The sequence below is a fragment of the Accipiter gentilis genome, chromosome 5, assembly GCF_929443795.1.
Source record: "Accipiter gentilis chromosome 5, bAccGen1.1, whole genome shotgun sequence".
NCBI classification, from domain to species: Eukaryota; Metazoa; Chordata; class Aves; order Accipitriformes; family Accipitridae; genus Astur; species Astur gentilis.
Window position 1 is genome coordinate 36,985,076 of NC_064884.1, and position 221,794 is coordinate 37,206,869.

At 40.2% G+C, this 221,794-nt stretch overlaps 2 protein-coding genes across 14 annotated transcripts; one reads left to right on the top strand and one right to left on the bottom strand.

Annotated features, from left to right (window-relative positions):
• The first annotated feature begins 43,877 nt into the window (after window positions 1-43,877).
• MAP3K4 (mitogen-activated protein kinase kinase kinase 4) lies at window positions 43,878-118,775 on the top strand. Of its 8 annotated transcripts, none has more exons than XM_049801630.1 (27): window positions 43,878-44,260; window positions 60,558-60,748; window positions 66,202-67,583; window positions 71,932-72,174; window positions 77,188-77,334; window positions 79,906-80,063; window positions 80,455-80,571; window positions 80,989-81,088; window positions 81,178-81,261; window positions 83,484-83,750; window positions 85,661-85,810; window positions 86,853-87,014; window positions 88,048-88,181; window positions 91,646-91,724; window positions 93,759-93,837; window positions 96,039-96,135; window positions 97,021-97,137; window positions 101,450-101,550; window positions 102,697-102,777; window positions 104,828-105,019; window positions 105,719-105,789; window positions 108,122-108,238; window positions 109,765-109,924; window positions 116,112-116,234; window positions 116,782-116,888; window positions 117,095-117,274; window positions 118,245-118,774. In XM_049801630.1, exons 1-27 carry the CDS (start codon window positions 44,193-44,195, stop codon window positions 118,263-118,265), a joined length of 4,728 nt encoding a protein of 1,575 aa, XP_049657587.1. In that variant the 5' UTR covers window positions 43,878-44,192; the 3' UTR covers window positions 118,266-118,774. The 8 variants fall into 8 exon arrangements, with proteins under 8 accessions (XP_049657587.1, XP_049657588.1, XP_049657591.1 ...); XM_049801631.1 differs by having other exon boundaries at window positions 93,759-93,825; XM_049801635.1 differs by lacking the exon at window positions 43,878-44,260 and adding an exon at window positions 44,298-44,564.
• Window positions 118,776-119,950: 1,175 nt separating this feature from the next.
• AGPAT4 (1-acylglycerol-3-phosphate O-acyltransferase 4) lies at window positions 119,951-197,255 on the bottom strand. 6 transcript variants are annotated; one of them, XM_049801656.1, is made up of 9 exons: window positions 197,137-197,255; window positions 180,301-180,531; window positions 152,482-152,651; window positions 147,336-147,497; window positions 144,952-145,105; window positions 139,186-139,288; window positions 136,938-137,013; window positions 131,485-131,683; window positions 119,951-122,778 (listed from the first exon to the last, which is right to left on the bottom strand). In XM_049801656.1, the coding sequence occupies exons 2-9, from the start codon at window positions 180,476-180,478 to the stop codon at window positions 122,687-122,689; spliced, it is 1,134 nt and encodes a 377-aa protein (XP_049657613.1). In that variant the 5' UTR covers window positions 180,479-180,531; window positions 197,137-197,255; the 3' UTR covers window positions 119,951-122,686. The 6 variants fall into 6 exon arrangements, with proteins under 6 accessions (XP_049657613.1, XP_049657614.1, XP_049657612.1 ...); XM_049801657.1 differs by lacking the exon at window positions 197,137-197,255 and adding an exon at window positions 195,626-195,717; XM_049801655.1 differs by lacking the exon at window positions 197,137-197,255 and adding an exon at window positions 181,205-182,037.
• Between the last annotated feature and the right edge of the window lie 24,539 nt (window positions 197,256-221,794).

Below are 221,794 nucleotides of genomic sequence, written 5' to 3' on the forward strand. Positions count from 1 at the left end.
ACCCGCTTTTAGTGGTCAGAATAGCAATTCATCTATGTGAATCTTAAGCAAAAAGTCACAGGTAAGCTATGGCTAGATCTCCTCAAGAAAGCTTAGCTAGCAAAGCCACATCAGTAAAATCCCTCATAAAGATACGGATATAGGAGTAAAAAACATACACAGAAGTGCAGGAGGGCACAACCAGAATCTGCATTAGTATGAATTCTTCCATAACTACATCTACCTTTGGGTATTTTTGTCAGTTTAACTACAACAGAACAATTAAGGTGGAAAAGTCTATCAGTTCAGTTATCTTCTGAAGAGATGGAAATAATTTTGTGGACTGAGAATCCTTTGGAACAGAGTTCCACTCCATGTAAATAAAGGTGGAAAAGGCTTTTTGTTTGCTTGTTCTTGCTGTGATGGTGGTCTAAGGACATAGGCAAGACAAGATTTATAGGTAGAGTTAGTATTTTCTGTTAGATCAACTAATATAGTTGGAAAAATCAGAGAAGTTTTTGTGCACACAAGCTCTTCTTTGCTCCTAAAAGCTGATCTAATTTTTCCAGCCATGCCAGCTGGGCTGATAAATGTAGCAGTCTGGACCAATGAAGGTGGTAGCAGGAGAATCAGGAGATACACAGTGGGGAGATAGAGCTGGTTGGTTCACATGCACTGTAAGAGCCAATTATTTACTTTGAAGCAAGTTTTTTTGTATAGGTTTGCTCAGAATACTAAAATTTGATCTACTTAACCAATTCAATTTTATAATAAATCTACAGAGACCAACACAGTTGATATGATCCTGGAATTACACATCATCTAGAAGTATTTCAATGTTGGTTTAAATTCTTTTTTTTTCATTCATTGTCTAAGAAAAACAGAATTTGTAACAGATTATTCCTTTCTTCCTAATGGAAGTGATCTCACACACAGAACACCAAACTGCAGACTGGATTTAATCCACACTTTTCTAAACAAGAACATCTGGTTGAAAGAGGCTAAAGCTAGAAAATTTACATCTAAAAGCAAAACAGTATTTTCAACAATTTTGTGACTTATATACAATAGCTGCTATAAAGAAAACAGTACAGTAATGGAGGGGGTTTTTAAGTTTAACTATATTAAAAGCCACAAGCAACTTTTAAAAATCTTTATAAAAATATTTGCATATTTCACATTTCAAACCAAGATAAACCAGAAAACTTAGTTCACAGGCAAGGGTGAGATTGACAATACAGCAACACAATGAAATAATTAATAAAACTAGTTACTGATGCTATAGTATCCTTACCCCTACCATGGAGAAAGGGGTTATGAGGCAGGTATAAAATCCTTAATGTAACATCTGACGTCAAATATTTCTGCCTCCTACAAACGATGAAAAACTATAGTGTTATGCAGCCTGTGCCTTCTAAACCAGTATATAACAGAGAAATTTGTAGGCTATTATATAATTCAGTCCACTGTCCCTAAAGGCAAAATAGAATGAAAAAAATTTACATAAAACCAAATCAGATTAGTAATCTTAAATCAGTCTAGTTCTCTACTGAACTGTGTAAACTGATGCTAAAAACTGCCTGGGTAAGTAAATCATCTTTTGCCAAATACTTCTGGTTTTCAATGTAATTTTTGTTTATTTGAGGGGTTTTTTTCTCTCTCTCTACATTTTATAGGTTTTTCATATGACAAGAAAAAGGAACAATATCTACACACTGCTAGTCTTTGTTATTTAGATTAAGTCTTCTAGCAAAAACGGCAGATAGAATCAACATAGAAAGAAATCTGGTTTTTGAAAGACCTAGTTAAAAGTTTTATCAATTTCTATTACGTACATGTAAGATTATTAATCACAGCACAAGTGAAACCACAGACAATAAGTGCATAGTGATTAAGATGAAAAAGGGGTGATATTTTTAGGGGAGTGATATGGACAATTAATTTTATAATGTCTTAATGCTTAATGGGTTTGAAAGCTTTGTAAGTCAAGTAATAGAGATGTTTTAGCCTTGGGTCTTTAAGAGACAATGAAGTCAAGACACTTGCAAAATTCATGTTGTACTACTGTTACTCTTCTAATAATATGAGTGATGAAAGTACAGTATTATCCAATCAAATAAAATAGCCAGAGTCTACTGGGTATATCTAGTAATGCATATTGCATATAAATATATGTATAAAGTAGATACTTTAACAATAAAAACTGCAAGTTTTGTTGTTCAGTTAGAAAATTAACTGTTGCAGTAATGTTCTCTCTGACACATATCATCTGCTTAGCTCTTGCCAAAATAATGGGCATGGTAATGACTGTTAGGGTTTTATTTTGTTAGAAAACTTACTCAGTATTAGTACCTGTCCTATGCCATTATTCTCCTACTGTACAAGTGTGCATTTATTGTAAGAAATCTAATAAATTCTACACATATTTTATGGGAATAGCTATTCAACTGCTCTTTTCCGTCTGTACAGAATATTCAATGTGGGAAATAAGTGGAGTACTGCTCAAAAGCTTTCTCGGCTCTACTGAACCAGCAAAATTAGCAAGTGAGGACATGGGATAAAAGACATCAACATTTTAACTGAAAACAGTATACAGCCAAACTGGCTTTAGGACTGGGATGAAACAGTGCTCTTCCTGCCATACATGTCATTGTAAGCAATAAAGATTTTACCATTGGACTTTACAAAATAGATGCTGAAGAGGAAAAATAAGAGTCAGGCTGGCCTTTGATATCCGTGCTGACTCTGCAGGGAAATGAACAAAGCATGCATCTTTAAAAAAAGTAAATTAACGTGATCAAACCACAGGCAGCAAAATTCACAGCTCAAACAGTTTGAAGTCCTTAAAAATTATTTCTATCTATTCTCTGCTCTCCAAGGAGAAGAGCAGGATGATGAAAGTCTTGTGCAATGGATATTTGAATCTAGTCCAGGGTGCTTGTTATTTAAACACATGGTGAAAATTATTCCTAGGGCTATGACTGCAGATGATTTTTTGGCTGTATTGACATTTCTAAACATCTCGTCAGTCTTTTTCTTAAAGACGGCACTTCATTATATTGTCAGAAATAAAAGCAATGTTATTTCTGATACATTCTGGAAGAAAAGGTATTGTTTGGATGCAGGGATGACCATGATGGAACGGGCTACTGAAGGTTGAATGTGCCAGTGCAAAATGAAACATTAAAATAGCTATACTGAGATCTGATGGTTCTTTAGTTTAGTGTTATAAGGCATGGCAAAGACTTAAATGCATTACAGCTTTTTTGTTTTCTTTTCCTCCGTTGCATGTCTTAAATTATCATGGAGCAGTAAAACATATCTATGTCTGTTAATAACTAATGGGAAAAACCTTAATTAGCCTCACTGTGATATAAATTCTTTACAAATAGGGCAGAAGAATTACATCTAGGCTGGGACTTGTTTAAGCAACACATCTAAGACCATTTTAGACTCCCTAGAATCCTCCGGGGACTAACGCTGCCATTTCAGAAAGGGCTGGATCTCCTTCATATTCGGTAACATCCCTGCCAGCTCCATCCACATGTGTCAAGAACCTGAATATTTCTAAATGACCCTAGCAATCTATTTTTGGGGCAGTTAAATCCTACCTCTGGTGTTTACACACTGAGACAAGGTGCGTACTAAGGATCTGATGTCATTTTTACTTCTCACTGTAATTGGTTGTCAACAGCAATGCTGAAGAGCTCTGGAGACTTGTATCAACCTGTCCAATGGAGAAGTTTTTGAGCTGGCTGTTTGATAGGTTACTTCACCATGTGTACTCCAGTGCTGAGACTCAGTAACAGTTCTGAATTTGCCATACACAAAAATGAAGAAAAAGTCTCTTCCATTTCCACCAAACCAGACGGGCAAAAATCCTGCCTCATGCTGATTGTCAAGTAGGAGAAACCTCTAAAATAGAAGGGTTCTTTGCCGGCTCTTTTCTTCTGCCTCCACAGCATCTGGAGGAGAAAATAATCCTCATGCTTGGCAATTGCTGTGATGGCTGTTAGGTAAGTTCCAGAGCATGGAGACTACCAGAGCCACATACTGCTGTCTGAAAGGCATTTACAGTCCAAAGCCTGCCTATGGAGAATCTCTGTCTCCCAAAATTCAGCTTGATGTCTTCATGACCTATAGGAGGCCCTGAGAGAAAACTGAAAGTATGGCCATTAATAATGTGCGATGTCAGTGAAAATGCTGAGAACACAAAAGACCCAGATCAATACAACCTCTATGAGAGCTAGAAATAGGTGTGAGAGTCAGGATGTTTTGATGGGTGCTTCACCTGTTTTTATTGTAGAATGCACTGAAATATAGAGCAAACTGAAAGAGGGGAACAAGCCATCAGTTTGGCTACTTATCAGTGTTAGTTTACAGTTATTTATAATGGATGAGACTTATTTTTTATTCTTAAAATTTAATAAAAATTTTAGTGTAGCACTTGGAATCTCATATTTTGAATATGCATACTGCTTTCCAGGAGAGGGCAGTCCATTGCCAGGATCGGTTGGCTCCCGTGGTATTCTTAATCCAAGAAGTGTAACTAGAAACTCTGACAAAGATAGAAAGTTTCTTAGGCAGGGCACAACCAAGACCCCAAGAGGTGAGTCCATATTAGACAAAACTGGCTTGGACAAGGCAAACTAAAGGTTCTCTCTCCACTGTCTCCCTGAAGAAGAAAGAATGTAAATATGCTAGTGATAGTACATCAGTAATCAGTAATGTGCAAAAAGGAGGCACCGAAGTGGAGTGAATATATCACCATAGCTATACAAGGGCAAGTAAATAGCATAACCTGAACTTTGGCTAGGGAAGACTTCTCCCTATCTATTACATAATTACCATAAATCTGTAAGCTATAAAGGCATAAAAGTTCTGGAGGCAGCCAGGAGCTAAGACTGGTCTTTTATTTAATGTAATTTCATTCTTCATTTCATTTCATTACTTTTCATATTTTTATAGAACAATGTGAGGGATTATTTCTGCAAACAGCACGCAATGAGTCAGACTGCTTTTCTTCACTTACAATCGTCCACATCCTCCCTCTGCCTGTCTCTGCCAGGTATGCGATTCACCCAAGAGAGCTTTGAACTCTGCTCTGGAGTGAAAAGCAGGGTAGCCACATCAGCAAGATACAGCAGCTAAAGCAATTAGCCATAACAGCATCTGGCACAGACACTCCTGAGCTTGAGATAGTATGTTCATGTATTATATTTCATGTTTACTGAAATCCAGAGAAGATACTGACTCCTCTCCTGAGGTGGTTCAGCAGCAGTAGTGCAGTGCTCAACAGGAGTTAGTGAGTCCTCTGTAGCAACACAGGTGCAGACACGAGCTTGTCTGCAGCTATTGCTGCACTGCATTGTAATCTGCACTGCAGGAGATCAATGTAACAAAACTCACAGAAGGAGAAGCTGTTTTCATTTACAGAATGCCTAAAGGAGTTGATTTTACCCATTCAAACTCATTCTCTTATAAACTTCACTTGCTCACTCTCCTACATTGCATGCACACAAGCATGTCTTGGTGCTGGAGCTCTAAGCATCCAAGTGGTCTGCCCAGGATCACTGGTGGGGCACAAGGGATGCTGGCTCCTGAGTCCTCATCATTTCTCTGGGGTTATTTTTGGTTAGCAATGGCTAATTAGTTTTTGGACAGATCTTCTACATCATTTAGGAGTCAACAGTTGTAATGGGGTAGTCCTTTTCTACAGCCTGTCTTCCTGATAGATTAACAGAAAAAAGAATGGCATAATGTGGTGTGCAGTCATGTGGTTCAAGTGCTAGAAAAGGAAGGACAAGGCACGGTGCATACCTTTCAGCTCTTACATTTTAGATGGATGATGGAGCATATATCACCTGAGTAATAATTGAAGAACTGAACTACAAAGACTAACAGAGAATTTTGATTTGCTTAGAGAATCAAGCAGAAACTTGAAATACAGTCATAAACAATAATACAGGAAATCACTGGATATATTGACAGGACCAAAGAACTAGAAAAATAAACTTCTAAGAGCAATATGCTTTCTACAGGCTTGCAATAAGAATAGAAAAAGATAAGCATAGCCTGTGGGTTAGGATGAAGATCTTCGTACTAGAGAGCTGAAGGACAGAGGAGTTCATTGTGAGGTAAGCATACTGGCTGTTTATATTAGGAAGGTAGTATTAAGTTAGCCATATGTATGAAACTTTGAATTTTATCTCAGTTCACTATATTAGCTGGAAATTGGACCTAAATCCTAAATTATTTTTTGTGCATTTGCTATCTCACCATCTACTCACACTACAGTCCATTCCACTTTCTACAAGTTTCTTCAGAGTCTGAGACAAGCACTGAAGATAAGTGCGTTTGATAGGGAGGGGGATGCATCCTCCAAAGGGCAACGATGACCAGAGCACAGTCTGTGTTCCCTCCTACTTGTCAGTAGTGCAGTGTATTGGCTAGGTGGACAATCATAAATAATTATGCACATAAATACATGTGCATAACAAAGACTAAGTCTGAGAGTTTTTTCTATTGCAGAACTCAAAGGGAATGTTTTGTAAGCCACGTTGTCCTTTTTCAGTGAATTTTACCTTCCTCTTCCCCTTCCCCTTCATTGAGAGTTTTGCTCCTGTGAACTTGAGGAAGGGCAAGGGTTTCTGTTTGTCTCTGAATTTGCTTTCATTTTATTAAGCTGTGGTTGTGCCTTGTGACATCTCCCCTGCCCTAGTGCTCTCCCCAATCCTAAGTCATCTGCCACTCTTGCCAGACCTTTAGTGTGACCTGCCACAGTGCCAGGATCATACTTTCTCTTGCTGATTCAGCAGTACCCACAAAAGACTGTCTTTACCTCAACTACTACATCTACAACCCATCTCAGCGGGTAATCTGTGTCCATGCCCAGAGCTGGATGTACTACTAACTCCCTGGGTAAATACATACGGTCTTTTCCTTGTCCTCGACTCATGCCAATGCTGGAACGTTCTTGCAGTGATCCTAGTCCTTCCAGTCTGCCTGGTAATGATTTCAATGTCAGGTTGTCCTTTGTCTATTGCAGAAGGGACAAAAAATATGTCTATATGAGTAAATTAAACATGGCCAGAGCCTGAGCTTACACACTATCCCATGATGGTACAAGCTTTTAGCACATTCCCTGGCATAATTCCAGCCCATGCTGGCTAACATGGTCTCACATAGTGCCAAGACATAGTTTGGGGGCTGACAGAGTCTAGGGACTTTCCCAGCAAGAAGTGTAACTGTCCATTTCATTCTTGATGAAACCTAGCAATGTTTGCAGAGCCTTAACCGCAGGCTGTACTAATGTTCTGATGGGCTGAGTAATGCCTGATGACGTAGTATTTGTCTTTACTGACATTCATTAGAACATATATGCAACTGCAGAAAATATCCTTTTTTTTAATTCACATTTGAACCGAACCATATCTTTCTTAAGTAGGAGCTTACAACAAAATTAAAAAGATTTTCATTGTCAGAAATTGAGAAAACAACAGATGAGTCCCTTATAATTTTTAGGTCCAAGGACCTATGAACGCATATACATGTGAATTTGAGCAGGGATTCATATCTAGCAATAGTTCTACTGAATTCAGTGAGCATTTCCCCACATAAGTGTTTTCACAGTGAAGGATGGATGGGACAGTGAGGGGAATGGTCTTCCTCTCCCCAAGAATTTTAAAGATCTCAATTAATTTCTCCATCTTGAATCAGAAGAGTGGTAAAATCTCCAACAGTTTCACAAACAGAAACCTTTCACACATAAAAAAATTGTTGATCAAAAAAGTGTGATTTGGGATGGAAAAGAAAATAAGAGATGAGCTGTTGGCAGGTTTGAACAGAGATCTATGTGGGAAGAAGTAACGATACACTGGAAGGATTTGGGGAAAAATGACAGACAAAAAAGCTGAAAATGACAGGAGGCAGTTAAATTAACTATATTAGTCTTATCATTTCCATTCCAGTTTACAACTAAGGGTCGGCTTGCTAGCCATTGTGATTGCTTTGCCATATAAAACACAGTCCAGGCCACTGATAAATGTCAAGCTCTTCAATTCTTCCATCTATTACTCTCTAAAGCACTTTAAAGGCTATTGCAGCTCTCTCAAATATTTATAAAGAGACAGTTTTGGAAAGCAGACAGCTATTTTGCCATATGTCTGAATGGCTGTTCTTCAATATGTTCTTGAAGAGTAATGACAACTCTTAAATTTTTTAAGGGCAATTTAAAGGGGCGCTCTTCATTTACATTTAGTCCACAATTTGTGTTTTGTGAAAAAAATGACTAAAGGGGCATTTATAGTGTTTGGACACATTTTTTTTTCATCAAGGACATTCCCTTCTACTTTTAAGTACTGTAATGCAACTACGTGGAAAGCAAGAGCAACTAGCTAACATAACACAAAGTGCAAAACAAACATACATATTTGGGAAATCCCTTGCTGTTCTGTTGTGACGATGTGGCATCACTAAGTTCCAGGCTTGGTATTTCTTTCCCATGACAGTAAAAGAAACTGTTCCATGGTAATCCAAGGCTCTCTCTCTTGATAGCACGCCTCTGGACTTGAAGACTTCATTGACATAACAGCATCTGTAATGAACAGCAGAAATCAGTCCCTTAATTTCATTTATGTGTTTAAATTTAAAAAATAAAAAAACACTGCAGCCTTCAAGAAATAGGTAAAACTAAGTTAGAAAAATCAGACAGCTTGGCAAGCAGTCACAGGAATGTTTGAGAATAAAGACCAGAAGGCATTTGTAAGGGTGTCTGGAACGACTTCATGCAACAGATGGTACTTGGTAGGAGCACTTGCATTTCAATTTCACTTCTGCATGCCACATTTGTTTGTATTAGGGAAGCAAAATCTTCACATACAGCTCTAAAATTTCTTCAGATATAATTTTTCATGAGTTAGATTTAGGAGACTAATGTTCAGGATTTTGAAAAAATTATTGTTATCCTTTTCTTTATTTTTTTCTTTTATCCTGATTTTAACTTTCCCCCACCCTGCCAATACATGCAATAAGAGATGTAGTGCCCAGTATTTTGATTTTTACCATATATCTTCAGTTGTGTTTACTTCTGATATGTTCTTATATTTACTTACATATAGAAGGAAAACTAGAACTCTCTAATTTGTCAGTCAGCAAACTTAAAACCTTCAGTGTCAGTTCCCCTGTGATCCAAAGGCCCTACTTTCTACCCATGACTGAGAAAGCTTTGCAGCATTTACACAAGATCAATAAACAATCAATGGTACTGAGCAGAGATTTAGTAGAGATTTTTACAATATGAATGACCACCTTCCATTGTATTTTGTGCTCCTGTAGCACAGCTGCATCCCCTTCACCTTCCCAGGGCTTTTTGATGCTGTCTGTGGACACTGAGGAATGCCATAATCCTGCCATCACATTGTGTTGGTGGTGGTATAGCACCAGGGCCTCTTCTTACCATCTGGGTTCCTACAATAATTTATATCAAAACTTCTGAAATAGAAGCATAGAGTGAAAATAACTGCATTCTGAAAATCTGAAACCAGCTGTTGTATGAAAGTATAAAGTGTTTTCCTGATCCATTTAATACTATTTTTATTTACTGGAGAGTCATCATCACAGATAAAACATCATCCCATGTTGCTTTTCATTCACGCTAGAGACACATCATTTCAATAACTACCATTTTGGAAGTGATTAACAAACCCTGCAATAAACATTCTTTTACTGGCCTTTATATGATTAGTTTTTCATGCTTCAGGCTGTCTTCTCTACGCTTGCAGTAAAATATGCCTACTGTATGGTATGTGTACTGGCAGCTGACCAGTCCACTAAGACTGGCTCATATTCAAAATGCTGACCAAGTAGCTTTTGCACTGGACCAGTTATGGGGGTGCGTACTCTGACTTCTGCGGGGAGGATTTTACCTTGATAATACATTTTCAAACATAATTGGACTTCTGAAGTGTGTTTTGCACTTCCTTTTAACAGCAATCAGGCAGAAACATGACCAAGCTGAACATGATCCCACTCCACCAGGCTCAAGACTGTAGCATTGGTAGGTTGAATGAGCAGCAGTCCTGGACAGCAAAATGTGAAAAGCCAGCTGGAAGAGCAAAGTTGGAGAGAGCAGGAAAAAGTGAGGGTAAGAGACAAGAATAAGGTATAAGGAGAAGCACTGCAGGGTACAGAGAAGTAGAAGAACCCTACCCTAAGGAGAAACCAAACCAAAGTCCATTTTTCTATGCATAGTAACTGGACTTTATCAGACTACAACATTTTAGTGACTGGGTTATGCCACAAGTCCATATGAACATATTCAACCTTATCAATAAAAATGCTTTAAATTCATATGTAAAGCAAACCCCAGATTCAAAATAAAACAAACACAGAAGAATCTGAATATTCTCTCATACTCAAATATATCTTACAAAAGAAAATAAAATCATGGGAGACAACATAGTGGGGAGAATGGAAGGAAGAAACATACATACTCTGGCCTTTACACTCTGGGACACTACAGTAATCTAATCTGGTAGCAGGATCAGTTGTGAAACACCAGGGTCTATTTTCATTCCCATCAGGCTTCCTGTAGTAGTTGTCTTCAAACCATACATGAGCAAAAATTTCATGTGTAAAGCTGTAGTAGAAAGAAAAATACCATTACAGAAGAAGTTAATTTTTCTTTTTTTTTTTTTTTTTTTTTTTTTAAATGTTTGTGCCTCAGTTCATGCAACCTGAAAGCCAAGAAAATGGATACTCCTCTTGTGGATCTGATATCTCTGCCTGAATATTTTTCCATAAGATAAACTGTCATAAAAAGTCTCTCTATTGCCACTGGAATGCCCCAAAGAACCACCAGCTGCATGTCCACGTTTTACAGGAAATTCTACAATCTCAAAGGGCAACAGTACTCCTCTGTATTTTCATGCAGCTGATCTGTTTGACTTTTATTGTCATGTCTATTGTTTCTAACCTACAAGGTTTAAAAGAGGTTCACATAAAGAACTGTGACATTTTCTTTGGAAGATACAGAGAGAGGACACTGATGAAACAACAGAGGGTTTCCAGTGACATGAATGTCCTAACTGTGTGAATCTACCTGAAGAGCAGATAGACCTTCTTGCATGCATCTCATATAGTAACAATAACATATTAGCAGTGAAAAGGCTCATCAATATAATGATACTATTTCAATTTCATTTTTCACATACTATCGCTTACACAAACAACAAAATCTTGGCCCCATTTAAGTTAAGGATGAAATTTTCATTGTGGTTTTTTTTCCAAGTGAGTATTTTGTTTGAGCAAGGACCACAAAAACTGGAAGCATATGATACCATTTAAAATACAATGGGACAAATCACACATTGTCTTAAATGCATATCTGTCATGCTTATTTTTGTGGTAAGAAATAAAAGTCAGAGTGAGAGATATGTGGAGGAAATTATTCATTATAAATTAACCTCAGCAATAAGTAACTGTCTTTGATAATCTATGGTATAGAATTGTTTAAAACACACTATTAATGGATAGTTCAGAAAGGATCATTCATATTATTTAGACAAATATGAGAAGACCAAACTTTGATGTGTGGAGTGTGCTACCTGCCCACTTCTGGCGTAGCACCCCCTTCTGAGTTCCATCATTTATTCCTCTGTAATCCTCCCCCTTTCTTTTCTCTCACACTAGAAGATAAACTGAAACAAAATACACTGCTGATGAATCAGTATCACTTTACATATGTCTTACCTAACTGACGCTCTGCACTTGTTATGAAATATTTAGCAAATTTCAAACCTCAGTCCTACACAAACATGCACATGTTATTCCACTATCATCAGTAAAAGAAAATTAGAGATACAGAGTACTTATACAAGGAAATTCATTAAAGGTGTCCTGTTTTCAACAGGAAGACCCTGTTGAAACTAAGAGGGAACAGCATATGAAGAGCAATAGGCCATTTTCTTCAAGCTGTTCTGCTACAGTTTCTGACAGCGTGTGACTGTATCTCCAGCTTCCCATGTATCATTTGTGTTAAAATGTTATTTCTTTCATTTGTACTAATGATGGCAAACTGAATAAAGCTCATTCTCCTGGGAGTGTACAGGGTAGTGTTGCTGGAATAAGTAGTGAGGAACACAGGAGAAGGCAGGACAAAGACAGAGCCCTCAGCAGTACTGAGTATTGCTTCTGAAGACAAATAGTAGCTTAAGGCATGGCAGAGGGGTCTAATGCCCTGAGACTAGGCACTATTCCATCTTAAATCTCATTTGTAGCTTCCTTGCATGTTAGCTCCTTATCTTTTAATTGCCTTGCTTACAGAGGAGTCATGAGGATAATTATATGCAAAGTTCTGAATTTATCAAATGTGATAGCAAGGAGGACCTTGGAAGTACGTAGACAGTGAGACAGATACCACCCCCTGACAGAATTACAAAGCCATTTGTGACTCTCTCCATCTCTAATCTCAATTTCCTTGTGTTCTTCAGAATGGTTCCAGTTCAACTACTCATTCCTTTTTGCTCACAGAGGTGTGCATTCTAGGTGGTTCAAAATGAACAGGAGAGAATTTGGGTGGGATGCATACTCAAGTAGGAGTGAGACTTAAGTGAATCTCTAAGCAGCAGCAAGAAAAGGAAAGTATGGCTTAAACTGTCTGACAAGGACTTTGAAATAAAAATACAAAAGCTGATTTCAAAACATAAGCAATATGCATCATCATGGTTTGAAGCCCTTTCTATTATAAGCACTGGAATAGCACAGGAAAATTGGTCAGGATAACCATAAAAATAAACTGATTTATTTGCTTACAGACACTTCTCTTAGAAATGAACTTGGATTAATCCAAAATATTTAAAGGAAGCTTGACTGAGGCACTATACCGCATTACCTGAAAGTAATAATAATGATCAGGTAAAATAAATCTTTCTTAATAACCCGATATACACACAGCACATTTCTGCTATGTTTTATTATTTTTCTATATATTTATGTCATATGTGTTGGGGTTTAATCCCAGCCAGCAACTAAGCACCACACAGCCACTCATTCACTGCCCCCCGCAGTGGGGTGGGGGAGAGAATTGAAAAAAAAAAGTAAAACTCATGGGTTGAGATGAAGATAATTTAATAAGACAGAAAAGGAAGGGAAAAAATGAATACTAATAATGATAATAATTGAATATACAAACTAAGTGATGCACAATACAATTTCTCATCACCCACTGACTGGTGCCAAGCCAATCCCCAAGCTGCGGTGTCCCCCGGCCAACTTCCCCAGTTTATATACTGGGCATGACATCATATGGTATGGAATACCCCGTTGGCTCATTTGGGTCAGCTGTCTGTTTAGCAACAACTAAAACATCAGTCTGTTATCAACATTTTTCTTATCCTAAATCCAAAACACAGCTTTATACCAGCTACTAGGAATAAAATTAACTTTATTCAAGCTGAAACCAGGACAATATGGCATTTCTGAATTACTCGTAATTGTACAAAATGTATTGGCATGCTTGCTACTGTATCTTAAAAATGCAGCTACACCAGTAAAATAGGCTTATCTAGTGTCTAAATGAAAACACGCTATCATTTTTTGATGTTACATGAAAGCTGATTGCACTGTGTTCACTGAAATGCTTACTCCAAATTCCCAAAGCTTTTACACATAAGCTAAAAAATCTTTTTAAAAGTTTACCATATTGCTTAGCATTTTCTAAATCCACTTACATTTCCTTGAAAAACAAATCCTGCAACATCTAGGCAACTGAAAATTATATTTTAATCTGCTAAAAGCCTATTTTGCTCCTATTTTTATATGCAATAAAAAAGCCTCATGAAAGAGTAGTCACAGAAAAGAGTGAATGTTCTGTGCCTTTGCTCATGCTGCTTTTTAAAAGTTTGGATTTCAGAAAAGAAGGATTAAAATTAGAATTGCTAAATCATGAAATATTTCATAGTAACAGAGGCAAAAAGCAGATACAGGACCTGATCCACATTTCAATGGAGTTCAATAGATGTTTTAGCTGCAGTGAAACAGGGCTTTTTTGTAGACTTTTAAAAGTCTAATTCTAAGAACATCTGAAAGGCATCCTTGTCTAGACTGTATCCTTTCCCCAAAATTGTAAAGGGATAACCAAGGAAGTGACCCTGGATAACAGGGTATCCCAACAGAGCAGCTTCTCTATCACTCTCCCAGCCAGTCGTTTTAACATCAGCTTGGTTGTAGCTTAATTCCTCAAGCCTGATACTGTGTGGTACTTGAGTTCTGTTTCTTAAGCCCATCCCTAAATCATACAGAATCTTGCAGCAGCTTGTTAGGAGCATGGCACCCAGCTTCATGCCTGTGCCAGCCTCTACAAAAGATATTTCTGAAAGACAAGATGAGAGCTACAGATTCTGTCGATATGATACAAGTCTGTAATGCGGAACAGCGTTACTAACATTTGTGCTTTAAGTATACCTGTCACGATTTTCAGATGATAGTCAGACAGCTTAATAAAGGTCCTTGATTTTTTGCAATTCTCAGCTACCATGGGTCTGATGTTCTTGCAGTGACTATGGCAGTTAGTCAGCAAATCTGAAAATCACAACCTGACCTCACAAATTTGATTTTTAAAATATTTGGTTTTAACTTTACTATTTCAAATGTGAGGCAAAGAAATCATACCGGAGCATAGCAATGCAAGGGAAAGACAGCTTTGCTAATGCCCATTTTGGCCCAGCTGGCTGGGGCTGGAAGCTGTGTGTGTGAGTGCATAAATTTTTATTGATTCCCACTGGAGTTACACATCAGCAAACAAATGTGGTAAATTAAGTTAATAATTTCCTCAGTTCCAATCTCCATTTTTTAATCTCCAAACATGACCTGGAATTTAAGATGTTACAAAATAATATTTATATGTTTGTACTGAGTGCTGGGAAAGGTGAAGGCGCTCTCATCTTACTAAACATGCTGTTGTTCTGAAATTGCTATGCCTCATTTTGTTTAACTAAAGATGTAGATAATATTGCTGAAAATCATGGACAATGTCTCTGACATTGGTCTCTGGACTCTGCATGGTCAACTCCAATTGTCTGTGCTATGAAAGGTTTACCTACAAGATAAGGAATACAGGACTGAAAAGGACCTTCAGTCTAGTTCCCTGCAATTGGAGACTTCATAGAATCATAGAATCATTTAGGTTGGAAAAGACCTTCAAGATCATCTAGTCCAACCGTCAACGCAACACCACCATGCCAACTAAACCACAGACTAAAGTGCCATGTCTACGTGTTTTTTGAACACCTCCAGGGATGGTGACTCAACCACTTCCCTCAGCAGCCTGTTCCAATACCTGACAACCCTTTCAGTAAAGAAATTTTTTCTAATATCCAATCTAAACCTCCCCTGGTGCAACTTGAGGCCATTTCCTCTCCTCCTAGGCCATTTTCTTTCGTCCTCTCATACCATGCTGTCACACATAAAATATTATCAAAGTCCATTGTAAAATTGTGTATGTTGAAAGCTTATCTCCTACATACTACTCCAATCAGGAAGGCTGTTCTTAACTCTTACAGCTCTGGTAAAAACATGAAAGCAAGGACTGATGTAAATGGGAAGGAGTTGCATGAGTTATCATTTACAAGACTGTGAAATTTCACAGAGTTTAGAGTGAATTCTCTCTAAGTTAAATTTCTCTAATAGGATCTCCTAACAGAAGTTTCTTTGCACTGGAAACTATTTCAAAGCACCAGGCAAAGCCTAGAGGCACACAGTGTGCCTAGAGGGAGGCTCTGCCTGGAGTCCCAGCAGCTTTTTAAAACTGACCTTCCCTTATAGAAATTTGTAGCTCCACAGCCAGAAAAGAGATGGTTTAGTCTAGGGACATAGGTGCCACCTGAAAGCCAGACTCATCACAGATGGGGAAAAACAGCTGAGCAGGGGGAGAAAAAGCAGTATGTAATGTTCTATTGTCCTTTGGCTGGACAATGTATTGTTGTTATGCAACTGCAGTTTTCAAGAAAGAAGGACTGAAAAGACTGCAAAATGCACGATGGTCCTGGCATTTTACCTCAGAGGTCTAATTTCTTTACCAACCAGACTCTTCTAGCACGTAGAGTCTCCATGGCTCAGTTGTATGATGGAATAATTAATATTGACCCAAAGCTTGACCGTGTTCAGGTACACCCAAGTACAGGAGTAGCATTTCACACTATCTTGACAAACAGGAGGAGCAGTCAGGAAAAAAGGGCAGTGCAAGACCTTAATTTTATCCAGACAAAATAGTTATGCAAAACTCAGTGGAAAACAGCTAGATGTATAGCAAATCTGCAAAAAAGAGACTGAGCTTTCCCACTGTTCACAAGCTGGAAGGCTTAGTATCAAAATCGCCCAGTTTTGGCACGGCATTTCCAAAGACAGTTTGAGGAAGGACATTAAGAATGGTTAATTATCTTAAAATATTATCTGTGAAGAAAGCCTGCAAGACATAGGTTTCTTGTCATTAAGAGAAAACTTGCAGTTCTGTGGCAGTGGGTAGACACAATAGAAACCTTCAGGTGTTTAAGACGCTTGTACTCATGATGGATAAGCTTAAATTTAAATTTGAAAGACTCAGGACAGACATGAAGAAAAACCTGCCATGGCGTAACAAGAAAGCCCTGGAATAGATAATCTGAAAAGATGTCTTAAGGACAGGTTAGACAAGCCTCTCATAGGACTGAGGTAGAAGAAGTTGTACTGTTGTAGGACAGAGAGGTAGAACAGATAACCTATTATACTCTGAAACTTTATAGTATCATGGACCTCATCTCTTTGTAATCCCAATAGTCCAGGAAGTCGTGTCATCTGGCACTTGGAACAAAGATGGGACCACAAGCTCCAAAACAGATGTTACTGTGTCTTGGGCCACTTCTCCATGTCTCATTTTCTTGTTCCCTTGAACCCTTGAATAAGGTTCAAATCTTACTGAAGAGATTTCAAGAAGCCCAGCTTTACATTTTCAAGCTGTCTGATAATGCAAATATCTTATCCTACAAGCTAATTTTGCCATTTCAATGTTTTGCCTCTTCTGCCCTAAGAATATACCAAATTCTTCTCAAATATTTTAGATAGTCAAGCATTTATGGCATTACTGGATATAAGGCAAATTAAATCAGCAGAACATAAGGTATGGCCTCTGGACTTGAGCTTTGGAAATGACAACGAAAACGAGATATTTTTTTTACTGTACTCACCAAGTTCAAATATTGAAGCCTGGGATCACCACCAGGATAAACAATGCAAAATGAAGAGGAGGATGCAGGGACTTTCCAAAAAAGGAGATTAATAGAAGGATTTTCTGAAACTCAGTACCTCTCCCCCAGAGCCCCCGCATACAGTCAGGTGAAATGGCAGCACCATTCTTGGGGAACATACAGGAAAATCTTTTGGTGTCCTGCTTCTACTAGAAAAGAAATGAAGAGTGGAATTCAATTTACCTAACTTAAGATGAAGTTAAGATATTAGGTAAATACTGATTTCTAACTAGTCTATGACTGATTATTCACCCTTCAGATTCCCTTTCCAATCAATTGAGGGATATGTATTTGGAAACTGTTTGTCTGACTGAACACATATGTCTACTTCTGGATGAGCCACATCCTGGGAATTCTCATTTCTCTCATTGACTACAAGAGGAATTTAGTGTGATGAACTTGGCAGGAGACATCTACACTGTAGATCTCTGCATTTGATCAGATAAATCCACCTACAGTGTATATAGTCCCATTGAAAGAGAGCTTGCTTCATTTCCATCTGTTCTCAAGAATATGCTGAGCAAGTTCTCCTTCCACTTCATGCTCACTGTTAATGGGATGGGAGAAACAGAGAACCTTTGGGCCTTTTTATTTACTCTTTTTTTTGCTGTTGAGAGACTGCAAAAGATAACTGATTTTTATTAAGACCCTTGTGGTCCGGGGGCTGTGACCACACATCCTTTCTTTGGACAAGGTAGTCAAGCAGTCTCTTCTGCCATAATGCAAGATTTTATATATGACCACAGACTCTTCTGTGTGCTACCTTTCTATTTTTATTGATGTTTCTTCTTTCTTATACCTAAGTAGCCTAATGCTTCAGCCATTTCATTAAGTTACAAACGGGACAAATACTGACAACCAGGTGGCAGAATTTAGCTGAAAGAACAAAAAATTAAGTACTTTCCCTTGCCTGGAAAAGGAGGAGACTCTGTGGAAGAGAATTTTACAGGAGTGTAGAGAGAGTTTACATTCTAAGCAGGAGACACCCAGCTGGCTATGAAGAGCCTCAGAAGCTGCTAAAGCTTCAGAATTTTGACATTTTCTTGAAACAGGACAGTGCACGCCCGTGATGGTTTTTGTGATGACCTTGGAAGTATTGCAGTGCAGACTATTACTTATGATGATTGCGATATCTAAGGAGCTTTGCCACTCAAAGTCTTTAGTCAGGATGTGCAATTGATATAGCATTCATTTATGCAATCTTCGATGCTAGTGGCACTCATCACACTGTCAGTTTCCTCATTTTCCATCTTATATATATGTTCATACCATCAAAACAGGTTTTTTGACCTTTCCATGTGTTATCACTCACCACTTTATTATTTTTACTTTTTAGTTTTTATTGTCATATTATTAACTGGTATGAGTTTCTTTCCTCTGCACAAAACAAAATAAAAATGCTAAACGTGTGCAAATAAATGAACAACTACTATATTTCATTCAATGTGTACCTGAAAACAAGATCATCAAAGTGCCACTGTAATCAAGAGGAGTTGTCACAGACTTCAATGGAGTCAAAATATCATCCTCAGCAATAAGATACAGACAGCTGAGCAGACTTTAAAATGTACATGTGTCAAGAAAAGAAACCGAATAATACCTGGTCTATTTGCAATGCTATATCAAAATTCTCAGTTCATTATAATGTAACTTTTTTTACACTTTTACTAACGCATTATTATAAGTCTGTTAACAAAAAGGCTTCTATTTTCTCAAGAAAATATCTGCTACTTAAGGTATGGCATCCAAGCCTAAACTCATGCACACCTGTAAAACTCAAGTTAGTGCACTGAGATCTCTTGGACATTATCATCCATCATTTGTTTCCTTAGAATAATAGTGTACACTGCTGCTATTGAGAATATATATCCTGATATTAAAATAGCCAGTGTATTATTAATTTTCCTTTTTGCAGACCAACTCAGTTTATTTGTGTTTCGAGATGTCTTGAGTCAGACTTCACAAATAAGACAAAAATCTCAATTGCCCCTTTTATCTATTCTTTATGTGTAGGGTACTGTACTGAGAAATGGCATTCATCTTTCTGAAATCCTCTCAATATTTCTTCCAGTAATAAGTCTGAGAACAAAAAGAAAAACTCAAAGTACATTTTTTTTCCACTGGAAGCACACACATGCTCAGGTCTTTTCTGTAGCAGGCAGCATGTGAAGGCTATAAGGAAGAAGATCCTCTTCTTTCAAGGAAGGAGGAGATCTCTCAATTTAAGGCTGCAGAGATATGGCATTAACACAGACATGGCTAACTTCCACTGATACTCTTTCATTTCAGCAGTTATGCCTTTTTTTTTTACCTATATCACTTCGTTGTCATGCTCACTGTATTTGTTGTTTATCACTGAAGACAGTGAGGACTGAAAATCACAGCTCAGGAATGTGTAACAGCAATGAAAATCTCTTCCCACTCCACAAATTGTTTTCACTTCCTGGGGGAAAAAGCAAAAATAGGAGTAAAATGCATGTACCTTCCATTTACCTTCTAACTGGTCTGCTTCCATTTCACGACACATTATACTGTGGTTACAATTAACTGAGCATTATATAAGAAACGTGGGAGCCAATTTTTTTGTCCTTAGGCAGCAAAAAGTCATACAGCGTAAGCATAGACATGTGATCTGAAATCACAGTTCAATTTGGGCAGAAGATAGTACTGAAACATTTTTTACCACTGAATCTGCCTTGGTCTCCAGACCAGCCAGAGGGATGGAAGTTAAAGTAGGCTTTGCTTTTAAAAGCATTGAAGCTGATTTTTTGCTGATCCAATCCATCCTTTGATCTTACTACAATTTTGTATAAGCTTTCTTTAAAAAAGTGTTGTTCTGTTGATGTCTGGAAGAGTGCTGCTTATGATATTGTATTTGAAAAGAAGGGTATAACAGCACAAGATCCAAAATGATAAAGATCCTAGTAACCACATTGTTGCACGTAGGCAGGAGGTATTTGGTTATTTACTGAGCTAATTCACAACTCCTTTGCTATTTCCTTACCCATTCCACTGAGCTAAATTTATATGGAAACTTGATTCCAGTCCCTTCTCTTTTCCCTCTGCTTCTTTCTCCCTTGTTGAAATGATTAAAAGGACCAGAAAGGAAAAGGAGAAGTGATTCAAGATTGAAATGTCAGTGCTGATGGAAAGAGAGGAGAGCAGTGCAATGGAGAATTTAAGCATGATACCCAGAGACAGACTTTCACCTGTTTTTACTTGCAAAGTCACAGAAACATTGCAGAGAACTGTAGCCATTATTTCCAGAGCTGGATTGCTCCCATAACACTAATGGTGTCTTGCTAATTTGAACCAGCCTGCAACAATAAGCAAAGTAACAACGACAAGGCAAGTCCAAGCAAAGGTAAGAAAATGCAAGGTCTTACTCATATCTTGCTGGTTGGGAGCCGGATGACTAAATCACTGGCACTTTCTTTTTCTCCCTAGGAAAGTAATTGATTATTGAAATGAGAAATGCTCAGAATAGCTTTGCCTTGAATTCATCCTGCTCTTGAGGGTGGAAAAGTTTGACCTTAGTAAGTGTATTGCTCAATACCTGCTTCATTAAACCCAGGTGAGACAAGAGGAGCTGACATGAAATAATAAGTGGAGGAAGACTAAGTAATTAGAAAAGCAATGATACAGACTTTGGCAACAAAAGGTCAATGAGAGACAAAGATATGAAAATGCTACGAAATGCATGAAAAAAAGCAGGCCAAAATCAAGCTTTCAAGCCAATTTGAACTAGAAGACCTCAGTACTCATGAATTAGAAAAGGTGCATTAACATTTTATTTAATGTGCAAACACAGTTTAGGGAAAAACCAGTGGGGTAATGAAAGGACATGTATTTGAGGGTCTCAAACTGATTTTATGAATTCTTAAAACTTGCTTGCAAAAATCTGACTCTATAAATACCACAATAACTGCAGCAAATGAAAAATGTGAAGCATATGATGAGGCATATAATAGGGAAACATGAAGATTCAGAACAATATATCAATAGAAAATATTGTTCAGCTTTGGTTTACTGACTTTAAACACATATATGTACACTTTTTGCTAGGTGTTGCTAAATCCATTAGCCTGACAGAGCTGCTGCATGTCCAGCCCGTAGTGAGGCTGAGCACCTATTCCCAACATACACACAACCACATACACATTTACATGTATACACACGGCCAGACACGTGACCATGGGACCCACTTGTCCTCCTAGTAACCAGCTCTCAGCCTCTCTGATCTCTCCAGTAACTGGGCCAGGTTTATAGCTGCTTTAATAACTAGCTCCCAAGCTTCTTAACCTGCTTACTGGGTATTCAGGCTTGATATCTGCTGGTGATCACACGCTGACATACACACTCGCACACAATATATACACAAGCTGCTCTTTCTATTTGCCTCTATGACCCATGGTCTGAGGCCAGTTGCTGCACTTAAACCTCCACACAGGTGCAAACAGAATAGAGAGTCCCCCAACCAGAAAAAAAGAAATGGAGTTTAATGGGAAGACAGGACAGACAGCACCGATCAGGTGCAGAGTGTGGCTAGAGAACTGTACGTACCACCCACCCGTTTACACATTATCAGCCCCTTTTATTCCCTTCTCCCTCTATTTTCCCCCACTTGTTCCTCCCCAAAAGACATTAAAACCTCCCATCCCCTGCCTTTGCTTCCTTCCCTAAGCATCCCAAAATAAGCATGTACAACCCTAAGATGTTCTTCCCCTGCATCCCATCTTGAGTCCCACAGCCCCTAGGCAGTAACCCCCCCTCAATCTGAAAGTGCTCTGGGGAGAGTTCCCCACTCCTTGGCTCACCTTGACAGGTTTCCCACCTGGCCTGTGGTGCTCGGAGCCTGCCCTGTGACAGCCCTGGGAGGAGCTGGGGTAAGGACTCCCTTTCTCTTCCTGAGTTATGTGACCAAACACCCAAAAGCAGTGACAGGGAACTATTTCTGACAATCTCCATGCACTTTCTGTCAAGCCTTTTGTTATCTGGTGTGCGTGCCTTAGAACTGAGTTACAGGGCCTTGGAGGAAAACGAGCGTAGGGAACATAAAAGGAAACTAGTATTTTTCAGACAAGTAAATGGAAAATGAGACACACAGCTTCCATTTAAAATGTATTTTATTAGGGTAGGGAAAATCATTTCAATACCCAACTCTCCATACGTTCTCAGGCTGACTTGTTATAGGGAGCCAGCAGCAAGTCATGGTCTCCATGAAGTGTGAGTACCTGCACATCACCCTTCCACCATGGACACATATGCAAGCTATTTCCTTACTGCTCTGCATTTTTTTATTGTAATGACAGTGAAAAAGGAGTAGGATAACAGTCACGGGGAGTGGTGTAATAGACAGTAGGCACAGTGTTGTTCACAGTATCATAGCGTTCACTTGTTTTCCAAACTGAGTGAGCTTGGTGACCTTTAAATCTGTTCCTGCTGCTTCTGCAGTTTGTTTCTTACCCGCTGCCACTCCACCCAAGCCACTGGACCCCAGTACACGTTCAGCGCAGCACAATTCTGGAAGAGGCCATTGTATATGCAGTAAGTAGAGAAGCTTTCTTTAAACTATTGTGGTTTACTTTCTTTGGGTTCCAGTCCTGCCTGGATTTTTTGATTGCTTTGGTAGCTCTTTTTTGTTGTTGTTTGGTTGGTTATAAAAGATGCTATGCTTAAAAGAATTGTTTCTTATTAATCATGACTATCATCCTGATTAGTATTGCTATGAGTGCTCCCAGCAGAGGTTGGGACCCAGGGCTTGGTGCCATACAGCCGAGCGGGCCAGGAGGAAGCGCCTTGCAGATGAAACGGAGGTGCGAAGGATAAAAAAAACTTGACCAAGTTTAGGGAACAAGAGAGTGGCAAGGCCGAAACCCTTGGTCACTTATGCTTATTGCAGAGCTCTGTCCATTTTTCTCATGTAACATCTCTCACAACGCCACGCCACCTCCCTTTCTGCCTCTGGTGGAAGAGTGCTGAGGAGGACAAGGGGACCTGCCACCATCTGCAGGGACCTCCATGGCCTGGACCTCCTGTGGGGTGGCCACCGCTGGCTGGGGAGGGCACCCCCAGTCCTGCACGCTTAACCCCCAGCACCTGATGACCCACTTTGGGTAAAGCAGTGTTTGCATTCCTTGTGAGTAAAAAGAGGATGACAACACGTGCCTATCCACTTCCTTGATTTCTGGGTGTTTCTACTGAATGTGTGTGTGAGCGGGTATTTTAAATACCTAGCCTCTGTGATTTTGTCCAGATCACTGTAGTACTGAGATGAACTTAAAAATAAAAGAACCTCTGTATTTCAGTAGACAGTGAGCTCTCCTTTTCTGCTCAAGAAATATGATTTTCTAGCTGTTCATGCTTTCCTAATCTGGGAAGCCCCAATGGAGTAGTATATTTCCAGAGGTGCTTTAGGCTAGCTTGGGAGCTGTTTCTTAAGGGAAGGCAGACAATCATTTTGTTTCTGTCTTCTTTTTTTCTTTCCTTGGTGTTTGGGATGTGTATTTGTTATCCTATGGATGAGAACAAGCAACCAGACTGGGCCATCTGAAAATTTCAGAGTGCCGCCTACATCCTAGAAAAATTGCCTGAAGTTCCTACATATTATTACTGTACGACATTACAGTTACTTACATAAAGTTAGCAAACCATCAAGTTTATCTCAGTGTAGTTATAACTTAAGTAATTTTTGCATTTCGAGAGGATTTTGCTGGCAAATAAATCCAATATGATGGTCTGCTGCAGCTTTTCTGTTACACATCCAATATATGCAAATTTGAAATTTTCAGAGACGTGTGAGGCAAACATAAAAAATCATTCTATAGCCACAAAATACTAAAAATATATTTTGCTTTTGTAAAACTACTTTGATTAACTATTAAAATATTACTTTTACAAGTACATAGAAAATTCAGATAAACTGGAATTTAAAGTGCCAAACAGGATGGCTTAACCTTCACAATACAAACAGCTTTGGTGCTTTAAGATACTATTGGCTACATTTGACGATTTGATTTTAGCTGTCTGCTCTGAGGGATCTCACCCTCCTAAAGAGCACATCCTCGGAGCCCTACACATTAGCCCCTGGGCAAAGTTGCCTGGCTGAGTTTAAAAGCCCCATCTGCGGTGGCTCAGTCTAAGCTGACTGCCTTGCATTCGGGCAAGCAACCTGTGAGCGAAGCGAAGCTCGATGGGCAGTAGTCACCTGCAGAAAAACACTACACTGCAAGGGACAGCTAGGAAATGGTAAGGTTTTAAGCCATTACAGCTGTTTCCAAATAAAACCTGACTTAGATCACAGCCAGATAAAATGCTTCAGCTGTCTCTGAGACCAGGTTATCCCCCAGACTATTCACACCGTTAACCCATCCCTCCATATTCTGCCATTACTGGCTTGGTTTGTTTTCTCGTTCATAAAATTTCACAGAACAGAAGAGCCGTGCAGTAAAAGCACTGCAGTGATGAAGCACAAGCAAACAGCTGGGATGATAATCTTTTAATCCAGCTCGTCATAAGAGTTCACCTGACTCCCTTCACAGAGCAGATGGCAATGACTAAGGCAGCAGAAGAGACGGAGCGCTGTGACTTGCAGTGGTAGCAGACATGACTGCAGCTGCGGTCGGCGGCTGCAGTAGGTACCCAGCTGCGTGACTCACGGGCCGAGAGGGATGAGGCCATCCTCCCGTGGCCAGAGGTGTGACTGCTTCCCACACCTCTGCTGCCAGCGCGCCTTCTCTCGCAAGCTCGCGAGTGAGCTCCCACACCTCTTGCTGCGTACCGGCAGCGGGTCTGTGAGTGCTCCGCACATACAGAGCCTGAGGGCTTGGCTCAGGCCGCACAGTTTAAGCCGGGAGACCTGCTGCCGGAGGTGCTCTCTGGCAGATAGCAGGGTGCTGGGTGCCAAAGGGCACGGGAGGTGAAATCTCCCCATCCCCAAAGACAGCCCCACAGCTCCCATCAGTACTGAGGAATGCCCCACAGCAGCTGTTCTTCTCGGCTGGTCGTCCGTAATAACTCTGGTCAGAGAAGCAGATACCGTCAGAAGCGAGCTCCCTCACAGGTCAACTCCGAGCCACCTCGGGGAGTCACCTCTGGCCTGGCCTTGCCGCTGGCTACAGAGCCCCCGGCTATGGACCAGTGTGGGAAGGAGCAGTCTCCTTTCCGTAAATCCTCTTTACTCCATTGTCCCGCTGCCGCTGGTCCCTCAGCTTCTGCCCCACAGCACGTCTTGTGCACGCCGGGCCCCGCCGCCCAGGGGTGTCCCTCAGGCTGGGCTGTCCCTCAGGCTGGGCTGCCCCGGCTGGAGGGCTGCTGCCCATCAGCCAGTCAGGCAGTAAGTCATTCCCTGGAGAATGACAAGGAAACATACAGCAAGCCTGGCTTTTATTTGGCTTGCCATAGGCTCTGAGGAAAATGACTTGGCCTTGTCCTGCGATGTGTTTAGATAGAAATGGAAAAAGGTGCAACTGCTCCTGCCTGGCTTGAGAGCAGAGCTGCAGCTCTCGGAGCCTGCCAGACTGCTCTGACCAGCCAGCGCAGGGGGAGTTTGGTGAACCAATAAGCCCATCTGTTTCACTGATGGGCAGAAAAGCCTTTCATTCCGCTTGTGCTGCTGGTGCCAGTTCTGCCTCGGGATGTTCCTCCCCAGGGCTAAGCAGCGAAGAACAAAGGGGCAGGGAACCAAGAGGTCTAACACAGACAGTAAAAATAAATAGCGCAAACGCTTCACGAATATCAAGAACTGCAGACAAGGCTTCTACGCTTTCAGCCGATCTCTCTGGATCATATGGTCTTAGTGCAGGAAAAAAAAAAATAATAAAGCCAGGTCATACAATTTTTATGAGGGCCTCCCCCTGCCATTCTAGTAGCTATTGAGTTTCACAGGTAGAGGAGTCACGACACAAGAGGGGCATTACAAGCAAAGGAAATTATTTAACAGAAATAAAGTGATCTTGTGTGCATACTGCAATGAAGTAGGAAGTTCTGCCTCTCTATATAATGCAAACTTACTTTTGTTATAATTGCCCATCTAGTCAGAAGTCCATTTAGCTTCATGTCCTTTTAAATCCCTTCCTTCTCTTTGCAGAACAAGCTGGCATTCAGCACCATAGGAAAGAATCCAATCTCAGAGGCGTCTTTGTAGAGAAAAAACTGAACGCAGTTTCTCTCAAAGGAAAAACTGAGTGTTCGGGGCACTTGGTGAACTGTCATCCTTGTCCCTACAGATGCACAAATGTAATAGTAGCAAGGACCTTTTACATATTTTTTTCCATGCTTACGTTCACTGTGACTTTTCCTGCTGGGTACAGGCTTGGAAGTTGGACTGACAAACAGATTGTGTGTTATTATAATCACATTTTTCAAATCCTCTGGAAAGGCGTGTGGGCTTTGCATTTCACTCTAAAGCAGTTCATTAGGCAACTGAATAGCATAATATCAGTTACCACCAATAAAATGTTTTTGTCTTTTTTGTGAAATGACAGAGCTACAGAATATGCAAATATCAAAAAAGTACAGCCAAGTATTTTGCAATATTTATGTATATAAAAAGATAGATATATATATATACCACCAAGATAGATATATATACCACCAACAGGCTGAAAGAATTTAACTGAAAAAAATCTTACTATTGTTTTTGTAGGTAGTCTTGAAAGGGTGGTTCCACAGGCAGTTGGTGTGAATGTTGACTGCAGAGCAGGATTTCACTTCTACAGAGCTAGGACCTGTAGAAGGACAGAAAACCCCTTTTGTTTCTTCTGGGGCTCAGGCCTGTTTGCTTTTCAGTGTTTTGCTGCCGGGACAGCTTGCTGCCCCTGTGGGAAGGTGGAAGGTGGGGAGGAAGTGCAGCTTCTCAGGTGACCCAAGATCTTTGGAGGAACTGATGCAGAAGGACTGCTGTGGCAGGTCACATTGCATAGTTGTTTGCATATTTCACTCTGCATATTTTTTCACCTTACACATAATCATAATTTCTAACACTAACTGGATAAATTACTTGGCAGTGTGTCCTAACCTCTCACTGATACACTAATGGTGTGAAATGGAGCGATTCTAAGATCACATCTCCCATATAATCCAGAACAATGGCAGCTGATTCCTGAAGGACACTAGAGAGATAAAAATCAGGGATGCTTCCATGTTCTTCTTCTACACACTTGATGAAAAGTTAAGCTCTATTGAATAATGTGCAAGAATCTGCCATGCAGGAGCTAACAAAACATTACACAGATAGCTACATTTGGCAAATATAGTCATCCAAACCACCTTTGGCATAGTTTTAAACGTGTTAATCTTTAGAGTCATTAGAGAGTTGCATATGCCAGTATATTTTACAAACATGTCCCGTTAAAGTATATGTAACATATTCATCTAGGTATGTACAGATAAGAAATATACAGATAGCAATAAATAGCTCAAATAACATAATGTATGATTTTGCACCACAGAGACAGGTTGCTACAAGTTTTAGAAAGGAAGGACATACAGGAATTCTAGGCAGCATAAATCACTTGAAAATCAAAATGACACATGGAGAAATTTCCATCAAAGTATCTTCAAGGCAATAGTGCGGGCACAGGCTTGCATAAAGGCCAGCGTATTGCAATATTGCTCTGGTTTATTTTAGAGAAAAAGAGTCTCCCACAAGAGCTCCTTGTTCGGATTAGAGCAGTATACATTCTCTTTTTATAGTCTTTTCTTTGTTTTGGGGTTAGAGACAGGGTTTGTACTGATCAATACAAGGACAGACCGACCTGTGGTCTCCTAGGCTAGCATAGGGGAGCAGCTGGTGCCCTGAGGAGGTGCAGCTGTGACTGGCTGGCACTTGCACAAGCCACATTAAGGTGAGAGAGGCTGGTTGCTTCTCCGAGTAAGGGTTGGCCAGGTTCTGGACATTAAAGTACTGATATTTGGGATCTGGACTGGAGGAGTTTGAAGGAGTTTCTACAGTGTTGAGACTGCCAACAAAGAACAGGAGGGACACATTTTTAACGTAACAGTCTTAATCTGCATCTAAAGTACATATATGTGCCAGAAGGCACATACAATAGAGCAGAAAACTTATCTTATCACTCCAGATGTCAGCTTCCAAACCCTGTATTCTGGAATGAGGAAGTCTCCCAGATAGAGGCCCAAGCAAATTGAATTCCAGTACTTCATTTGCTTCCTATTATAGCTTTGGACACAACACTGAGACTAGGAATTGACCAAAATTGTTATTTATTTAACACTTACAATACAGCAAGTGAAAAAGTCCAGCCATATTATCCACTGTTGTCTTAAAAAAAGTGGGAAGTGATGGTTTCTATCTCAAAGAACCAACTATCTAAAAGATAAGATGTATGTGAGTGGATAAGATCAACAAATAAATCAGACCGGGGTAGACAAGAGCAGGAAATGCAGGTGATTTGTTAAGGCTTGCCTGCATTCAGTCAGGAACACTTTCCACAGTTCTCCAAATATGTAGCTTCTGAGATCACAGGTTTTTTCACTTCAAAAGGAAGTAAAATTTTCGCCCAGTGACCCTGCCCTTTTGGAAGTTCAATCAATTTGAATACAGTTGCTTTATGCATCGCACTTAAAGCACAAGTCATAGAAGAGGAGGAGGAGTGCCTCAGAGCAGCTCCTGTCTGTCACTGTGGAGAGGCAATAGCAGAGGACTTCAGATTCAAGAGGCAATGTTGCATATTGATCTTTGTGGACATGCCCTCCTAACTGCCAAGGTCTGGGTTTCTTTTTTTAGCAGCTTAGCATGGCTTTTACCCAGCATAAATATAGCTGCACAAATAGTGAGAAGCTATTTTTGAACATTTTGGTCACTGCTAAATACAGAATTGCTAACCCAAGCAGTCAGAAGTCATGATTCAGGTCCCCAGAATGAGAAGGCTGGCCTAAGTATGGAGATACTTTTTTATTTGCTCTTTGCTTTGCTTACTGAAACTTTAGAATATTTCTGGATCACATCTCCAAGCACTTTGCTTCAAAATTGAAGACAGATATTTAATCTGAGTTTATATTTGCCTGTAATTCACATGGTTCACGGAGCTGGGACTCAAAGAATTCTTCCTAATGCTCTGAGGCAAGAGACTTTCTTTGCTTGCCCGCCAAAGTGTCTGTTAGACCAGTAGCTGAAATTTCATTAATCAAAAATGGAAATGTCACCAGTGAACTGAGAGACCAGCAGAGGACTGAGGCACCATTCATCTTCCACCTTCTCTTGTTTTCAGAGCTTTGATATAAGGGGAGCACAGTGCCTCCCTCTACAGGGGTGACATTAGTCAACCCACAGCAGAACAGCAGCAACCTTCTGGGTGAAGCATTTCCTCATGCAGCATAAACACATCATGAATGTCACACAGCACACAAATACCATGGCACAAATGTCAAACACTCCAAGGAACACTTGCAACAGGCATTAGCTTAAACTTGTTTGATGAATGTTTTGTACAAGTAATTCCAATTTGTGACGCATTTGGGAGAGTTTTTTTGTTTTGCAATTTTAAAAGCAGCTCATAAGCAGAACAAGGGTCTAACTTTGTCCAGTGAATATACTGCTTGTCCAGTTGTAAGCTTAAGCCCAATATGATTTAGTACATCCTCAGCTCCTATTCACCAGAAAATTTTAAACTCAGCCAATGTTACTAGCAACTAAGACTTCCTGCAAGAATGGTTTATTGTCCTCCTTCCCTTGAAAGGATCCGTTTTTAAACAATCAGTGTCATAAGAGCTGGTGACTCTTTCATTTCTAAGAGCACTTGAAAATGTATTTTTGTGGATGAAGCACCCTTTATTCACTATTGCGTTTTTCCTGGAAACACCTCAAAACCAAATTTATATACAGGGAATATATTGGCCTTTTCAACAGTACAGATTAGCAAGCTTCCCTTCTATAAAATAACTTTTAGCATCTTTTTCTATTGCAAGACTCTCAACTGGTCTTTGCTGAAAATTAACAAACTTGTCCTAGCACCATAATATCTCATTATTGGTTCAGTAGCCATTCACTGAATACCTGTTCTATCTCTTGCTTTCTCCCGTGAACTCCATGTTTTGCCTTATAGGGGCATCCTTATGCCTAAATAAATAAACTAAATGTATTTCTGTAAAAATACTGCAATAATGCCAGTTTATTTTTGTCTTTAGCTCTCAAAGATGTGTCTCTCTAACCCTCTCCCCTGCTTAAAAGCTTCAGAGTCTGCTTGGTACCTATGAGGGAACAAATAGTCTGACAGGGAAGGGCATGGGCAGGGCTTGCATCACCCTGACCCGTTCCTGCTTGTTTAGCCAGCTAGGCAGCCCAAGTCAGAGGTTACACCTTCCCTAAACAGGTGTAACTTGAATACTTCTCCAAGTGTACTAGAATGCTGGGAGGAAAGAACCAGAGTCCCTGAACAATTTCTTCTGGTTTTTCTTCCTATGGCTGAGTGTTGACATCCAACCAAGAGGCAAAGCACCTCCCCATTCACATTGTTTGTACCCCTACCTTTGCAGATAAGCAGCATGTAGCATGGTTATGACTCGCACCACAACAACCTGAAAGCTGAGTCAGTATGGGCCATGCACTCTGCCACTACTTATGGAGGTAAGGGGATGGAGCACTCGGGCAAGGGAGAGACGAGCAGAAGCTCTGCAATGCAATTCCCCTCCAGGCTCATGGCAGGTCAGCACTCTGCAGAGCAGAAGCAAGGCGGCTTGCAGCAAAAACGAGCTGGCCTATGACATGTCTGCCCTTCTGCCGTGACCTCATCCTCCTGCAAAGCCACAGGGATTTCTCGTCAGGTCGCTGCTGAATTTGCAGCTCTTTCATTCTGCCCATGTTTTCCTTAAGATTTAGCCCTACCAAATGCAGACTAAATACATACCTACATACCCTTGCAAAGGTGTTCAGAGATACTGAGCATTGCAATTCCCTCTGTGCCTTTCCATTTTACACAGAAAGTGCAAAACAGGCCAGCTTGGTTTAAAAACCTTGAACTAGACTGAAAATATTAATATTCATTATCTTGCATGGATGGAGGCTAGGGGTTTGGAAAAACTTATTTCCTTATCTAGCACGTCAAGGAAATATGAACCTTGAATATCAAGGGTTGCTGGTGACACTAAAATGAACATTTAGGCTTTTGTTTACAGCCAAGGAATCTGGGTACTGCCCTGATAATATATTTGGCAGATGGGGAGCACGCAGCTGGATGAGCATTCAACAGCTAAACTGTGCAGCCTGTTCCTTAGAGAGCTCTTTGCCCTTGGCAAAAAAAAAGTGCATCTTCCTGGCACTGAAACTGGGTCTTATTTTATTGATAAGAATAAACTTTTTTCCTACTTGTATGCACAATAAATGAGACTTTCAAAGTAAGCTAATGATGGGTGTCTATGACGTATGCCAGTAGCAACTCTGTTTATTGATTTAGTTATACTGGTAAAAAATGCACACTTTATTATAGTTTTATGCTGCAATGGGAAGAGAGTCAATTATGCTCATAAGCACTGCTAGTGCTGTATTTATAGTTCTGCCAGTTTTCCCCAATATAAATACATCAAGAAAACCTTTTTCAGCTAGGCAGATCATACAGAAATGAAGATCAGTCTGAGTGAGAATGCTTTGGAACAAAGTGCCATGTAACCCAAGCATATGGAAGCAGAAAAATCAAGCAATATACAGAGGTGAGAAGCATGGTTCATAAAATGTTCATAAAATGACATAAATTAAACCTCAGTTATTGATTTTTAAGGCAGACTTCTTACTTTGAAAAAAAAGCAGCTAAATTCAGTGCAGTCAACCATTGCTAAATGAATACTTAAACCAGGTTTGTATAAGGGTCAAGTTACAGTAGGCAGTACCTACAACATCCTCTTGTTTCTGCTGTTCCAACGTTTCTATATCTGCTGTATGTAACTACAATTACTAACAGAACCTACCATTAGATTTTACATCTGGATTTGCCCTGTCATGGCTATAATTGTATTTATCTAAGGATATTTCTTAATCCATTCCCCTCATCATACAACAGTAATGTTATATTTCTAAATTAAAATTAAAAAAACCACAAAGGCTGAAGCATGTTAAAAAGAAGCAGCTAGAAAACCTAGCAGACTTGCTTTGTAACATCATATAGGTAAGCTGGCTGATTTTTTATGTAGCTCTGGATACTGACACTGTACATTTAAAGAGTATCTTTCAGATTATTTTTATATTCAGATAGCCACATTTTCATAATCAGCTTCTAGAACAACCAATATGAGCACAACTGGTTTACATTGAATCTTCATATTTATGCATGAATATAAGGGTCTGTGAATGTCAAGCTGGTAATCAGATTCACTTCTGGTTTCCACTAAAGATTGCAAATAGTATAATATGAAGAAAACTTGTCAGTGCACTTTAGTTACTGAGCTGTGGACCAAAATGTTGATAATCAAATAGGAAAGGCGTTCAATGGTACATTTAAAAGGCTGGTTGCTTGTTACTGTTTTCTCAGGCAGAAATCTTTTAACTTGAAATAGATAATTTGACCTTACAGTGCACAGGAAACTGGACTCTCTGATGGTAACCCTGCAAGCTGTGACTGTGGCACCTACAACTTGAAGCTTTCCAGGAGACTCATACTCATTGCATTACATCAGAGAGTAGTTTTGATAGCTCTGCCCTTACCTCTTTAGACAAGCGATGAGGCAGGCAAAACATCCCTTTCTGAAGTCTATGTGAGCTAATTACTTCAGGGAGAGCGATCCATTCCCAGTTAAATCCTCTTACTCAACACTAGTTGGCAGGCTGTTGTGGATACAAGGAGATTTGGAATAGCTGTAATAAATGTAGCCTGAAATGCAACTCTGAGAAATATTGGTAATATAAATAGACTTTAGGTATTTGCCACACAAAACATGCGTACAGGCTATTTTCAAATACAAGCAGTGTGATAATTAAAATATATCAGAAGGCTCAGCTGAAGTGCAGTGCCATGAATGGGGAATAGCACAGAGCCAATTCATCTCTTGGTTAGGCAAACCTCACACAGGGAAAACAGCTACTGAAATCAGGGGAGTCTAAGACTTTCAGAATCTGACTTCGTACAAATGAATAAGGGTGTCACATTCACTTTTTGCGGAGCAGTCAAGCTGACCACATCCAAATAATGACAGGCTTGGTTTATTTGACATGTAAAATGCAATTGTTTATAATTTATACAATTTGAATATCAGGATTTTGTATCACTTGAAGTACAAAAGCAAAAGACATTGTTAATGTTAATTGTTCTTTAAAAGTGTCTTAAAACAATTAACTTAAAGTCCAAGTATAAAAAAAGGGGGGGGGGGCAGTATTGTCATCGTGGCTGTAAAATTTCATTAGTAAGAAATGACACAACTTGGAAAGGAGAAGAAAAAGGACTTGCTCACAAAGCTGTCCTTATATCCATATAAATGGTATTTGTACACCTTCTTCTGACAGGAAGTTACAATTTAATATGCAGAAGTGGCTACTTAACAGCAGTGTGAATGATATATTTTAGAATAACTTCTTACCTGCAATTGTTCTTTACTCAAAATTCATCATTTAAAAAACACACAACTTGTAACAAAATGATAAATAATATCAAAAGTTTTGTGGTGCTGTGTGCTTTTAAATAGTTGTATTTCCTAACGAACTTTCTGTATTAGAGTTTGCTTGTAATTCAAAAGTATTTATGAGATCAATCATAGAAGGATTGAGGTGGAAAGATTCCTCTGGAGATCACCTCATCCCAACCCTCTGCTTAAAGCAGGGTAAGCAGGAGCAGATTGCTCAGGGCCACAACCACTTGGGTTTTGAGTATCTACGAGGATGGAGAGTCCACAACTTCTCTGAGTGACCTATGCCATTGTTTGACCACCCTCATGGTAAGGGAAGTTTTTCTCATGTCTAAACCGAATTTCCTGTGGTTTAGTTTGTTCCCATTGCCTCTTGTCCTTTCACTGGACACCACTGGGAAGAGCCTGGCTCCATCTTCTTTACTCCCGCCCATCAAGTATTTATACACATTGGTAAGATCCTTCCTGAGCCTTCTCTTCTCCAGGCTGAACAGTCCCAGCTCTCTCAGTCTCTCTTCAGATTTCAGATGCTCCACACCCTTCACTACCTTTGTGATCCTTCGCTGGACTCACTCCAGCATATCCATGTCTCTTTTGTGCTGGGGACCCCAGAACTCAGCTGTCATTTGGAGATGTTTTATAAACATGTAAATATTACATTTTAATGCAAAAATTTTAACTGAAGTGTTATTCTTGAAATTTGAAATCCAGCTAAGAATAGCAGTCTATTCTTATATTAAATACCTTAACTGTCCCTTTAGAAATATAGTATGTATTAGAGTCATTTTCCATAGCTTATAGAATACATATCTTCTCATTCTGTGAGTAGTCATCTACGCCTAATGAAGACAGGAGAGTCTACCTCAGACAGATGGGCTATAGATCAAATGTCCACCTAAAGAGTTAGTGTCCATCTAAACAGTTAGTTAGAAGATAAAGAATTTTGCAATCTCATCTCAGGCAGGTTATAGTTATGCAACTTGTCATAAAGTGTTGTAACTGACCCATACTGAATGCTTCCGACAGTCAGCAGTCCTTCTCTAGTACTACTGAAAGAATCATGTATGCTCGCCCTGTTGAAAACTGGGTGCTGAATCTGCAGATAAGCGTTTTTTCCTAGCTCTGTCTGCTGCAACATCCATGCATCGTTAGAAAGCTGGAGTCTTTTAACTGAGTTCAGTATATTTTATGTTAGTGTCTTAATGTCTAGGCTAAGTAGTAGGGCTAATTGACAGGTGTCTGCTGGGATTAAGGGTGAAGAAGATTTCTCTCCCACTCTTCAGACTATCTATAGATAAACAGCAGAAATAGGGCTGAAACATGCCATAGCATTCAGCCTGTAAGGGAGGAGGAATGCTTCAACAGGGTCATCCCATTCTCCAGCAACACACTAGCTCATTCTATTTTCCCTGGATAGAAACAAGAAGTAACAAAATTTTGACATCTTTCTTTGTATTTCTGATTATCACCACAGCTGAGAGCAACTGCTGTGGAATTAAATGGCTTCAGAGTACAATTTAGGGTTAAAATAGCTACTCTTAAAAAACCAAAGCCCATTGTATCTATACAGTCATAGTGAAATCCAACCCAAGATGCTGATAGCAACCATCTTTTAAAAAAAGAGCAATTTCAAAAGCATTTACATTGCTAAGAAAAACAGAATAAAGTTACAAGTTATGTTTGGGTTACATTATATTTTAACATCATAATTGGTTAAAAATCGTGACATCACTTTGTTTTTATCTCAAGCAAAACACAGTCATGGTATCAGTGATACCATCATCATATATTGATGAGACTAACTGTATACCCATAAAGATAACAGGAACTTTATCTTCATCTTTTAAACCAAAACAATATAAACATCTAATGCTTGTTAACAGACACTGCTGTCTCAGATTCTGCTACTGAACTCTTCTTTGGCAGATGCACTAGAAATAATTATTTCCCTGATAATCTGCTCTTCCCTGAGCATTAGTATGGTAGCGACTGCAAAGCACTAACTGCACTGGCCTTAGACTGAGATGAATTTTCACATGGATTACTTATGTTCACATGGTTATATTAGCAAACAATTTTTTTCAGATGCTCTTCACCTGAACTATTTTGATGCCACTTCACTCGGGTTTTTTGAATTTTGATTTGTAGGAAAAAAAGTACGAAAACATTCCATAATTTTTTTCCTTAGGAATGAAAGAACATGAATGGGATTCCAAATTGTTAAATGCATTTTGTCCAAATTTTGACAAAACCCTTTCTTGGATGGAGTCAGAATGTGGAAAGTATTGGTTCATTGTGAAGATTTTTGGAAAATTATAAGCCTAGGAAAAAAAGCAAAATGATGCATCCTCTCACACTTTCACTAAGAATGTTGCTATGGTAATAAAAAATACTTACATTAAAATAAAACCTAACAATTTTTTTTCAAATTTTCCCAAAATTTCTTTTCCTTTTGCAAAAACGTCATGGTTACATGGGTAAATCTAAATCACATGTTAGACAACACAGTAAAAATAGATTATATTTCATTTATCTGTAACATATTTTCCCATCAACAACTGAAAAAGAAGGAACTGTTATGCCATGTGTGAGATAATAGGATTACCAGGGATATATAAAACTCCACAGGCTGTCTGACAGCAAAGGCAAAACTTTTTCAAGTCACCTACAGAGGTAGTTCTGCTAGTTCTGTGTAGCCTCTGCAACTGTGATGAATTCAGGCAAATGAGGGAGGGGAAGGAGGATGTTAGAAAAAAAGTAAAACTGGGATAAGATTTGTGCTAATTGCAACTATAAACTTCTGTAGACCTCCATAAGAAGATTCTGCAGCCACAAAACAAATAATAACCTGTCTTTGTACCAAACGCATTTGTTCTGGAATAATTTTATCCCTTGTATTCCATGGTAAATGTTAATACTACGTCTCCATAAAGTACCTGGTTAAATGAGTTTTTTGTTTTGGCTAATATGCAGTTTAATTCAAAAGATGAAACACATACATGCCAGTACTGTATTATTACAGTTGTGAATTTAAAGATGAAAATACAGGAATTCTGAAGGCATAAGTCACACGATGCTTCCGTAACTTTGGTAATGGTTCAGACAGTCAGCTTGGTGTTGCCTTTGATTCTGACCCATGTTATTTGAACCTATATTTATCCTTAGAAGAGGTCAAAATGTAGAGTACTTGAAAGCAGGTTTCAGAAAGGTGATGTGCACAAATATGTTTGATACAGCATCATTTTTTACTCACGAATGCATGAAGGCAATGCTGAATAAATTCTGAAACTCTTAGAGACAGCCTGCATATGTTACGGATCTTACAATTAACACAGTTGAGATCACTGGGATTATTCATTTTCTATTTCTTAATCGACCCTCCTGTGCTTCTGGGATAATAAGAACAGTTAGATCATTCACTTCACCTGCTACTAGGTCTCCCCAAACAGATACAAGCCTCCCTAAACAACTTCAGAGAGTCTCCTGGCTAATGAGACAAGCAGAGAGCTCCTTAAACTGGCAAGAGAAAAAGTCAGAGGAAAAGGGCTTAGAAACCTGTCCCAGTCAAGCAAACCAACAGGGATAATACATTGCCTTACAATTTATCACCTGCACAACAACCAGTATGTATTTATAATGCACCTGGAGATCCTGGGGATCTCTTATCACAGTAGAAAGTACTAAGTACGGCAGCCAAATGCTGTGTGATACCTGCAGATCTGTGGTGCTCTGATTCTTTGCAGAAGGATGTGTGAACTCCGTCATACAAAATTGATAGGAAAAAAAGACTCTTTAAAATCCTATAGAATATACAAATTTTTCTTGGTTGAAGTTCTCTGGGGAGGGAAGAGAAAAGAAGGAAAAATGGGAGAAGGAGGTGTTACGCTTTGCTGTCCAGCTTTTCATAGCTCTTCCAGAGATTCTAGCGCTGTCCTTTACGGTTCTCCATTATTTTTGCCTAGGAAGGTTTCAGAAGTACTGGCATTCATAACTAACATCCATGACTCCTTCTGAACTGCCTTACAGATGTGCTAAATGCGTGGAGGCTACCTCTTCCGTAGCTGCTCAGCAGAGAATGTCACACAGATCTCAGCTCCCTAATAGAAGGGTCATAAACTGGATTCCTCAGCTGGCTGTAGCTGGAGAGACTGCTGCTGCCAGGAAAGCGGATTAGCTCACATCATTCAACAGTTATTTCAAATGCTGAGTGCTATGTTTCCTAGCATGGATGTGTCTTAAAATAAGCATGTGAAGAAAAGGAAATGCAAAACAATTATAGAAATAATGGTAGGGGCCCATAAGAGTCAAATGAGAATAAAAAACTCTGAATAAATTGAAATAATGGGAGGCAATTAACTCTTTAGAGTGTTTTATACTGTAGGAACTGTGTAAGTATTTAAAAGGATGAAAATATTTATGCTCACGAGGTAACAGCTTTTTTTAAGTAATGAAGTGGACAGAGACGAAGGTGTAAGATAAAACCTGAAACACTGCACAATCCGAGATAACTGGAAGTTGTAGAATGAGTTATGATCTTGCTGTCTTCTAGTTATCGGGGCATTGCACCAAGCGGAGAATATCTTGGTTCCTATTGCTGTTCACCAGAACCGAGCCATCAACAGGATTACACCACGAAACTCACCTTGTGAAGTTGTGGGTGGTAAATTCTTCCAGATGATTCAGAGCAAAAGGAGGAAATGAATCCTATAAACATTTATATATATGAGTAACTGTTCTCCCAGGGTTGTCCCATTGATTTCAGCATGCCTATTATATAAGTGAACTGATGTGTACATAAATGTTTGCAGGGATTAACATTAAATGAAGATTAAAATTTTCTCATGGCTGCTTATAACTCCATACAGCTGATGCAACAGCCAGGAACTGCTGGGGTAAAGGAATATGCCAGCTACGCTGGTTTTCTGTGATTACTCTCACTTCATAGAAGGAACTACTGGAAGGACGAGAGATGGACAGGAACTGTAGAAGATATCCCTAGGAAGGGAAGTTTGATACAGATCTCACAGCTGTTTTCTGCTGGGATAACGCAGCTGCTGTAAGGCACATATAGAAAGAATTTCAGATGCACAACCAGATATTTTAAATGATACCGTCTGGAACTTTTTTTTGCTTTCTGGGCTGATGAAAATAAATAGCATCACTTTAAAACTTTTAATATAAACAAGTGTTCAAACTTGGAAGATGCTTTAAAACACAGAGAGTTGCACACAATGATGTGCTAAATTGTACTGTCAGGCACGCACAGAAAAGAGATAAATATGCTCCGGGTCTACAAACATGGTTTCAGAGGATGGGCCCCAATTCTTCAGTGGAGCTTCTTTGAACATGAAATTATAATACTGAACACAAATACAGACAAGCACTGCAATGATCTTGATCTTGTTTATAAATGTCCCACGGCTAGTCACCGAGTATGTCTATTATACAGTTGGGGAAAGGATTATAATGTGATTTAGCAGGAGCCAAGCTAGCTTTAAGCTTACTCTGTTGTTGGTAATCAAGTTCAAGTAGCGCTAAATTCAGTGCAGCTTATTTTCACAGGCCCAAAGTCAGTTCTTGGGAAGACACAAGCTACTGTAGCCAGACTGTTACAATACATGCGTTGACTCAGAAACATTTTCAGTCTCTAAGGTCAATCATTTCTATGTCCAGAGTCTAGGTACCTTTGAATACCACCCAGTGGTTTTAGCTATGCCCAGCTTTACAGGCACCAAGCCAAAAGACCAGCTTTACGTAGTAAAAGCATACTGCTTTAAGCAGAACTGAGGTTTACACTTCCCTTATTTGGGTCATGCCCTTTTAATAATGGCAGAGGCAGTGTTACATACAGTTGCTTTTTAGGACAGGAAGTACCAAACAAAAAATAATACCCAGTTGAAGTGACAAGACAATAATCCCAGGAATGCTTCTGACCTCATGCTACTCTTACTAACAAATACTCCTTTAATAGCGATGAGTTAATGATATCAAGCCCTCTGTGATCTAACATACAGCATGTGAGATGACAGTGTTCAGACAGAAATACTCTATCTCCCTCAAGCTAGCTGGCTCCTATTATAGCATGGGTGTTAAACCATGCTGCTGAACAAGCTTTGGCAGCTATCATGCGAGCTTCTGAAGTGAATGAATCACAGTGGTAACGGATGATTGAACAGGGGTATATACGGCATGACTCCTTAATTTCTTTCAGAGGTTCACACTTCAAATCAATTGCAGCAAAGCTCAAATTATATGACACCGAAAACTGAGTTCCGTTTCAAAAAAAACCCCAACTTGTTCCTCTGTGAAAGCAACAAAACTGTAGATGGAAGAATCTGCATATTACCAGGTATCTTGGTATTTTATTTTGACTCTGGAGTAGCTAATTGCAATATCTACATAAGAAAGAAATGGTGTCAGATTGTCTTCTAGATATTAAATGCAGGTATGGTTCATGTTTTCCTCTTCATCACATTGCAAAAGAGCATTTCTAATCTGTGACCAAGAAAAAAATGAAAATTCTATCTTCAGCACTTTTAACTAGATCTAGACTAACCATACCTAACGGGCTGCTTTCCAGTGTCTACTGCTGAAAGGGGGATTATGTCTAATTAACTTTGCTTTTACTTTTAAACAGCTTTTAGTGGAATTAAAATAAATAATTTATTGGAAGGAAAAAACTAAATCTACAAATCTGTTTTTGTCAAGAATTTAATTTTTGCATGTAGTTCACAGTGAAGAACCATCTGATTACTATGTTTAATTAACTGTGTTAAAAAAAAGACCAAGTTGTGCCTTATACTGCACAACATTCATAACGTGAAATAAAAGTTTGGCAGTCTGGCCTCGTGACAGATACTGGGAGAAAATTTTTGAAAGATATTCTTATAACATATTTAATTACCTAAACAAACCCAATCTTTCTTCATTAGAATTTTTTGTATATAGAAAAGAGCTGTAGAATTCACAAATGGCAAAAGCACAGCTGCATGTACGATCCTGCCTGATACTTGTGATGAAATGAGGAGAAAGGAATAACAGAATCTACACCCCAGGAACAGATAGAAATTTAAAGGGTAGTTGCAGTAGACATTAAAAAAAGCTATTTGAAAGACCTATTTTTGTTACTAGGATGCTATTGCCATCTCTTAAATACTTATTGCAAGTTCTAGGACTGCTGGTGTAATAAAAGGCAGAATGCTGGAATAAAAAGCAATTCCTAAGCAATCACAGTAGCTGCTAAAAGTATAAACCCAAATGGTTGCTGAAAAAAAGAAGAAAATTCATCCTAAAACTTCAGAAAACAGAAGATAAACTGAAATAAGTTTGTCTACTTTGACAGTTGCCTGTTTGTTTTTAAACCTAGAATTTTGGGATCACAATTTTGTCACATCAGACAATAAAATCCATTAATATTACTAAAATTTTAACTCAATTTTCTGACAGATTAAGACATCATTTATTGTAATGTCTGTTTTAATTTTGTGCCTTCTTCTGTTCTAGTAGTGGAACCAGAGTGAACAATTTCATTTATTTTCATGCACCTGTGCGATGCTGATAATGTTTAGACTCACAAACTGGCAGCCAGGGAGTCTTTGAAATAAAAAGACATCCCTTAAAAGAAGCCCAAAATAATTAAAATAATTTTGTGTGTATCAATTTTTGTAAGACCTCTGTAACTTCTTTAAATTTCGTCTCTGCTAAATATTATCTCTATATGGGCTCTGACAGTCTTATGTCATCTGCTGTTACCTGTACTATCAGCTCCATATATTCCTACATCTCTTTTCCTTTCCTTCCAAGTTCTCTGTAGGCCATTCATAAACATCTCTTACAATTTTCTCCTTGATTCCAGGAGCTATGTTGCATGCTATTGCCTATTGCAGACAAAATGTCATTGTATTAAACTTACAGCCTTGCTTTGCTCGGCCAGTTATCTGTAGTTTTAGCATATTCTCTATGGTATACCACAAGAATGTGACGGAACCCAATATGCTGGGTTGCCCTAAAGGGAAAGGGGAAGAGGCATGCAGGGAAGATTATTCTGGACTTCCTTGTTTGAGAGGCTGCACTGAACCCCAATTTACTTCAGTAAATCATCTTAATATTTACAGAAAGTAGTGGCAGGGAGCAGTCCCCACTTTCACCTTTGCCAAGGGCCCCTGGGATGTCTGCACATCGATACCATCATGCCATGACATCTGTGGCAAAAGGCAATATCAGATTTTTTTTTTCCCAGTTAATGAAAACTCTGTGCTTCTAACATACCACTACACTGACTGTTTTGATTGAAGAAGCAAAGCAGCTGAAAAATTTTGCCATGATTGCTAAACATAAAGACTTCTCTGCCCTGCAACTAGCTGAAGAGGTGGTGTCAGATGATGATCCATAACGTATCTGAGAAGAATACCAGTAGCCATTGCTATGCAATTATTTCATCAATGACATTGAGCCTTTGTTATTTGCAGTCATACTAAAAATGTGCATACTGTGAAGCTTTGCTTTAGATTCAGAGAATTTATGTTTTTATGGAGATGACAAGTAATTTATTAGGTTAGCACTTCAGAATTTCTAATGTTGACTTTCTTCCTCTATAGTTTCTAGGTTTTGTTCACCATGACAGATTAGTAGGAATGTATTATGTGTATCTGCCTTTAGAACTGCTTTGTAGTTTGGGGCAGAAGTATTTGGCAAAAAATCATTAACATGCTAAATACTGGTTTTTTCAATTATATGAAGTAATCTTAAATAATAACTCTGCACAGAAATGCTGAATGTCTTGATGTTTAGATGTTATGACCATCAGGGGCATGATGATCCAGGGATTTTTCTTGACCTATAGAAAACAGGGAGCTGGCTTCCTGCATAATGTCATTTCATGTGGTTGTACATTTTAATGCATGTATTTATTAAGATGGTAAATGTATAGTTGAAGTATCTTCTGCATTTCAGCTTTAAAAAAAAAATCTCTTATTTCAAGGGGCCTGTTGAAATAAATTTGTAGAAATTTCGTTTCTTGAACTTGGACAGATACATGGACAACTTTGTATCATGAACAATGACTTTACAACTGAACTTTAGTATCAGGCTAGAAATCTGTGTAAATTTCTTGTAATTTAATGAAGGAACTGGGCATAAAGCAGAATCTAGCATTGATTCCAGTCCAAGTTCAAATTTCACTCTTCAGAAGTAACATGTAGTGTTTGTATACACATTACTGATACCAGGGTTTGCTGCTGTCCTTCCAGTCCTATAAAACAAAAGATGAGGTGCTCTCTCACCAACTAACTCATGGCACTTTTCTGCCTTTGAAGGGCGTTAACGTCGGTATTCCAGCCAAGCTATAGTTCAGGAAATTACATTTTTCCTCCCTGAATTTCCAAATGGATAACGTGGCTCCAGTTCTCTGTTCAAGGCCGATAACCAGTGCTGCTGGAGGCTTTAGAAAGACCAGGTTTATAAAATTAAACAAGTTACTCCGTAAGCAGCACAATAAATGATGCCTGGGTTTTTTTGTTGTTTTTTTTTTTTTTTTCCTCCTGCAAAGCTATGAGTGCCCCTAACCATTGTTCCACCCAGCCCCTCTTCCTCGAGGGCCTTTGGTGCCCTCGAATGACTCGCAGAAGGCCGCGGTACCTCCAGCCTCAGCGTGCCTTGGCCCTCACGCAAGCAGGCTGCGGGGAGCTGCTACCTGCTGAGGGAAACCATCTTCCTCTCAGAACTTAGATCTTTCTTCTACCCTTGCCTGCGAAAGTTGGTGAAACTTGCAGTTGCCGAGACGCCCCGGCGCCCGTATGCGAACGGCAGCCGCTAACGGCCAACAGCCCTGTCACGGGTGGGGAGGGAGCCAGGCGCCGGCTGGCGGGGCGGCAGCTCCCGCCGCGCCTCCCTCACCGCCTGGCGCCGGAATAAACGCGGCCCCTCCCGGAGAACGGCGGGGAAATATTTCTCCTGCATCCCCGGAGGGAAACGCCGCCGTTTCGCAGCGCGCCCCGTCCCCACCGCCTGGCCGAGGGGCGGGTGTGCCCCCCCCGGCGGGGGCAGCGGGCGGGCGGGCGGGCGGGGAGAGGAGCCCACGCCTCGAGCCGCTCCCCGCCCGGCCGCGGCGGAGCGAGCGCCTCTGGCTCGGCCGGTCCCTCCTCGCGCGCCGTAGCGATGCTCCCGGCTTCTCTGCCCGCGGAGGCTGTTTTCAAGATGGCGGCCGCGCGGGCGGCTCTGCGCGGCCGGGTTCCTGCAGCTGGGTAGAGCACCCCCCCCCCCCCATCCCCCTTCCCCTCTCCTCCCTCTCCTCGCTGCACCCCCGGCGCCGCAGCGGGCCAGGCCGGGCCGCGCACCGCGATCCGCCGCCATGCCGGCCTCGGTGCATGCATGAGAAACGTCGCCGCGCTGGTTTCTGCCGCCGCCGCCGCCATGGAGGAGCCGCCGCCGCCGGGGAGGTCAGTACCCAGCGCTGCCAAATAGGGAGCTGCGTCCAGAGAGCGGGGCAGGCCGCCTGCTGCCAGAGCGTGGCGTGGGGGGCCGGGGCCGCCGCGTCCGCGGCTGTGAGAGCCAGGCGCCCCTTCTGCACTGCGGGGGCACGGCCGCGGGAGCGGTGGGCGGCTGGGGGTGCGTTTTTAACCTTCCCACCCCACGGTTCCTGCGCGATGCAAAAGCTCCGGCTGCTGCTGTTGCTGCTTCAGCGCTTCTGTAAGCTCCCACCGAGTCAGAAAGTGCTTCGATAAGAAATCTCTAGTGGCTGCGGTGGGGAAGGCAATGTTTTGTGGGCACTCTGCAATTAAAACCAAACCGTTTCCTCTCGGTGTGTTTCTGGGGTGTTTCTGGGGCACTCGCAAGGCCAGCTCTCGGGGAAAACTTTTACCGGCAGTTAGGGCTGGAGCCGGTGACTCGGGAGGGTGCAGGGGAGGGGGAGCAGCTGTTGGAGCCCCCCTGGAGGCTGACAAAGTGTGACCTGTGCTCGCTGACTTGCGAACGGCGGTGCTAAAAACGCTGCCTTCTGGAAGGGTGTCTGGTGTTTATAGCAGCCGTGATTAAAACCAGGCAGGTAGGTTCTCTCTGGCGCGCCGATAAAACTGCAGGATCTTGGAGCATCGCTCCTGGCAACGTTGCAGTCGGTATTTGTCAGAAGATACAGTTTAAAAAAAAAAAAACCAACAACCCAACAACTTCCACAGACGGCTAGCGTTATGATGCCTTAAGCTTTTTGCAACTGCTGTTACCTCCTGAATGTGCTGACCTGCAGATTGTTTTTTTGCAAGTCTCCCTCTGTGCCCTGCTGAGAGATGGGGATGCAAATTACTTCATGGTCTAGTGTTTCCAGCCGGCTATAGAAGTGTTGCATAAGTCCAAGTTATTAATTCCTTGGCAATTATTTCTCCTTTTAAAATAACATCCTGTTGATGCACTTCACTTCTCACTAGGAGGCATTCAGGAAACGTTTTTTAAAACGCTTGTGTGATCAATTAGTACTGTAAGGCAGTAGTCAAGCATGTTGTATTCCAGGTGTGCTGTGCAAAAAAAGCTATGTGTTGTCACGTTCCTGAGATCATTCTTGGATATTGCAAGCTACTGTTTCGTACTGATGTAATAAAAGGGAAGTGGTGATGCACTCCAGTTTGGATTGAGGCTATGGTGTTGAACAATGTCTGGTTTGAGTTTTCATTAATGTATTTTAATGATTTGTTTTTCTTACGTCATGAGAATGCCCAAACCAGAAGGTATATAACAGTTAATTAGATTTAACAGAAATATTAGGAAATAAAAATGCCAGTAGGGCAACTGAATTTGTAAGCTTCCAAGTTCCTTTTTACAGTATCTTCAAAGAATAATAGTGCATGTTAAGCAGAAAATGATTTAAAATTAAGCTGGTACAACAGCATGACCCTAGACCTGGGCTGTCTTCATGTAGAAGAGTAATCTGCAGTGCCTGAATGGAAAACACCCAGGCATTTCCTGTCTAGGGCCATTTCTGACCTCTGCTGGATTCTGCTTATTAAAAGACAGTTTATGTGAGTCGGATGTGGGTGTGGATAGTGTGGTGGCAACTTTACCCAGCAAATGAAAATTGAATTAGTTATTTTGGAGTGAGCTGGTGGGTGGGAAGGAGATGTCTCAAAACAATTAGGTAGCCTTAATTTGTGTAGGGTAATGCGTGTATTCCACTGTGATTCACTTCTGTAGGTACTTTGTGTATCAACTTCACATCTGCTTTAGAACAGAACTGTTTCTCTGGCTTTATGTAGTACTGCTTTTTCTTAAAAGTAATACAAGAGTAAAGTGAAGCTTTTTCAACATGATTAAAGTTGATGTAAACTTCGGAGTTATTAGGTGTTCAGTCTTACAGCTGGGAGGTTGGAATCTTGTTGAAATCAGTGGGACTGTGTGCAGGCTTGGGAATTTGAAATCCATTTGGTGGCAGATAGCTTTTAATCCTGTTTGTAGAGTAAGAATGTGTTCTTGTGATAAAGAGTTCTGGCTAGCACTGAAGGGCGCTGGTATAATGCATTCTTTTGAAGTTAAATTTAATTCTGTTGGAGAAGTACTTGGTCATTCTCATTAGCAATACACCTACATTTGTTTAAAAGAGAAAGTTTATTGATTTATTGTTGTGAGACTGCCTTCTGTGTTGGAAAACTGTGTAAGGATTCTGTGTCTTGTCATAATATAAATGCAACGGTACATTTTGTAAATCTAAGGCAAGCACACAATATGTTCATGGCTTGTTTTGAATTATATAGTCCTTAGTCCAAAGCATTTAATTGAGAATCCCTCTCCAAAAGCAAACTGTTTTTTCCAGGTCTTCCTTTCTTTCTTGAAAGATAGACTGTGGGGTGGGGATGGAGGGGAGGCAACTCTAAACTGAAAAATGCTCAGGGAACCTATGAGCACATGTCGATTGTGAGGTAGGATTGCACTTGGACATTGGACAGCCTGCAGTGGTTATGGGTAAATGAAAAGATAGGACTAAAAGGTTTTGGAAAGAATTCACATTTAAGTATCAATCCTTGTAACAAAGCAAACAAAGTTTTCAAGATAGATGTTTCCACTTAGATAATTCAGAACGCTAATTAAAACGGGTACATGTTTGGTGCTTCTTGGTTATGGCCTATAGGCTTTAAATTTTCCAAGCCCAATTTTAGGCTTTCACAAGAATTTTCTGGCACGAATTCCACTATAGAGAAAAATGAGGCCTTAAGCATTTCCTTTGTTGGGATGCCAAGTTTGGTGGCACTGCAAAGGCATGAAGAGCCGTAGGGCTACTCTAACTTGTGCCTTGATTGTTTGTAGCCCTCTTCTCCTGGCATATATCCAGTGCAGGGGGTGAAGGAAGGAGCAAGGCTGTGAATAAAGCAGGACAGAATTGTGAATTCCTCCACGCTGGGGAATTTTTCAGTGGTCTGTCTATCAGATTTGTTTGCTCTATGATGACAATGAATTGGGCTGTCAGTCTGCAGCATCTGTTATTTAGGCGAAGCCTGAGGTCATGTCGTGAATTGTACTCAACCTATTTTTCTGTTTGCCAAACTATCTGTATGACTGATAGTGTATCAGCAGTGAAAGAGTTTAAAACTATTTTATCAACTTAGGATCATAGCTTCACTGGGAAAAAATGGTTTAAGTGTATAGAGTTTTACAATCCTTTTTGGGTAAGATGTAATATCTATTCTTCATGTATTGCATTTTCTTGTTAACATGTGCAAGATTGGGATGAATGACTGATTACTCCACCTACGCGCAAACACCCATGAAGTGCTAGTTGAGATGTCTTTGGCATTTGTAGCAGCAAGGATTAGTCTGCGTTGTGTGGCTGCCTGAGTTGTTTTTATGTCTGTTAATTAGTGCTGTCTGTGTCAAGGTTGGTTTTACTATTATGTAAGCTAGTGATATTGGCCCTTGTGGAATGCAAACTGTGCTGTGATGAAAAACAGATGTACTGAATTTAAAAGAAAGGATAAGGGATATGCAGTAATTTTTACTTTAGGGGGCAAATTGGGATTTTTAAAGGCTTATAAAGATTCGGCTTCCATGACAACCACGCTTCTTCAATTATATACAAATTATTCTTTTAAACTGGATCTAAAATAGATTTAGAAGACAATTTTTTTATACCACTCACTGCTAGTCAAGTAGTATGTTGACTTTTCAGCACAGCAAGATACAGTTATTTCTTCAGTTGTGTGGTTGCATTTGCTGTTGTATATGCCATTTATGTTTGCAGGGCTATTACTTTCATTAAATTTTCTTCTGCTCTTAGGTGTTAACTGCATTGATGCAATGTTTATCCTGTAATCTATTAACTAAATAATTTTTTAATTTTTAAAAATAACTTAGAAGCTTATTAATTTAAAGAGTTGATAATTGTCCCATGCTCATCCTTGGCCAACTGCAAACATAAAGCCAAACCAGAATGTTTGCTCTTAACACCTGAGTTTGAGTGTTACTGAGCTGTTAAATGTTCACTCATGTCCAGTCCAAGAACCCTGTATGTAAAATCACATCAGCTTGCCGTGAACCCTGATCAGGTTTATTCTGTATCTAGGCAAGATGGGAAATAACTTTATTGCCTTGATGAATGTCTCCTGCCGTCGTGAGGTGGAAGGAGGAAATTAATTCTGTTCCTTCCATGCCCTGCTAATGTTTAATGGTATTGACTGTCTTATGTTGCTTTCTAATGTGGTATACATGTATGATTTATTCTGACCTCGGCTTATGTGTGCTGCTGGTTTACTTGCTGATGGCTTCTCTGAGAGCAGTATTTGTAAAGGTTTTTATCATTTTAGCTAAGAAACATCCATCCAGTAAGTGGTAACAAGGCCACAGTTACTTATGCATCTGTTACTTCTCGGTTGCGTCATAGAACTCTCTGTGGGCATGTCCATTGCGCATTTGGGATGCTCCAAATAGTGCAGAGTACTGCAGCTCCATCGCATGGCCTGCGTTTTCCAAAGGTCATGGATTAGCAGTCCAGCATCCAGTGCTTAGGCACCACCTTCCACTAAAAACATACTTAACTTTTAAGGCTTTACCTTTAGGGTTCCTGTAGACGTTGACTTCATCTAAAAGATTAACTGCAACTTTGGGATCAAAACTAGTTGTCAGCTTTTTCTTGTCTAGGAATGGAACTTTCTGCCAGAAGAGTAAAGTCTGTGCATGGGGGAGGGGGGGAAGAATGGCCTGTTATCTTTTATCCTAGGTCTGTGTCTTTCCCAATTTATCGCTGTTGTATATGATATGCTTATAGCTGAGCCTAGCAGCCTAACGCTTTCTGTCATAGTATCTTTTTTCACAGTAGTATGTAACTTTTCCTGATGTGGTTTAAATTTTCCTGAAAATCCATCGAGATTTGATAGTATAGAGTTTTCATAAGTAGTTCTTAATTAAATATACTTTATTTTTTGGGTGTGTAGCTTGAGTAGCTTGAGACCTTGGGGTCTGATTTGTGCATGTGCCAAGAATTTAACTGCAGCACTTATCCTTTGGATTTATACTGTGCTTTGTAATGCTTAACCATCTCTACCTTAGTGAAGAAAATGTATTTCAGGGCTTCTCATATTAAAAAAAATAATAAAAAATAAAGTGCTGTTCCTGGAAATTGCAGTTAAAAAAAAAAAAATTTTTCCCAAAGATGAGTTAGGATATACTTGAGGTTGAAAAAGTAGCACTAAGGATGAAGCATGGTGACTGGAACCAGTTAATACTTTGGCATTAGTTGTTCTGAGGCATTGAACAGAAGAGAGCTGGATACTGGCTGGGCTGGGTGAAGGTCTCTTAACTCCTACTGTTCTAACCTTTGATCCATTTGGAGCCTCATCTGGTAGGCTTAAATGTGGATACGTGACAAACCCATCAACATTTTCACACTTTTTTTACACAGTCTGTTGTTCTTTCTTACTGAAATAACATATGGTACAGTTTTAATCAAATAATCTATTTGTGAATGGGGAAAAAAAAGCCTCAGAGATGAATGTGCATGCGTATTCTCTAAATGCTGTTATGTCATAATCCAGACTTGCATGAAAACTTATAATAATCCAAGATGGAAAAATTAGTTAACCTTTCTCTGTTTCCAAATTTACTAGCAAAAAAAGAACAGGAAGTTCTGATTATTATTTTTTTCTGAGATGAGAACATGAAGAACTGCCAAAACTGTTATAAGAGCTCTATTTTATTTATTTTTTGTACTTATTTCTAGTTGGTGTAACTTGCAGAAGAAAAATTACTTCCTTGGATCATTTAAATAGGTCTCAATAGCTCTTATATCTGCTTGCAATAAAAAGATATGATTAATACTAATTTGCATTTTGCTTAATTTATTTTTAGCTCATTGTTTGATGATTTCTCTTTGAAGTTTACCGTATTTTCATAGTAAGTTAAAAGGTGCTTCAACACCTCTCTGACGTTTCAATAGCCTTTGTTACATTTTTCTGTGACTGTGTCTTTCTGTCCTAAATATAATAATCAAGCACTTAGAAGCTTCTGCCCAAGAATATAGGAGAATGTGGGGGAAAGTGTCAAAGTATTAGTAATTTACAAACCTGACTGTTGTAGTTTCCAAATCTTGAAGCAGAAGGTTTTGTCTGAATTTCTCTTAAAAGAAATACTGCTAGTCAATACAGTAGTGCTGTAAGGAACTTTGTAATGGGGGGAACTGGCTACAGTCAGTCATGTGCTTGAAGTGTACTATAGAAATGAAGTGTGTTAACACTTGCTGGGTCCTTCTGTTCTAATTGAACAGCTTAATTAAGAGTTACCAAGGGCGAAAAAATGAAATTGGGAATCGATTAAAGATTAACTGTTTAGCTCTAAGCTTTACATTAGTCTTTTCCCCAGTAATGACTTTTTTCCTTGCAGATTTCTGCAGAAATAGTGGTTGTTCTGTCACAGTGAAGTCTTGCTCCAAACCGCTGCCAATCATGCAGCAGAAATACTTGCTTTGTACTTCTCTCAGGCCTTAACTGATCTGGGATTTATTGTACTTGGTGCTTAACTGTTAGCAGGGCTGTTGTAGCGTAAACCCATAGTTTGCAAGCAGGTGGCAAGATGTATGTCAGGGCTTCATAGCAGCATTGGGTGGTTGCATTTTTGCAGCCATGCTAGAGGTTAGTCTTCAAAGATAAACAAGGCATAAATAGTGAGCGAAGCATGGCTATTACAGGGCTACTATTACATTCTGACTATTTACCAATGAAGTTTTAGTGTTTCTGTAATTATTTCTGTGTTGATGACCCCTTGTTCATGGGTTAATTTATAAATAAGATACTGGAATTATGTAATTCAGTCAGTTCTTGGTAGTGATACAGGTATTACCTTAAGCATCTTCCTGCCTAAGTATTTTGCTTTTATCATTGCTGCAAGTAAAAAATTACATTAGTTTTGCAGCTGACCCAGACTAGAAATTAGTATTCTCATCTCCTAACATCCTTCTCTTCTCCCCCTCAACGAGGAATATCTGTCATATGAAACTTGCTAGCATAACATTAAGTACATTTGGTTGCCTAATTAAAATTAAAGTGAAGTTGGAAAAATCCTGATAACAAAGATGTTCCAGCTAAGCTGGATTGTTTTGTCAGCACCAGTGAAGGACCAGGGTCGGTACTTCCAGTTATGCTTGTGCATCTTGGGCACTGGTGACTTCTGGCAAAGTGTCAGTGGAAAGCAGAAAGGACAGTCATCGTGGCATCACATCTTATAAATTGCTTCAGCTGCAGCCAGAAGAGAGTGACTGAGGGCACAGTTTTACGTTACACTCAACATGTTGGAACAGCAGGTTGCTTTCTTCCCCTGGTCTTTCCCCAAGAAGCAACCAAGCTCCTCCACTGCGTTCTTTCTGGATCTAGTAGTCATGTGTCTATGGAGTTTTCACTTCAGCTTATTATCTGATGGGTAACTGATGCACCAAAAAATTAATGGGTTTTTTCCCCCATCAAATTGGTGACTGAGTTCGCATGATTGTTGGCTTCTGTGCAGAGGGGCCAGGGATGCGCAACCTGCGAGAAAAAAGGCACACTGTAACATGTTCCCCTTCTTGTGTCAGCTTACTGTGACTATAGTCTTGGTAATTTCTGAGGCTCTTTACTTCATTGCTGTAGAAAATTGTGTGAATAAGCTTCATTACGTTTCATACTCAATTTAGAAAGTTTTTTAATATTACTTCATGTTTTTTGTGCTCTTACAAGCTTCTCTGCTGTAAGCTGTTCTAATGAAAACAGATTCTGTAGAATTTGCATCTGCAGACTTACTTGCTGAAAGAGAAAAGCGCTTTTTTTCAGTTAGCGGCAGCAGTAAATGATAAAATTACTACCTCTGTTATAAATAAATTCTACTGTCCCCTGCCCAAGTGCTACCTTTTTTCCCCAGCACACTGGTTGTTCATTCCTAGACTATAGAGACAATTGATAATGCATCTTGCCTTTCCCGGATTCCTCTGGGAGGAACAGCTGAATTTGAATATGAATATTTCTTAAAACTGAAGTTGTTATACTGGTACTATTTCTTCTTTAAAATGTTATTTTGAAATACTTAGTGAATACAGAAAAGCCCTAGTTTTCTGCTTTAGAATGTTGTTTTAAGACAGCAACATGAAAAAATATTTTTTCATTTCCTCAGATTACTTCCAGGCATTATCTTTAGCATCTCCGTTTCCTTCAAACTTTCTTGTAATTTTAAGATAAGTTTCAAGTTTGTTTTTTCCCATTCATTTTAGCCTTGACATTGGTGTGCCTTATATAGTATCTGCTTTTATGGTTAGAGAAATTGATGAAAGGTTGAATGTGACCCTCATAAATATTAGCTTTAAGAAGAGATGGGAAATGGATGCATTTGATTAGGTAGGATTAGCCACCTCCTGTAGAAAGGAAGAATAGTGCAGATATAAGGGTGATCATAGGGATATACTAATGGAGTTAGAGAAGTGTGCTTGAAAAACAGGTCTTGAGAAATGAAAGGAATTAGCAGTCTTGATTTTTACTTACCAACTGCAGGAAGAATTATGAGTGCTTTAGAGAACAATGTTTTTATTTTGTGCTTCCTCTCTGCCTTTTTTTTTTTTTTTTTTTTTAATACAGCCTTCGTGCCAGAAGAGATGATACGATGATGCTCTGAAGCTCCCGTTTTGCACTATGAGATTTCTGTTAGTTGTTTTTCTGCCAGGGTTTATTGTCGAGTTAAGTTATCCAGATGCCTCTTTTCTAGAGTAGAGTAATGTCTCCAAGATCCTTGTGAGCTGGAAACTTGGAACACCAAAGCTTTTGTTGCTGCTGTCCCCCAGCTCAAAGTTGCTTTCAGTGCTTTTTGTTCTACTGGTGGGATGTGGCATGGGTCTGTGTGCTCTTGTTTTCTCTAAAATTTGGGAAGGCAGCAGGTAACAGATACTCCTTCCAGTTCCTTACTTGAAACCATGGGTATTCATTTGCCAAACAGTGATTTCCAAGAGGGATAAAGGGTTTTTTTCTCAGGAGGAAGCTGATTCAGGCCTTAAGAGAGACGCAGTGCTTTTTAGAATTCTAATTGCATTCGCCCTTCATAATTTGAAAGCTTTTCTGTTTTTATAAGATTTCTACACTAGAAGAACTTTTAAGAAGGAGTGTATCTGTAATTTATCTTTGTGGTGGTGATTCTCATTCAAAAAAACCTCTAAAACTTGGTGTTTTCCTATAGCTTACCCAAATTGTCTTAAGGATAGCAAATTAAAAAGCCAGACATGTCCTTAGTTTCAAGTCAAATTTAATTATATTGTTAAAAATCTTATCACCAAGTTTGTAACACTAAGTCCTATTAATATGTTGGTAGCAATCAGAAGTTACTGGTGATTAAGATTTAAGACTGACTGCTTGGAAATGCTGAGCTCAGGCGCTTGAGATTCAAATGTGAATACAAGTTCAAGTATCTCCATTACTGTATGTCAGTATTAGGTTTTAAGGTGAAGAATATTTTTTTACTGTCTGTGCAGGTACAGTCACAATAGGAATACATGACACGTACACCATGTAAATGTCCGTGCTAGTCGCAGAATTTTCGTATCTAGTTAACCAGGCTATTTCCCCCCCACCCCATAACACTGTGCCAAATTTACACAGGATGTATTTAGCAAAAAATACAGTTTTATTTGTACAAACTGTGAGCAAATTCCTGCTGCTCTGTAATAAAAAATAAAATAATAAGAAATCCCCAAGATTTGTTTCTTGATTTTTACTGAAGGCTTCCTCGGAATTGCACTTACAGTCCTTCTTACTTCAAGGTTTTTTGTTTCTTTTGCTGCCCTTATAGCAGTTTGTAATAACTGCTTTGAATGCAATAGCTGCAAGCACGCACTTTTAGTATTCAAAAATGTAGCAGATCTTTAAGAGAAGACTGTATGCAAAATTAGATTTATAGTCCTTTCTGCTTTCAGTTCGGGCAGTTTTCAGAACCAAGTCCATTCATTTTAAGCTTATAGCTTTCCTCAGAACGGGGAATCTTTAAAAGATGATTAAAAAATAGGAGTGTGTGATGCTTTCATAATGTTGGAACATAATACAAGTTTACACCAGATAGCAGTCCTGTACTTTAGCAGAATTTATTTCATCTTAACTTGTTTTCCTGATTAGGTTGTCTAATCCTCAGTCTTAGCTTCGCAAAGAGCTACAGGTTGATTAATGAAGTTCCTTCCTTGTGCTGTTGGTCCAAGAGTACTGTCACGTTCTCTTGTGCTATGCAGATAAATCGAAACCCAGTGCTGCCCCACAGAAGAGAGGTTAGAGCTGCTGATTCCGGACTTGTGTTGTGTGTGGTGTTTAGCAGCTCTAACTGGATACCATTTTGTTTTTCAGTTTGAACAGATGCAGAGATGGTTACCTAAAAATCCTGTTTGCTCTTTGCATTGCCAGCAGCTGCCGGATGACGATAATTTGCAATTATGTTCTTGTCAGAATATTGTTTATCTTTGAAATAGAACGGTTGCAATTACATTTAGGGAGAGCTACCCTAGCTTTAAAAAGATTTGATTGGCAATGTGTAGCATGTATGTTTTCTGCTACCTTAGCCTGTTCTTAGTAATGCACATTGTCAATTAGTTGATGAAGTGTTGTCTTCCTACAGACTTTAATTATCAAGCTGAATCCCTGTGAAGGAACATATGTTTGAAAAATAGACACTTTGCCTTTTAAACAAAGACGCTGAGTGTCAAGAACAAGTACTTGGTAGTTCAGTGGTGGACCTTGTACAGATCTTGCAGTTCTCTATATGGAAATGGCAGGGTGCCATGGGAAGTGTTGAGAAAGACCCTAACTGAAGTGTGAATGGTGTAATGCCTTTGATACTGCAGGAAGCTGTTTACGGCAGCAGCCTGTGGAGCGCCCAGCTTCGTAACTGCGGTGGTGGGTGATTACCCTGGCTACTGCGTTGTAATTGCCTAACTCGGATTTATTGCTATGTGCTTGTAGTCCAATCACATGACCTCTACTGCTCTGATTCCCAGCAAGCTTTTAAGCTGTGTGTGGGATGATAAGCAGTGGCCGAACCCGAGTTAATTATCTAAGTGCCTAATAAGTTCAAACTTCTGCTTATGGGGATCAAGGGTAGCTGTTATAAAGGGAAGATTAAAAAAAAATGTTTTCCCCATATAGCTGCCACAGTTTTTAGCATGACCTCTTATTATTGGTTGTTACAAACTTCGAAAGTTTGAGTAATGCTTCAGTAAAGTGCAAAAAGTTTATACTGGTTAAAAATCATACTCTTCAGTGTGACTTTAGCCAACTTAATTTTAACATGTCCCCATGTGATCTCCAATGGTCTTTTCATCTGTTCGTTTATTTTTAATGATAAATGACTGTATTTTTTCAAAGGCTCATGGCCTTCATCAAGAGCAACAGTTACCAGACTTCTTGCTCCCTGTCTTGTTGCTTCAGATTTCACATGTCAGTTTTCCCCCTCCTATTTTTGTTTGCAGGCCTTCAAAAAGCTAGAAGATGTATCTCAGTTTTCATGACTGAGATTGTAGATATATTGCCAACACTTAGACGCAGTTAAAAAAAACAACCAACAAGAATAAATAATCCTCTTGTCATCTACGTATGCAAATTGAATAAATTCTGTATTCTGTTTATTCAGATTCTGGTTGAAGTGCACCTTGGTGTAACACACAGTAGTTGTTGGAAACATTCTTGGTTATTATTTTTTTGTTGCATTTCCAAGCTGTCAAGATGTTTTGTTTGAGTTGGGTTTTTTTTGCCATATTGCTCTTGCAACTCTCCCAGTATTCCTGATTTATGCATCCTGGCTACAGTCTCTTCTATACTCCCAGGGTAAAATTGATAAGAAGCATTTTGTTCATTAAAATTGGGAATGAGACCAGCCTGTAAACAGACTAATTTGAAAACTATGTGCTTCCAGTTTTTCTCATAAGCATTGGGTTTAAACTGTCCTTGGCAAATAGTAACTTAAGTTGTCACACTTTTAGCTTTCACTTTTTTTGGGTATATGCCCGATTAAGATTAGGATGGTTTTCACTGGCTGTGGGGGAGAATACCTGCAGCTCTTGGTAGCAAACAAGAAATCAGCTTTGATTAATATTTCCTAACTCTGGTTGCAACAGTATTTAGGAACCAACAATTCTGTGTAATAACCAATACTATAATCTGATTTAGGTTTGCCAGCAGTGCATTTTATAGGTTTGCAGATTTAATTAGTCTTTGGTTAGTTCATAAAAGTAAATAGCACACAAATATTACAAATGCTATGTCAGTAATCTGTTAAAATTATAACTGGTTTTAATACCAGAGGTTTTCTGCTGATGATCATGTGTGTCTGGTGTCATCTGGATGAGAAAAATTGATACCAGCATGACTAAGCTGATGTAGTTGCTTTAGTTCAGACCCTATGTATCTAGTGCATTGTTGTACAATAAAGCTTTCACTGATGAAACTGAATCTTTGTGTTCACTGGCATTGATTTGAGGTCCGAGTTGAGATACAGCCTTTGCACACAAACCCTAAACTAAGCATGCTGAATTTTTAAGCTTGAGTTGCAAGCTGTGCCTTCTTCCCTCTAAGCAGGCCAGCCTCCTCCAGTTAGATCACCTTGTTAGCTGCTAACAATTGTTTCTGTAGAGCATGATTGCTGTTTTGTGATGTGACTTCTAGTGCTGCATGTTTTGTGATAAATCTGCTATGTTTTTTAACAAATTAAAGAATAGCTTACTAAATTACCCAGGATGCCCCCCCCCCAAATGTTAAGTAACTCATGCTGGATCCCACTGTATAGGTATGTATGTTATTCATGTGTGAGATTGGAAGGTGTTTTGAGTATTTTTGGACTTCATGCTCTCTGATCGGACTAGCAAGAAACAAACAAGGTAGTGACTGTTGAGGAAAGAACCAGCAGCCTGGTGAAGAGGTTTGATTGTTAGACTCTTAGCAGAGGTTACTCACTTAAAACCAAAAGAAAAACAGTGTTTTCACTGGTCTTTTATAACGAGGTAACTTGTCCTAGTTTAAAACTGCCTTGGAACTGAGACCTAACGTGTGTGCTGCAGGATCTGCTCTGCCAGGCCCTGCAAGAGCATCAGCACCCCACCCTGCGCCTTGCCAGGCCAGTGAGATCACTGAAAAAATAAATAGTTCTGTAAGCACTGGAACTAATGACTTCTTGTTTCATGTGGTTTAGTCTCTTGTGGTTGATTTGTCTTTGGCAAAATCAGAAGGGTGTGCTCTGCCTGAAGTTTTTTTCTGCAGTAGGGATGTTTGCAGGAGTTCTCAGAACTAAAATTTTTCTGTTGTCCAAGAAGATATAAACTTGTGTTCTGCTTTCCCAGTTCAGCATTTACGAGATCCTTTTCTCTTATATATCCACCTGTTTTCACAAGATCTGCAGGAACAGATTAAGACTTCTTTGTTTTATTTGGTCAGTAATGGTTAATTAAATCAGACTGTTAGAAGACACACAAAGAGCACAATTTTCCAAGGCAAGGAAACTAAGCTAAAAGTATTGGTGATTCTGAGTGATTGTCATTATATCCAAATTCACTGTAGGGCTCTCCTTAGACTACAGGTGGTGCTCTGGTACCACCCGAGTCCTTCATCTACAATAGTTGGTGAACTTGCCTGCTGCCTTCTCAAAGCTGTAATGTGAGAAGAGTAATTTCACACACTAAATATTTCCATGGCTTTGCAGAAAGCATAACTGTTCTGCATGTTAAGGTATTTATTTCTCTTTATAGCTAAAGGCAAAGAAAAAGTACAGTATCTGATTTTTTTTTATTATTATTTTTTTTTGTTAGCCTTACTGCTATTCTACTGGCTGGCAATATTTGGGCTTATTTCTTCCTGTAGACACTCAGACTCATTCCACCAGAGCATGAGTAATGTTCATCGTCTGCTTCAAAAATAGTAGCAAGTAAAATGTTGTTTGTGATTTCAAGTGAAATTAAAATTGACGTTATCGCATACTGATGCTAGTCTTGCACTGTCTCATTTAGGTTGAATGTTTCTTTGCCTCCATGTCTTTTACCAGAGTCAAGATAGTATTATTTGCATGCCTGCTTCAGAAATAAAATATGTGAAGAGATGGAGGCAAAGTGCATTTTTTTTTTCCTCCTCCAAGCTAAAGTGGTGCATGTTCTTCTCCCAGATATATGTTAAAGCAAGAGAGTTGCACGTATGGCACAAGTGGGGAGTGGTGAGGATGAGAGGACTGTGCTGGGGTAATGGGTCCCATATTCTGAGAGATGGCAGAGGTCTTGGTGCCACTTTGAGCTTCAGCCTACCCATGGGATTCAGTCAGTTAGGGACTTGTTTTGGCCTTGGAGTCCTCTCTTCCTCCTTCCCTTTTTCTCCCTTCTCTGTATTTATCCTGGGTAGATAAGCATCAGTTTGGTATAAAGGGATAGCGAGAGAAACTAAAAACCCATCCTGCTGCCATCTGCTTTCCCCTGAAGCCTGAATGGACCAGAGGATTTCATTATTTTGTGGGGCTTTTTTTAACATTGTGAAGAATTCAAATGATATGTTATTGGTGGGGCAATGATACAGTTCACAGATTGTCTTAAAATACCTTGTTTCCATATATGAATTTAAAATTTCTTAATACATCAGTCAGCAGCGTAAAATGTACTGAAGTTCAGTTGTTCACAGTCTGAGAGCAGTTTCGTTGCTGTGTGTCACTTGATCATGGAGAGGAGATCTAGCTATTAGGGGTATTGTGCCCAACTGCCACTCTACTGAACTAATCTTACTTGGTGGGACAGAGCAAGTGTCCGGGGGAGGGAAAGGGTATCTGACATGATTACTCATTTATTGTATTTGTCATATTTTATTTTTAAAGCAAGTCCTAGTATAAGAGTGCATGCCCCACATTGTGGTTGTTTTACATCTGACCTCTTCTTATAAGAGGAAGCTGGCACTGGAAGTTGTCTTTGAGCTTGCCCATATTTTACATACGAAAACCGATGGCTTTTCCCTTTTTTGCCATGGGAATTTACAAATAGGTCAGCTCCTGGCTTTGGCTTAGTGGGCAGTTGTGTGAGTGCCAGAATAGACTCAAAGGAAAGGCTACAGGAGTTTTTGGCTGGGGAGGAGACCGAAATCATGCAGTCTGGACTTTGATTGTCTTGTTCTGCAATGGAATTGTGCCATTGCTAGGGTTAACTGTGTGATACCATGCAGTTGTTGTTTTGTTTTTCTGATTTTTTGTTTGTTTGTTTTTTGTTTTTTTAAAGGGCCTGTACCTCATTGAAGGAAAAAAGTTACTCTGTAGTTTTATATTTGAACAATTTAAATCAAAATAGTTTAGAGTTTTGGAAAATTACAAAGACGAGTCAGCATTTTTTAAATAATGAAATAAATTACAGTTTTGTAATACTGTATGTAATGCTACTCTGCAGTGTTTGCCAATGCTGCTAGATGTAATAGCAATGAAAGGTCCTACCTGGGGTTGGAAAGCTATTGTGTTGGACTCTGTACTGACATAGGTACTAATCCTGCAAAAATACATGCTTTCTGTTGAATTCAGTGATACCGCATCCAGTGGTTAAGCTGACCATCTGGATTTGGAGTTTGAAGAACATATATACATTATCTTAATTTTGTGTTTGCATGAGCTCTGAGGGTTTTGGTTTTTTTTCAAGTATTGCTGGTATTTTCCCAAAGTGCCAAAGTAATCGAGGCTAAAAAGTTACTATACAAACCCTGCTATTTTTTTTGCTACCAAAAAAAAAAAAAAAAAGGTTCTGAGTTTAAACCTACTTAATATTAAAATCAGTGAAAACTACCTAACATACATTTTGGTCTCCTGTGCTAGATAGAAGTTTTGTGAAGGGTGGAGAGCCTTTTCAGTGAACTTAGAAGTTGCCTTCATGATATGCACAAGTTAGGGGGTGGAAGATGGAAGGGAAGACCTCTGCTGTTGTCTCTGCCGCTGATTAGATTGACTGGCTTGCATTATGTTAGTATTTTTGAACCTTTGTTTGTTTTGTGTACCTCTTAGTTTAGGCTTGCTGCAAGTTTTCTCAGAAACAAATATGTTACATACGCATTGTGCTCTCCTAGTGACACTCTGGCTATGCATCCATTTTGTTGTATGTTGCTTATACTTTGCTTGATTGGAAAGTTGCCCTTATGGATGTGAAAAAACTTTGGTAAATATACATGGCTGTGTCAGGAAAATATAGAAGGTTGACAGTGGTTGGGATTGATGGATTAGCTTTCTAAACAGATATTGCAAGGAAAAATTCTTTAACATCGTGGTTTAACTTGTTCTCTCCAGGAAAGAAAGCAAATCAGAAGATGCTACTTGCAAGATCTCTGAATCTGACCCTGAGGAATTATCAGATGAAGCAAGTGCTGATGCCTTCTATGGAACTTCTCCTCCTAGTACACCTCGCCAGATGAAGCGTATGTCAACAAAGCACCAGAAGAATAACGTTGGGAGACCTGCTAGCCGTTCCACTTTGAAAGGTAGGTGTGGTATTTTGTTGTTTAGTGTTGGTTTTTTTTCCCTAAAATGACCATAAAGTCATAGTAGTAGCCCTTCATTACTTGACAGAGGAGATATGCAGAAGATGGAGCGAGATACTGAGGTGCAGTGAAAGGACAGGAGGCAGCTGTCCTAAGTTGCAACAAGGGAAAACTCTGGGTATTAGAAGAAAAATTTTACCATGAGAATGGTGAAAGAGTGAACAGTTTGCCAGAGAGGTGGTTGGGTTGTTGAATCTCCCATCTTTGGAGATTTCCAAAGATTTCCAACTGTATAAGGTCATGAGCAAGCTAAACTAGTTTTGAAATAAACCCTGCTTTGAGCAGGAGGTTGGAAGAAATGACCTTCAGAGGTATTTTCCAATCAAATTTTTTCTGCGCTTCTGTGATCTCTAGTAATGGCGTAGTTGCCTCTCTGCCCCAATTTCGTGTTCTGAAGCACTTCACAGTCTGTTTTACAGAAAAATAGAGTTTTCAGTGGTTATTCTTTACTCTTCAGTGTCAGTGAAGCAATAAAATTGTAGTTACCACTGTTTACTTCTGTTGATGCTTTAGTCTTAAAGTCATAACTGGGAAAAAACAAAAGATACTTGCTGTATGTTTTTTCCTAATGTTACTGAGTAACGACATCTAATACTAAAAACATTTTTAGGTTAAAGTATGAATTTTAAGCTTTTCTTTCTTTAATTTTGACCAGATACAGAATATGGTAATCGCTTGTTGAAAAGATAGTTTTAAAAAACATGCAGTAGCTACATCCTTTCAAGCTGCCCTTCCAAGAAAAAAAAAGAAAAAATTGTGCTATTTTAATTGTTTTGCTCAGCTTGTGATGGAGGCAAACCCCCCAGTTTTTAAGATTCTATGTTCAGTATTTTCATACAGAATTATACCTAGGTTTGGTTGGGGTTTTTTGCGGGGTGGGAGTGGGCGGATTGTTGTTTGTTTTTAAGAAGAACCATGTTAGACATGGTTATTTGCCAGAGTCGTTACGGCAGCTTGACTATTGCCAGTTAATATTTTGGAAGCAATTTTTTAAATCGCTTCAGAGGAAATGGGAAATGTTATCACAAAGTGCATTTACTTGCAAGGATTACATTTTCAAGGTAAAGTGTAGGGGAGAAGAAGGTAAATGGTTTAGTGTGAATAAGGGAATACAGTCTATTCTTCAGTTTCACAGAGTTGTGGAGTGCAAGTTTCTAATAAAAGAAGGGCCCACACAAACATCTTCCAAAGCTTTTGGTTCCCTTCCATTTCATGCAGCCTCTGAATAATGTCACTATGAAGAAAGCATTCACCAGAAGACCTCTTCCTTAAATTAAATTGAAGAGAGAAATCTTGTTATACTTGCCAGTTAGCTGTGTAGGCATTGGAATTATTAAGCTACTTTTATTGGCTTTTAGTTGTGCCTTTTGGCTAAGTTAAACTCTCTTAATGAAATGTTAACCTTATTAGGTCTCTCTCTCACTGCTTGCGAGGGGAATGGTTCTTGCTTCTGGAATAACAATATCCTGTTCTTGGTTGCTGTGAGTGTATCTTTAAAATATGTTTGGGTTTGGTTTTTGTGGGGGGGTTTTTTGGTATGAATTGGATGGTGTTACATTGTGTAAAATATCTTTTCTGGAAAGTTCATAGTTCATTTTGTTTAACTTTTTCTGAGATTATACGTATAGGTAATTTATTCTGTATGGGGGGGGTGCAGGGAAGAAACCCACCCCAAAACCAACAACTTCGAAGTGGACTAGTTGATTGACCTGGAATGGGTGTGCATATGCTATTATTGGAGATTGAATTGGTTTTACTTCAGTAAGAGAATTCATTCGGGGGTTAGTTTGATGTAATTAATCAGTTTAAAAAAGTAAATTTGAAATAACTTTTCAGACATTTACATATAACACAGATTTAATATATCTTCATTTAGACAACTGAAAGAATTTTGGGCACTAGGGCCTTGCTTACTTGCTTCTCCAATGTTTGTTTAGTTTCTGTCACACCAAGTTTCTTATAACTTGCATTTGGTATCAAAAAATAAACTGATGCAATAAGCTGTTTAAACTTGTTTCTGAATCGTTTCTCCTGCAGCCCAAGACCCATGGGATTCACATTTTCTAAGCTAACTGCATTTCAAAGTTGCTTCTAAGACATAGGTGTGTCTCCTACCTGTTTTTTCTGACTTGGAGGGTATGGCATGTCAGTCCAGTGATGCTTGCTTACTTATTGAAGTGTTAGCTTCTTGGACTATGTAAAAACCAGTGCTCCTGTCTGCTTTTTAGTACGAAACTTCTGCAACTTCATACCTGAAGGGGAACCTCTGTCTGTCTTACTTTCTTACCCCCATCAAGTTCCTCAAGTTCATTTTGTCATTTTTCTTTTTTTTTTTTTTTTTTTAATGAGCTGTTTAAGATCTCAGAATCTATCTAGTGGTTGCTCCCTCTCAACAACCAATTGTTGCTTAGTCATGAAACCTACCTGCCCCATGTAGCAGTAAAGGTAATTGTAATGCAAAATTTGTTAGTACAGCTGAACTTGTTTTACAAATTTATTTTAGCCTGTATTACAAACTGCAATAAAATGAGAAGTAGGAATTCTTACAGTTATAACACTGATACTCATTTATTACAGAATTGTTGGGTATATTTGAATCATTTGCACCTGTTTATTTGAGAAAATGAGAGGATTTTGAAACAATTTGTAGATTATTGTGCCTGGGCTTTGTTAAGAATGATGAATATTTAAGTATTAGGACATTTTGGATGTCTTAACAATGAATAATATTTTTAACCTACCTTTCTTTCAATGTGTTTTGGTGGGGTGGAGAATCTGAAGATCAATATTGAAGGAGAATAACATGTTAAAAATACAAACCGAAGGGCTTTATAGGACCTCCTGGTAGCTAGAGTGTAAGTTCAGAAAGTGATCTTTAAATGTGCCAAGGTTTTCATTTATTTTGCAAGGTCACCAAAATATTTAACATCGAAGTGCTGTTAAAAGCTGATCCATTCCTAAACTACTTCACAGTCTGGGGCGGATATCTATGTGTGTGTGTTTCATCTCTGCCAACCTCCTTCATCTTCCTTCTTCTTTCCTGCCAACGCAGAACACGTCTTCCCGCTCCTTGCCTGTCCTAGCTTTTTGGGCTGTTGCTCCTCACGGCAGTGCCAACTGTGGTGTGGAATTCAAGGTGATACACTCAGTGGGACTTTTACTCTTGTGTTCTGTGTGGTGCTGGTTAACCTCACAAGTTAGTAACCAGTGAGGGTGAGGTACCGCTGTCTGACAGTAGTGTTTGAGTAGATAAAGGTAAAATCAGTAATAGTGAATTCTATAGCAGGTTTCTTAGAAGCACTGGTAGGCTTCCAGTTCCAGGAGGAAACTGTGTTTGAGTTAGGTTTTCATGTCAGCTGCTGTTGTACTTGGTAGCTATTCAGAGAAAGATGTATGAATACCTGAAATAACAGTAGTATAAGAGGCATTAATGAAGTCCACATATGCAAGAAACAGTTTCTGTGATGATTTTGTGATTCTTTTTTTTCTTCCTCATATCCTTCAGAATATAATTTTTTTTTCCAGAGTTAAATGCTGTTGTACACATCGTGACCTGCCCCGATCCTACACAACTATGACAAGGGTTAAATTATATTTTTTTAGATATGGGGATTGGAAGGAGGCAGTGTGGCAGGTCACACTCTCATTAACTTGGTTATTGCTCATTAACAGCTGAAAACAGGAATTGTAATGAAGGCAAGCGAAGGAGGGTGCTCTGACCACATACCTCTCTACTTTTGTTTCAGGTGTCTCTGCAACCTTAATACAGTGCCTTTGTGTGCATACGTTTGATAGTCTTTGAGCTATGTTACCACACTAGTTCTCTTCCAGAGCGCTGCTGTCTTACATGAGTAGAGATTGTTTGGAATTTTGTGATGGAGGAATAAGATTTCTCTATGACTGTACCTTCTTTGTTGCAGATGCTGGAATATATGTAGTGAATGGAACAAGAATGAAAGGCCATCTGATAATTAAGTCAGTGAAGTGCATCATATAACAGCATTCTGTCACGAAAATTTGTGTGATGCTAGGCAAATAGTGCAAATTAAAATCTTCTGTCTGTTTCTTGTTTTCCTAGAAGCGAACTAGAGATTTTGGGATGTGGTTTGCAAATTGGTGAGAAATCAAGGTGCAGTTGAAGTCAGGGAGCATTGAACATGGAAGTGCTCAGTGTTATGAAATGTTAAGCAATAGCTTTTCCCATTTTTGGCACCCAAAAGTATGCTGGCTTGATGGACGTTTCTTTATCATGATTTTCCATATATAGAAAGGGAATAACATTATTCTTCCACTGAGCAGGCCTGTTTTGCAAATAAGCTTATTAGTATTTCTGATATTAATGGATGTTATAGTGAGGAGCACAGTAGCAAAGACTGAGGAAATTACTACTTCTGGAGTGGGGAATGAGCTGTGTGCAGCAGATAATCCTTAGAGTCACAGTGAACAGTGAAAAGAAGACAAAGTATTCAGCCATCATTCTGAAACTCTTTTCTGTTCTTGAATAAGCAGGGGGCCCTGTGGCTCTGTAGCTTGTAGTGTTCTAACTGCTGATCTCTGGACTGCAGCTGTCTACATACAGGTGCTTCTCTCCAGCCTGCCACTAATTCCTTAAGAGAGGGAGAGAACCACTGTTTTGATAACAAGTAGTTCCTCCTGTCCTGATCTGCAAAGCCTAGACTGAAGTGCTTTTGTTAGTGCTGCAAAAGGATGATAATGTCTGCTGCTTCTGTGGAAAGAGGAGGAAGAGAAGAGGAGATTGCACAATTAGGCAGGAAAGGGCTGCTGTTGTGTGGTAAGGGAGAAGGCAAGTGTTTGTGTGTTGGGAGAGTGGGGACGTAGGCTTCTGGTGTTAAGCCAGTGTATTAAGACTACAGATGGGTTCCCAGAACTAGGACCAAGCCCTCTAAGAGCCAGGATTAGATCATTCAAGCTAAATTTCAGAATCTGTACATGCTCCAATTTTTATGAAATTGCATGTGCAATGGAGTCTCTTTAATTCTGTTTGACTTGGAAACCTTAATAATGCTCTCTTGAATTTTGAGTTTTTGTTTGGGAGTTTGTGTGACAAATATTTGGAAAATGAACTTGAAAACCATTCTTTTCCTTTTGATCATACTCAATTCTCAGTAGATGGCATACTCAGAATAATGAGAATTCTGGGAGGTCCTTTCTACAAAAGAGGTAAAGCAAAAAGAGAAAAAAAATTTCCTTTTGGTGCTGCTATTGATTTAGCTGTACTAATGGTAATATCGAAGACTATGTTTTACTTCTACCCATGCCTATTTTGTTTTGTTGGTATTAAAAAATGGTTTATGCTGAACCTAAGAAATGTGGATTGAATGATGCTTTTTCTTGTTGCTGCAGTCACATTCTTTTTTTTTCTTCTCTTACAGAAAAAATGAGTGTGCCAACTCAGTCAGTGCATAAAGACAATGGGAAAACCATTGAGAATGTGGAGGAGCACAGCTATAAGCAAGGAAAAAAGATCCGAGACACCCTAAGGACGACAGAACGAGATCACAAGAAAAATGTGCAGTGCTCATTTATGTTAGACTCAGTTGGTGGGTCTCTGCCAAAAAAAACAATTCCAGATGTTGATCTTAATAAGCCTTACCTCAGCCTTGGCTGTAGCAATGCTAAGCTTCCAGTCTCTGTGCCCATGCCAATACCCAGAACTGCACGCCAGACTTCTAGGACTGACTGCCCAGCAGACCGCTTAAAATTCTTTGAAACCCTGCGGCTTTTGTTAAAACTTACCTCAGTCTCAAAGAAAAAGGACAGGGAGCAGAGAGGACCGGAAAACACCTCTTCTGTCTGGCTGAACCGATCTAATGAACTGATCTGGCTGGAGCTGCAAGCTTGGCATGCTGGCCGGAGCATTAATGACCAAGACCTCTATCTCTATGCAGCCCGTCAAGCTATCCCTGATATCATCAATGAAATCCTCACCTTCAAAGTGAACTATGGAAGCTTCTCCTGTGTAAAAAATGGAGCCAGTCTCAATGGTACTTCAGGAGAAGGAGTTTGCAAGGCAACACGTGGAACTAGTGCTTTGGGTTACTCAAGTTACCATGAACACCTCCATCGCCAGCGGGTCTCATTTGAGCAAGTAAAGCGGATAATGGAGCTGCTCGAGTATATAGAAGCACTTTATCCATCTCTGCAGGCTCTTCAAAAGGACTATGAAAAGTATGCTGCAAAGGACTTCCAAGACAGAGTGCAGGCACTCTGTCTATGGTTAAATATTACGAAAGACTTAAATCAAAAACTAAGGATTATGGGAACCGTATTGGGTATCAAAAATCTTTCTGACATTGGCTGGCCAGTGTTTGAAATTCCTTCTCCTCGACCGTCTAAGGACAATGATCCAGAGGATGAAGAAGTTGATAGGGAAACAGAAGTAAAGGAATCCTCAGGAACATGCACAGAGGAGAGCGATGGTGAAGAACAAATATCTGAGGAGAATGTTGAGGAACTTAGACAAGCCATCAAGAACAATTTTACTAATAAGCCAAATTTTGACTTTCAGGACCATTTTTCAAGGAGGTTTGATAGGCTTGAATCTGAGGATGACTCCGCCTCTTGGGTTATTCCAGAATGCAGTGCTGAGGCAAGCTGCAGCCAACACTGTTTGACCTCTATTTACAGGCCGTTTGTAGATAAAGCACTGAAGCAAATGGGGTTGAGGAAGCTAATTTTAAGACTGCACAAGCTAATGCATGGTTCATTGCAAAGGGCCCGTATGGCGTTGGTAAGGAGTGATCATCAGCTGGAGGTAGGTTGCTACTAGAGTAAATGGATAACAGGAGTACCTCCGCTGCTGTATTGTTTCTAACTGAATCTGGAGGAATTGGGATCTTATGAAAGTTTTGGTTGCTGTGTTGGTTTTTGAAAGATAGTATATGATATGATGAAGAGCCCAGTTCTGCTTCCGCTGAAATGAATCTGTCATTTGACCTGAATTAGAATTTGTGTGAAGCACAAGCTAGTTCTCTGTTCTTGTTTGTAACTGAAATGACATTTTTATGGTAACATCTTTGCTTATTACATTTTCTAATGACTAAAGGTACAAATCAGAAAAATTACGATGGAAAATTAGGTACAAAAGTTGAATCATGAGAAAAATTAGCAATGGGACTGGTCATTTTCCTTTTCTTGTCTTCAAGACTGGATATCTCTCTGCAAGACATCCTTTATGAAAACGTCACTATTGTTTTGGGTTTTTCCTCATCTAAATAAATGAATTACTGTGGTGGCATGTTGTGCTTGAGGCCAGATCGGATAAATGAATGGACTTTCTTAACCTTGAAATCTATGAAAGCAAGTCATGTTAGCATGTTGCGTTTCTCAGCTGTCTTTTAGTTTCATTTTTGGGGTTTGGGGTCATTTAATATTCTTAATTAAGAATGATTGTGAGTTAATAGAAACAAAATTATGAAATAAGCAGTAAATGAAGGACAGTAGCTGAAGTTTCATATGGTAAATTGTGATCACTAATTCTTTCAAGGCAGAATAATGTTGCTTAATACAAACTATTACCTAACTCTCAGACATTTTTATATTAGAAAGAACTAGTAGTGAGGGTTACGTGCCTTCCTCGATATGAGTGGCACTGTGTGTGGGGCCTAACCATGGATTCTGGACGAAGGAATTTCTTAGCCATTGTCCCCGCTCTAATATGGATACCCCATGTGGTCTTTGACACGATGCTCTTAGTGTTGACTCACATTTGCAAAAGGAACAAGAATTGTTTATCTCCCTCAGAGGTTTTTGTTTTTTTTTTTTTTTTTTTTTTAGGTTGAATAGATTTATATTTATAAAGTTATTTGATTCTGAAAGTTTTTATTTGTTCTGTTGCTAATGTAGATATTACTGTAAAAAATGAAGTTAGTTGAATTTTTATTTATTCTCTACTTGGTTTCAACTCGTGTTCTAGGAAGTTTTGCATTAAGAAAATCTGTGTATTTCTAGAGTCATGTGCCTAAGCAAAACTTGGAGGTATCTGTTACAGTAACCAAAAGTACCCCCAAACCATATATACTTAGATAGAAGGTTCAGCTTAATATACAGGTAGAAATACCTTGAAAAAACCCATAATTTGGGAGTATTGAAAACTACTTTGAATGTATTTTTGAAATTGCTAAATACCTCAAATGTTTTGACTTCATAAAGGTTCTTGAAACAAGTTAATGAAATATAAGTAGCTAGAGTCTTTGCTGCAGCTTCACAGAATTAGACTTCTTGGTAATTTAGTGTTGGATGACTTGTGTAAGATGGAAGGTTAATCTTTTCTTCCTCCTTCTCCACCCTTGCGGCTTATTTGAATGTTCATTTTCAGTAATGATTACATTTTCTTTGGAATATTGTCCACTTTTAAGAAATTATTTTATGACTAAAGGCGAATGTTATAAAATTGTAAACTTCTTTCCTGCCCCAAAGTTAAAAGAATGCTGTCAAAAAAAGAAAATACTGTTTGTCAGAAGCATGGTACCTACTGCAGCAAAAGATGACATCAGACTAAAATAGAAGAGATGGTTTTGAATTGCTCGGTCTTTCCATCTTATGGCATTTGAATGTAGTGTCTTGGGGTTTTTTTAGTGCAGTTCAGTTTGATATTTGTATGCAGCCAGAGCTGTTAGTGTTTTGTTCATCTTTGTTACTTCTGTTGTTTTTGTATCTTGACTCTGTGTTCATGTGTGTACATACCCTTTAAAATCTCTGGACATACTTTAATTTCTATTGTTACTTAAACACTATCTTTCATCTAAAATGTGCTTTCTGGATTCTTCCACTGTATCCATTTTAATGCTCATTTCATTTTAAGCATGTGTAAATGTTAATCCAGATAGCTGGTTTTAGTGTTTTTTAAAGTGCAAGTTTCATTTGTCAAAGGCTCGGATACTTTAACAAGGCTCTAGGCAGTACAAGGTCTGTTTGTGTAGAAGTTGTATGATTTGATTCTTAAAGACAATGGCTAATACTTCTTCTTTCAGTTTACAAAACCAGAGAAGTTATTTTAGTAGAATAGTACCTAAGCCCATGTACCCTGCTTCTTGTTTATTTAACTGGCTGCACTTTTGAGTATGCATTTTATGTATGATCTCAATAAATGGGTTGGACTTTGTTTTCTTGGGGGTTTTTAAAGAAGTATTTGATAGTCACTTGAAACATTTTGGACTGGGCCCACTCAAGATTAAGATGAGTCAGTAGAGGTTCAGGTATCTAATACTAAGCCTTAATGTCATGTGCTGTTATCCTTAATGTTAGAAAATGAAAAACATTTATTCAATTTTGTTGTATTATTTATCATACCATAGACTAGTTCTTTAATATTTTTAAAAGAACTAAATTTTTCAACACTATAATTGCATCACAGTGAGGATCGCATTTCTTAAATATTTTGTGCTGTGTAAGTGTAGTATTTTCATGATATGTTATTAATGAAAAAGTCTTGTATAACAGCCTTTAGCTCTGGAGCTACTCTGGTGCCGTATGTTTCTTTAAAAGAGAGTTATTAAAAAGAAGAATTAATATACCATCTAAGAAGATAAGTTCTTATACTGTAGATCAACTAGTGATTAAACTTCAACTAAGCTAGGTATAAAGGAAATCCCCACTCATGCATGTTTGCTATCTCTGCATAATGAGCTAGTGGTTTTAGAAACCACTTAAGAATCTGCAGCGCATAGTATGTGTTGTGCCAACATTAGACAGTAATGAATATGCTATTCCATCCCCCCAACAGTTGAGAAGCATCACAGTATTAAAAAATAAAAACACTAAGAAAACTGACTTATCAGTAGCTGTAATTTTGTGTGGCTCTTCTGAGAAAGCAGAGCTTGTACAACACTGTAGACACAAATGTCAAAAATGTGCATGTAGGTGTAAAGGAGTAAACAATTTTATTTTATTTTTTTTAATTTTCTGCTAGATAATAAGCTTAAAAGTGGCTTAATTTTTTTTTAACTCTCTAGGCAGCACTTTATCATTCTATCTAATTTCTGGTAATGTTTCCCCTCCTTTGAAGTGATGTTATTTAAATTTGTCACTAAAGAACCTAAAAAATGCTAGTTATGTCTAATACATGAATGAAGGCTATTCAGGTGTCATAGTTAGCAGCCATGAAATGAGAACTAGAATAAAACAAACTTCATCTGAAACAAATCTTATCCTTAGATGAGGTACAGTGCGTTGTTATCTTTAAGAGCTATACATGTGTTGCAGTCCAAATTTTCTTCCTAAATTAAATGCCAGCGTGCCTCCATGTACAGCTTTGCTTAGAATGTTATCAGAAGGTATATAATTTAGATATCTAGGATGTATATTTCAGATAGTTTCAATTATTTTCTCTAATTAGAAATGTAATTTCGTTCAATTTCATTTTCATATAAATGAAAAGAAGTTTATTAATTGAAAAAAACCAGCTCAATCTCTTTATATTTTATCTTCCTTTTTCAATTTCAGTTTCAATTTCTTAACATCTACCAAAGTTCATAAGTTATTTTTTCAATAGTTTGTTTTTCATTTTAGCTAGCAACACTTTCTTGAATATTGTGTTACTTTACAATGTGGAGTTTTATATAATATATGCACTATGCATTTGAAAAGGAACAAGGTTACTCACCTGACATAGCCAAGTGCAAACTTGTTTCTCTAGGTATAGCCATTAGTGTAAGACCTTTTGATTTTTTTTTTTTAATATATTTTTAAATTTTCAAGTATTGTATCTTATAATGAACTGACTATATGTCTCTATATATTATGTTAGGATTAACCTGTATGTTCATCATAATCTCAAACTGCAGTTTCCTCCTGTGTAGTGAGGTGATCTCCAGCTTTTATGGATGGTTTAATAATTTTAAAACAGAAACATAAAGTTAAGAGATTGTTTTGTTCACTCCCAAGGGTCCATAATAGTTTTCTTCAGCCTGCTGATCCTCAAAAAAAAAAAAAAAAAAAAAAAAAAAAAAAAAAAAAGAGAGAGAGAAATTGAAACTTCTGTGATTTGCCAGTTAATAGAAACTTACCTTTTAAAAATAGACTTTAGTACATGCTTCTTTAAAAAAATGCTAAATCCTAAAGAATTTAAGGATTATTTTCATGATACCTATTTCTTGTTACAGTTTTCAGAATTTCCAGATCCCATGTTGTGTTCAGATTATGTGCAGTTATTAAATTCCCCACCTTGTTGTGAGCAAAAATGCAGCACTGTATCATGGGAGGAGCTGAAATCCATGGATTTGCCATCTTTTGAACCTGCATTCTTGGTCCTCTGCCGAGTCCTGCTCAATGTTATCCATGAATGTCTCAAGCTGAGGTTGGAACAAAGACCTGCTGGGGAACCATCTCTTTTGAGTATTAAACAGGTTTGCTTCAACTGTTGTTCTTTTTAATAGTTCCTATTTGAAATTACTTTGTCATGTCATTATGATAGGTTGCTGGTTTAAAGAGGATTAGTTTAAGAAATGACAATTTATAATTATGTAATAACTTTTTATAAATAGTCTTACATTTCATATGGAGATCTGGATTTTGCATGGTAAACAACTGGTCATATATAACTTTCTGATTTAGACTTCCAGGAATCAAAACTGGTGATTAAAGAATTATTAGCCAGTGAAGGTTAACAATATTTGTTCCATTTGCATTATAAGCTATATAAACTTGTCCAGCACATCTTCCTCTATTTGGGTTTCTTAGGCAGCGTAAGCAGTTTTAAGGGTCTGTATATTTCTTTTTTTCTTTGATTTGATCCTTTTTTCATTGCAAAAGACCTCTACCAACATGTGGTGGACACATAGTGGAAGTTGATTAAGAAGAAAAACAAAATGAAAAAAAAGTCTTCTTTCCTAGCATATTGTTTTATATAAATATCTGATAATTTCTGTGGGTAGTGACCCAAGATTGTCAGTCCTGTCACTAGCTGAGAATGTTGTATGGGGATTTCTTTTCTGTTGGTTATCTGATACAACGAAGGCTGTCTAGATCGATGGCATTTTTCAAAGTCTAGTCCAGGGTATATTAAAATTGTCTGAAGTCATCTCCCTGCTCCCTGGCAAGCATAACCAGATCAGAGTTTTATCAGGTGGTCTTTAAGGGTAAACAGTTAAATAAGCTCTTGGGCTGATTATGATTTCCTATTCCAGTTATCTGCTGCTCCAAAATCAATTGCCAAGTTACTTCACGGTCCCAAGTAAATTTCAGTCCTCTCTCTTTTCCCCCATCCCCCCGGCTTATTCCCCACCTTTTTTGGTCCTTGGTATACTAGGATTTTGGATGCCCTTATATCCAAAAGTACAGTACCTACAATTTCAATCTTAAGAGTCATAGTTACAGTAAAATACAGTATAGCATACTGTATTGTAAAGCACAATATATCCTTTTTTCACAGAGTTTGGGGCTATTTTTTTGCCCTTAGGTTTTGTATTCTCCTTATGGACTTTGAGTTAAGTAAAAATGACACTTTCTTCCTGGAAAAGAATGTGTTTGTCACAGACTGTTTTGATGGTGTATACTGTCTTGCTAATTACATTGAAAAAATGAATTCAACTCAGCAAATGCTTGCTGTCCCCCGCAGTATTTCTGAACAGGCAAAGGAGCTGTGGAGGGTATTTCATAAATAGATGTATTTGTTTCCTGAAGAATTATAATTTCTGAAATCTTGGCCAGGCTCACAACAGTCTAGGGGTCTGTGTTGTTCTGCAGGTTCACAGAATATTACAGAATTACAGAGAAGTTTGGGTTGGACATACTCTGGTCCAATATTCTGTAGTGGAAGCTGGGCCCTGTATTAGGTTATCCAGGGCCTTGTTAGGCCAGATCATGAATTCTTTTAGTGAGAGAGAGATTCTACTGCTTTTCCAGCCAATCTGTTCCAGCATTTTATTTTTTCTCCCAGTAAAGCATTTTTTTTTCCTGTATCCGGACAGAATTTTCGTGAAGCAACTTGTGCCTGTTGCCTCTTGTTGAGTTGCCGTGCATCCTTGTGAAAGGAGTGTCCCCTTTTTCTCTGTAACAACCCTCTAGGCATTGGAAAACTGTGGTTAGATTCCCCGTGCGTATTCTCCTCTCTAGGTTGAACAAACCCAATCCCTTGAATTGTTCTTCGTATGCACGTAGTGCAGTGCTGTTTGGGTTCTATCGTGACGGACCTACTGGGTGTCATTTGAGATACTGAGACTTTTAAGTGTCTCCTACTTTTTGGTACCATTTGAAACGTGGATGTGTCAGACATGCTAGTCCTGATACTTAGCTTTTCCAAGGCAAGGTTTAATTTTTGGATTACTAGCAAGTCAGTTCTATATTTAAAAAAATAATAATCTGGTTTGCAAGAAAAAGCATACACACAAAAAGAAAACCAGCACAGATATATGCTTCCTACAGCATACTTTTCCTCCCATCCTTTCTCACTAGCTTCCCCTTTTTAAGCCATCTCATCCATGTTTCATTTTTAGCAGTAGCTTTTGTGATCCTGATGATCCCATTATCAGAGAGAGCTGTTGTCTTTTAAAGGCAATTTGCCATTATGTGGTGGCAGTGTAGTTCCTGAACAGTTCACGACGGTTCTCAAGTTCTGCATTTGTGCTGAAAAGTGGAGGGGTGGGTGTGTGTGAGTATGTGTATGTGCACACAGGTTATTTCTGTTACATGGTTAAATTAGACACTGTTTGTCTGTTCTAACCTGTGTTGAGTGTCTTACAGTGCTATGATCTTCTGCAAAATAGCTATCAGATCTCTCTCGATCTTTCATACCAGTTTGTATCTTCAAAACAGTAGTAGATTGTACTGTTGTTTCATAAAAGCTTCTTCCTTACAAAATGACTGGAGAAATTAGGTCAATACTGTTAGAAGAGTTTTAGTTCCAGATTGTAGGCTACTGTAATAGAGAAATGCAATTTACAAATAAGTAATTTCTCTTTCATCAATGCCTATTAAAATCTGTAGCTAGAAGCACAGCAGCATATTGTATGTTGATGCAGGTGCTGATTTATTGCATTACCATTTCTGTTATCCACACACCTGTTAAGCAGGTAGTAGTTGAACACATTTTAATGATTAAAGAAGCCAGCTAAAGCATGTGTGTCTGGATGGGGAAAACCATATCTGATGATCAGCACTCTCTCTAGATGGTCTTAACAGCATGTTGTACCTCCTGGAATTTTTGGGTCAACAGTCCTTATGTCAGCCATCAACATTTTGTACAGACTGCTTATGGTCTGTTATTGTCATGTGGAATGCATTAACTCTGAGGTAGTCTGACCTAGTGGAAAAGTGAAAAGTCACACCTGCCTGATTTCTGATAAGTAACTGACACCACTTAGAGCAGGGCCACAATGTACTAATTAGTTACTGTGTTCTGCTTAATCAGGTTTTATATATCGGGTATGGTTATAGGTCACTTAGAGTAGGTGTGATGTAAGTTTTGGAAATTACTGGGACAGAAAAATGTGAATGTTTGGTGACATATTGTTATTTTATAAGTCAAGTAAATATTGGGGGTAGGGAGAAACAAAAAAACAAACCACCAAAGCCAAGAAAACTTAATATGAAGTTTCTTGCTCTAAACTACAGTACCCTGGAGGCTGTGTGACCTGCCCCACCTGCTTTGCAGAAAAGAATTTATTGTACAAACTCCCTAAATGAAAAGAAACCCATTAAGCAAACCAGTAATAGGGATAATATTTTCAGTTTAAGCTGCACATTCTTTAGTGTGCTCGTTATGGACCATATTTTTTGTTTGCCTGTTGCCTTGTGAATTTCAGTTCCAAAAGTTGACACTTAAAATTAGCACTACAGGGTTGTTTGTAATTCCTATATTCTGTTATTCAATAGCACTACACATCACTGTATGGCAGTATTATTTAAACAAAAAATGACTATTTTTAATGAAGTCTTGAGAGTATTTTAATTTGGAATAGACAATTGTTACTCTTTGCAAATTTTAGAAGTGAACTTTGCTTGTATTGTAAGATATGCCATACTGTCTAGTAAAGTTTAATGGATAAGTGATATTGCCAAGTCCCATCTGTCTCTGTGGCGGGTAGTTAAATATCAGTTTTAAATTCTTTGAACAAGTTATGGGTTTTTTTGTGGATCCAAGGGCAAAAAAGTCCACAAGGTTAACACAGTACACTGAATGTGATTGAGTGAGTGGAGAGTGAAGAATGCACATTTGTTTTTAAATATATGATGTATTAGGGGTATAAATATGTAATTATTGGATTTCCACCTTATAAAAAAAAATTTTTTTCCCCCTTTTTTGCCTAACGGTCAGTTTTTAACTACAGAGTTCAGAATATTACCCTTGTTTCCCTTGCATGCAGAGGAGCACAGCGTAATGTGTTCTGGCTTGTAAAACATTCCAAAGGCTGTTGTCACATTAATAACATTATTGTACGTTTTTTGCTTTCATGCCATTACAATTTCTCATACATTGAGTCGACTATATTGAGATATTATTTTGCCAGGATAGCCATTAGAGAAGAATTTAAAAAGCAGATTAACCAACCAACAATTCCATTCCCTCTGACCCTCAAAATGAACCCCTCTTTTCCTCTCAGACTCTCGATTTAATGAAGTAGTTGCTCAGAAAAGGTCAGGGGTTGTCAGACTTGGAGGCTGATAATGATTTCAGAAGAATACACACTTAGCACTGAAGGACTTCTGAAAGAAAGGCTTTCATTGGTGTAGGTTTGAAACCATTCTTGCTGTTTATGTACTCCTGTGTCTGTGGTAGTGCATGCTTCTTCAAAAAAATAAAAGCTGTAAGCTCTCAGGGAGGAGTGATAGCTGTTTGGCAAAATGTCACCACTTCTATGATTGAAAAGATAACTTTCCTCCTGTTAGCCTTGCCCAGGGAAGCAACAAAAGAAGCACTAACTCTTCAGGTCTGGTATGCAGTTTTAGAGTTGTTGACACCTGCTCAATAGATTGACAATGAATTTCCTGTAGCAAAACATTTCTCATAGGTCTCTAAGCATCTGTCAAACACATTGCATGTTGTTTCTGACTTGCTTCCATTTAAAGTTGTGATTTAATGATTGTGAGCCCTCTTGCCCACTTCTAAACTTTTTAACTACCCAGTAAGTTGCTTGCTGCGGCTCTGTGCAGGGAATGAATTCTGAAACATCTGCTTCCATCTCCATTTACAGTTATGTGGCAAATGGCATGATGGCAATTAAATAATCCTGGAAAATTAGTCACATCTTTCCTGCAGATATGTAAAGCGACTGTATTCATTTCTAAAAACTGTAGAAATTATCTAGTGATAAACTTAACACATTTAGACAAACTGGACTGACAAATTAAGTTTTCACTTCCCAGGGAGAATTTAAGAGTAATGTCTTGACTGATGGCAGGTTTTGGGTTTTCTCTTGCAGCTAGTGAGAGAGTGTAAAGAGGTTCTGAAGGGTGGCCTGTTAATGAAGCAATATTACCAGTTTATGTTACGTGAGGTGTTAGATGACTTACAAAAGATTGATTGCAACATTGATTCTTTTGAAGAGGACCTGCATAAAATGTTAATGGTAAGCTTCAAAAAGGAGAAAATATTTGGAGTTCTAGTAAGTGTATTAATCTGAATACTGCTAATAGACATCTATTGTCCCTGTTGGGTATTGGTCTTGCTTTTTTTTTCTTTTTTTCTTTTTTTATGTTGTGCTACTTCAACATAATTTTATTGTTTTAGTGGACTTGTAAAGGTAACACAGTAGTCATTGCCATTTAGCAATACTGGTTTTTGTTTACTGGACTGTGGTACAGTAGTATACTTGTAAATTGCCTGTATTTACAACAAAATGGTTCATATGTAGAAATGTAAATTCCATACATTTAAACTAAACTTTTGATATTTAATACTGTTAGTATTGAATAAAAAAAATAAATACAATTGTTTGACTAACATCATGTCTTAATATCTTGGTATTGCATTCATCCATTAATGATACCTTAGTTTTAATGTGTATTCATTATTGCAATAAGTTAAATACAAAGAAGTATTTTCAAGACAAGCACTTGGCCTCTCTGAAAGATATTAAATATTCTTAAAGTAAATTTAGTTTAAATTAAGTTCCCTTGCATGTGACTGATTTTTATTCTGTGAGCTGTTTGTGCTTTGTCCTCACTATTGTGGGGACACCCCCCACCCCCCGCCCCAAGATACACCTCAGTACCTCATCACTAGTATCGTCAGCAGAGCTGTTGGTACTATCTGTTGCTAAGTATGCATGGATTTTCCCATTACATGCTTTTCATTGCATACAGTGGTGAAAGTATATTGTTTTAACTAAAGTTTCTGATGCTGTGTGCCTGCCTTCATCTCCATCTGAAAAGTCTAGAAACTTCCAGCAGAGGTTGAACTTTGACAGCAGTTTCAGTTGTATAAGGGTTTTGCTTTTTGTGGGTCTTGAAAGGAGTGGTAACAAGACTGTGTAAATAGGAATAAATATATTGGATTTCAAAGAATCACAGTTTGCGCCTATTCAGAGTTGCAGGTTCGTGTAGCACCAGGAGCAGGGGAGAAAGATTGGATGAATGGTCAACAGTGTCAGAAGATTGGGACAGCTGGGCAAAGAGAGCTGAAGAGATGATGTGGACTGGAAATAGGTATAGGGAAAACTTGTATGAAATCAGAACGTTAAGGCAGGATTAATGAGGGGTGAGAGGTGGAACTTACTGTCTTTTCCTATGGACTCCTTGTGTAGACGGGCAAGGTAGCTAAGGGGAGTACTGGAAGAGAAATTAGGCTGAGAGTGAAAGGTGAATTAAATAAAGTCAAGAATGGGGCTATGGTCTGAGACTACCAAAACACAGTACCTACCTAATCCAGAGTAGAGTTTTAAGGTTTTCCATATCTACTCTGCTCTCGTGAGACCCCACCTGGAGTACTGCGTTCAGCTGTGGGGCCCCCAGCATAAGAAAGACATGGATCTGCTCGAGCAGATCCAGAGGAGGGCCATGAAGATGATCAGAGGGCTGGAGCACCTCTCCTATGGAGACAGGCTGAGAGAGTTGGTGTTGTTCAGCCTGGAGAAGGGAAGGCTCCGGGGAGACCTTACAGCAGCCTTCCAGTACCTACAGGGGGCCTACAGGAAGGATGGGCAGGGACTTTGTACAAGGGCATGGAGTGATAGGATGAGGGGTAATGGCTTTAAACTGAAAGAGGGTAGATTTAGATTAGGTACAAGGAAGAGATTCTTCACTGTGAGGGTGGTGAGGCACTGGAACAGGTTGCCCAGAGAAGTTGTGGATGCCTCATCCCTGACAGTGTTCAAGGCCAGGTTGGATGGGGCTTTGAGCAACCTGGTCTACTGGAAGGTGTCCCTGTCAATGGCAGGGGAGTTGGAACTAGATGATCTTTAAGGTCCTTTCCAACCCAAATCATTCAGTGGTTCTATGTCCTAGGTCCAAAAATACCTGAGGTCAATGGGAAGTGTCTTAACCATTTCAGAGGAGGGACATTGCTTGATGTTAGGGATTATTGAATGGAAACAAATTGCAGCCATGTTTTTTGCATTCAGTATGATCCTAAAGGGCCGATGTTTGAAGAAGAATTGTACTTACCTGGATTTTTATGTTGGTTTAAAACAATAATAATTAAATAAATGTGAGAGAGAAGACTTGGTATAAAGGAACACAAGGTATAATGCATAATCTGAAAAGCCTTTTCACTGCACTTATCCATATCCAGGAGGTTATGTTCAGATAAAACCTTTCAGAGTAATCCAGTTAATAAAAGATATAGAGACTTTTTTTCAGTAGTTCAGCTTTAAAAACTCTGGCCACTGTGGGTATTCACTGATACAATGGTGAATAGCAGCACAGCAAGCGAGGTGGTGATACTGTCAGTATTTTCAGAAGAGTATAATGGAGACATAGTATTTAATGCTTCAGTAGCACTTTCTACTTCCTGAGCCATAAATTGCAGCTTTTGAGTGGAAACATGTAGCTCATTTTCAGTCATAACAAATGAAAAATGTTGTAGAAATAGAGTCTACAAATTGTATAATACTGAGATTGTTTGTTGATTTGAGAAGTTACAATCCTTAGTTACATGTTGTGTAACAATTTCTGTTTAAATTATCTCTTTCCGTGTACAGGTTTACTTTGATTATATGCGAAGCTGGATCCAAATGCTACAGCAGTTACCTCAAGCGTCTCATAGTTTAAAAAATCTGTTGGAGGAGGAATGGAATTTCACCAAAGAAATAACTCCTTATATAAGAGGGGGCGAAGCTCAAGCTGGAAAACTATTCTGGTAGCTTTTATTTAATTACTCTGCTGATGGTGTTGATTTGTACCAGATATGTATTCAAGTCAGCACTTGTTCAGGGTTCCCATGCTGGGCTTCTTGAGGACTCAGTAAGCACCTGATAGCTTTTGTGAATTTATAGATTATTACAATGACTGTAGCTGTAGGATGCAGATTGCTCTTACTCTAGCTATAACAGGAATGACTGCTTCTATGGAAAGTTCCCTTTCCTCCTAGCCCTGTGCACATAGAGTAACTGAGGGCCCCCAAGATGCTGCTTGTTTCTGCAGGCGGACTTGGAAATGCGGCCCTCTTGTGTTGGACAGAGTAGGAAGAAGTTTAAGGTGCCATGCTACCTGAATAAGACTCTGAAGTTCCACCATTTCTGTTGCTACAGTGATATTGCAGGAATGCTGCTGAAATCTACAGGAATATTTTTAGATTCTGGACTACAAGACAGTTGTGATGAATTTTGGGCCAGTGCCGATGACAGTACTGCATCAGATGAAATCAGGTATTAAGCCATTTGGCTTAATAATAACAAACACACTTACTCATGTTTCTGTACCCCTGACAGGTACATACTGCATTTTATTTCTTAGAATGAAAACTTCATAAATAAATGCAAGACTCCATAGACTTTATTGCTAATATTTCTGTATGCAGTAGTAATGAACCATCATTTTGTTCAGTTGAAGCCTAATAACCTTCTTTTTAATTCAGGGTATCAGAGATTGCTTATGTAATGTCCTTAAATTCATTTTTTATATCCTTACAAAAAATGTGCCTGCTTGTCAGTCAGCTGCTTGTAAATATCTTTTCTATGTTCTTTCTGTTGATATATATGTAAATAATTCTTACTTTCTAGTAGCTGTATAAATGCAGTATGATTTATTAAAATGCTGTCATTTCATTCTTACTAATGTTTCAGGAGGTCTGTTATAGAGACCAGCCGAGCACTCAAAGAGCTGTTTCATGAAGCTAGAGAAAGGGCCTCCAAAGCTCTTGGTTTTGCTAAAATGCTGAGGAAAGTAAGTTAACAGTAGAGTCTCATCTTATTTATATGCTTTAAATAAAGTTAGTCTGAAAGCATATTCTTTTGTTTTGTCATTATTTGTAGGACCTTGAAATAGCAGCAGAATTTGCATTGTCAGCCCCTGTGCGAGATCTTCTGAACGCTCTGAAAACAAAAGAGTATGTGAAGGTAAATTCAGTTCAGAGGCATGAAAGTAGAGTGGGGATGCTAAGCAAAATGTCAAAGGATATTTATTGGCATACTTTCAGGTTTTTAATGTGGCATCTATATCTCAACATATTTTAAATGTCATGTATTTAATATTGAATTATGGAAGTCAAGTTATTTTCTGTACCTGTGTTTATGTGAGTGAGAATGCTAGTCTCTGTTTTGGGAAATCAGTGTCTAATTCCTTGTCTTCCCAAAGATTCTCTTTGTGACTTAGGAAAAGCCTTTTTGCTTTAATAGTACTTCCTCATTTGTGAGAGGGGAGTAATAACACTTAGTAGGGAGTGTTACGAAAAATAAGCACTTTGAAGTATTGAGGTAAACAATACATCAGTAAATGGACATGTTTAAGTAGATAATCTCAAACTATGGACCTGTGTTTTTGTGTGGTTTTATAAAGCAACAATATTGTAGTGGAGGTCCCCTCTAGCAAGCTTTCTTGAAAGCACTAAGTACGTGACAAATGCAGGGACTGTGTTCTGTTCCAGAATTAACTGTTGCTAGAAAACTGTTGTACAGCAAATGTAGGTTAAACTCTTGGTGCCCGATATTTACTGCACTATAAATTCCAACATTTATGGTTTTGCACTTTATTCCTTAAAAATTCCTAGGTTAACAAGTCTTTATTGCAGTTTGAATTTAAGTAAATCAGTTGCATCAACAGATTAAATTTATTTGGATCTGCCGTTCTTTTTTGTCCTTCCATGCATTTATTATATATAATTCCCAACTGGGAAATAATCTACTAACTTTTGCATGACAAAATTCTTGTTAGATTGATATAAATGATTGCTAAAAGTAGAAATTGGTTCAAGGAGAGACTGACAAGTTCATAGGAGAGAAATTCATAAAGGGTTGTTAAATACATGGATGAAACATCTGGCTCAGCAGGACACCAGTGGGAAAATAGGGAATTCAGTGTATGTTTAATTTTAAAAATATTTTTCCCCAAGTATCCACTCTTGGCTGCTTTAAGACACAAAATTAAATTTGGTAGATCTTTTAGTTAAAGATAGTATCACTGTTCTTAATGTGTTTTGAAGAAAAAAATGAATCTTGAGTTTGAAAAATCTGTGTAAGCACATGGTTTAAATAATCTAGATAGATTATTTCGATCTCAGGATTTATCCTTCTTCATCTATTACTTCTCCCCTTTTTTTCACCACTCAAAATGACACACATTTTGGTGATTAACACTTCATGTACTGGCACCCTAACATTGTGTAGGGAGTTTAAATTTTTAATGGCTTTTTCAATCAGATGCTCATTTGTTTTGGGAAACTACTTTAGCTTTCAGTAACAACCATCTAGTTTTTACATTGACCTATAGATTATAATGGTTTTAATTATAAAATATGGCTGCCTAATGGTAAGAATGTTGAGTACAGTGTTTTGTCTTAGCTGGATGACATCAGACTCTGAAAAGAGAGAATTAAAACCATTTACCTTGGTTACCTCATGTCAAATCACAGGTATCAACTATTTTACTGTTTTCACAGTCTGATTCTGTTGCCTGGCTTGGTTAAAGTATTGTTACCAATGTGACAGATATAATGCAGAAATAGTTTTTAAGTAGTATTTTATTAAAAGAGAACACCCTTATCAGACTTAATTAATCTCTCTTTCATGAATAGTAAAAGAATAACTGATACTTTTTTTAGCCATATTTTTGCTTACTCTTCTCTTTTGTAGCCATTGAGAAATGTTATGTAGTTTCTTAGAGATCCTGAAGGATTTTTTCTTCTTTTAATATTCCAATCTTAAAAATGTGTGCTTCATAAGTCTTAAATTAGTGTTTACTGATTTACTTTTTAAAATATGTGTGTATATGTGTTTTATACATACATATACACACATATAGTTTATATGTGAAATCAGACATTTTTGTTACAAAATTCCTTTAGAAGAATATGTAGAAGGATCAATTGAAGGTACAAGGAAAGATGTCACTGAAAGTTGGTGATCGAGTGGATTTCAAGACAAGTGACTTCTTATAATGCACTTTGACTTGTAGTGCAAAAATGGCTGCATGTATTGTTTTAGTATGTATATTGCACAGCTGTTTAAGATGGAAACTCTCCCTAATGCTTAAGTGAGATGACATATATCTATTTTATCTGTTTCATATATCACAGAAGACAGTGAGATTCACTCATTCAGTATATTTATATTTTATTCTACAGGTGCAAATCCCTGGACTCGAGAGTTTACAAGTGTTTGTACCAAATAGTATTGCAGGGGAAAAATCTGTGATTTTGCAGCTCCTCAATGCAGCTGCTGGAAAGGATTGCTCAAAGGATTCAGATGAGGTTGCATATGAAGCTTATTTACTAATGACCAAACATAGTGATAAAGACCGTGAATTAGATGACAGCTGGAGCACATGGGAAGGTCAGCCAGTCAAAGTAGTGCCACAAGTAGAAACTGTTGATACACTACGCACCATGCAGGTGGGTTGTTTGCGGTTTTTGGTTTCTTTTTTTGCTGTTTATGTGATCTCCACACTTCTGTGAATGCTTATCCTTTCAGATTAACCACAGTGAGTGGCACGTCTCCTTTTATACGTAATAAAAAGTTACATTCAAGGATAGGATTGATTCTTATTTATGTTAATACAGGTATTAAATGGATTTTAGCATTTCTTAGAAGGATTAATCTCTACAATATGCATTTTTCAGGGTTGGACTTTGATAGTAAAGAGATAGTTTCAATATCTAGTTGGGTGGTCAGCATCAGGAGTGTGGATAGGACTTGAAAACTGTACATTTTATTAAGAAGTCACCAGTCTCCGAGAGCGTGTGGCAGTTCTGTGCTTTCCACACACAGAGGCATGAAACCGGTTACTTTTGATCTTGAATGAATTGTGACATTTAAAATTAAATTTCTGTGGAAGCTACTGGATGTTCAACAGTTCTGCAGGAAGAAATCTTCCAGTCATACTTTCCTTCATCCCAAGCCAACAGGGATTCCCTGCCAGCAATTCTACTACGCTCTAGCAACTGAGCCAGCTGCAGCTCCCTGCCCCTCCTGTTCTCATATCTTTATGTTAAGCTAAGTGAATTTTCCTTTTGGCATGTCATGCAGTTCCTTGGATCTGTACCATAAATGGGCTCTACTGTCTATGGACAAAGTGACTTTCCATGTCACTCTGCCTGGCCTCTAGCATTCAGAGGGCTCTAGCAATTACAGGCAGTTGAAAAAGTCACTCTTGTACATACTGCTGTTTTTAACATGTAAGCATGTTACTTCTTGTTTGTCTGTTGTCCAGACTAACAATGGAAAAACCAGCCTTTGATTAAGTCTTTAGAATTTCATTGGACTTCTGTCAAAGTTAGCATTTTGTTCAGAAATGAAAACAGCAAAAGATGGAATTTGGTTTGCAGATGGTATTCTATCTGACATATGTAAGTGCACATAAAACACTCTGTCTTTGTGTATGTGGTTATATGTGTATACGTATAATGCTGTTTATTAATTTTTACAATCCAATATTGAAAGGTTAGGAAGTAAAAATCCTTCAGAAAGATTGTGTCCTGTGTTTTTAAATAAACATGTTTTGATTGCAAACTAGAAAAAATATAAGGTGTTATTTAAAAGATGCTCATAAAACAGAAGAATCCCATCAACATGTAAAGAATTTTGAGCATGAAATATTCTTTGGGGATGAGGTATTGGAAATCAGGATGAAGCAGGTCTTGTTTTGTGAGTAACTTTTTGCAGATGCATTGTCTGTAGTTTGAAATCAACAGATTTCATGTATGTGACTCATAGTGCCACAGCAAAAGCAATACCATCTGTGGCTGTGTACTTTTATAGACTTCTGCAATATCAGAGCTCTGGTTTCCAAAACATATTCTTACATTTTAATAATTTTCAAAATTTGAGCAAATACTGTGTGATAAATCTATGCCTTTCCCTGTTCAGTTGTACGTTTTGTCCTGAAGTGTATTGCATTACTTGGATAAAACCTGCTTACTCACGTGATGGTTGTTACCTTCATCTGCTTTGAGAAAATATAATTCTTTTGCTTAGATGCTGCCTTTCTGTATGTAACTGTTCTGAAGACAATTTTAACACAGTGTTTCCCAAACCTTTCCAGAAGTGAAAAGAAGTATATTCCCCCTGAAAACTTGCTGTAGCATTTGCCCTAATAGAGTTCTGCTCATAACATGAGAGTTCATCAAGTTCAGTTGCCAGCATCAAGCTTTTCTGCCAGCATCAAGCTTTTAATGAATAGTGACAAGACAGGTCCTTCATATTTTAGAATTAAAAAAATAACCAATTGGAATTTACTGATATGGGACATATTTTTATAGAGAGGATTTTGTTTATAAGAACTAGTGGTACCTTGTATTCCTAGGTTGATAACCTCCTCCTTGTAGTCATTCAATCTGCCCACCTTGTGAGTCAGAGAAAAGCTTTCCAGCAGTCTATTGAAGGGCTCGTATCTCTGCACCAGGAACAGACATCCAGCCAACCAGTCATTGCCAAAGCTCTACAACAGCTCAAGGTAAGCAGTTTTTGAGCTTATCTCAAAGTTGATGGTTCTTCGCTCACTGATAAGTAAAAAACGTGTAAGGAGACTTAGTTGCAATGCTAATGACATATTCTGCAGTTGTCATTTATGCAACCTCTGTCGACTTTACTTTCGTTACAATTTTCATTCCATTTTTGCAAAGGATTTGTGAGTGTATTTTTGAGCAAGACTGGTGCAAGCATTTTTGCACTGGTAAGTGGGAAACAATTCTGTAATGCAATAGAAGTATTAATAGCAACAGAATAAATACATCTTTGTATGACAACACTACTGAATTGAAAGAAATTGTTTGATTTTTTAAAAATAAATTCTATTAAAATCCATCTGCAAGAAAATCCACTGTCTGCAAGAAACAACATTATTTTTTTTCCCCATATTTGGAGAAGATGGCTGGTTTGTGATGTAAAAGTAGGTAGGTCTCTCTCTGGTTTTTTTGCTCTTGTTTTTGGTGTGGGTGAGGGGTTTTTTTGCTGTTGTGTGTTTTTTGTTGGATGAGGGTTTTCTTTGGTGGTTTTTTGTTTTTTGGGTTTTTTTGTTGTTTTTTTGGAGGACCCAGAAAAGCAAAGATCTGTTAGGTTGAAGTTGCAGTATCGGGTCCCTACGTTTCCCCCTGAGTTCAATAGAAGCTCTGTCCAGATACCAGGGTGAAATACAACCAAAGGCTTGATCACAGTACAGATAATAAAACTCCTTTTCACTTTTCCTGTCTGTCTGGTTTTGGTTGGGGTTTTTTTGTTTGGTTGGGTTTTTTTCTCCCTTCGCTGTCTTTAATTTTTAAAGTTAATCTTACTCAAGCAAAAAAACTTCATTATGATACTTCAGTTAATTAGAAGACTTGCTTAGTTCAACTGCTGGAAAGTGGTTTTCCAAGACTGAATGAATTGTGATGGCATTAAAGTACATTTCCATTTAAAATACTGTAATTGTTAGATTCATGTTTGCCTTAGTCTTGTCAACTGTAGAATATAAATAATAATTTGATGCCCCCCCATCCCTTTTTGTTGTTGTTACTCAGAGTGATGCATTACAGCTATGCAATAAGATAAGCAGTGCCATTGATAGAGTTGATCACATGTTCACATCTGAGTTTGATGCTGAAGTTGATGAATCTGAATCTGCCACTTTGCAGCAATACTATCGGGAAGCCATGATTCAGGGTTATAATTTTGGGTTTGAGGTAAGGAAACAAAAACTTAATGGCAGGTTTGTCTTGTAGTTTTGGTAAGAACCAGTTGAAATTTCTGGGTTTGCATTGGTGCAGATAAGGTAACTATAACTCTTTGGAAATATGAAGAATTCTAGCAGAACGTCATAAAAATATGTGTTGCTGCAGAAATGTTATGTGAAAATGATTGAAAAAGAACAGATAGATCTATTAAGTTCAGACTCCAATTACCAATGCCTGGAACTCTAAAAAGCTTTAAGAACTTGATGATTTCAGGTATAGCCTTGTAGGCTCTGCAACTTGGCAGCATTTTAGATGAAATCAGAAATATCCTTTGATATTGAATGTCATTGTGAAACTTGGCTTCTCACAGTTTTTTCAGCCTAGAATAGCATAATACTGTAATATGAGCCATTGTTTCAAAGTTTGTGGTGGTTCTTTGATGCAGTGCATGTAGCTTTTGAGTGCCTGCCTTAAAGTGCTGATGAGGAAATGTCATGTTCAGATGCTTTCAGTATACTGTTTCACTATTTGATTCCTGTGAGCTTTGTAAAATTTTTTTAAGATTGTATCATGCCCTAACATACTTCTAAGGATGGTCTTTTAAAAAGCAGCTGGTATTTCTGTTTAATTTTTTAAATGTACATATATGAACTCCTTTATCCCCTAATGTTACCTGCAATATAACTAAAAATAAACACTACTTTGTGGTTCAATCTCTGATTGCAGAACTGAGCATTTATGTAGGATGTTTCTTAAATGATGTGTATGCTGTTAAACATCAGCACATGCCCATATACACACAGGAATGCAATATGGCTCGAGTGCTGCCTCTCACTACAATACATTTTGTATTGTATACTTTTTCATGTTTGGGGTTTTTTTCTATAAATATGTGACTGTTTGCATAAAATAATTTTGTCTAAGAACAGGATGTGACTGTTATACTGTAAAGTTTTGTTAGCCTGCAAATACTCCAGAGGCTATTGCAAACGGTATTTTTGTTCTTATTAATATGTGAAAAGTAATCTTTAGTTTCTTACAGTACCATAAAGAAGTTGTTCGTCTGATGTCTGGAGAATTCAGGCAGAAAATTGGAGACAAGTATATCAGCTTTGCCAGAAAATGGATGAATTATGTGCTAACAAAATGTGAGAGTGGCCGAGGCACTCGACCCAGGTAACAGCCAACTTGTTACTGTTACAGTAGTTTGTGTTTAAATACCATGCAGGACTTTTCACAGTGTGAATAATGCTTTATTGTTTAGAAGTAGTTTTTCTGAACTATTGATGCTTCTGGCTCTTAAATTTTGAAAGTAATTTGCATAGTAAATGCATAAAGCCAAATGAACACTTCCGCTGCTTAGCAGAAGATTTTGTGGAACATTTTGCTTCATGTTAGCTGACAGAAAAAGGGAAGAAAGAGTGGAGGTGGTTGGATCCAGACAATTAAAAGACTTTAGATAAGGGTCATTAGATTGGAACAAAAGTGCTATGTGATCAGGAGTCAATAAAGATTGCAGAATATGCAACAGTCATTCTCTGGGTATTCTACAGGGAAAGCAGTGTTATTTTGTGCCAGTTGAGGAAACAATGTATGTATGTAAGCTTTAGCCTGCTATAGAAGTTCTTCTATTAGTCCTTTCTGAAAGCATCTAAAGTAAGGCCCACAGATGAGGAAGTGTTTTGACTCTGCTGAAAATTCTTGTTTTTTATGATTGCAGTAATGGATGCATTTATGGAGGTTTTTTGTTGTAGTCCGAAGTATTTTCTGTCTGTTGACAGTAGTGTTGTGCACAGTAATCTCTCAAATTGTGCTTACAGTCCGTGCTATGAAACTCTACTGCTGGGCACTAACGAAAAAAGTTAAAGTTACATCACTTTGAGGATGTAAACAGAGGAACTGAGAAACTGACTCAAGCCGAATGATACCATTACTTGCCTTATTTAGGTGGTTTTGCAGCATTTTGCAGCTGGCATATCAGACATTTAATAGAACTCTTTTGCATTAAAATAGGTGCCCTATATTGATCTGTGCTAGCAGATTACACATCAGTGACAGTTTTGTTTTCTTAAAGTATAGGGGTGATCAGTCCATCCTGGAGATGGTTTGTTCTGCTTGCTGGAAGGATAGGAGGAAAGAGTGGGTAGGCTGAACCATGTTCGGATAGGCTAGATAGCTTGCTGTGCTTATCTTAAAAAACAAAAGGACCACACGCATCCCCACCCCCCAAAATCAGAACAACTTCAAAGGCTTTTTTAAGTATGTTAACAGCAAAAGGAGGACTTAAGATGACATTGGTCCATTACTCAATGAGATTGATCACCTCACAAACAGGGACAAAGATAAAGCAGAGACATTTAATACCTGCTTTGCCTCTGTCTTTTAACACAAATGATGGGCCCTAGGACCCCTGGAGCCTGGGGTTGGAGGATGACAACTAGGGGAGTGATAAGCTCCTGGTTGACTTTCAACTTGTATAAGATTTGCTGCTGCAATGGGATGCATGCAAATCTATGGGGCCTGATCAAATTCATTACAAGGTACTGAAGAAGTTGGTCAATGTTATTGCAAGACTTCTCTCTTAGTTATCGATGGTCTTGGGAATCTGGAGAGGTCCCCCTTGACTGGAAGCTAGCAAATGTTACTTTAATTTTCAAGATGAGCAAGAAGACGACCCTGGTAATTATAGGCTTGTCAGTCTCACTTCAGTTCCTGGTAAAATTATGGAGAAGATTATTCTTTGAGTTACTGAAAAATATTTCAGAGACAATGCTGCAGTCGTCAAAGTCAACATGGGTTCATGGAGTGCAAGCTGTGCCTTACTAACTATCCTTTCATGACAAGGTTACCCACCTAGTGGATGAAGAGAAGGCAGTGGATGTGTTTGGGTTTTGTGGTGTGTTTTTTGTTTTGTTTTGTTTTTTAATTAATATTTTAGCAAAGCTTTTGATACTGTTTCTCACAACATCCTTCTGGACAAAATGTCCAGTATACAGCTAGACATGTGCAGAATATGATGGGTGAACAATTGGCTGAAGGGTTGGGCTTCAAGAGCTGGAGTAAATGGGGTAACATCTGGCTGGCAGCCAGTCACTAGGGTGTTCTCCAGGGCTCAATTAAGGGCTGGTTCTCTTCAATGTTTTTATCAATGATCTGGACACAGGACTTGAGTACATACTTAGTAAGTTTGCCAATGATACTAAATTAGGAGGAGCTGTTGATTCCCTCAAGGGTACAGAGGCCTTACAGAGAGAACTTGATAGACTACAAGTGCTGGGCAATCACCAACCTTGTGAAATTTAACAAGGACAAATGCCAGATTTTGCAACAGGGAAGGTGTAATCCTGGATGTATGTATAGATCTGGGCTAAGAGATTGGATCCGCTGGAGGAGGGGATCTTGGGGTTCTGGTTGATGGTAAGCTCTATGTGAGTCAACAGTGTGCCCTGGTGGTGAAAAAGATCAGCCATATCCTGGGGTGCCTTAGGCACGGTATAGCTAACCAGTTGAAAAAAGCAGTTGTCCCACCATACTTGGCATTGGCACAGCCTCGTCTTGAGTACTCCGTGCAGTTTTGGGCTCCACAATGTAAGGAGGTAAAAATAGTACAGTGTGCCTAAAGAAGGACAACGAAGATGGTGAAAGGACTGGAGGGCAAGACTTAATGAGGAGTGGTTGAGGATACTAGGTTTGCTCAGCTTAGAGAAGAGGAGCCTGAGGGTTGACCTCATTGCTGTCTACAACTTCCTCATGAGAGGAAGCGGGGAGGGAGGCGCTGATCTCTTCTCTGCAGTGTCCGGTGATAGGACGTGAGGGACCAGCTTAAAGCTGCGTGAGGGGAAGTTCAGGTTGGATATTAGGAAAAAGTTCTTCACTGAGAATGTGGTCAAGTGCTGGAACAAGCTCCCCAGGGAATTGGTCATGGCCCCAGCCAGGCCTGTCAGTGTTCAAGAAGCATTTGGACAATGCTCTCAGATACTCAGTTTAACCTTTAGGTTGCATCAGGAGTTGGACGTGATGATTCTCATGGGGCTCTTCCAGGTCAGGATATCCTGTGACTCTACTTGCATTTTGTAGGTTGCAGCTGCTAATTCTAGTAGGTCTAAGAGGAGGCAGTGGAGGGAGAGCAGGTGGCTGAAGACACAACTTGCTTTAGCCAAGCTACTTATTTGTTTTACTTTACCGATCTAGGCGCTGAAACCACTGATGCCCAGTTACTGCTGATCAGATAGACAGGAAATCATAAGTACTCTTTTGATCTTGTTTCAGAAGGGAAAATTTAGGCAGGGAACATAGTGGTTTGGCTTGTTGCTCTGAAATGTAGTGTGAGTTGATGAGATGATACTGTTCCTGAAGATAGCACATACATGGGTTGAGGTATATAGCACAACCTGCTCACTTTATTTGGCAGTGTCCTTGCTATAATCAGACTTTATCTGAATATAAGTGGGCAAATATTAATACAAGCTAAATATTTTACCTCTTATATATTAATCCATTTTCTTAGGAAGATTTTATCATATTTTCCAGTAGAAAAATAATTAACTGCCGTTTACTGTTCTTGGATGTTGTTGAAGCTCTTGCGATGGCTTTAGCCGAAGAGCAGTTCATTTTCTGTCTTTTCTTTTTCTTTGAGATAGGTGGGCAACTCAAGGTTTTGATTTTCTTCAAGCCATTGAGCCAGCATTTATTTCTGCTCTCCCAGAAGATGACTTCTTGGTATGGAATAAGTTATTCTGCTTGTTGTTTATTTCTAAATGCTTGTGAAGCTATCAACATATGTTTTCAGGGATGTTTTTTATAAAACGATGTCTGAATACAGATGCTGTTCTGAAACAATTGCTGTTGTATATAACTGTTGATGTTGATATCTCTTCAGTTTGTAAGATTCTGAATAGAGTAAGTTTGTGACCATTGGCATTAATGTTTTCAAATTGCTGACAAGTTGCTGGTACTGTCTTGGGAGGCTATCTCCCTTTGCTCTTGGGAAAGTTGACAGCAACTTTTCTACCGAGTTACAATTTATAGTTGTCATAATAAATTTCTGAATATAAGCTTCTGAGGCTTAGTTAGCACTTAGAGTTCATTTATGGGTATGAATACAAAATCACAATTGTTTAAAGGTATTTCCTCAAATTGTGCCAATGTGAAACAGACTTTAAACTATCTTTCTTGTGTTTTTACTGTGGAAAAAAAAGTAGACTAAAACTGGCTTTTTTGTGTGCTCTGCCTTCCTCCTTTTCCTGTGGAAATAAAATTCTGAGAATTTATTTCTCTGATCTTGGTACAGTACTACAGAGAAGTGAAAGCACAGTTGCCACAAAATAGCAGAATGTGAGTGTCAGCACCTCTGACTTTTATTAATTTCAAGATGGATTATGAAATACCAACCACATTAATCTTCTGTAATACAGAAATAATATAGTTTAGTCTTTTTCACATATATTTTTATCAAGAGCTCTGAAATAAGTTATGTTTTAGTCCCACGTGTGTGTTGCTGGGAAGGGGTTATCTGCCTAAATGAGAAAGTTAAGCTTGTATTTGAAATACACTGATAGTTTAGCTTAAGGAAGTAGTTCCTCAACTTAATTTATTTGCTTTGACGCAATTTCTAAAACAGACTTTGAACAAGTGGGAGAGAAAGGGGGGATCCCAAAACCTTAACTGCCTTTCTGAACTTCTGCTTTCTTAAACTGGATTTCAATTTTGGAGAGCATCACTTGAAGTCACTTTGATTAATCCGACTCCTATATAACACAGGTCACGAGCCCACAGCATTTTGCCTAGAAATGCCTATGTCCATCCTAATATATTACTTAGAAAATACCTGATGCCACAGAAGAATGGTGGTCTAGATTTAAGGCTCTAGTTTTAAAGCTGGGATTCTAGCTCAATCTGGGTTGGTAAAATATGCCAATCACAGGCTAAACACATACTTCCCTCGTCTTCACTAAGTCTTTGAATTTCTGGAAGAAATTTTGGCTAATCTGAATGACTGGTATATAGAAGCAGCCTTCATAGCAGCTATACCAAAGAACATAATTTCAATTCTTTATTGTGAAGACATGTTTTATACCTGATGTTCTGACAAGTAAATTGAACCAGAGGAAGATTTAATAACTTGTCTGAGGTTACATACACAGTGAATAGTACACATAGTAATTAAACTCAGATTGCCTGAGCCCCAGTTCAGTGGTGTAACTATTAAACACCCTTTCATGAAAGTTTTGCTAACTTCAAGGGTAGATAAGGGAAGTGAATTTCTTCTAATATGCAGTGCTTCATGTTTGTTCGTTTACAGGCTTTTGTCTTGTCATTCAGGCCATCATACTCACCAGGTTTTTTGGGGTGTTTCTTCTTGGGGTGGGGAGAGGGAGGGCAGAGGAGGTTGTTGTAGCTTTTTCCAGCAAGCTTGATTTTTAATTTCATGAACAATGGATATTTTCAAGTTCCACTAGCTTTATATTATGAAATGTTTTATTTGATGTATCATTGTTCAGTTCCTATGGTTACATAATTTTGACAAGGTCAAAAGGCAAGACAAGGCTAAGACTTCTTAGCTTAAAAAAAAAATCAACAAAGTCAAAACCCTAATGTGGGTCCAAAAGTTTAATATAATTGGTAGAATGTAGGGGTGCTTACTTGACAGATTGCATATTTAACCAGTGTCATTTTATTACTGAGCTTTACCATATGACTATCAACTCTCTTTTAACATAAAACATCACAACTTTTTCTGTTTGTCTTTTCTAGAGTTTACAAGCTCTGATGAATGAGTGCATTGGCCATGTTATTGGAAAACCTCACAGTCCTGTTACAGGTTTGTACCTTGGTAAGGCAGAAGTTACTGGCATTTGTTGTGGAGCTTTGCTGCTATTGGTACAGAAGTTTGATTGTAAAGTAATTTTAAAATGCTAGAAATACCAATAAAAGTATTTTTAAGCTTTTTGTGATTGTTGATGTAACCATTATTGCCTGAGAAAGTGTAAATACATGGTGGTTTTACTCAAGAAACTTAAAAGCTCTACAGATGCTTTCCTCGGATTTTGTGCTTGAATTCCGATGAAGTCTTGCAGATCTTCTGGAAAAGGATTGTGATTTTTAAAGGTTGGGTAAGGAAGTGATTATAACTTTAAGGAGGCAGTTACAGCTCCCTCTCCCAAAATTTCATTGTGGCACTGCAGATATTTACACTTCTGATGGACTTTAGATTATTGAGGTACAGAGGAGTTATACCTGGGGGCTTGATGATAGAGCTGTGGGAAATAGTTCTCCAATATCGCAAAATTTGTCATAGTGTAAAAAATATCTTTGGCCTTAGAGTGAAATCACCATATTTCATTGTTTTTCTTGAGAAAATGATGTTGCCTCAGCTGTTTCCCTTTTATATATCTCAGCACTGTTTCTCTCTTCCTCCTCCAAAGTCCATTGACTGGTTTAACTTTCAGAATACCACGTCATCATCTTTTCTTTCTCCTGATGTCCGCTTCCTGGACAGGGTTGATGGCAGATGACATGAAGGGAGGGTAATTTGACTCGGGCAAGAGAGAGGCTTTTCAGTATTTCAGGGAAGTTTCAATTTTGATATAATTTTGATGAGAAACTCTTATAGCTGAGAAACCTTTCACAATGAAAGTCAGTCCAATCCTTTGGAAAGAAGGATAGTCTAAAATAAATTTTAGCAAAATTCTGTACTGTGGTGTAAAACCTGTACATTCGCTTTTGGCACTGGTGTTCAGAGGAGGGCCCATTTTAGGTAAATCAGTAGCATGATGAGCCCAAAGTACTGAAACTCTTATAAATGCTATTGCAGACACAGCAGATCACACAAACTAAATTGCTTGACAGCTTTTGGCTCAGAGCATGGGGAGGGGGTGGCACAGGTGGATGGTGCAGATTAGAACAGCAGGCTGAAACTTTAATACGTGTGAAATAAATGTAACTAAACAAAACCTGTATCTTGGCTGCAGATACTGCCCTTTCTATCTCATGATCAGGAGAAAAATAAGAATTCCTAGTTCCATTTGCATACCATGTTGAAGGACTTAAACCCACTGTGATCTTTACCTCTTTTCCCAAAGCTGAGGATCCAGTTGTGTTCATGCTGCTGCCTGTAGGCACATAGCTGGGGGTCTCCTGGTGTTTTATCCTGTCTTTTTGCTTTGTGAAACAGCCTACGTCCAACTCAAGTGGGTTAGGTTCTGCCTTCTGGGTCTTCTGCTTGTGTCCTTATGAATTATAACAGGACAATTAACACCTAGCCCTGTCATCTTTTACTTGCCCTGGTTGTCCGAAGAAGGCAGAAACTCGGCTCACTGATTAACCTAGCCTGGCAGAAAGTACTAACTCATGTTTTGATGGGCAATCTTGCGATGTGACTGCCACAGTATTTTTCTGGCTAATTAAGGAGGGATTGAGGGAAAAGGAAGATGCTTCAGACTACTCATATGGACACTGAATGAACTAGGTGCAAGGACGATGATGGCTCCTTTAGGTTTGACCCTGTCCCTTTGTACCACTTCTAAGGGCAGACTATCATGGGGGGCATTAGCATGGGTAAAACTGTCATATATGAGTTTTTTCCCCAGCTCATTTTGTTTTCTGTTATTGGCTGAGAAAACTAATTGTAATGCAAAAGGAACATGGTAACGCTGTTTGCTTTTTAATTATTATTTGGTTTGTTATTTTGCAATAAGATAACAAATCATCTTTAATCTGTGAAGTTGAAATAATGAAGATGTGTACTTACTTCACTGAAACTACATCTTCTAATTGCTAGTTTTTAATTCTCTGGAGAATTTTCATTATTTTACAGATGAGTTCCATGATAAAATAACATGAATAATATTAATACATACGATTGATTTATTTAAAATTGGAATAATTTTTATTTTTCTTAAAGGATAAGAAAATATGTGCCAGTTCACACTTAACACTGTAAAATAGGAATTCGTTTTATTTTTGTGTTCTGAAATGGCCCTAACAGAGTTTTTCTGACGTCTGAGTAAACGTGCTACCTTTTTATGTTTGCAGCTATTCATCGAAACAGTCCCCGTCCTGTAAAAGTACCTAGGTGCCATAGTGATCCACCAAATCCTCATCTTATCATCCCCACGCCTGAAGGCTTCAGGTATTTAGCATTATTACAGAGTTCTAAACTGGTTTATCCTCTCTTGGCTATACTGACTGTCAGTGAGTAGAACACCTTTTCTTTCCTGTTGAGGGCAAAGCAGGTAGCAAAAATTGCATGTTAGCGATCTGAATTTTATTGAGATGCTTTTAAGGACTATGGTTTCTCTTTCACCCCCCCTTTATTTTACGGTTGTTATTGGTGCATGCTTTCTCACTTTGAAGTCATTCTTACACCCTTTTTCTTTCCTGAGAACAATGTCTCACTGTAACAAGCCTTAATGCAGTGAAAACTGCTCATTAGCAAGACTTTTATTTCCTTCCCCACTTTGAATGTCTGCTTACTTGCCTGTGACAGTGCTTTCTGTAGTTTAGCATAGATAAGACTTAAAAATGTAGGATTCTGGAATATGGTGGCATTTCTGCATCATTACCAACCTGCTGTGAAGAGGCTTAAAACAATGGATGGGTTTGCTCCCCTTTGAAAGAGTTGACACGAGAATTAATGCTAAAATATTTTTTAAAAATTTCAAAATGAACTTTGCCATAGGTATTTTTACACAGAGGGCCTTATTTTTCAAGAAGATCAGCACAGTGTCAAACTTTACACTTGAATTATTTTTTTTTTTTGAAGTTGCTTAGCTGTTGGCAGAAACTAGTACTATTCTAAAGATTTGGAGATTTTTATTTTGAAGATTATTATTGTACGTATTGACAGCCCTGAAGCTTCTGAGACACAGAATTATTCCACATAAAACTCTTTATATACTTGAAAAACTTTTAAAATCAGGCCTCATTATGCACACCGCAAAATTTTATTTTTAAAATAAACTTTCAAATCCATACTTTTTAAAAATTGTTTCCTAAGTTTTTTTTCTTGCCACAGCACACGGAGTGTCCCTTGTGATGCACGGAACCATTGCAGCGTTGCTGTCAGTCGCCCCGCTCCCGTCGGTAGCGACTCAGCTCAACCCAAACCTGTCAGCAGTGCAAATGATACCAGGTAGCTCCACTCCATGACGTAGCAGCCTCATTCTACTTACATCACCCATATAACTGTTTCTGCGTACTTGTATCCTAGTAGATCATTTGCACCGTGCTTTGCTGTCCCATCATGTCTTCCACTGGCTCTGTCATTCATGTTTGACTTGAGCAAAATCTTAGGTCTTAGATGATTAAGACTGCTTTCAGATTTAAAAGGTCTGAACAGTATGGTAGTTAAAGCATGCAGTTCTGATGTAGATTACAAATTTGCTCAATAAAAATGTCCATGAAGTTAACGTATGCCAGTCAGTTCATTGATATAACTTTACTAAACAATTAGTATTGATAACTAACACTTTGCACAAAGATGACTGTAACATGCAAACAAGCCCGAGGATTTAATTTTTTTTTTTATGTTAGCTAACAGGTTTTTTTATTGTTATTGACTGCCATATATATTTTGAAATACTATATAGAGGCAAACACAAAATTAAACACATAAGACTTCAGGAGGGTTTTTTTATTTCTTGCTACATCTTTGGCTTCTTAGGGTTGTGCAGAATAAACTTAATATGAAAGAAACCATTCCTGTATTCCTTATCAGGATGTGTAACAGAAACCATATCTGTATCATCTGTTTGCTGAGGTCACAAGTGAATTTTTTGGCAGACCTATGTTAGTATCTTTCTTGCTGTTTGGCTTCCGATTTGGCCATTGTATTTCAGACTGTTGGGTTCTTTCTTCCCATGCTACAGTCAGACCATTGACATGTCTCCCAGGTTCTCTAAACTTACTCTCCTCCCCGCACACACACACACACACACACACACCCCAAACTGTAAAAATCCTACTATTCACACAGTGATATTATCTTAGGGTTTATAAATAGCTTTTTGGATTCTCATTTCTACTGCGGAGTACCAAAAGCTGTCTTGTGCAAGAGATTCGTATGAATGGAGACACATGATCTGACTGTATCACACAGCTGTAGAGAAAAGAAAGAACAGGTAGTGAAGGAACGACAGATTGATGGTGACCAAACTAAACTTAGATATGACTTGATTATGAATAATTTATTTTTTTAATAAATAATTTTCAGTTGTTAGCCAGCAAACCATCATGGTTTGTAGATTTGTTACCAGATGCACAGCAGAAGCATGCGTTAAGAGGGAAGTAAGTTGCCACTTTTTATATAAAAATCTTTCCTGCAGTTCTTTTCAGTTTATTTTTATGATAAGATGTGACTTGCACCCTACAGTAGCCTCTAGATGTACAGCTTGTGAGTCTGGCCTGGTTTTTTTTGGTTGAAAATACATCCTGAATTTTTGTCATTCAAACTACGTGTATTTATTATATATCTTTCATGCTTCTGTTTTAAGCCTCCTGTTGAAAAAGACAGAGTAGGCAGTAGTCTGCAGCACTAGGAACTTGAAAAGCCTTTTTCAACTAAGTAACATTCTAGAGAATTTTCACTGAGAGGTTCTAGCAGCTTTATAAGCTGACAGGGTGATGGTTAATTAGTATTTATGATTTTGAAAATGCAGAACTTTTTTATTTGATAATTAGTCTTCACACAACATATGAAGGGGATTTTTTTGTAGAATATGTACAGCACTTTGAGCCAAGGCATATCTTTGAAGTTAGTCAATTTTTTGAGAGTGAGATGGAAGGCTAGTTTTTAATACTTGTACGCTTTGTTGTGATTTATACCACTCAATGCAACTGTCAGATTTATAATTTGACAGACTGGAATACAGTGGTATATTCTTTTAAGGTTTTCTGCATGTATGTCCTACTCAAATATTGGTCAATGTGTGAAGGTTGGCATTTTGACAGTTTCTTCTAGTTCAAGAAGATAGTCATTAGGAAGAAAGCTGAGAATTCTACTTCTTAGTTGCAGTCAAGCATGTAATACTTTCATGGATTGTAACATGAACGTTGATGTCAATGCAGCATTTTAGTCAAATTGGTAAGGCCTGTTTTTCAAAGACTTGTATTTTTCTTAGAGCTCTCAGTTTTTACTTTTCTGATGGTTGTTAATAGAATACCCTATGATTAGGTGGTTTTTTTATGCACTGCCTGGATTTTTAAGTAGCATCGTTTAACCCCCTGTATTACCTAGGAAGAATTTGAAGAAAAAAATTATTAAAGCAGAGACAGATTTTTGGAGGCTGTTGGGGTTTTTTAAGGGTTTTGTTTATTGAGGAAGGCAAAATATTGCAATGTAATATATTTTTAGTGAATTTCTGGTTTTAAATATAGTTAAAAGAAACTTGCAAACTTTAACACATTGCAGTCTTAATTATGGATGTCATTTATTTGTGCTCCAAAAGAGAAATGGAATCTGTTGGATCAAGAAAGTGTTTTGTGGTTTTGTATGCAAGAAGCATGGGGTCCAGCTGCTGGAATAGCACAAAAACAGAAACTTTGTACGCTTTCCAGAAACTCTTTAGACATTTATTGCATGATTGTAGGCATTAAATACCTGTAAAGAATTTAATGTAGGAACTTGATAAATTAATTGTACTAGGCAGTGCGTAGTGCACAAATGCCACCATAGTTCTACTGAAGTTTTTCTTTTGGGAAGAAAAAAAAATCATTTTAATATAACTTGAAAGTAAAATCCAAAGCAGCAGTGCCTGGTTGTTTACATTGAGCTTTCTGATGGTTATACATTTACACTATGTTCATACTAATGACCTTTATAAATGTTTTAATTTCTAAGCTAGCTGGAATTATTATTCATCATTTTATATTTACCCAGGACTGGAGTAGAAATTTAGCAAGTCGTCTTCTCTTTTGCTGTTTTTCTTTGCCTAATAACATGCATACAGTCTTTCTGGACACAAACAATAAAAGATCTGTGTGGCTAAGACATGCCTGAAATGGATTTTAGACACCTGCGTTCAAAGCTATGATTCTTAAGGTCCTCTGTTCAGCTACTGCCTCATTTTAGAGGTAGTTTAGCTTTGCTTGTTTTTAAGCTCTTTGTGCACCTAGAATTGTTGCTCTGTGTGTGCGGAGAATAACTTCAGCCTTCTTGCTGATTAAAATCTCAACTTCCTGAAGAGTACTGAGGATTTTCACTAGTTGAGTTTCAGTTCCTTCTCAAACTTAAAAAGGTCTAGTTGGCAGTAGTAGGGATTCCAAAGCAAAGATCGTATTGAGAACGTTTGCATGGGAATATGGTGTCTTGGGTTTTGACTTCTGTTCTTAAGATTGTGAAGATCGTGTCTTTTTTTTTGGGTGTGTGTGTCTTTTTTTTTTTTTCTTTCCTTTTTTTTTTTTTAAAAAAAAAATACTGGTATTAGGTAATAATTAGATACAATTCAGAAGCAACTTTAGGGCTGTAGGGAAGTACTCTCATAGGTGTGTGCACTTTGTGCTGCAAAGTATATTTCATATTTTTGTAGTTGTTAGCTTTCAGTGAAGGATTTGACAATGTTCCCTGCTTTCCAGTAATGTTTGGCTCATACTCCTAAAGCATTATGTCAAAGGAGGCATCAGTCACAGCTCTTCCCCACCATGCTTTAAAAATTGAAAGGGAGCCTTTTCCAAAAGGGAGTTATTGTAGAAAGACTGCCATGAGGAGTTTATGGCTCTAAAATCTGGGTGGATTGATCAAAGTCTTGGGGTGGGGAAAGGTGCCTGAAGATTTAAGGATTTAAGGCTCATTTCTGTCAGTATTGTTCCCCTTTCTGTTCAGCGTGTTTATTCATCTGGGTCTTAATCTGAGGTATTTACGCTGTGCTGTCTGGTAGAGGGCCTCCAAGCAGTCAAGCTGCTGTCATTTAACACTGTCCTTCCTGTCAGCTGGCTTGTGGCTCTTCCTGCTAGTTTTGACTTAATGACTATGGACTATGACTGTATTTGCAGCTCACTAGGAGCATATGAATTCAGTTACCACCCTCCATCTGATAATGTGGCTCACATTATCACCCAGCTGAATCACTTCTGATTGTATATCCAAACCTGGCACCAGCTGCATCCTGCAGCAGCTGCCTTAGTAGTATGTTACAAGTCATTAAATTGGATTCTGTTATGGACAAGTAAGAGTTTCAAGTTGTTTATGCTTTTGAAGCTTAGGGTTTTTCATGGAGTGGCATAACTAAAATTTTGTAAAAAGTCTTCATTTGGGGGAAAAATACCACAGAAAGGATTTTCAGTTTGCCTCTTGGCGTCAGTTTTTCTTCAGTTTTTCTTTCATGTTACTTTCATGGTTCATGTCCCAGGCTTCAGAGGTTCTTTCTCTTTAAAACTGCACTTAAATTGTCACTAGTAGTTATCTAGTGCAATGCTAAGTTAATTAGTACAATGGCTCTTTTTAACAGGGGTTCCAGTGTCCCTGAAAATGATCGATTGGCTTCAATAGCAGCTGAGTTGCAGTTCAGATCCCTTAGTCGTCACTCCAGTCCCACTGAAGAGCGAGAAGGTGATTGTCACAGTAACAGATTGTGACCTGGATGTGCAGATGATTTATGTCATTAACATATATCTCTCTGTTCCCAGTTCTTACTCTTTCCAAAATTTTTTTCACCTTTTCCCATTCAAAGATCTTAGATTTTTAAGTTTTAGGCTTATATCGTCAGAGAAAGTTCTTCTATTTTCAGACATACCCACTATTCTCTTGCCTTTCATACTGTTTCTGAATTGTACCTGAAGGAATTTCCTGGTGTCTTACTAAGTTACAGTGTTATAAATGAAATGAGTGACATGATTGCTGAATTTACATACCCTATTCAATAGTAAATTTCTAAATGCTGTTAATGAGATATAAACTGGGCCCATCAGGACAGTGAAGAGTTTTCTATCCTGTTTTTTAACTACCAGTGCAGTATTCATCTTACAAATACTTGCTGTTACTTGAATCCTGGAAGAAGGGATAGGGTATGTGACTTGATGCCCTGATCAGGGCTCCTCCTTCAGGTTTCCCCAGCCCCTCTTTATGTGGTATTTATTACAATAAACACCTTGCAACATTGATTGTTAAGATAGTGTGTTCCGTGCAAATTAAAAAGAAATACAAAATACCAAGTGAAGTAGAGTTGATACTGTGGTCATCCTGCAAAGTGAAGTCGATTTCGAAGAAAGAAATGCCTTAAAAATTTATACTAAGGAGTGTGTGGGATGGTTTTGGTTTGTTTTTTTTATTAAGCAGCTGTTGAAAATATTGTCTGCCTTGTGCTTACGCCCTTTTTTATGTATCTGTATGAATGGGAAACAGATTTAGGTTGGAATGAATACAGGTCTTTTTCTAAGGAACCTTAGGAGATTGTTTTCCTACAGATTTCTTACATATTTGATTCTGAGTGCCCTGACTTGAAGTGCTTTCCTCAATTGTGGAAGGAAATCTCTGTTCCCATATAAATTAAATCCTATTTCAGAATAGCTTTCATAATTTGTTTTCTAAAGATAAGTCATCTTTTAATTCAAGAGCATCCACTGCTATATGGTTGTCTCATATACTTATAGGGCGTATTAGTCCTGATATGTAAGATCTCAGTTTCTGCTGAATATAGTGGCATAATCCTTAATATGAGAGAAAGCCACTTTTATGCTCACAGTATTATTTCTCTAGAACCATCGTATCCAAAAGGAGATTCAAGTGGCTCATCCCGGCGCAGTTGGGAGCTCAGAACTTTAATCAACCAGACCAAAGGTAGGTGTTTAGGAGTCACTATAATGTAAGATCTATTAAACTAGTGCTAAAAGGTTGATTCTTAATGCTGATTGTGAAGAGGTTTCCACAGCTTTGTACACAGGAAGGGGAAAAAATAAAATCCTGATTGCAGATAGAAGATACTGCTAACAAAATCACAAGGTGTACTCTCTGAGGTAGGAGTAATTAAACTTCATAAAAGTTACATCTTTTCAGTTTCTGAAAGATACTAGCAGCATTCTACAAAATGAGTACATTCATTACTATAGGAATTGCAGAACGTTTGCTGTCCCTATTCAGTGCCCAATTATGAATTGCATGACACTAGGAAGCACTTCCTCACTTCCTAAGCTCTCTCCCCAGCATGGGATTTTCTTATTTTGGGTGTCTAACAGCATGTAATCCTACACTGTTTCCCAAATTCAAGGCTGTTATGGGGCCCTTCCTCTCTGTCCTGCTGCTTTATTTCATGAAACTTAAAGTAACTTGGTTACTTCTGAGACTCCTATATTGTACAGATAGATAAGCGTAGCTTGCTTGCATACATTCTGGCAGGGTGGAACCTCATGAAGCATTAGGAAAAAGTTTTCTGTCACATAAAAACTGGTCTCTCATGTGGCTCAGAACACAGGAAAAACAGCAAAATTTTTTTCTGAAATTTAGAAGACTTATTTTCTGTTTGGAACATAAACACTGAAGGAATTGAGTTTGTTTGAACTAGAAAAGAAGAATGAGGGAAAACTTGAAAATTAGTAGAAGACTACTACAGTGGTGTTGTGGTTTAACCCCAGCCAGCAACTAAGCACTATGCCGCCGCTCACTCACTGCCCCCCCCCCCCCCCCCCCAGTGGGATGAGGGAGAAAATCGGGAAAAGAAGTAAAACTTGTGGGTTGAGATAAGAACGGTTTAATAGAGCAGAAAAGAAGAAACTAATAATGATAACACTAATAAAATGACAACAGCAATAATAAAACGATTGGAATGTACAAATGATGCAAGCTAGTCCCCAAGTGGCGATCCCCCGCCCCCATTCCTCCCAGTTCCTACACTAGATGTGACATCCCATGGTATGGAATACACCGTTGGCCAGTTTGGGTCAGGTGCACTGGCTGTGTCCTGTGCCAACTTCTTGTGCCCTGGCTGGGCATGAGAAGCTGAAAAATCCTTGACTATAGTCTAAACCCTACTGAGCAACAACTGAAAACATCAGTGTTATTAACATTCTTCGCATACTGAACTCAAAACATAGCACTGCACCAGCTACTAGAAAGACTGTTAACTCTATCCCAGCTGAAACCAGGACAAGTGGGAACTGGTCTTACTGTCCACTGTGAATAAGACAAAGATTTTGGTTTAAAACTACAGCAAGGCAGATTTAGTGTAGATGAAGTGGTATTAATTATAGGTGGGCAGTAGATTGTATCATTTGGGAGTATCAGTATCTCCAGCTTTTGGAGGTTGTTAAAAACGGGTTAGACTACCTGTCACTGTTGACAGACAGTATAAAATTTTTGTGTTTTACAAGGAGGGGATAAATTAATGCCACCATGAGATTTCTCCTGGCCTCAGTAGGATTCTTTTTTGTGATAAGACTTGAAAGCTGGAGTTATCTAATACCTCTAAATCTTTGAAATAACAGATGCTGTGAATTTTCCAAGCAACCTCTCATATCTCTGTAGAGCAAAACCTTACCTGTCCTCCTTTCCTTGGTGCTCTTAATGGCCCTAACATACTTCCACTATCGGTGGTTAGTTACAGGCCAAATGCAAACAAGCGCATTGCATTTCATACATTTAAATTCCTTGAATCAAGAAAGAGATCGATTAGAAAAGTACTTGTATTCTCATTTTACTTTAGTTTCATATGTGATTAATAAGTGATAGTTTCATATGTGGTTGTTAAAATGTTTTATTCTTTTCCTACATCTTAAATTAGACTCACAAAATAGTTGTCTTTAACTCAAGTCACTTCACGTGATATCAAAAGGTAACAAAATATAAACACAGCGAATATTTCTCAATCAAGGAAATTGTTCATCACTCTTTTTAGACACTGCTTCCAAGCAAGCACCGATTGAAGCTGTTCAAAAGTCTGTTCAGTTGTTTGAAGAAAGGAGATACAGAGAGATGAGGAGGAAGAACATCATTGGCCAAGTTTGTGACACACCGAAATCTTATGATAATGTCATGCATGTAGGTTTGAGAAAAGTGACTTTCAAGTGGCAGAGAGGAAACAAAATTGGTACGTTCATTATACCTTCATTTACCAGGCTGAAATACCAAGCTTAGTGTTTTTAAGGAAATCTAAGACTATCTTTTGAAATTTTGGGTCTCTGCATAGGTAGCTTTACCAAAATCAGAATGTTAAAATACAAAATTCTATTGAAGCTAGGATTTCCTTTATGTAGAACTTCAGTGAAGTTTTCACTTGTCAAATAACAAGAAACAAAGGAGGAGAAGATTTTGGTTAGGACAATTACTTAGGTATGATCCTGTGATTCCTGCATGTGTTTAACCCTATAAAATGTTTGATGAGTTCTGCTTTTGGAAGAACCAGAAATATGAATAGAAATGAGCACAAACTTTGGGTTTTGTTTAATTCACCAATATTCTTGTTTCCCCAATATGATCATCGTTTCCCCCATATGGTCATTGTTTCCTCTCTGGTTTGGGATTTGTGGGGAAAATCCTCATATTCATGAGAAGTTTTCTTTCAGGTCAGCCTGTTACTGTAATGTTTCTACTTTTAGTCAGCTTGAATTCAGGACTATGAATGTACTATTAAGTGTTACAGGTTAAAAGCTACCTGAAATTTTGAAAATAAAGGTAAATGACCTTGGCAAGCTCAGTTTTCAGTGATGTTTTCTTATTGCAGTTGATGTACATGTTGCTTATTGAATGTGGTGTAATTAATTATTCTTATTTGATTTTAATTCTGCAGGTGAAGGCCAGTATGGGAAGGTCTATACCTGTATCAGTGTTGACACTGGAGAGCTGATGGCTATGAAGGAAGTGAGTACTCTGTATACAAGAATCACTGCTGCCCTTGGTTTTTTTTTCCGAAAGGAATGTGCATGACTTAGCAGGCATTGAGGATTTCTGAACAGTTGTTAGCTACTACTGTGAAAGGATGGGAAGACAAATTGCTTATTCATGTAGCCACATCTGCTGTTCCTCCTTAAGTTGCTTAAGCTTTTTCTTTTCAGTTTACAACTTTTGGTTTAAATGTATGTAAAATGGATGATGTTTTTTTACTAATCTCATAGGGGTTTTCTGAACTTAATGAATGCTTGCTTAATATGTGTGAACTCCCATTCAGAGATCTTAAATTATTTTGGAAAGAGTTTTCTGATTAGTGAAGACTGTACCCAAACTTACATTTTACTTTGCAGTATTTCATCTCACATTTTATTCCTTTTTTTTTCTTCATTCCTTAGATAAAAAGATAGGAAGTGTCACATCAGATGTTTTTCAGCTTCGCCTGTAGTTTAAGTGAGCTAGGCTGAGTCACAAAACTGTTGACTAACCTGGTGGGTACAGAAAATTTGATTTTCAGGATAGAAGTAAGTAAAGCTGTGTAGGCGTAGAGATCCATTTTCCCTACAGCACCTTGTTTTTTAAAATATTTTTATTGCTTAGTTTTATTGCATTTCTACGTCTTCAGGCAACTGCAAGCATCAACTGTTCACAACAGTTACCATGCCAGCCATTTGATGCTAGAGCAGTTACATTTTATGAGCCAGTTCTTCCACACACACAATAAGTATGTGATCTCAAAGGTGTGGAAAAGCAAGACTAGGCTTGTACATAACTTCTTGTACTGTACTCATTCACTGACTAACTAATACCAACACTTGAAATTTTGTTGTTGTTGTGTTTGTGTGTTTTTGGGTTTTGGGTGGGTTTTTTTTTGTTTTCTCCTGATGAAATAACATTATTCCCCCCATCAGTAGCACTCTCTGTTTCTGGAATTCAAACTTGCTTTCTGGATGCAGGTCCTTTTTACAGATTAGCATGTGTGTGCTCTTTAGCAGAAGTTCAAATAAGTGAAATGGACCTTGTTTGACAGACATTACACTAGTAGGCTAAATAAACAGTATGCTGCCTTTACCTGTAGTATTTTTAACTTCCAGAATTATTTCATCAAGAAACATTCCCTGCCTCCCCACTGTGGGCTTAAATGCAAAGTGCATCTTCCAAATAAAAGGCTTTTCTGGAGTTCCTTAAGAGTACCTTGGGAGAAGACTTCTTTATTTATTTTTAAACTGGTTAAAAACATTGCATTCCCCATGCCCCCTGAGATTTCTTCAGACTTCACTGCCTTAACCACAGTGTCGTTAAAACCTCTACAAATTGTAACGGACGAGCTTTACTACAAATACATAGTATTGCAACTTTGAAGTGATAGGAAATACATAAAACACTTGGATGTCATTTGTCACCTTTTTGTAATCTCCATGTATTTAATTTTACCGCTGTTTGAGTACTAACTGTATGCTGGAATTGTTATACAGAACAAAACCAATCAGAACGTCCTAGCAACCAAAAGTAGAACATGTGCATTTATTTCTCTAGCAGTTGTCCTGTACTCAATTAATTAAATTTCTGCTTTCTACCAATAGGGTAAAAATCACATCTTGCATAATTTGCTATGCATTTTGCTTATCCTTGTGTGAATAGAAGCTTTAAATCAGTTTTTCAGAAGACTTGGTATTTTTTTCTTCCTTGAAAAATCCGTCACAACATATTGTAGGAGAACTAATGAAAACCTGTTTCCTTCATCAAAACCTTTATGATTGTATTTGTTCCATGCCACACCTTTTCCTTGCAGCTGCCTCATTCTCAATGAAGAAACCCCTCAAAGAAATCCCTTAGAATCTCCGTTGATGAAGTACCTGGCAACTAGTCTTTCTTGAATGATAGCTCTCACTGATGTTACTTTCAGATTCTCTTGTACTGTGTCTATCTACCACGTTTAAGCTAGAAGGCAAGCTCAGAAGAGATATATATATATATGTGCATACATGTGTGTATTTATACATTTAAGTAACAGCATTTTGCTCTTAAGAAGTTTATAAATCATCATATTTGTATGTAATTTTCAAAAAATAGTTTGATGTTCTTCTTTGTTTAAGTTTGGGGATGGTGGGGTGGTATTTTGGGGCTTTTTGTGTGATGATGCTGTTTTTTAAAAAATATAGCTTTTTAGCTGTTTTCTTGGTTTGTGTTTGTGTTTAGGATGGGTTTTTTGGATTGTGGGGTTTTGGGGATTGTTTTTAGGGGGTGTTTTTTGTTCCTTAGTAATTTGAAATAGTGGCAAAATAATGAAAAATCTTTCTTGCAGATAAGATTTCAACCTAATGATCACAAAACCATCAAAGAAACAGCTGATGAACTGAAGATTTTTGAAGGCATCAAACACCCTAATCTTGTTCGTTATTTTGGTGTGGAGCTCCATAGGGTAAGAAAACATAAATTATTGCGGCTTTTTTATAGGGCAGAGAGAAAATTTTAAGCTTTGGATCATGGAGGTTTTACTTGAGAACTTTCTAGTTCAGTTTTATTGTCTGGATATCTCTGTGAATTGCAGTGTGTCTGTCTTCCTCTGAAGGTTGAGGTCTCTGAAACAGAGTTTGGAGAAATTTTTTGGAACTGGCACATAAACAGAGAAGGTTCACAATAAGTGAACAGTGAGTCATGCTGGAACTATTCCATAATGCTACTCTGTCTAACTGCTCTAAAAGCAAGCTATGTCATATACAGTATGCTAACTTCTGCATGTAGGTAAAGACTCAACAGCCTAAAACCCTTCACTGGTAGCAGAAAAAAGTTGTACCAGTATCTTGTTGATTCCTGAAAAAATTTTGTGCTGGTGTTTAAATTCTGATGCCAGACAAGTGTCTTAAGGAAGCAGATCTTCTGAAGTTCAGCTAGCATCTCTTCAGAAGGAAAAACGAGTTTTCTTGCTTGAGCAGAAGAACTAATGAAGTCTGGTTTTCTTACGGAGCTGGATTGCAGCGTTGCATGCTGAGATACCCTACTTTTTATTACTCTCTGCTTCCCACGTGCCCTTCCAACCTTCCCCTGTGAGTCTCAGGTCCTTCATGTATCTCTACTCAGTGAGGTGGGTAGGGAACAGGACGCCTGGTGTCTGGCTGGAAAGTGATGTGTGGTTTTGACTGATTTGCTCAGTATGAATGGGTTGATTTGCTGACCCATTGCTGGTTTAAAAGGGGACAAAGGCTGCTTTCTGTCTGCATTTATTTACTTGGGGACACAACTTTGGATGTCTGTGCCCCTGTATCAGTGGTTTCTCAGCTAGTTCTAAGAGCTTAGTGTCTTTGCCATCTTTTTGTATTAATTAAGTCTGGCTGAAATTGGCTGGGCTTGGAGACAGAGAAAGGGAACAAGAACCTAACTTTTCCTTAAAGTGAGTTAGAGTTGGCATGCTTGTTCAAGCCACAGACAACAACAAAAAACTTGCCCTCCCCAAGAAATCAACACATGATATTGCAGGAACTAGGAGAGAGGGAAAAAAACCAACCACCACAAGCCCAAACCATCATTTTGCCTTTTTTCTAAATATGCAAAGGATCTTTTTGTCTTTCTGCATAATAAACCTACAAGATTTCCAAAGTGCTTTTTGGTTGATGCCAAACTAACATATTTTATACCACCAAATAGTATCAGTTACATAGAAATGATGCAGATAGACATGTGGCAGAAATTTTTCCATAGCTGTGCAATAGAATATATTATATTGAAGCATTCCCAAGAGCATAGAGTTCTGAAGAGATGATTTATTAGATATTCCACGGCAAGAGGTACTTCCATTACAACATTACATGGTATTTCCATTACTCTTTATACAAACAGTGAAGGATGGAAGGAAAATTGATCCTAATTCAGTGTTTAAAAAAACCAAGAAAAATAAAAAAAACCCAAAACAACAAAACCCAATGAAATCTGGTTTGGTTCCCACAACAGGAAGAAATGTACATCTTCATGGAGTACTGTGATGAGGGCACTCTGGAGGAGGTATCAAAACTGGGCCTTCAGGAGCATGTCATTAGGCTCTACTCAAAGCAAATCACGATTGCTATCAATGTACTACATGAACATGGTATTGTTCATCGAGACATTAAAGGTAACGTTAACCATAAGAGGTAATGTTGTTTCAGTGTTGTAGATGGGGGGGGGGGGGGGGAATGATGGGGGACGTATTTGCAGATTTAGTGCACATTATCTCTACAGCCATTAAGTGTACAAAGCCTTCCACTCATTTTTCAATTTACAAGTTATTGGCTAGTTATGTGCTCCTTTTTCAGTGCAGAACATAAAAAACGTTCACAGTTGGCACTGCAAACTCGTAAGTTCTGCCCATGATTTATATAGTTTCTGTAGAGGTTAAGATTGTTGGGGATTCATCCAAACTCAAATTTTGGTCCTTTTATTTCTAGTACTAATACACTGAGTTATGTAATGCTGTTTTTCTTCTCATCTATGCAAGAAACAGTGGTGTTTTCTGGGAGCTGACAAGCAGTATAAAGTGTTAGAGTTGTTCATCAGAACTTTTCCTTGTGATTCCCATTTTCCAGAAGAGTTTTAGGATTTCAGATGAATGGTTGATTAAACATAGTAATAAAAGTCTTGTTAAAAGAAGTTAAAGGGGTATGGTAAAATTACTTGTCTAGTGGGGTTTTCTGCCATACATTTATCTACTCATGCCTGGTTCTCAGCTTTTGCTTACAAAATGAGCAGACTGGAACTACAATAACTGAAGGGGGGTTGGTTTTGGCATTTGCTTAAGGCACCCAGTGTCAGTCCGCATTTCACATTCATTTTTCTTTTCCTGCACCTTCCAAGAACATCCTCCATGTTTAGTTATCTTGTTTTTGTTAGTCTGGCATACTTTGCTCACCTATAGCAGAAACTTAACAGAAGGTAGGGGAAACAATGCACACAATATGCCCTGCAAATGCTCATTTTATGACAAGGCAGTGCAACCCAACGATGCTGGGTTTCTATGTCCCTCTTGCTCACAGGGTTTTGAATCACCGCAGCAGTGTAGGAGGTTCCCAGTTGCTCTTGGTCCTTTGGCCTCGTGCTTCTCATTTGGGAAAAGAACTATCTACGATCCAGAGGCCTCCCACCCAGGTAGGCCACTCTTGAGTCAGTTTTGGCTTTTTTTTCCTAGAAAACACTTTCCCTCACTCCCATTCCCCAGCAATCTTGCCTTTTCTGGTTCTCCTTCCTGACCAAAGGTTTCTCTCCAGTTGTGGATTTCCCTCCGTGCTTTTCACAGTGCCCTCCTTGCCCTTCACTTGATCATTCCATGTCCAGGTTCTGCTTAGCTGGATTACACTCTCCTGGAAGCTCGTTGTGATCAAAATCCAAGGCTGGCTGACAGGGATTTCTTTTGTGCTGCTCTATGTCATTGCTGATTTCTGGATATGTTTCCAAATAGGTCTTCCTCTCGTCAGGGAAATGCAGTGAAGTAAGAAGAGCTGCGTAACAGAACTGTAATGCTATGTTATCCGAGGGCATTTCTGTTGCAACAGGTTCCTCATACCAAATATTGGGGTGTTCCTTGAGAATAACAGCAGCTGTAAACAGAGGGTCACTGCAGACACATTTATGTATAGACCTTCGTGAAACTTAGTGACAGAATATGAAGATAGACCACAGAGAGTATTTTTAAAAAGGATACCTGAAGTTACATTGGAAGTCTCTTGCTCTCTGTCTCCTTTTATGCTAACATTGCATCCCCAAGTTTTCAGGCTAACAGCAGTAAAGAAAACTCTGGTTTTACTTTTAGCTCTTATGTACTCTTATTTTTCTGATAGGGAAGAATGATAATGTGTCATTCAGGCTGTTAAAACTGCTTTCCTATGGAAATCTCGCTGTCAGATCACACTCTCGTGGCCAGTTTGCTAAATATCACTGTGGATCTGTTTCTTTCAGCAGCAGATAACCAATTCTTAGAGTAATTGTTTATATATGTCCTGCAGTTGGTGTCCGCAAGTACCTTGTGCTCAAAAATGGAGTCTTCCGGTTAGCAGCATCCACTAGTGTCACCGTTGTCCTTCGGATGCTGTTATGGCATCCAGTTCTAGGAATGTAAAAGATGAAGCAAGACACAGCTGCCTTGAATCCTTTTTCAACCCATGGTTGTGAGAGTGAACTGAGGGTAGTGTCCATTGGTTGTTACACTTGGCTGCCCTCGTTTTGATGAGTCTGCATCAATGTGTAAAGTAGTTGGTCTAATATGTAGCAGGTGATTAAATCTTCTGGGATAGGTTTGTTGGGTTTTTTTAATCTCTGTCCTGGGTATTGGATTTTAAGCCCTGTGGCTAAGCCCAGATTCCTCAGATACAATTACTTCACTTTTTGCAAGGAAGCTGTTCTGCTCAATGATCAAGAAAGATGGAATATTTAATGCTGAAGGGAGTCTTTGTTCAAAACAGGGCCAACCTCAGTATCAGATCAAATGTCAAATTAGATCAGACTGCTGAGGATCTTGTTCGGTTGAGTTATGAGTATCTCCAGGGACGGAGATTCCCTTTTCTCTGGGCTCCTGTCCCAATGACTGACCTATCCTGCTGTGAAAAACTTTTTCCTGATACCTCCCTGCAATTTGCAGAAGTTGCTATTTGTGTCCATTGCTCCATAGCCTTTCATAGTGTGCCTAAGAGGAAAACGCCTGTTTCCATCTTCTTGATATCCTCCCATTACACAGCTGAAAACAGCAATAAATTACACACACACACGCTCCTCCAGTCTTCCCTTCTTCAAGCTAAACAAACCCATCTGTGAGCCTCTCTTTGTACCTTGTGTGCACCAGCCCTCTGACCATCTTGATGCCCTTCTGCTGGGTTTTGTCCAGTATGTCAATGTCTGTCGTGTCCTGGGGAGCCCAAACCCAAGACACAGCACTCCAAGCATGGTCTCGCAAGTGCTGAATTGACAAGAATTAATCACTGATTTCATGCTTGGTACTTTCTCTCTGGGAGAGAAGGGCATATTCCTGAAGACTGCTTGGACTGCGTTTTCAGAATGAATACAGGAAATGAAGGGATTGTATCTGTAGCTTTAGTAGATCAGAAACCTGTGAATGAGATGCTCAAGGCCAGGAAGTCTTCATCAAAGTGTTAACTCTTGTTAACTTTGTTGATAGCTCTCTCGGAATTTCTGCTATTCCTGCCTTCATGTCTTCATGGTGAGCAGAGGGGAAGGAAGGCCGTCCAACAAGAGACAGAAGGCTGTTCAACAGGAGACTACGGGCACATGTCACACTTTCTAAAGTAAAAGAGGATGCTAACGCTGATTTTTTTTTTTTTTCCTATCAAAGGGTAGCATATGGCCTGCTTGTTCCTTGAATTGAATTTGGCTGTTGCACTGCTTAAGTAATGGCTGAGGAATGTCTATGAGCTGCCCCTCTTTGTGGAATTATGCCACTGCCTTTAGCGGCGCTTTTGGTACTGCTCTTTGGACTCGCATTATTTATACCAGCACCTTTGGAATATCGCGCTGTCGCAGTTTCCACTGTGCTTAATACGGGGCTGACTTGGCACAGAGATACAGGGCGTGAAACCAGTTTAAATGCTTTGGGTCATAGCTGTAGTTCTCTCTAGCAAAGGTACAGCTTTTGACATTTGCTCTTTGTTTGCAGTCTGCCCAGAAGATCTTGTGGTATAAATGGCAGTAGGGCTGTGCAGAACTGTGCTACCTCTTCCCTCTGCCAAGTACATCCAGTGAAGATGCTTTTGATAGCGTATGTGTAGGAGGAGAGAAGAAACAGATGGGCATGTTGTGCCTTTTTGCTGTTTTAGCCATAGTCTCTAGTTTTATTTTGCTTATTAACCATGCGGATATAGTAGGAATTTTGTTACATTCCTAGCAGCATTAACTGTCAAAGGTAAAAAGCATCTAGCACCCTCAAAGTACTGCCCTTGTCTCCTGTTCCCTTACCCAGGTCCTGCTGGATTCTGTGCAGGTTTCCTCTAACAAGGAGACCCTTTTTGAAGACTCCTAGAGTTTGGTCTTGGTCCCTGAAGCAGAGACCAAGCAGCTTGCAAAACAGAGGCTCCAGCAAACAACGTATCAGTGGAAGCCTTATTCAGCTGACAGAAGGTGTCAGCAACATGAGTCTTCAAGTGGTCTCTCTTTCTTCGCAGTGAAACTTTGGTACTAAATTGTCATTACTTTCTTTTTAAAGGGACAAACTTTAGTTTGAAAGGGCTTCTAAGTAGATTCTGAACCAAACTATTAAACCAAATTATCACAATAGCTTTAGATTCAGTCAGGAGATGGTTGCACTTCAGCTCTGCCGGTTTCCACCCACTGCAGTAATCAGAAACCACTTTGTAGCCTTCCATGAAATTTGCTTGTTGCTTTCTTGAGAAACGGGAACATAGGTTTCCAAAACATCCTTGTAAAGGGTTTGCTAGTGATGGCCATTTTTCCTAAGCTCTTTGTGTGGGCTAAGCATACCTACTTTCAAATATAACAAGTAATTGCTTGAAAATCATTAGAAAAAGAAAAGCTGCAGGCAGTAGTTCAAAGGAAAAAGTTGCTGATAGAATTAACTGTCACTCTTCTAATGCATAGCTCTTATTTAGTGTCCCATCGAGCTGCCTTCTTGTACTGCTTTGGTGTGTTTCTGGATTCTCTTTCATTCAAGGAGCTGAGGGATGGCTGACCCAGCTCCGTTACACGTACCTGTGACTGCAGGGTGACTCTGGACAAGTATGTCCCTCTGATAGCAAACTGCAGAACCCAAAGTATTCTGATCCCGAGTACATGCAGGCACCTGAATGCCAGGAGTGGAAAACTTACGGACACAATGTGCAGAAGAGTTGTATTCACTGAAAGTCAATTCTTCTTTCAGAACTTGTAAAAGGCTTACGCTAATTAAAGGTTGGAATTTATTTCTGTTAATGATTTCTCTCCTGCTTTTATAGTGCAGTTCTGCGCAACACCTCTTGGACTAAATAAATCTTGCTTTAGTTATCAAGCGTTCTCATAGTAGTTAGAGAAGTCCTTTGAGAACTGGGCAGGGGTTTGGCATCATTGACCTGCACTGCCTTTTTTTGACTTGAGCTTTTTGAGGATTCTTTTTGTTTTCCATTAATACCTTGGGGATGCCCAGTCAAACTAACTGGAAAAAAGTCATTAACTAAGAAAACATAACACAAAGGAGGAGCAGCCAAGAATTCCTGCACTGACCTGTGTTCAAGGTGGAACAGAAGTGAGAAACTTCAGAAGGTTGTATTCGGATGAGCAATCTTTGAAAGAATCTTCTGTGTGACATGGGAAAAGGCCATGTGTAACAAAGTCCCCAACATTTGCCTACTCCTAGAGCAGGCAGGCAGTTTTGTTCTGTGCAAAGCATTAATCTTTCCTCAAGAGAGATCACAGCTGAAGCTGTGTTTCTGCCAGGTGACTCTTGCAACCTACTTATGGTTTCATTGTGGTACTTGCAGAATCCAGGATTCAGCCTGACATAAATAATGAGCTACTTCTGCTCTACCTGTTTTCTGTTGGCTGTCAACGTGTGTTTTGGCAGGGTATTGAATGAAAGAAAACCACTTGTTATCAAAACCACTTGGCTTATTTTGCAGTGTTGCAGAGAGCAAGTGACTTGAAGTCAACTGCATATTCCCCTTGGAGATTTTCAGCTATGCTAGGGAGATGTTTTCTACCGTAAACTGGCAGTGTAGCCAGCTATTTTAACAGTAGCCCTCCTCCAGAAATTCTTTTGGAAGTAGAGTACAATAGCAGTGGGCATTTGGTCGTACATGAAATAAAATGCTATAAGCTCCATTTTGCAAGTTGTCTGTGACAACACAGCTGTATGACATCATCTGTCTTGACTCAGCAGAATTGAAAAGATGGCTGGTGGGAGGTACGCAGCAATGGCCTCTGCCAGGAAGCTCTTTGAGGACAGGTGTTTTTTCGCAGTGCAACACTCACAAGGATAAGCATTGGAATTCATAAATTCCTGGAGGAGTAATTTCTCGTAACAAGCACGTATGGGAAGCTGATGAGTTTGCCTGCTGTACTGCTTTGTGTTTTGAACACTTCTTGTTGTCAACTTCCAGTACACTTAGATTTAACACAAACCCACCAAAAATCCTATTGGCTAATGGTAATATACCCTTCAGGGAACATCTCTAATGCTATCATATTCCACACTTAATCCACAGGTAAAGATCTAAGTGCGAATTCAGCTATTCTCTACTGTGTAACTTCCAAGAGTATATTGAGAAGCCCTCATTCCTTAATTCAGCACTCGTTTAACAAGTGTTACTGTTTTTTGTTATGTTTCCTAGGAGCGAACATCTTTCTTACCTCATCTGGACTGATTAAACTAGGAGACTTTGGCTGCTCAGTGAAACTTAAGAACAACACTCAGACAATGCCTGGAGAAGTGAACAGTACTTTGGGGACTGCAGGTAAGGAAGCATGTGCTAGGCAAATACATGTCTAATTACCATAAAAGAAGATAGATACCTTTGCCAAAGTCTGTGCTGGAGTAAAATGATGTGTTTCAAGGAAACTTGATTTTATCTTAGCTAGTTAGATGTACTTCACATCCAGAAGTCAAAACAATCAGTGAATGATGTAACGCGAGAAATAATATTGTATTTGTTCAGTAAATATAAAGATGCTGGAGCTTGTGTTTTCTGGGGTTATATCTTTCTCTGCAGCCTTACTGAAACAGTACTGTTCTTACTGAACAGCTGCTTAATCTATTTTTAAAAAATGAAAATAACTGAAAGCATACACTGTACCAGCATTTTCACTATTCTTTTTCAAACTGAAAGACAGTTATGCTGCAAATGTGTCAAAGAACAAGAAGCCAGCAAATGACAAAACTTAGCGAGAAAAGCTGAGTGGTAATTCATTACAGATGTATTAAAAAGCATTTGGTTTGCCCAATTAATCACTTACTGTTCTTCTGCTGTATGAACTGATGACATCATCTGTGTTGTTTCAAAGCATACATGGCTCCAGAAGTAATTACTAGAGCTAAAGGAGAAGGGCACGGACGTGCAGCAGACATCTGGAGCCTGGGCTGTGTTGTTATAGAGATGGTCACTGGCAAGGTAGGGATGTTTCACGTACTGAATGACTGCAAACTTTTCTTAGCAGTTTCTCTGCAAATTCTGGTCCCACTTTCAGCAATTTGTCACACTGAAGTCTGCAAGTACTGGGGTGGCTTTTAATTTCCTGGGGTACAGAAATATATGTGCTATTGGATAGCAAGTTGCTCACTAAACCTTGCACTCAGCAATGCTGTTACCTGTTGCAGAGGCCTTGGCACGAATATGAGCACAACTTCCAGATCATGTATAAAGTCGGGATGGGTCATAAACCTCCTATTCCTGACAAAGTGAGCCCAGAAGGGAAAGACTTCCTTTGCCACTGCCTGGAAAGTGACCCAAAGATGAGGTGGACGGCCAGCCAGCTCCTCGATCATCCTTTTGTCAAGGTTTGTCTCATGGCTTTGGCTCCAAAGACTGTAGATGGGAATTGGAAACAGCTTTTAGTTGGCTTAATCGTTTGCAGCTATGCCACAGGGCTTTGTATCAAGGTGGGAGACTGGTATCAAGTTGATGCTGTCCAGAAAACAAGGTATGGCAACTTTTCAGAAGCACATGTTGATGTTGCTAGCAAACATTTGACTAAAAATCTGGTGTGTACCATGCAATCAACTTTCACTGCTGTTTTGAGATGCATTATCTTTATGTTAAAAAGACTTGTCAAGCTTCAACTTGGTGGTAGTTATTTGGATCTGCCAAGGCCTCCGTGCCTAAAATTTTAGTGAGTACATATGCACAGACTTCTATAGTGTAGAGATAAGGGTCCCCTCCATAAAAAGTGAAACAAGCACATGCGTAAGAACTCTACCATTCTTCAGTGCAAGGGTCTGCTTTTCTTTTAAGTTCATACTTAATGTTAAGTTCACTTTGTATGTTTATCTGGCAACTGGCATAACAATCTGCAGTTCTTGCATGAACTGTCGTTTGATTCTTTGCTTAAGAATAGACAAATATTCACAGCTACAAATTTAGGTGTATCAGTAACTTCCTTTTTTTGAAGAAGTAGGAGCACACAGTAGGTTATTGAATTTTGTCCCAGTTGCCAAGCATAAAGTTGTTCATTTTGGTATTCTGGTTCAACAAGAGTGTTTGGGATCATCACACCCATCCCCCTCGTCATTGCAACTGTAGCCAGATCCCATCCATCACAGAGGCAGAATGCTTCTGTAGGCACACAAGAGTTGCATGGTGACAGTGGAAACATCAGTATTCACATATAAACACATTATCTGTGTGACAAGGGAGAAAGAAGAAAGCTTCAAGGATGTTCAGTGAAGGTGCTGAAGAAACTGATGCATTGTCATCTTCTTGCTGCAGCAGGGAAACGATTGAATTAATTGCCTTTTGTCCCCTTCACAGGTTTGCACAGATGAAGAATGAAGTTTTTCACTCTCTGGCCTTTTTTATTCTGGCAAGATATCTTTTAATCACTACTGTATGTAATATTTACATAAAGACTGTGCTGAGAAACAGTATAAAAGTTGAACTTACGAAGACTGCACAAGTGACGAGCGTCACTTTCTCTGCTGCTCCTGTATGTTTTACTTGGCACATGTTGCTCATGTGACAGTGTCTGCAAGTTGGAAGAAGCTGCATGTTTCAGTGAAAGTGCCATTACTACTGTATATGGACCATACATTTTTTTTTTTTGTTCTTTCTCCTGTTTCTCATTTGATTGAGAACTGTAATGTTAATAAATATGTAGTATTTTTGAACTCTTTAGGTTCAGAAAATGCTGTAGTGTTATCAGGCGTTATGGACCTTGTTTTTTAATCTGTTTGTTGAGTGCACTGACTGTGAACTTTTACTGGTTTTTTGTTTTATTTGTTTTTGGCAAGCTTCAGATTTGTTATGCACAAGGCTGATTAATGAAATTTTAAAAAAAGTTTTTTCTCAATAAATGGTTTATTTTAGGAGTTGTTGTTGAAGGGTTTTTCTTCTCAAAATAAGTATGTGGGGTGGTGTCACATTTTAAAATTTTTCAACGCTTGTTTAATACTGCTAAGCTAACCAAACTGGAATAAGCTTCTCTTACTGCAATAGTCCATGTTTTGTCAAGTTCAACATGTGCAGTGTAAGGTGCTTCTTACACAGGTCATAATAGAATTAAGGTTGCCCCCTTCATCCTCTCCTGAAGAAATAAGGTGATGTGCAATTCCCGACACTACCTGTCATATAAGGGATAATGGAGTCGTGGTCTGAAATAACTTCTTGAATGTGAGTACTGTGAACAGGGAGTGGTCTGCATGGCCCTTCTGTGGCCAAGAGGAGAATTGGTTAAGATTATTCTTTTGTTCCATTTGGCAAAACCAAGAACTTTCTTAAGGTTAGCTTTTTAAAACCAATTTCTGATCTTGGACTTTGATTTCCTCACCACCCCACTTGTCATTGGTCTCAGAAAATGGAGAGAGGTTAGAAGTGGTTAGCAATTAGAAGCAGCAATCTGCAACACTTGATCTAGTTATTTTGTTTGACTTGCTATTAATTACAAACAGATGACTGACTTACTTAAAACTGTTACTTGTAGGCATTACTGCAAGTTTACATTTTCCTGTTATAGCTTTAGACCTTAAAATGGGTAACTAACTGATGAAGTAGTGAACTTACTTGCTTTTAATATTTGGCTTTATTCTAAAGAAGTCCTCTCTCTCCTCTTAATCCACAAATCTTTGGTTTGTTTCAGGTGTCATAAAATCTGACATTTAAATCTAGAAAAGCATGAGCCTCACTGTGCAGGTTACCAGTGCACTGTATCTAGGATCTCAAAAATACAATGTTGAATTTAAACAAAGACTTTCCCTTCTCTTCAGTTCTTTATTTTCAGTTACGATAGGAGGGGAAGTATGTTGTCATGGACTATGAAAATACCTGAGGTAAAATTCCCCCCTGGCCTGCCATGTGCTTTGCTTTGCAGTATATCAGAAGTATCCGAGCAGTTTGTATCCTCATTTGCCTTGTTTCAGGTGCCCTTGTATGCAGAGAGGAACTGTGGACAGCTTTTAGGAGTCAGGGGATAAAGGTGAAAAGTAAACTGTTACTAGTTTGTTGTTGCTGACCAAAAGAAAACTCATTCACTGCATGTCAGCTTTTTATACTTTTATTTTTGTATAAACAAACGTTAAGACTACTTTTGTTAAGGCAGTTGTAGAACATACAGTTGCTTGTGGGGATGAGGGGCAAACGCTGCTCTGTAATGATGTCATTCTTTTAATACAGTGAACTGGACTAGTGTAACTTTGGCAAGTACTTTTAAGCTTTCTGTTTGCCAGGGAACGCTGGAAGGGCCCACTGGTGCAATCCTTATGTGCTGGGACTTATAGAAGTGCTTAGGAGGACGGATCCAGGAGTGGTGTGTTTAGCCCTCAGCCTCTTCTAAGGGTCGGTCCCAGGGAAATGGGTATGAAATAGTCTAAATGCTCCTTCCAAAGTAGGTGTATGTTTGGTGTTTTCCTCTGGGAGAAGTGACGCTGCATGCAGTTGGAGAGGAAAGGACTAAGATTCATAAGGAATGTTAAGTGTCTCCCTACCAGCATGTTCTATCAGTGGCTCTTTAAAAAGGCAAAAAAGCTAGTCTCTAGCACTACAGGAAAACATATTTGCTGCTCAGAACTGCTCACTCCTGCACAGAGGGTTCGTTCTACCACCCTGAGAAAAGCCCGCTGGATCTGGCAGGTAAGGCTTACAGTAACGTGCTTGGAGAGATCTTTTTCTCTTCCCACCCCCAACCATTTTCAGTCTTGTGTACAGGGTCTCCAGGTCTGGCTTATTAACATGCCTGATGCATTACTACGGGATAGCTGGACCTTCAGACACTACTACAGGTTGTAATATTCAGTTTTCCACTGTTAATATTGTTTTAGCACATAGAGTGCAGGACACAAGCTTTATTGAAAGAACAGCTTTCTAAGCACGGCACTATTTTCTGGGCTGAGGCTCTATTTCATGTGTTGGGAAAACGACACTAAAGCCCATGTTTACATTCATGACATCATACAACCTATTCCAGAAACCTTCAGAGCACAGGGAATGCAGGTAGGGAAAAGAGCCCCCCAGACTAGTCACTGTTCCTTCACAGTGTACGTTTTATTGCCTCCACTCTTGAAAAACTTGACTTACTGCCCCATGCTAAAAGCACTTACTCCACCTGTTCTTTAGGTGCTGCATATTAAAAAGACTAGTTTCTAGATGATCTGATGTACTGAACAGCAAATGCATATTTCATGGAATGATTCTCATTTTGTTGTATTAGCCCCTGTTTCTTCTGGCCTCAGTTTTGTTACAGGAAAAGAGAAATGATTTTTTATTCCAGCTGCTAGAACTAAGACTGCTCGCTTTCTTCTCTAGAGACACACAGGCTCTTCAGTCCCAGACTATCATGGTTTAGTCCCATGTGCAATGAAAATGTACCATCACTGAAAGTGCCAATCATAATCTCCACTGCTCAGCATCAGTATCTTTAAATTTTAAAGGACTGGGGTTTTTTCAATCATAATTGAAATTAATCATAATCTCCATTTTTTTCTGTAGAAAAAAGCTCTTTTTGGTAACTTGCATATCCTTAATCCTTGAAGTTTAAAAACAAGAGGAGGCTGCCCTGGAATCAGTAGCAGAGATGTCAGAACAACACTGTTTTCCCAAGGAGCTTGATTCTATTTTATTTAATTCAGAAGGGTGTCAAAGCAAGTCCAGACAGCCATAAAAAACTCTTAAGCCATACCAATACTCTCTCCTACTTCCCCTTTTCTCCGCAAAAGAAAAGCAAAAGATAATTTAACTATTACCTCAGGCTGACTGTTACGAGGCACCATGTAAATTAATTTATCAGAAAAGACAGACAAGCAGCTTTAATTGGGATCACAACAGTATGGGTGTGAGGCATAACTTTTAATGCATGCTTTGCATTACTTAGTTATACAGCATACCCCGTGTTTTGTTTCCACCATTGTTAGGAAGGCTTTTTAAAGTTAGAACTTTAATCAAGTGTTTAAAGCTGAAAGGAATTCTGTTACCTCAGTTTTTCCAAACTATAAATGGCATTTACTCTCAAAAGTAGTACAGGTTTTGGCCATCCCTCTGATGCATCGCCTGGGGACAAATGTGGCAGTGTGTAACATAGCTCTGTTGAGGCTGCAAGGCCAAATTCCACTCCAGGTTATGCCACTGCAAGGCTCTGATCTAACCCAGTGGGCCCTTAGCTGGGGGCTGGCTGAAGTTTCAGAGGGTCCATGTGGTGTACACTGTGGGAATAAGTTACAGATGTAGAAAAACTCTACTGCAGTTCTGCCAGTTCAGTAGAGCTGCTTCAGTCCAATACTGGTATAACCAAGCAGAGCGTCTTACCGTATTTAAACATTGACAGATTATGGTTGTTAAACTGTTAACAAGTGATCTACACAACTATCAATTTTAATCATCTTGTAACAATCTTCTGACATTAATCCATTCCTTAGAGCAAGTTAAGAAAGATAAAGGCTGCAGCTCCAGTTAGTTTCCAGGTAGAGTCTCATCATATAAGCATACTGGAATTTAATTTTTTTTTCTTCAAAACTTAAGACACTTTATAGGAAAACAAACCAAACAAACAAATGCAAACCTGTTGTGGAGAGTGTACGAAGGAGTGCATCTTTCAAGCGTGTCATCCAGCCCAAACCCCCAGAGAAAAATAACAGGAGCACAAATTCAGATACGCATGGCAATTGCTCATCCTACGCTCCCTTCGATCTCACTTGAAGGACCATGATATGCACTTGAGTTTTCAGAAGTTGCATTTGTTCCCTTTGGATTGAAGCAGTCTGAAGACACTACTTTTGTTTCTGCTTGTTGTCATTGTTGCCATAGGTGGAGCCCTTATTAATTTCTGTAACGCCTATCATCCATCTGACACCAACAGAAGCTGCAACAAAAATAAAGAACAAAAGCAGTTTGCAGACAGAAATTGAAGGCCTGTACAGCAGCACAGCATTAGTAGTAACTACCCCTACTTCACCTTCGTTGAAAAGTACGCCCCTGTATCACATAAGCAGCCCCCACAGCATTATTTCATTAAGGAAGCTTCTAGTTTGCTGGCCCCAGACTAGCCGTGACCTCCCCCACCAGCAGGGAAGAAAGAGGCTATGTGAAGCAGCACAGGGGTGGGAGGCACAGGCATGATGTGCTCAGCCCTGTTAAACCTTAGACAAGGCTGGCTGGGAGAAGGGGGTGCTTTGGGGCCAGTGGTGTTACTGCCTCCCAGGAGTTGAGTGACAAGCTGTACTAATGTATCCACATGCGAGGTGTGACAGGGGAAGGGAATTGTGCCTGCTTTCAACAGCCCCATGCCTGGAAGAGCATGAGCAAGTGCAAAGAAGGCACTTCAGATCTTCATAAACAACAACAAAAATTAAGTTGTGGTATTTTTTTAACTACTGCTCATGGAACAGTCCATTACAAGAGGCCAAGTTAATTTAAAAGACTTTTATAGTTGATTTAGTGGCAATAATTTACCATGCACAGGGACTGATGGTTGGGGTTTTTTTATATAACTTGTGGTCCCTGAAGCGACTGTTTAAGTTAAACACAACTTAGCCTAAGGCCTTGGCCTTCCCCTCCCCTCACAGCTGTTACTCCCCAAACTTCTGCTCAGCTACTGTGTATATCCAAAACTGCCACACTTCTTTCAGGCCTAAACCTACCTGGGCATCACAAACACCTGCCCTCTGCTCCAAATGCTTTTTCCAAAAAAACCCCAAGAAAGCCAGGAACCTCCCCCCTAAGCCTCCAACTCCCAGTTTCTTGCTGACTGATGGTGAAAAGACCTAGTCCTGTGAGGTGCTCACAATGTCTCATTCCCATCAGTCTTTACCTCTTTAATATGACCCGGAACAATTCCTTACCAGCCAAAGGCCTCTTTATGGTCAAGTCAGACCCCGAGATCACCAAGAGAATCCGGAGGCTTTGCACCACTACGAGGGCTGATGATACAACACCCTGTGTCATGGCATTTGCTGCTTTTCAGCACAGGAATGGGAGAGGGCTGTCAGCTGGTAACCAGTGCTTTACTAAGTTGCTTGCTTGGCCAGCTGTAACCTGGCACTACCCCTTCAACCATGCAAAACCATCACTTTTTTAAATAGCTGTTTCTCTTGTGCTTCAAGCAACCTGTTCTAAAGTGGAGCACAGACTATTGAACAAATATTATAACTGTAAGTAGGTAAGGCAACTTGAAAAAGCCAAATATATATTAAGTAAGATAGGCTAGAAAGCAGCTCTGCAGAGAAGGACCTGGGCTTCCTGGTAGGTGCCAGCAGTGTGTCCTTGTGGGAAAGGAGTATGAAGCTGCCCAGAGCTCCATTAGAAAGAGTGTTTCAGCAGGTCAAGGGAGATGATCCTTCCCACCCTGCTCAGCACTGGTGAGGCACATCTGGAGTGCTGGGTCCAGTTTGGGTTCCCCAGTACAAGAGAGACACGGACATGCTAGTGAGGCCAGTGAAGGCCACAGAGATGATTAAGGGAGCGGAGGGAGCATCCTTCGTATGAGGAGAGGCTGAGCGAGCTGGGACTGTTCACAGCCTGGAGAAGTGCAGTGTGATCTTATCCGTGTGCATAAATATCTGAAAGGAGGGTGTAAAGCGGACGGAGCCAGGCTCTTCTCAGTGGTGCCCAGTGACAGGACAGAAGGCAATGAAACACTAGAGGTTCCCTCTAAGCATAAGTAAAAAAAGGAAGAAAAAAGTCTTTACTGTGCAGGTGATGGAACACTGGCACAGGCTGCCCAGGGAGGCTGTGGAATCCCCATCGATGGGACACAGCCCTGAGCAACCTGCTGAAGCTGACCCTGCTCTGAGCTGGGGCTTTGGACTAGCTGATCTCCAGAGGTGCCTTCCCACCTCAGCTATTGTCTTCTGTTTGACTGGCTTGCATGAAAGGCACTGTGTATTTTATTCTTTCAAAATACCAGCACTTGAAACCAAACCAGTCAACTACACACTCGTGTTTTGTAGTATGACAGTAAATTGACAGTTTTCAGAAGTGCAGGTGGTAATTGGATACCAGACATGAGTCACACATGATGCGACACAGCCATGGCTGAACAGACAGTGGTGCAACGGGGAAGCTGGGCTGCCCATGGGGCTGCCCTCGGGTCTCCTGGCTGCCGAGACGGGAGGAAAGCAGGGTTCTCTCACAGGCAGATAGCTGTGCAGTGAACAGCCCAGAAAGGGAGACTGTCACGCTCCACTGTTAGTCTGTGAATGGAAATGCATGCCACTGGGACAAGTGAAGGGTTTCACACATAGAAAAGAAAAAAAACATCTCTGACATTTGAACGGCCATGAGCTAGGGAAGACGAGAGGAAGATCCAACATTTAGCCTGCAGTCTGGGATTGTAACATAATAGTAAGCATGCATTAAGACTTTAACCAGGAGGGATAGAAACAGCACCTGGGTATGGACAAAGCATAAGTAAGAGCAGCTGTTATAGCAACCACAGAGCACATTGAGGATTTCATCCAGTTTGAGAAATGCCACTGCCTGGACACCGAGAAATACCTAGTTCAGCAGTTCAGTTTGGTTGGTTTGTTTTTCCCTTCTCCTTTGCTCCCTGGTGGAAGCTGCCACTGCCCTTCTGTCCTCATTTCACCCTACAGCCCTCAGCACCCTGGAGAAGGTGGGGTGCAAGGAGAAGGGACTGCTCATGTTTGCCAAGCCCGTGGAAGCAAAGTGGAGTACGTGCAGGGGTGCCTCAGTGGTTTTTCCCTGCACTGCCTGCCTCCTCTCCTCAACCCTCCTGGAGCCTTAGTGCATACCCTGGTGATACCATCATGTTTAAGGATTTATTCTGCTGTTGTTTTAAATACAACTATACTAAGGGAAACTTAAAGGGTTTTTTACTACAAGGAAGGGGAGAAAGGGAGATCGAGCAGGAATTGTGCCTAACTTAGTCAGCTGTGAGAGTTTAAGCCCATTCTGAGAAGAGCAGGAGAGAAAAGCTATCAGCTGAGGCATTCCTGCACTGCTCCATGGCAAACTGCAGAAGGTAACTGAGCTCCTGCCATCTTTCTGCCCATCATGACCCACCAGCCAAAAGTTGCAGGAGGTTGCTGAGGACCTGCTCTGCCTGCCAGAGTGGTGGGACCCAGGGAGGGCTGAGCTAACACAAATCGACAGAGCCAACAATGGAATCTCTTTCCTAGAACACTTTTTAAGCTCCAAGAAAACCCCCATCTCGACACATAGTACCACTTCCCTCAGCAAAAAACTTAGCTCAGCAGAGGATTTTCACCTCTTCTCTCACACCTCAGGATTTCTTCTCATGTTATCTGGGGCTTGTACCACACACCAAGTGCAATAAGCAGCACAACAGGTAGGGGTACAAAAATGTCCCACATATACTCTGCTGTAGACCTGAGTTATATAGGGTATACATTGAAATGAATATTTGTACAATTAAAGCTTATATGAATGGTAGAAATTGCCATTTAGGGCATATCTTATGTACTATTAAGGAGAGGAAACAAGCAAGTAACAAAAAAAAAAAAAACACCAAACAAAAAATACCCCCAAAACCAACCAGTTTTAGGCACCAGGCTGAAAGGCCAGATTGTCTGGCAGCTCCACCAACAGGCACAATCAACACAGGCAGAATCCTACACACGGTTTGTATCCTCCTGCTGTTGTAAAACTTACTGTAACAATGCTGGTTTGTGGTCTCCTCACCTTCCACTCATCTCAGCCTATGGGCATCGACAGCCTTGCTGCCCAGATCACATTGTGCTTCGACCCTTTGGTCCATATTCTGCACTTGGACACTGTCAAGTCACCAAGGACTTACACACAGTTTGTACTGTGATCCACAGAAACAGGTTTTCTAATAGCACTGTGGACATACTGTATAGCAGACATACAACAGCTCCTGCAGAATCAAAGCTGGCTCATTACTACTTATGCGTGGTTCAAATGAAATACTTCTCTTGCCTGTAACTGATACTTAACTGCTGGCTCCACGCCATAAGCCCAGATGCCATTACGCTTTTAGCATTAGACATGTAAGAGCTACTTCTTCATTTAAAAGCCAAGAGAAGCCCTCTCATCTTTTGCATACAGAAGCAACAATCTCCTTTTAACTGCTGTTGACAGCTCTATAATAAAATACTTCTAGAGCATGAAGGTTGTCCTCTTCAACACAAATTACCAAAACATGAAAGGCAACCTAACGCTGGGTTCTTTGGAGTCAAATGAGATTGGGGAAGCAGAAGGAGGCAAAAAAGAAGCGGCTGCCAAATACAAATACTGACACTGACAGACTTGCCAATTGCTTTAACACTAAATATCAGCCCCAAGTTTTAAATAGCAGTTGTAAGCTAAGTACGTAAATCTCTTGCCATGTGGCTGTCCTGTGAAACTAAAGCCAGTTTTCAGAAGAGACTTTTGTCCCTCAAACTGCTTGAGCATTTAACCTCTGGAGCAAGCAGGGACCGCCTTGTGTTGGTTCAAGTAGTATCACAAAGGGCTCCTGGTCCCAGACTGGTAGTTAGATATTAGCACAATGCAATGATTGTTATGAGTATAAATAGCCAAACTGCTGCACAGCAAAGCAAGAGGGGATGGCTCAGCATTCTCAGCATAAAGAGGAGACATTGTTTATTTAGGGCTGAAAGTGTTTGAGCTGAACCAGCAGAGCTATATATACATTGGTTATTCATTCCTTGGATCTGAGAGTTAGGGTCTGAGGTATTACAGTGCTTTCACTTCAGCTTGACCGCGCTGGGGCATTTCTTTTACCATGCTTTCCACCTTTCCAGTTACTTACAAGCCAGTAGGTGTTTTACTGGAGACCACAATTAGCAGAGACTGTCCAAAAGACAAATGATACTCTAGAAAAAAAGCAGAGGGTACCAGGTAGAAGGACCTCCTAGTTTCTCTGCTCTTTCCCATCACTGAAGGGTTATGCACATCTTGTGCTATCTGCACCTATGCTAATAAAGGTGATGTTATCAGGTACTGAAATCTGCCCTTAGAAACAGCAATTGACCTATAATGGGCTATTAGGGACTGCAATAAGCTTCTTGATTCCAGAGTATCAGGTGAGCTGTCAAATTGCCATACCAAAAAATAACGTCCCAAATGCTACCTATGCTGCTTCAGTTAATGAACAGAGGGAAACGGTCTACTAGGAGCAATGTGAAAAGGCAGCTTCATCATCTGATCACAATGGTAAAGAAATCCCTCTGGTTTACAGAAAAAGCTTCCTCTTTAATTGTTAAGCCACCCGGTACCAACTACCACTCACACTGGAAGACAGCAAATCCAGTCCTCCCTGCTTCGCTACAAACTGGATCTGCCAAGCAGACAGTTTCAACTGGCAGCAAGAGTCACAACCTCCAAGGTACATTTGTGTTCATCTACTGCTACGTCCCAGCCATTGCCAAAGTCACTTCTGAGACCTTGCCTAAAGCTGGAGGCAGAACTGCAACATAAAATACTGGTTGCTCCTCTGTCAGAAGACAGCTGCATCCCTCCCAGGACATTCATGACATAGATACACCTCTCAGAATAAAAAGCACAGTTTTGGGAGAACAGCCCTGCTACAGAAACTCAGCTATTGGCTACAACAACGCAACAGCTTTAGCTGCAGTTGAGATGCTTCCACAGAATGAGGCCAATGATTCCCAAGTAGCAGTAACATTGCTTTAAAAGAGATACAGACTAAAACATACAAAGGGAACTGTTGCTCTTTTGGCGAGTAAGGACACATCCACTTTTAAGTGACCAGCATAAACCAGCTCTGCTTTTCGTTTGTTTTTACAGAAGGCTGAGCTTCCTTCCACTTCCACAGATTCTCTTCCCTCCACAGCTTCCCAGCGGCTGCTATCTGCTAATAAGTGACAACATCATCTTTCTTTCCGCCTGCTCATCAGCAAGAGGTGGCTGGCTGAGTCTAATCAGGTGACAGCCTCTAGTACAGGCAATGCAGCATCTTCTGCTGCGACTCAAATCCTGGCCAATTACAAGCACTTTGGGTTTGATCACACCAGGTATTCAGAGAGAGAACAGAGCTGTCGCTAAGCTCAGGGGTCTCTGACAGGTTGCAAAGGACTGCAACCTGTACCGTCCCACAAATGTGGTGGATATGTATGGGGCAGCAATGCACATTGCACAGTGTCCCATTAATCTCACCATTCTTAATGTGTTCCTCAGTTGTGCTTTTGCAGCCTGGGACCTCAGGCGTTCATTCTGGCAGCAGACTGCGGCTGTAGTTTTCTGTTAGCTCCAGCATTACAAATAACCTGAGAACAAGTCCTTTGGATTATCACTGCATTCAAAAAAGGACTCACACCATCCTGCTTGTTAATCTTTCCTTGTGGCTAGAAGCAGAAGAAAGCTAAGTGGGAAGTAAGACAGCAAGAAAAAAGAAAAAGAAAAAAAAGGGCTCTTTTGCTGTCCATTCGTAGTAGAATCATAGCTTATTTTCTTCACAGGTTCTTTCCCTCATTTCCTGATAGAGAGAAGACATGACTTAGTTGTAAAGGGCACTAATGGCAAGATGGTATCAGACTTAGGGTGGGGGGTGAAGTGTCACTCAACTAAATTAATAAGGGCTAAATCCAGAAACATGTCTGATGCCACAATGCCAAGCATTAAAGAATCAGCCCTGAGGTTAAAATCCAGAAACCCCAAGTTATGCAGTGAGGCTCCCTGTGGAGGGTACACAAGGAACGAGGCACCTTGGAATGGCACCTGAACAAACAGCCCACTGAGTGGAGAAACTGAATTAAGAGGAAAATCCTGAAGGAAAGATTAGAAATTAAAAAATTTTGCAACAGCTAAGCTTCAGTGCCCCATTAGGCCATTGTTTCACAGCCCAGTACCAAACATAGACTATACCAGCATTTCTTCCAAAGGCAGAACAAATGCCCTCTTGAGCGCTATTGCCAGGGAGGTAGCATTTGCAATGGTGCCATACCTCATCCCGCCCATTGTTGTATATCCATTTTGAACCAGAGCATAGGGGAGACTAATAGACCTTTCTCTGCAACTGAGGGCGATTTGAACCCCGTAACTCCTGTTCCCGAGGAGCACCCCCAACCATAAAGCTCACTCTTCACTCCTATCCTATTCACCAGTCAGAGAAGGGACACACACACACACACACACTACTTGTGCCTTCCAACAAGTAAGGTGGGTGAAAAAAGGTGCTTCTAAGTTGTAGTCACTGCTCCAAGAAATTCTTACACTCTTTACATAAAACACTCCCAGGGTAAAAAGCACCAACAATTTCTCCAGGTGAGGACCAGAGCACAGGATTTCCCTCCCTTTTGCTCTACCTTGCCCACATTAATGTACCAACTCTTATGATGGACCTTATCCTTGCTCTTCTTTTCCTTCCTCTGGCCCAAAGCATCAGGAAGCAAATTTCCTGCGCACATGCACATACACACACACACACAAATTCTTCCTTCTCCAATTATCTTTGTAAGAAGCTCCCACAGTAGCTTACGCAGTGTTTGATTTGGTGAGCACTTTCTGAAAAAGAACATTGTGTGCCTACCATATCAAGCTCTTCACAGATGGGCAAAAGGACATTAGTTAATTCATTTGGATCAGACTAGCATGGGGCCTGCTCAAGATTCAGACTTCTGAGAATGCAAAGAAATATGTGCTAGGAACAACTTCCTAGGTGGAAAGCAAAGATGCGCTTCTAGATGCACTTCTGAGACAAGAAAACATTTCATGTTTCCCCATTTTCTCTGTTGTTATTTTGAACATGGCTTTTTAAGCTAACTCCACTATCTCTGCATCCAAGTTTACTCAGAGCCAGAGGGACTGTGAAGTTCTGTTTCTTTCTCAAAGGGTGATAGTAATATACACGGATGTTAAGGTGATGAAGCCATAAATATATCTGATGGTCAGTGCAGCCATAGAAAATACTTGCTTTATAAATATATGACTTATTCTGGAAGGGAACTTATTCTTCAAACAGGCACCCAATATGCCAAAAAAGCACAGACACCCAAATAGGATGTAATTTGCCAAACTGACCTTGTTCCTGCTTCCATAAAGGACACCAAATGAGAACTCCCTCCCTTTCTGTGGGCTGGCTGCTTGTTTTGTTTTCATTCCTCCTCTTAAATAACATACCAGTTTAAACACAAACCAAGGCAGTTCAGAACTACCACAGGAACTGTAGGCATCACCTGTGATATTCTGTCAAGAGTAGATGGCCACAACAGGCTGTCCGTAAATCACAAGTTCACGCATTTCCAGTGGATGACATATCAGACTATGATTAGATGAAAAAATTCTCAACAGAATAAATTATCCTTAAGCATCTATTCTAGGCATTCAAAGTGCAACCCAGTAACACACCACACAAGAAAAGAAACCTTTTGTAGGCAACCCACTGGCAAGTTACTGTTCTGACTTCTGCAGAAACAGAAAATTTTGTATGCAGCTCTTACAAAAAAAATAATACAACTATACAAAAATAAACAAGCAAACAAACAAGAATCTATTTAACCGGTTCCAAGCTAAAGTGGATATAGTTTCAGATGGTCTGCTGAATTCACAAGTCATGTTTATATTTAGTAAGCCTCAATAAATCTTTCTGTTTCAGAAAACTTACCCATTACAATGACAAATGCAAAACTAGCCAGTGTCAGTGATGATCCACTGTTGATCATGTTGATGAGCAGCTTGAATAAAGGATATAGCAGCAATAAGGCCCAGAAAAGCCAGTTCAAAAGTGTCCATGGTCGTCGCGGTGGTACTATAGGGACTGCTGGGTAGGTTCCTGTTCGGTAGTATTCTTCCTGGAATGCATCCTAGTAGAACAAAGGAGGGCAACAATTAAATCCCCATCTGCCAATAAAACTAGCCATTCCTGACTTTGATGTTCCTCTTTCTGCAGGCTTGTAACCATGGGGGAAGATCAAAGACCAAGTCATGGCTGGAAAGCTTGTACTTTGAAGTCAATGAACACCCAGTCCAAAACAAAAGAGCTTACATTGATGTGCGTATCCTTTCTTTCTCCTACACATAAAAGCCTGAAAAATGGCATGCCTGGAGAGTATAACAAGCCCAGTAAAACAAGAAGGGTGAGGAGTCATACAATCCTGAACATCCTGCAAAAGCCGCAGCCACTGGCCAAATACTGCTGGTAAGCTATAGAAGCATTTGGGCTACATGTTCAGCAGCAGACCCTCTGTTCCCTAAAGTTTTCTCCAACTACTGCTCTAAAACGGCATCCATGGCCCTGTCAGAAAAGGTGAGTAGACACCGACTTGTCCCATACTCCAAAGAACACCACCCCCTCCTGTCTGCTTTGTCCCATAGATGCAGTCTTGTTCATCTTGTTCCCATGAAGCTTACGGAAGGAAGTTTGGGTGCTGAACCTCTCTACTGACAGTTGAGCATGCAAACAGTTTAGAATCTCTCACTGGTTTTGACAAAAGGACTCCCTTTTAGTATAATATGAGGAAGACAGTGGGGTGGGGTTTGGTTTTTTTTTTGTTTGTGGTGTGTGTTTTTTAAAGCATAGAAGACGTAGAATTCAGCACCTTCCTCTAGAGCCCATATGGATGAACGGCATTGCCTTTAGCGATGTGATCAACCCAAGACATCAAAGTGGGTGGGGGAAAAAACCCGTTGCTAGTGGTTCAAAAGCAAAGATTATTAATCTGTGTTGTCACATAAAACTGCTTAATTAATAAAGTCAGCATTAGACTGACATAAAAAAGGAACCTCAATTTAGTCAGAATGAAGTACTAAATTTCTTCAAAGGAATACTTCATGACTGTTTCCAAAAATTCTGGCAAAGCCAAGATTGACCTTATCAACCACCCCAAGATTATTTCTACTATGCTATGATTTTACATTTACTTACCCTCCAGTTGACACAGACAATTCTTTACTTATTTAATGGCAACTTGAGCAATTACAGGCTGCTAACATTTTATCTATTTCAAAGGGAACATTCCGCTTTTAAGAGACTACACAGTAATTAAAGCATTGCACTCTCTTTATTGAGATTAGAAAAATTATGACCGTTTTGCACGTGCGAGCTAGATTGTACTGGGATCACTATGGCCAATTAATTAGCTGTCTTCAACAAATTACACAGTGTATGAAGTTTTCTTTGCAGTGCCTCGAGGATTTTGGTTTATGACTGGTTTAACACTACTAATCATCAGTAAATTGAATTCTACTATATACAATTAGGTTTCTAAATACAGGTATTACCCAGAAAAGTTAAGAATTTCTGACTATTATTGGTATCACCATTAGGGGGCCTACTACTACAGAGAGCAAGACAGACTCACTTAAAACAAGCACAGCAGTTGTCTCTTTGTTGGCTCTGCACGTTATTAGGGGCAGCAAAACCGCTGACCACATCTCACCAAGAAGTTTGAGACAGATGGAAGAAATACACAATGGGCAAAACAAGGTTAATGCCATCACCTCCACTACACGTTTTACACCACTATGGGGAACAGCTCTTCAATTCAGTTACAATTCCTTACCCTTAAAAACATTCACATTCCTTGCAGAAGAGAGATCTGTGGGTTGATCTGTCTTCTAAGCCTTTGCAAGGGTGCCTGTGTACCCATCAACAGCTTAAGTCAGCATTTAAACCCATGATGTACCTTAAAATTTCCCTTAACCATCTCGCCCACATTAAGTTCCTTCCATTCCCCTGCATACAGAGCCTATTTTCAGTTTGTAATAAATCCCACCTACCCAAGTATCATATTTGGACATAGAAACATGCTCCCTCTAATGCCCCCCCCAAATATGAGTTACTTCAGACAATGGGGTGGGTAATGCAGTGGGGGGAAATCAGGAAACATCCCTCATTTTCTGAGAGGCTAACTGGATTCTTACCCACTGCTCCCACCAGGGAGGTCTGACTGCAGAGGTATGCCACTGCCCTTTCATGAGGAAGCCCACAAAGAATGAGCGTCCAAAAATACATCCTTTGTTCCCAAACACTGGAGTTCTGTACACTTCCCCTCTTCAGTTATGCTCTGCTAATTCCCTGGGGCATTTCAGCATATATTTTCATGCCCTGTTTTCCATGCTTCTCATACAAGTGAGAAGAGTTAGAAGCTCACTTTCTTTTTAATGGAAATTAAGATTCTCAAGCAAAACTTATATTTCAGGCACTGAGGCTCTAAGGAGGTGAAAAAAGAAAACAAACATGCAAGGGCTAGCAGAGTTGTGATATTATACAGTACTTCTTGAGACCAGGCACTAGGGTGCTCAACCTGGTCGTTGTTAAAGTCAAAGGCAGTCTTTCTAGCAATGGCAGTTTAAAAAAAAGAAAAGAGAAGAAAAGAAACAAAAAAAAGAAAAGCCAATGTGCAACACAAATCGCATCTCTGTTATAATTTGGCATTAACAGTGCTGGCCAGCCATGGAAAGACAAAATTCACCCCAGGTGAGGAAGAAGCACGTGGACATGGTACTCACTCTAAGCCTGGAAAACAAAGGAGAACACTGTCCGATTTAGAATAGCACAGTGCCACTGTGTATCTGGCAAGGCCCTGTTCATTGCATTTGCAGCAGTGGCTAAACCAGAAAATTAAGTGATAAGTAGCAAGAACATAAACACACCAGATTCCCAGAGAGCAGTATCTCAGACTGAGGTACATGCAACTGAGATCAGGCAATGAGGTAACATCAACAGAGCAAGCTTTTCTCAAAGACTCTTATTTCTTTACTAATGACAATTAAAAAAAAAAAAGAGAGAAAAAAAAAAGTCATGTCCCTTCATGTCCACTAACTGCTGATCTCATTACTCATTCAAACAGCTTTGTGGCCCTGATCATCACGAGTGCATGGCACTCCAGCCTTGACCTCAGTACCTGTGACACTCCCCACCTACTACATCATACTACTAGAGCATAATTCATCACCCAGTATGCAAGTCTTGAGAAGGTACGGCAAAATTATGAAAATCACTGAGAATAAACAACGGCACATGCAACCATAATGCAACATAAAATAGGGGCTTTGTTTTTCGGTAGTGTGCATACCTTGTCTTACTTTGAAACAGAAAGTGGAGTGCTACAAGCAAAATAAACAAAAAAGGGGATGAATGCCTATCTTGCAATGAATTACTGCCCTTTGAATACAGGTTTTTTTTTTCATTTTATCATAAATGTTTACTGACTCTGAAGACATTAATCTGAAACAGACCTCATTTTTTGAAACAACGCCTGGGTGGCAATGCTCCCTGTTATCCAACCTAAGAACCAATTATGTTTTTAAAGATGCAGGGCAGAAAGGTGAAACAGAATTGCATTTTTACTCTGCAGGTGGGCTTTCATCATCTCAGAACTCTTGAAGAAGGTGTCCCCACTCCATATTCTCCCAGTGTGATTTTACAGAGACATGGGCTTGTGTAAACCAGGAATGACTGCGATGAAGTAATAGTTTCACTAATACAAAACAGCTGAAGGAAGAGGAACATGCTGCCACCTTCAGAAAAAAAACAAAACCACCACCAAAGAAAGAAACAAAAAAAACAACCAAAAAAATGCCACACAACCAGAAGAGTTTTAATGGAAATAGAATCTGAACATGCATTCCTTCCTCCTATACTTAAACAGGAAACTATGGATTTAACCAACCAGCAAATTAAGTTGTTATGAAGAAAGCAGGATAGATGTATGCTCTGTTTGCACTAGAAACAACTGAGCATTCGTGAAAGAGGGAATAACAGAAAAAAGTTCAAGTGAATTACTTTAAACTATGTAATAACAGATTCGGGAAAAAATCATCACATTTTCATTTGATTTATGTTCTTGTCTTGCAAATGTCTAAACAGTTCTTAGGAACATGAAACAGGGTTACAGATAAAGTCATAGTAGCAGAAGGTGGACTTTCGCAATCCCTGCAGAGAGCACGGGCCCACGGGTAACATAATGCCTTTCTGCAGAAAGGTGTTAGGGGCCATGTCTGAATTAGGTGTTAGTGGCACAATTTGCAAGAAGGGAGATCAGAGACAAAGCTAGTAGATCTACAACTGAGGTCTCAACACACATTTACTTTTCATATTCCTGTAAGCAAGCCGCTTAGCGGGGCTGTTAATTAAACCAGAGACAGTCATGGTTTGAGGCCGAGAAAGACTAGAACATAGTCAATACAGAAACGGTAACGTGGTGTTCTCAGTGGAGTACAACAAATAACACAGCAGAATTTTGCTGCCCCAATGAGAGGAAACCAGAGCGTAGCTATACTCTATTACTTCAGAATCCAAAGCACTGCTGTATTCCAGCCTGAATACATAAGTCAGATCAATTTATTGGAGCAAACTGAGCTGCTAGGCCCTCATGTTTTGCATACCTATGACTCCCACTGATTGAAATGGGACCGCTGCCTCTATCCAAAGAGCGCATTCCCCCAACCATTATCTCCTATGTTCATAAAAACAAAACCCATGAGAAACAGATTTTGAAAGTCTGAAGGATGCATATGAAAGTATTCTGAGGAGAAAAAAAATAAAAAACAAATGCACAGTCATTATTATTCTGCCTCCATCCTATGTAATTAGCAATCTTAAATACACACCTTCTATGCACACAATGTGAAAGCAATTTATCAGCCTGTCCTATTAATATTAGATCTTTGCCTTGCTAAAAAAAGACAGGGTAAAACAAGGGACAAAAATTCTAATACACTAAAGCAAAATATACTTCAATTAGCCCACGAACTACTTCTTGATTTAGGAAGTGCCTTTAAGGGGAAGAAGTCCATCTACCAACCAGGAGGTAGTTGTGTTTTTCATATCCTTATGCAACTTTCTAAAGAAGAGTTCTAAAACTACTCTATCGAGGCTTGCTCAAGTTTTCTTCCTGTTGCTCTAAGTACAAAATAAAGGCAATCATGACTGACAGCACAAGACCAGTTTGTGTCTGAAGAAGCAGAGCACTTATCCTGAAAAACAAACCAACCAACCAACCCCAAGCCCCCAAAGCAGGACCACTATGCATACACACTGTAAAGGTCTACTAGCAGTATAAATAACTGAGCACGAAGTGGCTCACAGGTGCTGTCTAGACAAAAAAAACCAACCTTTTCTTGATACAGTTTGTGGAGCCAGTTAGAACATTCCTGCTCATCTTCTGGGACTTCCTCTAGCGGAATCCGCCTGCCAATGGTAAACAAGAGAAATTGAACAATATTAAATACTTCAGCTCCCGTGAACAGCACTTACATTATACAGAACTATACAGATAGATTATCCATCTGACAGGAGACTCACTACTTTTTCCACCTTTTTTAAATTTGTGGTAACAGCTCCCAGATCAGCAAAGTACAGTTTGCTTCTAGAGCCACCTTCAGTTTTTAGATTTATCTGAAATTTAGAAATTAAGATTTCTGAAATAGTAATGCATTATATTTGAGCTCACTAGAGCCACTTTCTAGATTAAGGTTTACAGTTTTCTGGTTCCAAACAAAGGTTTTAAATTAATTAATTTCTTACCCCACCTATGGAGTTCACGGCTGTATTTAATCAGCGAGGCAGCAGAGAGAAAAAACGACCTATTCTCCTTATATCTAGGATAAAGCACTCTAGTATTTTTCAGGCAACATTTCCAATTCCTGTATTTTTTGTTACGTGCAGGTTGGTTGGATAATTTCCAGCAAAATGGCTCCTATCACTGAAAAACCCTCTCTTGACAAAACAGAGTTTTCATCACATTACATGAATTTTGGTCAATAATCCTGTGACACAAAAAAATCTCCTTGTCATCCTCATTTAGGTATGCTAATAGCAATCCGTAATAAATTTATTTTTTTCAATATAGCATATAGTTTAATTAATATCCATTAAAAGCAACATCAAATTAACTTTCTTCAGCACAGGAGAGAGCACTTTTCACAGTCGGGACACTCCTGTTTACAGTTAATAAATTAAGAGGTGCAACACTACCGTTTTGTTCGTTTATTTAAGAAAGTCATCAAATGACAAACATTAGAAGTCAACAGAATTTAAGCAGAGACAAACAAGGCCATCCAAATTTTACAAACTTCTACCGAGTGCAAGACCTACAGCACATCAATAAGCAAATATGGAAGATTTTGAAGAACATCTGTAATGGTCCCCAATTAATTGCCAAAACAAATTTTGCCATGAGGTTTACCCTGCTTGCAATAGCTTTTCAGGAAGCTTAAAAGGACAGAAGGGCAACCAGCTAGCCCGAGTCATGAAAAGCAATTTCCACGCTCTGCTAGATTGACTGGCAGCAGGCTGGAAGGGTGTAAAGGGAGACACAGCAAGATGCACACCTCTACAGTGCATTCCTATGCCTCTAGGAATGGCCCACATAGTTAGGGCCAGCTCCTCCTCCATGAACACTAGCCAGCCAGGCCATGTACACCAAACACAAGGCCACTAGGCTGAGCTACCCATGAGAGCCAAGTAGGAATGCAAACTCAGGTTGCAGCCATGAGGAATCAAGAGAAAGTTTCTTTTTACCCTTGGGCAAAAACAGTTCTGAAGAAATATTTTTTCAAACAGGCAGAAAAGGGAAGGTAAGAAGAAAAGGTCACCCTACTCCACTTCATGTCAGTACCCAAGATAACCCCTTTATAGGTATAATTGGCTGGTCCAGTTGGTTTATGATGAACTCTTGATCACTCGTGGCATCACTTCTAGGCTCCTATGCTCCAACCTTAAACCATCACACGCCCTGGAGTGCCTGCAGCATAGGTGCTGCTGGTAGAGCCTGGCCTGGGAATAAGGGCCTTGGAATTGGCCCATTCCCGTTAAGACTATGGGAAGCCATTGGGGCATTCATCACTTATAGAAACACTAATGTTACAGAATCCAGGTAACTTTTTTCATTAAACAACCCCCTTTTTGGTAGGGAGGGAGTGGCAGTCAAATACATCAACAACCACACCAAACAGAGATGGGAACAGTCCTGAGCCTGGCCTCCACGTGAGTGGAAATTATTGTGCCAGAGAGAGGTATAAAGCTACTCCATCTGAAAACTTAGTAGATGTTTGGTATTCTGGCCAAATGACTGAAAAGAGGTCCCAGTGTGGAGCTGACAAATAGACACACAAATGAATAAAAAAATAACAAATAAAAAATCCTGTTGACCTTTATAGAATCCCCACATATTTCTAGTCAGAGAACTTTAAAAGAAAGTCTTCCAATGCCATATGAGTTTTTATCTGCAGTTCTGTGAAGCCAGTTTGGTAGAGATTTGCTGTCCATTACCTGCTTGAAAGTATTTCCTTATTTGTGCAATTGTGATTGCAACTACACAGTCCTGTATGCCAAAAAGGAATTAAAATATGGATTACTTGCCTTACATATAAATCTGCATGATATTTCTTTCCATTTAGAACTCCCAGCAATGTTGGATTCTCATTATTTCTAAAATTGAGGGTAGAATCATAGACTGCAGAAACTATAAGAAGAGAAACAGGTTATGTGATTACTGTAGTAATAGAATGGAAATAAGTCATTCTTTCTCAGACAAGGAGCATATTTAATACGAAGTCATCAGCAATAGCACCGTAGTTTGAGCTGTCACCAAGGTAAAGATGATGACGGAATATTCAACATGCAGGTTTTAAGAAGCAAAATAACCAGTGACCCTTTCAGGAACTACACCAGCAGAACGAAAAGGTTTGCTCTCCACCCTTGTCTCCTTCCCCATCAGGTGCAGAATGTTGAGCACTGGAAACACAGTTACAGTTTCTGACAATTAATATACCTAGGACATCCTAGGAGTCAAATGGTTGAAAACCTATTAGCTTTCTCAGCTCACTGTGAATGACACAACTCCCCCGCAAATCTGGGTAAATAAGCAGGCAGATGCACACTTTATAAACAATAAGCAACACATACAGTTTGACTAAGAATGGGTAAAGTGTGTGAGAGACATCCTACAGTAAGAGGGCTTAATGCAACTATGAATCGCTGGGGTTCAAAACAACCTCCCCTTCATGCCCATTATTTGGTAACTGAGGCACTTGCTATAGGGCAAAGGCAGAGGCAGAATAACAGACCATGTCCTGTGTAAGCTGGGCTGCTGCTATGAACACATGCAGCTGTGAGGAATATAACATCAAAGTTCCACAGAACAAAACTGCAGCCAAACTTTGAGCCCTGAGAAAACACTGTTTCTGCAGTTCAGGACTGCGCAGTAACAGAAAAAGTATTTGCAAAGGTCATTTGTAGTTAAACTAAGACAGCATTAACAAGCAGTTTCCATGGAAAAAGTGTTCACTGTTTAAACTACATAAAATGTTTCAAAAAATTTAGTTGAACGTGTCCTTAGAGATGCTATTTTCCTGATGTCACAAAATCACCAGAGAGCAATTAATTTTCCTGACACTGAAAACCAATTGTACATCGTGGTATGAATTCTAAGATCAATGACAGCAATGAAACTTTTTTTTTCTTTTTTGTCACAAGTGTGACTAACATGCACTTCACTTGTAGCTTGCTGTATTTTAGGTTTTCTGCTCTAGAGTTTTGCAATAATGAACACTGTGATGAACCTTTACTGTGAGAGCTCTTGACCCACCTAAGAAAGTCTTTTATTACACAGAACAGATTTGCTTTTGAAGCCTCTCTAGCTACAAGAGTTAAATATGGCTTGGTCATGACATTCAGCCCCCAGAAACTCACTACAACATTTGTTATTGCAAAACAGAATTCACACACAGCGCAGAACAGAACAGCCTAGCTTCAGTGCTGCAAGGAAATCCTGAAAACAGAGGACAAAACCCTGTCGCTGCATACTGACTGTATCCCTTGTTAACAACTCTATGCTCTTCCTACTACAGTTGGGTTTTTAGTCCAAACTCAAAACTACAACACATAAGCCAAAATCTGTTTCAAGCACACTACTCTCCCTTTACAATATAAGTAGGAAATTACTTTTTTTGAATAAATTATCTACCTCCCTTTTTAAGCTTCTTAGTGTAGAAGGATTTTACTAATCTAGTCTAATTTACTAATCCAATGTAATTGAAGGAAGACAAGAGCTCAATTTGATTTATACAGGGTAAGCTTCTTAGTTTATTCTTTAATAGCCTGAGATTACTCTACTGACAATAGGGACGCAATAAAGGAAAGCATGATGTACGCAGCGCTTGTTCTTTTGTCTTTTAGAAGATGTCTACATTTAAGTTATTCATACTAGCACAAAATGATCTGAAGTGAAGGCTGGGAAAGGGAGGGGAAAAGACAGTGGAATTCACTGTACTGCTGGTATGACAGCCACCTTGACACAATCCTTTGATTTAACATTTCATTGCTCTGGTCATCTTGGTCAAAAATCATTCATCCTCTCAAACTTGGTAGCTTGCTCAGGAGGATGACCAGGACCCTCACTAAACTTTGAAAAAAATCCAGGACTGAAGTGCAGCTCATGGGGAAAAAAAGTAATTGCAAAACCCCCAAACACTGTCATAGTGAACCCTATGAGAACATCACCCTGGAATTTATTCTCATGCGTTCCCTCTAAGACAGTAGTTCTCAGCATGCACCATTGGAGGAAAAGGCTGACAACTTGGAGTTATCTACAATCCATCATGAGGCCAATTTTTAAATACAAGTCTTAACTAAATCAAAACAGCTGAAAGGAACTGTCTGATATACAGCCAGGCAATAAAAGTAAGAGTTAAATATATCTTTTGTAATATTTATGACATTTGTTTTTATTGTAAGTAATAGATGACTGTTTTAGAAACAGAGCTGTATTTTCATTTGCTTCCACGAACAATACAGGTAGCAAACTCTACCACCTAACAGCCATTTATTAAGACAGCAAACAGCTTCTAGAAATGAAGTTCCTGGGGGCTGCATGTGTACTACCAAACTGTTAGAGATGGCCACTTGTTATCAGAACAAGTTAAAAAAATATTAAAAGCACTCCTTTAAGAATCAAACTGTGTGCAGAGATCCGAATTTGTGAAAATAAGTCCCTGAAGAGAAAAGAATTCCATTATCACTTACAAAAGAAATGAGTTGGGAGAGAAGGTTCTTCACTTGTTATTTTGTGTGAAAGATATTTTTATCCAAATATATCTGCTTATGCTGACAGATATGGCATCACTGGTATTGAGGCAGTTTCCCATGTATGCACGTTAAATAAACTCCTTCTGAAGCTAAGTTTTTCAAAACAGGTGGACTTGCCAGACTGATGTCACCAATGCCTGTTGCCAACAGGCACAGAACTACTGCACCAGGTAGCTTTAAGAGTTGACAGAAAGTTTTGAAAAGGACCAAGACGTGATGACTGCTATTGTGGGTGAATTACCTCTACAGCCACAGAAACCAGCCGGCCAGCCATCCTACAGTACTACAGCCTCAGACAGGTTGCATCACACCCTTGTCAGAAAGGAGGAATGAAGAACAGAGGAAAAAGAAACTCTGACCTCTGTCACACCCAGCTTGGAACTGGATCCAAACATTTGGCTTGCCTTCACTGCTCTGTCATGCTGCAGCTTTCTCCCTTAGCAAGGCACTGCAGCCAGGCCCACCACCCCTTGTGGAAGAGCAGAAAGAGCATTAGCCTAAGTGGCAGGCCCCAAAACGGGCTCAGGCAGCTCAGCACCAGTCTCTCACTTTCAGAGACATGCAGGGATACCGCACTGCAGGCTTGGCCACTGACATGAATGTGAATTGTACTGCAAGAGAGACAGGTCAGACTGCAAGAGTCATTCTTGTAGATCATTAGAGATGTCACTGAACTGAAGTTATGAACATCTGCATGCTGCCTTTGCTTCTTCTGCAGACACAGCAGCAATTCAACAGTCACACTGATGCTGTTTGGAACAAACAATTTGAGGCTGTAATAGAGGGATACAGTCACTTGCTGGGCCACATTATAAGGCAGAGCATAGCAATGAGACTCAGGGCTCACTGATTTACAGTGAACAAGTCAAATAGTATTATTTACCAGTGTAAATATTAAAAAGAAAAAAAATGGCCAAATTGCTACAGAGGCTATACCTCTGCATATATTGACACCTACGATAACATGATACTGCTTACAACATGTGTACCAAATGTCAGTGCAGATGAAGTGATAAACGGTCAAATCCTATCAATATTCATGCAAGAAAGGAATAATTTCTAGACAGAACTTACATTTCTAGATTATGGACTGTCAAAACCAGACTTCCGTCACGTTCTCTATTTAAAAAACATTTATGGACTTCCTTGTTACCTGTACATATTAATGTTACAAGGAACTCTAAAAATAAGAAATTGTTTACAAAGGCCTTTCAAACGCTCTTCACATGTACCCCTTGTCTCTATAGGAGAGTAACATACAGTAACCCAGACAGTTAACGCTTATTATCTCCCTCTCATTTCAAAAAGTGACAAGGCAAGTAAAGCAACATACCCAGAAGAATTTGCAACACTGATCTGGGTTCATCAGCTGTTTCCCTCAGAGGTTTTTTGGTTGGGGTTTTAAGCTATACTGTTTCAACAAAAACTATCTATGAGAAGTTATGACTCTCTGCGCTTCTTGAACCCTCTCAGGGAAATATTACCTTCATATTAGCCTTACCCTGTTTGATCTAGCAAGTCACAGCTTCTGAATTAAGGGAGTGACACACACTTCCCTAAGTATACAAATAATCCAGCAATCTCAGTCTTCTTTTTCTAAAGGTATTTCAGATATTTAGGATCCTAACAAGTGTTACTGTAGTGTGTCATATGAATGCCTAAAACTTTTTATAAAAGTCACTTGGATTCCCTAAAATTATTTCCTTTTGAAACATTTTCCCACAAATCAGCTACTTGTCCACAATCATACTACGTTTTGCTCGCTTTACACAGAGTAGTGAAAAGAACAATATCACCACCAAAATAACCTGTCCCTGATTCCCAGCTCAGGGCATTGGAGGTCACAGAGTTTTGACTCAGCTCTTCTTCAGTGCCTCAAGTGTACCACCCCCCACCCTCAGCAAAACAGCTGCCTTTATACAAAAGGGAAGGTTACACTGTGCCCTTAAGGGAGTTGCAAATACTTACTATTACATATCAGAAGAGATCCAAGCTATGCTATCCATTTTGGGGGTGGGAAGTTGTGGATGCCTGACAAGCTACAACAGTGATACCATCTACCTGACTTGCAAGAGGATATGTAGAAGAAACATGACAGATAGCAAGAGAGCTGACTGCCAAGCTTTTTTTACAGCAGTTATCCCAGATCTGCCACATGAAAACACGTCTTCAAAGACAAAAGAAGTTTTGACATTAACTTCAGTCAGGCTAGAACATTTTCTTCTAAACCACCAACCACTTTGTCTTTCTTACATATCAGCCTTCTAACAACACAGATTTCTACCAAACCCCAAAGACACTGTAGCACTATGGCTACTTAGCACTGTCTTTCCTTTGCTCATGAAGTACACAGCAGAAGACTTTGATGGATTGTATTAGTCACAGAAAATCACTTCAAAGGCATGTGTGCCATATTCTCACTGATGTCACTTTAAAGTTGGCAAATGCAAGTAACCAGAAATAACAGGGAGGGGGGAGTTCAGAACAACATTAACTAAGAAAAACTTACTCATGTTCCGTAATGTAGAAATAATTTATTTATAAATTTCACCTACATGTATCTTCAGCCAATGCCTGCTGACCTTCCTCAGCTCCACTAAAGAGTACATCTATACAGAAATTTAAAGCAGAATATTTTTTATTTAAAACTGGTGTTATTTGAGGCAGATATTTACCACAGGATTTAAGACACACTGCCTCAGATTCTCTAGTGATGTATTTGCTTCATTTAGAATAGGATTTCTTAGTAAATACTAAATATTATCCTTTGGCAACAGGTACGAAACATGCAACTTCAGATACCCCGATACAGACTCACAGTAACAGAAAATTAAACATACAAACAAAAAAATAACAAGGTTGCCCCAGCACTTTGTTAGTAAAACCTAATCTTTAATTTTCACAGGCTAGTGGAAGGAAGGTCAGAAAGGATCCCAGGGCTTTTCTGCCAGGACACATGCTACAGGCAAAAGAGCGTGGCAAAGTGACAACAGTTAGACAAAATAACCATTTAGCATTGTTCCTTGTGACTTTCCTTACCTACATTTCTCAAACACTGCACGGTGACAGCAAATCCTTTTGTTCGTGGCAGTAGGTGATACTTCAGCTTGGGCAGACCTTTGGCTTCAGCTACCTGCATACTAATCTCGTGCTTTTGTTCTGTGAACCTTGTGCCCTCGCAATGAATCAGGAACTAAAACCAAGAGAGAACTACAGTTAGACAGCAGCTCATGTCTTGTACATCTGCCTGACCAGAGGCCTGTCTAACTCCCACCAACACTGCCCAAATGATCACTGTTAGCAGGAACAGGTGTGGCCACATACACTTTTAGGTAATTTAATTGCCCTGGAGTCAAATAAACCCTACCCCAAAAAGCCAAAACCAAGCCCTCTCAATTGCCCCCACCCATCCAACTTGGCATCCTCTGGTTTGAAATCTAGCCTTCAGGCTTTAACATCTGCTCTGCTACCTGCTATCAGAATGACTTGATTTCTCTAAATGAGTCACTCCATCTCTAATGAGATGTTAGAAAACACTCAAAACATACCTCCTGTTGCAAATCTCTCCCTGATAGTGAGGTGTTTGAGTGTCATGTTATCTAAAACCTGGTAAGTGTCTAAACCAAACATGTTTCTAGGAAATGCTTCAGTGCCTAGCTTGCTTCCCCTCACTCCAACCCGCTTGCTTTCACTGTGGCATGAGGACCACTGACAACTGCAGACAGTAACTTTGACACCAATGACTGAGCTGGTAACAGATGTAAGGCAGTAGATGCAGGAGAACTGAAAGCCTCATCCCCTTATGAACTCTACAGTGGAAGTGCTTAGATACAAATGATTACAATTTTGCCACTGGCAAGCAGAGGAGAGCAGACAGATCTTTGGAGATTTACCACCTGCTCATCTGCTTTCTGCCAAGCCTGAATGCAAACTAACACATCAGAAAGCATTGCCAAATTGCGCAAGTCCTCATAACGCACAGCACAGATTTAGCCAACAAAGACACAGAGACTAAAGAGAACCAGCCAAGCAGCCAGCTTCAGTTCCAGCTCATCTAAGAGCACATTTATTCACATAGCACATGCATAATGTTAAACAGCTAGATGAAACATACAGAAACTGATGAGAAAATCCTTCTAGCCCACTTAGCATGCTCTGTCTGTCCACCTTCCAAGGTGCTACTGCTGTGCCTTTTGACATTATGTCACCATACAAAGGCAAATTAAAACTCCACATTGCAATAACTCCACATGTACATCAACTGTGTCCCTCTTACTACAGGTATAGCTGCTTCTTAGTAATCCCTCCACAGCAGTATATAAAGGTGGCAGTTTGTGCTCACCAATTAGTGCTAAACTGCCTAGGTGTACAGAAAGGTATTCAACACCTTTTAAGAGTCACAGAGCACAGGCAAATCCCTGTGAGACAGATTAGAACTAGAAACCAAGAATTGTCCCTTTGCTAGACAGCCTCCTGCCTGGAAGTCATTTAATCATTATCCGGGCACAGAGCTTAATTTTGATTGCTTAGTGTTCATTTAAATCAATGACAATTAAAAAAAAAAAAGTTTTGTTTCAGAGAATGAGAGATACAGCATAGAAACCTACACTAGGAAACTGCTTCTTAGGCATTAGTTTCTGTACGCCTTTGTGAGGCTGCTTAAGGTACCATTTCCTTAACCGAATCCCTCTGTCACCATCACTAGCTCATGAGAACTAGGATTTTTCTGATTACTAAGAAGAGAAAAAATTCAAAGGCTTTCCATTCCCAGACCAGGAAATGCCAGGCAGGCTCAATACTAAAAAATGATGGTGATGCAAAAAGTAATACTTTCCTGTTACTGAAAGGTGAAACCAATCCTCTCTCTGTAACACAGGCAATAGCCCCAGGGGCCAATTCTCTCACCAGGTACTTATCTGTGGCTTCCATTTCTACCCGGCCATGTCTGACCTAGCACCTTCACAGGAATGGCAGAATCACAGGGAAATGGAAGGGGAGAATACTAGTATGAACTCAGCAATCTAAGGTGAGAGGGGAGCTTAGGTAAAGAATACAGCTAATGTGTTTCACTACAATGTTGTCACATGCATATGTTACACTGCTGTGAACCCCTGCATCTACCCCTCTCCAGCTCCTGTATTTAGAGGACCACAAAGTTTACTGAATGGATCACAGTAGAAGTATTTTTGCAGTAACATCTGTAGGGCTCCATACTACAGGCAAAGAAAACAGGCAAGACAGACTATTACATGGGAAATTCAAGAGAGAATTCATTTCTTAGAGAATACTCTCCTGATACTGCCAGGAAGCTCATAAATCAAAGTTCTCGGGGAGCAACCTGGCAATTATCACATATTGTCTATGCCCTTCATCCCTCCCAAGCACTACAGCACCTCGCACTCCACTTGTTAGTCGTGACTCACCCAGAAGTTTTCAGGGTAGTCCCGGAGATTCAGCAACTTCTGCATGACTGTTTTCCGATCTTCCTCCCACTTACGCTTGCAGAAGACTATCTCTAGGAAATACCACATCCAGCCAATGATAGGCATGTAGGAGAGCTCCTTCTTTGCAAGCACTTTGGAACTCTGCAAGACAGAGTCAAAGCAAGTAAAACAGTTACACCACTTAAGTTCTCTGTGGGTATGACACATACACAATTAGACACTAATATATTGATTCGTAATGACCGGTCCCAGTTTTAACACCAGTGCAAAAGCAAAATGCAGAAAAAGTTTTTCTCATATGACAGAACAGTCAAATCTAATCTCAGATATCTGCATGAAAGAAGACTTCCAGAATTAAATATATATATATATGTGTGTGTGTGTGTCTATCCTACTCAAACCCTGAAACCCAAAACACAAGCCAAATTCCTTCAAACACTGAGGAATCCATGGAAAAGACCCAAACGACATAAAACAAAATTCTTAATTCAAGCAGACCCTCACAGTGGCAACATAAGTTCGTTTAAGATATCTTGCAGCTATACTTCTCCCCAAAGCTGGGACAATTCACCATGACAAAAAAACCCAAACCTATTCTGAATGAGAAGTAGAGTCACAGAGCCATTGCTGCACAAAAATATGTTGGTGCATACTCATGGTTTACCAATGGCAGAAACCTTAGACAACGCTAGAAACAACACCAGCAATAAAAAGACTTCTTTTATGTTTAGGTTTGTATATGGAAAGGCAGAAATACTTACACTAGTGAATTTCTTTTCAAAGCATGCTTCTGGAGTTAAAAAAAAAAAAAAAAAAAAAAAAAAACATAAAAAAATTCCTGTTCCTGTTTCACAGGTGTGACAGACACTGAAGTGATTTGTCCAGACCCTCCACAAGAAGTCTATGGTTTAGCAAGCATTCATCAAGTTTCAAATCTCAAATCCTACTCCAGAACTTAACTCCATGATCATCTCAGACTGACATCCCTTTGGGGAGGAGAACTGATTCCACTTGCTCCTTTCCTGCCTTCCAAGCCAGCCCACCTTGGTGAGCTGTCTATGTTTCACTTTGTTATTTAATGAATAGAATGGGACATGCATTTGTGTGTCTGTGTGTGTGTATATAGAAACTGTTGCTTCAGCTTTTCCTGAAAAACAGTAACATTTTCTTAGAGGCTAGATGGAGTGATTACAGTCCAGTTTCTACCCATAATTTCTTTATAAGCTATCCCATCAAAGTGCTCTGCAGATGGGTTCCAGGATATAGCATTTGACTGGTAGGAATTATTTACTGGCAGAAGTTACCATCAACAGAAAGCATTTGCATGGTTTTTGTTATTTTTTTAATCACTGTTGTTCATTTGGTTACTAGGGGAAGAGACTTGACCTAATTCTTTATCTCCACTCATTTCTCTCATCTGCTCTCCTTCCTTGAAAAGGAAAACACCTTAAATAATTAAGCTATCTAAAAGCTTGTAAGACTGGAAGGCAAGTGCACATCACATAGTTTCACTAGCAACTGTTACACAGAAGCAGAGCAGAAGACAACATGAGGCAATTCCATTTCTAAAAATGCACAAATCACCTCTGCCAAATGATTTAACACTTTGTAATAAAGCACTCCTTGATCATTTGAGAATTTCAGTGATGGGCCCAGATCAGGACTCCAAACCCAGCTCTCCCACAAGGAGCAGCTGTAGGATTCGGCATACTTTTTGCCATTTCAATTTCAAGGCATGTTGGTCGTTAGTCCCTATTGCATGGCAGCAGCAATGCTGAGCCCAGCCTCCTCTTCCAGCTCTCCATACTGGCAACAGAGAAACAGGCTGTCCTCCACCACCTTCCTTAGCTCTCTGGTTTTTTCCCACACTACTTTTTTTCCTTTTCTCAGTTACTCTTCATACAAGTAATTTTCTTGTTTCCAAAATAAATGTAAACAGTTCTAGCATATAGCTTTAAAAGCCTCCAAAGAGCACTTTTTTGTTGTAGGCCATGCACAGTATGGCTTCCATTCAAAGCATGCAGACCAGTTCATATGCTCTTCTATTCCTCTTCCCTGTACATGCCTGAGGAAGACAGCTGAGCCAAGGCTTTGCCCCAGGAAATCCCAACAGATAGATGCAAAGTGTTTCTAGCTGAGCAGGGAAGGCTAGAACCTTAGGGAACTACTGCCCGCCTCAGCCACAACCAGGGCAGCCGTCAGCCACAGCTTAGCAAAAGCCAGCTCACAATGAGGCAAACAGCAACAGTGTCACCCCCACAAAATAGAAAAAAAGCCATGGTCTTAAAGTTTATTTACAGTAAGTGTTCAGTATCATAAGGCCTACCATAAACAAATGCAAGTGTGCTCTGTATAGGATGTACAAGGCCTCCAGTGGACAGTCAGAAAAGACAATCTAATAGTCCTCCCTCCCAGACTTTAAAATACAGGAATCCTAGTCCAAAAAGCAAGCTAAAGTAACTATTTCACCATAGCTATTTTCTAATGTTTTGCACATTTTAAAAAACATACGAGTTAAACAAGGGGCAGGAGAGAAGGTACCAGTCCCCCCACCCCCCACTGAAACAAAGAAATTGATGTTGTGAGCTAAGGGGTCACATAGCACAGGTATAACCACAAAAGCAGAATAGATGTTTGAATTCTTCCCCAGGGCATGTTCTTACCCACTTTCTGTGCTGATGCATTTTTAAAATTTCAAAGCACTCTTTTAGACACGTGAGAGTATGACTCCTTAGATGCATATAAAAAGAAACTAAATCACCTTATGCTATTTTGTGCACCCCATCTATCCTAGGAGTCGAAGGAAGGCTAGTGACACAGAACTAATTAGAGAAAGGAAACTCCTCAGTGCATTATACTGGCAAGACTGCTCTCGTGTGGGAGGAATACATTAGGCCTCCCCTCAGAAGCTACCATCTCTCTTACAATAACTAGAGCTACAATCTATTCTGTTTCAGCCATCTACCCATGCACTGCTCCTGTGTAAAGACCTGAGGGGAAAAATGCAGCTCTAGTTGACTTAGGCCACTGACTTTTCCTTTACCAAAGTGCTTTGGTAAATATGTGACAGTCACCTCTAACATTCAAATCAGCTTGTTCAACAGAATAAATTTTATTTAAAAGTGCTGATTTATTCCATGTAAGCTTCCTTCGTGAAGGAAGTCAAACATTTTCAGTGCTCAGAACTGTGTAATTCCAACAGATGTTTAATGAAATTACCGCTGGATGGGAACAACTTGTCTACAGTTATAGCATTTAGATCTAGGTTAATTTCTTTTGGCCAAATTTGTTCAGATGGAAATACCCATGAAGTTCTCCTTTTGTGAATGACTGCACTAACATCACACAGAAAGAAGTATTTTTACAGCTTACTTTAGATGCATTTTCACAGCTACACTATCACATAAAGAAAATCTTGATTTATATGTCCAGCCTCAGTTATTCAACAGATCATAGAATGCAATAAACAGCATGAAATAACCTGCAAGCTGAAGATGTCTAACAAAATTTGTTTCACAGTTTCAAAACAAATTCATTGTAGCTGCAAACAATGCATTAGCAGCAGCAACTTGCCATGTCAGTTATTTGCTCCCCAGGCTGCCCTCAGCATTGACTTACTTTTGATGATTCCATTTCCTCTATTTTTTAAATACAGCACTCCTTCATATTATAGTCTCTGGGACATCGAGATGGAAAGACACATTTCTTTAGTCCCTCAAAGCCATTGTTCCAGAAATTTAGTTAGGCTCCTAATTTCTAATGCTTCATATTGAATAAAACTTTTCCATGTTGGAAAGGTAACACAGCAATATTTTAGAGGATGTATGCCCAAGCACATAGTAAGATGCTGTGTTAAATACAAATAATAATGTAGTTTTGGCTGCCTACATGAACAATTCCATAATTTAGAATCATAGAATCGTTTAGGTTGGAAAAGACCTTTAAGATCATCGAGTCCAACCATTAACCTAACACTGCCAAGTCCACTACTAAGCCATGTCCCTAACCACCATATCTACACATCTTTTAAATACCTTCAGGGATGGTGACTCAACCACTTCTCTGGGCAGCCTGTTCCAATGCCTGACAACCCTTTCAGTAAAGAAATTTTTCCTAATATCCAATCTAAACCTTCCCTGCTGCAACTTGAGGCCATTTCCTCTCATCCCATCTCCAGCCACCTTACAGAAGAGACCAGCACCCACCTCACTACAACCTCCTTTCAGGTAGCTTACAACCTCCTTTCACGTAGTTGTAGAGAGCGATAAGGTCTCCTCTCAGCCTCTTTTTCTCCAGGCTAAACAACCCCAGTTCCCTCAGCCGCTCCTCATAAGCCTTGTGCTCCAGGCCCCTCACCAACTTGGTTGCCCTTCTCTGGACACGCTCCAGCACCTCAATGTCTTTCTTCTGGTGAGGGACCCAACACTGAACATGTTATTTGAGGTGCAGCCTCACCAGTGCTGAGTACAGGGGGATGATCACTCCCCTGCTCCTGCTGGCCACACTATTTCTGATGCAGGCCAGGAGCATCTTGGCCATTCTTGGCCACCTGGACACACTGCCGGCTCATATTCAGCCGGCTGCCAACCAGCACCCCCAGGTCTTTCTCTGCTGGGCAGCTTTCCAGACACTTTTCCCTAAGCCTGTAGCGCTGCATGGGGTTGTGACTGAAGTGCAGGACCCAGCACTTGGCCTTGTTGAACCTCATACAATTCAAACTCTAGCTGTGGATCTGTAAGACTACACTGGAGAAAGCAAACAAATTCTACAATTTACTGGGAAAGAACCACAGAGCCGCTCATCTTTCTGCAGCACAATGAACCGTAATAGTTACGTAGTAAGCACACAAACAACTGTAATGACCTTCACAGGTTAAAAAAAATTATCTCCTTCATCACCTTTAACTGCAATGCTTTTAGAATTTCTGTGAATGCCCAAGCAAACCCGTCTCAGTATTCCACATAGTTGCACTGCATTGTTTTCGGTTCACCCCTCTTAATTTTGGACAGTGGCTGAGTGAAATTCAAGCACAGATCTGTTGACTTTCAAAAACACAAGAATTTGTTTTGGTTTTTTACCACATCCAAGAAGAGGAAGTTTATTTTAAATGCTAAATAAAACTCACCCCCAACACTCCAAATCTTTCACAGAAGTTCCAACCACAGAGAAAGTCGATTTCAAAGTTGTGATTAAGGATTACGATGGCATTCTCCTTCCCATACTTGTGGTAACTCTCTGGGTCAGTGTAGAGGGTGCAATCGGTGCCTGACCACCATTCCAGCAACATCACCATCTCTGGAATAAATAACAAGAACATGTTGAAAAGCATCAGTCATCTCAACAGCACATGGCAAAAAAAGGGCTGTAATGAAGTTGAAATGCTGAACATAAACCACAGTCATACATCTTGGTACAGGAAGGCAGGGGACAGAGAAGATAAGGGAAATAAGGAGATTGCATGGAAAGAGGGAGCAGAAATTTTTCCACAGTGATACTGAGAAAAAGGAGTTTCATTTCTGTGAAAACTGCAAATTCAACGTTACAAATTATTTTATCAAAATACATGTAAAATTAGCATTTATGGTTTACAATAGTAAACAAAATTACATGAAGAACAGAACAAGCTTGTAGGTGAAACAAACACACCTATTCCTGCTATATACAGGTCCTCATGCTCCTCTAAAAACTGTATAACTATAGACTAGAAAGCAGCTTGGACAAGACACCTGGAACCAGGTCTGTTACATGTACACCTTATGCATCATTCTGTTAACTTGCCCTGCTACAGCTGATGCAGTCTACATTTGACAGGGGTGTGTCAATCATCCAGAGCAAGCCAATAGCTCTGACTGGATGAAGAACATCCATCCCCAGATCAAAGACAAGGTGGGTGGCTGGCACAGTGTGCAGAGCCAAGGATAGTTATTAATAGTATAACTATCTGCACATCCCTTCGTTGATGAATTGATGAAGCAAACCGGGAGCGGAGGAGGGGTGGGGTAGGGAAACACCAAAATCACTGTTAAATACTTCAAAATTTCTTTGGTCTGGGGCATGGGAAGTTGAGGTGAGTCAGTAAAGCCAACAAGCTTGGAGAGCTCTATCTCCATGGTGATGGAAAAAGAAAATCTAAAAGCAGTGGCTCTCCTCAAGCAACCCATGTACTGAGCTGGGGGGACCATGGGACTAAATGAGAGCTGTCTGTCAAGATGGAAAAGAAGAGGAGTTAAGGGACATGTTTGCTTCCTGTCAAAGCTATCACAAAACTTCTGCACCAAAGCAAAGGCCTAGTATGAGGGGTTATTATTCGCTAAGTGAAACGTATCTCCTTCTCAGAGCATATCCGTGCCATGTGAATGTCTCTGCTGAAAGGATGAGACAACTGAGGTGCTCTCCTGGCTTCACGAAAGCCCGAAAGCACCACAAATCCTCACTCACCTCAAGGAAGATCAAAATCAGGCCAGTCTTTGAAACACTTCTGAAATCTTTTCAATTTAGGTCCCCTACTGGCCTCAGCTAGTGACTGAAAACAGAAAAAAGCTAAGAACAAGTAATCTACATTTTCAGTCATCATTAGTGAAATTAATTGCCTGAAGCTTTTGGATGGCATCGTGCTGTACACTGGAGAACAGGCATTAGTGACATGAATAAATTTTATCTAACAGCATTACAGCCAGGCTAATAGACAAATTCAAATAACATTACCTTAATATGATAAAACCATGTTTACGGTACAGATAAACGACTGACTTATCAGTCCCCCTGCCTATTTCTAATCAGGGCAGGTAACTACTACCATGGCAGGAGTACGTATTACTCAATGCATGCTACAATGCATCAAAACAATAGTCAGAGATGCAGAGGGAGAACTAAACTGCCATATATTAACTGAACAATGATTTCACTGGTTGGAAACTGATTTCCTAGCAAAAGCCAAAGATTTCCTAAGGAATCTGAACAAAGCTAATAATACATCACAAATCTCACTATACAGGTGTGCCACATGCATAGAGCTCTTCAGTTACATATTTTCAGTCTCAAATACATTCAAAAAAAGCATAGACAAAACTATTTCTATATGTGGTTTGATTCTTCAGGCTTCACATAAGCAGGCTTTTTGTTTAAATAAATACTGCAGAAATAGGTCCCCCTATTCTTTACCTCACATGCCCACTTGTCGCTTATGTGCTCAGGCAGTTGCTGCAGAAACACAAAGCAGGCACTGAACACCTCTGTATTAAATACAATAAATACCATCTGCCAGCCTTTAAGTTCTTAACCTATTTCTTCCTCTCATCTTCCCTACTCTTTCTTTCCCTGTCTTCCCAGCCTCCTTTCTCCTTGTGGTTCTCAAGCAACGACTAGCAGTGTTAGTTTGTGCTACTCTTGCACCAGCTTAATTCCACAGCCTGCACAGAAATTTATTACCCAGAAACTTGCTGTGGTGGCTCAGCAGCACAAGGTCATTCATATACACTCTCCCTTCCTCCTTCACAGTGTAGATGATCAGCATAACTTTCTTTCTCTTTGTATACCTATCAGACTGTATAACTAAAAATCTATTTATATGGAGGAAAAAGATTCTCTTGCTCCCAACCAGGGCTGATCCAAGACTTCCAAGGCTTCTCCCCACCCCTTTTCATGAGTTTTTGGAGTTTGAACATCAGAACTGAACTGGTAAATTCACATTCACTCAAGTCATGGGGATCCTACCTTGTAAGCAACTCCTCCAGTGACACTTCCACACAATTAATGCAAAGGAAGGGGAAAAACCAAAAGAACTTGAAATATCTCATCCCTGCTTTGATGGCAGACTCCTTGCGGTATGTTACAACTAGCTTCAGGAGAGGCTGGTGGTAGGGAGAAAACATGCCTTCAAATGCCTAATACGGATACTCTCTCTGCTTAGAATTTTGAAGTTTTCTACCTTTCTGGAATAAAAAAAAAAATCCTCACCCTGCTACACAGAACAGCCCCTATCTTGTGCGAGAACGGACTGCTTCCTAGCCCTTCACTGCGCAAATCAACTCCCTCAATGCCTGCACTTATAGAACAAATAACTAAAAATACAACATCTCCAAGGCTGACCTGAACTATAACTAGTTATATGACAAACATTTAAGGGAAGGGAAACACACACAGAGTTTACTGAGACTTGTTATTTTCCACCTCAAAGTTTTGCAAGAATGAGTCATTAAAACAGCTAAGACTGTTCTTCTGTAAAAGTTGTTAGTAATTCCTTTAGCTAACTACTCTTGATAAGCCACAGAAACACTTGCTTACAAGATTAACCATAAAATGCCTATTTTAAAATGCAACTAAAAGCATAGTTATGTATTGACTCAATAAGTACAATAATTTGAAGATCTCAAGTAAGTATGTAACCTGTTTTGAAGAGCAACAGAGCTGTTTTCCTCTATGACATTCTGCGTTTTGTTCAACCTACATATCAAGGCAACACCAAGTAAGACAGCTTAGAAAATTCTATGGGAATATATGGTAAAAGCATAGTAAACTCTCCAATACAAATAAAAAGCAAGACAAGTGGGCAAGCTGTGACCACCATTTCAAAGATCAGACAGTGTGAACAGCTGCATGATGAATGAGTACATTGCATAGAAGACTGGGGAAAGCATTTTTTAAAAAAAATGTAAAAATAAGGCTAAAGACAGACTGACAGACAGCATAGTCCAGTCCATGCCTGTCTGTGGAAGAATGACTTACAATAATTTACTATCTTTCCAGATTTTCAGACTACATGTACTAGGTGCACCTCCTAAATGTTTTCCATAGAATTAAGTCTATGGGTAACTAAGAAAAGCAAGTCTATTATCTCCTCTGGACTACTCAAAAGCCCTCTGTGTACCACAGACAGGGTTAAACCCCTGAATAATACCTACTATATTAACTGCAATACTGCCTAGGAGGTTTTCAAAACACTTGCAAGTATTGATGACTTCACAGCCTCCTTACACAGCCTATTCTAGTGCTTCACTATGCCATCTAACCTGACCAGCCATTTATTTCTGGTCTTTACTCCCTTCTTCTCTGCAGGAGCTACAATTAATTATGAGGAAAACTTGAAGGCAGGAGTTCTGCTGTAAGCTTGCACTGATTGGAGCTCAGAGCTAGAACATTATTATAAATCTACAAGAAAAAAATTTAAAATAACTTATTATTATAAAAAAGAATACACCTATTTCCTGTGAAGGGAACAAAAAGCTAGTTCTTGGGAAAAAACCTGCAGCTAGGAAGTCAAGCAATGCCTTCCCCCTTTCCCCAAGACGAGGGGGAGGTCATTCACAGAGCCCAGCCAGACAAGCCATCAGCTCTCCAGCTTCAAGCAGATTACCTCCCCTTCTTTACTCTGCATGAGCAACACATGCAGGTGTGCATGTAAGCACCACATGCAGGTGTGCATGTAAGCACCAATGAGATGCAATGGAGTAATCTGGTCCATACCAAGACAGAGGACCTGGTCTTCAACCTGCAGGAAAATGTGTAAGTCAACTGGTTTAAACAGAAGAGAAAACCAAGATCCAACCCCTCTTGCCTCAGTGCCACCACCCATTACCTACTCCCCCCCCATTCACCCTAGCTGGTGATACAATCACTGCTATCTTTGGACTTCTTTTCCCCTCCTTTAAATCTGTTTTGCAGCAAAAGGTGGGAGGCTGATGGGGGGAAAATCGTGCACACAAATTTAAAACCAAAACCCAACAAACTAAACCTTTCTCTATTGACTGCAGGTCTGCTTTTGAAGATTTTTTGCCCCAGTCCCCATGGCAGATCCTGTAAGCAACTCCCTTGAATTACATGGCTGTGTTTTTAGGGACAGAAATCACCAACAGAGAGGAAGGCAGAAATGATGACTCTTAATTCCCCACCCACCACAATAAATTACTGGATGCACTTGCAAGGAAAAAGATAAACACAGACCAGTCCTTTCTTATATTCAGGCTCTGAGACTCATTTATTTCAGCATTTGCTTGCAGGAAATTCTTTTAATGTACTTCTCTTCATCAATCTTATATTCCAACAAAGACAATGTGCTGCTTTTGCCACAAATGACTGAGGTCAGTATAGCATGTGCTGATCAAAGGAGTTAGTACCAACAAAAGGTGAAAGAAAACATGCTGCTTGGCAAGTTCCCATGACACCAACACTTGCTTTGTATGGGCATGAAACCAGGCAGTTGCATCTCTTCCGGATGTGGTTTCTCGTTGCCCAGAACACCATTGGCTTTTTCCTAATGTGCACACACACTGAAAATAATTTTTATTTCAAGCATCCTTCTCCTACTTGTAGGTTTTATTATTTTTAAGCCTGCAGATCTTTAATTAAAGAAACACTGTCCCTACTTAGCTGCTTTGAGTAAACCTTTTCACTACATCATGACCATTAGGTTTATTATAAAGACCTCAAGGTTCAGTTCTTCATGAGAATTAGTTATCAGCAGGAGGTGAGAAACAACTTAAAAGAAGGTGTTAAGTGTTCTGCAGTGATCCATAATACAGCATTTGATAGCCCTTATCAGTTAGTTTAGCTTGGGCTTGCACAGCAATGGCTTTCTAAAGAGACAACCGAACAACTTTCATACTCTGGCACACAGGCCCACCCTGGGACAAAGCAAAACACCACCTGATCCATCACACACCCCTCTCCTGGCATGCCTTCACCAAGTGTGATCCTGCATCATGCCTTACCCAGGGGAGTGTACAAGGACTAACTTTTGTGTCCTGCTGATGAAGTTGCAGCAATGACAGCGTGGATGAAGAGCATATATGAGGTTACTTTAGTTCTCATTTTGATGGCTAGGGTGGCATATTACTGCCTAAATCCCAAAACAGAAGCTTAAATGAGAGCAGCATGACCTACATTAAGCATAAGCAAGTGCCATCTCTGATTGATAGACTCAAAAAATCAAATGAAATAATTACGCAGTGGTTACAAATCCGGTCCCAAAGTTTTATAAAACACCAAATGCATGGACAAGTACTTGCCACCAGGCATCTGAATCTCTACAGTTTCTTTTCAAGCCCCCTCCCGATACCAGAAGGGCCAAGAGCAACTTGCTCTGAATAAAATTTGAGAATCTGGCACCACTTAATAAACTCTCAGAAGAAACAACAGCTATTTACAGGACTTAGAGCATGTACAAACAGAGGAAAGAAAACCAAATAATTGAAGATGCAAACACAAGTAAAAAACTCACTAGGTAACACCATTAAAAGTTACAAATATTGTTAAACACAGGAGCCACTAGATGGGCACAGGCAGTTAAAGAATTTTACCAGTTTTGAACAGGATTTCAGAGATCAGAAAGAAATACCTGACACATTTGTAAACTTTTGCATGGTACAGGCGAAAAAAGAACCCACCTGCTAGTACAGAAAAGGCTAGGAGAGACAGAGTAGAAGAGCAAGTCAGGACTGCTACCTACATTTTAAACAAAGTAGATTTCTGCTTCTTGTTCCTCAATAACCAAGGCCATGATATTTCTTTTTGTGAAAAGACAGTATAAGTAAATCAGGTCAGTTTAGATTTCAGTGAATGGGAGAGGAGGGGAATAGATGGATAATCTGTTCCACTGGGATAGACCCAGAAGTCTGGTGATGAACCCCATACTTTTTTTTTCATATTATTTGAGAAAAACATGTTATGGGTTAACACCAGTCAGCAGCTAAGCCAAGGAGCTAGGAGGAGCTGTGCTTCTGTACCAACTATTTCTGAAGCAGCTCAACTCCCTTCGTACATTGCTAATATCTTTTTCATTCAGCGTGCTGTGAGCCTCAGATCCTCTATACCCCCAGAGGACTGGGATGTTATGATGCCCATCTTGAGGTATTATTCCCCAAAACTGGATCTCTCATGAAGGTCCTTTGACCCTGCTTTGGTTTATGGCAAAATCAGCTTTCAGAAAAATCTTGATTATTCTCTTCCCTTTGTCAAACACTTCCTCAGCTGTGTTGCCCCAAACTGGGTGTGACAAAGGACCGTTGTGGGTTAACCTTGATCAGCAGCTAAGTGCCACACAGCCACCGCTCACTCACCCCATCCTCAGTGGGACAGGGCAGAGAATATGAAGAGCAGAAGCAAGAAAACTCATGGGTTGACAGAAAGACCATTTAATAAGCACAGAAAAGAGGAAGAAGAAATGGGGGGATGGGAATGACTCACCAAAACAAGCAACACAAAAGCAATCCCATCCCACAAGCAGACGGATGCCCAGCCTATCTTGAAGTAATGGCTGCCTTCCAAAAAACAGCCCTCCCCTCAGTTTTTATTGCTGGCATGGAATATGCCCTTGGTCAGTTTGGGTCAGCCGTCCTGGCTGCATGCCCTCCCAACTTCTTGCACACCCCCAACCTTCTTTCTGTGGGGGCAGAGTGGGAAAAAGCTAAAGCCTTGACACCATGCAAGCACTGCTCAGCAATAGCCAAAACACTGCTGTGTTATCAGCGCTGGTTTAGTTACAAATCCAAAACACAGCACCATACAGACTACTAAGAAAAAAAAATATCCGTACCAGCTAGACCCAGCACAACTATAAAGAATTCACTCTTTATGATTAAATTCTGTCTTTGAATGGTGAGCAAACTAATGACTACAGCTAATGACTAAGACAGTCATTGATTCACTCCTAGCCAGGATGAAAGACATTTCTTTAGATAAGCAAGTATCCCAACAACAAAACAACCGCTTTTTCTCACGAATGAGAAAGCAACAAGGAAGACTGTTGACAAGGAAGCAGTATGAAAATAAAGGTAATGCAAAACTCAAAACTCAATGAATGAGACCCAGATGACCTCCCAAAATACTGAATCAGAGGTGAAATGAATTCTCATCAAAAACATAGTTTCAGATTGAGCATGGCACCATGTTTTTAAAAATAGAGAAAAGTAGAAACATACTACTAATACTTAGACTGGTGAGTAGATAAATGATCAGAGTAACTAAAGACACAGTAACTGGGCCTCAGCACTACATGGGAACATAAACAAAACAAAAACAAAAAAGAGTTATTCAGAAGAGAGGTCTGCAAGAGTTGGAATTTAGGAAAACAAACACTCTATAATTTTTCAGAGGCAGGTCTATATGCCATTATCTGATAACTCTGATTTTATAGACAAAAGAGAGACTTCAAATCTAACACACTCAGGCTATGCTAAGCCATTTATATGGTACAATAAAAGAAATTGCTATTAAACCAAAAAGAAACTGATGATTAGTAAACAGCTGTAAAGGAGAACTAAACTAAAAAGTGCATCTGTTTTTGATGTCTTTTGGTCAATCTGGATAAAGAAGGATCTCCCTGAAGTGTTTCTAAGGACTAAAGCATTCAACACAAATTAATAAATTTTGTGGATGATACAAAGTCAGAACACACTTTAAGAATCAAATGACCTTGAGAGGCAAGGTAACAGAAATGGAATTAATTTTAATAGGACAGATCACTGTCTGATGCCTTGCAGAACTAATAAAATACAGCCTCATAATTTGGAAATGACAGAGGAGAGAGATATCTGGGAACATTAACTTGCCACTGAAATTTTCTGCCCCGTTCGTATTATGCAGCTCTACAAAAGAAAAAGACAGCATTAGGATGTTTGTTCCTGGAGCAAAAGGGAATAGTGCATTGCACTACTGAGATAATCTCTGGGCCAGATAATCTCAGTACCAGACATCCACACTCAGGAAAGAAAAGCTGAAGCAAAGCAGATGCAGACCAGGGCTATCAGGATGACTGGAAAACAGAAAAGCTTGGCTCACTCAAGCTATCAAACAAATGCTGAAAGAGGATTGGGTTGCTCCCCACAAATACGGTTTAAGGATGCGGGAGGTTAACAGTGCAGAAAAAGAAACATTTGAGCTAAATGCCACTAGCACAAGAGCAATCGTGTCTGAAGTGACTGAAAATACAGGTATCTGATGTTCTGAAGTTGCTTCTAATTGCTTTGGCAGGTTAAAAATACGTAACAGCTTTATAAATTGAACAAGATTCATCTTAAAAAGAGTATATTATACTGCTGCTAGAAACAGTATGAATTTATTTCGATGATACAGGAACTCCTTTCTAGTCCTATTTCCTGTCATTAGGAAAAAAGTGAGATTTTTCCAAACAGACTGCATTATAGACCCATGTCTCCTCTCTTCCATCACTGCTCAAGAAACACAATGCAGAGCTGTGCATATGTGGTAGCTAATGCAGCTACCACAGGCTGCAACGAGCATCCACTGGACAAGGAGGAAGCCAGTATCTTGCAGCAATATGCAAAGGCTTCTGTTTAAGCAGAGTAGAAGCAGCCAAAAACCTTTCTCAAAGGAGTTCTCAGCTGAAAATCACCTTCCAGTAGGCTCAGATCTGAAAATTCAAGTATGCACAAAAGCAAACATGAACCAAGTTAATAGATATCATAGTCTTAACTTGCATTTATTCAATCACAATTGACTTCTTTGGCATAATGAATCATTAGCGTTTCCCTAATTATAGGGTGATCAACATTGTCCATATTTAGGACTCATACTTCCACTTAGAACAAGAGCCCACACACTCATGTAACTGGGTTTTTTTGCCATATGCATTGCTTATATGTACTAATTAGATCATCTAAAGATTAGGCTCTGAAGTGAATCTTTCATGTTTAATCCACATATTTAGGAAGGAAACCTATTTTCACATCATTTCTCTCCTTCTAGCATATATTCTTACAACAGTTAATTTCTACATATAGCAAGTTTATCCTCTTTAGTTTCTAATCAAACAAAAATTTGGACTTGGGAAAGAAAGCATTTCAGAACAAAATGGTACATCAAGACAGAAAATCCTGTTATTTTTGTTGCTTTAAATCCATGCCTTCAACATTTTTATCCTGTATTTTCAGTCACCAATGAGAAAGGATGTGCATTTATCTCAGATAAAAATGACTGATGATAAAAAAGACTACCAGTTGCCATAGAAAGCAATCTCCAGCACAAATTGGAAGAAAAATGAATTTGATTAGGAAACTGAGCAAAAATCCTAAGAAAATCTGCAGTGCTTTTAAATAAAGTCTCTAGGTACTAAGGGTTACATTTCATAGGGATGTAAACACATAAAAAGAACAAGAAAACTATGGGTAATGGCATCTAAGGTTTCTGTATTTGCCAGTAATATTTGCGTTTGGCTTTTGATTTCAGAGAACCAGCGCACTCATAAAGAAATACCCACATATTACCAGAAATAATACGCTACAAACAATTTATTCTTAGACTTAAGTCAAGGCAAATATTTCTGCTTAGTCTTCTTATGCACAATGTACTCTACCTGAATTTCAGGACTGGAAACAAAAAGCTGACTGAGTACCTGTATTACACCATCAGAGTTAATGGTGAATAGCCACGGAACCTCTATCACTTTGAGAACACTGTTCAGAACAAAACCATTACTCATTTTTCACTTGCATTCCATGAATCCCCTGTCTCTGCCTGTAATCTTACAGCATCTCATCACGTGAGGTCTTGAGAGACAAGAACTATGTCCCAGTGCTTATTTTAGCTTCTTAATCCCTAACAGTGACTTTCACAAAGTGTTCTTTAAAGGGACAATAAGGTCAGAAACTACAAATCAAACAAATGGCTTTCATGAATTAAAAATAAAGTACTACAGATCAAATATACCTATCAAGTACACATAAAGCTGTGATTTTTGTAATGGGTGTAGTGTGTAACCCCTTGAAGTTATCCAAATATATAAAAAAAAAACAAAAATCCCCACTTTTTCTTACCAAAGAATATAATTCACATCAGAAATAGTACATTCTGTTAAGAAAGACATACACCCAAAGTATACAACAATATCACACCACAGGTAAGGACAACAGTGCCTCTCAAATCACATTGTTTGATTGTGCTTGCATTAATATTTCCTCAGCACTTAAGTGCAACAAGAAAGTTAGAAAACGAATCCACAGGAGGAACATCGCGACCTGCTCAGACAGCCTGCAGCTCATGTGCTCCAGCAGGTGGGGATGCGAAGATACCACTGATTTGCCTAACCTCTCACTGCTCAAACTAAAAAGGTGCCCACATAAAAAAACCACATTACTGGCTTCCTGCTCTGTATTCCCAGTGGCTCAATGTAACGCTGAAGAAATACTGTGCACAGAGGTAACTAGCTTCTTGCTTTTGCATGTCTGCTGCAACAGTATTGTACTCTTAAAATTATTTGAGTAATTTTCCTAGGAAACACAGGTTTAGCTTACGTGATATATGGCAACTTTGCATAATGAACAGGCTCCGAATTTACTCTCTTCTATTCAGTTTCTGAAAAGACAGCCTCTGCCAGTTACAAAAGGCAGGCTGTGCTTCTCTGGTAACCCAAGACATTTTCCTATGCAATGCTTTGCAAATTATAAAGAGTAGCAGCCAGACATACCATTTCAAGTAGGTACAGGAGGAACAGCTGTTGCTTCTTTTAAAAGGCACAATCTGACTTGTCACAGCAGCAGCAAAATAAAGACCCATCATGCAAACAAGGTGTGCATGTGTCGGGAGTAGAGACTTATCACGAGATCAGATGCATATGCACTATTGATATTTCTTTCAACTTCATCACAAGTATTTCTAGCACAACAGAATCACAGATAAAACAGGAAAAACTTCAAGATTTAAGCAGGGGATACAATATTACACAAAGCATATCAGGTATCAGAATTTTCTCCCATGACAAACTGATCAAAACTGTACAGAAATCCCAGAACAAAGAAGGCAGGCTATTCCAAGAGTCAGTGATTTCCTTGAACTTAGCTAGAGAATTCCTTTCTGAATTATCTTTATCACCTTTGTTGCCCCAATTTTCTCAAAATTAAAGATACACAGGACCCATGTGACTCACTGACTTGGATGCAGCGTTTATCAGCTTGTAAGGTGATGAACACAAAGTTATCCTCTTCCCATCCTCTAGGCTGTACATATTACTGATTTACAACTGATTGAAATACTCTGCTTTAATTCATTGTTGTGGTTTAACCCCAGCCAGCAACTAAGCACTACGCCGCCGCTCACTCACTCCCCCCCCACCCAGTAGGATAGGGAAGAAAATCGGGAAAAGAAGTAAAACTCATGGGTTGAGATAAGAACAGTTTAATAGAACAGAAAAGAAGAAACTAAGAATGATAACAGTAATAAAATGACAACAGTAATAATAAAAGGATTGGAATATGCAAGTGATGCACAATGCAATTGCTCACCACCTGCTGATCGACACCCAGCTAGTCCCCAAGTGGCGATCCCCCACCCCCACTCCCCCCAGTTCCTACACTAGATGGGACGTCCCATGGTATGGAATACACCGTTGGCCAGTTTGGGTCAGCTGCCCTGGCTGTGTCCTGTGCCAACTTCTTGTGCCCCTCCAGCTTTCTCGCTGGCTGGGCATGAGAAGCTGAAAAATCCTTGACTTTAGTCTAAACACTACTCAGCAACAACTGAGAACATCAGTGTTATCAACATTCTTCGCATACTGAACTCAAAACATAGCACTGTACCAGCTACTAGGGAGACAATTAACTCTATCCGAGCTGAAACCAGGACACTCATGCACAGGCTGACATTTCTTCTTTGTATTAGGAAGACTTACAGCTTTCTAAGATCAACCCTTCTTGACGGACATCTGGACTTCTCACAGGACTTCAGCCACTTGAGATTAAGAGAAGCACAGTAATAGCACCCGTTCTAACTGCTATATCAGAGCCATCAAGGGCAGACTGCAGAGTTGTTAGGTTGCCAGCTGGCACTGTGCCTGAGGTCTTTGAGGTTCTGTGCAGGCCATTTGGATCGTCTCTAAAAGTCTTGCCTGAAAAGCTGGAAAGCAGAAAGCCAGTGCAAATAAACACTATTTACCATTTGAATTTACCGACCTTATTAGAAGGCTTAGACAATAACCTCCTGTGTTATCGACACAGCTGCTTCAATGTCTTTGCAACAGCTTGCACCACAACAGAACAAAGGAGAAGGGACAGGAAGAGCCTAGAGGTACTCCCGTCCTCTCTCATTATGGGCCTGTTATTTGAAAACTCTGTAGTTTTTACCAGTTCAGATCTTTTTCCAACTGGAATTGTCATGTAACCTGATAGCAGTGGAAGAAGCAATGTTAGCAAGTTCAGCTGAAGGACAGAAATCACTCATGACCTAGGTTGCTGTGAGCATCATTCCTTTCAATTTTTTTCTGACTGCTAAGGATGTAACTGAGAAGCTTGTGAAAACACAGCAGAGGAGCAGAGGACAACACTCCAGCCAGATGGCATGTAAAGGCTCCTCCAACAGCCTGGCTCTGTGGGATGAAGCTTGCATGGAAGCTTCCACAAGGAAGAACTCAGCCCAGAGTCCTCCAAATCCAGACATTGCAGCACATCAGATCACTCCTTGACACAGTACAGCAGTGGACCAAGCAAGCAGATCCTGAAGTTGACCAACTAAGACTTTGATTTATAAACTTTGTGCGAGTGGTACATCCTCTTGCAGAGAAAGATGCACGGGAGGGACTAGAGCTTCTTCTACAGAGGGTCCAGATCAAGGGCCCAGTCCCAAACCTGAAGAGGAAGTCTTGCTCTGCTCTTAGCTAAGAAAAAAAAAAGCTGAACAGCAAAGGAAAAAATCTAAAACAAGATTCAAAACTCTGTTTTAAAATACACTTTGATTTTCAAACCCGAGCTGGCCATTTATTTTAAAAAGCCCACACAACTCAAAGAGGAATGCAGACAGGAGGCAGGGTTTCATCTAACATCCCTAGGTGGGGGGCACAGAGGGAGCCCCTAGGCTGGCCACAGAGCCTACTGCCATTGCTCACCTTTTAGATGTAGAGAGAAAGGCAGGGCATGCAGTGTACAGAAACAGTTCCCAGGCAAGTGTGCAAGGCAGTGTTCTTTTATAAAGCACAGAGCACGCACAGGCTGCTGAAAGCAGAGCTCACTGATAATTGCTCAAAGGCATGCTCTACGCAGAGGTAGCCTGTGACTGGCATAGAATAGTATGCTAAAAGGAACGCTTCCTAAGTGTGTCATTTGGAACGTTAAAGTACCAACTACCAGTTTAAAGTAACAACCACCACCTCCTCCCAACACTTAAGTAATTTGTCAACTTAACTTCAAGATAAAAATCACAGATTAGGAGAGAGTATGATATATTATGTAGTTAAAAACCAAACCGACCAAACAAAAAAAGCCCATCCTACCCACCCCAGCTGGTTCTGTAAACTATAAGAATCAAATGCAACTTTAAGCTGAAACATGACTTTTGCATTAGTCATAATTAAACTAGTTCCTGAAGACTGATGGCGCACAGATATTTTTATTTCCCACCTTTCCCTGCCCCCTCCTCTCCCCCCAATATACACTGACATTTACTTAAGTTGACCAGATCCTCAACTGGCATAAAAATAATCCTCAACTGCAGTGTCGTCACTGTTACACCATTCTGAGTTACACAAAATAAGGACTAGACTCATCATACCCATTACAAAGCTAAAGATTTATCTGTGGTTTGATCTTCTTGGCAATTTAACCTCAATGCTTGCTTAGTCATAGAATTAAAACCTGCATGTACACATGCATGAACTGGCTAGTAATAAGTGAAAAATATATTGCTTTATTGAAACATTATGGCTTTAATTTTGAAGGCTGATATTACACAAGAATAGTTCTGGTGCTCACTGTGCCTCAGCTCCATGAACACAATCCATTTCATTTTCTTACAGAACGAAGACAACTAACACTTTATTGATAAAAAGTGTTTCATCCTTTTTGATGGAGTGTCATCGATGTTTTCTCAGATGAAACATACCAAATGAGATAAAGTACAGACAGTTTAATATGGCCAAGCTTGTGTTCCTGTAACACAGCTAAGCTGTAACTGCTTTGGGAACCAAGATCAGAATCAGATTTAATGCAAGACCTTAAATGCACAAGCCTCCTCATAGGGCCTAAGATAGGAATTGAGAACTTGTGATTTAAACCTGTAAATTAAGGCTTGCTTCTAGTATTTGAGCGAGCAGCTCTGATCTGGGCACGAGCCTTGCACAGGACCGTTCCAGTTACTGCATGTGTACTGGGCACAGCACCTCACTTCCCTGCTTCCGCCCAGCTCCCATTCCCATTCAAATTTGACCAAATAGATTCTCTCCTTCTAACATAACACCCACAAAATGTAAACCACAATTTTTCTTCAGGTAAAAAAGAAATTTTAAGTCAGCATATGTATTCTTGAAACAAGAGGTTTCAATTGATGCTGCCTTCTCTAGCGCAGTCCTGAGCTAGAGGGGTGGAGGAATACAGAAACAAGTTTTGTTCATTGCTTTAGCTACTGTTCCTTTTAAACTATCTCCATGCTGAAAGTCAAAAGCAACGTCCCCTTCAGGAAAAAACAGCTGCACACTTCAAACATTTCATTTCACAGCTTTTTTCTGACTTTTATCCCTACACAATCTGCGTACAAAACAGCTTCTTCTTTCCGAGTTACAGAGCATGGGGAACAAAGCCAGCCTCGCAAGTACAACGGGTCTAACACACATACAGATCTGCAGTAGTCAGTGTTTTGAAATGCTCTTTTCAAACTCTTTAGGGAAATTAATTATTTAACAGCCATGTGTCAGAGATATTTGTCTCACATTTGAAGGCTCCTCTTATCATTCCTCCCCAAGGAATTTAGCAATACTCCTATGTTTCAACAAACCAGCAGTTCCTTGTGGCAACAGGACCAGTCAGTGCAGATAACAATTAAGCAGGCATCTCCTCCTGCTCCTCTCTCCAGCTGGACTGTCCCTGAAGGCCAGCACACGACCCCTTGTTGAAGACCTAATGAGGCACCAAAGGGAGCAGCAGGAATGACCCTCTAACTGTAACACCAGAATTCAGTAAAAGTGCCCCTCCAGACAGACAAGTTGGTCCCATGGGTTTCTTTTACTAACAGTTATTTTTCTTATCTCAAGAAAGACATCCTACAAAAGTACCCACCTGCAACAGGCACTGCTCATATATGCAAACAGACAACCTTCCTATCCCTTTTTTGGTCTTCCCTGTGTAAAAATGTGATCATGATTACAGGACTTTTCTACAGCAACAGATCAATGACACAAACTGGAAATAAAGGACAGACTCCAGCATCCTGACTCTTACTCTTTGTATGAAGGTCAGAGACAGCATTATCATTCCCACCCCGTTTGGGACAAAGTACTCAACAGTATTTTCAACCTTCTCATATTGTTCACAGGAACACCTTTGAAAAACAGTCCTGAAGATTACTACCACACTACAATATCCTACATAACACAGGAAGAACCTAGCATACCACTGCTCTTAATAGAAGTCCAATTCCCATCTTTCCAACATAGAAAAAGAACTTTTCAAGGACTTACTTACATAGCACATCCATTGAGTAGCAGCACATATCAGGTCCTGTCTTTCCTATTAAGTCACTAAGTCCAATAGTGTAACCCACACAGTTTGGGATGCTCCTGGGACATTGCTTGCCCTTCTGCTCACCTGCACTTGCACAATAGTCTATTTATCAACCATCATTTGCTTTCCACATGAAGAAATCCATCACTTATTATCAGAATAAAGTCCGTATCTCAAAGACTCATGGATCTGCCATTCCAGCCTCTCTAATTCTCACCTGAGGACTGCATGCACCTACAGGAAGCTACAAGCTATTGCCATACAGTTAAGGAAATTTAAATTACCTTTCAGGAAACCTTAAATTGAATTAATGCAGATTTCTAGCACTGAGTCGGAGCCTATGAAGACAAAAGGAAGACAAACTCTGTAGTTCGCTTCAATCCAACCAGAAATTTTCTGAACTCTTAGCATTTAAAAAAATACTGAAAATACAGTGTCATACTAAAACCAAAATGTACTGTGGTCTCAAGTTTAAACTCTAGATAGACGAAGAACATCTGGAAACTGAAGACTTATATTAGCTATTTTGCCTGTGTATCTTCCTCCTTTATGAGCACAAAAGGCAATACACGTTCAAATAATGAAACTTTAATTGATATATTTTTGTGGGTAGGACAACTCTGAAAAATTCAGCTGAGATCAGTTTGCATTCAATTTCTGAAAATAGAACCCAATTCAGTCAATGAAAGCACTTTTCTGAACACTGCAACATTAACATCCCCCTCCCTATCTTTTGCGTTTGTACAAAGAATAGCATTACAAAAGTCTATCACATAGGCTCTACAGAGAAATGGCCTGAGTTTGAAGGAAGTAACAGATTCCTTAGTTCTCCACAGCTAGCTTGCCAATACAGAGTCCTCAGCAAACTGCAGGGTACTAGCACATTGCACATCTCTAGATGAAAAACATATGAGCTAGGGGAAAAGCCTGAAAAATGTCAGACAATAGTATTGAGTTTGTTTGCTTCAAGAAAAAAATAAAAAAAATCCAATAAGACTCTCCACAGCATTCAAGGGTGATGCAGGAAAGGAGCTCCTTTATAGCAGCAAAGCTATATTAATGAGAGCCCCTGTCAAAAGTCTCACAGCTGCAGAACTCCCACGCTTTCCCAAAAACCAAGGGCAAGCTTCTTTAGAAGTGACAGCGAGAAATTAAGTCTGTACAATCACTCTCTATATTTCCTTACCTAACACAGGCAGCAGATACATTCATTCATCAAAATCTTTCATCAGCAGTACATATTGATTCCTGGATTTTTTTGTTTTAGCAGAGCCACATAAGTACCAATGAGCAGTAAGAAATTTATGTACAATGGAAAACCCCTCCTGTATTAGAAGGCTCACTTATTTTTCGACTTTCAAAGAAAACCCCACGCTCAAGAGATGCAGTATACTGGAGATTCAATTTAGAAACACAGCTAAGTGAACTGATAATCAGACTGAAGTGTACTTCCTGCTTCTTTAACACCATGAGAGAAAGGAAATGTTAGTTATTGACACTGCAATGCAATTTGCTTGAGTACAGAAAAAGCACACAGATATAAAATACTAATAAAAGTGGGCTAACAGAAGAGCAAAACCATCTACCCACAAACAATTGCACTGTAATCTCTTTGTGGTTTCTTCCATTGTTTCGAATATTATTTCAGCAAGGACCAAAATGAGTCTGGCAAAATGGTAACTGCCTCTCCAAAACCAGGTAAATGAAAAAATTGTTTTGCATACATTTCCATTTGGTTTCTTACCCAGAGTTAAAGGATTCCTACTTCTGAACATGGTGTTGGAAGAAAAATGTTTAAGCATAGACTACGCCAAGATGGATGTAAAGGAAATTCAGCAACATACATTTAGATCGCCCAAAAAGACCCTGCTACCTTGCAACAGTCTCCAAAGTGAGAAAACAACATAATCCTCAAGTAAGAAGCCTTAACCTGCAGGTTGCAAACAAGTCACAGGAAATAACCACCTGAGGAGTACCAAGCATGTACATTCGGAAGCTCTTTCCTTTCAGCTGTCACACTGAAAAACCTCAAGTACCTGCTGAAAGGAAATATTGCTTCCTACCAGTTTGGAAATCCTCGTGCAAAAAGTTAGTCAGACACCAGATACATTCACTGAACCAGCTGCTGAAATCCTTGCTGCAGTAGGAGCTGGAAAACCTACTCTACAACAACTTGCTACTATGTGACTTACATGCTTTTGGGAGAGGGAGAATCACCTAGGTATACACTTTTAGTGGTGCACATTGCTCAAAAGGGAGCAGGGAGGCAGAACATGTAGCCAACCAATAGCAAATGAGACAAGACACACTGCACCTCACTTGGTGCAAACACAAGAGACCAAACACAGGAGAATTCAAAATTACCCCAGTAGTTCTGCCTATCAAAGTAGTGTTCTTCCCCAGACAGGGTTGGATTACTGCTAGTTTGTATTTGCTTGTAACTGGTGATGGTGATCAATGAGCTACTCTGCATCTTTGCAAGAAGCTTACGTAGGATCAAGAGGCTATACTTCAGATTTAGTACCATTTCAGCAATTAAAATCAGCCCTACAGCTAAAATGGGGTTTCTACAAATATGCAATGTCTCTTAAGAAGAATTTGATCCTCTGATTGTGATATTCACCCTTAATGAATAAACAACTGTAGCACCAAACTCATACAAACATTAATGTCTTCATATTCTGTGCTATGACTTGGAACATTAGAGATTAGGTTCCTCAGTTATGTCATGTCAGATGTAAGTACTTTCATACAAATACTCCACATTTACCCCAGTTCAGGAATCTAGGAAGCTTGCTGGCCAGATCTAATCCTTAACAAGAGGTGCTAGAAATTTTGTGATGTGAGATGCCAGACACCAAACAGAATGTGGTTCACCTTCTATTGCTTCCCTGCCATCCCTCTCTCCAGTCTGCAGGCTATCACCATCACCCTTCTTCAGATCAGGAATCTGAGGCAAAAAAAAAAAAAGAAAATGAAGAGAAGCAACCTCTACAAAGGCTCCAGCAACAGCAAAATAATATCAATGCAATGATAGTGAAGATGTTCTTTTCATTAAAGATCAGACTAAGTGCCTTTCTAGCTCTTCATCAGTCTTGGATAGAAAGCATCAGAACCAAAAGTTTTTTTCACATCCATTTTCCCAGAAAGCTGTCCCTTTCTCCTAAACTAAGAGCTGGTAATAACAGACCATATCCATTTTAGGTTGAATTAGGAATTCTGCTAAAGGTCATGCACAGATGTCACTCAATCACACTTTCATGAACAGAACAGCACTACACTCGCACAGCATGCCTGCAATCAGCATACAGTCTTGGCTGATCCACTAAAGCTCACTGTCAATACCTGAACCACCATGAAAACTGGATAACAACGCCTGCAAGTGGCATAAAATGAGAGGGACTGAAATGTTATTAGTTGATACAGAAAGTTAATCGTAGTAGGGAAAATATAGAGGCATTTGCTAGTCACTGCAGAGGACTTACTCGCAGAGATGAATATAATTCCACTAACACAATCTGGAAAAAAGGGAGTTCAAGCTGTGATGGATGCAGAGAACAAACACATTCTCTTACTCTACTAGCAAAATAATGGAGAACCTGCTGCAGTGACTGGCTCCTTCAGTCTTTCCAAATTAGAGAAGTTCAAGGTTTGGTCTCAGTGGGGAACTGTACAGATAACCAGCAGCACTGCTGCCTCAAGTACATAACAGGTATAAAAGGGTATTAGGAAGCAGGCTGGAGGAAGGCATTAACAAATTAGAGTAGATGATACTTTAGATTAGACATTTCTACTCTAACAAAATATCTACATTGTCAAAGCAAAGCAAACTAATAGTTTTTGAGTGCAAAACTCATTTCAGCATGATAGAGATCTACCTCTATCCTTTAGAAGGCTTCAAAAGGGAAATCAACCATAAGAGCAAATACAATCTACCAGAAAGAAACTGTGTATGCTCATATGTGGCCATGCACACACAAGCTTGCGGGACAATAATTCAGACAACAGTAGGATACCGAGGCACGTGCCATCACATGACAAGAGAATCCTCAGCAACAAAAAAACATTTCAAAATCCCATCCAAAAACAAAAATGGTGTGATCTCCCCACTACCCCTAAAATGGATCCTGACTGACTTTATGAATGTCATTATACAGCCTATCACTTGAAGAGTCAAGCAGTTCATATTTCAGTATTATGGCATACTTCTCAGTCTACTTTCCAGCCCACCGCCCCTAGAATAAGACTCAGACCCCCAGAATGAAGCAGGCAAGAGCACTGTGGAAAACATACCAATACAGGCTGCACTGTACTTCATAGCTCGAAACATTTAGTCTACTGATCTCTCAGCATTATTTTGTGAACAAATAGTGATACATTTTGTTTACCAACAGACATGTTGTCACGAGAGGTACAATCTAGAAAGCTCTTTGCGAAACTGCTGACTACTGTTATGTTTTGGGCAAACAAAAACAAAACCTTGAAGTCATAAAATTTAGATACGCAGACTGTTTAAAATTGGAGCTTAGTTTTGCCCCACATTGATGGAATTATTTACTTTTAAACACTAAAAGGCAATCTAGCTGTAGAAGCTAACAATATACTGCTACAGAGTTCATAACTTGTTATGTATTATTTTTAAATTGGAGGAATACCTCCTGCTGCCCCTGCTTTGATAGCTTCAGTAAATTAGATACTACTTTGTCACATTCTACTGTCCTTGCTAACAACAAGAGGTGAGATCACTCCTGTCACTTTGCTCGTTTTTCACTAGATCTTTTTTATGATGCAGTGCTAAGTATGTTACTACATTACTTACATGGAAGGGAAAACAAAGCAAGTTAGAAAATTAAACACTACCACACAATGACATATATACACTCTTCTCTGCTCCAAGCATATTTTATATTTAACAAAATCTGTCACACATGATACACCCTTATGAATTTAATTTTTGAGAGCAAAAGAATCCAAAGATTCAATGACATTCATCAATCTAACAAAAGAAGATTTTAGAGAAAGCTAATCATCTACCTTATTCTACGAAGCTCAATGATCAACACTGATGATTGGAACTTACAAGCAGGATACCCCCCAAGTCTGACATGTAAACCCCTACTTCAGATTTGCAGGGAACACAGGAAGAAACCTAAGACTACATTACAGAAAAGAGGTATGGCAATGGTTTGTCTAGAGATACCCAAGGTAGCCTGAGTGCTGAGAATAAAATTGCCACAGCAGCATGGAGCTTGATGCAGGCTGCAACAAACACCTCACCACCCAGGTAGGTACTTGGGCACCCACTTACTCAGATCTCTGCACTACCATAACTATCCTGCCCTCAGTAACATAGTTTATCTACATTAAACTAACATGGGCATTTCCTTAGTACACTCTATTTCTACAGTCATCCCCATGGCATGGCTTGAGGGAAAACAAGAAGGCTATGGTGATGGTCTAGCTCTCCAAAGGTTCAAATCAACATTTTCTCTTTGCTTGACTATCAAATCTGGCCTCCAGTTTTCCCTCAGTATTTGTTGCAAACTTCTCAGCCTTCACCAGTGGCTTCATATGAGTGTGGTGTGTGGAACCAAGATAACAAAGGCTTATATGGAAAAGAAGCACTTGAGAAAAAGTCATTTTGCACACATTACTCAAAACAACTTTGCAAACAGGCTAAGAAAGCAGTCCTAAGTGCCCTATGAAAGCTCTTTGCTACATCTACGTTGACAAGCATAACTCAATTTGCTTTATAAATAAAACACTACAGGATTATATTAAGGACAGTGTGGCATACTTTGAACAACAGCAGACTGCTTCCTCTGCAGTGTGAGATGGCAACAGAGGGAAGTGGAGGAAGAAGAAAGCCCTGTCTCTCCAGGGCCCTCTCGCTTCCCACCCCTTCCCACCTACTCAACTGCACCGGAGGAGAGTTCGTTCTTCTCTCTGCCCCAGCACCACCTTAGTATGAACAACAACCAAAATGGCCAACGGCTCCTCTGAACTCCAAGGGTGCAGTGGGTTACATCCAAGGAAACAAAGCAAACTTGAGGATTAACATGGCCCCAATACTGCCCCAGAGCCCTAATTGGATGCCCTGTTCTCACATTGCAAAGCCCATAGCTGTACATGGAAGGAATTAGTTTTACTGTCTCATAACAGCTAGCCAAGATGATGAACTTGAAACAGTTCTCAATTTCCTCTGGTTTTGTTTCTAGAAAGCTTAGTCATAAGAAGAATCAGTTTCCATCTTGGTTTTGCTGCAGTCAATGAGCAGGCATAAGGGTGCCTCTCTCCATTCAAAGAAGGGCCTTTCCTCAGAGGGATTTACAAACTGCAGCCTACATAGTGTAACTTTACCCAGAGGTGTAATAACAGCCCTTACATAGCACAAGAATAGGTATTAGTACTACTATAATTTATTTACGAAGGCAGATTAGAAGCTAAGTCGGTTGCTTTTAAAGCCCTTATGCACCTGTCCCCACGACTGTGCCATTGTTGGCAGATCTTTTGTTTATGCAAAGTTCACCTTGTGCAGAGAGTCAGCGGGAGGCCAGTTTGCCACTCACCCTGGGAGCGCAAGGTGGGTTTCAGCACAAGGAGAAGCTAATTTGCCCCCAACACAGTGGCAGCAAGAGGACAAGTTATCAATCACTGCTCCACTCACAGGCAAAATACCTTCCCAAGTAAATACACCCAGCACCACTAAAGAAGCCATTTGTCCTGTACGTGTTGTGTCCCATTCTCACAGTCTTAGCACATGGCAGAGTTATGTCCCAAACAGCCTGCAGGAGCCCAGCAAGCTCTCCTCACCCCGGGGTAGCACTGCACCAGCCTAACCAAGCACAAAGTGGTTCACGAAGTACAAACCACTTTCCCACTGCCCCAGCAAGCTACGCAGCCATCTGCACACATGGCACTAATACCCCAGACACCCTGTATGTGTTTGGCCAACTTTACGAGCTAGTGCAAAAAAGCTGTGTACACCATTTGTGGTGGTTTGCTGTCCTCAGATAAAGGGCAAGAGGAAGATGTATTCCCACCTCTTCCAATTCAGGCACAAACAGCATCCATGAGAACTGTGATGTATTCCACGCTAAGTGCTTTCTTCCTTGGCATACATCTCGGCTCTCAGTTCTCTGGAAAAAAGAGACTGAGGACAAGATGTCCTTAAATTATTTAAAAATAAAAAATAAGATTGACTGCTTGGCCCAGCCTTTGTTCTAATGCCATCTTACAAGCACATTTATTTTTAAAATTTTTATTGTTGCCACCTTGTAGGGGTTTGCAGTGTTCAATTTCCTTATTAGAGGTGCACTATCAGGGTTGTCATTTTGCAAAAGGGGGATTAAAAGGCAGTTGAACCAGTCACTGAACATACACTTGGAGCCAGAAAATACTTTCTGAAAGTTAGAAGCCCAAAGGCTTCAGGTTTTTGTTTTGGTTTGGGTTTTTTTCTTTTGTTTTGTTTCTTTAAACTCAAAACACAACAGAGGGTATGTAACCCTTATTAGTCTTTTAGCTCATTTCAGGACCAATACAGACAAAAGTCTGTTCAAGCTGAATGTTCACTCTCCGCAACTAACACTCTTCAGTAAAGGTTGAGACATACAGATGAAGGAGGACTAGAACTAACCATTACCTTGCAGATATTTGTGAAATGGGATAATGGGATCAAACAGGAAGAGTTTATTCATAATAAAACATGAAAAGTATCTTGGAGATATAAAAGCAACCCAAACTGCAATCTGGCTAACACACGCTGTGGGGAGCAGGAGACTTTGAGCTGAACAAGGCTTGCAATCTGCAATTAAAGAACATTTACCCAATTCAAATTTCATAAAAAGCCATGGCAGAAAAATTGGCAGTTTATCAAAGCCAATTATTTTTTCATTTGCAACACTGTCATTAGAAAGTTCTCCCCAGTGCTAATCTATAATGAAGCAGGTCAGTAGAGAAGCTAAACTCACCCTACCTGACCAACCCAGATTCACAACTGGTTTGAAGAAAAACAACTTCTCAACACCAATTATTGAAGGTAACTTGTTGTGTGCCATTACATCTGCTCTTTTCCATTAAAAGCAAGTTGTTGCTCTAGTTAATCCTTTCCACTGTAAATTCAAACTGGAAAGCAGGTTTCCACCTCTTCTCAAGTTTGCATTGACGAAGAGAAGTTTGAAGTCTATAGCTTTAGCCTGCTGGGTTGTCAGTAGTTACGGTGAGAAGCTATAGTGCTGTTGTCACACTCACAGTACAGAAGTAGCAGCTCACACAGCTACATGTCCTCAACTACCAAACCACAGTTACTCCATACAGCCATTTTATGGTATGAAGCTGGTGAGGGGTCTAGAGCACAAGTCTTATGAGGAGCGGCTGAGGGAACTGGGGTTGTTTAGCCTGGAGAAAAGGAGGCTGAGGGGAGACATTATCGCTCTCTACAACTACCTGAAAGGAGGTTGTAGTGAGGTGGGGGTCAGTCTTTTCTCCAAAGTAACAAGCGATAAGACAAGAGGAAATAGCCTCAAGTTGTACCAGGGGAGGTTTAGATTGGATATTAGGAAAAATTTCTTCACCAAAAGGGTTGGAACAGGCTGCCCAGGGAAGTGGTGGAGTCATCATCGCTGGAGGTATTTAAAAGACTTGCAGATATGGCGCTTAGGGACATGGTTTAGTGGTGGACTTGGCGGTGCTAGGTTAGTGGTTGGACTCAACGATCTTAAAGGTCCTTTCCAACCTAAATGATTCTATGATTCTATGAATATTGTTACTTGAGCTAGTCTGGCTTGATTCACGTGAACAGATAAGCACCCCCAACTCAAGCTGGGCCACTGAAGTGAGGACAAGTCATTAATCACAATAGCAGTTTAGCTTCCCATATGCAGTATGACAGCAGACATGGCACATGAAGAAGTGAGAATATTCTATGTTTTTATATTAGAAAGGAGATAGGAAGAAAAAGGGTAGAAGAAAACTCTGCCACTACTTGAAATACAGAAAAACTTTCCCAAAGAGCATAGTGTCAAAGATGAAATGGTCTCCCCTGATTTTATGGAATCATTTATCTCTACTTTTGACATCAAATGGAAACTGACTGAACTTGCAAGATCCAAAGGCAGCTGCTGCTTTCATTCCATTCTTAAGTTAAACCATGCCCACTCTATTTCACTCTTTTGTTGACTTGGTGACTCAGGCTGTACAAGCCACTCAAAGCAACATATGGTTGCCACCATTGCAAAGCACATGCCTCTCTACATCCTCCAAGGGTAAGCTTCATTATCTCAAAGTGTAGGCTGTTCCCATAACTTTCACCAGACCCATACAGACCCAGCTTAAGTTATTTATTAGTCAGCACACAGATGGCCCCCAAAAGGCATTATCTTACATACACACTGCTATGAAACCACATTTGTTTTAATTGGTCTGCTGCACTCTTCAGTTCTTCCAAATACTTTTTTTAATTAACTATCATTTTCCGCTTTTCAAATATCACTCAGGTAAGGTTGACTCATATCAAGTGCTAGCTTGCTCTTTTGTAAAGCTAAAATAACTGTCTTTAACCTAGAGACAGTTTGATCTGACCATGATTGGGCAAAAATCTTACAACCTTTTCCAGCAGCGTCAGCACTGAAGACTAGATCAGCAACCCTGAGTACAAAGCCATCTGCCCAACCAAGGACAAGCATGCAGTATTACTTGCTCTTACACAGTGGCCAGCCCGCAGTATAGATGAGACTAGATCGAGGGCAGCTAAAGGATTCACTCTGGAGACTCTAGAGTAGCTGATATCTAAGTAGCCAATGGGGCAGAAGGCATTGCATGAAAAACAATAATAATATACCTATATATACCTGTATACAGCTGTACAGTATCTTCTACATTCCATGACTTCAAACATACACTATGCTACAAGGAAAAAGGTAAAAAACTGGCCATATTCATGCCACTGTTCATACATACAAATGAATAGTACTTGTGAACTCACTACTCCAGGAACGTACACACGGACAGCAAAAATTAATTTTTTAAGCAGGAGCATCCTCTCTTTATTACAGAAATAATACAACAGCACCCCCAATTTATTTGGGCCTATCCATGCTGATGCAGCTTTGAAATTTAAGTCAAAAGTATGTTTTAAAAAAATGCTTTGAATAGTTGCACATCAGAATCACTGATGAGAGACAGATAATCCCTAGTGGCCTCCAACTTGAGGCATGTGGCATATTTCTCCCTCAAGCGGTTCATTATGAATACTAACAATACTTTTCCTTTTCAGGTTACTAGTAGCAGAACAGGTGACCTGAAGGAAACTATTTTGCTGCATTTCTGCAGCACAATTCTTAAACACTGTATTGGAGGGCTGTTTTCCCCAGTATGATTTCATCCATAACTCACTTGGCATTGACAGTGACATCACATTTGAAAAATCTTTAGAGAGCCTCAAAAGGCATCAACTTTGCAACAGTTTCATTTTTAGAAAGTACTTTTGAGTTTCAGAAAGATCCAGGGAAATCTCTCTGGAAGGTGGACACGCAACAGCACACTTCCAGCTACTGAACACAGGCAAATTATGCAGAAGTCAGAAGTTGCACTACAATAAATCAGTGCTGAAACTACAGTCATAGCTCTTTAAAAACAAATATATAAGCAGACTGATAATACCAAGAAAACTACATATGCTCTGATAATCCACTGTTGACAGGTGGAGATTCTACCAACCTCCTACTAACAAAGAAGAAATGAATGGATATAGATCTCATTCACTTCACTGGAACTACCTGTTTAGTCAAGCGTCAGTGAATTGTTACGTCTCCCAGCAGTTACAAATGTGTGGTCTTTCTATGAGTAATATCCTGAGCTTATGCTCCCATCTCCCCCAGAAAATAAAAATAACTGCAACCCCCACTTCCTTCAATGCTTACAGGCTACCTGCTGTATTCTACATTATAACTATATGCATATACTGAAAAGATACAAACGCAGCTTAAGTCTGAAATGCCTGTTCAAAGAAACAACACTTTACAACTGACTTAAGAAAGAAGCACATGGAATCAAATATTTTTTCCTTTTTTTACTGTTATTTCCCAGTCCTGAACAGTATTTTTGCACATGAAAACTTAAACCAAGATCATAAACAAAGTCATGCATGATAAAAAGATTGAAAGCATTATTGGAAGTGACTTGTTAACACTGTAAGCCTACATATAATGCATCTCAGCAAGTTCAGCTATTATGTGGTCAATATTTCTCATTTGGCTTAATGGAACATGATGGATAGCCAAATGAGAGGCATTCTTTCTTCAGCATCCTGAGTCAAGCAAGTATCCCAATATAAAAGTGCAAAACATGTCAGTAGAACAGGACATTTCAATAAAGCAGACATCTCTTCACACAAATCCAATAGGAAGCAGTAATGACCTTTATGTAGGTTACTTTGAAATCTGTTTCAGAATTTTTCTAGCAATTTCCTCAAGACAAAATATGAAAATACTTTAAAAACCAAAATTAAATCTTACGGCTTGAAATGCAGTAAGCCAGCCGGCAGTTGATCCTCCTGAACAGTTGCTTGTTGATTGGCCAAAGTATAAGTGTAAGGAGTTGAATGAAGTTAATGATCAGTCCTGACACTATAAATATGTAGCAGATCAGAAGGTGGCAAATGAATTGAGACTTCAGAAACCCAACGATGTCCATGATTTGCTGAGAAAGCAAGAGGGTACCTTCAGACCCAAAATTCAGAAGACAACCTGCAAAACCAAACAGTATTAGTGGTTACAGAGTGCATTTATTTCTATAAACAGACTGTTAATACAGATTTTCTGTTTTACACTTCAATACACTAAAATAAAAGTTAATTCTATTGCAGAAAAAGGCTTGACAACATTTGCAAAAGTAAGTATGGAAAGAGAATACCATATTTCTGAATCAATTTACATTTAGCTTTGGAAACAAATTTTCACATTTCAGTCTTCATTCTGCAAAACCCATGAGCATATGACTCCTTTCCATGGGCTCCAATAGTCCTCTATCTGGTCTTCATTAATAAAGTATGAGCAAAATAACCCGTTTATATTTTGATTTGAATTGTCTGTACTTCATAAGACACACACACTATGGCCTCTGCTATCTTCAAGAGCAGCTCCAAAGTAAACACAAGCTTCAGAGCTTTATGATAGAAGTTGTGCCTTCCTCTACAGGCTATGCCAGCCACGGTCCCCAACCAAGAGGTACTAGCAGCCCCTTAATTCTAGCTTTATTGGCTTTTTCCCTTGTCACATTCAAATATCAGTTGATTTTGGCAAGAGAATAAAAGCTTGGCTATGCACAATACACACAATTTGTTCAATTTTTCCTTGACGCTGTAATTCTGTCAGTTATACTCCATAAGCCCAAAAAGGAAACATCAATAACAGTACTAACCCATGACCCAGCCATGTTTCCAGAAAAAAATCAACTCTTAGGTTACTTAAGACATGTTTGTATAATTTTGGAAAGGACCAGTCCAATCTTAGCAGCTGAGCATTCAGAGGAAGCGTCCTCTGCCAAGTATTCTGGCCTACCAAACACCGTATTGACCTCCCCTCACCATCACTACCACCAACGCTAGTCTCATTTGTTAAGAGAAAACATATGAAGACATGATCTCTCAGTAAACAACACCCCAGTATTTTGAATAGAGTTAAGCAGGAGGTGCTGCCATCCTGTTCCATTCCAACACGTTTCTCCCTCCGAGGCGCAGGAAAGTTTGCCCAGGGAGGAAGCCCTGAGACAGTATTTCTGAATGTGCCAGTCATAGGCAATAACAAAACGGCAGCTGTCAGCATCCCAGGGAATTAACTGATGAAAAAAATCTTTATGCCTATCCTTTTAGTTTATATGAGACCCCATTATGTGAGGCACCGAGTCTAGATCAGCGTCCTGAAACATTTGTTTTACTGCCCTTGCTGACTATGCTTACCACAGCAAAGAGCACACACAAGAATTGCTGCAAAACGATAGGAAGTTATTTACCCAGGTTTTCAACCACAAGGAAGATGAAGAAAAACTTAAGGAAGAGAATCTGTATTGTTGTATAATTTATATAAAGAATTTATGGCAGTCCCAAGCCTATTATTAACAGACAAAATGTGCCCTTTGTGTATCACAGACTTTGTTCCCTTTATCTTGCTGTACTATTCAGTACCAAAGCAGACACCATCTGTAGCTCAGAATGGCAGAACAGGCCTCTGTTCTTTGTAGTAACTACTGTCATGACACTTGCAACAAGCTTTTCCAGCTTTAACCAACCATTCTATTAAAGATACGTTTCTGAGGGTGGCAGACAATTTATTAGCATGGGCTTTGACCAAAGGCTTTGTTTTTGTTGAAGGCTAAGTAGAATAAGAAATGTTGTTGAGTAGGAACCATTGCAATGGTGCATGCCCCAGCCCCTCCATCACACACTCTGGAGAGAGAGCCAAACACTTTACAAAAAAGAAAAAAAAGCAAACCCAAGTTTTCAGTTTACAGTGAAAGATAGAAGATTTCACTTCCCTAATTCAGACTACTATAATTCACCAAGTAGCAGGATTACAGCACTTCTTTAAAACAGTCAGAATGGAAGCAACCGATTACTTACAAGTGGGTGGCTTAAAAGACTGTGCAGTGTCCAAAACCCCAATGACTGGGTTTATCCTACTGTCCTTGGCTAAAACTGATCAAAAGTTTTTTGTGCTAGCTGGCTTGTTTAATTCCATGCCACAGAATCACTCTAATCTAATGTAATTCCCAGAGATCAATAAGGGACTGGGTCAAAAAAAATCCATATATAAAATAAGATTAAAGCACTGTCTACTTAGAGTGGAGACCTGAAAATTCACTATTTGATATCATCAACAGAAATCTACTGTACTAAGCAGCTGATCGACAGACTTTGTGACTAGAAGAATTCATCAGAACACCAATTTATTTATTTTTCATTGTAATAGTAGTCAAACTGGCTTAAAATGTTATGTTTATGTGAATCTTTTACTTCATACTGGGTCTTTAAAACAAAACTTCACAGAATTAAAATAAACAAAGATGAGATGACCCTGATAAAACATAATACTGTCTTACAATTTTATGAAGCCACAATGGAATGTTTGCAAGTAATTTATTTCTTGCTTTCACAGCTCAGTCATCAAATTTCAACTCTGTAAAGCTTCTAAGACATGTTTTAAAGGCAAACGAAGTCTACTTAAGCAGTACCACTGAAATGCATCTAACCTAACTTGCTTGCAAAAGGAACAAGAAATCAGAACCACTGCTTAAATTTTGCTTTTCTGAAAAGTAGGGAGTCTACAGAGATTAATTTTCTTTTCTGATTAAATGCAAGCTGTTTTCCCTACAAAATTTGCAACCCATACATTGTACACAGAGTGCTAGCTAAGTGTTCTGTTTCTCCGGCATAAGCTCATTCTTAGAAGACTTTTTTAATATGATACTTTTTGGACTGCTTTCATTACCCAGACTCCAAGAAGTGCAATTTATTCTTGGTACAAGCAACAAAAAAGTAGAAATTTATTTTCAGGAATCAATTCTGAGCTTATGAAAGAGGTCTAGAAGCTTGCTTTTTAAGAGTTCATAGGAACTTCTTCTGCTTGCTCTTTGTCTTACTAAAGTTCCTCGTGGGTAACATCAACGTAACACCAGTTTAAGTGATAAAGAATCAGGTCTTTAATTCTTAATCCATGATGCTGGTTTAATAAATTACACTGATTTCCTTATAGATGGCTGAAAATTACAGCAATCTTTTGAAAACAAAAGGGCCAATCAATGCATTTTCTCAGAAGCTATTAAGATCGGAGAGCTGCCAAGAAACTCTCTTCTATCAAACACCCCTTAAAACGAATTAGGAGAAAACAGCCAGCCAGAGCATCAAAACCAGATAGGGACATTCTTTAATAACAGTTTTCCTTTGGATATAGAACAAAAGACTCAAACATCTGTCTAGGGAGCAAGTCAACAAGCACCTATTCATGTGACTAAGAGATCACAGGATCAGATTTAAAAGCAAATTCCACAACTATTCATTCTATCTCTTTTCCTCCCAAGTTTCATTTTTCAGCAAGATCCACTGTGTTTTCTACTTCAACTACTCTCAGCATTTCCTTCTGCTTAGAAAAATTGACCAGGAGGACATAGAAGAAAAGGCAATGTTACACCAGTGATGTGCAAGGTGAACACCTCTCTTCTGCCAGAGGCTGTGGTCAATTAACAATGCTATTTCATACCTCAAAGTCTGTAAGAGTTTTGAGACTACAAATAGTGATCTTGTAAGAACGCAACTGTTTGCACTTTTACAGAAAGCACAAGAATGACACAAACGACTCCCACCCACAATGTCCAAAGTTTATGTAGTAAACAGAGTCCTTGGAGTGTGGAAAGCAACATGGTACCTATCTGCACTAAGCAGTCCAGCATCTGGACTAAGCTAATACTTTCCATACTTAGATGCAAGACAGTACTATACACGGTTATTTTCAGAACAGCATGTTTCAAGCCGATGCAAAGGTTTTCACTCATGTCTACTCTTTGATAAAGTCCTTAAATGCTCTGCTGCAAGTTAAGAACAACCAGGCATATGATGATGATGCTGCCCATTCTTGCATTTTCTCATCTAAACCAGATCTTGGATGAGTTACAGAGACCAAGACTATGAAAATACACTCAGGTCAGATTACAGCAGGTTCAGTAGTACCTCTAAGCGAATTTTAGTTGCCATCAGAACAGCACAGGTAGCAGCACTGAATTTCATATCAGAGTCCATTTTAACAATGCTTCTGTATATGAAATATATATGTGAGGCAAGTCACAGGAAGCCCTTGTGCTCTTCTGAGCATCAGAAGTTAGCAAAAGCGAGGTTGTGTCCACGTATGTGTTTGCCTTCAAGGAGAATATATCTGTACATGCCACACAAAAAAAACCCAACACCACAAAAAACCAAAACAAACAAACAAACAAAACCAAAAAAGCCCCCCCCCCCAAAAAAAAACAAAAAAACAAATATGCACTGGAGCAGAGATTCTCCTGCAGCCCACAGTGAAGACCATGGTGAAGCAGGCTGTCCCCCTGCAGCTCATGGAGGATCCACTCAGGAGCAGGTTTTTGGGCAGGAGCTCCAGCCCACGGGGGACCCAGGCTGGAGCAGTCTGTTCCTGAAGGACAACACCCTGGGGGAAGGACCCCGGCAGGAGAAGGGGAACAGCACAAGGAAGAAGGATCAGCAGAGAGGAACTGTTATGGACTGACTGCAGCCCCTATTCCCCATTACCCTGCACCACTGGGGGTGTGGCAAGGGGCAAGGGCGAGGTAGAAGAATCAGGAGTCAAGTTGAGCCTGGGAAGAAGAAAGGGCTAGGCGAGAATGTGGTTTTAGTTTTGTCCCTATTTTCACAGCCCTGCTCTGTTATCAGTTGGCAATAAATTAAATTAATCTTCCCAAAGTGGCGTCTGTTTTGCCCACGATGGTAACTGGTGAGCCATCTCCCTGTCCTTATCTCAACTTAATGAGCTTTTTCATCTTAACCAGGTATCAGCTTAGGAAAGCTATAGCCCTGATAGGATTAAATCTGGCCAGGGACATCAAAGGCAACAAGAAAAGCTTCTATAGATATGTTGGTGATAAAAGGAACACCAGGGAAAACATGGGCCCTCTCCGGAAGGAAACGGGAGACCTGGTTACCTGGGATATGAAGGTAATCAACGACTTTTTTGCCTCAGCCTTCACTGGCAAGTGCTCCAGCCACACCACCCAAGTCGCAGGAGGCAAAGGAAGGCACTGGGAGAATGAAAAACCACCCACTGCAGGAGAAGTGCACAAGTCCATGGGATCTGATGAGATGCATCCATGGGTCCTGAGGGAACTGACAGATGAAGTGGCTAAGCCACTATCCATCATATTTGAGAAGTCCTGGCAGTCCGGGCAAGTTCCCACTGACTGGAAAAGGAGAAACATAACCCCATTTTTAAAAAGGGAAAAAAGGAAGACCCAGGGAACTACAGGCCAGTCAGTCTCGCCTCTGAGCCCAGCAAGATCATGGAGCAGATCCTCCTGGAAACTATGCTAAGGCACGTGGAAAATAAGGTGGTGACAGCCAAGATGGCTTCACTAAGGGCAATCATGCCTAACAAATTTGGGGGGCTTCTATGACAGGGTTATAGTGTTGGTGGGTAAGGGAAGAGCAACGGACATCATCTACCCAGACTTGTGCAAAGCATTTGACAGTCCTGCACAACATCCTTGTCTCTAAATTGGGGAAATGTGGATTTGACAGCTGGACCACTTGGTGGATAAGGAATTGGCTGGATGGTCACGCTCAGAGAGTTGCGGTCAACAGCTAGATATCCAAGTGGAAACCAGTGGTGAGTGGTGTTCCTCAGGGATCGGTACTGGGACCGGTGCTGTTTAATATCTTTGTCAGTGATATAGACAGTGGGATTGAGTGGACCCTCAGCAAGTTTGCCAACAACACCAAGCTGTGTGGTGCAGTTGACGCACTGGAGGGAAGGGATGCCATCCAGAAAGACCTTGACAGGTGGCCCCATGAGAACCTCATGATGTTCAACAAGGCCAAGTGTAAGGTCCTGCACAAGGCTCAGGGTAATCCCAAGTATAAATGCAGGCTAGGCAATGAGTGGATTGAGAGCAGCCCTGCAGAGAAGAACTCAGGGCTATTAGTGGATGAAACCTGAATATGACCTGGCAATGTGCGCTCACAGCCAAGAAAGCCGATCACATCCTGGGCTGCATCAAAAGAAGTGTGGCTAGCAGGTCGAGGGGGGTGACACTTGCCCTCTACTCTACTCTCGTGAGACCCCACCTGGAGTACTGCGTTCAGCTCTTGGGGCCCCCAGCATAATAAAGACATGGATCTGCTCGAGCGGATCCAGAGGAGGGCCATGAAGATGATCAGAGGGCTGGAGCACCTCTCCTATGAAGACAGGCTGAGAGAGTTGGGGTTGTTCAGCTTGGGGAAGAGAAGGCTCCGGGGAGACCTTATAGGAGCCTTCCAGTACCTACAGGGGGCCTACAAGAAAGATGGGCAGGGACTCTTAATCAGGGAGTGCAGTGATAGGACAAGGAGCAACTCTTTTAAACTGAAAGAGAGTAGATTTAGATTAGATATTAGGAAAAAATTCTTTACTGTGAGGGTGGTGAGGCACTGGAACAGGTTGCCCAGAGAAGCTGTGGATGCCCCATCCCTACAAGCATTCAAGGCCAGGCTGGATGGGGCTTTGAGCAACCTGGTCTAATGGAAGGTGTCCCTGTCCATGGCACGGGGGTTGGAACTAGATGATCTTTAAGGTCCCTTCCAATCCAAACCATTCTGATTCTATGATTTTTCTTCCCCTGTCCTTCTGAGGAAGGGGAGTGAGGGAGCAGTTTCATATGCACGTGGCAGCCAGCCAAGGTCAACCCACCACACCTCCTCAGAAAAGTCCCAAATCAGGGAAGAATTTGAGCATACCTTAAGTCCCTCCCCCAAAGTTAAGGGAACTTAAGCATAGGTTTTCCTGAGGAGTCATGCATTCCTGAACTGCATATTTTGTAACACACACCGCTACAAAGGAGAGATCAGTCAGTTTGGCTGAAGAATGAATACCATCTACCAGCAAGTTTTAGGATTTCTGATTTATAGACTTGCTATAAAACTGAATTTATTTTCTATTGAGCACAGAGATAATTAGTATGACAGAGTATAAACTGAAGAAATGGAAGCAACCCAGGAGTTTTTGAAATGGGTACCATATCATAGTGCTTTCCCCGTCCCCTTTTGTATTTTCCTCCTGCTGTGATCTAATGTAGAGCAAGACAGCTATGCAAACTCTGCATGCCTGTCAGGATGCAAGTTCTCTGTCTGTGTATGCATATTCTTCACTGGTAAAACGCACAGCATAGCTGCTGTTAGCCCTGACAGCCTTGATGCTTGTCCCCTTACCATGTAGAAAGGAAAGTGTTTATACAGCAAGGCAAGGGGGATGACAGCAGCCTGGGAGAGGCATGCATAGTCTAAGAAGGAGCAAAAAAGATGGGGAGCTGCTGCCTGAGTGCTGGTGAGAAGCAGTTCAGTCTTGCTCCTTCTTCCAGAAGCATGAAATATTCAGGGAGGAGGGAGCTGAACAAGCTGTAGTGAGCTGGGCTTAAACACAGGGCAACACAGAACTCCTCAGAGGTGCAGTGTTTAGGGACTGCAGGGCTTGATGCTGAGGGAGGCATTTGTTTCAAGAGGGTAAACCCCTTGAAGTTAAGCACTTCTGTTCCAAGCTCCTACAGAGATCCTCAGAAAATATGTTGGGGTGAAGTACAGCAGTTATCTTGGGTGCAGAACATCAGGTTCACAAAAATAGCAGTGGAAGGCAAGTTGCTTCTTTCCAGCATGCCAAGTATTGCTCTTCAACTGTTTCCCACCCAAGTTTCTGTATTTTAATACATTCATATATATATATATATCTCTCTATATATATATGTATCTCCAAAGCACAATTATCTGCAATTTGCCTGGGAAAAATAAAAGAGCGAGGTGCATTAAGGTATTTAAGACCTGGAGGAGTCTATCAGAGTTCAGCCCCAGAGTTCAGTTCTGGGGACCAGAGTCCCTCTGTTTCCTCTTTTACTTTATCTTGGTCCATTAATATAACAAGTTACTTGCACTGCGAACAAGGGCAACATAACTAACACAAGTCAAATTTAGGGACTGAGCAAGGGAGCAAGACTAAACAGCAAACAAAAATTTACGAGAAAGTATACTGAGAATCTAAGCAGGATGTGGACTATGCTGTCACACAAATATAAGCAACCTGGACAGTTCCTCAAAAAATAACTGGGGTGAACAACAGCAAAGAGTCTAGGACAAGCAACTGTATCATTTGCTTGTAGCCAATTTAATATTTGCTTTCATAGGCAACATCAAGTGCTTAGTCAAAGGTAACCAGGCCCACACGCTACTGTCATCTGTCACTCTCCTCTATAAAAACAAACCTCTCCCCAAAATGAGTTTCTACAGAGTCACTTCATTGGACGATCTGGCTTGCTGCAAAAGTTCAGGTGGCTTACCAAATAACAGAATATGAATGTCTGCAACAAACTAAACTTTCTCAAATATGCGTATGTACGTACATAAGTATGGATGCCTTTGTGTTTATGATAAATGAAATTGTATACAGAACAGTCATGGACCATCTGAGGCAACTGTACATTTGAGGTACAGAGATCAGAGCCTGCCTAGTTAAGCCATTGGTCCTCAATGCACAGCCTCTGAGAAATCTCTCAACTGTGAGTTCCACACTATCACTCCTGTGCATGGGAAATTAACACACTAAAAACTACCTACAGAGGCAGCAAGGGCAGTACAGCAGGATGTTGCCACCTGCATCATAGTATTTCGCCAGCAAGAAAGGCACATGGGACAATGGTTGACCACCTCTGCACTGAGCATTTCAAGAACAGATCCAACACAGTAGCTACTGAGTTCTCTAGTGGTTATTACAAAAACATTTCCCCCAAAGAAACAGGGGGAGGGAGGAAGGCAGACAAAGGATTATTCAGGAGCTGGTATAAAACCAGGGTTGCTTTTTTTTTTTAATTGTGCTAGGAGTCCAAACATTCTCTTGATTAAGAGATAAGCTTTGGAAAGGAGGTCTCTCTTATGAAGACTCATGGTTTATGCTTGCCAAACACTGATCACTCTCATCTTGTTTTAAAGAACCGTAAATTACATTCACAGCAACGCAAAGGGTCAGCACAAGCTACAGGAACTGCCTATACTCTCAACAGACAAAATACTTCCCCTGCATCCAAATCAGCTTTATATGCTAGACAACAAGGAAACATGGATCACACATTTAGTTCAAAGCTCTAAATATTTAATCCTCCTATTCTTACCCACAATGAGTTAGTTACAAAGGTAGACTACAAAAGTATCACTGAACTCCAGTTCTGCAACAGACAGCTTTCCAGACCACTAACACACATAAGCAGATATATCCAGGCAGAGAAGTTTCACATTCACTCAGCAGACTACGTAGCGCGAGCAAGTCCATCTCTATATGCAGGATCAAACCCTTTATAGATAGGATTAGAAAACAGTGTGGATATTTGTCAATTCTTTCCTGGATTTATCCATCCCCTCTCAAAAAAAAAGCTACAGCCATTAAGAAGACACTAGTGAAGTAAGCCTGCCAAGAGCTGTCTTGCTGCCCCCACCTTGCACACGGGGACCTCAGAACAACACTCTTAGAGAGCTTGTGACAGTCACATGGCAAATCCCTGGCAAAGCCAACTTCAGACCATAACCTGCCAGTTCCCCCTGCTCCAGCTTTCAACACAAAATGGTACTTTTCATCCTCCTTTATTTGCCTTCTTGCCCATGCTCAAGTTTCCCTTGCAACACTTTCTGACAGGCCACATATAGAGAGCAGAGAAAGAATGGGCACATCCCACAAGGACCTTCAGTGGCAGCAGATGATGCAACAGGTATGAATATAGGAGATGGTTCAAACCAGGATGTATGTGCTGATCTAACGAACTCTACTTTCTCTTCCTTTTGCCATTTCTCAAGAAATGAAAACCAAGTATTCAGCAACTTGGATGGCTCTGTACTATAAACCAGAAGTTAAACTTTAGTACCAAGCCAACAGTATTGTATCCATGTGCGCACATACATCTGTCTCATTATTCCTATCTAAGAAGGAATTAAAGGCATTGCTAGATGCTTCAAGGGCAACAATCAGAAGATAAAAATCATCCACACTGGGAAAAGGATCATTTTCTTTCCTCAGTACACTCCCATAAAATGACTTCTTTATATTTTCTGGAATTGTGATTTACATTTTACTAGTTTTGGGCAGCCTCTTTAAGCCTTTTCCTAGAAGTCTAATTCCTAACTTGCGTGGCTTTGTTCTTTTGTTTAAGAAAGCCAGTAAATGCAACTAATGAATAACACAGAATTTGTGGCAGCAAAAACCTTAAAAAAAGACCTGGAAAGTGGCAGAGATAGGGCATAAATCACTGAGCTGAGAAAAACACCATGGTGGCAGTACCACTGGTTTACAAGTGGGATTCCCACCACCAGACTGTGGGCTGGTAACAAATATTCTGCTGTCCTCCCAAAACCAGTATAAATACTTTTAACATCATGTCTCTCTCCTAGCAGCTGTATGGCCTGCTGGAGACAACCACGTTCTCCCACTTGGCAGCTGTGAGTCCTGCTGACAACACTGCCATAGATGCAGCAGGTATATGGGACAGACTGCATCCTCCCTGCTTCCAGATCACAGGCATGTAAGGGAACAGCGCCAGCCTCATCTGTGAGGGGATCCAAAAACTTCCAGTACAAATCACAAGATGTTGTTAACAGTGCTGGAAACGAAAAGTGCCATCCACCTGATTACAACTCCAAGTGAGCTGTTAGGTTTTTTTCATCTTCTATGACAGTACACCGCCTCCTTCAGCTATGCCATTTGCATATTTTTAATTAATATGAAATAACATTCTTTAGTATGCTCTTTGAATACTAAGGAAATGTTAAACAGAAAGATTTACAAGACTTTTTTTTTAACCTCCAAGTATTAATTTTATTTGGCTGTATTCTATCATATGACACTGAAGAGTATGAAGTAGCTGAATTTCTCCTTTATGAAAATCACATCCCAAAATTGGAAATGACAATGCGTTCACAAGATGTAGCCACAACAGAACAGGGATACCCAGGATATTAATATTTATTAAGTATTTTTTAATGCTTCTTTCTGTAGAAAACAGTTTAACTTAAAAATGAATGTGGCAAGGAAGCTTCCAGATTTATTATTCAAAGAAAACCAACTCCTGCCTTAAAGAGGTAACACCCAATACTTAGAAAAACATGTGTCTTACAGCTGAGATGTGGTTGGCATGTTTCCAAAAAATACGATGCTGGCTTCAGTGAGAGGCTCAGCTGACCCACACCCACACAGAAAACAATCAGACATCCAGATGTCAGGTAAAAATCCAAATAAACATGGTGACTGCTTTACCCACATTTCAGCAGTCCCATCCCACATCAGTTTTCACTCACCTCTGCCTCTAAAACACAAGCGTTCAGAACTGTTTTGCTACACCATGAACTCGGAATGCTTTCAGCCACCTCATTCTCCCTGATCAGCAGTCCCCTAACAGCCTGATTTAATTTAAGAACTTCAGAGAATAAAAGCCTTTATCACAGGCACTGGATTTATCACATCCAATAATAAAGGGAGGTTTCATTTTGGACCTGATTCAAATCCTGTTGAAGCCAAAAGAAATCTCTCAACAAGCTTCAGTAGTCCTTGTTGTTTGGAAAACATTATCCCTCAAAAACAGCCAAATGTGATATAACTAATCAATGAACTTTTATTCTCAGCACCTAAAGCCAGGGCTAGTCAAACCCCCCCTTTAAACTGCCAGCAAAATCATTCAGAGATAGTGCTTGATCCTACAGCATTTACGTTACTGGATAGCAAATGTGCAGATGTTACAGTTCCTAAACATGCTGGTAAGAATCCAGTAGCATTTTTCTAAATTTTGCAATAAATTAAGCATCAGGTACATCAACATCTACCTGGATTTTCTACAACAACTCTGCATAACTTCTGGTGCCTAAATTCTTTTAAAAGCCTGGCTTTGAGCATTTGTCCTGCTAACTTCAAATAAATTCCAGACAGTTTTACGAGGCTTAAATTCAGAATGCAGCTTTTCTCCATCTCCATCTTGGGTAAAATGCAGTATTTATGCACACTCTCAGAGGTGCAGGCATAGGCATGTAAAAACCAGACAGTGACACACTGAAGGCTCAATAAACTTGGGAATAGCACATTCCTAGTTATCTTCCTGCTTAACTACAACCCTATCACACCTATACCACTATTGGTCAACAGAAACAGTTAGTTTCTTTCAACTACTTTGATCCTCTGGATACTTGTTTTACATTTGTTTCTCGTAGGAAGATAGCGGTTCTGCTCCTGCCCACCATCTGCAGATTTGTCAACACTGATGTTACTGTATTGTTTTATGGTAATTTTCACTAATACCAGATCAAGGGGAAAAGAAATAAATGTGTCTGCGCAAGTTTCAGCACTGTCTAAACATATCCTCAGAACCATAAAATAAACTAAAGCCTTGTTAACCCCTGACAAACCACCTGTGACTTGAAGGGGAAAAACCTCATTTATGTTTCAAGTGAGGTGTGGGCTGCTGCAGACAGCATGCTTCAAGACCTTCCAGAATTGCCAAATCAGCATCTGTAGTAATGGTATTTTCCAAAGTGCTGAAAAAGATGGTAAGAAGAGGCAAGCTCTGTGTGAAGACAGGGATAATACGGAGACGGGGGGAGAAGCAGTACACAGTTTAACTTTCACACAGTAGTTGTCACTTGAAATGGATTTAAAAAAATCATGTGCCATTTCTACACATAGACTTCCCCAAAATATGTTCTTTCTCTGTCTTTAACAGCAGGTTTTAAGTCAGGTCTTCCCCTTTTTCTGATAGGTGAAAAAACTTGCATAATCTGCCAACTAAATCCACACAGGCAAACCTTTTCATTCACCTGGATCCTGCTGGAAAAAAAGTGATTGAAATTCAACTTTGTTAGATTAAAAGGAAATCTGGTGCGTGTCAGATATTTTTCAGACGTTAATAAACAGTCACACATGCACATGAAATCAGTGTGCTTGTCTCTGCCTGCAGCTTCTAACCTTCTGGCAAGTAAACCGTCTTTCAGTGGGCTCTACCTCTGACTTCTTTCCAGCCTAGAACTGGTTAATTGTCTTTCCCTGTTCCTGTTATTTATGCTACAGCAGAAACCTCAAGCGAGGTCAGCCCTTCTGCAAGCAGCAGAAAATTACTTCAGTGTTAAGCTCTTTGTGGCAGAATATAACACGACAGACACAAGGGCTGAAGGTGAAAACGGAGGCATAGAAGCAAAAAGGCTTTAAGTTCAAAATGAAGAGCAGACCACTAGCAGTACCATAACCCAGCATCTCCCAGATACGGGCTCACTACAGTTGTTTGACTGCTCTGCCCAGTACGTAACACATGGTTTATGTACCTTTTCAGGAAACCCATTACAGCCATCATCACCTTCTCACATTATCAAAGAGGGGTCTTTACAGCATCTTCATCCTTGCCACAACACACAGTTATTCTCATTCATTTCCATTTCCTCTTTCCCTGGCCTTACCTTCACCCTACCACATCTCTAGTCCAAAACATTGGAGGACAGGGGAAAAATACGAAAACGAAGTGAGTCAGCAGTTTCTGAGCAGCACAGGAGCATTAGTCAGAGGTGATCAGGGTACTTGCCACACAGTCAGATATGAATGAGCTTAAGACCACCAAACAGCAGCCTGGTGGGCAAACTTTCCCAAACACCTGAAACTGAATCACTGGGGAAAGCCACCGCAGACAAAGCACTTAGGGTAAAAAAATACATAGTCAGTTGTTGCGTACCAGTGCTGAAATGCAACAAAGCATACAGCGTACTGCTCTCAGTCACATTTCTAGTTTCCTTACAAAAAAGCCCACTGCATTCAGTACAGCTAAATCAAACACACCTGAGGAGACAGTTGCCTCGACTCATATAACATTTTCCCTAATGAGGGAGGCCCACAGCTGCAAAAGCGTTTGCTGACTAAAGCACGTGCATAGTGCATATAGTGCATTGTTGCCCTCTTGTTCATCTGCTCCCTTATCAAGACATACATGGTAGTGATGCAACTAATTAGGGAAGTGTTCTACATCAGGCACTGGATGTTCCGCTTTTTAAAATTTAAGACCAAATTACTAATACAAGTTCTAAGGGCCACAAGTGCACATTTGGAACACAAGAATAGTCTCTTGCTAACCTCAGAAAGGCTGTGACAGTATCTTCCTGCATTGAAGAGGTTTCAAGGGGCATTAATTCCCAGTCTTCATCTTCCAGCAATAAAATCAGGGTATACAACAAAAACTAATAAACCACCTCTTTTCAGCAGGACAGAGCACAGTCACAGGATTCTCATCCATCACCTATAAAAGAACCCTTCTCCCACAGAGCTCTTCTCTGTTATGGTACAGTAAGTACATTAAACTGTAAACCATGTACAACAGTCACTCCAGAAACACATGCCTCATTCCAGAGAGATGACAAACATTGCTTCAGCACCTCTAGATTTAGGCTGGACAGAGCAATACTCAATGAAAAAACAACCTCCCCAGCAAACTGACACCTACGGAGTTTTAAGAAACACAGTTAATTACCATGCTCTGGGCACAGCATTCTCTGTTCTGTGACTCTGGGCAAGCGCTGACCTCTCTGCGGCTTCTCCACTCCTAAAATACAATACAGCTTCTTGTGAAGCACTTACTAAAATCTGTTATTTAAGCGCTTGCCAACAACACAACACAACTTTGCTTAAGAGCAACATTTATCCATCAGCAGTTTACAATATTTTCTCTGTTCATTGCAGGCTTTCTGATACATTCCTCCACGAGACCTGTCCCTCTGTCTTCCATAAAACATGGTTGAAGTTTCATTTTTAGATACAGCTTATTCAGGCATTGTTAGGCAAAACATTAATAGGAAAGAGCAAAGCTATGCATAATATTTGCACAAATTCCTAAAATGAATCAAAATGTATTTTAACCCATAGCATTTGTAAAAACACAGCATTAGATCAGATACCAACAACTAGAGAAAGCTGCTGGTCAGTAAATGACAGCAAACACAGCACATCAAATATTCTAGTGATCCACGCAGTCTTTATATAGAGGTAGTCCTGGCATCCTATAAACGGACATCTGTATGTCTACAGTAATCTTATCATTCACCTGAGAAACTGGAGAAGAAAGCAAGCTGCAAATTTCAGCTTAAGTTGTTCCACAGTAGTTTCTCTGCTCCACCAGCTTTTAATTCTTTTGCAACTCACCCTTAGGGTGAAGCGATTATCAGTACAAGCTGAAGCTACAATCGCCTAGTACAACTTCCTGGGCTGGATGCATCACTGCTTTTAAAGAAATGCTTGGGGGATTTTTTTTTTTTTTTTTCGGGGGGGGGGGGGGGGGGGGGGAGGGAGGGGGAAGTTTCTCGCATCCTTCCACCTCTTACAAAGCATTTTCAGCTTTCAAGTAGCAGCAAGGTTTCTCTCTCCCACACAAGCGCCTGCATAAGATACATCATTCTTAGATGTTTGCACGTGGCCTTGAAATACTTGGAACTCTTAGAAATGCGTAACAAAGACCAGAAGTCTCCGTGTGACATCATTGTTCGGACAGACTCTTTTCTTGGTTGTCTTTTCAGCCATACGAGCGAGTGGTCACTTGTTGAAATAAATGCTACAGAGGATTACTTCCTAGCTAAACAATAACCCCCTTGGAGTTCTCCCTGCACCACACGCTATCAGTCGACACGCCTTAAGTCAGTTCGTGGCCATTATTTAATTCGGCTTAAACATCTTGATGAAGAGACGCAGACAGATGAAAGGCAGAGCTCCTACAACACGTGAACACATCACCAGGGAGGCGGGCTCCCCCTCTCCTCCGCCTAACCACCCCTCACAGACTTCTAGGCACCACGGAAAAAAAAAAAAAAAAAAAAAAAAAAACCAGCCACCACGACCTGTGCCTGTGCACCCGCACCTCCCCTCCGGCACCCCCGGCCGGCGGGGCACCCTACGCCCCTCTCGCTATGCAGAAGCGCCTTCGGGGAGGAGGCAGCAAACAGGCGATCGCACCCGCCCGTTTCCACAGCAACCGCCCTACCCGCCCCCCCGCCGACACCGCCAGCCCCGCCGCTGCGAGAAGGGAAGACCGAAAGGAAAGTGGAAGGGGCCGCCGCCACCGACCGACCGACCGGCCGCCCCGCCCCGGCCCGGCCCAGCCCGGCCGGCAGCGCCCCGCGCCCGCCGGCGGAGGGGCCCAGCAGGGCAAAGGCCGCCGCTGCTCTGCCGTTTCCACGGAAACCCCGGCGCGGGCCGCGCTCGCCACACAAAGGGGGCCCGCGGGCGGCAGGAAAATTCTCGGCGACCGCGGCAGAAACGGCGCGACGGGACCGGGCGGCGGCGGCGGCAAGAGGGGAGAGACCCGGCCCGGCGGCGAATAAATCAGGGAACTTCTGCCCGCAGCCCGCCCCCCGCCCCGCCTCGCCTCGCTCGCACACCCCGCCGGCGGCTGCCGGCCCCTCGCCTCGCCGCTATAGCACGCCGGCGGGGGGGGGGGGGCCACGGTTGTGTTGAGGTTTTTGGGTTGGGTTTTTTTTTTTTCCAAATGGGGCAGCACGCCGGCTGGAGAAGGGCGGCCGTACACCTGAGGAGCTCGCCGGTCGCCAGGGGAAGAGCACGTACCTGGCGCCGCCGGGCCTTGGCATGCGTGCCGCGCTGAGGCGCCGGGAGCGGGCGGGCGGCGGGGCGGCTGCCGAGCCGCACCAACTGCCACTAGTTTGCACGCGCCGGGAGGCGGCCGGCTCGGGCGGGGCCGCCAGGCTCCACCCGCCGGGCGGCTCCGGGAAGAACAGGGCGCCCCTCGCCTTCCCTCCCCGCCGCCGCCGCCGCCATGTCACTTCCTCCCGGGGCGGCGGGAAGGGGCGACCCCTCCCCGCGCCGGCTTCGCCTGCCCCTCGGGGCGCCGCCCGACGGAGGCCGGAGCGGAGCGGGAGGGCGGGCGTCGCTCCGCTGCTGAGGAGCGCGGGGCAGGGCGGAAGGGCGGCCGGCTCTGAGGAGGGAGTGGGAGCCGGGAGGAGCGGCGGCCCGGGGAAAAGGGCGCAGGGCAGCCCCCGCCCTCTGAGGGCCGCCCCCGTCCTCTGAGGGCCGCCGGCGTCTGGGCTGGCTGCTCATCGTCCCTTGCGGGGGCAAACGTGGGGTAGAGACGGAGGGGGCAGGCTGGGCTGTGCCCGCACGGAGGCCGTCCTGGAGGGCAGGCTGCAAGCTGTTGCCGGCGTGAAGGGCACCTGTGAGTATCCACCGCTTCAAGTAGAAATTGGGGAACGGAATACCGACTCCGCGGCCTGGGTGCTGTGGAGAAGAATAAATGCGGATGGCAGTCATCCAAGCAGCGAGTACCCTGACGCACAATATTCACTGTCTGTGAAAACGCAAACATTTGCTGTCAGGCTCTGTCTGTGGAGTGAAAAGCAGCTTCCCTGAATAAAGAATAGCAAGAACTGAGTCTATTAAACACCCAAAGCCTTGGAAGGTGATAACGCCCGGGATGACGTACCACGGGGACGGCGCTATCAGCTCCGCAGGGTGCGTGGTTGCACAGGGTCTGGAGGGGTCCTGAGGCTGGGGTCTGGCAGGGGGCAGCTGGGATGAACTGGCTGGAGCAGAGCCCAGTCACAGTCCGGGTCTGTAACAGCCACATAGCCTCACTGCTGACCCTCAATGTAAATTTTTATTTTTCAAAAGTACCTGAAGCAAACACTGAACTGTTGAAGTTGTAGTGTGCATTAAACAGGGGCAGAAGGAGGATATATAAGCAAGACTTCCCAGACTAGCCACTGGAGGACATTCTCTAGGGAGCAAGAGGGAAGTGTCCTGACTAAAATACCACATTTGGAAAGGACAAGAAGCTACAACTCTCTCAGGGGGCAGCAAGAACAAGACTGCTGCTCAAAGGACGACAAGCCTGGAGCTGAGGGTGACCACAGCACTGGCATTATCCTCACTAGCCAGAGCACTGTCTTACAATACCTGAGCAGAGCAGTCACAGCACAGGGTCCATTGAATCCACTATGAATCAGGTGCAGAGTTTGGACAGAGGATCTAGTCAGGAGCAGCAAGAGGTAGGACTACAGCTAGAAACCGGGCTACAACATGGATCCATCCAGGAGGATGGCAGGAGACCAAACTGAAAACACACCCACCCACTAAACAGCTCAGGCAGGGACTGAATGCCCAGACCTCAGCTTAAATGGAGCCCTGGTCCACAGGCAGGGGGTGGAGGTCCCAGGTGAGGCTGGTCAGGGCCATTAAGGCCTAGGGTGCCATCAAGGCCCTGTCAGATTCCTGCTGGGGGGGGAGGGGAGGGGAGGGAAGGGAAGGGAAGGGAAGGGAAGGGAAGGGAAGGGAAGGGAAGGGAAGGGAGGGAGGGAGGGAGGGAAGGAAGGAAGGAAGGGAGTGGTGTGTACTGTTTGGGAAGTCAAGATTTGGCAACCGTCCTCTCATTTGGTCATGAAGGAGTTGAATCCAGCTCACTGACATCCTCAGGCCAGTGGTCTAACTGCTGAACTCTTACGTAGAGAGAGATTGGTAAAGGTTATTTGTCCAGCCATACTTTAAAAGACTGACTCCTGCGGCTGCATTTTTAAAAAGGGACACTTCCAGGCAGAGGGAGAAGACTTAAAATCCCTGAATGAGATACTTAATTCTGGAGGGCAGCTGTGTTTGTGGCACCGCCAAGTCCTAAGCATCCCATACTAGCTACTTTAAGCAACTTCATATACTACACATACAGATTTTGGGGGATATTATTCCAAGGCATCTCACTAAGGGTCTAGGTGTTATCCTGAGAGCCAAGGGTCCAAAATTCAGGCACCCTGATGCTGGATGTGGTAGTGCCTAAACATCTTTTGCTTATCTGGCCTTGAGATGAAAGTCTGCAGCTGGTTAGTTGTATGTTCCCCATTTTCTGGGAAGCCTTAATAAAAATCTGCCTTCTTGCTTTCATTAGTGTTGAGCTGCAGCTGAATATAATAGGATTTATGGATGCTTTACACCTGAGAAAACTCTCCAGTGAAGACATAAATCCTAGTTTTGATGCAACACATCTATTTCTCAAAAGTCTAACCAGAAAAATGTGAATAATACCCCCCCCCCTTTATTTAAATTGGGGTTTAAAAGGTAAATGTATTAATCTCATGAAGCTGTTTGTTAGATACCATGGTAAAGACTGAGACAGGAAAGCCCACAGCAAAAAAATACTTTTGTATTAAGAGCAAGGTTTGTGAGGTCCTCACTGTGTACTTTTAGGTGCCATGAACAAGGACGATAAAAAGGAATCAGATGATCTTTCTCTTTCCTTAAGCTCTACCCTCCAGAGCACTGAATAGAGTATATTAAGATCTGTACAGCTAATTTAAAAAACCAAAACACCATATGGCCAAGAGCAGCTAAATTAAGTTTCTTCAGGTCTCAGTTTTGGCATTTCCTTGTTCTGAGTGCTTGAGTTTGCACCCTCAGTGAAGTTCTTTCCTTGTTGCTTGGGGCATGCAAATACCTTATTTGCATTAGGCAAGACTCAAGAGTCAGGAACTTAGACCAGGCAATGACTCCTCCCAGCTATCCAAGGGCTATTTCTCACTGTGTGTGAAATGGGTGACTTTCAATGAGTTTCCCTGTAAGAAAAAACAACAGCCCCCCCCAAAAAAAAAACCACAAAACAAAACTCCCAAAACACAACAACAACAAACCACACCAAAAAAACCAAACCACAAAACCCCAGACTCCTGCTGGGCAAAGCATGCACTCCAGCCGGTGAGGAACCCAGGTATCTCTCATGACTGAAGTGAAATTAACTGCTTGCTGGTTCTAACAGCTGGACCCCCAACCCTACTCACCACATGTACTTTTAAGTTTCTTGTGAATTTGATTTCACAAATTTTATGGCAGGTAAAAACTTACCTATTCTGGAAAGGTCTGCGGTTCTAGCTATGCCAGCCTAGAGAAAGGCAGCACGCGTAGTGTTAATGCTGCTAGACTCATAGGGTGGATAATATATAGGGGTACACTATGATATGCTGCCATGAGCAGCTGGACTAAGGAACTCCAGTTTACACTTGCTGCATGTCTTATGGTTAGATTCTGTAATATCTAATAATGAACAGACTATAAAAGACACGTTTCCTGCATTTAAAAGCATTCGTAATGTTCCTCTTCTGTGTAGGTTGAGTGTAATAAAGGCTGAACTGCAGGCTCTCTCTCTGTGCAGGCAATAACAGGAAGTCTTTCCTGTACTTGGCTTATCCATCTTTCTGAAATCTGTGGGAAAGTAATTGTGTCTGAGATCTCTGCTGCTTTTTTGGGCTTGATTGAAATTAGCTAACGATTTCAGGATTACTGTAAGGATTGATGCATATAGCATGACCGCATAATTTTTTTCCTTTAGGAAGCCAGATGCTAACAGTTTATATAAATATGGAAACCAAAAATGAAAGTTACTGTTACGATGCATTGTTGTAATGATAGAAGTCCTAATACAGATGCAGGTGTATCAGTTTAAATATGCTGGGGGTGTGGGCGTGAAAATTACACACTCATAGCCTGTGTAACTGGCTTTTCTGGGCAAGTTTTTCTAGTACAGACTAACCCTAACTGTGACACCTGCCAGCTTCTTCTCTTCCTCAGCTATACAGTGGTTCCACTCGTTTCATGCAGAAAACCCCACTTCCCTGCAAAGAAGCCGCACAGTACCCACAAATGGAAACATCCTGTTAAAACTAAACCCTGGGGCCACAGTTAATTTTAGACTGGACTCATTCTTTAATTGAATATGTTAGCAAAAGAGCTGTGTGAGATGCATTACAGGAATTGAAGCTCCAGACTGTCCAGTTTGACGCTTTATAAAGTCTAGCACATAGAGAAAGAATAGTGGCTGAGATGCAGAAAAAACATGTTTCTTTTAACATGTTTCTTCTTTCAACATGCTTCATTTTCTGCAACAGGTCCATGGCTACTAATCAATTATGGTGCATTTATCATTTTTGAAGTATACCATTCCTTTAATAAATACCAAGGATCATGCCATACAAAAAGTTTTCCAAATTACTCTTTGCAGAATTAGACCGAATATTTTTGCATCTACTGACATCCACAAAATAAGCACTCCTTACACACATGCAAACATTATTTCCACGACTGTTTTAAGTATTCAACTTGAGCCTACCTATTAGGAGAAGAGGGGCCTTTGTTTCTCTCTACACACATATATAATACAAAATGCCAGAGATTTGTTTTCCTTGTTTTCTTAAAGCTTGATTAAAATGAATACTTCGTGGACCACTTTGGGCCCAAACTTTGTGGCTCAGATGACTAGTTTTAGAGATACCCATATGTGCAGATGACAGCAGAAATTTTACACCCCCACACACATGCATGCGCGCGCACACACCCCCCCCATGGCAGGAGATCTGGCCAAACATGGTTCAGAGAGTGACAAAGTGGTGAGGGCTTCAATGGCACCTTGGAAACACAGAGTTGCCAACATCGATTACTGTCATGGTCATGGGTGGGTGTGTGTGGGGGTGAAATTTCTCTAAGATCTTAGAGGAAATATCACTTTGGAGCTGCAAAGGTTGCGTACTGTATAGAGGGTACTCAGGAAACTACTACTCTTCCAGAAGCAGAGGTAAGAAACCATAGAACAAAATCTTGGTCTGAACGACTTGGAAGCTGGAGTAGCTCAGACCCTATAATAACAAATGCTGCTTATGCATAATTGTGTTTACATCAAGCTTACCAGGAAAGAGGCATACTGGCTGCTCTCCAGGTCTTCAAGGGCAATACCTAATTTGCATATACAGTTACACAGACATTAACAGTCAGAAACAAATCCACACAACCATTCTTTTTGCTTGTATGTGTACATTTCCTGACCTAGAAGAGGAAATAATTATTTCAGTATGATGAGGACAAGGCTGCTTTATGATGCAATAATGTGTAGAGACGAGCTATGCAAGCCTGCCATTTTGAACTTTTACAAACTTACAGAAAATGGCAATCCCTGCAATAAGTGTATGCTGCTTGATCTAGCTTGTAATGAATTCTGTAGCAGTATCCTCACCCTGTGAATGGCTGCATGCTCACCCTGCCCATAAAAGACAGAAGCTTTAAGCCACACTTAAAGCATTCATCTTCATTCTGGCAGGGAGCAACTCTTGTTCCCTTGCCAAATTTACATTAAAGTTAGAATTTGATTATCTATTTGTTCAGTTACACAGAACTGGAAAGGTAATTAAAAAACCAAAAACAAACCCAAAACTTTTAAGCAGCAGCAGTCAAAATACTCACCCTTAAACATTGCTCTACTGAAGAACATGTTGCCTGCTGCAGGTCCTCTCACCAGCCCTGCACCATGCTGTCCATATTGGAACATTGACAGGACACAATTCTCCTCTTGATCAGCTGTTGCAGACTCTACCTAGTGTTCTTTTATGTGCTACTTTTGTAACGACTGCTTTATCTGAAGGGAACATCAGGGAGCTGTCTATTTCCCAAGAAAATTATGGGATAAATCCTGGTTAGGTGGCAGGAAATACCCACTATGCAGCAGTCCTTATATGGATGGTGAATATATATATATATTTAATTTCTGTGCAGTCTAATGTATTTGAAGAATAGATTTGTGTCAAATTTTGTTCTGTGTACTTTAGTAGAGCCCACTAATTATTCATAAAGACCCCACACTTTAAAGACATTCTGGGAAGTATGGTTCTTGAAGACTCAAGGGTTAAATTTAGTGGTACACCTTACAGACTAAGATACTTGCTGTGAGTAAATTTGACCCCTCAGAAATGGAGATAACTGGCATTCTGTACTGTTGCTTGCTTTCTTAAAATGTGCTGGTGGTTGATGAAATAGATTTTTTTTTTTAATAAAAAGGCATTAGCTGAAAGCTAGTTGGCTAAAAGCTGAATACTTACTGTATACTTACATCTTGTAAATGTGTATTATGCACATTAAGGAATGAAAAAATCTGGGACAACATTTTTGATACTACATTGCAGAAACAGATTGCATAAGACATGATAACAGGGAATATAGACACAAACAACATTAGAAGCTCAGGACTTAGAGAAAAGGGGTGAAAGAGTCAGATAAGATTTTGTACTGGTTTTGCTTTGGGCTGCCAAATACCTGTGGTACCACTGAAAAAAAGCATAGTACACTATACATTCAGATTGCCTTATTCCACTAAATAGATCAGATCTGTGTCCTGCGTGAAAAGTGTACAGGACACTACTTTCCTCTAATTTCTTCCAGTCAATCTTTCTCCCACTCTGAAGCTGTGGTCTTGGGAACCCACTATTTCCAATGTCACAGCAGGAGACAGGCCTCCTGCTGTGACCCCTTAGTTCTTCTTTTTCTATGATTTGGCCTGATCTAGCTCCCAGTGGCATTTCATTGGTTTCATTTGATACAGACACAGCTCCAGAACTGGCTATTGCATAAGGGTGCTGTATTAAGAAAAATAGTAAGTTCCAGAGAAAAGGAAAATAGTGCCTGAATATAAAACTCTTAAATGAGCATGAAAACCTTAAAACAGGAATGTTTTTACATAAAATAGCTGGAAGTCTCATTAAGACATCTGATCATCCTTCGACAGCAGTCACTCAAAAAGAAAATGGTCCAGGAAACAAAAAGCAGACTGGACACCTGTGAGAAAAATGATAGTAGTTCTCATAAGCCCAGGCCTCATAATGCTTAGGCTATTTCAAACACCACAATGCTCTTAAGACAGGCTGTAATGAAAAGAAAACACTGTTGAAAGAGTGATGTTATACTTTCTGAAATGAAATTGCCTCTATGTGAAAGATTTTCTGGGTGCCTTGCTGGCATCTACTAATTATTTATCTTTGAATCCTTAACTGTAGTACTTTATATGTGTTTCGTTCCAGTTCTGTACCATGCCCTACTGTCCTGCAGCCTGCGCATGGGGCAAAGCTTAAAAGGATGTAAGAAAGGCGTGTAATCCAGGGGTGCCTTTTGGTAGGTGCAATCTAAGTGATGATGCCACACCTTTTCCCTTTTCAAAACAGTACCAGCCACTGTGCCATGGCAGAGCCCCTCCATAACCACTATCAGACACAAAAGATCAGGGCATTTCTGTAAGAGCTTGCTTTTGCCTCCAGCTGCCCCCATGTGCTGTCTGTATTCTTGTCTGCTTCAGTCCTAAGTGTGGCCTCCAGCACAAATCACAGCAACCACCAGCACTCTTTCAGTATAAGGGCCCTGATTCTCTTTGTATGCTAGAAATCACCCTGTCCATCTTTGCTTCATGGCACAAGCTGCCCCATTGTATCTTCCTCCCTTCTGTTCTTTGATTCTGTGAAAAGCTCGGGGCCTAAGGGATAGCTAAGGGTGTGACAACAGGGTATGGAGCTAGTCAGCAGTCTGAATCCAGCAGAGGATGGTGGTGAATCAAAGGCTGTTTATTCAGATGATTCCTTTGTGGTCTATGGGAAATTGCAGTTGTGAATTTGCAATTGCAATGCACTTCCTTTGGAAAAAATCACTGCAATCGATAGTAATTAGCAACCTCTTACAAACCATTGGCAGGCTGTCCTGAAACCAATCCTCAAGTTCTTGGGCATTGCATTGCCTGAGGCTGCTGGGTCCCTTGTCACCAATTTAATACTTTCCTCAAGCCTGAGGTAAAGGCCCTGCTCTAGGAAACTGTGCTAAGTGACCTTCTAGCTAAGCCCAAATGGCTCAACCAGAAATTGGGCAATTCTCCCACTTGGCCCTGGAGGGGCAAACCTCCTGGCGATGGCCAGCTAAATCTGGTACTAAGGTATTAAGGCGAGACCTCATCAGAGGGCTGCCTGCTTCACAAATGGGTCTCAAACACCCAGGACCTTGTGTCAGATGAGTGTCACAACCACAAATTTAGATAATCCCTCATGAAAACTGTTATATTACAGTACACAGAATGGACTGTTTTCTGAGAAAGACCGACTCTATAGCCCAACACCAGAATTGCTTTGACTAGGCATGTGTTTGTATTAGAAGGAGGCATAAAATCATCAACAATGCAGTTTTACAGAAAATGGAGTAAGAAATACAGAGTTCCAAAGCTGAGTGCAGTACATGTCAGATATTTTTTTGTGTGATGTATTAAAAACTGATTGGGCCGAAGGACCTGGATTGCTGTTAAGAGACACCTCTACAGAGGATCCTCAATGTCATCCTACTAACTGTCATTTATCAAAGGAGTTTGTGTGCCCCTGAGCTCAAGCTGTCAGTGTTAATAAAAAAAAGGCTTGCTATGCACACACACAGCCTGGTGAGAGCCCATGTCCCTACCAGCTCCTGGATCTGCAAGCTCAGTCCCAGGTGTTTGTTGTAGCTACAGGTTTAGCACAACCATTCTCAGAGTGATTTGGCAGTGTCTTATTCATATGCTCACTTCCATGCTAGCAGTATGTTATTAATCCGACAAACCCCACTGATTCATATTTTTTTACAATCTGAATAACACAGCTAATGTCATTTCCAACTCACCAACTCCCAGATGACTAATAATCGCTAGCCCAGGAAATTCTGAGGGCTGGGATCTGTCAATCAGTCACCTGGCAATTCAGCCACAAATCAATCTACATAAGCACTTTACATCTACTGCTTTTCACACCTTTTTTGAATCACAGGTGTCCCAAGTATTATCAATACTACCAAAAAAGCCTGCTGCCTCCCAGACACGGTAGCCATAACGGTAGCATGAATCAGAATTGGCTATACTAACTGCAGTAAATCAACAGCACTGAGCAATCCCATTTCCTTAATAACAGCATCTCAACACCAGCTGCTCCTTGGAGACAGATGGCTGCAGCTGACCCCCTAAGCATTGCTTTCTCTTGCCACCCCCAATGAGTTGTAGCATTTGAGATATCAGTGACCTAGTAGTCTGAGTTTGTTTATACACTGGAAATGTCTCTTCTGTCCTGTTGTCTTCTTTTTCTGTCCCTTTTTCTTCATAAAGGGAATCACAAACAATCAGAAAAAGTCGGTGTTTATTTCAACACAGATAATAGAATTCCAAAACCCATGGCTGAAAAATGTCCACCTCACACTAGCACTGTTACCAGACCTACATCAGGCAGCGTGATACCATCATGACAACTAAGAAGTCTTTTGCCAGAGGCAAAGCTTTCTACCTAGCCGGTATGAAATGCTTTTTTCTCTCTTAATTCAACTACCTTAGTTAGGCAAAGAAATGAACTCTGAAAACAAATCCTACGCATTGGCACTGGTCAAACAATTGCAATGCTAATTGGACCCTCCCTCCTGCTCTGAGCTGTGCCAAGGGGACTTTCCCCAAATCCACTTGAAATTAATAAAGCTTCTACGAAGACAAGGGGATTTGCCAGTGCTCAGTTTAGTGCAGTGTAAGGATCTTACAGCCAGTAAGATCCTTTCACTCACCAAGACATATGGACTTTCAAACAGCAATGCCCTGTGTGTGCAGGAGTCTCCATCATGTGAGAAAACAACTGAGGCTTGCACAACCCCATGGTAAAGACTGCTGCATAGAGTGGTATGCTTCATCCAACAGCCAAAAGAGATTCCTGGGCTCCTGTGCTGAATCACTGTGTATCATAGCTGGAGGGGGCCAGCTGTCTTCATGGCATTTTGTGGATTTTGCCATTAAGTTTCAGCTCTTCTCTTAATGGAATAGGACCTTGGGGGAATATGATGTGTCTCCAGGAGTAACTTGTCCTCAGACTGTTGCTGTTACTACAGTAAGCTCACAAGAATGGGTGGGAGGGAAGAAATACCAGCCACCTGGGTCTGACACCTTAAGGGGATGAACAATATTCTTTCGCTATAATGCTAGACAATATGAAGCACAATAAGGCTAAAATATTACCAATAATACTCCACAGCTCAATGGAAGCAACAAGTGACAGGCTTGGGCAGCAGAAATTGTTTAATTTTATAGATAAACTATTTTATTATGAATGTCTTTGGGAATCTAGAAGCCATTTCTGAATTAGGAAAAGAAGGCAAACAAATAGATTATATGCATCTTCCAACAGGAAAATAGCTCTTGAAAACCTTCTTTCCCAATTTTTTTAACTTAAAAGAAATTCAAGTTTGTTCCTTGTTTTCTTTTAGTTTCCTATATCCTAAAATTGTGCCTAGAAGCTGGTTATTAAAAGTGTATTTTTGGAAGCATGGCCATCAGTACTTTTAAAGTAATTTAGAGCAAATGACTTTATATTGGATGCTAGCAGCGAATTGGAACCAGCACAGTAATGGCAGAGGGAGTGGGTTAGCAGACAGCAAATGCTCATGAGGGAAAATACAGTAAGCCAGAACTTCCTTGACTTCAAATATCAGCACTAATGATCACCTTGCACTACAGTGTCTGGCACTCAAGCTGATAAAAATAGAGTTATTAAGAAGATCCTTAAGTGTTTGTGGACCAGTTGATTGCATCGTCTTAATTAGATGAGACTTGAATTCCTTAGTGTTGCATCAGCTCGCTACCTGAGTGACTGCAAATCACTTTGGGGAAGGTTGTGGCAGCTCTGTTTGGGGTGATGTGGGGGCAGGTGGGAATGAGATGGACCTGCAGCTCTGCAGAAAGGATGCTGTGCCCTGGCCTGACATGCATCTGGTCAGTGTAGAGTATAGGGACCCTTGCCTTCTGCTGGCTAAATATTTATCAGGGCATGAACTATGAATAGGTATAACTGGTTAACTGGTGTAAGCCCAGTGTAGCTCCATGAGTTTCCATGACACTAGGTACTGGTTTACACTAGAGGAAACTGTGGCCCTTTGACTGTGCTTTACCAACATTGCTAAGGGGATTTTTAGCAGGCAGACTCTGGCAAACGTCGCAGGGGCACTTTCAGATGTTATCAGTCTCCCAGCTGTCCTTCCTACCCTCTTGGGTTATTGATCCTGTAGAAGACGAAGGACCAACACGTGCCTGTGTCTTAACTGCTGTAAGGCATAGCCCAAGTGTTCAAGAAAATCACCCCTGAAGGTGAACTGCTCAACACAAACTGTTCATTGGAATAAGGCAAGTAACAGAAGAAGGGCAGGGCACACAGATGGGCACGGTAGTGTCTTCAGCCACTTCAGCAAAATTCTTCAGAGGACGTTTGCCAAGGTCCTCACTGACATCGGATCTATACAGAAAAGTATGGAAAGTATAGTCACTTACTTCCCACAGCTAGCACTCCTAAGGAGAGGGAAGAGGGCACAGAAGTGCAATGGATCTTGAAATGAGTCTGAGTAGCAAAATATGGCCACAGCATGAGATTTCAAACTTCGTTGAGCTAGTAGGGGGTTTAATGCACTGTTTCAGTTTAGGTTTATAGGCTACATACACACAAAACCAGCAAAAGGTATGTTGAAAAGATGTATCAAAAGTATTATACCAAAGGATGGGAAGGGCAGTGGTGGGTAATGAGAATATATTGGATAGTGTGAGACCTGACCATGCTGTAAATGGTATGGAATAAGGGGTGGTGAATGTGCTGGTTTTGGCTGGGCTAGAGTTAATTTTCTTCATAGTAGCTAGTGTGGGGCTATGTTTTGGATTTGTGCTGGAAACAGTGTTGGTAACACAGGGATGTTTTTGTTTCTGCTGAGCAGCACTCACACAGAGCCAAGGGCTTTTCTGCTTCTCACCCCACCCCACCAGGGAGTAGGCTGGGGGGGGCACAAGGAGTTGGGGGGGGACACAGACAGGACCCCAACTGACCCAAGGGATAGTCCAGACCATATGGCATCATGCTCAGCATAAAAAGCTGGGGGAAGAAGAAGGAAGGGGGGACATTCAGAGTGACAGCGTTTGTCTTCCCAAGTCATTATGCATGATGGAGCCCTGCTTTCCTGGAGATGGCTGAACACCTGCCTGCCCATGGGAAGCAGCGAATGAATTGCTTGTTTTGCTTTGCCTGTGTGTGCAGCTTTTGCTTTACCTATTAAACTGTCTTTATCTCAGCCCACAAGTTTTCTCACTTTTACCCTTCCAATTCTCTCCCCTGTCCCACTGTGAGGGAGGTGAGTGAGCGGCTGTGTGGGGCTTAGTTTCCAGCTGGGGTTAAACCATGACAGTCAGCCACTAAAAGATGGAAATGCCAGAATGAAAGTTGCCTGTGCAAATTTACTGCTTCCTCTGTGGGTCTTCATATCTTACGTAGGTTTCAGTTTACATGGCTGCCCAGTTCTTTTTCCACAGGCCATTTCCCATATTCACAACAAAGACCAAGGAGGCCTCATTTAATGAGAAGTTACTCAAAATTGTTTTATTTTATCTTCCTTGTTCAATGTGTGTGTACTCAAAATTGTTTTATTTTATCTTCCTTGTTCAATGTGTGTGGCAGCAACACAAGCTAATATTTATTGCATGTTGTTTAAACCCTCATAGGCATTTTTAATGGTACTGACTGTTATAGTGTCCAAGCTTATTTTCACAACTCGTCTGTGAAGTGAGGCCAGGGGCATGAGTCTGATCCTGCCATCTTTACCCTAAGTGGTGAGCAACTTCCTTCATGATTACTGGTGCTGCTTTTCAGAAAAAGGAAAGAAAATTCAGGCCTGATTCACAGTCAGGGTATCTGTGCTTCTTCTAAATGCCCCTCCTTGCACCACAAAGGTATGTGGCAATGTGATAGTCATCATCTGGGATGAGTTAGGTTCTCACCAGACAGATGTAGAATGAACTTGGTATCGAGTTCAAAGAGGAGGATTGTCAGCAAAGGAGGGATGTGTTGTCAAGTCCAAATTTTGTTCTGCAAACACAGTTTTTCCATTACCTTATGTACAGTTTCTAGTCATATAAACCCTCATGTGCAGCCTCTTTCAGTTGTAATGCACGGCACTCCTGGCTGGCAGAGACTGAAGTACGCAGAGGCAGCCTGAAACAGCAGCAGAGGAAAGAGGATGAAATTGTTTTATCCTCCTACTTAATAACTTCCTCTGTACTATAATACAGGACATTTGATAACCCAGCCATTCGTGTGCACAGGGTCAAAATATTGTCCCTTAGCTATAATAATTACTATTGTAATTCATGAAAACTAAAGAGTTAGGATATAAGAGATTGTAACAGCAAAAGGAAAAAGCATGCCTCATGTTTCCTTTATAGTAGAGCTCTTCCAATGGCGTATAACCCTAGAAAACTTCCAGCTTTGAAACTGAAATTCCCTACCACTGCTCACTCTTAAAGACTCAATTCTTGGTGAAATTACAAGGTGCTTGCTTTGTTTATTTAAGATAATAAGAAGCTAAAACTGAAGCAAAAGCACCTATTAGGGTTTGTTTGGGGTTATTTTTTGCTATTAAATGAGAAAAATGGAATAATATTTAGAGCACCTGTTACTCCTCAGAAGTTTACCACAGAAGGAGTTATTTTGTCACAGAATAATTCTGCTAGAGAGTTGTGCAAGTACACATTAATGCATTTTGCTCAAGGCCAGACAAGTCATCAGAGGTGCTCAAGGCCAGACAAGTCATCAGAGGCAGGTCAGGATGCATGTTCCAGTGTTCTGACTTCCCGTGTTGGTTGACCTGTTTATAACAAAGTTCATTTGTTGATGCAAAGACTACCTTTTTTTGAATGAATCCTGACCAAAGTGTTGCTCCTGTAATTGAGGTAGTTCAGCAGGTGTATAGTACCACCACTTACAAAGTTTGCAATGCAAGATTCGCAATGTCTGTAACTAGGAAGTAACAAAGGGATAAGGTTGTACATAAAAAGCTTATTTTTTCCTTTCCCATGGAAGTAGGACATGAATGAACTGCACAGGATCTATAGCTACATGAGAAGATTTCAATATTATTATGTTTGCTCTCAGACTGGAAGTCTCAGGGTCTCCAGAGACATTAAACCATATTTTGGAGAAATGGTTTCTGACAAGCCATTGTTCTCTGCAGAGAGGTTGCACTGAGGCCAACTTGCCCAGTGGTGCTGGTATTTGCTGCTGGCTTTTCCACTAAGCAGTTTGCTGAAATGTTAAATGTGTTTCTGAATAATTTTCTGACCAGTGAAGTGTTTTATTTTTGTTTTCTTTCTGAAAAAAAACCAAACCAAACCAAACAAACTGTAGAAGAATTTAGGAGTCTTTTTATTCCTTCCTACAGAAAGAAATGAAACCGCTATCCATGCTATAGAGTAGTCTATGTTCCAAGAAGCATATATAGGAGATAAAAATCACACCTGCTATGTGGTATACCTTCTTAATATTCTACTCAACATCTATATAATGCAATTTATTTAGTCCCTATTAGGTGGTATAAGACAAACCTAATTCTGGGGAAAATGTTCAAAAGCGCATAAATGGCAGAGAAGACAAAATCTTATTTTAACTTCAGGTTTCTTAGATACTGCAATAAAGAGTGAAAAAAACTATTTAAAAATATGTGCCATTTACATTTTTAAAAAAAGTTATTATCTAGCAATATGGTTTATATTCTGCCAATCTCCATAGTACAATGAGTTCACTAAAAAAAAAAAAAAGGCAAAAAAAGGCAAAATGTACTTTTAAAAATCCCCCATGAGATGTCAAACTAAGTAGGAAAATAGAAGGATGTGGTTATGTGGCATTATTTCGAACACTGGCACTTACTGATAAAGAGCCATTATAATCCCTCTGGAAAACTCTTCCTATTCCCTCCTTGCCAATAAACTGGGCCCAGCCTGGAATCTGGCAGACCAAAGACCAAGATCACTGAAACCCACCTTTATGTCTCTCCTCCTCTCATCTCTTCCCCGAGTGTTATGTGCTTTGGATGCTGCATGACATGAGAAGGTTGGTTCCATACTCCATGTATGACTGGGCCACTGCCACCACAGAAAGAAGTTTGACTGTAATCAGCTGTGACTTGAATGCCCTCCCTGGTGAGCTGCGAGTTGTGCTGCCTGTGTCCTAGTGATCTTTAAATAGTAGCCAAAAGCAGGCTGGCTGCTGCTGGTGTCATCCCACCAATTCAGGATATTTAACCCAGATACCCGAGTTAGGAGCGTGGTTGCTCCAAACTTCATCTGCAGTCAAGAGAGAGACAGGTAGACACTTGGTGAAAATGAATCGGATAATTTTCATCACTGATGTGTTTTAATTAATGCCAACCTCATTCTCCCCATGAGTCAGGAGAAGCAACACCCAATAACACCACAGGACAAGGCCCAGCTTTTGGGTTGAATCCAACAACTTTCTTCATGCTTCCTGTACAGCCCCAAAAGGGGTGTGGGAAGAGTTAATCCATTTATCACAGCCATGTGTCCAAATTTATGCAATAAATTTCCCCTTAAGTTAATGGGGAACTTCTGATCTCAATTTAAAGTAGAAATTAAGACCAGACTGGGAAATGCTTAATGCTTTGTGTAGCCACCATTTAATGACAAAATGAGGCTGTTTAGCCTCCTTAGCTTCATCTCTCTGACTTCACTTCACACTTGCCAGTAGCTCAGTGAGAATTTAATGTAGCTATCTGGGTTTTAGCCTAGTTTCGGTGCTGTCTGTCAGTCCTCCCACGGAAGTATTTCAATGTTAGCCACTTTCAACTAGATTTTGCCAAGGCAAAAAGATCTCAAAGATTACTAAATTTATAAAAATAGGCTGCCAGTCAAGTACAGAAAACTTGCTAATACTCACACTGATAAAAAACTTCATCGTTTGTTCAACCCTTGTTAGGCATCAGAGCTCTTAGGGACGCCAAGGCAGGTGGTAATTCATGCTGCCATGACCACATGTGTTGCAGTATCCTGCATCAGCTACTTTAAAGCAAGCTCCTGTACTGGGTCTGGGTGGTACAGGCTTAATTTTCTTCATAGCAGTCTGTATGGTGCTGTGTTTTGGATCTGTGACTAAAACAGAGTTGATAACACAGCAGTGTTTCATCTCTTGCTGAACAGTGCTTGCACGGCGTCAAGGCTTTCTATTTCTCCCACTCTGTCTGCTCCCCCAGAAAGAAGGTTGTGGGTGTGCAAGAAGTCGGGAGGGCATGCAACAAGGACAGCTGACCCAAAGTGGCCAAGGGCATATTCCATGCCATACAACATCTTGCTCAGCAATAAAACCTTGGAGGCTGTTGCTCGGAGACTGGCTGGGCATCCATCTGCTTGTAGGAGGTGGTGAGTGAGTGCTTTTGTATCAGTATTTTTTTTTTCTTTCTTTCAAATATTAAGCTGTTTTTGTCTTGACCCATGAGTTTTTTTCTTGCTTTTGCTCTTCCTAGTCTCTCCCCCACCCTGCTGGGTGTGGGACCAAGTGAGCGTTTGGGTGGGGACTTAGTTGCTGGCCAGGGTCAACCCACCACATTAGTCTACATCTATATGAGGTCTACCAATAGCAGTATAGGTGAACCTTGAGGATAAAGAACTGAAACACATTTGGCAAACAACTAACTTGCTTACCAGACTGGAGGTATTCAAACCCATCAAGCTCCCAGATTCATTGAACATAGCAGATTGACAGTACTGTAAAGTAGTAAAAAAATGCTCTTGTAGCACTTGGAGAAAACATTTATAACAGAATACAAATGTGTACAAGGGTGAGTACCAGAGGATGTTCCTGTACTTGCTCACTTTGCAGTAACTTGCTTGTATCCTGAGAGGCACAGCAGCAGCCAGCTAGCACTGTATAAATGCAGAAACAGAAAAATAAAGTCAGAAAGAAAGTGTAGACACCTCATAAATTGGAAGTGCATCATTTGGAAACAAGGTGAAGAAGGTTGTGGGTGAGGTAGACCATTGTAAGATGATTATGAATTGCCAGCGTGATGTCTGTGAACAACGTGTTGTGATCTGGCATATGTCTGAAGTGTATACAACAGAGACACGGAGGCATCAATGCCACAGAAGGCGGCGGTGCAACTATACCTGCTGTCGTATGCAAAAGTGCATCACTTGTAATTGAAAAAAGGTGAAGTAAAATTGAAATAACTTGATTCTAGGACATTTAGAGAAATGTTGATCCAAACTTTTACGCTTGGCCTATTAAGCCTGATAAAACAAATGGAGTGGAAATACGATTGCTGTCTGCTCCATCCAATCAGGGAAAAAAGGGAACAGGAAACTTAAACAGGAAAAAGAAAACCTTAAGCTTACAAATGATATTGATATAATGAGAAATAATTATAAGGTGGCCATTAATACCTTGGAATGAAAAGGTTTCTCATCACTAGCAGTCAGAATCAGATTCCAGAATTGCCTTGCCATGAAAGTAAGTGGGACTTAAAAATTGCTTGCCACAACACTCTGTAAATTTATGGAAAGACTTACACAACAAGGTGCCTGTGATGGTAGGCTGGACACAACAAACTAACAAAACCTTACTACTCCTGAGATCTTAATATCACGAAAAGGAAAGAAATTAGGTGGTGTTAAGTATCAGGAAGACCTCCTGGCATGGAGATCTGTCTGGTAATGCCAAAGGAAGCTGCTGGATCTGCGGCAATGACTGCATTAATAAGAAAGGCTTCTGGATCTCTCTCTCTTCCTGCAAGCAATTAAATAATTGATTGAATAGTTCTCAAAGCTGAAATTCTCATTTGGGAGTAGGCCAACACAATGCTGCAGGAACATATATGAAGGGACCTCATAAGATCATCTTATCTGTCAAAGCCTACTGCTTGTAAAAATAGTGCTCTCTTCCATAGTGGGGCAAAGGCAATAAGAAACAACAGGTTTCTTTGGACCAAGCGGTGCTGCATAATAATAAGTATACATCATTTATCTGAGACTTGCTAGAGCACTGCTAAGGCCTTTTAAAATCGAATACAAATATTTAAATAAACAGAACTAGCAAAATAGTACGACGTATATATTTTTTGCTGGAAATGTAACAGGAAAGCCACACTGGGTGCACTCATTACAAAGGGCTCTGGATTATTGACTTTTTTGGCTTTTGAAGGAGCAGATGTATTGATTTAAAGTTTCTCAGGGCCAGATTTTTCCATACTGCTCAGCATCCAGAATCAGAGAAGAAGTTTCAACTGTTCTCTTTTGTATGTATATGTACTTAGACACCAAAAGAAGGTATTTTTTTTCAAAGTACATCTGATGGTGATCTTTGACAACCTGGCCTTTTTTTTGGGTTCCTGAGTGGGAGCTGGGCACTTACAAATACCAGACTCTGAGTATGAGAGCAATCTGTACCCCAGCTCACCCAGATGATGATACAGTTTATGCACAAGCAGTTGGACTGCCCCAGCTATCACTCATCGCAGATGTCTATTGGAATGGGCCCTTCCTGAGGAGGGAAGGGGCTTATGGGTTTTTCTGGACTGGCAAAGGTCTTAAAAAAATAGTGCAATATATAATGGCATAAATAAATATGTAAGTTTGCTGATCTACAGCTTATTTTATATACCACACTGGTCTACCAAGCTGGTATACTGTATTGGGTAGGCCTGTGGTATAGCTGTACTGGAACAGCAAGAAAAATAGGCTTTCTGTTGTGTAGAATTGGCTTTATATTTTTATTTATTCAATTCTACCCCGAAGCTTATACAATAACGAGGACTAAAAATGAAATGCCACTGATTGTTTTTAACTTGTGCACGGTAAATGTCACACGAGAAGAGATTACTAGTTCAGGAGAAGATATCCTACCATGCAGGAGCTTATTGCTAGAACTCGTTTGAAGCCTATGTTTGCTTTCTGTAAAATCCAACAGCATGAGGCAATAGGCATAGCCTTGATCATTGTAGTTTTGAAATAAAATAAGGACCTGAGTGATTACAACTCAGCTAATAAGCACCTTAATATTTGCTAAGCAAAGCCTGAGTAACATTTTGGTATAGTGTTAGATTCAGTTACATCACTGCTAAAACTTACAAGCTCAAATCAAAATTGATTTCAGCTTCATTAACTGACTGATTTTAATGTAAATATCACAGTCATTTTTGCCTCTGAGAAGCAGATTTAAAAAAAAAAGCAAATGCGGCATTTGTTGTATCACTGAGCACTTGAAAAATGTCAGTGTAGCTTAGTGAGGTAGTTCATTTTTTCTGCTTTTTAACTCCATCAGCTGTGGAACACATGGACTTCAGCTATTCATTAAAAAAATTTCAAACCCTTTTACCATATTGTGATGTCTTTACTTTGGAAAAGAACAGTGCAGGGCTTTCCAGGTTTAGCTTCCAGGCATAAACAAACTCAGTTGGCCAAACCTATTCAGAAGCATTTAGCATCCATTCCAAGAAAAACATTATATTGGCCCCAACAGAAGCAGTGTCTGAATACTATTTCATTTTATTGATTGCCGCTTTTCATTTTAACACTATCTTTTGATCATTACTTAAGGTCTTCATCCAGCCAGTTTTTGGCCTGGTAACCAGCAGATGAAGTTGGCAGGCTGTTGAGATTACTGTTTATAAGGCAGACAATACAATCATGTACCAAGTAAGAATGAGTGTATAGTGTGTTGATTCAGCTGTACTTAACTAAAGGTTTTTAAAACAACTCTGACATCAGTGCTTGATGGATTTTAGTTTGCACTAAAATGAGGTGGAGAGAGTGGGCATGAATGCGTTTTGTAGATGAAATATTCAACTAACAAAGAGACAAAGAGGAAACTGGGACATCAAGTTCTCCCAGAGATCTCCTATGTACTGCTAAAAAGTTGAACTAAATGGTGTTTTCAAAGTCTCTAAATTAGCCTTCTCCCAGTGAAGCCAGCAGTAAAATTCCCAGTGGTTGCAAAGGATGTCAGGTTAGGTCACTGTTCTTTAGGCCACCAAGATTCCTACCTTTTTTTTATTGTATTATTCCTTTGTGTCCCTAATGTCATACTGCTGTCCTCTGGACCTTCAACTTCAAATTTGCTTCCTGCTTCCCTGAGCTTGTGTCACCACTGTGCCACGACGCAGGTGGCCTCAGCTTTGGTGCAGCCACAGATTTCCCTGGTTGTGAGGTAAGGGCTGGTGTGCATTTGAGCTGTTGCCTCTGTATAGTCTGGTTGTGCTCTCTGGACTGAATTCCCTGACCACAAAATACAGATAATGGCACTTCCCTGCCTGCATGGATTATGTGGATTCCTCAAGCTTTCTAGGGACACAAGCCAAAAAGTAATGTAACAGGTGATGTCTTGCTGCATATTTTATCTACTGGCATAGAACCATTACTCCATTATTCAGAAAAATGGAGAAACAGACAAGAAAAACAAATTAAAAGCAAAGAAAAAGCACCATTAATAATAATGAAGAAATGGCATATGACCTGATTTCTAAAAAAAAAAAATAAATAAATCCCTGCAGATACACAAACCACTACATTAAAAATGATTCTCCATATGATTAAATGAGCTTCTCTCAACTTGCCTACCTTACTGCTTGCTTAAAGCCACTTACATTTTTTCTGGTCTGCACGTATTTACCCAGAATATGAGAAAGGACTATTCAGTGCATGTACTCTAGTAGTTCCTAGACAATCGAGTTGAAAACTGCTAGGGCATTCACTATCTGAAGAGCAGCCACAGCTGGAAATCAGTAGGTGATACACAAGGGGAACCACACAGGCAAACACATACACAAATCAACATAACAGGAATCAGTAGGCAAACATGTTTGAAAGAAAAAGGAGAAGTGTTTTTCTAAATTTTCTAGTTAGAGATAGAAATATGTCCTTACAAACTGTAATCAAGTCAGATAAAATGTAAAGTGGTAAATTTGTCTCTTTTTGCTGAATCGCTGTCAATGCTGTGCTGCCAGATCCATCAGGGTGAAGTTGCGAAGGACCATCAGCAACAATTAGACATGGGGTTTCCTTCTTCTGGCAGCTTTGGGCCGGTGCTGTCTTCTTCAGGCTTTTCTGTTGCTTGAAGGGGAACTGAAGGAAACATGACAAATTTGCTGCCCAGGAAGAAAAATCTAGTTGTTAAGAGCTGTGCTGCAGCTCTCCATCTCTGTATAGGGTTTCTGTAGATCAGCCATCCCCATACTAGTCAAGTGCCGAATCAGATAAATTAAGTCAGCATGGCGCTAACCAATCTTTGGAGCTGATAGTACGCTTTATCCTTCCTATCTTGCTGCAAGTGTTGTTTATTGAGCTTACTGTACCCAAAGATTTTGTAGTGGTTTGAGCAGCACAATGAACATGAGGAACATAGCAGTTGTTACCTCAAAGTGTGAGAAAGTTTGGCACAAAGGGCTGAATCTTTCCAGTCTTCCAGAGCAGCAGAATCTCTTGGAATCTGGCCTCTCACCTCCAAGTGCCTCAGGTTCCTCTCCACAAATGCAAATGTTAATTCAGTTTACATGACCTACAGGATCTTTGTTACCATAGCTTTGTTGGCATAGCTTGTTACCAAAGCTTTGCTGCCATACTGTTTTGCACTATAGATGGTACCTTACTATTCATATGCAAAAAACAAACCCCACTGCTTTCTGTCCTTCCAAAGGGTGACTTTTATTTCCCAACAGTGGTGTAATGTTTCTTCTGGAGTGCCATTTACTGTTTTTTTTTTTTAAAGTGTACATTTTAAAATGAAATTATTTGGCTTGCAGTTTGTGATGAGATAAGGCAGACATATAAATGATTTTTGAGTCAAAGTCATGGCTCCCAAAGCATTGTTTATGCTAAGCTTTGAGATATGCTTTTTCCTGAGGGAGCCAAGCTGTTATGTATTTTCTTCTTAATCTACTCGGTATTCAGATTTCACTGCCAGCTGGAATTAAACATTAGAGATTTTCATTGTTGTTATAGAGCTGAATTATTATAGAGATAATTATTATTGAATATTTCAGCATACATCCTGTACTTAATCCATTTAAGACACACTAAGACGAGCCCAGATTGCAGTACCAAGAACAAGTCTGTAATTGTTTTAATCTGAAAGATGAAGAAGGTTCAAGGTAAAGAGAATTCAATTAACAAAGGCAAACCTAGATGTGAAAAGATACAGCCTTCTTTTTTTCTTTATATCACCATAATAAATCATCTTCTTAGAACATACAGTTAAATTTCAGTGTTTCCAGAGTGTATTGCTAGTAGAGAACATAAACCCACAAGCTCTTGAAAACTTTGCATTTGCTTATACCCTCGGGTTGGTTTCCTTCTTGTTTCGTGCTTAAGTCCTGTTTCTTTTCATTACCCCTATGGCTCTTCAGGACCACTTCCAGAGACGTGTGTGCTGACGCACAAGGCTGGCTTCATGGATGCTAGCAAGCAATGCCAGTTCCTAAGTTTAAAAAAAAAGGAAGACTCCCTTCTCCATGCCAAAACCAGAGCCAAAAGCCTGTGGGAGCTCTGCAGTCCTGTTAGTCCTGTCAGGAGCCGCACCCTGTCTCGGGTGGGGATGTTGCCATCACACCTCTAGCCATGACCAATTGTTCTTCAAACTCAGTAGGCCCTACCATACACAGGTGCAACAGGTCTCTGCGCGAGCCTCTGAGGCTACTGAACCAACTGATAGTTAAAGTTGGGTGAGATGAATTCCACGCTGATACTTCAGAGCTGAAACAAGAGGAACAGTCTGAATAGACACTGAAGACTTGGTTTGTTCTGGTTTGGTTTGTTTCGAATTACAATATCAATTAGAGGGGTTTTTTTTAAGTTTTAGATTTTTTTAAAAAGGCAATTTCCATGCAAAAAAATTTATCAGTGTAGAAAATTTTAGGTCCAATTCACACATCTCTATAGGAATTCCAGCATTCTTACAGTGTCAGCAGAGCATTAATCCCGATTTTTCATGCCCTTTGAAACCATGAGAATCTCACTGTAAATAGAAATCAGGTTTATAGCCTATACCATCTCAAACTTTGTGCATGTCTGCATACAGATGTATATGTATTAACATGGAGAAGATCAGGACACATTCTATTAAAATCTGCAGGATACACTTTTTTTTTTTTTGGCAGGGTGTAAATCTAGGCTGTGTGAAGAAACCCTATGTGATAAGGGCCTATAAAGTCAGTCTCTAAAAGTGGATCATCTTGAGTCAGTTCTTTATTCTCCTTTCCTGCGCTTGCTTATGTCTTAGATGAATGCTCATATCCCATTCTCTGACAAGTTCTTCCCAAGAAAGAGTTGTTCCTATTCTAGCTGTATAACTCATGCCTGCCATGCCTTGCCGAGGCCAGAAAGAAACACAGAAGCTGATCTATAGTCCATTGACTTCAATGGACCTTGTTCCAGGGACATAAATTACATGTTTTTACATGACAATTAAAACATTAACTTGTTAGGGCAGGCTCTAACTCAGTTTGTAACTGCCTGTATTGGGTTTGTGTGGCAAGGTTTTGGCAGTGGGGAGGTTACAGGGGTGGCTTCAGTGAGAAGCTGCTAGAAGCTTCCCCCATGTCTGACAGAGCCAATGGCAGCCAAGGCTGAGCCCATCAGCAATGGTGGTGGTGCCTCTGGGGTAACAGATTTAAGAAGGGAAGAAAAAAGTTGCTGCACAACAGAAACTGCAGTTGGAGAAAGGAGTGAGAACAGGTAAGAGAAACAACCCTGCAGACCCCCAGGTCAGTGCAGAAGGAGGGGAGGAGATGCTCCAGGCGCCAGAGCAGAGATTCCCCTGCAGCCCGTGGTGAAGACCATGGTGAGGCAGGCTGTCCCCCTGCAGCCCAGGGAGGTCCACGGGGGAGCAGATCTCCACCTGCAGCCCGGGGAGGACCCCACGCCAGAGCAGGGGGATGCCTAAAGGAGGCTGGGACCCCGTGGGAAGCCCATGCTGGAGCAGGCTCCTGGCAGGACCTGCAGATCTGTGGAGAGAGGAGCCCACCCTGGAGCAGGTTTTCTGGCAGGACTTGTGGCCCCGTGGGGGACCCAAACTGGAACAGTCTGTGCCTGAAGGACTGCAGCCTGTGGAAGGGACCAATGCTGGAGCAGTTCATGAAGAACTGCAGCCCGTGGGAAGGACCCACGTTGCAGAAGTTTGTGGTGGACTGTCTCCCATGGAAGGGACCCCACGCTGGAGCAGGGGAAGAGTGTGATGAGTCCTGCCCCTGAAGAATGAAGTGGCAGAGACAACGTGTGATAAACTGACTGTAACCCCCATTCCCCATCCCTTTGCACTGCTGGAGGGGGTAGGTAGAGAATCCAGGTGTGAAGCTGTGCCCAGGAAGAAGGGAGGGGTGGAAGGAAGGTGTTCTGAGATTTGGTTTTATTTCTCATTACCCTACTCTGGTTGATTGGTAATAAATTAAGTTAATTTTCCCCAAGTCAAGTCTGTTTTGCCTGTGACGGTAATTGGTGAGTGATCTCTCCTGTCCTTATCTCAACCCATGAGCCCTTTGTTATATTTTCTCTCCCCTGTCCAGCTGAGGTGGGGGAGTGATAGAATGGCTTTGGTGGGCACCTGGCATCCAGCCACGGTCAACCCACCACACT

What these genes read in the sequence shown, in the direction of transcription:
- MAP3K4 (XM_049801630.1), top strand. Translation starts at nt 44,193, where the DNA reads ATGAGAAACGTCGCCGCGCTGGTTTCTGCCGCCGCCGCCGCCATGGAG. An exon ending in TCCCAGAAGATGACTTCTTG is followed by an intron (nt 91,725 to 93,758) that starts GTATGGAATAAG and finishes TGTCTTTTCTAG; the next exon opens with AGTTTACAAGCTCTGATGAA. An exon ending in AGCAGTGCAAATGATACCAG is followed by an intron (nt 97,138 to 101,449) that starts GTAGCTCCACTC and finishes TCTTTTTAACAG; the next exon opens with GGGTTCCAGTGTCCCTGAAA.
- AGPAT4 (XM_049801655.1), bottom strand. An exon ending in GGCTTACTGCATTTCAAGCC is followed by an intron (nt 152,652 to 180,300) that starts GTAAGATTTAAT and finishes TATTTATTCCAG; the next exon opens with AGATGGTGATGTTGCTGGAA. An exon ending in AAAGATTTGGAGTGTTGGGG is followed by an intron (nt 147,498 to 152,481) that starts GTGAGTTTTATT and finishes TCTGTCTTGCAG; the next exon opens with AGTTCCAAAGTGCTTGCAAA.